General features: G+C 47.0%; 7 protein-coding genes, 6 non-coding genes and 3 pseudogenes across 40 annotated transcripts; 8 read left to right on the forward strand and 8 right to left on the reverse strand.

The window, feature by feature from the left end:
* Positions 1–8224: 8224 nt before the first annotated feature.
* Positions 8225–71760, reverse strand: BRCA1 (BRCA1 DNA repair associated). Of its 10 annotated transcripts, none has more exons than XM_037491520.2 (23): positions 70819–71760; positions 69917–70039; positions 61733–61786; positions 55869–55946; positions 54250–54338; positions 52672–52811; positions 51547–51652; positions 49831–49876; positions 48521–48597; positions 44270–47665; positions 43324–43412; positions 38276–38447; positions 34291–34396; positions 32176–32339; positions 28821–29110; positions 25127–25214; positions 20231–20308; positions 19692–19732; positions 16587–16670; positions 12734–12788; positions 10864–10937; positions 10153–10213; positions 8225–9456 (listed from the first exon to the last, which is right to left on the reverse strand). In XM_037491520.2, the coding sequence occupies exons 2-23, from the start codon at positions 69994–69996 to the stop codon at positions 9335–9337; spliced, it is 5490 nt and encodes a 1829-aa protein (XP_037347417.1). In that variant the 5' UTR covers positions 69997–70039; positions 70819–71760; the 3' UTR covers positions 8225–9334. The 10 variants fall into 10 exon arrangements, with proteins under 10 accessions (XP_037347417.1, XP_037347418.1, XP_054544736.1 ...); XM_037491521.2 differs by having other exon boundaries at positions 28821–28966; positions 34291–34399; XM_054688761.1 differs by having other exon boundaries at positions 51547–51649; positions 70819–71759.
* Positions 22348–23180, reverse strand: LOC119232970 (protein S100-A10-like; annotated as a pseudogene).
* Positions 71252–100506, forward strand: NBR1 (NBR1 autophagy cargo receptor). 7 transcript variants are annotated; one of them, XM_054688768.1, is made up of 24 exons: positions 71625–71669; positions 71969–72042; positions 73140–73223; positions 74753–74926; positions 77152–77214; positions 79047–79065; positions 79614–79636; positions 84480–84674; positions 85313–85390; positions 85863–86077; positions 86620–86787; positions 87355–87564; positions 88074–88233; positions 88322–88606; positions 89547–89696; positions 90196–90271; positions 91051–91161; positions 91435–91596; positions 91819–91896; positions 92767–93184; positions 94521–94615; positions 95548–95605; positions 96288–96396; positions 98764–100506. In XM_054688768.1, the coding sequence occupies exons 4-24, from the start codon at positions 74762–74764 to the stop codon at positions 98935–98937; spliced, it is 3012 nt and encodes a 1003-aa protein (XP_054544743.1). In that variant the 5' UTR covers positions 71625–71669; positions 71969–72042; positions 73140–73223; positions 74753–74761; the 3' UTR covers positions 98938–100506. The 7 variants fall into 7 exon arrangements, with proteins under 7 accessions (XP_054544741.1, XP_037347432.1, XP_054544742.1 ...); XM_054688766.1 differs by lacking the exons at positions 71969–72042; positions 73140–73223 and adding an exon at positions 98329–98410 and having other exon boundaries at positions 71252–71669; positions 98764–98803; XM_037491534.2 differs by lacking the exon at positions 71969–72042.
* A 122-nt stretch (positions 100507–100628) lies between these two features.
* Positions 100629–109390, forward strand: TMEM106A (transmembrane protein 106A). 2 transcript variants are annotated; one of them, XM_037491576.2, is made up of 9 exons: positions 100629–100716; positions 100974–101083; positions 101836–102041; positions 103689–103752; positions 105486–105639; positions 106373–106513; positions 106616–106659; positions 107814–107867; positions 108187–109390. In XM_037491576.2, the coding sequence occupies exons 3-9, from the start codon at positions 101855–101857 to the stop codon at positions 108302–108304; spliced, it is 762 nt and encodes a 253-aa protein (XP_037347473.1). In that variant the 5' UTR covers positions 100629–100716; positions 100974–101083; positions 101836–101854; the 3' UTR covers positions 108305–109390. The 2 variants fall into 2 exon arrangements, with proteins under 2 accessions (XP_037347473.1, XP_037347472.1); XM_037491575.2 differs by lacking the exon at positions 100974–101083.
* A 2272-nt stretch (positions 109391–111662) lies between these two features.
* Positions 111663–115050, reverse strand: CCDC200 (coiled-coil domain containing 200). Of its 8 annotated transcripts, none has more exons than XR_005121760.2 (5): positions 114875–115050; positions 113073–113337; positions 112566–112611; positions 112025–112151; positions 111663–111841 (listed from the first exon to the last, which is right to left on the reverse strand). XR_005121760.2 is itself a non-coding variant. In XM_037491587.2 (4 exons), exons 1-4 carry the CDS (start codon positions 114968–114970, stop codon positions 111706–111708), a joined length of 540 nt encoding a protein of 179 aa, XP_037347484.1. In that variant the 5' UTR covers positions 114971–115050; the 3' UTR covers positions 111663–111705. The 8 variants fall into 8 exon arrangements, 6 of the variants coding, with proteins under 6 accessions (XP_037347484.1, XP_037347483.1, XP_037347485.1 ...); XR_005121759.2 differs by having other exon boundaries at positions 112550–112611; XM_037491587.2 differs by lacking the exon at positions 112025–112151 and having other exon boundaries at positions 112566–112608.
* Positions 115051–121592: 6542 nt separating this feature from the next.
* On the forward strand, positions 121593–121777 carry LOC119233234 (small nucleolar RNA U3; annotated as a pseudogene).
* Positions 121778–125884: 4107 nt separating this feature from the next.
* Positions 125885–126075, forward strand: LOC119233211 (U2 spliceosomal RNA). The gene has a single exon (XR_005122356.1). It is a non-coding gene; the product is annotated as a U2 spliceosomal RNA (small nuclear RNA).
* A 1866-nt stretch (positions 126076–127941) lies between these two features.
* Positions 127942–128132, forward strand: LOC119233210 (U2 spliceosomal RNA). The gene has a single exon (XR_005122355.1). It is a non-coding gene; the product is annotated as a U2 spliceosomal RNA (small nuclear RNA).
* Positions 128133–134057: 5925 nt separating this feature from the next.
* Positions 134058–134248, forward strand: LOC119233208 (U2 spliceosomal RNA). Its single transcript, XR_005122353.1, has one exon. It is a non-coding gene; the product is annotated as a U2 spliceosomal RNA (small nuclear RNA).
* A 1079-nt stretch (positions 134249–135327) lies between these two features.
* LOC119233209 (U2 spliceosomal RNA) lies at positions 135328–135518 on the reverse strand. The gene has a single exon (XR_005122354.1). It is a non-coding gene; the product is annotated as a U2 spliceosomal RNA (small nuclear RNA).
* Positions 135519–141446: 5928 nt separating this feature from the next.
* LOC119233213 (U2 spliceosomal RNA) lies at positions 141447–141637 on the reverse strand. The gene has a single exon (XR_005122358.1). It is a non-coding gene; the product is annotated as a U2 spliceosomal RNA (small nuclear RNA).
* A 278-nt stretch (positions 141638–141915) lies between these two features.
* On the forward strand, positions 141916–152584 carry ARL4D (ADP ribosylation factor like GTPase 4D). 4 transcript variants are annotated; one of them, XM_037491579.2, is made up of 5 exons: positions 141916–141935; positions 142267–142377; positions 142516–142590; positions 146529–146715; positions 151319–152584. In XM_037491579.2, the coding sequence occupies exon 5, from the start codon at positions 151405–151407 to the stop codon at positions 152005–152007; it is 603 nt and encodes a 200-aa protein (XP_037347476.1). In that variant the 5' UTR covers positions 141916–141935; positions 142267–142377; positions 142516–142590; positions 146529–146715; positions 151319–151404; the 3' UTR covers positions 152008–152584. The 4 variants fall into 4 exon arrangements, with proteins under 4 accessions (XP_037347476.1, XP_037347475.1, XP_037347477.1 ...); XM_037491578.2 differs by lacking the exons at positions 141916–141935; positions 146529–146715 and having other exon boundaries at positions 142063–142377; XM_037491580.2 differs by lacking the exons at positions 141916–141935; positions 142267–142377; positions 142516–142590; positions 146529–146715 and adding an exon at positions 150742–150812.
* On the reverse strand, positions 143510–143700 carry LOC119233212 (U2 spliceosomal RNA). Its single transcript, XR_005122357.1, has one exon. It is a non-coding gene; the product is annotated as a U2 spliceosomal RNA (small nuclear RNA).
* A 44582-nt stretch (positions 152585–197166) lies between the features above and the next one.
* Positions 197167–198640, reverse strand: LOC119231599 (proteasome subunit beta type-2-like; annotated as a pseudogene).
* A 16292-nt stretch (positions 198641–214932) lies between these two features.
* On the forward strand, positions 214933–244276 carry DHX8 (DEAH-box helicase 8). The gene is made up of 23 exons (XM_037491527.2): positions 214933–215185; positions 218726–218811; positions 219323–219395; positions 219801–219886; positions 220200–220309; positions 220717–221088; positions 221486–221630; positions 221720–221923; positions 222863–222950; positions 224782–224879; positions 226134–226281; positions 227295–227476; positions 229342–229536; positions 229843–230028; positions 230151–230361; positions 230829–231010; positions 233079–233219; positions 237737–237892; positions 240900–241037; positions 241503–241631; positions 242047–242243; positions 242703–242882; positions 243575–244276. The coding sequence occupies exons 1-23, from the start codon at positions 215038–215040 to the stop codon at positions 243792–243794; spliced, it is 3675 nt and encodes a 1224-aa protein (XP_037347424.1). The 5' UTR covers positions 214933–215037; the 3' UTR covers positions 243795–244276.
* A 3347-nt stretch (positions 244277–247623) lies between these two features.
* Positions 247624–261858, reverse strand: ETV4 (ETS variant transcription factor 4). 2 transcript variants are annotated; one of them, XM_037491546.2, is made up of 12 exons: positions 261748–261858; positions 261457–261550; positions 261195–261242; positions 254376–254429; positions 252742–252868; positions 252112–252273; positions 251592–251857; positions 249702–249776; positions 249512–249580; positions 249219–249391; positions 248854–248955; positions 247624–248482 (listed from the first exon to the last, which is right to left on the reverse strand). In XM_037491546.2, the coding sequence occupies exons 1-12, from the start codon at positions 261805–261807 to the stop codon at positions 248258–248260; spliced, it is 1455 nt and encodes a 484-aa protein (XP_037347443.1). In that variant the 5' UTR covers positions 261808–261858; the 3' UTR covers positions 247624–248257. The 2 variants fall into 2 exon arrangements, with proteins under 2 accessions (XP_037347443.1, XP_037347444.1); XM_037491547.2 differs by having other exon boundaries at positions 252112–252255; positions 261748–261828.
* Between the last annotated feature and the right edge of the window lie 21232 nt (positions 261859–283090).

A 283090-nucleotide genomic window follows, 5' to 3' on the forward strand; every position in this document is an offset into this window, starting at 1 on the left:
ATTTCAAGGTGTAGAATTCCATGGTTTCCTGTGTGTCCATCATGCTGTCCTTTTGCCTCCCCTCTGGGCTCAGGTGCTATGCCTCTCTGCCTGTTTCCACATCCCAAGGCCTTCAGTAGCAAGCGGAAGCTGCTGAGCCTTCAGCAGAGTTGAGTGTGATGGAGGACAGTGTTGGGCTGAAGGCTGGGAGAAGCTCAGACTGACCAGGAGCAAAGGGGATGATGGCCCAGCACTTGAGGGCGGAGCCAGAGGAGACTGGACTTTAGCATTCCCATTTAGAGCTCTTCTAGTTTTTGGAGTCCTAGAAAAAATGGGTGGGAAGGACTGAAGGGAATTATTAGCATTCCCAGGACCTCACTGCCTTCCTCAGCACAACCCTGGGTCGATCTTTAGGAGAGGACCTCGATTTCCTGTGGGGATATCCTCTGCCCCCGCCTTGACTTCTTGGGCATCTGACTAGAAACCAGAGGCCACTCCAGCACAGTTCTTGTTTCCATGGCTTTCAGAGCCTCTGTGGACTGGGGATGACCCCACCGGCAGGCTTCTCATCTTGGCAGCTTTGGGGTGCCCTAAGACAGCTCCCATAAACCCTCTGCCTCCAGGAGAAACCTCGATTTACCAGATCCAGGGACAGGGAAGATTTTCTACCTACTTGGCACTAATTTATTTTTTTTAAAAGACTTTATTTATGCATACAAGAACTGGGGTGTAGGCCAGAGGTGCGGGGTGGTGAGAGGATTCACCAGAGGCAGAGTGGGGAGCAGAACAGGCGGATCTACTGAAATATACTGCTGAGGGGAGCAGCGGGCGCCCACAGGAGGGGTCTGCTGTGCCATGTGGGTCAGCTGCCTGGCCAGGGATGGGAACTCAGGCCCCTGCAGCAGTGATTATGCTGAGACTTTAACCAGCACCAGGGAACCTCCCCGGCACTAGTTTATTCCAGAGCCCTATAACCTAACAGCTGGGAAGACCTATGCAAGTTGTAATTTGAGATTCTCGTGCAAATATATACTACCATTTGGTTTTATGTCATTTTCAAGAGAAAATGGCAAACATCTGCTCACCTGTCTGTTATCTTTACAGATTTGCTTTTCCCCCTCTTCCCTAATTTAGGACATGTGGCAATGCTAAAACAAACAAACAAAAATCCAACTCTTCTGGAATTAACCAGTGCCAACTGCTGCAGCATTACAGAAAAAAATCTTTTATATAGAGTCACAAACTATCTTTGCTGACCCTGACCCCCACTCAATTAGAGTCCTCATGCCCTCTCTCCCAGACAAAATACAGCCTAGACAATATAATGAGGGCGTTTCCATCTGTGGCCTAATGAATAGGGTCTTCTGGGCTAGTTAGTTCCAGGTCTGCCATCAACTCATTGGGTGACTTTTGACAAGGCCCTGGACATGTTTTACCACCTACAAAGTGGGGATAACAATCGACCCTAGCCGCCTCCTAGGGAATGAGAGAGGGGAAGTAATGGTTGTGCCAGTGCTTTGAACTTGCAGAGATTATCATGAACATCATAATTATTTGTCCAGTGATGGCGGCAGTAGTTTATCTGTCTTAGGTATCCAGCCTGGAGGAGGTGTTGCTGGAGGACACAGGATAAGGGAAATGGATGTTCTGTCTGGGTGGTTGTGGGTCTGATTAATCACAAAGGGCTGGCTTCAGGACAGGCAAAAGAGAACCCAAGAGAAATCCTGTAGATGTGGGCTTAGAAGAGAGTGGTTCCTGAACATTTAGAGCTCTTATAGTTTTTGGAGTCCTAGAAAAAATGGGTGGGAAGGCCTGAAGGGAATTATTAGCATTCCCAGTGACAGAATGTGACTGGCTTCCCAGGGACCAAAGTTCCTGAGGGTGGGGTCTGCAGCTGGAAAAGCCTTTTACTCAGTAATATTCCACTTGGGCACCATTAACTCATTCATTTATCAGGTACTCACTGGGTACCTAGGTATCTGCTAGGTACAGAGCTGGGTTATAACAAAGATAAAATGATACAAACCTGCTATCAGGACCTTTTAGTCAAACAGAGAAAACAGAAGGCACACATGTAAGTTGCTGAAGAAAGTGTCATCAAGGGCCTCCCCAGTGTTGCAGCAGGTTGAGCATAGCGCTGTGACGCTGTCTGCAGCCTCTGCAGTGAGGGTTTGATTCCTGGCCAGCCAGGGAGATTCCCACAGACCTCTCCTGTTGCACCCGCTGCTCCCCTCAGCAGTGCTTTCGGTCCGTCTGCCTGTTCTGCTTCCTGCTCTGTCTCCGGTGAATCCTCTCACCCTCCTGTGCTTCTGGCCTGTACCCCAGCTATTGTATAAATAAAAAATAAATCTTAAAAAAAAAAATCTAAGAACCTCCTTTAAAAAAAGGTGTATCAATATAGCAACTCTTCTGAGGGTAATTTTTTTTTGATAAGAGAAAAATTTAAATAATTTAATAACATGTCGACCTCTGCTACACATGGGATACCCAGCAAGACTGAGTGACTTGTTCACGTGTCTTCAGGTACCATTTAAATAGCTAAATCCAAAAAGAAAACCTAAGTAAATGGCTACATCCAGGGTGGTCTGAATGGGGAGAGGTTCTGTTTGGGAAGATCTGGGGGAGGCCTGTGGAGGTGGAGTATATAGGATTTAGGTATCTGGAGATGGCACAGCAGGTCTCATGCAGTAGAAAACAGTGTGGCAAAAATCTGTCGGTTCTCACACTTGATGAACAGGGTTGTGTAGAAGGCAGCAGGTGAGGCACCGGAGAGGTTGGGTGGTGGGGGTGGGTCAGAGATGTATCCTTAGAAGACATCCATCTCTTCTCCTCTTTCCAGGTCGGGTACCCCTCTCCCCAGTTCTGGCAGCTGAGAATTCTCACCTGGGCCTTCTGGAATCTCCTGGGTTCTTTATCACCTGGCCAAATTCTAATCAAGCTCCCAGAGTCAGCTGGAGATGCCTTGCCTAGAGACCCCCACAGCAGACAGGGCTCGACCCCATCACACAGCCCTCAAAGTGCTCCATCTGGACACACAGTTCTGCGAGCGTCTATGGTTTCCTTGCTTCACCCATTATTAGTAAGCAATTTGAAGGCTAGGAATGGACCTTTTCTCTCACCCTTTTACAACCCTGGCACACAGACGCACACACAGAGATACCACAGAACGGGGCACTAATCTCCCCTCAACATTAACCTTGTTATTATCACTCATTGCCTCCGAGGAGGACCGGTTCCCAGCACAATTTAGATTCATGCACATCTTTGTTTAAATCAAGGTTTTCCTACCTCCTTTTGTTGTATGACCTTGGACAAGTTGCCTGACCTCTCAAAGTGTCATTTCCCGGTTCGGATATGGTGGGGAAGAATGCATAGTATTTAATAGGAATGTGGCAAATGATAGTAATTAATGATTATTATTGTTGCTCCTGAGAGCTGACAAGATCATGTGGTCTAAAGAACCCAGGGCTGGGCCTTCATTTTCCTTTCCTTTTAATTTAGATGTCTTCTCCCAGCTGCCTCCTTCCATTTTGTTCTCCTGGGGTCTTTCCAGTCACCAGTCTCTGAGTGAGAGTCGGCTGCCTTTTCTCCCTCTAGGCCAGTTTTCTCCCCTCAGAGAACCTGCTGGTGGCTCTCACTGGGTATAAATTGTCTATGCTTTGCTTTCTATCAGTCAATAAAGATAAATTACAAAATCATTTGTTTTATTTGTTCTTGTTACCTTGAGGGCTGCCTAAAATTGCCTTCTTTAGAAAGCCATATTTGCATATCTCTATGCTGGAGTCAAAGGCTGCAGCTGTGGTTTCACTGCAATTTAAATATTAATAAAACCTCCTAAACCTCCAGCTATTTTTTTAAAGATTTATTTATGCATATAAGAGCTGGGGTACAGGCCAGAGATGCAGGGGATGAGAGGATTTACTAGAGACAGAGTGGGGAACAGAACAGGCAGACTGACTGAAATACACTGCTGAGGGGAGCAGCGAGCAAGACAGGCGAGGTCTGCTGTGCCATGTGGGTTGCTCCCTGGCCAGCCGGCCAGCTGGGTATTGAACTAATGCTACAGAGGCTGCGGATTGCTTCATAGTGCGTTGCTTAACCCCTTGTGCCGCCAGGGCGGCCCTCCAGCTATCTTTTTTAAGCAGTCTGGCCCTTTTGCTCCTAAGTTGCTAATATAATTCAATCTTTGTCCTTTGCTCTGTATTTTTTTAAAGGGCCATTTTAGAGTCAACTAAAGCCAGCTGCTGTAACCTTGTGGCTAAGAACCACTTAGCAGCCCACGAAACTTAGTTTTCCTTAACAGGTTCAAGATTCCTCTGTTCCTGGAGACAAAATAGACCAGAAGTAACACGTTACACCAATTAGCTGTTCCTTAAACTAAGCAGAGATTCTCTAACTTGAGCTTACTTCAGAACTGCAGACTGCTGTCCTCAAACACCCTCCTCCCCCCATTGCCCCAGTTTCTGATCCAGTAGGTCTGAAATGAGATCCCAGAATTTGCCTAACAAGCCCCTACCTCCCTTCATTCCCATCAGGGGACCACAGTTGAGACTAACTATACTAAGCTGCATGTTAAATGCCTTAATCTGGGTCCCTAAAACTAGGTCCTCATAATGTGGCAGCAGCCTCTCAGTTCTCCAGTCCTTCCAGGCTCTGACACCATTACTTGGATTTTCCTGATCATTCAGATTCATTTCAGGACCAGCTTCCTCAGCACTTCCCCAATCTCTGCTCTCCACAGGAGCTAGCTTTCTCCAGTTCTCCTTAATTTTCTATTTGCCCAGATTCATTTCTTTAATTTTCTCCTTGTTATGGGCAGATTTACAGGCTGTTTGAGGGAGCTAAGCATCACTGAAGTCTAGTAAAAGGGCCTGTGGCTCAGCCATTTTACAGCCTTTGATAAGCCAGTTCCCAGGGTCCCTGGAGAGCAGGCCCCAGTTTCCTCTCAAGTGTCTGCGGGCAGATCTGCAGTTCCCCTCACCCTGCCCTTCTCTCTGCGCAGGCTGCCTTTGGCGCTGCCCTTATCTGCTCCTCACAGACTTCACAGGATACATTCTGGGCAGCCGGCTCCTCCCGCTCCAGCCATCCCAACACTGATTCCTTTCTTTTCCTCCAGCGTGTTTTTGAGCCGATACTTTGTTGATGATTCTGGTTGCATTTTTTAGGAGGAAGATAATCTACCCAGCTCCTCTCCACCCAGGCTCCCTCCCTGTGCCCACATAATCCCTCCTCTTCTCCTTCCTTTGCAGAGTTCATTTCATGAAATGAGATAAAGGCATTTCAGGAACTAGTTCCCCAAATGGTGTCGTACCCAGAGAGAGCTAAAGATCAAAGGAAGGAAAAGTGGGAGCACATCTTAAAGCCAGAGGGAGGTTAAAGGAACAAGGTTTACTCCAAAGGCAGCTAAGGTTCTTACAGTCAAGCACCAAGGAAGCTGACCTCCAGGAAGGGTATGGAGCGCTTATAGAACAGACCTGGGTAGACATAAGTTGGGAGACCCTGAGAGACAATTACAGAGAACTTCTTAGTGTTTGTCATCATTGCTTTCACCCAGGATTCCTGGGAAGGCAGGCTATATTAAATGGATGTTGCTTTTCTATGAACCCATTAGTGATGCAGGCAGCAGAGTGAATCCTGGCTTTCCTCCAGGGTTCTGGAAGTCATGGTTTATCACTAAAATCGAGATACTTTGGGACTGAGTATCACTTAAGTAGCACTTCTGCCTGCTTCCTGACTACCTTTACTAACACTACTGCACTCAGAAGTAGCAGTCTCAGACCCTCTGTCCACCTGGCCGTTTAAGCTGGCATGGGCCCTAGTGGGGGGGTCATGCTGTTGGTGAGGCTGAACTAGAAGCACCTGACAACTAAAAGGTAAACTAGAGGGGGCTGACTGGGAGTGGAAACAGAAGTGGCCTTGACCTAATGCTGTAAGTCCCTGCGCAAGGGCTGCTTTCTCAGGCAGAGCTGCCACATGGAGATAGGAACCTTCTATTGCCTTCTACCGTGGCCCATAAAAGTTGAGGGTTAGTTTCCCTCATAACACACTCCCCTTCCAAATTTTACTTGAGGATTAAACCGCTACTTATGTCCTGAGTGAATGCAGGTACAAAAACAATGGGACGGAAAAGAGCTGGTTCAGAACTCCGGTTGTCAATGACTAGTTGTGCAAACTGAGTAAAATCTTATATTTTTCAGTACTTGTTTTTCAAATGACAAATATCCACAGGGTTATGATGATGACTATAAGATAAAAGTGGAATAATAGCAGTCAGTTCCATTTTCTCTACCTTTCCTTCACCCACTCACCCTTCTCACAAATATGGCAGTATTGAATTATGTGAGAATCTCATTCTCTTCACCTCAAAGAGGATTCCAATTTCTGAAGAATGTGCAGAAGTGGTGATACCAACTATAACCTGTGGATCAGGCATGTTAAATAGGAACGGTTGTTAGAATTCTAAACAAGCCCTCCCTAGGTTTCTGTCCCCTGGTTATTCAAGCAAACACTTATCTTGGTACTGCTGTGAAGGTATTCTGTAGCTGTAATAAAGGTTAGGGACCTTGGGCCTCCCTGGTGGCGCAGGTGGTTGACCACCGAGCTGTGAAGCTGTCCACAGCCTCTGCAGCGTGGGTTTGATCCCGGCTGGCCGGTGAGGGTCCCACATGGTGCAGCAGACCTCTCCTGTCTCACCCGCTGCTCCCCTCAGCAGTGTATTTCGTCAGTCTGCCTGTTCTGTTCCCCACTCTGTCTCTGTTGAATCCTCTCACTCTCTTGCACATCTGGCCTGTACCCCAGTTCTTGTGTAAATGAATAAATAAATCTTAAAAAAAAAAAAAAGAAATTCCAAGCCTTATGGAAAAAAAAAAAAGGTTAGGGACCTTAAGATAAGACTATCACTCAGGATGACCTGGTGAATCACCTGAGTCGTGAAAACAGAAACTCCTCTAGGGCCTCCCTCGTGGCACAAGGGGTTAAGACGCAACCTATGAAGCTGTCCGCAGCCACTGCAGCATGTGTTCGATCCCCGGCCAGGGAGCTGCCCACATGGCGCAGCAGACCTCTCCTGACACACTGGCTGCTCCTCTCAGCAGCGTATTTCAGTAGATCTGCCTGTTCTGTTCCCTGCTCTGTCTCTGGTGAATCCTCTCACCCACCACACCTCTGGCCTGTACCCCATTTCTTGTATGCATAAATAAGTAAATCTAAAAAAAAAAAAAAAGAAAGAAACTCCTCTGGCTGGAGTTAGAGATGCAAGTAGGAGATATGAGACAGAAGTCAGATTCCAAATGTGAGACTTGACCAGCTGGCTGGCTTTGATGAGGGAGCTTGGGCATCATGAGCCTATCCATCTTCTAAAAAGGAATACAGGGCCTCCTTGGTGGCGCAGCTGGTTGAGCACAGCGCTGTGAAGCTGCCCGAAGCCTCTGCAGTGCCGGTTTGATTCCCGGCCAGCCAGGGAGATTCCCACATGGGGGGCAGACCTCTCCTGTCTCACCCGCTGCTCCCCTCAGCAGTGTACTTCGGTCCTTCTACCTGTTCTGCTCCCTGCTCTGTCTCTGGTGAATTCTCTCACCCTCCCGTGCCTCTGGCCTGTACCCCAGTGTTTGTATAAAAAATAAAATTTTTTAAAAAAAAAGGAAAAAAAAAAAAAGCAATACAGCTAGGCCAACACCTTGATTTTGGGCTTTGTGAAACTGGAAACAAAGAAACCAGTTGGGCCAACTTGGGCTTCTGAGTTACAGAACTATATGATGATAAATGGGTGTTATTTTAAGCCACTAGAGTTGTGACCATTTCTTAAGGCAGCAATAGAAAACCAGTGCAGGGTCTCCCTGGTGGTGCAAGGGGTTAGGAAGCAGCACTATGAAGATATCCACAGCCACTGCAGCACAAGTTCGAACCTCAGCAAGGGAGGTTACCCACATGGCGTAGCAGACCTCCTCTGACTCGCCCGCTGCTCTCCTCAGCAGTGTATTTCTGTCAGTCTGCCTGCTCTGCTCCCCACTCTGTCTCTGGTGAGTCCTTTCACTCCCCAAACCTCTGGCCTGTACCCCAGTTCTTGTATGCATAAATAAATAAATCTTAAAAAAAAAAAGAAACCCAAAGCAGTCAGTATTAAGTTCCCTCAATAAACTAGTAGGTACTATTATTACCCCCATTTTATAGAGGAAAAGAATGAAGTACAATGGAAAGGCTCTGAGAAAGTCTGCAGGAGTAAACCTCAAGAACAGTCAGCTGCAGAGGTGTATACTACCAAGTTTATTTGCAGGTAAACAGTATAACAGTATAACATTTAGAAAACATATTTAATACAATCAAGTCTGCATTGCCCTCACAAACTGGGGGGCCAAGGGAGGCCACCTAGTCCTTCCAACAGTTATAAACAGTTCTGGATAATGAGTTTAAGAAAAACACTTTTTCTTCCTTCAGCAAACAAAATTACTTATGAAGCTGTACAGTTCAGCAATAGGGAGTAAAGGGAAAAAAATTACCTCAAGGAAAGCAACAGCTCCTTTCCTGGTGGGATCCGTCACTTTACAGACATGAAATATTCATATCAGATAACTTATATTTCAAGAGGAATGGGTTACATATATCAGAGCTACAACAATAAACATTTTATTTATTACTACTGGGGAATTAGAAGATTCTCTTTGGACACCAGCTCTTGAAAAGACTCTGCTGTTTTATAATACATCAGTGCTAAGAAATTCTTTAGCAATACAGCCCTGACTTTTGGAGATTAGAATCAACATGACTCCTCTTCTCCTCTGACTTACCCTGAAGTTTCATATTTATATCCATTCCCTGCCTCTGAATTCCCTCCCCAATGCTTCAGTTCAACATTGAGAGCTGCCCAAGGACTGTTCTAAGTCACATAATAACAGATGCCCAAGTGCTTGCCTTCCATCAAAGGGTCAAACTCTTGGCCTTTGAACACAGGGTTTTTAGAGAAACAAATTCAGAGAAACTAGCTATTCTCCTAAGGCTAGCTACTCTGTGCCTCTCGCTCTAAGCCAACAGCCCCAGTACAAGAGATAGCACTGATATATAATGAATCCGCACCTTGCTCAATTGGTGGGGTTTAAATAGTTTTAAATTCTTTTCAGGTGAAAAATTACCACAATTTTGTACTCATGACAGATTTTCAAAGGGTGACTTGAAGCAGAAAATCTTTAAGGGACCCTTGCATAGCCAGAAGTTCTTTTCAGGCTGATGTGCATAAAATATTTAGTAACTGGGACTGTGAAAAGATTGAAGAGGAATGCCCAAGGCCTGGAAAAAGGCCATTACTTAAATTCATTTCTTGGAATCCTGTGGAGACTGGCCCTATGTGTATGGTTGGCTAGAATCAGCAGCTTGGGGGGATCTGGGGTATCAGGTAGGTGTCCAGCTCCTGGCACTGGTAGAGGGCTACGCTGTCTAATACCCACTCTCGGGTCACCACAGGTGCTTCACACATCTGACCAATTGCTGGGGACAGAGAATACAAGCGGAGATTAGTGTCAATTCACATAATTCCCAGACCAGACTCTAATCAATCTACCCCGAGGACCTGCTGGATGAATTCTTAAGGTTCAGATAGGAGCAAACTGTTGATCTTAAGCACTGCTTCAGGACATAGGGCCAGACTTAGTCTTGAGGACTGACTGCTGGTGACAGCCTATAGTCTCCGGTAACTTTATTAAACCTGAGCTCCAATGTTAAAGGGAAAGTCACCAGAGAGAGCAAAACAGCACTGCAATGTAATGAGATGGAAAATGTTTACAATACCTTAAACAAAAAAGCAAAACAGTATAATGAACATGATCACATTTGTATAAAATAGATGTGTGCATATAAACACAGAGACAACTAGAAAATTTTATCATCTCCAAGTGGTGGGATTACTGGAATTATTGTATAGTTTTTGTACTCATTTGTATTTTATTTGATAAACATTCATATTTACTCCCCCTGCCCCACCACTGAAATGGTTTATGCATTGCTTTCATAACACAAAGCAAACAATAGTTTCAAAAGAACACTTTAGCAATCCGTTCACTCATTCACTCATCAGATATTTATTGATCACCCAGACTGTACTGAAAACTGTGTTAATCAAACACTGGGTAACCTGTGGTAAACACATCTAGCAGAACCCCAGGCACAGGCACACAGGTATCTTACCATGGAAGCCATTGTCCTCTGTCCAGGCATCTGGCTGCACGACCACAATTGGGTGAGTGCCCTACATCCCCGGAAGAAAACAGCATTTAAAAGCACAATATGGGGGCCTCCCCTGTGGCCTAGGATTGTCTCAGTGCTATCACCACTATGGCCTGAGTTTGATCCCCAGCCAGGTAGCTGATCACATATGGTGCAGCAGACCTCTCCTATCTCACATGCTGTTCCCTCAGTAGTGTATTTCAGTAGATTTGCCTATTCTGCTCCCCACTTTTGTCTCTGGTGAATCCTCTCACCACCCTACACTTCTGGCCTATATCCAGCTCTTGTATGCATAAATAAATAAATCTTTAAAAAAAAAAAGGACAGGACTTTTCAAACAGTCGCTTCATCATTTCTTGATGGCTTGCTGAAGCAAACTATTCTGGACTTAGTCACAGAAAGGAAAGGGGAAAGGTACATGGCAAAAAGGAAGGATACATGGCAAAAAGCCCTCAGTAGTGAAACACTTGGAGTTCCGAACTCCTTGCTTATCCAGTACAGATGGAGTCTTCTGGCACAGGTAAGTGGTCAGAGAAGGTTGGGGGTAAAGACAGTTTTTTCTAAGCCTACACTGGGGGTGGGGGTGGTTCGAAGAGACCGATAGGTGTCACCCTCGCTTAATCACAGGACAGATAATGTGTACTCCCCCTCTGACAGGCAGCAAGGGCTTACCTCACCAAGGGTGAATGACGAAGGCTCCTTCACCACAGAAGCCCCACAGAGACGTACCATCCATTCCAGTTGATCTAAATAGGGAATGTAGACTTAAAATTACCACAGTAATCTGCACCCTTAACCTGCGCCCTCTACCCCAGACTCATATGGATGAAAGCTAACAGCAAGATTTATCGGTGGGAGAAGTCTCTCTGCTACAAAAGGAACAGAAGGGTCTTAAATGAAGATCTATACTAGGAGTATGGATTCAAGTCAATTTTCTTTTGATATGTTACCTACTCTGGTTATAGTCTCTATAAGGCCACTTGGTTGATAAAGTTTGATAGTCTTGCAAATAAAATACTTTTGAAAGAAAAAAAAATAGGGCCTCCCTGGTGGCGCAGGGGTTAAAGTCTCAGCACTATTAAGCTATCACCAGCCACCTCGGCATGAATTCAATCCCCGGCCAGGGAGCTAGCCCATATGGTGCAGCAGACCTCTCCTGTCTTGCTCACTGCTACCCTCAGCAGTGTATTTCAGTATATCTGCCTGTTCTGCTCCCCATTCTTTCGCTGGTGAGTCCTCTCTCCACCTGCACCTCTGGCTTACACCGTAGTTCTTACATGCATGCATAAATAAAAATGAATCTTTAAAAAAAGAAAAAAAAAAAAGGCAAGACCTAGTTTCAATTAATTTGCCAAGTCTTTGGCTAAGATATTGTGAAAAATGCCTGCCTCCCCCCCTCCCTACCTAACTCTGTGTTGGTAATTGATAATCACAGCCATACTTGGTAGAAATTATTGTAAATGTCAAGAGAAGATAATTTATTCACTCAAAATAAAAACCCCAAAACCATGTTATTCTGGACAGGGGAGTCAGCACACTGGTGGGCAAAGGCTACCTCCTTAGCTGGAGTCCACACACTCAGGGGAAGAAAAAGCAGAAGAAATCACAGAGATGTCCCACTTGCCCCTGAAAAATCAACAGAACTACCAACAGGGTAGTTTCTATGCCCAGTCCATTTCTGGGAGTTGCTGAGCTGTTCCCTGTTTGAGTGAACTGAGGTCATATATCAAAGTTAAAAAAAAAAGTACTTTTATCAAAGTAAAAAAACACTGACAAATTCTTGAGTGCCATGTGGAAATTTCATAAAAACCCAATCAATAACCAATAAAGAAGACAGAAGCAAAATTATTTTTCCAGGTTCTCTTGCTGCCACCCATCTGTCCCTGAACAAATGCCTAGCTGGGTCTTACTCTTTTTGAGGAGTAAGACCTGAGTCCCTGGGGCAGAAGTGGGCATATAAGGCAAATGTTGGTAGCCTTTGTTTTAGAGGCTATACACACACAAGGCCCCCAGAGTTGCACAATTCCAGAGCTGAGTCCCATAGCACTCCTAAACATATTATCACATTCAGTGTCAAATTTAATTAGAAAATATTCATCAGGAGTCTTCCCCTGCTCTGGGCCTTTGTGGGCCCCCAGACCCACAGGGTGTATGCAGGGGCTGTGCTTTCTTCTCCTTTGTATCCAATGAAGATGGCTTAGGAAGAGCAGAACTTTCTTGACTTTTATAAACCCAAAAGATCTCTCCCAATTTATTATTTCCCCCTTTGATCAAAGAAGTGGAAGAGCAGCCCAACCCAGGCTGAGTACCGAACAGCCTGTGTGCTAGATCCTAACCACTCTTCTCTTGATCTTCAGAACAGGTGCAGGCTTCTCTGGGCCGTAAGGTAATATCTACGAGCAATTCTGTCTGATGGGTGTAGGGAACTAAAATATCTTTAAAACATCTCACCAACCTAGGGAACCCCATAAAGAGACCTCTCACACCCCACTATATAAGGCACAGGCGAGTGCTAGTGAGCACAGTTCTCCCCGTTTCTTACCTGTGGGCATGTTGGTGAAGGGTCCATAGCAACAGAGTTCAAGGCCCCTGAAGATCTGGAGGATGACAGGGGTGGGGTGGGGGAAGGAGCATTAGTTATAAGATAGTAAGGGGGGTCACGAAAGACAACATAAAGAGACTCTCAGAAATGAACTTTCCTTTTCTTTTTTTTTTTAAAGATTTATTTATTTATACAAGCACTGGGTACAGTCAGAAGCACGGGAGGGTGAGAGAATTCACCGAAGACAGAGCAGGGAACAGAACAGGCAGACTGACGAAGTACACTGCTGAGGGGAGCAGCAGGCAGCAGGAGAGGTCTACGCGCCATGCGGGACCCTTGCCCGGCGGCCGGGGATCGAACCGGCGCTGCAGAGGCTGCGGGCAGCTTCGCAAGCCAGCGCTCAACCACTGCGCCACCAGGGGAGGCCCTTTTTTTTTTTTAAGATTTATTTATTTATTTATTTATGCATACAAGAGCTGGGGTACAGGCCAGAAATGCGGGGAGTGAGAGAACTCACCAGAGACAGAGCGGGGAATAGAACAGGCAGACTGACTGAAATACACTACTGAGGGGAGCAGTGGGCAAGACAGGAGAGGTCTGCTGCGCCATATGGGTTTCTCCCTGGCCGGCCAGGTATGGAACTTATGTTGCAGAGGTTGTGGATGGCTTTATAATGTGGTGCTTAACCCCTTGCACCACCAGGGAGGCCTGAACTATCCTTTTTCTTAACCAACTGATGATTTCTTTCTTTTTCTTTTTGCGTAGAAGAACTGGGGTGTAGGCTAGAGGTGCAGGGTGTGAGAAGACTCACCAGAGACAGAATGGGGAGCAGAACAGTCAGAATGACTGAAATATGCTGTTGAGAGGAGCAGCAAGGAGACAGGAGAGGTCTGCTACACCATGTGGGTCAGCTCCCTGGCTGGGGATCGAACACATGCCACAGCAGTGATAGCGTTGAGACTTCACCCCTAGAGCACTAGGGAGGCCCCCATCTGATGATTTCTGCTGCTACTTTCCTGAGAACTTTGATGAAGTTTAGAAGACTTTTTGGGGATATGTACACAGAGTTGATCTACTTTATTGTTGTTTTTGTCATGCAAGTGCTGAGCATCACACTTTGGCACCAATGAGACTGGTCTCCTCCCTGATGACTTTTACAGGTGACTTCACTTGTTAAGAGATAAGAAGAAACTGGTCCTTCTTTATGTTTGATAAAAGGCTTGGATGGCAAGAAATTCCAGTTACAAGTATTAGTTGACATTTGATGTTTATCCAGACTAGGTTAATCAATATGAACCACGACCCTAATTGGCAGGGAGGTCTGTGTTTACATGCTCCTTTTTTCCTCTTTCCTCTGGTCCCCAAATATCTGTTCCTGGCTCCCCACTACTCTGAGAATGGCCACTGTTCCTTCAGGCAACCTAAATAGATTTTTTTTAAAGATTTATTTATGCATACAAGAGCTGGAGCACAGGCAGGAGATGTGAGGGGTGAGAGGATCCACCAGAGACAGAGTGGGGAACAGAACAGGCAGACTGACTGAAATACACTGCTGTGGGAAGCAGTGGGCGAGTCAGGAGAGGTCTGCTGCGCCATGTGGGTAGCTCCCTGGCCAGGGAATGAACTCGTGCTGCAGTGGCTGTGGATTGCTTCATAATGTGGTGCTTAACCCCTTGCACCACCAGGGAGGCCCTAAATAGATTTTAATCTAGAAGTGTAGCCTGGTTCTGCTGACTGACTGCCTGGTTTCTGGGAGACACAAATCACACTTTGCCTGTAGGGGCCTCTTCCCCTTACAGTGCTTGACAGCTCTGTCCAAAAGAACTTTGTATGATGATGGCATTTTCTGTATTTGCATTAATAAGATAGTCACATGGAGCTACTGGACACTTGAGAGTTGGTTAGGGTGGGTGAAGTACTAAACTTCCTATTTTATTTAATTTTAGTTATCTAAAATTTAAACAGCCCCACATGGCTGGTAGCTACTGTGTTAGGCAAATTCTTCCACCAGCATTGGCATGGGTTGTTAGGAAAGGACTTGGGTATCACTTAAAAGAAGAAATCTAAATGTGTGCCAGTGGCTGGATATTTCTCATTGGGATATACACTTGAGAACTCATATTCTTTTGACCCTCCTTTTTTTTACCCTATTAATTCCACTGAAAACAAAATTTCCAGGCCTTAGAACTCATTTTGTTCAAGTAAGAGAGTGAGAAAAAAATCAGGAAGCTAAGAACATATGATGGCCCTTAAGGAAATGACTCCGTTCCCCTTCCATTTCAACTATAGCAGAGGAACACAAAAGGAAAGCAGGACAAGTCAAGTCTGTTTCTGTTTTAAGTGACAGCCTCCATCTGTGCTATTCTAACTACCTGTATGAGTAACTGCGTCCCCAACCTGCTGACAGCACCTAGATCCTCATAATGCTACAAGTTCCCTCCAGGCAGTCAATTGGAATCAAATGTTGTTGTGAGAAGAACAAAAATTAGAAATTTTTGTATCCAGACTGACACACATTGATGAGGATGTCATGTCACAAGATAAGAAATTTGAGCTTTCACCTCTACAAAGACATTTCTCTTTCACAGGAATACTATGGAGACATTAATGACTTTCAGAATGTCATTACTTTGACCAGTCCCTTGCCATCACTGCCACTCCAAATGCAGGGAAAGAACCCTATACTACTGGAATTTCCTCTGAAGAAGTGAAGAATCCGGTACTAATTCTGTCTTGTAGACAGTGGAATAAAAGCAAATGGCTGGTGCACAAGGAGCTCCCCTGGGGTGAAAGCAGAAGTAGACATAGATCCAGCAGCTTTCTTAGCTTCTGGAAGTTACACTTGCCATGCTCAGTGGGAGAGGGCAGGCTGACCCCGAGGTTTCTGCGTTCCTGGACTTGATTTGTGATCAAGTCCCAAAAGTAGTTTTCCTTAGAAAATCACCTTTTTTTGGTTCTGAAGTTCTGTAAAGAGGCAGAAGGAGCTCTGCATGGGGATGTTCTGAAATGCCCAGGGGTACACACTTGAAAAAGAAATGCAGACAAGGAAAACAAGTACTCAGTCAGTGACGTCAGAAAGCAGCCGGCTCAGGCCTGACATGCAGGTATGAAGTCTTGCTTCAACTTCTCCCTCAGAAAACACAGTTTTTGGTTCTATCATCTGCTATAGTGTGATCAGGGGAAAGTCACTGAATCTTCCTGGCCTCTAATCCTTCATTTGCAAAGCTGCTAGAGTAATTCTTCTCCTCTGTGAAATTTTCTCTAACTTCCAAAAAAACTATGACATTTTTGTTCAGAGCTCAGATACTGAAACTAGACTGCCTGGGTTCAACTTCCAGTTTTGCATTCACAACCAGCTATGTGAGCGTAGGCTCAACTTCTCTGAGCCTTAATTTTCTCATCTATAAAATAGACATAATTATAGTACATGCCTCATAGGGCTGCTATAAAATTGCTAATTGTTATTATTAATCCTTTTCTCTTCCATGTATCCATAGGACACCCCCCTCATACACTTACACTGCTTTAGAAAAAATCATCATAGTAAGGTATAAAGAGCAAAGATTGTTTCACATCTGTTTCAAATCCCAGCTCTGCCAATGATCAGCTGAGATTTGGATGCCAGGCTGGGATCAGTATTACATAGATTCTCTATACCTTGAAGTTCCCTCATTCCTAAAATGGAGATAATGTCACACCTTGCTGGGCTGGGAGAACTAAAAAAGAAGACACATGAAAGCACCTCACGTGTGCTCTAGCAACGACGTGTGATGCCCCTTACAAGATGAACAGGACCATGTTCGCGAAGGGGGATGCAACACAGAGGGGTCAACAAAGCCGAGGGAGGCTTTACCTTTCCATCTTGGGATTCTCTGCTTCTCTTTGGACCTTGGTGGTTTCTGCCATTGACAACATCTCCTCTGACTTCAAAATTATGCTGGAAGAACCAAAACCAAACCAGAGACTCAGAGAAAGAGCCACTTCCTTCAACAGAGGCACAGCAGTTATGTAGTACTGAAGGACTTCAGGATTGCCAGGCTGAGTTCTGACTCTCCCACCAGCTGAAATGACCAGCATCTTAGCTGTTGAAATCAATTCACTGAAGCAAATCTTTGTGGGCAGAAATTAACAATTGGCTTTTCACCTCACTGGGACTTAATGTATTTTAATTTTCAACATGTATCTCTTCTCAAAACATTCACTTAGCATTTAGATTAAACTGCTAATACTGTGCTGTTATAAAGATAACTGGAGAATTCCCGATCTCTTAAATCAATTGTGTATTACCATTTAAAGAAATATGGGTTTCTCAGATTTCCACTGAAAGGTTTATAGCTAATGAAATGAAAATGATAAAATATACATTTAATACACTGAAGTAAGTTAGAGGTTTTTCATTATCACTATTTTGGTTGGTCAAGGACAAGAGAATAAAGAATAATGGGTTTCAGGAGGTTAAAGACTTTTGAGAAATCTGGGTAGGAACGCTTAGAAATAATTTTGATTGAAACTCAAATTGTAGGGAAGACTACAGCTGGTGCCAAGAGTATTACGAAGAAAAATAAAGGCATGAGTATAACAACAGGCTGTTATTAGGGGAAAGAACACTTAACATTTCCTAATCTCTTTGGTGAGAGCGGTGATAAATGTCATGTATTTGAAGATGACCCTCAAATTTATAGTCCTGATTGTATCCCTGCTTGTTATCCTCGACTGTTTCCCAGATCCCAAATTCACAAATTGAAAAAGCTCTTGATTTTACTCCTGCTTCCTACCCTTCCCTTTGTTATTCTACACCTTTCTCACCTAATTTAATATTACTAATATCCACCCATTGTTCGGGGCAAAACCCTCAATTCTTCTCTTTACCTCATCCTCCAAATTTAACTCATTAGTAAATCCTATCTCCAAACAGCCCTTTTTAAAGATTTATTTTATTTATTTATTTATACATATAAGAACAGGGGTCTAGGCCAGAGGTGTAGAGGGTGAAAGGATTCACTAGAGAGTGGGGAGCAGAACAGGCATATCTACTGAAATACACTGCTGAGGGGAACAGCGGGCAAGACAGGAGAGGTCTGCTGCGCCATGTGGGTTGCTCCCTGGCTGGCTGGGGATTGAACTTGTGCTGCAGTGCAGCAATAGCTTGATAGTGATGTGACTTAACCCCTGAGCCACAAGGGAGGCCCTCCGAACAGCCCTTAAACCAACTTTTTCTTACTATCACCATGCCTCCAATTAGCCTTCAAATAAAATCCATATTTGGGGGATTTTATCTATTTTTTGGTCCTTGTCTGTGACCTTCTACCCTTTGTCTAACATTTCCCTATATGTAATTTACTCATTACTATTCTTCAGCTACGCTGGTCTTTCTTTAATAAATCAAACTTATTCCTGCCTCAAGACCTTTATGCTTGCCGTTCCACTGTCTAAAACACTTTACCCTACATTTTTTAAGATTATATTCTCTCTTGTCTTTTAGGTCTCAGCTCAAGCTTTATTGAGAAAGCTTTCCTTGGTCTTAGCCATACGGTCTAAAGAGTGAACCCTGTCCTCAGTTAATTGCTAATCTGTTCTATGTGTTTCCTCAAAGTATTTATTGTTATCTTTTTTTTTAAGATTTATTTTTATTTTATTTATTTTTATTTATTTATTTATTTATGCAAATAAGAACTGGGGTGTGTGGGCCAGAGGTGCGGGGTAGGGGAGCGAGAGGATTCACCAGGGCCAGAGTGGGGAGCAGAAAGGGCAGATCTACAGAAATACACTGTTGAGGAGAGCAGCAGGTGAGACAGGAGAGGTCTGCTGCACCATATGTGGGTGGGGACTGAACTCACGCTGCAGTGGCTGGTGATAGCTTGATAGTGCTGAGACTTTCACCCCTGTGCCATCAGGGAGGCCCTTTATTGCTATCTTCTTTTTTTTTTTTTTTAAATATTTATTTATTTATGCATACAAGAGCTGGGGTACAGGCCAGAGACGTGGGGTAGTGGGGGGGAGGCAGTGAGAGGATTCACCAGAGACAAAGTGGGAAGCAGAATAGGCAGACTGACTGAAATACACTGCCGAGGGAAGTAGTGGGTGAGACAGAAGAGGTCTGCTTCGCCATGTGGGTTTCTCTCTGGCTGGCCGGGGATCGAACTCGTGCCGCAGAGGCTGTGGATTGCTCCATAGTGTGGTGCTTAACCCCTTGCGCCACCAAGGAGGCCCTTTATTGCTATCTTAAATGCATTTTCATTTATTGTGTCTCTTCCCTTGATAGAACATGAACCCCACCAGTGCAGGAACCTGTTTTGTTTATTACTATATTCCTGGTGCCCAGCACATAGTAGGGCTCTCCAAACCAAGAAAAATGCCATTTAATTAGTTATGAATATACTCCGTAGTGCATAATAGTTTAAAACTGCTTTTGCTAATTTTATTTTGCCTGATCTGTTGTCACCAGTAGCTTTTAGATGGCTCTGTTCTAAAATTAACCTCCTCCCACACTCTATCTTATTTACCTCTCACTGTTCTCAGTATCATAAAGAGGAATATCCCTTCGAAGGAATCTGATTTCTAAACAGATATTTGCATATTAGTGTACAGGATTTTTCTTTAACAACAGCAAACAAGCAGTTTTCAACAAATGTACATGCATGGAAGAGTTAGGTGGGCCTGTTTCTAATGCTTATGGATCTTTTTTTTTGGCTTTATAAATGCCCTTTCTTTTCTCTGAGGAGAGGACTGTTTCTACTGAAACTTAGAACGAATGAGTGAGAACATAATTTCTGGTTTGCTCTGCATAACTTTTTTTTTTCACCCTCTCCCTACCCCCCAGCATAACATTTGATCATCCCCATCATCAAAGAAAATCTGTGGAAAGTGATGCAAAAAAGGCAACAGAAAAATATTTCAGTGACAATATGAATCAATGACACCAGGTCTTTCTCATTAGTTTGTAACAGCAAATACCTACCTCATCCAGGATCTTTCTTTCCTTAATAGACTGGACCACCCCTAAAGAGATCACAGAAAAGAGAGTCAGGTCACACGGAGCTCACTAGCATGCTCTTCTGATGGTTCAGTGATTCAGAAGAGCAGGGGAGGAAGAACACTGAGGAGAGGTCGTCTCCATAAAGTCACAGCTCCTTATTAAGGCTTGTAGCAGAGACTTCCTTCTAGAGCACAGTTGATGCTTAATTTAAGCATTATAAAAGTTCCTGCTGCACACGGATTTCTGCATACTATCAAATAAATCCTTAGTTCATATGATAACATTGCCAGGAACAGATTAGGTCCTATTAGTTATAAAAAGAAATCCATTTCCCCAACATAGCTAGCTTATCTGAACAAAGAGATATGCATTAAAGATAAAGCTAGTTTAGTGTTACCATTAAAAACCTTTTGGTAATTCAGATTCAGCATTAGCAAAAACCTTAGGTGTTAAAATGTTAGGTGTAAAAATGCAATTCTGAGGTGTTAAAGGGAGGAGGGGAGAAATAATATTATACTTACAGAAATAGCTAACTACCCATTTTCCTCCTGCAATTCCCAGAAAGTATTTCAGTGTCCGTTCACATACAAACTCAGCATCTGCAGGAAAAAAACCAAGCAAAAAGACATTTGAAGGATTAGTAGAAGCAGAAAACAAAATGAGGTGCTGCCATAAGAAGCCAAGGAGCCTCAGCTCATATGGGACTTGAGATCAACCTGGACTGATGATTCCACCACCCCTCGTAATAAAATCAGAGGCTGGAAGCACCCCAATTATAACCAGCAGGTGTGGAGCCTAGGAAAGGCTGATGTGAAGTTAAGACCAGAGGAAATGCCTGCCCCATCTTCTAGATGCCAAGGCTAGCTGAAGATCCCCATCATCGTGTTCAAAGAACTACCCATTGGCAGAAGTACTGACACACTGGCAGAAGTACTGACACAGGTGGACAAGGAAGAGCTACTAAAATGGATGGCAGAATGTGAAACTAAAAGAAAACAATATTGTGGGGCCTCCCTGGTGGCGCAGGGGTTAAGACGCAACCTATAAAGCTATTCACAGCCACTGCAGCATGAGTTTGATCCCCTGGCCAGGGAGCAACCCACATGGCATAGCAGATCTCTCCTGACTCGCCCGCTGCTCCCCTCACAGTGGATTTCAGTGGATCCACCTGTTCTGCTCCCCACTCTGTCTCTGGTGAATCCTCTCACCCTCCCGCACATCTGGCCTGTACCCCGGTTCTTGTATAAATAAATATTTTTTTTTTTTTAAAAAAGAAAGAAAACAGTATTGCTAAAAATCCTAAATCTGAAATGTCAATTGAATGACAAATTTTCACCCCTAGTTCTTCTAGCTGGGGAATCCAAACCTCCTAATTCCCCTGAGAGGGACAGGAACCTAGAGTATTTTTATAACTTTTCTCTTTTCTATACAAGAATTGCACAAAGCTGCAGCAGAAGAATCACTTATTTCCTAGTGTTTCAAGGGCCCCCTTGAAGAACTAGGAAAGAACACTTAGTTTTGAATAGGACACATGTATTTAACTGAATCCTAAACACAGTAGGTTACCTGCCAGTAGTAGCAAGTCATTCTCCCTCACAGAATTTTCACAAAATATTAAAAATCCTCTGTCTTCACAATTCTTAAGGCTCTTTAACTGTTTCAATAGTCGATTTAATAATATGCTTTAAACTCAGAAAACTTACCTCATTTTTATTTCAAAAGTAGCAAATATAGGGTCTCCCTGGTGGCGCAAGGGGTTAAGATGCAACCTATGAAGCTATTCGCAGCCACTGCAGCACGAGTTCGATCCCCGGCCAGGGAGCCACCCACATGGCACAGCAGACCTCTCCTGACTCACTCACTGCTCCCCTCAGCAGTGTATTTCAGTCTGCCTGTTCTGTTCCCCATTCTGTCGCTGGTGAATCCTTTCACCCCCACACCTCTGGCCTGTATCCCAGTTTTTGTATGCATAAATAAATAAATCTTTTTAAAAAAGAAGTTGCAAATGTATTGTCTTTGAGTTTAGTGACTGAACCACTTTAGATTTAATTTTCATTTTTAAAGTTTTCTTTTCACCTTTCAACAACTTTGATCTATTAAGATAGTTTAAGCTTTAATGACATTCATCTCCAAACTAGCACTGAGTTCAAGGTACTTCTTCTGGCAGCTGGTACCTGTGCACATTACTGAGTCTTTCGTACTTTAAAGATTAGAGACCTGAGACCTTGGAGGCTTTAACACAATGTGCTGGCCAAGGAGTCGACACTTTCAGTTTAAGCAGCTGCAGCTACATGAACAAACATCCTGGAGTGGACTGCTTTATTTCCCAAGTTCATTTTGTTGAAAAAGGTTTTTTTTTTAAAAAAGTTTTTTTTTAAAAGGAAATTTGTTTGAGGGCAAGAGGCAGTAAACAATATAAAAAAAAATCAGGCCTCCCTGGTGGCTCAAGGGGTTAAGCACAGCACTATGAAGCAATCCGCAGCCTCTGCAGTTCGATCCCCGGCCGGCCAGCGAGCAGCCCACGTGGCAAAGCGGACCTCTCCTGTCTCACCCGCTGCTTCCCTCAGCAGTGTGTTTCAGTCAGTCTGCCTGTTCTGCTCCCCGCTCTGTCTCTGGTGAATCCTCTCACCACCCCGCACCTCTGGCCTGCACCCCCAGCTCTCATATGCATAAATAAATAAATCTTTAAAAAAAAATCACGCTTAACTGGCTTGAATTGATACTTCTTTCTCTTCTGGTCAAATGGGGGTTAGATTTGATTTGCATATTTTCTAAGGATCCAATCTGCTCATGAAATCCTTATACAGGGGTAGAGAGAAGGCAGATTCCTTAAGGGAGCCTTTGGGAGAACTCTTACTGGGGCAGGAGTAATTGTTCATTGCTGCCTACTTCTTCCCTCTGCTTCTTGTGTATCACAAAATACGAATTGCAGGTGATAGTGAGCCCAGAAATTAGTGAAAAGAAGTTCTGGAAGCTCACTTTGCCATCTTAGCACTAGTTCAGGGCCTTCATTATTTTGTCCATGGCCAGAAGGCCCTTTTGACTTTCAAAATATCCAGGGAACTCTTTCCATGAGTCCTCTCGGGTCCTCCTTTAAGTAGCTTTTACCCCAGCAAATTTGTGAAACATGAATATCATTGTTTCCATGGTGTGTTCCATTTGAGCATGTTGGTGAAGTCTGTTAAAACCTTCATCCAGGGCCTCCCTGGTGGCGCAGCGGGTTGAGCGCAATGCTGTGAAGCTGTCCCCAGCCTCTGCAGCGCAGGTTCGATTCCTGGCTGGCCAGGGAGATACCCACATGGCACGGCAACGCTCTCCTTTCTCACCCGCTGCTCCCCTCAGCAGTGTATTTTGGTCTGTCTGCCTGTTCTGGTGAGTCCTCTCACCCTCCCACACCTCTGACCTGTACCCCAGTTCTTGTATAAAAGGAAATAAATCTTTAAAAACAAAACTAAGAATTGAAAAAAAAAGTCTTCACCCAGAAGCATTGGACTAGCTGGGAAGCTTGCTAGTGAGCAGAGCACAGAGGGCTGGGCAACTTGTTGGGGAAGGAGGGGAATGTGGGGTAGAATGGTTGAGCTTCAGTGGGCATCTCTGTGTACTCATTGGTCTTTGCTTTCTGGAGCCCACCAGTGAGTCTAACTCCTCTTCCAGATAACAACTATCTTCAGATAGTTGAAGAGGGTGATCTTGTTCTCTTAAGTCTGTTCATCAAATGACATTATATTGAATTCCTTTTCTCCATCCTCATCTACCTCTGGATACACATCCTAGTATGTCAGTGACCACCTTAAAAAGGAACTTCTCCAAAGAGTAAATGCAAATGGCCAACAGGTATATGAAAAAATGTTCAGCATCACTTGTAATCAGGGAAATGCAAATCAAAACTATAATGAGATACCATCTTACACCAGTGAGAATGACACATTAAAAAAACTAGCTACAACAAATGTTGGCGAGGATATGGAGAAAAAGGAACTCTCCTACACTGCTGGTGGGAGTGCAAACTGGTCCAACCATTATGGAAAGGTGTGTGGAGATTCCTCAACTTGCTAAAGATGGAGCTTCCATATGATCCAGCAATTCCACTCCTAGGTATTTACCCAAAGGATACAGAATCATTAAGTCAAAAGGGCACCTGCACCCCTATGCTTATAGCAGTACTATTTACAATAGCTAAGCTATGGAAACAACCCAAATGCCCAAAAATAGACGACTAGATCAAGAAGATGTGGTACATATACACAATGGAACATTACTCAGCAAGCAAAGAAGATAAATTCATGTAATTTGCAGCAACATGGATGGAGCCGGAAGGGATCATGCTCAGCGAAATAAGCCAGAAAGAAAAAGAAAAATACCGGATGGTCTCACTCATAACAAGAATTTAGAAAACCTAAGTAAGGGACCAGGAAAAAGACTAATTATAATAAAGTAAAAATCAAAATCAACAAGCAACTATAAACCAGAGACATGCTACGGGGCGGAGGGAGAAGGGGAGGTGGGATTAGGGTCAAAATAAGGTGGGCGGGAATTATATGGGGAATATAACCAAGATGAAAATGCATACATTGTGCAAAAATGAAAAATGATGCAAAAAATATATAAAATAAAATAAAAAAACCCAGAAGACTTTAAAATGAATAAATGAATTAAAATTAAAAAAAGGACACATGGTCCTCAAAAGAGATCACATATCTTTCAGGCAGTCACTCCACAAAGAATAGAGTGGGGAGGTGGTGGGTATCAGGATCTTTATTTTGCTTGCTCCAAACATTTTGCTTATATTAATAAGCCTATAAGCCTATTTCAGACAAAGTTGTTCTTTTTTTTTAGCAGTCTAGAAATGCTTACTCAGATTTTGCTTATAGTCAACTAAAACTCCCAAGGCCACCATAATTATGCAAGTCGTAAGTAAAATTTAAGAAGGGGAAGGTGTTAAACAAATGAATTTTCCTTTCCCACATACTATGCTGAGTGCTGATACTGTACTTGTTTCCTGAAAAACTCAACCATACTTTAGCTCTGTCTTGAAGTTTGAGTGGCACTAGGGCACAGAGTGGACATGGAGCTGAGGTTTCCAACCATCCAAATTCTGAGCGAAGACTTGCTTCTGCCCTACGCCCACTTTGGCCTCATTTGCTACTTCAAGACTTGGCTCTGCCTCACCAGAAAGTCCTTTACAGTGTAGTCCAGCAGGGTGCAGTAGAAGAGGTTCATTGTTCTGGTTTACCCACTTTCCAAATCTTAACCCAAACAAAAGGTGGTCAGGAAGTAAAACTATTATTTTTCTTTCAAAAAGTAGTAATTGATTGACTATTAGAATATTATTATCCATAATATGCTTAACAAGTACTCCCATTCCTTTATATGGCCAGTACAAGAGGTGTAACATTTTACAAAGATTCTTGGAATACCTGTTTTCATAATGACATGAGTAGTCTCTTCAGTAACTGTATTAGTTAAAGTGATGTGGTGTTTTCTGGCAAACTTGTGCACAAGCATCTGAAATCAAATAAAATATTATCATTATAATAAGTGACCTATAGTAGAAAGCTTAGAGCATCAGTTATCCTAGCTTTGAGTCCCATTTTTTCTCAGGAAATGTACATCCTTTTTATTCTAATATACCCAAAACCTTGATATAAATAGTTTAATAAAAATTATGAACCAATCAGAGATTCTAAAATAGTCCATACTAGCAGACATGGAATTACAAATAAGGATTCAAAATAATACCAATTTTCCCTTTGCTAGCAGGTATCATTTGATTCCCTAACTGAGAGATAACTAGCCTGTACAGAAAGTTAGGCTATAGATACATGGCTTAAAGCCAAAATTCAATCTTCTGACATTACAAAACCTTCAAGTCAAGATGCTTTTAAAAGGTCAGTGCAGGGCCTCCCCGGTGGCGCAGCGGTTGAGCGCTGGGTTGCGAAGCTGCCCACAACCTCTGCAGAGCCAGTTCGATCCCCGGCTGCTCCCCGGCCACCGGAGGATGGTCCCGCATGGCGCGCAGACCTCTCCTGCCGCCTGCTGCTCCCCTCAGCAGTGTACTTCAGTCCTTCTGCCTGCTCTGCTCCCCGCTCTGGCTCTGGTGAATTCTCTCACCCTCCCGCGCTTCTGACTACCCAGTGCTTGTATAAATAAATAAAAATAAATCTTTTTTTTTTTAATTTCTTTTTTTTTTTTATTACTTTTTTTTTTTTATAGAGGCATGTTTTATTTTATTTATTTATTTGTTTGTTTGTACAAGCACTGGGTACAGTCAGAAGCGCGGGAGGGTGAGAGAATTCACCAGAACCAGAGCGGAGAGCAGAGCAGGCAGAAGGACCGAAGTACACTGCTGAGGGGAGCAGCGGGCGGCAGGAGAGGTCTGCACGCCATGTGGGACCCTCCACTGGTGGCCGGGGAGCAGCCGGGGATCGAACCGGCGCCGCAGAAGCTGCGGGCAGCTTCGCAACCCAGCGCTCAACCGCTGCGCCACCTGGGAGGCCCAAAAAAAAAATAAATCTTTAAAAAAGAAAAAAAGTCAGTGCAGAAACTATCAATTTCTCTTAAGAAGAAAGACTGGAAGAACTTATTCTTCCTAAAATAAATCTAGAGCCTTCTAGAAATTACCAGCCAAGGGCCTCCCTGGTGGCACAAGGTGTTAAAATGCAACCTATGAGGCAATCCACAGCCACTGCAGCATGAGTTCCATCCCCGGCCAGAGAGCAACCCACAGGGTGCAGCAGACCTCTCCTTTCTCGCCTGCTGCTCCCCTCAGCAGTGTATTTTGGTCTGTCTGCCTTTTCTGTTCCCTACTCTATCTCTGGTTGATCCTCCCACCCCCCATGCCTCTGGCCTGTACCCCAGCTCTTGTATGCATAAATAAATAAATCTTAAAAAAAAATTATCAGGGCCTCCCCGGTGGCGCAGCGGTTGAGTGCAGGGTTGCGAAGTTGGCCGCAGCCTCTGCAGCGCTGGTTCGATCCCCGGCTGCTCCCCGGCCACCGGAGGAGGGTCCCACATGGTGTGCAGACCTCTCCTGCCGCCCGCTGCTCCCCTCAGCAGTGTACTTCGGTCCTTCTGCCTGCTCTGCTCCCCGCTCTGGCTCTGGTGAATTCTCTCAACCTCCCACGCTTCTGACTGTACCCAGTGCTTGTATAAATAAATAAATCTTAAAAAAAAAAAAAAAAAAAAAAAGAAAAAAAAATTATCAGCCAAATAAAAATCAATAGGCAGTAAATGAATCAAATGTATTACGGACACAGTTGACATAATTAGCAGTTATTGTTTGGTAAATAACTTTGTTTACTAAGGGTACTATTTACCAGCTATTGCTACCCATGCCAAAATGTCTGTGCTGCACAGTATTGCAACTGAGATCAGGCCATCTTTCATTTTGCCTCACTCCATACTGCCACAGGGCACTGAAAAAGCCAGGCTAGAGAAGCTAATGACATCTTCCCCCTTTTGCTGCTGCCCTCTGCCAGGATCATTAGCAATTCTGAACTGATTAATTGCTGAAATCCCAGCCCTGAAACAGTATTCAGTTAGAAGAGCAACTGCTGAAAAGATCATCTTAATATGGGCTTCAGAATTAATCATGTGTAATACAGTCAGCAGCTTTCATAATAAATTTACCACACTTCAGCAAGTCTGAATAGAGCTGAAAAGTTTTCCTCTTTGTTTGTTTAAAGACAACATGTACCCAAGCCACTTACAGTCTAATCTGTAGCTCAGAATTGCCCATGGCCAAGAAAGATTAGATCATTTCAGCCTTCCTGAAAAGCTGAACTCACAAAACAAAGGAGTAGAAAGGCTAATTTTCAATGAGTAAAAGGGAATCTCAGGTATGTAGGCAAATGATCAAGCAAATATAAACTGTGACAGGCATAATTTTCAGAATAGCTGGTCCGGGAAGGTGGTTATGAGATGAGAATTCCAGCATACTGATGAAAACTTATTCACTGTATTTACTAGTGTAGACACATTTTACTTTGTCTTTTTAGTAGTGGGACATATCTGGCCACAGAGAATGTTATGCTAAGCTGCTACCTTCTATACTAATAGAAGTTAAGATAAAAAATGGTTCTGATCCCAAGAAGGACCTATTAAGAAAGATACTTATGAATGCCTGGGTCAATTTTCATTGTATAATAAATGTACCCATATTGACTCCATTTGATGCTCTGGTCTGTGATCTAATTAAGGTTTTAAAGAATATTCACTTAACTTTTATTTGAAGTAGTGCCAATTTGATTAATTATAGGGGAAATAAATTTCCTAGAATGTCTGAAATCTACACTCAGCTGAAGAAGAAATAAGGTTTTAGTGCTCTTAATATTTTCATGGGCATTTTTCCACAATGTGAAATATTACTGTTTTTGGCACAAGGGGTCCAAAGAGATGTGAAAATGCTAACAGCGAGGGGAGTGTTATAGGGCAGAAATGACAGGGCAGGCTACTGAATAACCATTACAAGCTAGAAGAAAGGCACACACTAGAGAAAGGTCACTATTTGGCAGTGTGCTTGTACTCAGTTTGAATTAGTTCATCAAGTTGATAAATTCATTCATTTGCGGGGAAAAGATACCCTGTGGTAAGCAGAGCCACACCTACTTGCTTTTTTTAGATTAAAAAAAATTAAAAACTGAAATTTAAAAAGCTCTCTCTATATACCCCAAACTATGACCTTTCTGCTCATATTTAATAATAATTACTTTCTTAAGTAAACATACACAAAATAACCCATGTTATAGCTTCATATAGGTTCAATTTTTCAGAAATTAGTAATAGAGGGGCCTCCCTGGTGGCACAAGGGGTTAAGCACTGCACTATGAAGTCTCCGCAGCCTCTGCAGCATGAATTCAATCCCCGGCCAGCCAAGGAAAAACCCACATGGCACAGCAGACCTCTCCTGTCTCGCCTACTGCTCCCCTCAGCAGTGTACTTCGGTCAATCTGCCTGTTCTGTTCCCCACTCTGTTTCTGTTGAATCCTCTCACCTTCCGCATCTCCGGCCTGTACCCCAGCTCTTGTATGCATAAATAAATAAATCTTAAAAAAAAAAAACAACTATACATGAAGTCTCAGTTATCAGGGAGATACATGTGGATACACTCACAAATTCTTTTGGGGTCAAGCCTGATGCCACCATAAATATTCTTTTGTTGACTCTGTGTTTCTCCAGGCTTATTCTTTCTTCCCTTGCATTATACCCAGCAGTGTTAGGAATATGAACAACAGCTTGACTCTTGGCAAATTCTGCACCTTGAAATGGGGGCAATTTTAAGGTAAAAGTTGAAGCTGGCAGGCTACAAACATGAGCTGGTGCTGAGGCTCTTTCTTCAGAGAGCTCAGATTCAGGGTCATTGGAGAAGAGGCTGGTTCCAGATTCTAGATGAGGGGTTCCCTCTGAAAGGAATGGGAGAAGTTTAATCTGCATGACAATGAATCTTGAATTACAACTTCCAGTCCCTGCTAAGAATTAGAAAGACAGATCAAATTAGGTTAAGAGAAAAATGGGTACATTAACAAACTGGTGAAATGCAATGTGGCTTAACTTTTGTAAAGGACAGCTTGGAATTATGTTGCAAAAATCTTAACATGTGTTCACACTTTCTGTCAGTGATTCTAGTTTTAGAAATGTATCCCAAGGAAGTAAAAAATGTATGTAAAAGTTTAGTCATAGAAATGTTCATTTAAACACTGTTTATAAGGGCCTTCCCTGGTGGCTCAGCGGTTGAGCACTGGGCTGCAGAGGCTGCCTGCAGCCTCTGCAACACTGGTTCATTCCCCGGCTGCCAGCGGAGGGTCCCACAAAAAAAAAAAAAGAAAGAAAAAAGAAACACTCTTTATAAAAGTAGTAACAGGCTAAGTGTCGGAAATTTAAAAAATCAAGGCATCTCCATTTGAATGGGGTACTCCTCATTCACTAGACACTGGACATAAACATTTACTTAATAAAATGGAGAAGTGTATACACCGTGTTCATTCAACATTCTTCTTGATAACCAAGAATTGGAAGAAATCCAGATGTCTATCAATAGATGAATGGATAAGGAAACTGTGGCATATACATTACAATGGTTTTAAAAAGCTGAAAACCTTTAAAAAAAAAAAAGGCAGAGAATCTCATTGCATGCTACAAACATTGATGAATCTTGGGGACACTGTGCGAAGTAAAAGAAGTCAGTCACAAACAAGACAAATACTGTATGATTCCACTCAAACTCTTAGAAACAGAAAGGAGAATGGTGCTTGCCAGAGGATGGCTGGAAGGAGAAAATGGGGAGTTGTTCAATGGGTAGAGAGTTTCAGTTTTGCAGGATGAAAAAGTTCTAGAAGTCTGTTGCACAACAAAGAGAATATACTTAACGTCACTCAAGTGTACACTTAAAAATGGTTAATATGGTAAATTTTATGCTATGCTTTTTAAGAATTAGAAATTTTTTAAATTTAAAATAAGTGATAAAGACCTCCCTGGTGTCGAAAAGGGGTTAAGCACTGCACTATGTAGCAATCCGCAGCCTCTGCAGCATGAATTCAATCCCCAGCCGGCCAGGGAGAAACCCACAGGTACAACAGATCTCTCTTGTCTTGCCTGCTGCTCCCCTCAGCAGTGTTTTTCAGTCAGTCTGCCGGTTCTGTTCCCCACTCTCTCTGGTGGATCCTCTCACCCCCCCATCTCTGGCCTGTACCCCAGCTCTAGTATGTATAAATAAATAAATCTTTAAAAAAAAAAAGTGATACGGGCCTCCCCGGTGGCGCAGCGGTTGAGCGCTGGGTTGCGAAGCTGCCCGCGGCCTCTGCGGTGCCGGTTCGATCCCCGGCTGCTCCCCGGCCACCGGAGGAGGATCCCACATGGCGCGCAGACCTCTCCTGCCACCCGCTGCTCCCCTCAGCAGTGTACTTCAGTCCTTCTGCCTGCTTTGCTCCCCACTCTGGCTCTGGTGAATTCTCTCACCCTCCCGCGCTTCTGACTGTACCCAGTGCTTGTATAAACAAAACAAATAAAATAAATAAATAAATAGAAACATGCCTCTATAAAAAAAAAAAGTGATAAATACTCCTAATAAAGTTACCTAAGGAATAGTACTTGTCATGAATCTTAATTTTAAAAATAAAAGTTTAGGGCCTCCCCGGTGGCGCAGTGGTTGAGCGCTGGGTTGTGAAGCGACCCACAGCCTCTGCAGCGCTGATTTGATCCCCGGCCCGCGGGCGAGGGTCCCACATAGTGCGCAGACCTCTCCTGCTGCCTACTGCTCCCCTCAGCAGTGTACTTCGTCACTCTGCCTGTTCTACTCTCTGCTAGGGCTCTGGTGAATTCTCTCACCCTCCTATGCCTCTGACTGTACCCAATGCTTGTTTAAATCAATCAATCAATCAATCAATCAATCTTAAAAGATAAAAAATAAAAATAAAAATTCAAGTTTAAGTTAACTGACCAAAGAAATATAGCAATATTTTATTTCTCAATACAAGTCTGCAGGTAGTTTAATGTGACCTAATTTCTCCAACTGTTTGGCAATGAACATAAGGTACTCTTGGAAGGAAGGAAACAAAAGTTGAAAAGAGACAAGAGGCCTCCCTGGTGGCTCAGGGGTTAAAGTCTCAGCACCAGCCACTGTGGCCAGGTAGCTAACCCACAAGGCTCAGCAGACCTCTCTCTCCTGTCTCACCCACTGCTCCCCTTAGCAGTGTATTTCAGTAGATCCAACTGTTCTGCTCCCCACTCTGTCTCTGGTGAATCCTCTCACTCCTCAAACCTTTGGCCTACACCCAGTTCTTATATGCATAAATAAATAAAGAAAAAGAAAAATAACACAAAATATTCGATTTTTCTTTCTTCATATGTGATAACATTATTGTTTTTTCATTTACCAAATCAAAAATAGGAGACCATCCCTGAACAGTTTCAAAAAATGTCACTCTTTCAGGAAGTAAGCATAGCTAAAGAGAATGTATGAGATAAATGATCCTATTAAACATGGCCAAATACCATACTGAGATGTCAGAGCACCTCTTATGATAATGTGTTTTTGAGGATTAATTTAAAACTTTTACTGATTAAAACTTTGGTGTACAAGCCATAAAACACACCATTTGTTTAAAGTGACTTATAAGGCATTTTATACTCATTAATTCATAAAATGCTTCAGAGATTGACCTCATTTCTCAATAACGGGCACGTTCTAAAACTGAATTCTAGGACCCCTAACAGTTGAATTAAAATATTCAGAGCACAGAGATTTTTTCATCTTCAAAACTGTTAGAGCTAAACCAATATAGATTAACAGCTGCAATAATTTTCAAGTAAACTTAGATTAACATTCAAGCAATTTTTCTAAAATAGGCTTAAGCATATCAGATGCATTCATAAAACTTGTACATCAGAAAGGTGATTAACTAGGATCTCTTTAGATAGAATTCGGAGTAGTATAAAAGTGCTTCCTCCACCACAGCAGATGAAATATTACCTAGATCTTGTCTTGGCAAATTAGACTGCTCCCTTAAATCTTGGCCCTCAGACTTTGTCAGTGGTTGCTCCTCCACATCAATGTTAGTGAGTTCCTTTTGAGATGGGCAATGCCTGCTCTGAAGGATTCTTGAGGGGCTGCGCACATACTGAGAAGGGGAAGACCTAGAAAGAAGGGTGAGAGGAGAAAACCATCATCACAGCTTGGCTCATCGTACTTCCTGGTCAGCCAAAGCCTGGCTAAAACAGCTCACTATAGGAGGTCAGGAATGATTAGCAAAAAGGAACCCAAGTGACGCCTTAGAAGTCTGGCTTTATACTGTCTGCCAACTTGTCAGGGCTAACGTACGACATCTCCCCTTAGGGTCTGGTCCGAGGCAGTATATCTCCTAGATGTTTAAAAGCATGTCAGCAATTTTCACCAAATTATCTCCTGCCACTCATTCAAATTCTATTCACTACTGCATCTGCGTCCAAATGGAGGCATTAGAACCAGATCTCTCATGGAAAAAGAAAATTGATTAATTTTGACATCTTTATATTCATTCTTTCTTTCCACTTTTAGCAAAATTTATAGAATCATTTCTACCTCCTGCTTTTTCTTTTTTTTTCCTTTTTTTAAAAGATTTATTTATTTATTTGTACTGGATACAGTCAGAAGCACAGGAGGGCGAGAGAATTCACCAGAGCCAGAGCAGGGAACAGAACAGGCAGACCGATGAAACACACCGCTGAGGGGAGCAGCGGGTGCAGCAGGAGAGGTCTGTCGCGCCATGTGGGACCCTTGCTGGTGGCCGGGGATCGAGCCGGCGCTGCAGAGGCTGCGGGCAGCTTCGCAGTCCAGCGCTCAACCGCTGTGCCACCAGGGGAGGCCCTCTACCTCCCGCTTTTTCAATGTTTAATGTCATTTTATTTAAAAAAAGCCAGCTAGGTTCTGGTGAATTCTCTCACCCTCCCGCGCTTCTGATTGTGCCCAGTGCTTGTATAAATAAATAAATCTTAAAAAAAAAAAAAAAGCCAGCTATAAAATATAGTTAGAAAAACATAATATACAGCAAGTAATTCCTCTGCTTGTCCAGGTGTACAGGACTTTGCTGAATGAGATACTCATCGACAGATTTAAAGGACCTCAGAGATGAGCTAATTAATTAAAACAATTATTGGGTGTTTAGTATGAGTCAGGCACTAAAGAGCTAGGTCCTGTGGATTAAAGATGAGCAAAACCTGAATTGCTGCTCTCAAATAGTCTAAAAGAGGAAGTCCAATCAACGTGCAGGCTCTTTAACAGAAGTCTCTATAGGTTACACTGGGCAGGGGGAGTAGGAGCAGGAATATTTAGTCTGAATATTAAGTGGGTAGTTAGTTCAGTTGATTAAAGCATGGCGATGAAACCCTCTAAACCTGGGTTTAGTGCCTGTGGAGGCCGGATCTTTTCATTCTGTCATAGACATAGTGCAGTACCCCAGCTTCTTCAGACAGCCCAATAGGTTTGGAAAAGACAGTGTAATTAGATTATTGATAACAGGTCACTATTCCCAGGAAGGCACAGGAACTCCATGACTTCCTTTTCCTTCCTAGAGTAGTGAGATGTGTGACTCCAATGGCTCTGTGGCTCTTTCCTGAACTATCAAATATAATAGGCCAGGAGTTGTTCTTTAACCTTCACAGAATGTAAAGGTCAAATGAGAAAGTAGGTAAAATATTTTTGAAAATATGAAGTGCTACGCAATATTACTCAATAGTGATCTGAACAAATATCCCTGAAAGACATTTTGAATATTTCCTGAGGCAAATCAACAGCTAAATTTTTTCTAGAAAGGCAAAAACTTCAATTAGGGCAAGTGCTGTATCGGAGAAGTGGACCATAAGCCTTCAGGATTGTTTAGGTTTTAGTTCTATATTTTACCCCCACGTTTAGAAGGGACAGATCTACTGTACATTTTTCATGTTGTAGTATAAGTCCTAAAAGCTTATAGATGGTCTTTGGGCAAAGAGAGGTTACAAATGGTTGTAACAAAAAACTAGAGAACGTATGGTAGGAAAAATTTAACATAAGATTTCAATGTAAGTGAAGGTATAACTTAGATGCCACAACTTGACATTTATTACTTCTTACCTTTCTATTTCTGGTTCTTTATCCAAGGATACTTGAAACTTGTTGGCAGAAAGGCTCTCTGGATTCTGGCTCATAGGATATTCACTACTTTTCTCTAAGGTTAATACTGCTTTAAATGGAAAGAGAAAACAAAGATATCTACTTTATTGCTTTGTCCTGATGGTGATAGTTCAAGAGAGGATATCGATTTTTTTCAAAAGCAGCAATCTGCGACAATCAAATTGGTTTTTAAATAAGTATATCAGAAAGAATTTTATAAACAGGTGATGCAGCACCAAATGGAACTAAGTAACTAAAAAATTAGTAGTGACAATAAAAGGAACACTTTAAGCCTTGATAAAGAGGTACCCAGCTGAGACAAGGTTGAAAAAAACATATATTTATATTTTTTGGCCCTGAATGATAAGGAAACAAGGATAGAAAATGAATTTTTATCTCTACAGCAAACTAAATTATACTCAAATACCCTTAGATAATAGGAAAGAGAAAGTAGTGGAAACCATAAAGCATATATCATTTTCCATCCCATCACTTCCACAATAAGACTATAAAGGATGGGGGTTTGAGCTTTTTTTTTTTTTTTTTTTTTAAAATGCATTTTATTTTTATTTTTGTTTTTAATAGAGGCATGTTTTATTTATTTATTTTGTTTGTTTGTTTGTTTTGTTTATACATGCACTGGGTACAGTCAGAAGCGCAGGAGGGTGACAGAATTCACCAGAGCCAGAGCGGGGAGCAGAGCAGGCAGAAGGACCGAAGTACACTGCTGAGGGGAGCAGCGGGCAGCAGGAGAGGTCTGCGCGCCATGTGGGATCCTCCGCCGGTGGCCGGGGAGCAGCCGGGGATCGAACCGGCGCCGCAGAGGCCGCGGGCAGCTTCGCAACCCAGCGCTCAACCGCTGCGCCACCGGGGAGGCCCCCTTGAGCTTTTGCATGTGTAGGGAAACAAGGATGCATCAGATGAGAAAGGAAAAAACAGGTGACATTTTGCTTTATATTTTCAATTATTTAAAAAAAAATACCAAAAAACCAAGGTGTTGACTGATAAGGGGCCTTGGAGTAACACACTGAACTAATGATAAAAATGGCATGAGAAGGGCCTCCTCGGTGGCGCAGCGGTTGAGCGCTGGGTTGCGAAGCTGCCCGCGCCCTCTGCGGCGCCGGTTCGATCCCCGGCTGCTCCCCGGCCACCGGAGGAGGATCCCACGTGGGGCGCAGACCTCTCCTGCCGCCCGCTGATCCCCTCAGCAGTGTGCTTCGGTCCTTCTGCCTGCTCTGCTCCCCGCTCTGGCTCTGGTGAATTCTCTCACCCTCCCGCGCTTCTGACTGTACCCAGTGCATGTATAAACAAACAAATAAAATAAATAAATAAATAAAACACGCCTCTATAAAAAAAAATTTAAAAAAAAATTATTAAAAAAAAAAAATGGCATGAGAAGGGAAAAGACACAAAACAGACCCAGGGCAAAGTTCTGGCATGTTAGTACATCCTTTTTATTTATTAATTCCTCCAAAAGCATTATCGTGCCACTGTTTCCTACAAAGTGGCTTAAAGGTAGAAATATTTAAAAAGCAAGGACAAATATATGAAATATTATAAATGCCTTGTACCCATTAGAAAGTCATTGATGATTACGATTTTTGAGCTTTTATTAGAAAAGTGAAAATTCATAAAGGGAAGCAGAAAACTGTAAGCAACAGACTATCTTAATTAAACTGCCTTTCTTCTTGGGGGGGAACACACTGGGAAGCCTGGGGAAAATAATCATTGATTTCCTGAGTTAATCCTCAAATGCATTATTTATAATTTCCTTTATGCTCATCTTTTCTGGATCTGTAAGTTTCTAGGAACACAAGTATTCTGCCTGGAGCTATAAGCTGCTGAAAGTAAAGAGAATTTAACCATGAATCAGGTTTTTCTTTCAGCTGGGCATATACAACTTTTTAATATAGGTATCAACTCCCCCCAAATATAGGGTGATCATTGATGAGAAGTAATACGCAGTCAGTAAGGAGTCATCCTGGAGATAAACAATTGGAAAGGATTTAAAGGGGAAAAAAGGGAGGAAGACACAAGCACCAAAACCAGTTATTCTATCTCCACACCCAACATTCAGCCTATGAGTTGCTTTTCCATTATAATGGGGCTCAAGCGAGCCTCCCCGGTGGCGCAGCGGTTGAGCGCTGGGTTGCAAAGCTGCCAGCAGCCTCTGTGGCTCCGGTTCGATCCCCGGGTGCTTCCCGGCCACCGGAGGAGGGTCCCACATGGAGCCCAGACCTCTCCTGCCGCCCGCTGCTCCCCTCAGCAGTGTACTTCGGTCTTTCTGCCTGCTCTGCTCCCCGCTCTGGCTCTGGTGAATTCTCTCACCTTCCCGCGCTTCTGACTGTACCCAGTGCATGTATAAACAAACAAACAAATAAAAAATAAATAAATAAATAAAAACATGCCTCTATTAAAAAAAAAAAAAATAATGGGGCTCAAGCTATGAAGAAAATAAATTAATCTAAATTAGAAGTCAATAACAGCCTAAAAACCTCAGTGCAAAACATTACCAGTCTTTTTTTTTTTTCTTAATCTATATTTCATAACTCCAGAGACCCAGAGGCCAAATACTAGAACAGTAAGTAAGGCAGGACCCTTTAAAACATTCCCTCATCAGGGGGTTTTAATATATTATATTCCATTGAAATTTGATTTAAAAAAAAAAATTTTTTTTAAATTAATGTTATATTCTTTTTTAAAAAAATATTTATTTTTTTATACATACAAGAACCAGGGTACAGGCCAGATATGCGGGAGGGTGAGAGGATTCACCAGAGACAGAGTGGGTAGCAGAACAAGCAGACTGACTGAAATACACTGCTGAGGGAAGCAGCGGGTGAGATAGGAGAGATCTGCCACACCATGTGGGTATCTCCCCGGCATGGCTGGCTGGGATCGAACCCGCACTTTAGAGGATGCGAACAGCCGTGTAAATTTGCTGTCTCATCTTTGTGTTTAATATCTCCATTCCCCAATGAAGGAACTACTGTTTCTCCTGAAGATAAAAATACTGGAAGGCATGTTCTTGGACCAAGGCCACCACACTGAATAATTAAGACATGGGTTCTTAGGAAAACTCAAAGGAAGGCCCTCAGGCCCTCTGGAGGACTCGGGCAGAGAGTGACATGGAAGGGGTTTTAACACTAAGTTAGTTGGGTATCACTGATCATAGTGAAGGACATTGGCAGGACTTACCACACCTGCTTATTCCTAAGTGTCACCTGCCATTCTGGAACCCATGCCTGTGTCTAGCCTCTTGTTTCGGTGTCTAAGTATTTGCCACTATTTAAAAACCTGCCTATTGTGTTGTATATCATAAGGCCCTTTCCAATTAAAAACTCAAAATCTCACCTCACTTTCCTTTATTTAAGCCATGTTATTCCTCAAATCAAAGCTCACTTCTTATAGCAAGTTCCCTCTGACAAGTTCCCCTTCTCTCCATATGGCCTTGTTGATAACTATTATATTATGTTAAAGCACCTTCAAAATTGATTTTTCTGTGTATCGAAGCACAGTTCCTGAATTGTAGAACACCTCTCCCTATAAATCAGTAATTACATCGAAGAAGCTTTGTGATACCAGTGTTATAAGGAATATGTCTGAGTGGTTTTTTATAAGCTTTCTAAAATTATGGGGTAAACTATTCCCAATTCCCCCACCCCATTTGGCTTTTTCAGCTTCTTATGGGCTCCCCGTAACATCTCCTCATTGCGGATGACTCAGTCAGACAATGACACTGAATGACTATCTTGGGTCTTTCTGAATGGTATATTATTTGTGAGCTGGGACTCAAACCAAGGCTCTAAAATTATCCACAAGTGACTCAGTAAATACATGCTAAGCAAAGATCATAAAGTGTTGAAGCTTGGTCCACACTTTTCAGAAGGAAATAGAGGCTTGGCAATGGGAAGAATTTTGCTTAAGTTTGGCCAATATTACAAACCTTTCTCTGCTGTGTTTTGTTCCAGATTTAGCAGGTCTTCAGGGGCACAAGAGGCGGCTGTGAGGGATGGGGAGCTGGTAGAAGGCTGACTCCCATGCTGCTCCAACACAGCTTCCAGTTCAGCCATTTCCTGCTGGAGCTTTATCAGGTTATCCTGCATGGTATCCCTCTGCTACAAAAACAATAAGTGATACCAAGAAAGTTACAGAGGAAGAATATGTCACACCAATTAATTTTTGCATGGGAACTGAAATCACCTACTATGGAATTATGAGTTCTGGCTGATCACCTTTTAATCCAACCATATTCATGCAATAAATGCCCATGAAATTATTTTAGAATGAAGTTGGGAGGAGGAAAAATCCTTAAACTCTCCCAAATAGACTTGCTGTATTGTGACAGCCCTTTGATTTTGGTTTTAATAAAGCTAGGAAGTGAAAAAAGAATCAAGGTACTTAAGTACTTTTGGTATTTAAAATTAGCACGATTTTGTTAACATTTTACACAGGCTGTGTCTCCAAAGATTTGGTATAGTGGTACTCTTTTAAGAGATTTGGATTAGTCATACAAAAATGTGTGATTTTTAGAATGATGTAATGTTAAGAATGTCTCCTTCCTATGGTGTTATAGAACAACACAGTCAGTAATCCTGCTTTGATTACTGGCTTGGGGTCCTCCGAACTTTTAGTTTCTAACAGGTAGAGCACAGAGCTAATTCATTAACGTATATATTGGTTCATTCAACAAACATTTGTTGACCATCTATTACTTGCCATGGTGTCCTACTGCTGGGAGTAGAGTCCTCATACTGCTGTATTCTAGAATGGGACAGGGTACCTGGAGCTCATTATAGAGGAGGACCTGCCAGAGGGAAGAATCCAATAGAAAATTCCTGGAGAAAACCCTGTAAGGGCAGTTACTGTTTTCGATTCAAGATAATGAGCTCTTCTTGTTTATGGGTCACCTGATGTTTATTACTCCATTTCATGAAGATATCTGCTAAGATTTTTGGTAAGCAAAGAATTTGGTAAGTAAGGAGATTTCTAAATATACATTTCTAAATATACATCAATGGCCATGAGCAAACCCCAGGGACAAACAGATTGTTTCACCCTCTGTTTCTTCTTAAGCCTTGAAAATGATTTTGCTCTCTACTGAAAACAAGCCATCTACTTTCTCCTGCTACACTGAGTTCATAGTTTTCAGGAGGTTTTATGATCAGGAAATGTATTCCCAGCTTCACAAAGGCTTTCACTGCTACCCTGAGACTGTTTCACTGACAATGTCTGCAGCAGCGCCATTGCCACCACGTGGTGCTTGTGAGTAGTTTCATCACTGATCAAGCTTGAGTCAAGGGCTGGCCTCAGTAAATCCGGAATGAACCACACACAGATAACAGATAAACTTCAGAAGCTGTTACTACCTTAAGTAGGTTAGTAGTGAGAAAAAAAATAGTAACGGGGATTGTAGTTAGGTAAATTTCCTTTGGGTTTTCTCAAAGGAGTTACCTTATAATGTAGACAAATTCTCCTATAGGCAAGTGGTCAAATACATTTGGGAGATCAAAACCAAATTAGTTTCTAAGTCTTCATTCTAATTCTTTTTTTTTTTTAGATTTATTTTTTATTTATACAATAGCTGGGGTACAGGCCAGAAGCACAGGAGGGTGAGAGGATTCACCAGAGACAGAGCAGGGAGCAGGACAGGCAGACAGGCCGAAAGCACTGCTGAGGGGAGCAGCGGGCGCAACAGGAGAGGTCTGCTTGCCGCACCATCTGGGAATCTCCCTGGCTGGCCGGAAATTGAACCCGCGCTGCAGAGGCTGCAGATAGCTTTACAGTGCTGTACTCAACACACTGATCCACTGGGGAGGCCCCTTCATTCTAATTCTTTTTTTCTTTTTTAATAGTTTTTGTGGGGTTTTTTTGTTTGTTTTTTTATTTATTTACTTATACAAGAACTGGGTACAGTCAGAAGCGCGGGAGGGTGAGAGAATTCACCAGAGCTAAAGCAGGGAGCAGAACAGGCAGAAGGACTGAAGTACACTGCTGAGGGGAGCAGCGGGCGGCAGGAGAGGTCTGCGCGCCATGTGGAATCCTCGCTCGGCAGCTGAGGATCGAACCGGCGCTGCAGAGGCTGCGGGCAGCTTCGCAACCCAGTGCTCAACCGCTGCGCCACCAGGTAGGCCCTCATTCTAATTCTTAAGTGATCCTCAAATTTGCCCTACTCTTCTATTCCCACTATGCTAACTCTGATCTCTACTTTTAATATTTTAATATTATTGTGGAAATTCCCTAAAAGCCACATTTATCATCTTTCCTCTATAAGGTACAAGACTACTTGAAAAATAAGTCAGTGCTATCTGAACACTATATAATTATTACTATGTCCCTCAAGATAAAGTCCAAATTCCTCAACAGAACATTAAAAAGACCTTTCACACACCACCCAGGACAACTTTGTACTTTCTGGGCATTTCATGCCTCTGTGTCTGCCTCAATTGCTGTCTCCTTTCTCCTCTACCTGGAAAAATTCTTCTCATCTTTCTTTTTTTTTTTTTTAAAAGATTTATTTATTTATTTATACAAGCACTGGGTACAGTCAGAAGTGTGGGAGGGTGAGAGAATTCACCAGAGCCAGAGCGGGGAGCAGAGCAGGCAGACAGATGAGATACACTGCTGAGGGGAGTAGTGGACGCAGCAGGAGAGGTCTGCGCGCCATGTGGGACCCTCGCGGTGGCTGCAGGCACCTTCGCAGCCCAGCGCTCAACTGCTGCGCCACCAGGGGAGGCCTAATTCTTCTCATCTTTCAAGGCCAGTTTGAATGCCTACTTTATAAGTCTCTACCAAAAATACTCTCCTACTATCAAAAAGATGACCCCTTCACTAGTTCACACAGTATCTGTCTTTTGGTGTCTGATTCACGTAATGTTTTCAAACTTGATACACAAATGGCTTCTGTTCATTTGTATTTTCTAAGTCTTCAATGATGTATGCATGTAATGTAACAACACTATTTGACTTTTCTCAGATTTAACTATTCTGGAACTCCAGGAAATTAAAAAAAAAAATTTGTCACTCACTTGCTGGCAGCTAAAGGCATATTTATTTATTTATTTATTTATTTTAATAGAGGCATGTTTATTTATTTATTTATTTGTTTGTTTGTTTGTTTTGTTTGTTTATACATGCACTGGGTACAGTCAGAAGCACGGGAGGGTGAGAGAATTCACCAGAGCCAGAGCGGGGAGCAGAGCAGGCAGAAAGACCGAAGTACACTGCTGAGGGGAGCAGCGGGCGGCTCCTCCGGTGGCCGGGGAGCAGCTGGGGATCGAACCGGAGCCGCAGAGGCCGCGGGCAGCTTCGCAACCCAGCACTCAACCGCTGCGCCACTGGGGAGGCCCCTAAAGGCATATTTAAAGTTTAAATGAGAAAAAGAAGCAATGACAAAATGATTGTCTTCGTAACAAGACTAACTGATTAGAGCATGGCAGGTGAAATAAATATATTTTATAAAATATGCAACTTAATACAATTTTGTAATTTATAATAATGTAAAGTATTAGACATTAAAAATAAAGATTTAAAAGACAGTTCAAATACCTTCATTTTAAGAATGCATACTTAAGTTCAGAGAAGGTAATCAAATTGCCTAGAGTCACCAGCCAGCTAAAGAACGTCTACCAGTTTTACCACTAGCAATTATTGTGTGCTAGTCTGAAAAAATAAGCTGAGATGAGCCTGAATTCTATGAGACTTGGAAAATTTTGGTGCCACATTACAAAATAAAAATTAGCAGACAGAGCCAGGTTTTGTGAAGAAGATGCAAATTTTGAAATGCTGTGATAATTTTTCTAGGAAACCATTCAAAATATTCACTTTACCAAACATCGTACAAGTGACAAAGCTATTACTTCCTTCATAAGTAACAAAATATTGGCCTTGACCACCAGATACAAGAAGTAAAACTGTGTACTTTCTTTTTTCTCGTTCAGAGAAAAGATGACATAAACACTAAAGAACAAACAACTACTGGATTAAAAAAGGAAAAAAAATCCACAAAAGAGTGAAAGGCTAGAAAATCTCAGATAAGAAAAGAAACTTGTAGACTCTAATTTGGTACTGAGAATAAACAGACCCCACTCTTTGATACAGAAGTGTTTTCATACATGTTTTTGCTTTAGGGCAAGAGACTTCTGAAGGTTTAACTTATTTATTAAATTTAGTATTCAGTGTTCTGCAGTGAGTTAGCTTGTGTATATGAAATAAAAAGTAGCATGAGTTCCATCAGGAAGCTTACAATCCAATAATTTGAGGAGACAAAGTACCACATACAACAGTTACACCAACTCTAGAGATGATCTAAGTGAATGTAAGAATGTTAGTGCAGGGCCTCCCTGGTGGTGCAAGGGGTTAAGACACAACCTATGAAGCAATCTGCAGCCACTGCAGCACAAGTTCGATCCCTGGGTGGCCAGGGAGCAACCCACATGGCGAAGTAGACCTCTCCTGACTTGCCCGCAGCTCCCTCAGCAGTGTACTTCAGTCAATCTGCCTGTTCTGTTCCCCGCTTTGTCTGCACTTCTGGCCTGTACCCCAGCTCTTGTATGCATAAATAAAAATAAATCTTAAGGGCCTCCCCGGTGGCGCAGCGGTTGAGCGCTGGGTTGCGAAGCTGCGCGCGGCCTCTGCGGCGCCGGTTCGATCCCCGGCTGCTCCCCGGCCACCAGAGGAGGGTCCCACATGGCGCGCAGACCTCTCCTGCCGCCCGCTGCTCCCCTCAGCAGTGTACTTCGGTCCTTCTGCCTGCTCTGCTCCCCGCTCTGGCTCTGGTGAATTCTCTCACCCTCCCGCGCTTCTGACTGTACCCAGTGCATGTATAAACAAAACAAACAAAGAAACCAGCAAAACAAATAAATAAAGCATGCCTCTATAAAAAAAAAAAAAAAAAAAAAAAAAAAAATAAATCTTAAAAAACAAAAAAAAGAATTTCAGTGCACACTACTGAATGCAGAGAGCACTGTGCACACAGTTATGCAAGATTTTTACCTGAGTGGTTAAAATATCGCTCTGAGAGGACAGTCTTGAACCATCTTCAGAGAGACTTGTTTCATTCACATACACAGATGCTGCTTCACCTTAAATGATAAGAGATTCAGATGTAAAAACAGAGCAAATATGATTACATTCCTTGTATTGGGACACTCAGACTTCCTCTGAGAAATCCTAACAAAAATCAAAAGCAAGTCCACTACCAATCAGCACATTAAATCTCATTCTAACAGAGAAGATATTCCTGCTGGCAAAGGACTTTCAAGGATAAGCACCTTAGGAGAAACATGTTTAAAGCTTTAGTTAATTTTGTGTTTGGCCCCAGTGGTTACACTTTGATGAATTAATGTATATATGAGACTGAAGAGAACTAGTCATTCAGTCAGAATTGGTAGACACCAGTGGAACAGGACTTACTAGTCTCAATACAGAAAGATCTTGAAATACTGTAACTTTTAAAAAAAAAGATTTTATTATTTATGCATACAAGAACTGGGGTCTATGCCAGAAGTGCAGGAGTGGGTGAGAAGATTCACCAGAGACATATAGTGGGGAGCATAACAGGTGAACAGTGAAATACACTGCTGAGGGGAGCAGCAGGCAAGACAGGAGAGATGAGAAGTCTGCTGCACCATGTGGGTTAGCTCCCTGGTGGCGATGGAATTCATGCCACAGTGGCTAGGATAGCTTGACAGCGCTGAGACTTTAACCCCTGCATCACCAGGGAGGCCCAAAATACTGTAACCTTTTAGCTTCCGTCTATGTAATCTGTATCCTACTTCCAAGGTTTACAATTCAGTACTTTTACTCCATCTAGAAGCAAAGGAAGCAGTTACTTTAATCATATTGGAAACTCATAGAATATGCTCCCCAAAAGGCATTAAACATTTAGCAAATTTCTATAGACTAGACTGGGACAAACACAAAAACCTGATGGCAATACCTAAGTTTGAATCCATACTCTGCTCTTCTTGGTAATTATCTTCTTCCAGGTCAGTTTCCCTTTCATCATCATCTGAAGCCAACGCCCTATCACTCAGAACTTCTTCATTTTCAGACTGATGCCTCGATTGTTTGGAGGGAGGATCAAACATTGAGAAAGGATCCAGAGAGCTTGTATTAGCATTCAAGTCTTCTAATACACTGCACTGTGAAGAAAATAAGCTACTGGAAAATTTTCCTTCTTCATTAAGGTGATGTTTCTGGGATGCCTTTGCCAATGTAACTTGGTTACTGCCATGAGTATTCTTCAATGACATTAGGCTCTCTTCTGTTTTTGTAGATAAACCCCCTGTGGCAGGATCTCTGGGAGACTGAGAAGGTATATTGGCTACATTACCAAATACTAAGTGTTGGAAGCAGGGAAGCTCTTCATCCTCACTAGACATATCCTCTTCTGGGGACTCCAATTTCCCTCTTCCATGGTCCTGAGCCAAACATGTATGGTCTAAAAGGCTAGGGCTTCTGAATTCTTTCTGGAAACTTTTGCTAAAAACAGCAGATCTTTCCTTAATGCCACTGTCAGCAAAGCTGTTATCATTTTCCTTTATTTTGTCATTTAACAGGTCCTCAGGCGTCTCAGAACAAACCTGAGAAGCATGACTATTTTCTATAGGTTGTTCTAGGTCATCTGAAATCAGACATGGAGAGAAATCTGTATTAACAACCTGAACTATGCCTTCATCTTCTCCTTGTCTTTCAGTTTCAGGATGTTTACAAGTACTTATAGGAAGACTTTGCTTATAGACTTCAGGTTGCATAAGACCTGATCTTAGCATGGCATTTAACTTAGGTCCTCTGCTTCTACCTAGTTCAGCTTGAATATTTTCACCACTGGAACCTACTTCATTAACACTAGAGCCAGCTTCATTAGTACTGGAACCTACTTCATTAATACTACTTGAGCTGACTTCTTTAAAAGTGTTTTCTCTATTGTTATTTTTGCTAACCATGCTCACTGTACTTTGAATGACGCTCCCATTTCCTGTTGCTCTTTCGGGTGACCATGAATGTTCCTCAAACTTTTCCTCTGTCAGGTTTTTCTTATATGTAGCTTTAACAGATGACCTAACGGGAGAAAGTGGTGGTATAAGATATGGGTTTTGTAAAATTAAATGTTTATTTGCAATAATGATTTCTGTTTCATTGCCTTTGAACTGAGATGACTGACAAAGCCTAGAGACTCCTTTTACGCTACATTTGGCAGAATCACATGGCTTATCTTTCTGATAAGCCAAAGTAAAGTCTGCAAATGTATGTACTGCCTGCACATGCTCGGTTTTAGACTCTTTCTTTCCCTGATTTTCTTCTTTCAGTTCACATTCCAGAGCGAATTTTGGATTTTGTCTCCTTAAGGGCCTGGAAGGGGTAGAGTCTGGGGGATATTTCTTTTCTGAATTCCCTGGATTTGAAGACAGAGCAAATGATTGACGCTTTGAAACTTTGAAGGTGGTCTGTAAATACTGCGTATCAAGTTCATTCTCTTCTATTTCTATGCTTGTCTCCTGAGTATGGCTAACTTCGTATCTCAGTGGATCCTTATAACCCTGTGCGTCATTTCTAGTATCTTTAGAACAACTATGAATAAATTCCTTGGCATTTTCAATTGTTGTACACAGACTTGAGCACTGATTTGGTGCTTTTTTTGCCTTCCCTAGGATATCAGTTTCCAGTAGTGAGATACTATCCTGACTGCCAAAATCAGTCTCAGGTACCAATGAAATATTGGTACTCTCTTCAGATCTTTCAGTTTGCAAACTTCTTTGTCCACTAAATAGCAGATCTTTGGTACTATCAGACACTTGATTTGTTCTGAGGTTCTCTTCTAGTTCTTCTCTTTGAAGGCTAGGAGTGGAAAACTCTTCAGGTTTATTAGAACTTGAACTATTGCTAAGAAAACCAGGTATGCTTGTTGAATTTAGTTCTGGCAAAGTGTCACTGGCAAATCTTTTAATTTGTTCTTTTGGCTTGTTACTCTTGGCTCCAGTTGCAGGGTCTTTCTCTTCCATAAGTTGAAGCCTTTTGATGTGTCTTACTGGCATTTGGCTGGAATTTTTTCCCTTCATCTCTTCACTGCTAGAACAGCTATCAATTTGTAGTTCTGTATGATTAGGAGGGCTTGGATTTCTTTTGACCACTAGTTCGAGTGCATGAATATGCTTTGTAGAGGATTTCCTTCTCAGCCGGTTCTTCTTAGGTGCTTTTGAAGTATGGCTATTTAATTCTAGTTCCATATTGCTTATACTGCTACTTATGGGTTCAGCTTTAATGCTGAAAGATTCTTTTTCTGGTGAGTTGGTCAGCTTAGCACTTTTCTCTTTTTGAGCATAATCACGTTTTGTTTCATTCCCATGAGCATTATAAGTAATACCCACCACTTGGCCATTCTGATCCATTTGGTCAGGTCTCTCACTTATCTTTTCAGGAGTGTTCTGAACAACTGCCAAATCTACTTTGTTGATAAAATCCTCAGGACAAAAGCCTGGTGTAGTTCTCCTTTTACGTTTTAATTTATTTGTGAAGGGACGCTCTTGAGCTATCTGAGGTTCTGTGGCAGACGTCGCTCTAATTAAACCTTCAGTCACATGGCTCAAATTGGGGAGGCTTGTTTTCCTCCGATAGGTTTTCCCAAATATCTTATCTTCAATATTACTTTCTACTGGTTTAGTGTATACTCTTTCACTTTTGCACATTAAAGCAGGAGGATCACTGGCCATTAAGTCTATTTTCTCTGAAGAACCAGAAAATCCATCCACTGCATTTGGAACTTCTACTGCACCAGTCATTTCAACATTGGATTCGGACCCCCCATCACATGAGTCATCAGAAGTTAACATTTCATCACCTCTGGAAAACCACTCATTAACTTTCTGAATGCTACTGTTCAGTGTTATCCAGGCAACACCTTGGGAATTTCTGGGGCTGTCAGAGCATGGAGGATTCTGCTTATTCGGTTCTTTTCTCCCACACGTGGGATCAGCAGTCAGGCCTACCCTTTTCTCTGTGCTGGGAGTCTGCCTATCATTACATGTTTCTTTACTTTCAGCCCATCTGTTCTGTTGGCTCCTTGCTAAGTCAGGCTGTTTGCTTTTATTACAGAATTCAGCCTTTTCTACATTCATTCTGTCTTCAGTGAGTAATAAACTGCTGTTCTCATGTTGTAATAAGCTGGCATGAGTATTTGTGCCACATGGTTTTGCATGCAAGTTTGAAACAGAAATACCCTGATACTTTTCTGGATGCTTCTCAGTTGCATGCCTCTCAGTGGTGGTGAAATCTTTATTACTGGATTGATGATGTTCGATATTGGTTAAATCCTTCTCAGAAAACTCACAAGCACCTGAAAGTAAACAAAAATAAGGTGTTTAAAAACTGAATTACCATGAAAAGATATGAATACAACTTGGGGGTGGAAATGAATCAACTTTTAGTGAAACTTTTAGTGAAACTAACCTCATAAAGTACAAATATACTAACAATGTAGCACATACTCTTTCACTTAATTACAATTTCTCTAGTCTATCTTCACAATGAAATCATAATTTTGGAATTCTCCCTTTTTATAAACCACACCTCCGATTTCCCTGGCCTCTAAACAGTGAATTAAAAGCAGATTGGGGGCCTCCCTGGTGGCACAAGGGGTTAAGCACCACACTATGAAGCAATCTGGAGCCTCTGCAGCACGAGTTAGATCCCTGGCCAGCCAGGGAGCAACCCACATGGCGCAGCAGACCTCTCCTGCCTCGCCCACTGCTCCCCTCAGCAGTGTATTTCAGTCAGTTTGCCTGTTCTGTTTCCCACTCTGTCTCTGGTGAATCCTCTCACCCTCCACATCTCTGGCTTGTACCCCAGTTCATGTATGCATAAATAAATAAATCTTTAAAAAAAAAAAAAAAAAACCAGATTGGGCATAAGATATACAGTGCTCTGTTCTATCTTCAGATTCATAGTCCCTATACTTACAAATCAGTATGCAAACACATTCACAACTAAAAGGCAACAACAAATTACATAGGAAACTATTATAATCACACCCATCTAGTATCATTTAAATATCAGATTGAACAATATGCTAATTCTGCCAAGAGACGTAAATTATAAATGTCCCAAATGGCCTTCACAATAAAGTGATTATAGTGCTGTATGTACCCATGCTCTCTTCAGTGTCCGTTAATTTGGGAAGACTTGCCATTACCCTTTTTTGCAGAATTCACACTGGCTTCCACCCTGGCTCCTTGAGGGGTGATTTGTGACAATTCGTGGTCTCCCATACTATAGGGAAAAGACAGAAGCCTTAGTGAGTCGCACCAATCATGCTTACAGAACTATCAAATGAGTAACATCAAGTATGTTAGTTCCTCTAGGTGGAGTTTCAGCAGGTTGACTCATCTGATTCACTTTTTGAAATCTGTTCTTTCTTTCACTAGTGTCTAGTCAAAATGGAATGATCAAAGACTGACGGTCATGGAAATTAGAGAAGTAGTGTAGAACATTGTCTCATGGCCATGCAAATGAGTCAATATTTAAATGACAGCCAAATATTAGTCAAAAGATAGTAAGAAATAAACAACAAAATTTAAAAGCATAGTTTAATGAGAAGGTAGGAGCAAAAGCTATCTAAACAAAGGGTATACTGGGATGGAGCAGACATTCCAATAGAAGGCAAAGAATATACCTAGAGGTCACACTGCCTTCTGTGATTCTTTTCAGGCTAATACCCATTTCCTCCCAAAAGAGAGTTTAGGGAAAAGTTGCTTGAAAACAAAATGTGATTGGGAATGACACCATCTTAGTTCAGACAAGTCATCAGAGATCTTTTCTAGGGTCAAGAAATAACTCCTGGGCCTCTCTGGTGGCACAAGAGGTTAAACACTGCACTATGAAGCAATCCGCAGCCTCTGCAGCAGGAGTTTGATCCCCCAGCCAGCCAGGGAGCAACCCACATGGCGCAGCAGACCTCTCCTGACTCGCCCGCTGTTCCCCTTAGCAGTGTACTTTGGTCAATCTGCCTGTTCTATTCCCTACTCTGTCTCTGGTGAATCCTCTCACCCCTGCATCTCTGGCCTGTACCCCAGCTATTATATGCATAAATAAATAAACCTTTAAAAAAATTAAAAAAATAACTCCTAATGGTTACTGTTTAATATACACAGGCAAAGTCTGAGGGCTATATGGAATTAAGGAACAAAGGAGAGTTGAACATGGAGTCCTCTGATATTTTCACCAATCATAATTTATCACTGTGTCAATACTACTGAACACGAGGAACTAAGCCAGAGAACCTACTGCAAGCAAGTCTGTGCAGAGTTGTTATATTAAACTTTCAGACAATACTAAGAAATCAAACAACCAAAAGGTTATTTTCTTCGCCATAAGTGAGGTTAAAGTAGATGATCTTCAAGGACAATTCCAATGGCATGACTCTAACCTAAAGCAATACCAATTCTTAATAATATCTAAACACAACAAGGCCAGCTTCATAGATAAAGTCTCTTTTTAACTCACCTGCAGTAACTTGCTTTATTAACTGTATCTTCAGAAGAATCAGATCCTAAAAAATTCCCCCAATAACAAATTAGTAAACAGGACTTTTATTGCAAGAGTTGTACTTGCTGCTAAACAGATATTCATTCAAGAAATATTTATTGAGTACCCATATATATAGCAGACATACTGACAAATATGAGCGCTACAGAGAAATGCAGGTTTCAGTACAGGCTCTGACACCAGACTTCTTAGGTTTAACTCATTGCTCTGAACTTACAAGCTTTACGACCTTGGCAAAATTTCTTAATTTCTCTATGCCTTAATTTCCTCATCTGTAAAAAGTATAATAATAGTAACAACCTCGGAAGTTTTTATGCATCTTAAATGAGTTATACCAATAAAACACAACAATGCCTGGAGAAAACAGTAAGTGCTTCAAAATATTAACTATTACAGTGTTTTGATTACTTTTATGACACAACATTGTCTAGAAACTTCTGATCTTAATTGAGGGAAAGAAACACAAGGAATTTCAAGAAAATCTGCTAAGTATGATGGTAAAATACATCATCATTAAGAGTCACTCTAACTATAAATATATTCTAAAAGGTAAGACAGTTAAATTGGAGACCTGTTTAACTGAGCTCAGCATTTCTTGGAAGTCTTTCTAGTCTCGTAGAGTTTACTTTAGATCCCTCTAAATGCTGTAAACAACCCATCATGTTTTTTCTTATTACAACTCTCCATTTTTCAAAGTATATTTACACATACTTAAAACCAAATAGCTTTGGGCCTCCCCGGTGGCGCAGCGGTTGAGCGCTGGGTTGCGAAGCTGCCCGCAGCCTCTGAGGCGCCGGTTCAATCCCCGGCTGCTCCCCGGCCACCAGAGGAGGGTCCCACATGGCGCGCAGACCTCTCCTGCCGCCCGCTGCTCCCCTCAGCAGTGTACTTCGGTCCTTCTGCCTGCTCTGCTCCCCGCTCTGGCTCTGGTGAATTCTCTCACCCTCCCGCGCTTCTGACTGTACCCAGCGCTTGTATAAATAAATAAATAAATCTTCAAAAAAAAAAAAAAAAAACCAAATAGCTTTTATTTTGCTCTTTAAAAAGCATGCTTCTTCAGGGTGAGAGCTACATCTATCACATTATTTACAACACCCCACAAGGCTAGTAAAATTATTTTGTTTTCACTTCCCAATATTCCCTACCTTATTTATAAATTATGACTGGTTTTGGATAAAACTGCAAGACAAAGAATTTGGCAGCTATTAATCTAAACTTAGAAAATCATACATCTTTTTTATTAGTTAATTTTTTTCTTACATCATTGTAGTTCCCCTATTTTTCCTGCCACTACATCATCTGAGAACAATCACTGTATTCCCTTGTGTTCATCTCTCTGTTTTCCTATCCCTACTACACCGTATTTTGCTGTATGCCTCAGTTCTATGGTCAGCTTGCCAATTTTGACTTTTTCTCAACTTTTTGTTTGGTTTCTCTATACCCCATATATAAGTGAGACCATCAGTATTTATCTTTTTCCTTCTGACTAATTTCAGCTAGCACAATCTCTTCCAGCTCCATCCATGTTGCCGCAAATGGCATGAATTTGTCTTTTTTGATCACTAATATTCCATTGTATAAATATACCACAACTTTTGGATCCATTCATCTATTTTGGGGATTTTGGGTTGTTTCCTTATCTTGGCTATTGTAAAGAAAAGTGGACACTCTTACCCAATTCAATGTAGACAGACTTTTTCTGAGGCTGTATCTGCTGCTTTGTCCTCAGAGATCTCACAATTCCAAGGTCAGAGAGTTGTACACTAAGACTGGATTCCTGCTAAGCAGTACAGTAAAGAATGATCAACTAATTGCTGACTAGTTCTGTGCTTTTTTTTTCCTTGAAGAGAAACTCAAGAACGAGGATAAAACAAACAGACCACAGTCAATTAGTTAAAACTTTCGACACCAGGAAAAGTGTCATCTATACATCAAAATGTATGAGTAATGTGTGGTTTGAATGTATGAGTTTGCGTGGTTTCCCTCTCTGGGTTTTAAATTTTTGTAGAATTCCTGTTTACAAAACTTTGTGTGCAATTTTTCTGAAAGTATTAAAAAAATCTATTTTGAAGATAACACATTATAGTATATAAAGGGAATGAGATTCAATTAGTGCACATTTCCAATCACATCTGATAAGGTTGGCAACTAAGATAAAATAAATTTTAAAAAAGGATAAATGAAAATAATAAAAACCCAGCATTCCCAAGAAATACAGTACAGAAAATATTTAAAAACCCAACATCACTCTGAGGAAGGCTTCCTTCATTTTGAGTACTTCAAAATCTCCTGAGAAATGAATACTGGTACCATATGAGTTATTATTTTTTAAGCTCTCCATTATTAATATACATAGAAGTAACAACAAAGCAAATCATTGCCTTTCTTCAGCTTTTAAGTTGAAGTGATTTTGAAATGTTAAAAACTGTTGTTTTTTTCCTCTGGCAACTTTTCAGAGGAAATAAAATAGAAGATACTTCCTTCTGCCTGGATAATTACCAATTATTTTAAAAATCAGCAAGTTTAAAACCACCAGTGACCTTGTGGCTATTTTACATAAGCAATGCATGGATATAGCACTAAAATGGCCAGGGAGGGAGAGGGCTGTGACTCACCCCTTGCCCACACTAGGACTGTCTCTCAATATCTCTAACTCTTAAGCATTATAACACTTGTCCCATCACTTAATTTACCATCTTAACTTGTTTAATGACTTTTAATCCATGAGCATCTAGCACATTCACTAATTCACAATGCTTAATAAAAAGGTATTAGTAGAATAAACAAAAATGGCTTTACCAAGGTAGAATTTTCAGGTTCATTCTGTCTAAGTCTTTTGGCACGATTTCGGTAGCCCAAACTTTGGATGATAGAAACTTCCTCCTTCAGATGTTCGGGAGAATTATTTTCTTTTTTTGAAAAGTTATAACTGTTTGCAACTGTGAATTATAAAAGAAAACTTTATCTTTGCAGTTAGGGAAAAAATGTATTAATCATAATCAAACAGCCAAGAGAAATCCCATGTGCGCTCTTTATTGTATTAAGAAAATGTATCAGGCCTCCCTGATGGCACAGCGGTTGAGCGCTGGGTTGCCAAGCTGCCCACAGCCTCTGCAGCACCCGGTCGATCCCCTGCTGCTCCTCGGCCACAGGAGGGTCCCACATGGCGCGCAGACCTCTCCTGCCACCGGCTGCTCCCCTCAACAGTGTACTTCGGTCCTTCTGCCTGCTCTGCTCCCCGCTCTGGCTCTGGTGAATTCTCTCACCCTCCTGCACTTCTGACTGTACCCAGTGCTTGTATAAATAAATAAATAAATAAATAAATAAATAAATCTTTGAAAAAAAGAAAATGTATTAAAGCTGCCTATAATTTTTAACAATCAACTTTGGAAATTCTATCCTAGAAAACAAATACACAGATCTTCAAATTTATTCTACTTTTTTTCTACCTCAATACTAACAAATGTGCCCATTAAAGCCATATTTCACCAAATCTAAGATACTAACAATGTAAGGTGCCTTATTACTTTCTGTACATCAGGAAAGAAAGCACACTAAATTAAGTTTTTTTTTTTTTTAAAGATTTATTATTTATTTATCTGTTTATTTATTTATACAAGCACTGGGGTACAGTCGGAAGCACGGGAGGGTGAGAGAATTCACCAGAGCCAGAGTGGGGAGCAGAATAGGCAGAGTGATGAAATACACTGCTGAGGGGAGCAGCGGGCGCGGCAGGAGAGGTCTGCGCACCATGTGGGACCCTCGCCGGCAGCCGGGGATCGAACTGGCGCTGCAGAGGCTGCAGGCAGCTTTGCAGCCCAGTGCTCAACCGCTGCGCCACCTGGGGAGGCCCAAGCACACTAAATTAAATGACAAAGTATCAACGGTAAATTGCTCCCAATTTTGGAGATGTTAAAATGTAGATAATGTGCATCTTAGGATGCACAGTGGGAGTGATTTTAAAAACAGAATACATGGGCCTTCCTTAAGGGGTTAAGACTCAGCCTGCGAAGCTGTCCACAGCCTCTGCAGCAAAAGTTCAATCCTACCCACATGGCACAGCAGACCTCTCCTGTCTTTCCCGCTGCTCCCCTCAGCAGTATATTTCAGTAGATCTGCCTGTTTTGTTTCTCACTCTGTCTCTGGTGAATCCTCTCACCCCAACACCTCTGGCCTGTACCCCAGTTCTTGTATGCATAAATAAATAAATCTTAAAAAAATATAAAGAAAAGAAAAACAGAATACAGACAAAAGAGCTAAAATTAACATAGACCAAAAGGTCTTATCATCTATTAATATAGGAAATAATCACGTAACCTTCCTGAGTTTTAATGGACAGCCACTTAGCATTGGTCTCTGGGGCTATGTAATACTTACACTGCAATCCTGTGTCAAGTTCAAAAGCATGAATGATTTTTAATAGCTCTTCAACAAGTTGACTAAATCTTGTACTTTCTTGTAGGCTTCTGAAATTAAATTGAGACAGACATAGCAAGTGATTATCAACTTTTTAAGGACACTAAATTAAAGACACATGTAAACAGATTAAAAATAAGATGTAGCAACAGTAGAAAAACTATATTCAAAGAACAAGGCTATGGAGAAATATTACACATATAATTAAAACATACTGACCCCAGAATAAACTATGTGGCAGTATTGATTGTTTTTACAATTTTTCTTTTTGCTATTCAGCCAACCAAAAGCCTACAACTCTCTAAAATATGAGTACTCTGAATCTATAATAGCTATAAATCCACTGCATAGAAAATTCACTATCTTGGGCCTCCCTGGTAGCACAAGGGGTTAAGATGTAACCTATACTAAAACCAAACTACTACCATCCATTTTATTCAAGTGATTTTTTGCAAAGAAACCACTATTATTTAATTGTATATCTTTGCAGAAATAATTGTTCTTAAGGAAAAAAAAAAAAAAAGATGCAACCTATGAAGCTATCTGCAGCCTCTGCAGCACGAGTACAATCCCTGGCCAAGGAGCTACCCACATGGCGCAGCAGTGCTCTCCTGACTAGCATGCTGCTCCCCTCAGCAGTGTACTTCGGTTGATCTGCCTGTTCTGTTCCCCACTCTGTCTCTGGTGAATCCTCTCACCCACACATTGCCACCTCTGGCCTGTACCCCAGCTCTTGTATGCATAAATAAATAAATCTTAAAAAAGAAAGAAAGAAAATTCATTATCTTTACTCTACAGGAGAGTATCATTCATTTATTCCTTTAAATACTTGAGGGTCTATTAAGTACCAAATATTGGAAAAATAGTGTCTGACACTAAGTCAGAACTTATATATACTGACAGGAGGGATGCACAATATGTAAGAGTGTGTAAGAGTGTGTGTGTGTATGTGTGTGTGTATAAATAATTTAGAAATAAATGCAGGCAAGAAATAAAAGCAAGGGGATTTCTCTGGTGGCGCAAGGGGTTAAGCAAAGCACTATGAAGCAATCCACAACCTCTGCAGCACAAGTTCAATTCCTGGCTGGCCAGGGAGCAATCCACTTTATGCAGCAGACCCCTCCTGACATGCCCATTGCTACCCTCAGCAGTGTACTTAGGTCAGTCTGCCTGTTCTGTTCCCCACTCTGTCTCTGGTGAATCTTCTCACACCCCGCATCTCTGGCCTGTACCCCAGCTCTTGTATGCGTAAATAAATAAATCTTTAAAAAAAAAAAAAAAGAAAGAAAATAAATAAAAGCAAGGCCAAGAGACCATGATAGTTGGGTGGTACAGGTCTACTTTAGATAATACTAAGTTCTTGCATCATTCAGAAGCATTACAGAAAGGCAATTAATTACAAATGCCTATATAAGGTAGACATACCATATAACTTTCAGGAAAATTACTTTAGAAATAATTTACTGTCAGTTAGTTTCTGCTGATGAATAGCTTGAAGAGGACACCAGCTATGTTGTTAAGTAATTTCTACTTTTTCCTGTTGTTGCTTCTACCCTCCCATCACTATCTAAATTATATACCTTTTGGTTATATCATTCTTACACAGGGGACACTGTGAAGGCCCTTTCTTCTGGTTGAGAAGTTTCAGCATACAAAATCTAAAATTATAAAGAATGAAAAGAAAATTTCAAAAAAAATTTTTTTAAGTGAGACTATTCAAAAGGCAAATAGGCATGAAATGATAATAACACAACTGCCCTTAGGAGCCATTTACGAGATGGCTCTTTAATCTAAATGCCATTTAAACCAACGACCCTCTTTAATTGTTTTTGGATGCTGCATAAGCAGAAATCCAAACTACATAAGCAATGAGCTACAAAAATGCGACCTACATACATATGGCTTACTGTTATGGTCAAATAAAACTTACTAAAAAGTTAATATCACATATTTAATGATAGATTTATAATTATTCCATGCTGCACAATCAGATAAAAATGTTAAGTAATTCAAGTAAAATGATTATAATTAGTTTAAAAACCATATTTTCACAACAAAGTTACAATAATCAGGACAATGTGGTACCACCATAAGGACAGACATATGCATTGATAAAACAGATTCAAGTGTACAGAAAATAAAACCATATAACATATATGATTGTTTTTCAACAATAGCACTAAGACAATCAAATGGAAAAAACAATAGTCCCATCAATAAATGGTCCTGGACAACTAGATATCTACATGCCAAAAAGTGAAGCTGACTCCTAATTCATACAACAGAGAAAAATTAACTTAAAATGGATCACTGAACTAAATATAAAAGCTAAAATGATAAATCTTTGTGACCTTGGGTTAAGCAGTGTTTTTTTTATATAAATACTAAAATTTTTACATAAGCAACCAAAGGAAAAATGTAGATACAATGGACTACAAAAACGTAAAAACTTTGTGCTACAGGGCCTCCCCGGTGGTGCAGTGGTTGAGCGCTGGTTTGCAAAGCTGCCTGCAGCCTCTGCAGTGCCAGTTCAATCCCTGGTCGCCAGGCGAGGGTCCCACATGGCGCGCAGACCTCTCTTGCAGCCTGCTGCTCCCCTCAGCAGTGTATTTCATCAATCTGCCTGTTCTGTTCCCCACTCTGACTCTGGTGAATTCTCTCACCCTCCCGCACTTCTGACTGTATCCAGTGCTTGTATAAATAAATAAATAAATAAATAAATAAATAAATAAATAAATAAATCTTTAAAAAAAAAGTTTGTGCTACAAATAATACCACGAAGAAAGGAAAGAACAATGTACAGAATGAGAGAAAACATTTGCAAATCATGTACCTGATTGAGACTTGTATCCAGAATATATGAATAACTCTTTATAAACAGAGCTATAACACAATTTAAAAGTGGGCAAGGATATGAAAAGATGCTTGATATTATAAGTCAATAAGGAATGCAAATTAAAGTCACAAAGAGATGCCACTTTACACGGATTAGGATGACCATAATCCAAATGACAGATAAGAAGTGGTGGAGAAGTGTAGAAATTAAAATTCTCATTCATTGTTGGTGGAAATAATAAAATGATGCAGCAACTTTGGAAAACAGTATTACACAGATCCTCAAAATGTTAAACAAGCAATTCTACTACTAGGTTTCCCCAAGAGAAATGAAAATATAAGTCCATACATAACTTGTACACAAACAGACATATGTAATTTCAAAGCTAACAATGAATGGATCAAAAAGTTATGGTATATTTATACAATGGAATATTACTCAACAATCAAAAAAGACAAACTCATGTCATTTGCAGCAACATGGATGAAGCTAGAAGGGATTATGCGAGCTGAAATTAGTAAGAAGAAAAAAGATAAATACCAGATGGTCTCACTTATATGTGGAATAGAGAGAAACCAAACAAAAGGTCAAGAAAATTTAAGTTAAATTTATGGCTCATGTTATATCTCTTTGGACATTGTGGCTTTAGAGCTCACAAAAAGTATTACACATTTCATTTGTTGTCTAGAAAATGCAAACTAAAGTATAGGTGGCCTAAGTAATTTTTTCCCAGACTAGTGCTATTATCTTTTTTGCATATTTCATAAAAGATTTTAGAACTGTAAGTTATCCCACTCAATAAAGCTGATTTATCCTTAGCAATTATAAAAGTATTACAGAAGAGATCTCATGGAAAAAGTTCACCAATCACCTGGGTGTTATACTAACTTTTAATTCTACTATATCATTCAAAACATAATTTAAAATATGGCTAGTTCCTGCTTATGATCTCCACATTAGGAGTTAAAAGTCTTTCTCCCTCTATTCCTCTAATTCAACTCTAATCCTCTCAATTCAGTAGAAATGGACTAAGCGAAGATATTTTCACCTCTATCTCCACTGAGTTCAAATGATTCCACTTTCCCTATCCCACCTCAAAACCTTTCTCTTTTTTTTTTTTTTTGCATAGAAGAACTGGGGTGTAGGCCAGAGTGGGGATGGCGGTGAGAAAACTCACCAGAGACAGAGTGAGGAGCAAAACAGGAGGATTTACTGAAATACACTAAGGGAAGCAGCAGCTGAAACAGGATTAGCTCCCTGCCCCGGGATCGAACTCAGACCATAATGGTGATTGCACTGAGATTTAATCACTAGGCTACAAGGGAGGCCCCCTCCCCCCACCTCAAAAGCTTTCTGTAGAATTACTCTTTTCCCTACTTTACTATTCATGAGTAAGAGCTCTCTGTTTTCTTGCAGTCGTTTTCTATTTTCTTTTTTTTTTTATAACATTGTTTTTTTTTTTTTTAAGACTTATTTATTTATTTATACAAGCACTGGGTACAGTCAGAAGCGCGGGAGGGTGAGAGAACTCACCAGAGCCCGAGTGGGGAGCAGAACAGGCAGAAGGACCGAAGTACACTGCTGAGGGGAGCAGCGGGCGAGACAGGAGAGGTCTGTGCGCCATGTGGGACCCTCCCCCGGTGGCCAGGGAGCAGCCGGGGATCGAACCGGCTCTGCAGAAGCTGCGGACAGCTTGGCAACCCAGCGCTCAACCACTGTAACACCGGGGAGGCCCCGTTTTCTATTTTCAATCCCTTCTGCCTCCCCCTGGATCTTCTCTCTTTTACAAATGTCATCTCCCCTCTGAGAGCTCCTTCCCCTTCTAATATCATTTCTATATAGATATGCAACGTTAATTTCTTTTTCATGGACATTGCCTACTATCTTTTCATCCCACTTTTGTTCATATTATTTCCTCTGCATGTGATTTTTTTATTCCACAAACCCTCAAAGTGATGAATGGTCATAATTTAATCTCTTCTTTACACACTATAACAGTATGTATTACTTAAAAAGGTAGGAAAGCATAAAGTACATTTCAGAAAGATTCTCATCATGAAAACAGTGAAAGTCCCAGCATTAAAAAGTTAATCTTCGGGCCTCCCCGGTAGCGCAGCGGTTGAGCGCTGGGTTGCAAAGCTGCCCACAGCCTCTGCAGCACCGGTTCGATCCCCGGCTGTTCCCCGACCACAGGAGGAGGGTCCCACATGGCGCGCAGACCTCTCCTGCCGCCCGCTGCTCCCCTCAGCAGTGTACTTCGGTCCTTCTGCCTGCTCTGCTCCCCGCTCTGGCTCTGGTGAATTCTCTCACCCTCCCGTGCTTCTGACTGTACCCAGTGCTTGTATAAATAAATAAATAATTTTTTGTTTTTTTTTTTAAAAAAGGTTAATCTTCAGCTACCTGTAATGAAGTGTCTATCTGTGAAAAAAACTGATCCTACACGACAGAGTTTGAGCTTTTCTCTAGAGGCAACAAAACTAAAAATTCTCAAAGCAGAGATAAAGCTGTATTGCAAGGGCTGAGTATGGAAACAGATCTAGGTCAATGGAGCAACAAGGGAAAGACAGTGGGAATGGGCTTCTGTATTCTTACAAGGATAGAAGAATGGGAAGACTAAGGTAGACTTCAGAGGAAGGGGCCAGCCAGCTGGCCAAGTAATGATACAGGACATCACTCAAGGGAACAAGTTTCCGTCAGCTTTCTCCAGCCTTCACTATCCTTAATGCAGCAGAGTGCTTCACATTTTTTAGCTTATGAAAACATCTTAAGATCTGAAGAAATGTTGGAATATCTTCCCAGGAAAGTAACACACCCATAGCTTATAACTGAACATAATTTTGGAAATTCAAACAAAAACCATTCATGAATACCAAGTTAGGAAGTCTTAAATATAAGAATTCCTGAAAGAATACGTAAGAAATTGATCATTGTTTTGGTTTCCAGGGTAGAAAGTGGGGGCAAGGATTTAGGGTGAGAAGGCAATGTACTATGCATTATATGCCCCTTATGTGCTAATAATAGCATCACTAGAGACATGCTTATTTTTTAAATTAAAAAGAAAAGATATTTAAGAATAAATTAGTTATCGTTCAGGGCATGTCTCAATCACAGCTTAACATGAGGGAAAAGAGAAAATCCCCTTGCTCCACTAGATTATCTAACCCTACTTTTTCTGAAGTTCTTTTATCAAGAAACACATTTTGGGGCCTCCCCGGTGGCGCAGCGGTTGAGCGCTGGGTTGCGAAGCTGCCCGCAGCCTCTGCTGCGCCGGTTCGATCCCTGGCTGCTCCCCGGGCACCGGAGGAGGGTCCCACATGGCGTGCAGACCTCTCCTGCCACCCGCTGCTCCCCTTAGCAGTGTACTTCGGTCCTTCTGCCTGCTCTGCACCCCGCTCTGGCTCTGGTGAATTCTCTCACCCTCCTGTGCTTCTGACTATACCCAGTGCTTGTATAATTAATTAATTAATTAATAAAAAAAAACACAATTTGTGTTTCAAAGGGTAATATCCTTAAATATGTAAATATAACTTGAATCATCAGTAGAATTTATTGTCAGTCTAAGTAGAAACTGATCAGATCCTTTTCTATCTTCACAAGGAGTATGACGCAGATAAACACTGGACTTCAGAAGGATATGCAGAAATGAACAAAAAGAAACTGGGAAATTTATAAACAATTTACTTATTTCACAATTGCTTGCAATCTGCCTTTACCAATGGATACAAAAAACAAACAGCTGTTTAAAGTGACTTCACATTCCACTAGACAAACATGCCAATATTTTACCAGTAACTATGGCTATATTCAAAATACAATGACTTTCTATGTACTCTTCGAGGTAGAATGAAAGAGTTGGAATTTTCTTTTTTACTTAATTGAGAAAGCTAAAATTTCTATAAAGCTAAGTGTCTACTGTGTTATGATGGACAAGCATAAAAGCTAACTGAATCACATAAAACACTCAAACTTGGGTCTCCTTGGTGGCACAGGGGTTAAAGTCTTAGCACTATCAAGCTATTGCCAGCCACTGCAACATGGGGTATGGGGCATGGGTTTGATCCTCAGCCAGGGAGCTAACCCACATGGTACAGCAGACCTCTCCTGTTTCACCCACTGCTGCCCTCAGCAATGTATTTTGGTAGAACTGCCTGTTCTGCTCTCCACCCTGTCTCTGGTGAATCCTTTCACCTCCCCACACCTGTGGCCTACACCACAGCTCTTATATGCATGAATGAATAAAAATAATATCTTTTAAAAAAAATAAGGCCTCCCTGGTGGTGCAGCGGTTGAGTGCTGGGTTGCGAAGCTGCCCACAGCCTCTGCAGCGCCGGTTCGATCCCCGGCTGCTCCCCGGCCACTGGAGGAGGGTCCCACATGGCGCGCAGACCTCTCCTGCCGCCCGCTGCTCCCCTCAGCAGTGTACTTCGGTCCTTCTGCCTGCTCTGCTCCCCGCTCTGGCTCTGGTGAATTCTCTCACCCTCCCGCACTTCTGACTGTACCCAGTGCTTGTATAAATAAATAAATAAATCTTTAAAAAAAAATTGCCTTGCTATCCCAGGTCTTTAAAAAAAATAAAATAAAAATAATAACGAAAACATTCACACTTACTTGCAAAATATGTGATCACATTTTGTGGAAACAGGCTCTTTGATTAACTCCAGACTAGAAAGAGAGAAAAAAAAAAAAGAACATAAATGAGGCTCAATAATTTATTTAAAAATAAATACACCTTAGCAAAGAGGTTCAAATTTAAGCTTCTATATCTGAGTCAAGGTAAGGCTGTAAATTCATTCAATCAACATTTATTAAAAATCTGCTGTGCTTGGAACTAAAAATACAACAGAGAATATGACCCTTACCTTCACTGAATTTCCAGACAGAGAAGCTGAATATAATCTTTCCAACACTGCATACTATCATTAGCATTTAAAAGATTAGCCGATAACTACTTCACATTAATTAGTATTCACTGATAGGTTTTTGAACTGTCACTGCAGATGTATATCCTATATTTTAATAGAGTTTATTTATTTATTTTAAAGATTTTTTTGTTTATTTATTTATATAGCACTGGGTACAGTCAGAAGCCCAGGAGGGTGAGAGAATTCACAGAGCCAGAGCGGGAGCAGAGTAGGCAGAAGGACCAAAGTACACTGCTGAGGGCAGCAGCGGACAGCAGGAGAGGTCTGTGCGCCATGTGGGACCCTCCTCCGGTGGCCTGGGAGCAGCCGGGGATCGAACTGGCGCTGGAGAGGCTGTGGGCAGCTTTGCAACCCAGCGCTCAACCACTGTGCCATCAGGGAAGGCCCTTAACTAGAGTTTAAATTTCACAAAAACAGGGCCTCCCCGGTGGCGCAGTGGTTGAGCGCTGGGTTGCGAAGCTGCCCGCGCCTCTGCGGCGCCGGTTCGATCCCCGGCTGCTCCCTGGCCACCGGAGGAGGGTCCCACATGGCACGCAGACCTCTCCTGCCGCCCGCTGCTCCCCTCAGCAGTGTACTTCGGTCCCTCTGCCTGGCTCTGGTGAATTCTCTCACCCTCCCACGCTTCTGACTGTACCCAGTGCATGTATAAACAAAAAACAAACAAATAAATAAATAAAACATGCTTCTATAAAAAAAATCAGCTTTATAAAAAATAAATAAATAAATTTCACAAAAACAGAAATTTCTTGTGGATTCCCCACACCACTTCTTTTGTGTATGATGGCCTTTTTATTTTAATTTTCTTAATATGAAAAATTTTAAGCATTTATACACATAATAATAAAATGAACTCCATGGACTATCACCCAGTTTCAAGAATTTTCAACTCATTAGCCAATCTTGTTTCACCCACCCAAAGCCCAGATTATTTTATAGCTAATCCCAGCTGTCATATTAGTTATTCTTTATTTGAGAACATCTTTATTTTTTTTAAAGATTTATTTATTTATGCATACAAGAGCTGGGTTACAGGCCAGAGATACGGGGCGGGGGTGTGGGGTTAGAGGATTCTCCAGAGATAGCGGGGAACAGAAAAGGCAGGCAGACTGAAACACACTGCTGAGGGGAGCAGCGGGAGAGTCAGGAGAGGTCTGCTGCGCCTTGTGGGTAGCTTCCTGGCTTGCAGGGGAGGGCTGCAGAGGCTGCAGATAGCTTCACAGTACTGCGCTTAACCCTCCTTGTGCCACCAGGGAGGCCCTATTTGAGAACATTTTTTTTGTTGTTGCTTTTTAAAAAATATTTATCTAGATTTATTATTTATAAAAGATTTATTATTTATTATTTAGATTTACTATTTATTATTTAAAAAAGAGCTGGCGTACAGGCCAGAGGTGTGGGAGGGTGAGAGGATTCACCAGAGACAGAATGGGAAGCAGAACAGGCAGAAGGACTGAAAGCACTGCTGAGGGGAGCAGTTGGCGAGATAGGAGAGGTCTGCTGCGCCATGTGGGTTGCTCCCTGGCTGGCTGGGGATCGAACTCATGCTGCAGAGGCTGCAGATTGCTTCATAGTGTGGTGCTTAACTCCTTGCGCCACCAGGGAGGCCCAACACTATATACTTTTATATCACTTCAGGAGGTGCACCATGTTTGGTTTGATTACTTTATAAAAATAATGTAATAAATATTCACTAAAGAAAATTTGGAAAATAAATAAATCTAGATAAGTATTAAAATTTTAAGATAAGAAAATACATCACCAAATTCCCATCCTTACCTAACCATAAAAATCTCAAGGTCCTCTGAGATTAACTCACATACTAATATAACAAGGACTTGCTGAGCACCTGCTACATGTAAGCACTGTCTTGAGAGATGAAAATACAGGTGTAAGCAAAATAAAGCCTGCCCTTATAGAATTTATATTCTAGTTGTGATACATAATTGACCACAGGGTGGTCAGGGAAGGTCTCTGAGAAGACCTCTGAGAAGATAACATAGGAGAACAGCTGAATAATGTGAGGAAACAAGATTTTTGACAATTGGGTGAACATTCTAGCAGAGGGAACAATTTTGCTTTTTGGAGAATATCAAGAAGGCCAAGATCTGGAATGGAATGACCAAGGGGAGCAATAGTAGTAAAAGAGGTCAGAGAAGTAGCTGAGAACCTGAGCAGGTGAGAACCTATAGCTTTTATTCTGGACAAGAGCTTTAGAAACTGGTTTTAGGTAAAGTTCAGGCAGGACATCAAAGAACAGGTAACCTGGAATGTGGTTCTTTTCATTAAATGTTTAACATTTTAGAATAGGATCACAAGAAAATCTGGGGGACAATAGACTTCTTGTGAAGGGATTGGTAACACAACTCTTGTAATCATGGGGTTTCTGACGCATCATGGGGCAATGAAAAGAAAAGCACTAGAATGAGCCTGAAGGCTGCATTTCTAATACCTGTTCTCTCTCTGTGTCTCTCTTTCTCTTTATTAGCAGAGCAATCTCAGGCCAAGTACTCCACCTGAACCTCAGTTTTCCTCTCAGTCATCTATCCCCCCTACCAGTTCTTCAGTTCTTTGTGAGAATAAAATTAAATGCTCCTTGGGAAAATGCTCACCTTAGGTGACTTGTACCTATCTTAGTAGTATTATCAGCACCAAATGTGATTTAAAAAAGAAAAACAATCTGACAAAGAGAACTCTGATTTGTTACTAAATCACTATTCCTGAGATAAGCTATATATCAAAGAGATTCTCAATAAAAGAGAAATTGGATTTAGCGATGATACCAGATGGCTTTCGTTCTCACCAATGACTCAATTCTGAAATAATTATATTTCAGTGTGGTAATTATAAGCCAAGTTTTACAAACATACTGCAAACACAAACTTTGAACAGATGAAAACTCTTAATATGTAAAAAGGTAACAACTATCCAAGGAAGAGCTTGAAAAGGAGTTGGAAATGAAAAGAAATTTAAATGTTTCTTTTCTGGATGCTGATGAGAGTAAATGTTTACTAAGAAATAGTTTCAAATATTTTACACACTTTACAAACTAGGCAAGATTTGAGACTTACTGCATATTTGTATTTTGAGTTTCCAATATGGATAAGTGATTGGGGAAAAAAGCTAGATTTGTCCATCTACTAGGACACATGTTATTTTATTTATATATTTATTTTTGCATAGAAGAACTGGGGTGTAGGTCAGCAGTGCAGGGGGTGAGAGGATTCACCAGAAATAGAGTGGGTATTAGAACAGGCAGATCTACTGAAATACACTGCTGAGGGGAGCAGCGGGAAAGACAGGAGAGGTCTGCTGCACCATGTGGGTATCTCCCTGACTGGCTGGGCATTGAACTTATGCTGCAGAGGCCTGGATAGCTTCATAGCGCTGTGCTTAACCCCTTGCGCCACAAAGGAGGCCCCAGGGACTAATATTTTAGCAAATTCTACTGAAAGTCAAAATTTTACATAGTGACAAGTAAAAAATTAGAAAGAACTACCAAATACCAGGGGGAAATGCCAATGGTGACTCAGAGGGCAGCAGAAAGAATTTACCTGGAGCAATCTAAAAGCTACCATAAGCAACACTGTTTGCGGTCATCATCAGGGATCATTTATTAAAACATAACTTCAGGGCCTCCCCAGTGGTGCAGCAGTTGAGCGTTGGGGTGCGAAGCTGCCCGTGGCCTCTGCAGCGCCGGTTCGATCCCCAGCTGCCAGCGAGGGTCCCACATGGCCAGACAGATCTCTCCTGCCACGCCTACTGCTCCCCTCAGCTGTGTATTTCATCAGTCTGCCTGTTCTATTCCCTGCTCTAGCTCTGTGAATTCTCTCACCCTCCCACACTTCTGACTGTACCCAGTGCTTGTATAAATAAATAAATAAATAAATAAATAAATAAATAAATAAATCTTTAAAAAATAAAATTAAAATAAAACATAACTTCAGGGGCCTCCCTGGTGGCGCAAGGGTTAAGATGCAACCTATAAAGCAATCTGCAACCACTACAGCACAAGTTCGATTTCCAGCCAGCCAGGAAGCAACCCACATGGTGCAGCAGACCTCTCCTGACTTGCCCACTGCTCCCCTCAGCAGCGTACTTCAATCTGCCTGTTCTGTTCCCCACTCTGTCTCTGGTGAATCCTCTTACCACCCCCCCACACACCTCTGGCCTGTACCCCAGCTCTTGTATGCATGGATAAATAAATCTTTAAAAAAAAAAAAAACTGCAAATTACACTGCTTAAAAAAAAAGTGAAGTAGGTATGATTCCTATTCTCCAATGGCTGATATGAGTTTAAGGTTTAACAAGGCCTAGCATGAGCAATTACAGTTTAAAAACCAAAGTCCGTCTAACAGAAGACACTAAAAAAATAAGGAGCTTGAAAAAACACAACAGTTGACTGAAAACGAAAATTAACTTCATTCCTGCATCTTTAATTTTTATGTATCTGAGTGTTTTAATTGATTGTTTAATTTGCCAGAATGAGAAAGAACATTACATTTTTATGACTGAGTCCCATGGAAATGTAAAATAAATGGGCCCAAATACCATATTGTTGAAGACTTTTTGATCTCTCTTAGTAATTATCATGAGTAAGTTTTGTGCTTTTTTCAAAAACAATTATTTGTCCACATTGTCATTTCCTGCTTCTCTGGCTCTGTTCTATAAATTAAGCTGTAAATCTTATTTAGCTCTTGTTTTTGTTTAGCTGAAATGTCGAGGGGCAAGGGAGAAGAGGGTTACTTATAAATCTTGTAACTCTCTGAAAACACACTTGCATTTTCTTTAATCTTATTTAATTCACTCCAAATATGAAAAACAACTTTCATGAAGCATAAAGAAAAATTTATTTGAATTTACTCTCCTGTATAGAAGGTAAGGGGCAATAGGTGCAGCTTTTCCATTTATTTTTTTTAAAGATTTATTTAACCATGCATACAAGAGCTGGGGTACAGGCCAGAGATGGGGGGGGGGCGTGAAAGGATTCACCAGGACAGAGTGGGGAACAGAACAGGCAGACTGACTGAAATACACTGCTGAGGGGAGCAGCAGGCAAGACAGGAGAGGTCTGCTGTACCATGTGGGTTGCTCCCTGGCGGGCCGGGAATCAAACTTATGCTGTAGAGGCTGAGGATTGCTTCATAGTGCGGTGCTTAACCCCTTGAGCCACCAGGGAGGCCCAGCTTTTCCATTTATTGAGTATTGCCCACAACTAACCATCACCATATTAAAAGCCACTAACCCATCAAAAACCAAATTTATTATTTAGTACCTTCAATAAATGATTGTCTATAATTGAGTAGCTACTATGTCCCAGGTACTGTTCTAACCACTGAGGAAATGAAAGAAACAAAAATAAATACTTGTGCTCTTGTGTTCATATTCTGCGTGGGCTTAAAAAAAAAAAGGATAAAGAGTGTCAGTAATGAGTTATGGAGAAAGAGGACACAGAGAACAGGGATACTTAAGACTGTTGGGGATGTTACCATCTTTTTTTTTTTTTTTTTAAAGATGTATTTATTTATTTATACAAGCACTGGGTACAGTCAGAAGCGCGGGGAGGGTGAAAGACTTCACCAGAGCCAGAGCGGAGAGCAGAACAGGCAGAAGGATCAAAGTACACTGCTGAGGGGAGCAGCGGGTGGCAGGAGAGGTCTGCACACCATGTGGGACCCTCCCCGATGGCCGGGGATCGAACCGTCGCTGCAGAGGCTGCGGGCAGCTTCGCAACCCAGCACTGAACCGCTGTGCCACCGGGGAGGCCCAGGATGTTACCATCTTAAATAAAGTTATCTGGAAATACTTCTTTGAAAGGGGAAATTTCAAGAACGGTTTGTGAGCCATGCAATTATCAGGGGAAGAACATTCCAGGCCAGAGGGAACAATAATAAGCATAAAAACTCAGAGGCAGAATAAGTCACATGACTTAAGAACATTCAAGAGGCTCGAATGCCCCGAGTAAAGAAAGTAAGCTAGGAGAAGGTAAGCAGTAATTCTTCTAAATTTCCTTGCTGGTTTTTCACCAATAGATTATGAAGTAGAGTTTTTAATTTATTTTGTATTTAGTTACCACAAAGATCATCTAGTGACTGTATAGGGCTTATAGCCTTTGTTGTGTTATGGACCCCCTTGAGGAGCTAGTCAAATTCATCTTAGTGTAAAGTGTTTAAAGTGCACAAAAGGGCTTCCCTGGTGGCGCAAGGGGTTAAGCACCGCACTATGAAGCAATCCGCAGCCTCTGCACACAGAGTTCGATCCCTGGCCCACCAGGGAGCAACCCACATGGCGCAGCAGACCTCTCCTGTCTCACCCACTGTTCCCCTCAGCAGTGTATTTCAGTCAGTCTGCCTGTTCTGTTCCCCACTCTGTCTCTGGTGGGTTCTCTCACCCCCCAGTATCTCTGGCCTGTACCCCAGCTCTTGTATGCATAAATAAATCAATTACAAAAAATAAAGTACACAAAAAATATAATTATACAAGAAACTTACATTGAAATACAGTTCTAGGGCCTCCCCTGGTGGCACAGCGGTTGAGCGCTGGGCTGCGGAGCTGCCTGCAGCCTCTGCAGTGCCGGTTGGATCCCCGGCCTCACCCGCTGCTCCCCTCAGCAGTGTGTTTCATCAGTCTGCCTGTTCTGTTCCCTGCTCTGGCTCTGGTGAATTCTCTCACCCTCCCACGCTTCTGACTGTGCTTGTGTAAATAAATAAAAATAAATCTTTAATAAATAAATATTTGTTAAAAAAAAAAAAAAAAAGAATTCCTGAATAGATACAAGAGAACTTTCTAGGGTGATGGAAATATGCTGTATCTTTAAAACTGCCTTATGCAGATATATTAATATATGCCTGTCAAAACTCACTCACTCGTACACTATAGTGTACACTTGTACACTGCATTTCACTCTATGTCTATTACACCTCAATTTTTTTGCATCTTGAATATTCTCATCCCCTTTTATTTTGTAGGTGAAGAAAAACAAAGGCTCACTCAAAAAACCAAAGATTTGCTAAAGGTTTTGAAGACTTGCCACACTCTTATTTAAACATATAGGGCTAGTTTCAGCCAAAGGTTTGAAGATATACCCACTCACAAACACCAATCATTCAGGATCTTATTTTACCATTATTAACTATGTCCATTTTAAGTGATCAAGCTAGTTTTAAAGTAATACAGTATATTAGTAATATAGTATATTAGTAATACAGTATATTAGTAATATAGTCACTTTGCTATACATTCTATCCCCATGATTGATTTATTTTGTAACTAGAAGTTTGTACTTTTTTGACCCATTTCACCCTTCCTCCAGGCACAAATCTGTTCTCTGTATCTGAGTGTGCTTTTTGCCTTTTTTATTTTTAAAGATTCTGATTTAATTCCCTTAGCATAATGCCCTTAAGTTCCATCCATGATGCTTTAAACGGCAACATTTCATTCTTTTTTTATGGCTAAACATTATTTTTAATAGCCAATGTTAATCTTTTTTTTTTTAAAGATTTATTATTTACTTATTTATACAAGCACTGGGTAAGTCAGAAGTGCGGGAGGGTGAGAGAGCCAGAGCGGGGAGCAGAGCAGGCAGAAGGACAGAAGTATACTGCTGAAGGGAGCAGCGGGCAGCAGGAGAGGCCTGCGCGCCATGTGGGACCCTCCTCAGGTGGCCGGGGAGCCGCCGGCGATCGAACTGGCACTGCAGAGGTTGCTGGCAGCTTAGCAACCCCGCGCTCAACCGCTCAACCGCTGCGCCACCGGGGAGGCCCGCCAATGTTAATCTTAATAGACATTATAACTTTTTCCTTACTATGTAAGGTCAATTCCATTCATTTACCCAGAAAATAATTATATAAGGAAGAACTCTTCAGTTGACTTACCAGATTGGACACTCTAAAATTTTCTGCATAGCATTAAGAACATTTTGTACTTCTTCAATTCGATCTGTAGATAAATCCATTTCTTCCTGTTCCAATGAACTTTACACACAGATTTTAAGTGTCCTTTTTAAATAAGAGAAATTTAAGATCACAGTACTTTAAAAATTATACCAACCATAGAACTAATGCCAAAGCCTTAATTTTAAAAATTACAAAAGTTGTCTTTTTTTTGTAATTAAGACCATTTGGTTTCTCTACTTTCCACAAATAGCCTCCAACCCCTTCCTTTTGGTCTTTTTCTTAAAGCCACAGTGGGTTGATTGGATGAGTGTGTGGCAGGAATCTCAGATTTCTCCAACCATCCTGGCTGTTTTTTGTTCTTAAAATCAACAACCAAAACAAAACCAACATCAAACAATTGTGCCCCATGCCTATCTTTCCCCAGTGTTTCCCACTGACCTCCACTGATCCTAGACACATCCCTCTCAGCAGCATCTGGGGCTAAAAGATGTCCCTCTCCCTTTCCCTCTAGTACTTTCTCGGTAAGGCCTTTGAATTAATTACTTAAGGATTATCCCTCCCACAAAATCCTGTCTTGCCTGAAAAATTCAGGCCCCATTATCGTCCTTAGAGTCCCCTCTTACAAATACCAAACCGTGTTTTTGTACTAGAGTGTCTCCCTCAAAACACATTCCAGTTCCTATCATCAGGACGCCCTTCAGACACACGGTGCCCCTCCCCGCGACCCACTAGAGGACACCCCCACCCCCTACGATTTTCTCGACTCAACGTCTTAAGCTTCTCAGGTTCCAACCCTCTGCCCACCCTTTCAGATAAACGCCCATCGTGCTCTCCCCCATTTTCTCCACACCTGCTTCCCGCCTGCCCCTCGGAGCACCTACCTCTTGGGCCCCTTTTCCTGCCCCAGAGCGCTCTCACTTTTACCCAGAGCAGATCGCCTAGGCTTCCAAGAGCCAGGGGCCCAGTTTTCTGAAAAGATCCTCTAGAAGATCCTCGATCCAGAAAGCCTCTGAGAGTTCAGGGCGCGCAATCGCAATTTCAATTTTTCTGTAATTCCCGCGCTTTTCTGTCTCCACGGAAACCATTCCGCCGCTGAGCTAGAGCTTCTCAGAAAATGAGATCAAAACACGTTTCCTAGGGGCGGGGCCTAAGGAGCCGAGAGACTCTCGGAGCTTCCGATTGGTCAGCCATTCTGTCCTCTCTTGCGTAATCAAAAGAGACGGAAGAGAAAGAATTCTCACGCGCCTTCCATGAGCTGTCCGCCCCTTCACCTCTACGCTTCCGTTGCGGCCTATTACGTCATAGTGATTGCTGAACTAGGGTCAGAATGCCACTGAGGCCCGAATATGAGCGCAAGACAGTGCCTATAACTGTCGCAAGTAGAGGCCCCGTTTCCTCACCCTTTCCGCCGTAATGGAAGTATGCAGTTTAGGTAAATAAAAAGGTAGTGGGGGGGGGGGAACTACCATTTCCAGCATGCATTGCGGATCGAAAGGCCTTCGCCACAGTGATCCTTGGAAACTGTAGTCTTATGGAATGGAGCTTCCGACGCCGGAAGCAGGCACGATTCTCACGCAACCCCGTTGATAAATGGAAGAGCTACGTGCGTTTATACACGTCAACAGATATGGATTGGAGTGCTGCGTTTTCGTATCTTGAGAGCGAAAAATAGATTAAGGAATTTACAAGTCCCAGGAAGACTACAATTCCCATCCAGCCTCGCCAGTCTCAGGCAAGTAGTCTTCTCGAGTCAATGACCTAAGGGAACGCAGGCCTCGCCAGGTTTACCTGGGAGGGAGAACTCGGCTCCGGCCCACGGCTGCGCACTGGCAGCGCCGCCCCTCTCCCCCTGTGTTTGTTATTGTTGTGCCGTTCCGGCTGCTCCTGCCCCGCCCCCGCCAACTCATCTTCGGCCAATCAGTAGGGTAGTAGTTTTGAGGGACAAGTGCTGAAGGCCAATCACCTTGTCGGAAACTTAGAGAAACGGGACTAGGCCCTGTCTCTATCCGCCATGTTAGATTCACCCCGCAGGGATAGCAGCAGATCTGGCAGCGGACAGTCCTTGCACTGGCCTCCGGCAGGCGCCCCCCGGGGGCGGGAAACTGGTAAGGAACAGTTGCGTTTACCTTGGGTTGAGGTCACGTCGCACTAAGAGGGCTTAGGGAAGTTCACGGGAGGAGCCCTGCAAAGAAGAGGGGCGACTTTTTCCGAGTCTGGGGGCAGCCGATCTCTGTGACTTGATGAGAGACTGTTCATGATCTGAGGGGCCAAGGGAGTGGATACCTCCCGAGGGATTGAGGGTCAGTGGTTCAGAATGTCCGGCTTCTGCTGGTGGAAGGCCGAGACTCCCCGGCACGAAAGAGGCTAGGCAAAGAAAACGAGAATCCTCCTCAGGGGATGGTAACACTGTCTTGCGGACGTGGACTGCTGAGAAATGATAATTGGAAAATTAGGATGAAGTCTTAAAGAAAAACAAATTACTTCCTACAAGTCACCCTCACCACTTCTCCCTCGCTTTTGGGGACCCTCTTAAGTCTCCTTGGTGAGGGACGTCTGGTGTTGGAAAGGCATCGTTTTCCCTTTTTGTCAAGCAGCTTTCGAGTCACAAGTTCTAAAGCCTACATAGCCTGTACAGGCCTCTTGTAGAGAAAATGATCAAATCTCAGCTTCTCAGGTCGGCTTCATTAATGGTAGTTGTGATATCCTGAAAAAAATAGGCACAGGAAAAGCTGACTTGTGCCAAGTAAAGGTCAGTGGCATGAATTTAGAATAATGCTAGTTATGATGGCTGAAAGCCTGGGACCCATCTACCTGATATTCCTGGCTTTAAATCTCCAGGGACAGATGGGGCTAATCATAGCATTGTTATTTCCACAAGTTCAAGACTTAACGCCCTTGCTGAAAGAGTTTTCACATGTAAGCCAGAGATAGGCAGTTCTTTATGAAGACCTGGATATGGTCCAGCTTAACTAGAATTCCACTTCCTGTTTTCTCCTCAAGGGCGGCTGAGCTGGATGAGCCCCAGAGTATCTAAACTAATTTTCAGTTGTGTAATTTGAGAAAAAGGGAGGAAGATAAAATTTCCTTCTGGACTCTAGGAAGTGTGGAAGTATGTTTCTCAGAAGTTGAAAAGGAGAGTATGCTTCAGAATATCCGCTTCTGGCAGACTGATACAATCACTATCATTTCCCTCATTTTTTAGCCAAGATTTTGGCAAGTGGAGGGGGAATTCTTTCCTACTTGCAAGGACCCCAAGAATTACATTCCTTATGAATGGATACTCAATGTGAGTAGGATTGATGATAGAGACTGGTATTATCTTGGTGATGAGCTTAGCTCCAGGTGGAAAAAAATGGGGAATAATTTTAAGACAGTCTTAGCTGTGTTGTTTCACTGGGAAGTGTATTGTAATGTGGAAAACACCTTAGGTTCTAAAGACTGGTTTATAAGTTTTATATTTGAGTAATGTTTTTAAAGAACTTGCACACACATTTTTGTTTGATCCTTTTGGTAACATTAAAGTAAACAAAGCAGAGATATTAGACCTATTTTACAGATTAAGTCTCTGAAGTGAAGGGGTTAAGTGACTTAACCCCTCAGGGCTGTTAATGTGCCAGACTGTATCTGGAACCCAACTCTTCTCAGCCCTTAGTGCCTCGTAGAACTATGTTGTTCATTTCCTATTTCCTATGCTTGGAGAATCTGGCTTTTTGTAGATGCTTAGTAAAGATTTGTTGATGAATATGTTTAAAAGTTGTTTTTCATTATGACTTATGTTTAATTTAAACATCTTTTCATAAAATCGTAAAAACCAGTTCAACTTAAGAACTCATAAGTAAACAGAATCTTTAATATTTTAAAATTTTATCATTTAGAGGTACTCAGTTATTTAGTGCATGATATAGTCTCTGTCTCTAAAGAAAACCCATTAGGGAAAGGGTATTGCCATAACAGAATTAGTCCTGGATTGATAATAAATGTGGGAGCCAGCAGTGAGTCCATAAGGGCTGATTAATCGCTCTTTTATAGACTTTTAAATTTTCCCAAAGTAAGTAGTTTTTAAATTACATTACTGTAGTTTGGTTAAAACATTAGTTGACTACATTCTGTGGTGTGGAGGAGGTTCGTGGGGGAGCAAGGGTATAGGTGAAATGAAAGTAGCCTTGACTTGATCTTTGGAAGTTAGGTGTTCATTACTCCACTTTTCTGTATGTGAAATTCTCCATAAAAGGAAAAAATACTCAGTGTAGTTTCTTGGCTAGTGTTCTGGCCCCTGGCTTTTTTACATTGATCTAATAGAGAATCTGGATTGCTCAATTTAGGAAAAGGCTGCTTTTCCAAGAAAAACATAGAATGTCACTTTCAGCTTGGTATCCTGCTTCTAGCAGGTATTCAGTGGGTATCTGTTTAATTTGGCAGTCATTAGAAAATTCCATAAAATCCTTAAGGATTTTGCAAATGTTAGGTGATTGTGTGGGTGCAGCCAAAATTGACATACTGTCAGCAAATAATTATTTCCGTGTGGAAGTTCCTAACAATTCTGAGAATAATTTTTATGTCTTAAAGTATAATTCTTTATTGCATTGTTTTACCACTAATGTCTTTCTTAAAAACAATTCTGTTTAAAGGTGAGACTTGTTTTAAACCACCCACTAATTTATAAATAGCATAAGACAAGGGCATTGTCTTCTCTGCTGTGTTCCCCCAAGCCTAGCCTATATTAAGTCTTCACAAGTGTTTGTTGAATGAATGTTTATGCAATTTATGGAACGCTTTCTAACATATTTTCTCTCTTATCCACCCTCTCAACTCTAGCCCCACAGTATGGAACCACAGGTTACTCTAAATGTGACCAAAGGTTACTGTATCTCACCCACCCAATCAATTCTAGTCCCACAACATGGAACCACAGGTTACTGTAAAAATAAAACTCAAAGCTTTCTGGTTTCCGATCCAGAAATTACAACTTGGGCTGATGTTGAAGCTATGGTGAGTGTTACTTTGTTGTTTCTTCATTCTTTAAGTATAGATAGTTTTTCCAAAGGTAGTTATTTTTAGCAGTGTGGTTTCATAATTGTGAAGTCTGTCATATTTACCATATTGAGCCATTTGGAAAATTGTTTTTGACAGGGGTTCATAGAAGATATACCCCAATAAAGGGAACAAATTCCTTTTAAAGCATTTGGAAAGGAAAGGTAAATAATTTTTTTTAAGTGAAGTAGAACTTAGAAAGCCTGTTACAATGAAGTGGTATGGGCCTCACCCCAGCCAGGCCCCAGAGAAATGTTCTTTTAGCTGAGAGCAGATCTGTTACTGTGGTTTGTAAACCACCACGGATGTGAGTTGTGTTTTGCAAGAGGCAATGCCTTTCTTTTATTGCTAGGTCAGACATTGAATATGTGAGTTGAGCAGAAAAAACTCACATAGGTGTTTAGACAGCAGCTGCCTTGTCCTTTTTGTTGTTAATTCTTTCTCCCTTGGTTTGCCCTTTGTACTCTTCTGTTTTTGTTTGGTTTGCTGTGGTGAATGTTTACACTTCCAGTATAACTGTTTATTTAACAAACCCTTTGGTAAAAACCTTCTTTTACCTGGTATGTGTGATTGTAACTAAAAGGGAAAAGAAATAGTGGAAAGACCTCAAAAGATGATCTGATCCGCAGCACTCTGTCTGCCCATCTGTGACTATACAGGTGCTTCCTTTCACCTACTCTCTCCTGCAGGGCAGCAGCTTCCTGCCTGCCTGTGACCTGCACCATTCCGGGACTTCTCTTCACTGACCTCCCTCAGTGAAGGCCGCTGTCCTCTATGCCGCCTGCCTGCAACCATACAGGCCTCTCTCAGCAAACCTGTCCCTTTCAGGGCAGCTCTTTCTGCCCACTTGTATCTATGCAAGTGTCTTTTACTCTTCTGTCCCTTTTCTAATAAACCTGCTCTTTAAATGTAAAAAAAGAAAAAGATGCTCTGATCTAGTCCTCTTTCTTCTAGCAAATTCATCTTTTTACTGACATAGACAGGTGGTTATCTGAAAGTCGAATCTTGTTTTTCAAGTGAGCTGAAAAATCAAACACAGTTATCTCATTTTCTAGTAGTTAAATGAGCTGGCTGCATGCCTTTTTTCTATATAGTGAATTTTAAATTCTAAATTCACATGCCCATTAAAAGAAGTAAAACTACCCAAACATATGTTTAAAAAAATTATCCTTTCACTCCCCCCTTTTGTCGATTATTCCCTCCTCCTTGGGGTAATGAATGTTAATATCCACATGTGTATTCAACCACATTTCCCATATTCATACAGATACCACTTTAAGATCATACTGTAAACATTCTGCAGCTTTCTTTTTTTTCAACCCAACAGCAAAACAGCGTGTTATGTTGTATTGTGGTATTACGTTATAGGTATTTAAGTATTTATGTTACAGACAGTTCTCAATGAATAGGTAAGGATCAGGCTTATTCTTTTTAAAACTGTAGGTAGTCCCCATTATTATTGGCATTATTATGCCATAATTTAATCATCCATAATGGAAAGATTGTTTATAGTTTTTTTCCCTTCTTTCTGCAACTATAAAATAAACTACAGGAGATATCTTTGTGTATATTACTGTTGAACTTTTCTATAGGATAGTTTCCAAAAGTGAAATTAAGGGGGGGGGGGGGAAGAAAAAAAAAGTGAAATTAAGAAGTCATATGGCATGTGATTTAAAATTTTAATAGATAGTACCAGGTGCTTTGCAGAATAATTGTAACACTTCACAGAAATCTGTGACAGTATCCTGAATTTTTGATGACATAGGGTGGTACAGCTTTAAGATTTTTTAGTCATTCCTTGGAGATGCCAGCTCATTGCTTCAGTTTGCATAATTTGACTGCATTATACTTGAACATCATTTCGTGTATTTGCTGGTCATGCTGACTTCTGCTTCTGTGAGTTTACTGTACATTTTGTCCATTTTTCCATGGATGTTTATTAGTTTTACGGTTGTTCTTTGTGTGTTGCAAAGAACAATTGACCCTTTGTCTGTTTTGAGTTGCAAATAATATTCCCAGTGTATTCGTTTGTCTTTTGATTTTGTTCATGTTTTTTTCCCTATGTGAAAAGTTTAATTTTTATATTGTGAAATGTATCCATCCTTTCTTTTATGACATGTGGGTGTCTCTTACAATCTCCCATGTGATATCTTGATCATAGAATATATACATTTCATTTGCAGGTAAAAGTTTCATTTGATCTGAACACTATTCAGATAAAATACCTGGATGAGGAAAATGAAGAGGTAAAGTATATTTTGGTATCCATCATTAGGTATCCAAAATAAGGATCTTCTCAAAGAGTAATGGTGGGGCTCAAAAAATCAGAATAGTGTTTGTCTCTTTTTTTGGTGGTTTAAATGTATTTGATAATTGCATATTCTAAGCCGATTTGTGGCAACGAGATAGAATTGAGAAATAGAACAGCAACATTTAAGAGGAAATGTTGAGTTATGTTAAGTTCTGTAGCACAAGCTGCCATTTAATGTAGAATAATAAAAGTAATAATGACAAACCTTTATCAAGTGGTTACAATGTCAGACTAACAGTACTATGTACCAGATATATTATCATCATCGCTCTATGACCCAGGAGGAAACTGAGACAAAAAGAAGTTAAGTAACTTTCCTAAAGGCACAAAAGCTTGAAAATCGTGGCACAGGGGTTCAGTCCACACCCTCTGTTTCTAGACCCCAGACTCCTAACTACTATATTATGCTTCCTATTAATGTACCTGAAGTGAAGGCGGGCATATGATTAAGCAATACGGTTCTTTATTATTCACAACTAGTTCATCATACTGGAAAAGCTGAACCCCTCTGATAATGAGCTACAAACTTGGCCAGGGAAATGACAGCTGCTGGGGCATCACCTCGTTTTGTGAAAACTGGTAATGGACCCATTAATTGTGGTGTTTTAGGCAATGGCCAGAGCTAACATGGAAGTCATTCCCTGATTAATAGTCTTAATGCAGTTAACCACTTCATGTATTTTGTTCTTGGTATATATTACACAACTTGCCATTACACCTAGGAGATAGTTTTTACAAAAAAACATGATGTATGAATATTATTATTTTACAATGCCTGTTGGTTTCAAATTTTTAACAGCTTTCACTTTTTTGCTCAAGGGATGGATAGAATGGTTATACCAAAGGCTGGAATCTAAAGTCTAAAACCCAGAATAATTTGTCAGATTGAAAACAACATCATAAATCAAGAGATAAGTGAATTAAGACCGAGAAACTAAGTTGATTGTTGACATTTTGAGATTTTTTTTTTTTTTTTTTTTTTTTTGGGTAGAAGAATCAAATACCTAATGGCCTTTTGATCTGCCTCCCCTTTAATTAGGTGACAAACTAAAACTGAACATGAAAACAGTGTAACTCTCCTCAAAAAGTACACTGAGTTCACTTTGTTTAACTGTAAAGGAGAGGAAAACATAGATATCTACAGACACAAACACACCCAAGATTTAAATCAATTAAAGCTTGTAATTATAAAGTCAAAAGTGAAGGATCATATATTTTAACAGAATTTTTCATCAAATACAGGTATGACTGTGAAAACTGCAGACGCATAATTGGTCAGTCTAATAAGAAAAATCATTTTTCAGTTATAGTCTTTTTATTCCTCTATTAAAATTTTATTTTTAAACACACTAATATTCATGTTCTTTTTAACAAGCTAATCCCAGTTGTTCAAAAGCATGGAATACCTTTTAGGTCCAAAGTAAAATTAACTGTGGAAGTAAATAGCATTATGTACATCTTACATTCAGTTTAATTGTTACGAAAACATAGCAGTTTTTAAGGCAATACTATGACTTTGGCCACTAAGGTATGTTACATTTATGTCCTGCTTTAAATCTACAAATCATTATCTCCCATCTGTCAAAATTTTATAGCTACTGAAAGATAGTCTCTGTTGCTATGGTAATTATTCCATTACCTAGGTGACATTGTTCCAATGATGTCACTGTTAAAGTAACCTAACTCATGAGACATTTTTAGGTTTAGTATGGTTAGTCTCAATTGATAAGAGATTTACAATTCACTGTTCCTTTTTTCCTTTTACAGGTTTCCATCAATAGCCAAGGTGAGTCCCTGAGGAAATCCTATTAGCTTATGGGCATTGATATTTCCATTTCCATTCCACTCAAGCCTTGCAACAATATTCATTTTAGAGTAATAGAATTTGGTATACAATAAAGTTATACTGCACGTACTAGTCCAAACAAGTGGTATTCCAGTTGCTATTTATGATTGATTATTCAGAGCTTAGAGGACCTTTTCCCACAGGAGCAATGTTATATTTGAAGATTAATATCCCAAACTAGCCCCCAAGAGCTTATTTTAACGAACTGAAATGATAGTATTAACACTGTCCCTGAATTCCCTTGTGTCCTGAGCTTCACTCAGCCAAATGTGAGGGAGCTGGGTTGACATTTTGTAACTAGAAGGCTGGAATCGCAGAGAAGGTGGGAATGAGATGAGAAGGGAGTTTGCCAGTAAAAAGGTAGTAAGTAGCTTTGTGTCTAAGGATTGTGAACTAAAAATTCTAAAAAGTAATCTTAAAAAAAATAATTTGTGCTTTGGTGAAGAAATATCATAGTATATGTTTTGTTTTTTTTTTTTTCCTTTTAGGAGAGTATGAAGAAGCGCTTAAGGTACTGGTTATTTCACCTTATTTTTGAATAATTGTTAAAGCTATTTATTGACTAAAACTTGAGCCAGAAATCCATTAGCCATGGAATACAGCAAAATGTGTTTTTTAGAAACCAGAAGCCAATTTCAAATATAATGTTCTTTCCAGCTATCATTCCGTCTAGTTGCTAGTCTTGGTGTCAGTGTCCTAGCATTTGAAATCCAAAGAATTCTCTGGAGTGAAACTTTAAAGTTTTTATCACGCAGTTACAATGTCAAACTAACTACTATGTACTAGTTATATTATCATCATCTCTCTATTACTCATGAGGAAACTGAGACAAAGAGAGGTTAATTAACTTTCCTAAAGATACAAATGCTTGAAAGTAGTGGCACAGGGGTTCAGTCCACACCTTCTGGCTCTAGACTTCCAGGCTCTGTTTCACAATTCTGTTTCACAATTTTCTTTTCTTTTCTTTTTTTTGAAGATTTATTTATTCATGCATACAAGAACTGGGGTATAGGCCAGAGGCACGAGAGGGTGAGAGGATTCACCAGAGACAGAGTGGGGAGCAGAACAGGCAGATCTACTGAACTACACTGCTGAGGGGAGCAGTGGGCGCGACAGGAGAGGTCTGCTGCGCCATGTGGGATTCTTGCCGGTCGGCTGGGATCGAACCCACCGTGCAGAGGCTGTGGACAGCTTCACAGCGCTGCGCTCAACCACCTGCACCACCAGGGGAGGCCCCTGTTTCACAATTTTCATCTCCTACCTTCACCTCGTTCCATATAGGATGTACAGTATAGTGGGGGGAAGGGAACATAAAGTATAATCCATCCTGTTACTATCTTTTTTTTTTTTTTAAGATTTATTTTACTTATTTATGCATACAAGAGCTGGGGTATAGGCCAGAGGTGGGAGGTGAGAGGATTCACCAGAAACAGTGGGGAGCAGAACAGGTAGATCTACTGAAATACACTGCTGAGGGGAGCAGCTGGTAAGACAGGAGAGGTCTGCTGCACCATGTGGGTTAGCTCCCTGGCCAGGGATTGAACTCATGCTGCAGTGGCTGCCGAGAGCTTCATAGTGCTGAGACTTAACCCCTTGTACCACCAGGTGGTAATCCTTACCACCCCTTTACAAGCAATCTTTTGTCATGATACAGTGGAGCATTCCTTGAGGCCACACTGTCCCTTCATGACCACCTTTGTGATTAAGTTTTTCTTTAAAGTTTGACTATCCCTTATGAACTTCTATTCCAAGATTGAGCTATTTTTCCACAATCATGTTGGATGTAGGGAAGGAAAGACAAGGTTTTTCTTTTTAATTGGGAGCCTGATCTATCCTTTTCTATTTCTGGTCAAAGTCGCTTTTCTGAGTGCCAACTTATTTGAAAAATTTAGCCAATGTCTCCCTAGTTTTTAGTCAGAAATCCTTAATTTCTAGCTAGTATCTTGGATTTGAACATTTAGGCCTTCCGTTGGTTTTTCTTGGTTAAAAAGTAATTTATTTTCCATAATTTCCCTCTCTCCCTGTTTTCGTATGGTATACCTGTTTCCTTCACCTTTTTTTTTTTAATGAAGTAACATTGTTTAATAATTTAAGTATAAGGTGAAAGCAGCATTGTATCCACATCTCTGTATACCATATCACCATCAAAAGTCTGATTTCCATCCATCACTCCACAATAGATCCATTTTACCTGCCCATCCCCACCTCTAAGCTTTTCTAACATGCTGTATACTCACATCCCTTTACCATTGCCCAGTTCATCCTGGCCTTTCTTTCCCTATTCTCAGAAGCTATAATGATTTTATTAGAAAAGCCCTGTAAGGTCTTTCCCATAGCCACTATGTTTACCTACTCAGTAGGAAAGCTTGATATTCAGGAGACTGTATAAATAGCCTATCTTGCCTGAGGAAGCAAGACATTTTATACTTTTTTAAAAAATATGTAGAACTGGGCCTCCCTGGTGGCGCAGCGGTTGAGCGCTGGGTTGCGAAGCTGCCCGCAGCCTCTGCAGCGCTGGTTCGATCCCCGGCTGCTCCCCGGCCACGGAGGAGGGTCCCACATGGTGCGCAGACCTCTCCTGCCGCCCGCTGCTCCCCTCAGCAGTGTACTTCGGTCCTTCTGCCTGCTCTGCTCCCCGCTCTGGCTCTGGTGAATTCTCTCACCCTCCTGCGCTTCTGACTGTACCCAGTGCTAGTATAAATAAATAAATAAATAAATCTTTTAAAAAAAAAAAAATATATATATATATATAGAACTATACCACACTGTATTATATAGTACTATATATAATGTTATGTAGTACCTAAGATCCCATATTTATATTTTGGCACATTTCATTATAATTATTTCTTTTTTATTTATGCATGCATGCAAGAATTGGGGTGTAGGCCAGAGTTGCAGGGGGTGAGAGGATTCACCAGAGACAGAATGGAGAGCAGAACAGGAGGATCTACTGAGCAGTGGGCGAGACAGGAGAGGTCTGCCGTGCCATGTGAATCAGCTCCTTGGCTGGGCATGAAACTCAGGCCTCAGTGGCTGCCAATAGCTTGATAGTGCTGTGTCTTTAACCCCTGCACCACCAGGGAGGCCCCCTGTAATTATTTCTTGAGCAGTTTTTCCCACAGACTCTACCAGACATTTTATAAAAAGCTTCTTGGTGGCTTATAGTCTGGGATAGAAGTCAACAAATGATAGCCAGTGGACTGATCATATATTTCTGTAAATGTTTATTGGAATACAGTCGTACCCATTATTTTATGTATTGTTTGTGACTGCGTTATGCCTCAGTGGCAGTGTTGAATAGTTATGACAGAAATGATGTCCTGGAAGCCTGAAATATTTATCACATGGCCCTTTAAGAAAAATTTTGCTATACCACACTGAGGAAAGACATCCTGTGCTGACAGAATATTAACAAGGATGTAAACCAATTAAAAAATAGATCACTGATAGAGGATAATAGTTTTTATTTCTTTAAAGATTATTTACGCATACAAGAACTGGGGTATAGGCCAGAGGTGTGGGGGGTGAAAGGATTCACCAGAGACAGAGTGGGGAGCAGAACAGGTGGACTGACTAAAATACACTGCTGAGGGGAGCAGTAGGTAAGACAGGAGAGATCTGCTGACCATGTAGGTCACCTCCCTGGCTGGGGATCAAACTCATGCTGCAGTGGCTGCGGATAGCTTCATAGTGCTGTGTCTTAACCCCTTGTGCCACCAGGGAGGCCCGGATAATAGTTCTTAAAACTTTTTGCCACACGCAGGGGTTGAGCGCTGGGTTGCGAAGCTGCCCGAAGCCTCTGCAGCACCAGTTCGATCCCCGGCTGCTCCCCGGCCACCGGAGGAGGGTCCCACATGGTGCGCAGACCTTTCCTGCCGCCCGCTGCTCCCCTCAGCAGTGTACTTCGGTCTTTCTGCCTGCTCTGCTCCCCGCTCTGGCTCTGGTGAATTCTCTCGCCCTCCCACGCTTCTGACTGTACCCAGTGCTTGTATGTATGTATCAATCAATCAATAAATAAATCTTTAAAAAAAAAAAAAAAAAAACTTTTTGCCACAAGGGCCTCCCTGGTGGCACAAGGGGTTAAGACGCAGCACTATGAAGCTATCTGTAGCCACTGCAGCACGAGTTCGATCCCCAGCCAGGGAGATACCCACATGGCGCAGCAGACCTCTCCTGACTCGCCTGCTGCTCCCCTCAGCAGTGTATTTCAGTCTGCCTGTTCTGTTCCCCACTCTATCTCTGGTGAATCCTCTCACCCCCACACCTCTGGCTGTACCACCGCTGTTGTATGCATAAATAAATAAATTTAAAAAAAAAAGTTTTGCCACAGAGTGCCATTTTTAAATGGAATCATAAGAAACCTAATGTATCAGAGTAGATTAAAGTACAGTTCTGGGTGGTAGTGGGCAGGCTAGACCATAATCTTATCCTCCAATCTCTTCTTGGACACTGGATTACTTTCCTGGAACCCCAAATGCTTCTTGAAGTACAGTTTTCAAACTAGGATTATTTAGAAGACACTCGTCAAACATATGGGGCCATTTACCAAAATACTATTCTTAGTGGAAAAAGAATTATTAATTAGATGACATACTTTGAGTTTCTTGAGTTCTGTTTGTCTGGGGTTGACTTTTTTTGAATGTGAGATTAGAATCCATGAATAGCATTGTATATGAAAAATGGTTTAACAGAAAAGTGGTAAACCCAGTTAGTGAAAACATCTCACTAATAATTTGCTACACCAAAAATCTACTTTTGTGGTAAGCTTATTGTTGATAATGATGCATACCTAAAACTTTATATAATGTTATGATACAATGTTACAGTGATTAAGAAAAAATTTAGAGGGGCAAATAAATGACACCTACTTTTGTGTTTTTTCTGTTTTGGGGTTTTTTTAAAGATTTATTTATTTATTTATACAAGCACTGGGTACAATCAGAAGCGCGGGAGGGTGAGAGAATTCACCAGAGCAGGGAACAGCACAGGCAGACCGACGAAATACACTGCTGAGGGGAGCAGCGGCCGCGGTAGGAGAGGTCTGCGCGCCTTGTGGGACCCTCGCCAGTGGCTGGGGCTGGAAACGGTGCTGTAGAGGCTGCGGGCAGTTTCGCAGCCCAGCGCTCAACCACTGCACCACCAGGGGAGACCCTACTTTTGTGTTTTTAATAACACAACCATTCCTAGCAGGCTGAGTATTAAAATGGTGTGCGTCATTTGATTTAACAAAACAAACACAAATCCTGATATTTTCCAATGTAATTCACACAGTCACGTATAGGTGTTTTGAAATTCCATTTGGGAAAGGAGAATCATATAATATGTTTTTATTTAATAACATATGCTCTCAGATGGCGGTTAAACAAGGAAACCAACTGCAGATGCAAGTCCATGAAGGTTACCATGTTGTTGATGAAGCCCCACCCCCAGTTGTAGCAGAAAAACGACCAGTTTTGAGGGCAGGGAAGAAGACACTTGCCCATTATTCTTCATTGGTGAGAGTCTTAGGATCAGATATGAAGACCCCAGAGGAACCTGCAGCACAGGTATGAAAGGAATGGGCTGCTCTTCACAGTTTTTTCCAACCTTGTTCCTCACTGTCTTTCTTTCAAGATTTGACTTATTCATCAAAGATTTGGGAGTTATCATGACCCTCTTTTTACCCCTGACCTTTGAAACTGGTACAGTGGTTACTTCTGGAGAAGGGAGTAAGTAAGGGGACAGATAATTCATTGTCTTATATACCCTTTCGTACTCTGGCTTTTAAAAAAGAACCATGTTTTTATTATTTGACAAAAGCAACCCCCAAATCATATAGTTCAGTAAAATAATTTTATTTATTTTTTTAAAGATTTATTTATTTATGCATACAAAAGCTGGGGTACAGGCCAAAGGTGTGGGGGTGAGAGGATTCACCAGAGACAGAGTGGGGAACAAAACAGGCAGGTTGACAGATGTACACCGCTGAGGGGAGCAGCAGGGGAGCAGCGGGCGAGTCAGGAGAGGTCTTCTGCGCCGTGTGCGTTGCTCCCTGGCCGGCGGGGGGATGGAACTCATGCTGCAGAGGCTGCAGACAGCTTCATAGGTTGTGTCTTAACCCCTTGCACCACCAGGGAGGCCCTAAAATGATTTTAAATGAAAATAAAGAGTAGCTTCCAAGATCTCAGAGTGTGTTTTCTTGCAGCCGTTTCCACATGCCCCATGTGATGCAGACCAGCCTCAGGACAAGCCTCCAGACTGGTTCACAAGCTACCTGGAGACAGTAAGTATTCTTTCTGGCTTGGGTTTTGCAGCCATGTTGATGCAGGTGGAATGTGGAAGAACTAGAAAGCTGAACCCAGATGACTCCTGCTTCTAGTGCAGGTGAATGAAGAATGGTAACTAATAATTTCCAAACCAGAGTGGTTCCTGTTAAGAAAGCCCTAACATTTGCAATGAGGGGCCAGAGGAAGGAGGAGTTTAATTCTAAAAATGTAAGGGAGAGGGACAAATCTATATGCTTGAGAAGGATTGTTAGAAATGTACTCATCAAAAGGATTTCTTAGTATTTACTTTGAACTTCAGCTGTGAAAGAAATAGACCTTCTTTGGTTAAGTTTTTGTCCTTTTGGTTAGCTATTAGCTGTTGTTACGTAATGCCAGATATGATGAAGTTTCAGGTCTATTTGATATCTTTATGCCTTTTTCCAATATTGGAACTGAAGGTTTTTCCCCACCTTCTCCTCTGTATTCTAGTTCCGAGAGCAAGTGGTTAAAGAAACGGTTGAAAAGCTTGAACAGAAATTACATGAGAAGCTTGTCCTCCAGAACCCATCCTTGGGTTCCTGTCCCTCAGACGTCTCAATGCCTATTTCAGAGGAAACACTGTTCTTGCCAGAAAACCAGTTCAACTGGCATATTGCTTGCAGCAACTGCCAAAGGAGGATCATTGGTGTGCGCTACCAGTGCAGGTGAGTGGTAATTTGGGAGCGAAGATCTCCTGATGGACCTTAGAGCAGTGGCCTTCCTGGTATTCTGAGTTTGTAAAGGGAAATTGTCTATACTCTGTATTGGTCATAGCTGTTCTGGATTGAAAGTATTGGCTATTCTTTGCCCATGTGAAGAAGGTAAGTGCTCAGATCACATTTGGATTAACAGAGCCATGCAAAATTCTTTTCATTAAAACAAAATTAGATCACCAAGGGCTATCTCTGTTGTTCCAAATACTTTCATATCTTGCTTACTCCTGTAGGTTGTCCTTTGAAATGTTGTGTTGTCAGAAAAGTCATGATGTATTTTTTCTGTTTTTCAAGCAAAAATGTGTCATGACTTTTTCTGACAACCCAAGAGATTGCGTGTTCTCTTCATGTTACTAATGAGGACAGTCAAGATATGGTGTGGTTGAGTGACATGTGCAGGTTACCACCTAGCTGGTAATAGAACAAATATGGAAGTCTGGTCCCATACTCCTCTGCTTCACATACTTCCCATTATGCCATTCTTTTCCCCACAGCCTGTGCCCGTCCTACAATATCTGTGAAGATTGTGAATCAGGCCCATATGCCCATGACTCCAACCATGTCCTGATGAAGTTGCGGAGACCTGTTGTGGGTTCCTCTGAACCATTCTCTCACTCAAAGTTCTCTTCTCCTCGTCTTCCTGCTGCTCTGGAACAAGCCAGGTAAAAAACCATTTATACATGGGATACTAGTTCTCTGATTAGTTTCTTGGTTATTGCCAAGTTCTGTGAATCAGAGAACTACAAATAGTCTCTTTAATTCCTGCTCATTTCTAGTTGATAGGCAATGATGTGGGCAATTATCCAAAGCTAATGAAATGGAAATGAAAACTATAGAAAGAATAAACTGTACTAGAAGCTGACATTGAAGGAGGCTACCGATGTCTCAGAATAGCCTTAAGATTTATTTGTGGGCCTCCCCGGTGGCACAGCGGGTTGAGCGCAGCACTGTGAAGTTGTCCCGCAGTCTCTGTAGCGCGGGTCCGATTCCCAGCTGGCCAGGGAGATACCCACATGACCTCTCCTATATCGCCTGCTGCTCCCCTCAGCAGTGTATTTCAGTAGATACACCTATTCTGCTACCCACTCTGTCTCTGGTGAATTCTCTCAACCTCCTGTGCCTCTGGCCTGTACCCCAGTTCTTGTAATAAATAAATAAATCTTTTTTAAAAAAAAAAAAGATTTACTTGTGATATTTGTTTTTTAAGGCTTTTGTTTACCATTCCACAGGCTCCAGAAACAGGTTGATAAGAACTTCCTTAAAGCTGAAAAGCAAAGACTTCGAGCTGAGAAAAAACAGCGTAAAGCAGAGGTCAAGGAACTTAAGAAGCAGCTGAAACTCCACAGGAAGATTCATCTGTGGAATTCAATTCATGGACTTCAGAGCCCCAAGTCTCCTTTGGGCCGACCAGAGAGCCTACTGCAGTCTAACACATTGATGTAAGCCCAGGCCAGGGTGGGAGCCAAGACTTTAGGTGCAGCTCTCTTATGACTAGAACTTCAACCAGGTTCTTTCTTTTTTACTGGCAGCCCCTAACACCCAAGCCCTTAACACTCCCCATTCTCTGATCTTTGCTTTCTTAAAGGATTTGGCGGTTGTTTTTGTCACTTGCTCTATTGCTTTCTTCAGAAAGATAGAAGTAATAAAATTCAAAAGTAGGTTGGCATACCCTCTATTCACCAGAGGTCATCTAGATTTAAAGCATAAGGAGCTAATGTTTTAAGGGCCTGACTATGTATTTTAATTTATGGATCCTCTTAGTTATCCTCTCCATAGCTTTTTAGTTCAAGAGTTAGATCTGTTTTCTGATAGTTTTTTGTTTTATTTTTAAGGCAGATACATCAATACATCCTCAATAGTCATAGTCAACCTGTTAGAACATAGTGATGGGTACTCAGAAGCCATCACACCCAACAGGAAGTGACTAAATATCTGAATTTCTGTTCAGACTCCCTTTGCAGCCCTGTACCCCAGTTATGCCAACCCTCAGTGCAGCATTTGTGGATGAGAATTTGCCTGATGGGACTCACCTTCAGCCAGGAACCAAGTTTATCAAACACTGGAGAATGAAAAATACAGGAAATGTAAAGTGGAGTGCAGACACAAAGGTATTTTTTCCCCAGAATGGGAAAATGAAGTGATTTGAAATGGTTAAGTTCTCAGCTGACAGTCTTTTCTCTTGTAACTGCTTTTCAGCTCAAGTTCATGTGGGGAAACTTGACTTTGGCATCTACAGAAAAGGATGTTTTAGTTCCCTGCGTGAAGGCTGGCCATGTGGGAGTTGTGTCTGTGGAGTTCATCGCCCCAACCTTGGAGGGAACGTACACTTCCCATTGGCGTCTTTCTCACAAGGGCCAGCAGTTTGGGCCTCGGGTCTGGTGCAGTATCATCGTGGATCCTTTCTCCTCCACTGAGAGTCCTGATGAAATAGAAAAAGGTGTGATCAGCTCAAGTAAAGATGACCTCACCTGCCAGCAAGAGGTGAGCATGGGAAAGGATGACTAAAACAAAGAGCCCACTCATGGCTGGTCATTCTTCGAAAAACATTGAAAGACTAACTTCAGCCCCTCCCCTAGCACATACATGGCCTGCTGATACTGTGCCTAGTTCTCGGGGGACTTTGCCTGTGTTTAGGATCTTGGTGCAGGCATCCCTCAGTGCTTTTGTGTCTCTTAGTAATGGTTCCTAGCCAGCGTTTGCTGCATGCGGGAGAGCAGGCTCCCTGGTCTAGCCTGTGGAACTGCTGAACTGTGGCTAAGCTCCTTAACATTCATATCTCCTGAATATCCCTTGTGTACATTCCTGAAATTGGAATGAAGCCTTGCCCTGAGGGGGTGGGTGGGTGGGTAAGGCAATGTCCCTATTTTATTTTATTTATTTATTTTTTTTTAAATAGAGGCATGTTTATTATTTATTTATTTGTTTGTTTGTTTGTTTGTACATGCACTGGGTATAGTCAGAAGTGCGGGAGGGTGAGAGAATTCACCAGAGCGGGGAGCAGAGCAGGCAGAAGGACTGAAGTACACTGCTGAGGGGAGCAGCGGGCGGCAAGAGAGGTCCGTGCGCCATGTGGGACCCTCCTGTGGTGGCCAGGGAGCAGCCGGGGATCGAACCTGCGCCGCGGAGGCCTCGGGCAGCTTCTCAACCCAGCGCTCAACCGCTGCGCCACCGGGGAGGCCCAATGTCCCTATTTTAATGGGGTACATTTTTAGTGTTGACTGCTTAAAATTTAGTTACCTATTATTAATGTTCTTGGTTTGATTATTATTACCATGGTTAATCTAAGTTGTCATTACAGACAGTTTTCAAACAATAGCAGTGCCCAGCAGTATTTTGGTTTTGTTTTTAGAGAGGCAGTTGTCACCTTGCCTTTTGAATTCTGTTGAGGGCCTCAAATTTATCTTGAGTTTTGTCTCTATAGGAAACATTTCTTTTGGCTAAAGAAGAAATTCAACTTGGTGAAGCAACTGAGCAGACAGAAGGGACAGGAACCTGCATCCCACCCAAGACAAAAAATACTGCCAGTGAGAGGGAGCTCTACATTCCATCCGTGGACCTTCTGACTGCCCAGGTGGAAGATTCAGGGCTTGAGGGGCAAGGGCCAGGGAACATTGGAGCGAGATATTTTTACCTTGTTGTAGAGAAGGTGGTATAGCTAGCCACAGGTGGGTGCGAAGGAAGTAAGAGACATGCCATTTGATCCAGCTAGATGCATTGAATGCAGGGTCACCTAAAGAAGCCACTTCCCTAACTAAATGTTTCCTCTTTGAATTAGGAGCCCAGTCTCATGCTTACCCACAACTTCCTTCTAAATACCTCTGCATTTCAGCCTGTTTGGTATATCTTTACACTTCATATCTTCTCTTTTTCCTGCTATTTTGTTATTTGAACATCTAGTACCCATTTAACTCTCCTGTTTTTACTTGACTGAGGTGAGGTATGAATTTGAACAGTTAAATCCAGGATGATATAGAGCTCAGTGACTTGCAAGTTTCCTCAAGACAAAATTTCCTCAAGACTAAGAGTCCTTGTGCATGGCAAGCAACCTAACACAACCATCTTTTTTCCAGGACCTGCTGTCCTTTGAGCTATTAGATATAAACATTGTCCAGGAGTTGGAGAGAGTGCCCCACAACACCCCTGTGGGTAAGAATGTCACTCAGTCTACCTTGTTCATTAACAAGCACAAAAATGCTGCAACCTAGGGCCTCCCTGGTGGTGCAAGAGATTGGGCACCTCACTGTGAATCAATCTGCAGCATGAGTTTGATCCCCGGCTGGCCAGGGAGAATCCCACATGGCAAGGCAGACCTCTCCTGTCACGCCTGCTGCTCCCCTTATTAGTGTATTTCAGTCAGTCTACCTGTTCTGTTCCCCACTCTGTCTCTAGTCAACCCCACCCCCATGTCTGGCCTGTGCCCCAGCTCTTGTATGCATAAATAAATAAATCTTAAAAAAAAAAAATGCTGCAGCCTAAACTCTGCTAGTATTTTATTCTGAGGAAGTAAATGGTAAGGATCTCTCCCACATGGTATATTAAAATTGCATCCAGGGGTCCATTTTCCTTCTTTTCTCTCTTGTCTTTCATAGGCAATGGTAGAAGTTTGTATGATACTTCCCCGCCATAAAGGAACGCTCTCCACTCTCTGTAGATGATTGTCTCCCTTTTTTCCTTTGCATTTGTGGTTCTGTGTCTTGGCCATGGTCTCTCAGGCCAAACAGTTTCTATGATCCCTCCCTCCTGCATGGATTAAGACACTTGCATACCTGGTGGTCTAGAGAACTCCTTTATTACAACAGGCTGTGAAGCATACCTGTAGTAATGTTAGCCCTATGGGAGGCAAGAAGTCTGTGCACTGCTGCTTCAGACATTTGATGATGTGATGCTTTTTCTTGGTTGATGGTTCTCCTATCTTCTTTCTCCAGATATGACTCCCTGCATGTCTCCTCTGCCACATGACAGTCCTTTAATAGAGAAGCCAGGCTTGGGGCAGATACAGGAAGAGAGTGAAGGGGCAGGATTTAAAGCACTTCCTGGTAAGAGATTAAATATTTGTAAAGTATTTGCATCTTCCTCTTCCATTCCACACCCTGTTTTCCATATGTACCCACACTCACCGGACCTTAGCCTATGAATGAATTTTCTGTAGCATCTTATTTTTTTGAAGTTCCTTCACCTTCACATGACACAGAGAGCAGTTATTCCTCGGCATTCTATCAATATGGATACATGATTGGAGATAGTTCCTTGACCTTTAACTACCACGTGCAGACATGGTTTGTCTCTCTCTCTCTCTCTCTCTCTCTCAGATTCCACAGGGCCAGTAAAGAGGAGAGCTGAGAACAGTGCTTCAGCAGAGGAAGAAGATGACCTGAGTGGGACCCAGTTTGTGTGTGAGACTGTAATCCGATCCCTTACCTTGGATGCTGCCCCTGATCACAACCCACCTTGCAGACAGAAGTCCTTGCACAGTGAGTGTCCCTCATCTCCCCCTCCTAATGGCGTGATCCCTGCATTGTGATTGTCAGACCTAAGTAGGTAGAAGTGCTCTTCTCACTGAGAGTAGAGGTGGGGCGATCTTTATTAGAATTCTGGTCATGTAGTTTCTTTAGATTCTATATATACTACCTGACCGTTTTAATTATAGCTTCAGGAGCAAAGCAACACCGTAACTCATTCTGCACTTTTCTCAGGGGCAGAATTACAGCTGCACACCACAGAGGAACAGCAGCCAGTTGTCCTCTCTGGAGTCGGCAGTAAGGACTCTTCCTGTAAGTTGACAGAGGCCCTCAGCAGAGACCCTCATTGGTAGCTGCATTGTCTGCTTTCTCCATGGACTAATCCAGGAAATAGTGGGCACAAGCAGGAGTACCAAATGAAGTTTCTCAGGGTTAAATTCTGTTATAAATTTCTGGATATCAAAAAAGTATAACCAGTCCTATGTATTTCAAGAACTGTCAAAAAAATTCAAATTTTAATGTTTTAAAATATAGAAAAATCTATATTTATTATAATGAAATTTGACCTGTACCTTTAAATAAGGTTTGTTTCTCTTGTTAGAAATATACATATACTTTTTATACTTACGTGTAAATGCATAACAAAAGAGTCAAAGGATTTACACCAAAATGTTCACATTAGTTATCTCTGATAGGATTTGAGTACAATTTAAATTTCCTTTTCTTCTCTTCATCGACATTTTGCCAGTTTCCTACCGTGACTACGCATTTCTTTGTAAAGAGAAAAGTAGGCTACAGTCGTACAAGTTCTCACACCTAACATTTTCCCTTTTTACAGCACAGGTAGCTAGCATATCAGTTTTGATTTGAACCCTATCTGAGTATATTAACCATTGCCTGAAGAGGAGAAGGGATGGGGCCTCCTTGTTTTAAGATTCTCAAAATCTGGATGTTTCTACGTGCCTTGTTTTTATTTGTGCACTTAGTTCCATCCTTTTTGCGTGGACTTCCACCTTAGCATATGGCATGACTGTGGTTCCAGGAGCATTCCTTTTCTCTGGTTCTTCCCTCCTCTCTGGCTTTCATAGTTCTAGTTCATGACCCACAAGTCCTCCAAACTAAGGGTGGCACCAGGGGCCACTTTTGGTTTATACCTTTTAACTGGTTTCTTTCATCCTGTAGTGAAATTTTCCTTGCCTGAAGAGGGACCACTTGAAGATGAGAGGGAGGAGATTGTCCACATTGCTGAAGAAGAAGCCATCACGGAGGAGGAAGATGAGCTCAGAGATGAAGTCCAGAGTCAGTCCTCTGCTTCTTCTGAGGATTACATCATCATCTTGCCAGAGTGTTTTGACACCAGCCGCCCCCTGGGGGACTCCATGTATAGCTCTGCACTCTCCCAGCCAGGCCTGGAGCGAGGAGCTGAGGGCGAGCCTAGGGTTGAGGCTGGGCAAGAACCAGTCGAATCTGAGGAGAGAACCCCTGGAAGGGAAAACCAAGCAGAGAGGCACAGCATCAATGACATCCTCATGACTTCACAGACTCTGGACACAGTGCCCCTAACCCCAGAGGTGGTAGGGCCTCCACCACGGCTGCTCAGGTACCATCTATACCCCCCTCAGCTGGGCTGTTCTTCAGAAGTGGACTAAAGAGTGAGAGGAACATCTTGATCTCAAAACTTGGTTTTTTGTCAGCAAAAACTTGGTTTTTTACTATTTCCCCATAGTAAAGTCTGAATTTAGATGAATGAATAAAATTGTACTTCCCAGTATTCATGGATTCTGGATTTAAGGAAATACTTATTTTAGATAGCCTTAATTATCTAAGTATAGTCTGTTTACTTATGTTCTGATTGTTGTTTTTAAGCATAAACATCCCCAGATCTTCCTTGCCTGTCTTATTGAGTCATGGGCAAAGGCAGCTCATATTAACCTAAACACAGTATAGCTAGGGGGTATAATGGAAACAGATACACAGGTATACCACGTTTATTGTGCTTTGCAGATACTATGCCTTTCATAAATTATAGATTTGTAGCAACCCTACACCAAGCAAGTCAGTACATTTTTCCAACAGGTGATAGTTAGCAGTTTTTTAGCAATAAAGTATTTTTTATTAAGATATGTACTTTTTTAAAAAAAAAATTTTATTTATTTATACAAGAACTGGGATACAGGTCAGAGGCACGGGAAGGTAAGAGAATTCACCAGAGACAGAGCAGGGAGCAGAACAGGCAGATGGACTGAAGTCCACTGCTGAGGGGAGCAGCGGGCGAGACAGGAGAGGTCAGCCACGCCATGTGGGTTTCTCCCTGGCCGGCCGGGAATCGAGCCCGTGCTGCAGAGTCTGCGGACAGCTTCACAGCGTGGCGCTCAACCCACTGTGCCACCAGGGAGGCCTCAAGATAAGTACTTTTTAGACAACGCTATTGCACATTTAATAGACTTGGTATAGTATAAATGTAAGTTAACAGGCACTGAGAAAACAAAGTTCACATCTCTTGCTTATTGCAATAGTAACTTGATTGCAGTGCTCAGAAATGGAACCTGCAGTATCTTCAAGGTCTGCCTGTACTGAAAAGTACTTAGAAATTGCTTTTAATTTTCTATTGAATCTCTGTCTTCGCTTTCTCATTGTATAGAAAATTATGGCGTCTTGAGTATAAATCATTCTCCAGGGATATAGACATAGCCCTTTATAGACCTCTTAATGTTGGGGGGAAGAAACTAGACTGAAGGCGGTCTTTCCAACCTGACTTGGGTCTGAAGAGGAACATCATAACACCAGCACTTCTCACCTGATCCCTAAATTGAGACATGTGGTCTGGAGCAACACTTCTGTGGAGAACGTGGCACAGCTGTGCAGTGTTCACTGTTTCTCCGCATCACCCAGAGGGGCTTTTTCAACTAATTGTCAATATTGTGTCTTTCTGAAAGGAGTCCTCCTTGTGCACAGCATCATGGTTCCCCAGGAGTGGACTTACCAGTTACCATACCAGAAGTTTCTTCCGTCCCTGATCAGATCAGAGGAGGTAATAACCAGCCTGAGCTTCATCTCTTTTTCTGTGTCCCTTTCTAGTGGAAATTAGGTATACCTAGGCACTCCGTGTTCAAGATCCTTGGCAGGGTTTTTTTTTGTTTTTTTGGGGGGTTTTTTTGAAGATTTTATTATTATACAAGAGCTGGGGTACAGACCAAAGGCGCGGGAGGGTCAGAGGATTCACCAGAGACAGAGCGGGGAGCAGAACAAGAAGACGACTGAAATACACTGATGAAGGGAGCAGCGGGCATGACAGGAGAGGTCTGCCACTCTATGTGGGATTCTCCCTGCTGGCTGGGAATCGAACCCGTGCTGCAGAGACTGTGGACAGCTTCACAGCGCTGCACTCAACCCACTGTGCCACTAGGGAGGCCCTTCTTGGCAGTTTTTAGAAGCTTACCCTTTTACCTCTTCCTATATTCCTCCCTTACACTCCTTTTTTTCTGTTCTCTAGCTTGGCATTTATTAAATGAGATCTCAAAGAGATAGGCATTGTGCTATAGTGGAAAGAACCGGTAGCCAAACCTGTCTAGATTCCAGCCCCAGCTCCACCTTTCCTTACTGTGTGACCTTACAACAGGTCAGCAAATAGGTCTGTTTCCTTATCTACAAAGTGAGACTCTTATCTTGAAGTTGTAAGACCCTCAAAGTTATTTCCCACCCTTCTCTAAAAAAACCTAAAAAGTGCTTAAGATCTAATGAACCAGTGTAATAGGATATAGAACTAATTTTTCTGATATCTTGCATTATATTCTGGACAGTTGTTCCTTATCAATAAAACCACCTGCAAAATTTCCCAAACACCTTTAAATACATAAAGACTGTGGTCAGATTGCCAACTGCCTTAAAGTGGCCTTGCTGTGGCTTAGGAAACACTAGGTGTGTATGGATGCTGCTTCTAACCAATAGCTCTTTTGTTTTTAGAGCCCAGAGGCTCATCAGGACTTGTAAACAGCAGACAGAAGAGCTATGACCACTCAAGGTAACTGGACGTTGTGCAGCCTCTTCTTCAGAAGCAGGTGGATATCCTAATATTGCTTCTGCTTAAAAGAGCCTCTCAGAGCACGTGCCATCTGAGAGCAGAAGAGGGGAGCCATCATTCCTCCTTGCCCTTACATCTCCCAAGACTGTGAGCAACACTGCACCAAGAGCTAAAGTTAATGTTTGAGTGTTCACATTCCAGACCAGAAATAAGTGCCCTCAAATTCGACTCACCTCAGTGTAGAGGAGAAGGCAGAAAGGTCACACCTGGTGTGCCTCTTAGACATGCCTGCCTCTCTGCTCCTGATCACCCCAGAGCAGTGTCAAGGTGGGCCCTTCTCTGCAGCATTCAGACAATCAAATTTCTTTTGGGAGGTGTTTACTCTGAGATGATCAGCAAGCAGATTGCCAATATTCATTTTCAGCTAGACTGAAAGCTGTGGCTTGCTCATCAGATAGCGTGTTTTCTGCAGTGCCCATATCTTGTAGCAGTAGAGCTGAGCCCTACATGAAACCAAGGTCTGTAATTATGAAACTGAAAAGAAAACAGTCACATTCTCTTTTTACATCTAATTTTTTTCCCTTAAGGGAATCTTATTTTCTTTCAAGGGTTAGAGCCCAAATTGTCTTGTAAGATGATGGTGTGTGTGTGTTTGGGGAGATAATTTGGTTTTCCTCTACAGGCAGCACCATCATGGGAACAGCATTGCTGGAGGACTGGTGAAGGGGGCTTTGTCTGTCGCCACCTCTGCATACAAGGCCCTGTTTGCTGGGCCACCAATCACTGCACAGGTCAGTGTGTACTTTATTTTTCTGAACCAAAACTAAGCCACCAATGAAAATGATGGTTTCTGTCCACATTAGAGAGTAGTGTAACATTGTAGAAAGAGCATAGACTTTGGATGTAGTCTTTGGGTATACACAACTCTGCCACCTTCTGGCTGTATGACTTCGGCCACATTACATAGGGGAGAAAAGGAAAGGGACCTGAAGTTTTTAGAGGATCTACTATGTATAAGATAAATAAGACACTGGTTCCTATCCAAAGATTCTGGGAACAAGTGAGTTAGAAAGAAATTTACAGCAGAGGGACAGATACTGCTCTGATATTCTCAGGTTATTTTGTTCCCCACTCTGTCTCTGGTGAATCCTCTCACCCCCCGCACCTTTGGCTTACACCCCAGTTCTTCTGTGCAAAAATAGAAAAAAAGGTTTGAGGTAAATAATATGATCAGGCTTGTGCTTTATGAGATCATTCTGTTACTGGATAGAAGCTCGTAGAGGCAGTAAAGGAATCCATTGTAGAATCCATGTGTAAGTGGGAAAGAAAGGAGAGATAATAAAGAGATAGAAGTGGCAGAACTTGGAAACCATAATAAAATAGCTAGAACGAAGTCAAGGATAAACCTCAAGTTTCTGGCTTACACAGTTAATAATACCACTCTTTACGAGATGATATGCAGGAAGAAGGGTAACTTGGGTTAAGAGGAGAAAATGCGGTCCATTTGAGGGAGTGTGGAGTTTGAGCTACATCCAGGTAGTTATCCAGAGTGTAGCTGTGTATGTACATCTGGAACATAGGGGTGATTTGAGCTGGAGATAAAATATGACAGTGAGTGAACAGGTTAGAGCAAGAGCCTAACCCGATAATTCTAGAAGATGAATAAGGAAAGAAGCGGCCTTTAAGGGTCACAGAAAGGAGGGGCCCACCTAGCAACTAGGAAACTAGGAATAAAACTAGGAGAATTCTGTGCTGGAGTTCGGGGAAGGGAGTTTTCATGAGGGGGTTGCCTATGATGACAGTGTCAGATGCTACAGAGAAGTGTGTGTGAATGGTGAGGAATTTAAGAGCGTGTATGCCCTACTTCAGTAGCTGGTGAAAAAAGTGCAAACTCGGATACGTAAGACAATGGTAGACTTTATAGATGGGCGAGACAAGGTGGGCAAGCCAGTACAGGTTAGTGATCTAGATGGCGGGATAATCAAGAGGACGATTTCTAGGATGGTGAGAGGTGGCAAGATACAAAGGAAAGTACATTTGGAAGGATTAGCCCGGAAAGGAGGATAATTTATATGAAAAAGAAAGAAAAGAACAATAGAGTTGAGCATGGAGGGAAGTGCCAGAGACTGCTCAGTACATTTATGTACTTTCTCATCATAATCAACCACTCTGCCAAATTGGCATTCTGTATCTCTGTTTTCATAAATAAGGGTATTGACGTCAACACAGTTGGTAAGTATATTGTAAGAGTTGGGGTATTCTAAGTGTGAGGAGGATTTAAGAAGGTAGGCATCCACCACAGGACTTGGCCCTAAAGGGGAAGTAAATGAATTTAGCTCTTACCTGGATCGTATCTTAAAAAAAAAAAAAAAGCCCAGAAGACTGCTCAGAATTTAATTTCTCTTCTCTTTCTGGTACAAACAGCCTAATTCAAAGCAGGGCTTTACAGGCCTCCCCGGTGGTGCAGCGGGTTGAGCACAGCGCTGTGAAGCTGTCTGCAGCCTGTGCAGCATGGATTTGATTCTCGGCCAGCCAGGGAGATACCCACATGGTGCGGCAGACCTCTCCTGTCTTGCCTGCAGTTCCCCTCAGCAGTGTTTTCGGTCCGTCTGCCTGTTCTGCTCCCCACTCTGTCTCTGGTGAATTCTCTCACCCTCCCATGCCTCTGGCCTGTACCCCAATTCTTGTATAACTAAATCTTTTTTTTTTTTTTTTTAAAAAAGGCAGTCTTTCTTACCCCCTCAGAAGAAACCTCAGAACCAGGGGGCAGGGGTGCCACACCCATGCATCTAATTGTCTAGTGTTGTGAGTATAGTTTAACTATAATTAAAAATTATACAGAGCCTCCCTGGTGGCCTAGGGGTTATGTCTCAGCATTATCACCTCTATGGCTTGAGTGGATCCCCAGCCAGGGAGCTAACCCACATATGGGGCAGCAGACCTGTCTCGCCCGCTGCTCCCCTCACCAGAGTATTTCAGTAGATCTGCCTGTTTGGCTCCCCACTCTGTCTCTGGTGAATCCTCTCACCCCCTGCAGGTACCTGTGGCCTACACCCCAGTTCTACTCATAAATAAATGTTAAAAAATATATATATATATGTGTGTGTGTGTATTTATATATGTACAGAAAATGTTCTGTGCTTCTTGACTCTCAACAGCCAATAGTTTCTGAAGAAAAGACAGCAGCCTTGATGGCCCATCTCTTTGAAATGGGGTTTTGTGATAGGCAGCTGAACCTGAGACTGCTGAAGAAGCACAATTACAACATCATTCACGTGGTGACAGAGCTCCTCCACATCAGCAACAACGACTGGTACAGCCACCGCTACTGAGGAGTGACCTTGTATTAAATAACTTTGCCTGCTGCTCACAGATGATCTTTATTCTGTCGGTGGGGTGTGGGGTAGAAGCCCTTGATTATTTTTTAACCTGATGAATCTATATAGAGCCCATCATTGAATTATCAAGACAATGCCTGCATCAGTGTTTTTGGAGCAAATCAAAGACCAGAACTTAAATTTTCACTTTAGACATTGGATGAATAGTAGGAAGTTTTTCCATTGATTTGGATAAAATTTTTCTCCGTTTTAGTGCATTGAAGAGTATAACTTGAACTGTAGAACCGTTTTTCTTTCTGCTTGTATTGAAATTGAGTATTTTTCTTTGATTAATGTGGATGTTTTTATGGGGATATCTGTTAATTGTCAGTTTTTAAAAGAAATTAACCTTAGGTGTCATTTTTAAAAGTAATTCTCATTTCTGTAACCTATCCACTAAGCCTCATACTGGCTGGTATTGAAGTGACACCCAGAGCGTGAGAGGATTGAGCTACTCTTCCTTTCCAAGGAGAAAGTCCTGCAAGACTTAGTAATCCCCACCATAGTTTTCTGAGAATCCCACTGATGTATTTAAGAACATCCACTTTCTGGGTCTCTGCACTTCAATGAAGGGAGGCTGGGAAATGTGCCCACCGGCACTTACTGAGCAGTGTCCAGTGTCATTTTGCATATTTTTCTTTTATTTAAGGGGGAGAAATCTAAGTAGGTAGTATGAAATATTTTGTTAATCCTATAGAAAAGGAAAGAAAATCCTTTATTTAAGAGAAAAGGATATTTAACAGTTACTTTTTTTTTGTTAATGTTAAGGGCAGGTCTTATTTACAGTAGAGTGGGAGGAACAGAAACAAGTGAAAGTGAAAGGCAGGCTCTTACCTTAATCTCAGTAGTTTGAGGGTGGGCAAATGAGTGTGTGTCAGGCATAAGAAATTCTGATGACTTCTTGAATGTTTGAAATTTGTTCAGAGGTCTGGAGCACCACAGAGCTCAGAACAGGGAGAAGAGGCTAGTGTTTAGCCAAACCTGAATAGGTTACAAGAAGTGAATGAGTGGGAAAAAGCTTGCTTCCAGAGGGTCAGGGCTGCATTGGGTTTCTTGAAGGGAGTCTTGGGTACAACTGATAAGGAAGAGGTAATAAAATACGCTCAAGATTGTATTCATGAAAATGACTTCCAGAAAAACAAGAATTTGACCCCCAGCCCAAAGGGGAAAGAATAGTAAATTAGTACTATTTAACCTGGTTGGTATTTATAATAAATGGTGATTTTAATTAATCATTAGCCATAATGATGTTTATTTACAGTATAACGCTTGAATACTATTAAGTAAGCCAGGATTCAGACAGCAAGCCAACCAGGCTGTTCATTATTTAAAAGGTTTTTGTCTGGGCTTCTGGGTAGAGGCTGAGCAGCAGGGTGTGTGTAATTAATTGGGTTGATTTCCAGTGGGACCTGTCTGAGTTGTATTGTAGGGGTCCAAGGAAGATCCTTTGGGTCCGGTCGTTGGTCCCGTGCCCTTGTACATAACCACTTAAAGAATGGTGAAATAAAGGTTCTTTGAAACTCCTACCTGGACAGCTTGGTCCTTGCGGAAGCAGCGTCGACTCCGGCCTGTGTCGGGAGGGTGCGGGCCCCGGGAAGGGGCGGGGCCGGGGCGGGCCCCGGGAAGGGGCGGGGCCGGGGCTTCGAGGGGCCCGGCGTCAAAGCTTGGGGCCGGCCCCCGGCTCCCGCGCTTCCTATCTCTTCTGCAACCGTTTTTGTCGCTGCGATCACCCAGGTAAGACATTCCCCGGACTCTCATCTCCCTCTTTCCCTTTGGAAAGCACTTGTTCCTTCTAGCGCGGCTCACAGGCACTCGCGGGTACTAAATTCGACTAACGGCCTCTGGGGGTGTCTGGTGGGACTTGAAATCTTCAATCCAGCCTCTCAGTCCGCGCCTATCTCCTGACCCTTAGTGGAGCCGGGGATTGGGATGCGAAACTACTTGGCACCCAGGGTTCCCTGCTCTCCGCTCCCTGCTATGCGGTGCATTAGCTCCTACAGGGCTCTGCTGAAGGGGCGGGTTGCCAGAGCAGCCCCTACTGCTGCAGGAAACCGCCGCCTTTTGCAGCTGAGAGGAGCCTCGGATCCCAGACTTTAAACAGGTGAGGCTCCCAGGGAGGTGAGAGTACCGCTCACCTTGCCCACCTCATTCTGCGTTCACTCTTTTGGAGAGAATCTGGATTTTTAGCCTCCATCTTTCCTAATGAAGAACAGACCGTAACATTGCCACACCTCCCCAAACATTCCTTTACTACCCTCCACCCCTCAAAGCAGTAAGGAAGAGGTTCACACTTCCCTTTCAGGACTAGTTTAGGGTACTTGGCCACACCTGTACCGGGCTAGCCTCTTTCTCTTGTTTCAAAGAATCACCACCATCCTCTTAAACCAGCACCTTCCCCAGCTGGGGGATGGAAGCTTTCCTTTCACAGCCAGGCTGGGAGACCTCAGTCATTTACACGCAGGAGCTCTGGAGACCTCCAAGGTCATCTCGTGACTGAGGATAAAGGACTTGGGACTCTTCCCCTCCCCACCACCACCATTCAATTTCCTCAAGTTCCTGAATGACAATTCAGCAACTTTCCCGGAAAAAAAATATGTGCTCTGCCATTCGCTTCTGGAAGTTCCTCAAAGTGGAATGGATTGTTTTGCTGTTTCCCCTCTTGTAGGCAGGTTGGGCTGTCCCAAGATAACGAAAGGCATTAAAGTGCAAGGAACTTTCTGCTCTGAAGAGTCCTGTGACTTCGCTCTTCCCTACCCCAGCTTCCTGAGGTTTGAGCTTGTGGCAGTTGTGATGGAGCTCCTTGCCAATCTTAAAAACATAAAACCATGGAACTTTTTGTTCTTTTCTCATTAGTGAAAAACCCCTCTGAACAATGGGCTCTGGGGAAGTTGAGAACAAGTTGATCCTGCCCCCTGGTCCAGCCATTCACCGCAAGGTTGCCAACTACCACAGCATCAGTAGTAGGAAGTCCTCTTGTTCCTGTGTGCCTTGTGAAGGGGCTACTAATGCCAGCTTTGTGACTTGTCCCACATGCCAGGGAACTGGGAAGATCCCTCAAGGTGAGTGATCAAAGATTCTGGAAATAACCTGGAATCCAGGAAAAGCTCTTGATAATCTGCTGACCAGGCCCCTCTGCGTCTCCTTGAATGGAGCTGGGTCTTCCAGTTTCAGGCAGGCCAAGGCCATGCTAAGTCTCCCCAGGCTTGCTTAGGAGAACCCCTACTACCCCAGGGGCTTTCCAGCTACTCTGTTCCCTTGGCAACACCACCTCAAGATTGAGGAAGTTGGGCCTCCCTGGTGGTGCAAGGGGTTAAATCTCAGCACTAGGAAGCAATCCATAGCCACTGCAGCAGGAATTCAGTCCCTGGCCAGGGAGCTGACCCACATGGTGTGGCAGACCTCTCCTGTCTCCCCTGCTGCTCCCCTCAGCAGTGTATTTCAGTAGATCTGCCTGGTCTGCTCCCCACTCTGGTGAATCACACATACACAAACACCCTCGCACCTCTGGCCTATACCCCAGCTCTTGCATGCATAAATAAATAAATCTTTTTTTAAAAAAAAGATTCAGGAAGTTGGCCCAGCCCTTCTGCCTGCCTGTGCCTATGTAGGTGTTTCTCTTCCCCATCTTCCCTTGCAGCAGCTCTCCTGCCCCTGTGACTATGCAAGTGCTTCACTGACCTCCCTTTGCAAAGGGGCAGAGGCAGATTCCTCCCAAGGCTGCCCACCTGTGACCATGCAGGCCTCTCTTTTAGCAAACATCCCTTTTGGGGGCAGCTCTTTCTGCCAGCTTGTGACTATGCAAGTGTCCTTTATTCTTCTCTCCCTTTTTTATAATAAACCTGCCCTTTTTTTTCAAAAGATTTATTTATTTATGCAAGAACTGGAGTATAGGTCAGAAGTGCGGGAGGGTGAGAGGATCCACCAGAGACAGAGCGGGGAACAGAACAGGCAGAGTGACCGAAATACACTGCTGAGGGGAGCAGTGGGCGAGACCGGAGAGGTCTGCCACGCCATGTGGGTTTCTCCCTGGCCAGCCGGGAATCGAACCCACGCTGCAGAGACTACCGAACTACGCTGCAGGGACAGCTTCACAGTGCGGCGCTCAACCAGCTGCGCCACCAGGGAGGCCCAAACCTGCCCTTTCAGATATAAAAAAAAATTTGGAAAGTTACAAATGACCTCTCAAAAAAAACTGGGCATCTTGCAGAGATGACTTGCAGAGATTTTCACAACTATTTTTTTATAAAGATTTGTTTATTTATGCATACAAGAGCTGGGGTACAGACCAGAAGTGTGAGGGGTGAGAGGATTCATCAGAGACAGAGTGGGGAACAGAACCGGCAGATTGACTGAAGTACACTGCTGAGGGGAGCAGCGGGTGAGTTAGGAGAGGTCTGCTGCGCCATGTAAGTTGTTCCCTGGCCAGCTGGGGAATTGAACTCGCGCTGCAGAGGCTGTGGACATCTTCATAGGTTGCATCTTTACCCCTTGTGCCACCAGGGAGGCCTGATTTTCACAACTATCAATGAAAATCTCATTTCCACTCTAGAAATGGCAAAGCTGAACTGCCAACTTCAGTAGCACAGCCCTGTGCTCCAGTCCTGCTGTGTCCCCACTCTGTGGAGGGGAGGGGTGATTCTGGGTGGTGGGAAATGTGTGTCATGGATATGTCTTGGCCCTTGCTCTTACCCACTTTCTTTCTACAGAGCTAGAGAAGCAGCTGGTGTTCCTCATTCCCTATGGGGACCAGAGGCTGAAGCCCAGGCACACGTAAGCTCCTCTTCCTGCTCCAGCTGTGCAGGCTGTCACCCTTGAGAGCTGTTCCTCTTTGTCTTCCCCATTCCGCAACCCACCTACCCCCATTTTTCTCTACTGGTCTCCCCTCAGCAGCCTGAGCCTCAGTGTGCTCAAATGTGCTAGCTTCCTGTTTCCAAAGACTCTCCTGGTTTAAGCAGCCTGGGGCACAGCAAATACCACCTGAGGCCCCTGGCACCCTTCCCCACACATCACTGCTTCTAAGAAGCATGACTCCCTTTTTTTTTTTAAAGATTTATTTATTCACGCATACAAGAACCAGGGTACAGTGCCTCCCCTGGTGACGCAACAGTTGAGCACTGGGCTGCAAAGCTGCCCACAGCCTCTGCAGCACCGGTTCCATCCCCGGCCGCTGGCGAGGGTCCCACATGGCATGACAGACCTCTCCTGCTGCGCCTGCTGCTCCCCTCAGCAGTGTATTTCGTCAGTCTGCCTGTTCTGTTCCCTGCTCTGGCTCTGGTGAATTCTCTCACCCTCCTGTGCTTCTGACTGTATCCGGTGCTTGTATAAATAAATAAATCTTTAAAAAAAAAAAAAAAAAAAACCAGGATACAGGCCAGATGCGCAGGAAGGTGAGAGGATTCACCAGAGACAGAGCAGGGAACAGAACAGGCAGACTGACCGAAACACACTGCTGAGGGGAGCAGCGGGCAAGACAGGAGAGGTCTGCCACGCCATGTGGGATTCTTGCTGGCAGACCGGGATTGAACCGGCACTGCAGAGACTGCAGACGGCTTCACAGCACTGTGCTCAACTACCTGCACCATGAAGGGAGGCCCATGACTCCCTTTTAAAAACAGAGGACCTCTTGACTCTACAAGGCCTTCTGGGAGGATAGCCCTGGATGCAATTGATTCAGGGAAGTTATTTTTCCTAAGAGAGCTTCCCTTGCTGTGGCAGTTCAGACCTGCTTGTTCTCTTCTGGGGAGAGAAGGGAAAAAAGCCACTCCCTGTTCTGAGACACTTCCAAACTAGAGGCAGTCCTGAGTTTCACTGGGGCTGAGGGCGTTGTGGAGGAGGTGACCCTATTTGTCATTTGGGTCCACTTGACATGAATTGCTCACCCTTTCCAACGCCCTCAGCTTTGTTCTGGAGGCCACCACCAGTCCCCCCGCAACTACCACTATACAAGAACCTGAATTTGGCAGTGCTCCTCATAAGATGCTAACAAGGTGCTGTCTCATTAATGCGTATTTCAGTTTTGAATTAGATGAACGGGTGATGTCCTGTTCTGAATATCAAAGTTCATAGCTCTCAATTCTTGTGGATTTCTTCTCTTCCAGTGATAACAGCCAGCATTTATTGAACTTTTGCTATGTGCCAAGACCTAAGATTAGTGTGTTAGCCTATAACAAATGCTGTGAGATGGATATAGTTTATCTCCATTTCACAGACAAGGAAACTGAAGTTTAGAGAAGTGAAGTGGGGTTGCTCAGAGATCCTGGGTCAGCGGAACAGAGAATTGGGAATGGAAGCAAGTCTAACTGCCTCCCAGTTCTGCGCTCCTATCAGCTCTGGGCCACATCTGAGCCCGGGGTGGCCCTCCACATGTGGGGAGCCAGACACTCAGTTGCAAGGTGGGTGCAGAAGAGCCTTATGTTTGGAGAGGAGTGTGTGAACACACACACACCCCTTCAAGTTTCCTTCATCTTCAGACTTACTCCTGTTGCCTGGGTCCTTTTCCACAGGAAGCTCTCCGTGTTCCTAGCAGTACTTATCTGCCTGGTGACCACCTCCCTCCTCGGCTTTTTCCTGTTTCCTCGGTCCATCACTGTGCACCCTGCAGGCGTCAACTCCTCCACAGTGGCCTTTGACGAGGCTAATATCTACCTCAATGTAACGGTGGGTGGGTGCTACTAGGCCTGAGTCCCATCTTCAGCCACACTCCTTGATAGCCTTTATCCAGTGTTGCAACCATGGGATGGGTAGCCAGGGATCTTATGACACCCAGAGGGTGTCAGAAACCTGGTGGGGTGGGGGAGAAGGGCAACCCTGAGGCCCATGACAGATTGTGTAAGACAGGGGTCAGAATTAGAACCATAGAGGAAAATCAGAGGATGTGGGGAGCAGGATTCAACAGAGAGAAACCATGCACTCAGACTAGCTCTGAGCCAGCTTGTTGTCTTAATAAGGGTGACCCTCACTGCTAACCCTCTGAAGGGCTCCTGACACTGGCCCGTATTGGACTTAGAGCTGTTAGACTGGGGGGCTGAGGGAGGGGGTTGTCACTGTTGGACTCCTTTTTTCTTTTTTTTATATTTATTTTATTTATGCATACAAGAACTGGGGGGTAGGCCAGAGGTGCGGAGTTGAGAGGATTCACTAGAGACAGGGGAGCAGAGCAGGTGAATCCACTGAAATACACTGCTGAGGGGAGCAGCAGCAGCCAAGACAGGAGAGGTCTGCTGTGCCATGTGGGTCAGCTCTCTGGCTGGGGATTGAACTCAGGCCACAGTGGCTGGTGATAGCTTGATAGCGCTGAGACTTTAATCCCTGTATCACCAGGGAGGCCCTGTTAGAGTCCTTTCTAAGAATGGCCACCCTCATCCCTTCCTTCTCTTGTCCTCATCTCTAGAGTATCTTGAACATCTCCAATAACAACTACTACCCCATCACCGTGACCAACCTGACCCTTGAGGCCCTGCACCTGTCCCACGTGGTGGGGCAGCTCTCCAAGAGCAGCCTCCTACACATCAGCCCTTTGACCAGTGAACAGGTGACTCTCCCTGGCCTGCCCTGCCCACAGGTGTGCGATATGTTTGGTGGGGTTAGAGGGCAGCGGGGGTCAGGGCTTACCCCCTGCCTGTTTGGTTGACAGATGCTTTATGCAGTACCCAACACGATCCAGGATGAAAGCATGTAGTGAGTACCCCTTGATCTCTTCTCCCTGAGCCTCTTTCCTGGGTTGGAAGACTGGTTTTAATCTCCAGCAGATTGCCTGATTGCTTAGTGAACCCTGCAGTCAGTATTTGGCCAGCACTACCAGCACCAAGACTGCATTGTGCAAGGGTTCAGGGTCCCCAGACTCCGCCTGTCTGGACCTAGATTAGAATGAAAAACAGCTGGTATTCGGTCAATCCTAACAATATGTGACCTTCGACTCTTTAGCCAGAATCTCTGAGGAACAATGTCTTGTTTTCACCTGTGCTCCACTGTGTCTGTGCCAGGCCAGAGAGGGGTAAGGGTAGAGGAGTGATATTGCACAAGGGTGGCATGCTTACCTTAGAGGGAGAGGGAAAGGGTGGGAGTGGCATGTGGGGGCCCTGGATGTAAAGGAGCCCAGAGGCAAGGGGGCTGGGATCTACTATCTCCCCAAAGACTTCTTTTTTTTTTTTTTTTTTTTATTTATTTATTTATTTATTTATACAAGCACTGGGTACAGTCAGAAGCGCGGGAGGGTGAGAGAATTCACCAGAGCCAGAGCGGGGAGCAGAGCAGGCAGAAGGACCGAAGCACACTGCTGAGGGGAGCAGCGGGCGGCAGGAGAGGTCCGCGCGCCATGTGGGACCCTCCTCCGGCGGCCGGGGAGCAGCCGGGGATCGGCCGGGGAGCAGCCGGGGATCGAACCGGCGCTGCAGAGGCCACGGGCAGCTTCGCAACCCAGCGCTCAACCGCTGCGCCACTGGGGAGGCCCATCTCCCCAAAGACTTCTTTTTTTTTTTTTTTTTCATGTTTTTTTTTATTTATTTATTTGTTCGTTTGTTTCGTTTATACATGCACTGGGTACAGTCAGAAGCGCGGGAGGGTGAGAGAATTCACCAGAGCCAGAGCAGGGAGCAGAGCAGGCAGAAGGACCGAAGTACACTGCTGAGGGGAGCAGCGGGCGGCAGGAGAGGTCTGCGCACCATGTGGGACCCTCCTCCGGTGGCCGGGGAGCAGCCGGGAATCGAACCGGCGCCGCAGAGGCTGCGGGCAGCTTCGCAACCCAGCGCTCAACCGCTGCGCCACCGGGGAGGCCCTCCCCAAAGACTTCTAATGGGCTATCTGGTGTGAAATGTTTTTTCTCTCTCTCTCAGTAAAATCTGTAAGTCGCTGAAGATCAAAGTCCACCATGTGCTTTTACAAATCCAGTAAGTAGGGGTTCATAGCCCTTAAATCCCCTCCCTAGTCTCACATTGGCTGTACCTCATGGGATGAGAGTCATCTAGGCTGAGCCCAGGAATCTCTGTGGGCTCTTAGGAATAGCAGGTGCAGCCCCTTCTCTAGGTCCCACCTTGCTTATAAGCTATTGATATGACAGTCATAGCGTCTGGGACACAGGTGGGTGGCTGTCCCCGGTGCCTTGACACAGTGGGAGGCAGAATAAAGGGAGGTGGGAGGGGGTCAGCTCTTCTCAGATAGCAGAGCTTCCTCTTCCGGACACAGCAACCAAGACTGCTTCCTCTCCAGGGGCACCCTGACCTACTCCTACCTGCACGAGTCAGAGCAGAAGACCTTCCAGAGTAGTGAATATTTGGACTGCAGGGAAAACAAGTCACTGCCCCACTCACTGGCTTCTCACCTTTGACCTGTCTGCTGTCCCCGCACACCAGGCACCTGCCAGCCTGGTCCATGTCTCCCACGTTTTGTGACCAAGAAAGGATTATAGTGACTTTGCCAAAGGAAAAGACCTTCTTTATCTCGCCCTCACCGCACTTCCTAAGCGCAGGAAGCTTGTTCTGTAGAAGCTCACTTCACACGCATCCTCGCACCCACACACTCAACATCCTCTGGTTCCCCAAAGGTCTGATTCTTGTTGGAGCCTGCATCCGGTCTCCCTCTGGGTCTGCCGTGAAGAAAGTCTGGCCTGTTATTTACTGGGAGCTGCCTCGAGTCCCAGGTAGCACCTGGAACTTTCTCTGCTGAGCTCCTTGGTCACCCAGCTCTTCCAGGGCTCCCTTCCTCCTGCCTGAATCTGGAGTCAAAAGCCTTACTTTTGACTTTTTTAAGATTTATTTTATTTTTTTATACATACAAGAGCTGGGGTATAGGCCAGAGGTGTGGGGCTGGGGGTGAGAAGATTCACCAGAGACAGAGTAGGGAGCAGAACAGGCAGATCTACTAAAATACACTGCTGAAGGGAGCAACGGGCGAGACAGGAGAGGTCTGCTGTGCCATGTGGGTCACCTCCCTGGGCAGGGATTGAACTCATGCCTCAGTGGCTGGTGATAGCCTGATAGTGCTAAGACTTAACCCCTTGCGCCACCACGGGCTTTTAAAACACGGCTCACTTTCCCAATAATGGGGACTATGCTGGGCTGTCTTTAGGGACTCTTAGGGGTCCCAGAGATGCTCTCCAGTTCCTCCCTGCTTAGTTGTATGACCAAGTGATGGTGAGTACCTGCTCCTCTCCTGGGAACTTGTCACCTGCCTGTCCCCATCAGCAGGATTGGCCAAGACATTTGGGCTCTGCATCCTTTCTTTCAAAAAATTTTTTTTTCAAATTTTTTTTTTTTTTAAAGAGGCATGTATTTTTATTTATTTATTTGTTTGTTTGTACATGCACTGGGTACAGTCAGAAGCGCGGGAGGGTGAGAGAATTCACCAGAGCCAGAGCGGGGAACAGAACAGGCAGACTGACGAAGTACACTGCTGAGGGGAGCAGCGGGCGGCAGGAGAGGTCTGTGCGCCATGTGGGACCCTCCTCTGGTGGCCGGGGAGCAGCCGGGGATCGAACCGCTGCCGCAGAAGCCGTGAGCAGCTTCGCAACCCAGCGCTCAGCCGCTGCGCCACCAGGGAGGCCCTCTGCATCCTTTCTAATTAGACTGCCCCGGTTCCTAGGAAAACAGACATGTCCTCCAGCTAGAACCTGTCTTCTCCATAAAATAGTTTTATTATTTTCTTCCCAGCAAGAGCCAAAGTAGTGGGGGAGTGGAGGGAGGCACCGGGGGCCTGCATCTCAAAGAGAGACAGTCAGGCATTTTGAAGGGCATCTGGCTGGGGTAAGCCCACAGCCCTAGGAATGTGATGGTCATTGTCAGGTCTGCCATGGAAACCTGCCAAGAGGAAGCTTCAGTATCCAGCCAAAACACTGGACTCTCCTGCATCCCTAACTTAGCACCAGGGCCACCTCTGCATCAGAGGCCTCTGGACATTGGCAGTGGGGAGGAGCATGTAAGTAGTGATGGTCTAGACATTTTCTTCTTTGCTGCCACCCAGATGAAGCTAAGCCCCACATACACCCAGCTTCCCTTTTGGGCTCCAGGCAGAGGAGATTTTGCTTAGCCAAGCAGGAAACAACATTTGCCTATTAAAGGTGACTGTGGTTTGGATCAGTCAGGTACAAAGATGAGCTTAGGTGGCAGGGAAAGCTGAATTTGAAGAGGATGGATGGAGTGTGGAAATGGTGACAAGCCAGTGATTAGCTGGCTAGGGAAAGAGAGGCAGGAAGGCATTCATGCCTAGATAACAGGAACTAAGAGGTACTGGCAAGAGCACAGAAGCCAGGCTGGAGTTTCTGCTGAGTGTAGGCCCCAAGTCCTGTATACAATAAACTATGTGTAACCAAAAAAAAAAAGTGCCTCCTTTGAGTGGGGAGGGAGCTGGCCAGCACTTCCTAGATCACAGTCTATTTTTTCCTAAGGATTTATTTATGCCTACAAGAACTGGGATGTAGGCCAAAGGTGGGGGGGGCGGGGTTTGTAAGAGGATTCACCAGAGACAGAGTGGGGAGCTGAATAGGCAGATCTACTGAAATTCACTGCTGGGGCAAGCAGTGGGTGAGACAGAAGTCTGCTGCACCATGTGGGTTAGCTCCCGGGCCAGGGATTGATAGCTGAGTCTTTAACCCCTGCACCACCAGGGAGACCCTCACAGCCTATTTCTTAGTGTCTAAGTGGGCATCAAGATTTTTCCCAGGCCCTTGTCCTGCTTTTTTTTTAAAGATTTATTTATGCATACAAGAATGGGGGTGCAGGCCAGAGGTGCGGGGGCGGTAGGAGGATTCACTAGAGACAGAGTGGGGAACAGAACAGGCAGATTGACTGAAATACACTGCTGAGGGGAGCACCGGGCGAATCAGGAGAGGTCTGCTGAGCCATGTGGGTAGCTCCCTGGCCGGGGATCAAACTCGTGCTGCAGAGGCTGCGGTTAGCTTCATAGGTTGTGTCTTAACCCCTTGTGCCACCAGGGAGGCCTCTCTTGTCCTGCTTTTCTGGCTTCTTTGTGTATCTCTTAAGACCCCTTCCAATATTATGACCTCCCCCGCCCCCCCGAAAAGTAACCTCCACCAGTTGCTCAACTCAGGAAGCCCCTGCTGTGAGGGTCTCCCTCAGCAAGGCCAAATCTTGTGCGCTATAGTGAAAGGACCAGACCCTTGGCAGTCCAGAGTGAAAGAGGGGCCGGCCTGGGGGACCCCAGTGTCAGGAAATGGTGAGCAGGATTTGGAGCCTCTTGGCGGTCTCTGCTCAATGAAGAGGCTGAGACCCAAGAAAGGAGAGGCCTGTTGATCTTGTCTGCACCTTCCCAGGGAGTCAGGTGCCCTGTGCCTGAGGCTATAACCCCCTTTTCCTCTGAGCTATTTCCACCCTGCCCCCCTTTCTGGTGCCCGTTCTGGTCCAGGCCAATATTGTTGCCATGGATGTGGGGAGGTACCAGGCCTCCTCTGGCATGATGCTCCTTCCCACCTGTGTCAGTAAGCACTGGGGAGGGGAGAGGGACTAAGTCCAGCAACAGTTCTAGGGCCTAGCATTACTAAACAAGGGTCAGCAGTGGAGCAGCAGACCTGGGGGCGCCAGGAGTGGGGCGTCCCAAGGCCAACTTCTCCCATTGACTTTGCCTGGGGAAGCATGAACACACCTGCTTTCTTCTCCCACCCTCTCCATCCCCTTTACTGGTGCTGCTGCCCCCTTCCCCTGATCCCAGGTTCACGAAGCCCACCAGTTTCTCATTCTCTCCACGTGGAATCATTTTATTCCCTACTACCCTCTTCTAGAATGGCTCAGAGCAGTGGCCTGGGGGTGGAGATGTTGCTGGGTGGGGAGAAGGCGTGGTGGCGTGTTGGATTCTGCTGACTGCCAGTGGTCTTGGGCTCTCTGCATCACCACTGCTGTATGTAATTCGTGGACTGAGAGAAGGAAGAGACCAGAGGCAGAAACAGATTAGTCAGCAGTTTCCGGTCTGTGGGAACACTGTCTTAAACCCTCCAAGGTCAGAGGAATTAAAGTGAAAGCGGCCTGGGGCTCCTCTAAGGGCCAACTTAGGGCCTCTCATCCTTTGCACCTGTCAGAAACCTCTCCAAAGTTCCTACCGTTGTGTGTCGTGTCTTTCAGACTCTCCCTCCTGCTTTCCTGGCCTGCCATGAGCCAGGCGCTCGCTGCCTGAGCTTTGGTGATTTCCAGGACTTTCACCAGCCACCTTCAGTCCTCATGACATTGCTGTTGAGGAGATAGGAGTCTCACTCATTGATGGCGCTGATGAGGCTCAGAGATGAAAATAAACTGGGGAGCAGCGAGCCTGAGAGACCTTCAGCCTCTGACTTCGGGTCTTGCTCTCCTCCTGTCCATTTGCTTTAACCCCAACTGGCACTTCAAATACCCCTTTATTTTGCTGCTTTGGCTCCTGACCCCTCTTTCCAAGATTGTGCACCCTTCCACTAATGCTTAGTGAGCAGGCCTGACCTAGACATTGTTATGGGGAACAAGGAAGGAAGGAATGGGCCATCCAGAAGTGACTGAAAGAACTGCGGCCCACCCCAGCCCGGGAAGCGTCTCCGCCACCCCCACTAGCACGTGCTCTGACACAGCCGCAGTCTCTGCCATCCACACCATCTCACCGTGAGTCGCGGGTACCTGGTATGTCTGTCTGGGCTAGACTGGTGCGTGTTCCTGAAACCTGCTAAGGAAACAACACGTGTTACTCCTCCAACAATTTCTAGGATGAAACACCGCTGGGCTGGTCTCTGTGCTGCGACTGTGGGACGAGCAGCAGCCCCCTCCTGGGCCAATGGCACAGACTGAGCCTACCTGGAAAATTCTCCACTAAGAAGCTTCCCTGTGACTCCCTGTTCCAGACCTATGGGGCAAAGTATCTATTGATAAGCCTACAACTCCGAGCCCACCCTTTCACCCTCACCCTGGAGGGTGACACCATCTCAGTCACCCTCTGCAGAGCTGACTGACTTTTTTGCAGCCCTGGGTTAGCACAAACCCACCCAGAGGGAGAGACCCCCAAGCAAAGGCTGAGGTACTGGCAAGAGTCAGAGAGGGTGGGTGACAGCTGTGGATTCTGGACCTGGGCTTAGGGGGAGCAAGCTGCTGTCTCCTCGACTGCTTCCCACCCCCAGAAATCTGGCTTACCCAGTCCTGGAGGGATTCTCCTTGCTTCTTGCACTCTGTCATTAAGGTAGTTGGCTTGCCCTTCAGTTGGTTGGGTCTCTTCTGAGCCAAGTGGGGTACCTTGTCTTTGGGAATCCTGTAGAACATGCTTGAAGGTATACTGAGGCAGTGGGCCTTGGGCATTTTGTTGGGTGGGCTGTGGTGGGGGCTGTGACTGTGCTGGGGGCTGTGACCGTGCCGGTAGCTGTGAAGTTGGTTGCTGTTGTGCAGACGGAGGCCGTGACTCCTGAAACATATGGGCTTTTTTCTCATATTGGCATCCTCCTCTTGGAGTTTCTTCTGTTCCTGGCAAAAAGCCCTGGGCAAGTGGCATCCTGCTCCTTCCCCACCCAGCCGCCCACCTGCCAGTGACACCTTGGGGAACAAGGCACTGACTTAGGAGATAGAGGTGGTCCGAGGATCTGTTCCTGGTTAGAGGCTGGGGCTGGATGCAGCCTGGGCTGTGTCTCCCGCAACCACTACACACCTGGGGACTATTCACTGACAGTCTGGCACAGCCCCTGCCCAGGTAACAGAGTCTTCCCTCCTAGCTTGGGAGTGGCACACTGAAGACAGTTTACAGTGCCAGAGGACAAAGAATCATTTCTTGCCAACACTTTGAAACTTCACTGTCCGGTAGACCTATGAGGCATGACACATGGATATTTAAATTGCTACTGGCCACACCAGTAAAAGTACAGTGAATAAAAATATCCTGTTTAGCCCCAGTGTATTTCAGACCCTAAAAAGTAGTCAACATGAAAATATTAATGAGATAGTTTACTTTCTATGTTTTTGTACAGTGAAAAAGTAATTCACATGCCCAGGTTATTCCAGACTTAAAAGTTTTCCAATATGTCAATTGGGTTTTTTGTTTTAAATTTTATTTGTTTTTAAAGATTTACTTTGTGCATACAAGGGCTGGGGTGTAGGCCAGAGGTGTGGGAGGTGAGAGGATTCACCAGAGACAGAGTGGGGAGCAGAACAGGTGGATCTACTGAGGGGAGCAGCGGGGGAGACAGGAGAGGTCTGCTGGGTCATGTGGGTCAGCTCCCTGGCCGGGAATCAAACTCATGCCACAGTGACTGCGGATAGTTTCACAGTGCTAATACTTTAACCCCTGTGCCACCAGGAAGGGCCTTGTTTTAAATTTTTATTTAAAAGAACCAAGTATATAAAATTTTAAATCCAGTTCCTTGATCTCACTAGTAAGAACTAGTCCTTGAAACCACCACACGGGCTGGTGGTCACCCTATTGGACAGTACAGCCTTAAAACCTCCCAGGCTGGGCCTCCCTGGTGGCACAAGGGGTTAAGTCTCAGCACTATGAAGTAATCTCGCAGCTACTGGAGCACCAGTTCGATCCCCAGCCAGGAAGCTGACCCACATGGCACAGCAGACCTCTCTTATCTCACCTGCTGCTCCCCTCAGCAGTGTATTTCAGTACATCGGCTTGTTGTACTCCCCACTCTGTCTCTGGTGAATCCTCTCACCCTGCCCCCACCTCTGGCCTGTGCCCCAGTTCTTGCATGCATAAATAAACAAATCTTTAAAAAAAAAAACCCTCCCAGGCTGGGCCCCCACTCCTTACCGGGCCTCAGTCTAGAACAACCAAAGCTGAGTCATCCCCCAATACACAGTCTCTCCAAGAAATCATCCAAGAGCCCTGTGTTCTGCTACCCTCAGTAAGGCCATGGTCACCAGATGACAGACAGCAGCCTGGGCGTCTCCTCCCCTTCCCTTCCTGCCCTTGAAAGGACCCTGATGAAGCAGGCCCCTCTCACCTGCTCTTGTTGCTGCTTCTGCTGGGTCATCAACCACTTCCTCCGGTCCAAAGCCATCTGCCTGCGCCGGGCCTCCCAGTGGTAAGCGCTGGCCATGATGGGGACAGCAGGAGGCTCCCAGAGGGGCAGGCACAGCCCAGCAGGCCACCACTGAAGGCACCACCTCTGTCTCTTCTCACCCCCAACTCTACTGCCTAAAACCAGAACCACCTCACAATGTAGCCACTACCAGGGCAACTGGGCAGGTCCCCCCACCTTGGGGAGAGGGAGGTGTTCTTGCCAAGCCTCTGAGGGAGCATCTGTAATAGCACCTTTCTCCCCAGGGAGAGGGGCAGTTGAGCAGGGAGAGGGCACCACTTAAGGGTTGAGTCCCAATGGGCTTCAGGGACAACACAGGATGGCTAGCTTTTCTCTCTGGTTTCTTTCTCCTACCTTCCCGGGATTACAACATCTGCCTCTGGCCCTCACCCCAAAGGTCTCTGGAGTTATCTTTCCCTCAGTCCTCTGGCTTCTCCCTGTACTGAATCAAGAAGAAAGAAAATTCAAAATCAGCTAACTTTGACAGGGGTCCGAGCTAAGTGGCTTACTAGAATGTGGCCTGATCCTGGGGATTTCAAATCCTGAGCTCAAGCCTAATGTCTACCTTCTGCCCCTGGAGATCCTACCTAATTTGTCTGGGATATAATTTGACACATGGATATTTAAATTGCTACCGGACACACCAGTAAAAGCACAGTGAATAAAAATATCCTGTTTAGCCCCAGTGTATTTCAGACCCTAAAAAGTAGTCAACATGAAAATATTAATGAGATAGTTTACTTTCTATGTTTTTGTACAGTGAAAAAGTAATTCACATGCCCAGGTTATTCCAGACTTAAAAGTTTTCCAATATGTCAATTGGGTTTTTTGTTTTAAATTTTATTTGTTTTTAAAGATTTACTTTGTGCATACAAGGGCTGGGGTGTAGGCCAGAGGTGTGGGAGGTGAGAGGATTCACCAGAGACAGAGTGGGGAGCAGAACAGTTTTCCTGCCTGTAGAAAGAGAAGGGTATTACTTGTTACCCTCTTCACTGGGCTACACCAGGACCAGATGGATCAATGAAAAGAAACTGTACAAGATGAAGTGGAGGGCCTCCCCAGTGGAGGGCCTCCCCGGTGGGGCAGGGGTTAAAGTCTCAGCACTATCAAGCTATCACCAGCCACTGTGGCCAGGGAGCTGACCACAGCAGAGCTCTCCTGTCTCGCCCACTGCTCCCCTCGGCAGTGTGTTTCAGTCAGTCTGCCTGTTCTGCTCCCCACTCTGTCTCTGGTGAATCCTCTCACCCCCCATACCTATGGCCTGTACCCCAGCTCTTTATGCATAAATAAATAAATCTTCAAAAAAAAAATTAAGTGTGAAACTGTTCAGCTATAGATTGCTAGAGTTATTATCCGTCCTGGCTTGCGGCCCTGTTAGTAGAGTGTCTGGGAGGGGGCCATTTCCTGCAGCCCAGAAAAACTTTTAGGGGCGGAAACAGGGCAGGCTGTGGACCTAACTTCTACACCTACACACCTTTCCCCAGATTATCAACCTTTCTGAAAACAACAGAGCCCGAGTTCAGCTGCAGGCCTGGAAGCAGAGGGAGGGTATAGGTGGAAAAAGAAGGCTCAAGCCCAGCCCCCGCCTCAAACACTGGGGTGGCGGTGGGCGAGGCAGGGGTGTTCAGGGAGCAGGCCCTGAAACAGAGAACAGTTTCCCGAGCCCCTGTCATTTCAGCAGTGGGTATAGTGAGTCAGCTTGGGCTGTGGAGTTGAGCACCCTCAGGTTCCATCTGGTCTGTGTCACCTACCATCTGGGGCAACTTGGACAGATCACTCAGTAGTGAGGAATTTGAGGAATCTGTAGCCTCTCCTGGGAAGGTTGCTGGAATGCCCCCATGGAGTGCTGGGAAAGGGCTGTCCTACCTATGGGCACGCAGCCATGGCTGGCCACTAGAGACGCCCCAGCTCTGCTGAGGGCCCAGTGAGGCAGTGGGCCTTGCTGGCTCTTTCCTCCTTGGTTAAAAGGTGTGCTCCTTCTTCCTCCAATTGTTAGGGGGAAAAGGATGTCCTAAAGCTAATTCCATACAGGCTTTGTGGACCCCACCCCCACCCCAGGTCAAAGCCAAAGACACTGGGAACTCCAAATCCCATCCCCACCAAAGGGAAAGTAGCTGGGAACTGAGGGTGGGGTTAAGCAGCCAGGTTGATATAAAAGGCAGACACGTGGGCTTTGGGGGGGGTCCCCCATTTTGGCTCTCCACCAGCTAGCAGCGTCTGGCCAGCTCTGAGAGTGCCTTTGGGTTTCCAGGTCGTCTGATCGGTTAGGACGCATTAAGGACTTTATTTCCCTATTTTCTCCCTGAGTTGTACATTTTCCTTATTTCCTTTTCCCTTGTAAATAAACCTTTTATTAACCTTTTGTGTGTGCCTGTAGTGGAGTATTAATAAGTCCCTTTTAAGCGCGTTGGTGAGGACCCACAGCCAGGAACCCGTTCAATATCGGGGCTGCTCTATAACAGCTTCGGGGCTGCTCTATAACACTAACAGCCAGGGGTGTGAAGGATAGGTCACCCTAAGACCTGATGTGGATTATTTTCAGCTGGGGAGAGGACAACCAGTGCAAACTCTTGATTGCTACTCCCTTAACTGCTTTACCCAAAATTAGGGTTATTATCAGAAGTCAGTTTTCCGTCTGAATATCTATATGGCAAGGAAAACATCTACGTACAGAGCACCTGCTCTTCATGGAACCTCTCTGTCATGTGAGTTCCTTCTGTGACAGTGTGATTCCTACCAAAAGGGGAGACTCTAGGGCCCCTGCCCTGCCTAAAGAAGAAGGGTGGAGCTTAGGGGAAGCTGGAAGGGATTTGGGAGGGAGGGCTGGGGACAGACCACAGCGAAGACCTGAAGGAGGCAAGGCACGTGAAAAAGCCGCTGTAGGGAAAATTGGGCCTTTTTCCATGCTTCTGTCGCTAACCTCTTTGGCTGGCTCCTGCAGTCTTGCATTCCTCCTAGGTTGCCTTATGGTGAGGACACCTGGGGCAGAGAGGTGTGGGTGCTGAGCTTGTGAATTGTGGACATTTGGGCTGGGAAGCCAAAGAGTGGGGCATGTGCATATGTAAATGCAGACACCTGTGCCAGAAGTTGAGGAATAAAAGGGGTTCCTCAGTGCTGGTGTCAGGGAGGCCTGACTCTGAGGCTAGTGGGCTCAGTTGCTGCCTCCCTGCTGGTTGGTCTGCCCCCTGATTCAGCTCTAAAGGCCTGTAAAACCATACTGAGGGCTCCAAAATTCTCTTTTCATCTGGGAGAATTGACAATGAATCTACCAGGCCTGGGATGGTTGCACAACAGCCACTCTTGCGTCTGGGCCTTAGATTTGTACCAGGAACTTGGGGCACATCGAAGGAGGCTCTTGAAAGAGATGTGAGTAAGAGACCTGTGGGGAGGCTGACAATGGCAGCCTTTCTCTTGAATTGTATTTTGACTTTTCTCTTTTCCTTCCAGACTTGCCTGGCCCCTTCTGCCTTAGAATTGTGGCAAGCTTTCAGGTCTTAGTGGCCCTGCTTTGGGTCAACCCTGTTTGGCTGGGCATTTGCCCACAAAGGGGTGGGTAACTTTGGGTATTTCGTGGGGAAACTGTTTTAACTATATTTTTTCTCTTCTTTGTATTTCACACTAACTGTATTAAGTTCTTTTCTATTGAAGATCTTATGCACTAAGAGTATGCTCTGTCTTTATGTGGCAGATGGCAGAACCCATTTAGTGTAAGCAGGTTTAGGGGTCCTGGGGTGTCCCTCATTCTCTTACTGGGAATAGGACTGGGTTCTGCTACCTCTCCCTACCAAAAAAAGCCAATATCAGAGACAGGAATTGAATCTATAACACATTTTATTTTTCATATCTCTGGCCATTGATCTGAGAGAAGAGGGGGCAGAGCACCCTGAAGAGACTGTTCTCCTGTGGCCACTGGTCTGAGAGAATAGGAAGACCATTCTGCTGTCTCATCTCAGCTGCCCTTTTTATGAGTTAGACAAAAACAGTCACAAACAAACAGCCCATCAGAATAGCCCGTCATAGTTGAATCAATTTATTAGAACAGCCTGATGTAGCTGTTATTCTTGGTATATGTCACACTCAGCTCCCAGAGCTTGTTATCAGCTTCTCTGTTATCTTTTTTTTTTTTTTTTTAAAGATTTATTTATTTATTTATACAAGCACTGGGTACAGTCAGAAGCATGGGAGGGTGAGAGAATTCACCAGCGCCAGAATGGGGAACAGAACAGGCAGAGTGACGAAATACACTGCTGAGGGGAGCAGCAGGCACCGCAGGAGAGGTCTGCGCACCATGTGGGACACTTGCTGGCAGCCGGGGATCGAACTAGCGCTGCAGAGGCTGCGGGCAGCTTCGCAACCCAGCGCTCAAACGCTGAGCCACCAGGGGAGGCCCTTCTCCGTTATCTTGATGCTGGTGCATCTGATGATGTCGATGTCAGGCACCGCGTGAGCATCATCAGGGCAGGATTCTCAGTTTTAAAGCAACGGTTTTAATTTAAAGAAAGCACACCATTGTGCCTCCCAGGTGGTGCAAGGGGTTAAGCACAGCATTGTGAAGCTAGCTGCAGCCTCTGCAACACAAATTGGATCCCCAGCTAGCCAGGGAGCTAGCCACATGGTGCAGCAGACCTCTCCTGTCTCGCCCGCTGCTCCCCTCAGCAGTGTATTTCAGTCAGTCTGCCTGTTCTGATCCCCGCTCTGCCTCTGGTGGATCCTCTCACCTCCCCCCACACCTCTGGCCTACACCCCAGTTCTTGTATGCATAAATAAATAAATCTTTAAAAAAAAATTGGGTCATGCACATTTTCTTTTTTTCTTTGTACTCATCTTTTATTAGTATTTGTGAAAATTAAATTATATGTTACAATATTAAATACAATTGGCAAATGAATGTTTTGAAAAGAAATCCAGCAGATTTTTTTTTTTTTAAAGGAGAACTCTTTTGTTTTTTTGTTTATTTATTTATTTACACAAGCACTGGGTACAGTCAGAGGCACGGGAGGGTGAGAGAATTCACCAGAGCCAGAGCAGGGAGCAGAGCAGGCAGAAGGACCGAAGTACACTGCTGAGGGGAGCAGCGGGCGGCAGGAGAGGTCTGCGCGCCATGTGGGACCCTCCTCAGGTGGCCGGGGAGCAGCCGGGGATTGAACTGGCGCTGCAGAGGCTGCGGGCAGCTTCGCAACCCAGCGCTCAACTGCTGCGCCATCAGGGAGGCTCGAATCCAGCAGATTTTGACAAGCATGCAACTCACTGCTAAAATCAGGAGTAAATAGGTATATTTAAAAATTACTATCAGCTGGGAGAGTAGTGTTTCCTGCTTATTTTTTATTTTTAAAAAATTTTTTTTAGATTTTTTTAAATTTAAATTTTATTTTTATATTCCCCATACAATTACAACCCCCTTATTTTAACCCCAAGCCCTCCTTCTCCTGCCCCTCACCCCCTACAGAGTGTCTCTGGTTCATAGTTGTTTGTTGATTTTGATAGTCTTTCTTATAGTTATTCTTTTTCCTGGTCCCTTATTTAAGTTCTCTAGATTCCTGCTATGAGTGAGACCATCCGGTATTTTTCTTTTTCTTTCTGGCTTATTTCACTGAGCATGATCCCTTCCAGCGCCATCCATGTTGCTGCAAATTGCATGTGTTTATCTTTTTTGAATGCTGAGTAATATTCCATGGTATATATGTACCACATCTTCTTGATCCAGTCATCTATTTTTGGGCATTTGGGTTGTTTCCAAAGCTTAGCTATTGTAAACAGTGCTGCTATAAACATAGGGGTGCAGGTGCTCTTTGGAATTGATGTTTCTGTGTCTTTTGGGTAAATACCTAGGAGTGGAATTGCTGGATCATATGGAAACTCTACCTTTAGTAGGTCAAGAAATCTCCACACAGCTCTCCACAGTGGTTGAGCCAGTTTGCCCTCCCACCAACAGCATGCATATTTTCTTACTAAACTTTTTTGTTAAATAAACTTTTGTAATGGTAAAACAAAAAAGATAAAATTGAGGTTTGTCATTGGGCATTTATCTCCACAGCACATTTATGTTGTTATAAATGAATTCTGAAAATATTTCGGTAAGAGGAAGAGAAAGACATTCTACTCTCTCTATGATGAAATGGACAGAGGAGGAAGTGTTCTTATTTGCACCTCCTCTCTTTTCCCCTTTACTCTCCCACCCTAGGAAGAACAGTAAAATGCAGTGGGGAGAAATATCATAGTTAGGCCGGAGGCACAGGAGACCAGAGACAGTGGAGAACAGAAAAGGCAGATTTTTTGAAATACCCTGCAAAGGAGGATGTGGGGCGGAGGGTGGCAGGGCGGGGTGCCAGAAGGGTGCCAAAAGGGAGAGGCCTGCATGAAGGACTTGGGCTCCCTTTTATAAACTGTTTTTGCAGGATTTTCATGACTGGGAGAGTTGGTTTGGGCCAGTTATTTGCTGGGATGTTGGGTCTTGGATGTTGTCCTTTAACAAGAATGTGTCCTGGCCCTGCTTCCTCATTCCTGGTCACAGGTGACCAGTCTTATGGCCCCATTCCCATAGCAACTTAACCAATTCACTTGATCTATTCAAGCTGCCCAAACCTCCTGCTGGGCAAGGAGTCCGGGATTTTTAACCTTATTAAATGATACCCTGACATAAAAGAAGGTGCTTTCAGGGATCATTTCTAGTTTCTCACTGGAGAAGTTTCTCTGAATGTGTAGCACACTGGAAACCACGAAGAAGCTACAGAGTAGTCTCTTGGGCCTGAGCCAGAGCTATGACTTGCTTTCGCATCTGCCTTGTGCCAATGATGATCCTCCTCTACCTTTGAGAGAATAAGAGGGAAAGGAAGCAGTTCTTCCTTCATTAAAAAAAACAAAACAGGGCCTCCCTGTGGCTGAGGGATTAAGTCTCAGCGCTAGCAGGGCCTGTGTTCCATCCCCAGCCAGGGAGCTGACCCACCTGGCGCAGCAGACCTCTTCTCTCGCCCCAAGGTCCCTCAGCAGTGTATTTCAGTCAATCCACCTGTTCTGCTCCCTACTCTGTCTCTTGTGAATCCTCTCAACCCCACACCTTTGGCCTACACCCCAGTTCTTCTATGCAAAAAAAAAAAAATAAGCAAAACAAAAAAATTCAGGGTTCAGGTGGGAAGATGCATGGGATGGAGGTCAGCTGGGCTGATTTTGGGAAAATGTCTCCAACCCTCTGAGCCAGTCCTCCTGCCAGAAAAGGACTTTTCAGGGTAAATCTGATGATAATGAGCCCTCCCCTACTCCCCCTGTCTCATCTTTTCTGAGCCTCCCCTGTGTACACTGCCTCTCCCAACCCACCTCTGATGGCCAACTTCCCTCCAACTCTATACAGTTCTACTCTATACCTACCTCCAGCCCTGCAGTCTGGGTTTTACCTCAGGGAACAACATCCTGTGCTGTCATCTGCTTGTATCCTTTTTTTAAAAAATGAAGCTTCTTGGGCTTCCCCTGGTGGTGCAGCGGTTGAGCACAGGGCTGCGAAGCTGCCTGCAGCCTCTGCAGTGCCGGTTCAATCCCCAGCCGCTGGTGAGGGTCCCACATGGCGCAACAGACCTCTCCTGCCGCCTGCTGCTCCCCTCAGTAGTGTATTTCATCAGTCTGCCTGTTCTGTTCCCCGCTCTGTCTCTGGTGAATTCTCTTACCCTCCCGTGCTTCTGACTGTACCCAGTGCTTGTATAAATAAATAAATAAATAAATCTTTTTTTAAAGAAATTAAAAAAAAAAAAAAGAAGCTTCAAGACCCAGGAGAAGGAACAACATACGGTGAGTAGCAGTCCTATGAAATAGCTTCATTTGTCATTAGGTGTGCACATGTAGTCTAGTTCCTCTAGCTCTCTGATCAATTTCCTCACCCTCAAATTAGGGGTAACAATAACTCCATCTTAGAGAAGGTGTGGTGATTAAGGGAAATAATGCAAGTCCTGTGCAGGGTTCAATCAACACATTTTTATGCTATAGTGATGGAGGCTAAGAGGAGAAAATTTAGGATGGAGGTGTCAGAAGAGCAGATATGGGAGGTGTGGGTAGAAATGATTAACATAGTCATTAAACCAGCTATAGAAATGAAAAATTCTTGGGCGCCAATTGCTATTGCAAGTAGACTGTATAGAAAGTATCAGAGGTGCAGGCTGGAGGTGGTGATATGAAGATTGAGGGCCATTGTAGAGAATCACTGATCCTTGCAAATCAACCTAGTTACACACTAAAAGTGATTAATCTAACAATAGGTAACAATTTCACAAAAGAATGAATCCCTCCCCAAAGAACACTGGCAAATACGTACAATTTCTGCACTGGCAAAACTGCACCTCTCTGGCCTGCCTGTAACTATGCAGGTACCTTTCTTTCTCCATTTCCTAATAAACCTGTCCATTGAAAATGTAACCTTTGGGCCTCCCTGGTGGTGCAAGGGGTTAAGTCTCAGCACTATGAAGTTATCTGCAGCTACTACAGCACCAGTTCAATCCCTGGTCAGGGAGCTGACCCACATGGCACAGCAGACCTCTCCTGTCTCACCTACTGCTCCCCTCAGCAGTGTATTTCAGTAGATTCTCCTGATCTGCTCCCCACTCTGTCTCTGGTGAATCCTCTCACCCCCCCACACCTCTGGCTTGTACCCCAGTTCTTGTATGAATAAGTAAAAAAGAAATCTTAAAAAAATATAAAATATAAAATAAAAGGTAACCTTTGCCTGCCTGTGTCTGTGCAAATGTCTTTGCTTCCTGGTAAACTTGCCGTGTGCTGCTGAAAGGGAAACTCTGTGGAAACTTTTATTTAAAAAAAAAGATTTATTTTTATTTATGCATAAAAGAGTTGGGGTGTAGGCCAGAGGTGGGGGGTGGGTGGGATGAGAGGATTCGCTGTGGACAGAGTGGGGGGGCAGACCAGGTGGATCCACTGAAATACACTGCTGATGAGCAGCCGGTGAGACAGGAGCGGTCTGCTGCACCATGTGGGTTCGATCCCTGGCCAGGGATCAAACTCATGCCACGGAAACTATTCTGAGAGGGAACCCAAGGACCCGCTCACGGAGGCCAAAACCTCATCCAAACAGCAATAGTATCACGAACTTAAAATGTCCTCAATCACGAGGAGCATCTTTATTTTATGAATTCCCAAGAAAGCAAGCCAAGTGGGATGGAAGTGAAATTGCACCTGGCATCGGGGATATTAAAATATGCGCAAAATATCCACCTGGGAATGGATGGAGCCCGTCTCCATCATGGTCTGAGAGGCTCCAAACTGGAAGTCTGGGCTCTAAGTCTCGGGCTGCCGGATATCTGGATGACCTTGAGTTTTCCTTCTCTAGGGAAAAGTTTCCTACCGTGTCAGGTAAGCACAGCACGGATGACTCCCTGGCCGCTGGGAGGCCAGGACACTGGAGCCTTGCCGCTCCCCGCAGCCCACTACAGGCTCCGCCGCTGCAAAGATGGAATCAGACTTGTCTGCGAAGAGGGCACAGCGCCCCTAGGGGTGTTGAGGTGCAAGTAGGAAGCAGACCGGTCCCCACGCGCCTCACGTGCGGCCAGCAGGGCCAACTCCCCACGCCTGTACTCAGCAACCCGCTTAAGGTTCTTGAATTCCGGCCCCCCGAAAGTTTTGGGTTAATTGGAATGTCCTGTCTGAAGCTCAGTTTTCTTCTCTGCTCAACGGGCATCAAAATCCCTGACCCACTTTCCCCACAGGGTGGACGGAATAAGGATCCGCAGGTAGGAAAGCTGTGAATCAGCCAGGGCCTCAGAGTCCCCTTAATGCTGCGGGAGGAGGAAGAGCAAGAGCAAGAGCGCTCAGGAAGTGGGGAGCTCAGCCTCAGCGGCCTCAGCTGTCAAACAGGATACGAGCAACACCCTCTGTCTGGTGTTGCTGAAAGACCACAAAGGGAAGGCAGGCAGGGCGCTCAGTAAGTTGGGGAGCTCTCCAGTCTAGGGTATCGGTGGCCATCTGCCTGCGGTCCAGGGGCCTCCCTGGTGGCGCAAGGGGTTAAGACACAACCTATGGAACTGTCCGCAGCCACAGCAGCACGAGTGCAATTCCCGGGCAGCCAGGGAGCTACCCCCATGGCGCAGCAGACCTCTCCTGCCTCGCCCGCTGCTCCCCCCAGCAGTATATTTCAGTCAGTCCGCCTGTTCTGCTCCCCACTCTGTCTCTGGTGAATCCTCTCACCACGCGCTCCTCTGGCCTGCACCCCAGCTCTTGTATGCATAAATAAATCAGTCTTTAAGAAAAGAAAAGAAACCTGCTCTCCAGCACACACGCTGTCTCAGCCCGGGATGCCCGGCGCCTGCGGGGGGGCACTCGCCCGCCCGTGCCCAACTGCACCTCCGTGCGTCCTTCTCAGGAGGTCCTAACCCATCTTGGGTTTCCAGGCCTGACGCGCCACTGTCAGAAACACGGCGCAGCAGCCCCGACCTCTGCGGACAGGGATCCGGCTGCCTCTCGTCTCCCGGGGACCACCTCAGGGACGCCGCTTCGGGGCCCGATTATCCACCAGCCACCGCTCCCTCCGCCCACGGTCTCTGGGCGCGTGCGGGGTGCAACCACGTCAGAAGAAAAACACTTTTCAGCTCCAGCAGGAAGGGCGCCTCCTTTTCTCGCGTCCAGCCACTGCGGGGCCCGCTACCCCGGCTACTCGGGGGCGGGCGCGAGGCGGGGCCGCCGCGCCGTGGCCACGCCCCCGGGTGGGCGGGGCATGTAAATTTCAAGCGCGGTTCCGCCCGGGAGCGCCCGAGCCCCGCCGCCGCGGAGCCGGTTCCCTCTCGAAGGCGGGCGGTGGGGCGGGGGCGCGAGGCCTGGAGTCCAGGGGCTCCCGGGCGCGCCCGGGAAGCCGGGGCGGTGGGCGCCGGAGGGCGGCGCGACGGGTCACCGTGAGTTGAAGGTGGGCGAGACGAGGAGGGCGAGGAGGCGGGCCGGCTGGCTGGCATCGCTTCTCGGCCTTTTGGCTAAGATCAAGTGTAGTATCTGTTCTTATCAGTTTAATATCTGATACGTCCTCTATCCGAGGACAACATATTAAACGGATTTTTGGAGCTGGGAGATGGAATAGGAGCTTGCTCCGTCCACTCCGCGCATCGACCTGGTATTGCAGTACCTCCAGGAACGGTGCACCCCCTCGGGGAACAAGCGGGTGAAAAAATCAGAACTTAGTCTCAACACAAGCTGTTTTCCAGCTGCGTTTGGGGGGTTGGTCTCCCGAGGAGCGAGCTGCTGTGGCTGCTGCGAGTTCTCGCTCTCCTTAGATGGGAAAGCGCTTTCGTTTTCTTTCAGCGGGACGAAGGGCTAGTAGGGCGGGTTTACTCTCCACGTTGCCCGGCCGCGGTGCTAAAGTGGGGCAGCATTCAGGCCCCAGTCCTGCCTTGTTCTCACAGGCCTTAAGGTGGTCCACAGCACCCAACCTTCCTCCTTGCACACCCAAGTCTGCTCATGCACACGGGGTGCACGTGCAGCCTAAACACTCGAGGGAATCGAGGAACCGGAGGTCGCTGCTCAAAAGCTACGACCAGGGAACCGGCTTTTCGGAGGCGCAACTGGGGTCGGGGGCGGGGGTGATGAGACTGGCACCTTGCTTTTAGTGCTGAGTCAGGCGCACAGACACGCGGGGGCGGGGGGCGGGGGGCGGGGGGCGGGCAGGCCCTCGCTCCTAAGGAAACACAAAGGCCTGTGCCCAGGCTCCAGGCTGGTGGGCGCATTCCCAGCAACCTTGCTTGACGTGGGCGTTTTCATTTCAGAGTTCTCTGCCCAGCTCCCCATGTTGGCTCGCGACCCCGGAGGAGCAGGCGAGACGACCACCTTCAAACCGTGGTTCTCCAAAGTGGACAGGACATTAGAATCATCAAGAGGATCTGCTAGGACACAGGCTGCCGGGCTCCCCTCCCGGAACTTCTGAGTCAGTCCATGTCACAGGCGAGTGGAGCCCCAGGCGTTTGGTGCCTCTCACCGGCCTCCCCCGTCCCGCCCGGTGGCCATTTGGCTGGGAATCTCAGCTCTGGCCCTGGGCTGGACTCTCCTCGCAGGCAAGAAGAGAAGGCTGCGTGGTCCCTTCTTACCTGCCCAGGGCTGCACATCACGTCACAGGCAACTCATGTGTTCAGAGTGGGGGTGATGGCGGGGAGTCCAGAGACCTGAGGGCGCAGAATGCCAGGGTAACCACCTCCCCATCTGTCCAAGACTTTGCCGGTTTTAACACTCCAAGCCCCACATTCCAGGAAGCCCCTACTTGCAAGTCTCATCCCAGTGGGGTAACAACTGTCCCAGCTTACCTTGGAAGGGGAGGCTATGGTGGAGGGTTATCGGTGCGGTGCGGTGGATCCACCTGAAGCCGCATCGCCGTATCAGCACACATCCCTAAACCTGCAGTGTTGGAAACCAACATTACCGCAATGAAATAAGTAATTCCCATTAGAAAGAAAGAAGGGTCTGATTGTCCGGGCCTCAAAAACCAAGGTCCTGGAAGTGAAGAGCAACCACACAGTAGGGGGTGGGGGGAGGGTTGGGAAGGGAGAGGAAAACAGCTCAGGTCCGGTATGTTCTCTCGGCGTGCAAAGGGGCGCTCGACGCCCCACGCCCACCCCACCCCCGCCCCCCGTCCTCGACCCGCGGCCTCTCTCCTCTCCCAACTCCCTCTCCAGCCGCCGGAGTCCCCCGCCACCCCTGCAAGCACCCCTGCAAGCACCCCTCCTACCGCGAGCTCGGGGGCGGGCGCGAGGCGGGGCCGCCGCGCCGTGGCCACGCCCCTCGGGTGGGCGGGGCATGTAAATTTCAAGCGCGGTTCCGCCCGGGAGAGCCCGAGTCCCGCCGCCGCGGAGCCGGTTCCCTCTCGAAGGCGGGCGGTGGGGCGGGGGCGCGAGGCCTGGAGTCCAGGGGCTCCCGGGCGCGCCCGGGAAGCCGGGGCGGTGGGCGCCGGAGGGCGGCGCGACGGGTCACCGTGAGTTGAAGGTGGGCGAGACGAGGAGGGCGAGGAGGCGGGCCGGCTGGCAGGCATCGCTTCTCGGCCTTTTGGCTAAGATCAAGTGTAGTATCTGTTCTTATCAGTTTAATATCTGATACGTCCTCTATCCGAGGACAATATATTAAACGGATTTTTGGAGCTGGGAGATGGAATAGGAGCTTGCTCCGTCCACTCCGCGCATCGACCTGGTATTGCAGTACCTCCAGGAACGGTGCACCCCCTCGGGGAACAAGCGGGTGCAAAAAAATAGAGAGACTCTCCTTATTGTTTTCGCCTTTCTCTTCTCGGTGGCTGCTGGCGTGTGGCCTTGCTCTGTTCTCTGCCTTGCCCTGAGGCCCACCGGGTTCTTTTAACGGGCCGCCGGGCTTCGCTGCCTGCTGTGCTGCTGCTCCTGCGGGCCCGGGGCCGCGCCGTTCCGGACGCACGCCTGGGCTGTGCGGCGAGGTAAGGTCGGCGTCTAGCTTTTGCCAAAAGACCATGCGTGTCGCTGAGGCTGCCGGGCGGCCCCTCTCGCAGGTGGAGAGAAGAGAAAGGTCCGACGCGAGCCCTTCCCTAACCTGAACTCCAGGGCCAGCTTAGCTTCCAAGAACTTGAGTTACTCCAGCACACGCACGAAGCATCCCCGGCACGAGGAGGAAAACGAGGGGCCGACCCCAGGCAGCCGGTGTGGCCGCCTGGAGTCTTCCGGGTTTTGGGCCTCTTGAGAGCAGCAGGGTTTTGTCTGGGGAGTCCTGCCCAGGCCTCGGCCCGGGACCCTTCCTGTTTCAACTTGGAAAAGCACGACGCGGGGGCCTCCCCTGTGGCGCAGCGGTTGAGCGCTGGGTTGCGAAGCTGCCCGCAGCCTCTGCAGCGCCGGTTCGATCCCCGGCTGCTCCCCGGCCACCGGGGGAGCGTCCCGCATGGCGCGCAGACCCCTCCTGCCGCCCGCTGCTCCCCTCAGCAGTGTACCTCGGTCCTTCTGCCTGCTCTGCTCCCCGCTCTGGCTCTGGTGAATTTTCTCACCCTCCCGCGCTTCTGACTGTACCCAGTGCTTGTATAAATAAATAATTAAATCTTTAAAAGACAAGCAAAGAAAAGCACGGCGCGGGGAGGGTGGGCCGCCGGCGCCCGAGCCTGGTGTATCTGTTCTTACCAGTTTAATGTCGGATGTGTCTCCTCGCAGAGGACGGGACAGCAGGTGGGGTTTTGGAGCAGGGAGTTTGGAAGAGGAGCCTGTTGCGTCCACGGCACGCACGGACCTGGCCCTGCAGCCCCTGCAGGGACGGTGCGGGGGCCCCCTCTCACTGCCGCGCTCTCCTCTGATGGGGAGCGGACGCTGCCTGTTCTCATACGGCCTCTACTCTTTCTGCGGGGCGTCCTGTGTGCGGACCCTGGCCCAGCCCCCCCGCACAGCCCGGAGGGCTGGAGAGCTCTTCCTGGAGAGCTCGCGCTCTCTTGCCGTGGGAGCCCATGTGCGGGTCTCCCCTGGCCTTTGACCTTGGAGCATTTTTCAAATCAGACTGAGGGACTTTGCTAAAGTGCCCATGTTACCGCTCTGCGCCTGGTGCTTTTACTGCATTAGCTCCTGCTTTGATGGAGGTGGCCTCTCCTGGTAACAGGCTCAGGTAAGTGAGTGCGGCCGACCGCCAGGTTCCTGGGCTCCTCGCCACTCAAGCCTGCTTGTCTCAAGTTGTGCACCCAGTCACTGAAGTCCTGCCCCTCCGACCACCCCTATGCCCAGGGTTTCTCTCTCTCTCTGTCTCTCTCTGTCTGTCTCTCTCTCTCTCACACTCACACACACCCCGCTTCCAGACTCTCACCCTGTTGGGCTCTCTGCACCCTTTTTTAAAAAAGCATTTATGGGCCTCCCCGGTGGCGCAGCGGTTGAGCGCTGGGTTGCAAAGCTGCCCGCAGCCTCTGCAGCGCCGGTTCGATCCCCGGCTGCTCCCCGGCCACCGGAGAAGGGTCCCACATGGCGCGCAGACCTCTCCTGCCACCCGCTGCTCCCCTCAGCAGTGTACTTCGGTCCTTCTGCCTGCACTGCTCCCCACTCTGGCTCGGTGAATTCTCTCACCCTCCTGCACTTCTGACTGTACCCAGTGCTTGTATAAATAAAATAAATCTTTAAAAAATAAATACATACATACATAAATAAATAAATAAATAAATAAATAAAATAAAAAGGCATTTATTTTGCATAGAACTGGTTTAGGCCAGAGGTGCAGGGGTGGGGTGGGGTGAGAGGATTCAGCAGACATAGCGGTGAGCAGAACAGGCAGATCTCCTGAAATACACAGCTGAGGGGAGCAGTCAGTGGGAGAGTCAGGAGAGGTCTGCTGCGTCATGTGGGTCAGCTCCCTGTCTGGGGATCGAACTTCTGTCACAGTGGCTGGCCATAGCTTGATAAGGCAGAGACTTAACCCCTGTGAGTGTTGGAGTGGGGGGAGAAGCTTTTTGTGAATCATTTATATAAGTAAACATGAAAGACAGTGGGAAATGGATTCATGAAAACTGACCTACGCATTTAAACACAGAAAACCCACGCTCTCTGTCCTGTCTCCCAGGCGTCCATGGACAACACCCGCCAAGCTGCAATGAACTGCTCGCTGTCATACCCGGCCTGTGACATTTTTAGAGACGTGACCAGGAAACTCTCCCTTGAGTTTCTAGGGCAGCCGGACTGCGGGGAAGTAAATATACGCGGACACCGGGAGAGAAGGGCTGGTGGGCAGAGTCTGATGGGGACAGTCCTCTGGCGCCAGCCTCCGGGTTGACGAGGGTGGCGGGTCGTGGGCCGCTGCACCCTTTCCGGCGCGGTGTGCCCGGGGGTGGCCGAAGCGCCCCCCTCCTTCCCCGCGCCCCTCGACGGCCTCCAGATCGCCTCGCGCCAAAGCGGCCTATTTCCGGGATGGCGGGTTCTGCGGCCTTCGCCTCCACAACCTCTCCCAAGCCCCCCGCACCCCAATCCTCACACCTGTTACCGAGACGCCCACGGTGAGCAGCCTCTCCTCGTCGTCCTCGTCGTCTTTTGTCTGGATGCGCCGAATGTTTTCACTTGCTCCTCTCGCGCGCTTGCGGTGCTCCTCGACGGCAGCCGCGGCCTGCGACGCTCCGCCGCGCTCCTTCACTGCCACGCGGCCGCCACCAGTGTGGCCGCCTCACGGGGTGTGGTGCCCCTCCCTGTCGGAGCGCGGCGGCCCCCCCATTCGCCTAGTTCTTATCGGTCACCAGCCTCCAGTCAGCCGGCCGGGTGCTCGGCACCAAGGGCCTCCGCCCACCCGACAGCCGCCGGCCCAGCGCGGTGGGGCGCGCGCGCGGAGCCGGGCTGGGCGCTCGTCCCGGGCTGGGGCAGCCTCGCCGCCTCGCCGCGCCGGGCCCGGGCCACGGGCGGCTGGGCGGGCGGCCTCACGAAGCCGTGTTCGCGGCTGATCACCCTCGGCGGCGATGCGGGCCGGGAGTGGCTTTCGGCGGGAGCCGAATCTGGAACGCACGCGAGGCGCTGGCTGGGACGGAGCGCCCTCCTCGCCTACCTTGATTTTTTCCTGCAGCGCGTCGTCACCCCAGCGGAGGTCACCACCGCCGTTCGTTCCTGGCGGCCTTTGGCCGGACGGTGCCGCCAGGTTCCTAGGAGGGTGCGCCCCAAGGACCCGCGAGTCACCCCACCCGGCAGCGGCGGGGCGTTGCAGGGGAAAAGGTTTTCAGACTTTTCTGCCCTCCCACCACTCGGACTGCCCCGCCTGCTGGGGCACCTGCAGCTGTTACATTGTTGTGTTGTTTACGTCTGTGGGCCGCGGGAGCAGCGTTGAGACCGGCGTGGAGAGCAGCAGAAACAGGAGAGGAGAGAGGCGGGAGAGAAGGAGGGGCGAAAGAAGCCAGAGAAGCCCAGACAGAGTTGAAGACTTGGGGGTGGGGGGAGGGGGGCTTGGAGGCCTGCGCGCCTCCTGCCTGCCGTGCACCTGGTTGCTGCAATGCGCGTCAAGCTCCATGAAAGCCTGAGGAAGCCACCGAGGGCGCCAAGGCTCTCCTTCACCCGTCTGCCGGCTCCCAGGTAACCTGCTCCGCGCCCTTCCTGCCCCCACAGTTGGCATAAGTCGACAGGATGATCCTATGCAGACGGGTGTGGAGCCCTCGGAAGACCTCAGGAGAGACTGAGGAGCAGACTGTGTTTGCCTGTGACTGCGCTGGACGTGTCACGGCAGCGCAGGTGGTGACCAGAGTCCGGGAGCTGCTGGAAGAGCTAGAGATGCTGCAGCACAGGAGGTGGACCGGGTCCGGGAGCTGCGAGGCAAGACCTCAAGTGGAGGAGGAGATGGCCCGCAAGGACCAGCCCATGACCCCTGAGGCAGCAGAATCGTTCGGGAAGAAGGGAAAAAAGACTGATGGACTTGGACTGACAATCCCGCCAGAAGGGAAGGTGGAGGAACTTTGGCAGGGTAATGTTAGGTTTTGGGGGCCCTGGGGGTGGGGGATGGTATGGCTTGTACACCCCAGGAGATGGGAATCTGGGGGTGGCCAGTGGGCCTTGATGGCCAAAAGCAGCCTGTGTACGGCCCAGCAGCTAGGCAGAGGGGGAAAAAAGCCAACACAGAAAGGCAAAAGCTGGTGCTGAGATTGGGGAGCCCTGAGCGGCTAAGAAGCCCGCCGAGTATGATGCTAAAGAAGGCCAGTGAGTCTCTTAAAATCACCTGTGGGTGATGCCCTGCTCACTGCTGAGTAAGGGTGAGGAGCTGAGGAACCCATCCTTGGGGGAGGGGTGGGGAATGTGGCTTGTGGTGGAGCCCACAGCCGAAGTGGGGACCCAGGAGAGGCCGCATGTGGAGCTTGTGTCCACGGATCCCCGGCCCACGTGCTTGTGCAGCGGGTTGGCCCGAGTGCAGGGGTCTGCGTGTGGCATTGGTGGCTACGAAAACGGAGTGTTGGAGCGACCGACCGCAGACAGAAAACCCTGAGGATTGGGCGATTACCCCCGAAGAGTACGGCATCCCGTCCTAGCGGGAGTGCATCCCGGGGGGTGGATGTGCTGTGTGGCTTGTGGCGACTGACCGGTGTGTAGAGTGTATAGAGTGTGTGGCAGAAACCCCCGAGGGCGTGGCTTGTAGGGTAAATGGGTTTCAGGCTTCTCTGCCCTCCCCCCGTTCGGATGGCCCCGCCTGACGGGGCACCCGCAGCTGTTACACGGTGGCGGTGTTCACGTCTGTGGGCCACGGGCGGCGCACTGAGACCGTCACTGCAGAGAAGCAGGAACAGCAGAGGAGCGGGAGAGAGAAGGGGCGCGAGAAGCCCAGAGTGAAGACTTGCCGGGGGCTCGGAGGCCTGCCCGCCTCCTGGCCCCCGCCCCCCCCCCCCCCCCCCCCTGCCTGCCTGCCGTGCACCTGGTTGCTGCGAAGCACGTCAAGCTCTGTGAAAGCCTGAGGACGCCACCGCGGGCGCCAAGGCTCCTTCACCCGGCTGCCGGCTCCCGGGTAACCTGCCCCGCGCCCTTCCTGCCCCCACAGGCGTGTGTTCTCTTCACAGCGCTAAGCAAAGCAGTTTTGTGTGAAAGGTCCAAAAAGAGAGAGCGAGACTGGGCGGCCGGCCTCATCCCGTGCACGGCGGCGGGGCGCGGCGGGGCGCGGCGGGGCGCGGGGGCGTCCGGGGCGGGCGCGGCCCGCGCGAATCCTCCCGGCGCGGCCGCGCCTCGCTCGGGGCGAACGCGGAGAGACGGAAGGGACAGCGCAGGCCAGGGCAGGAAAGAAAGAGAGAGGAGGGCCGGGGAAGGCGGACGGACAGACAGAAACGTTGGGAAGTGGAGCCGCACAGGGGCGGCTCGCGTCTCTGTCCTTCGGGCTTTCGGGGGAAAGCGGGGCCGGAGAGGCGCGCCCGGGCGGCCCGCGCGTTTCCGCGGCAACGCGCGGGGGCGGTGCAGGCGAGCGCGAGGGGGCGGGCGCCTGGGCGGGGCATGCAAATTTGCAGCGGCCGGTTCGCCCGGCGGATATGGGAGCCCAAACGGGAAAGGCGTGAGAGCCCCAGGGGAGGGGGCGCGGCGGTCCAGAGCGTGCGGGTGGTGAGCGCCGCGGGCGCGCACGTGGCCGCGGGCGCGCGGGCGCCGGGTTGCGGGCGCGCGTCCCTCACCGTGAGTTAAAAGCCATGTGCGAGCGAGGGTGTCCGGGGCCCGCCGGGGGCAAGGTTATCGCTTCTCGGCCTTTTGGCTAAGATCAAGTGTAGTATCTGTTCTTATCAGTTTAATATCTGATACGTCCTCTATCCGAGGACAATATATTAAATGGATTTTTGGAACTGGGAGATGGAATAGGAGCTTGCTCCGTCCACTCCGCGCATCGACCTGGTATTGCAGTACCTCCAGGAACGGTGCACCCCTCTCGGGGAAACAATATGGTCTTAAAGGAAGGCTGCTGGCGTCTCGCTCACTGACTTCAGCTACAGCGAGAGGGAAACTCTTGGCCCTTTTCTGCTCCGGCTAGGAGGTCGTCGTTTTGTACTGGGGTTGCGGCTCGCCCCATCTTGCGGCCCCACGCACTGCGGTGGGGTGGTAGTTGGCCTAGGGATGACGGGTGCCTTTGTGCGTTCACTCTGTGTGCGTGTCTGTCTGTGAAGGGATCTGAGGAACGTTAAGTGTGTGCATAGACCTGAAGTTTATGTTAAATTCAAATACTGCTCTGCTGCAGATAGCTTGATAGTACTGTTGACAACCCCTTGCACCACCCTTAGCAGAAATTCTTGTGCCATTTTTTGAAGGCATTAAATGGGGACAAAGGTTTATTAGGAACAGGGTCCTGGTGATCGCACATTTGCATCAGCAAAGCTGTTCTCACAGGCAGTAATCTGGACACCAACACGGATGGAGTTAGTCACGTGATCAAGTCAACGGCAGCCTAGGCGATCCCGGGCCTGCCTCGTGGTCGTGCTACAGGATAGTCTCGTCTCAGTAGGTAGTCCCGGAATGTCCGCTGTGATTGGCAGATATCAAATAAGTCACAGTTGCCCACGAGTGGCAGGTCTATGCACACACTCAAGCTATCTGCAGCAGGAATTCCCGACACCAACAGAGTTGCCCACGAGTGGCCAGTTCGAGGCCAGCTCATAGGAACCCCCGCTTCTTGCAGAGACTGGGCCGTGGGGATGCAAAGGCTAGATGCACATTCTTTACTTCTTACCAGTCTCTGGTCAGTATGGGTTGGGTAGTAAGACGAGAAAAGGCTACTATCTACTCTACAGACACGCACACAGAGTGAACGCACAAAGGCACCCGTCATCCCTAGGCCAACTACCACCCCACCGCAGTGCGTGGGGCCGCAAGATGGGGCGAGCCGCAACCCCAGTACAAAACGACGACCTCCTAGCCGGAGCAGAAAAGGGCCAAGAGTTTCCCTCTCGCTGTAGCTGAAGTCAGTGAGCGAGACGCCAGCAGCCTTCCTTTAAGACCATATTGTTTCCCCGAGAGGGGTGCACCGTTCCTGGAGGTACTGCAATACCAGGTCGATGCGCGGAGTGGACGGAGCAAGCTCCTATTCCATCTCCCAGTTCCAAAAATCCATTTAATATATTGTCCTCGGATAGAGGACGTATCAGATATTAAACTGATAAGAACAGATACTACACTTGATCTTAGCCAAAAGGCCGAGAAGCGATAACCTTGCCCCCGGCGGGCCCCGGACACCCTCGCTCGCACATGGCTTTTAACTCACGGTGAGGGACGCGCGCCCGCAACCCGGCGCCCGCGCGCCCGCGGCCACGTGCGCGCCCGCGGCGCTCACCACCCGCACGCTCTGGACCGCCGCGCCCCCTCCCCTGGGGCTCTCACGCCTTTCCCGTTTGGGCTCCCATATCCGCCGGGCGAACCGGCCGCTGCAAATTTGCATGCCCCGCCCAGGCGCCCGCCCCCTCGCGCTCGCCTGCACCGCCCCCGCGCGTTGCCGCGGAAACGCGCGGGCCGCCCGGGCGCGCCTCTCCGGCCCCGCTTTCCCCCGAAAGCCCGAAGGACAGAGACGCGAGCCGCCCCTGTGCGGCTCCACTTCCCAACGTTTCTGTCTGTCCGTCCGCCTTCCCCGGCCCTCCTCTCTCTTTCTTTCCTGCCCTGGCCTGCGCTGTCCCTTCCGTCTCTCCGCGTTCGCCCCGAGCGAGGCGCGGCCGCGCCGGGAGGATTCGCGCGGGCCGCGCCCGCCCCGGACGCCCCCGCGCCCCGCCGCGCCCCGCCGCGCCCCGCCGCCGTGCACGGGATGAGGCCGGCCGCCCAGTCTCGCTCTCTCTTTTTGGACCTTTCACACAAAACTGCTTTGCTTAGCGCTGTGAAGAGAACACACGCCTGTGGGGGCAGGAAGGGCGCGGGGCAGGTTACCCGGGAGCCGGCAGCCGGGTGAAGGAGCCTTGGCGCCCGCGGTGGCGTCCTCAGGCTTTCACAGAGCTTGACGTGCTTCGCAGCAACCAGGTGCACGGCAGGCAGGCAGGCGGGGGGGGGGGGAGGGGGGGCGGGGGCCAGGAGGCGGGCAGGCCTCCGAGCCCCCGGCAAGTCTTCACTCTGGGCTTCTCGCGCCCCTTCTCTCTCCCGCTCCTCTGCTGTTCCTGCTTCTCTGCAGTGACGGTCTCAGTGCGCCGCCCGTGGCCCACAGACGTGAACACCGCCACCGTGTAACAGCTGCGGGTGCCCCGTCAGGCGGGGCCATCCGAACGGGGGGAGGGCAGAGAAGCCTGAAACCCATTTACCCTACAAGCCACGCCCTCGGGGGTTTCTGCCACACACTCTATACACTCTACACACCGGTCAGTCGCCACAAGCCACACAGCACATCCACCCCCCGGGATGCACTCCCGCTAGGACGGGATGCCGTACTCTTCGGGGGTAATCGCCCAATCCTCAGGGTTTTCTGTCTGCGGTCGGTCGCTCCAACACTCCGTTTTCGTAGCCACCAATGCCACACGCAGACCCCTGCACTCGGGCCAACCCGCTGCACAAGCACGTGGGCCGGGGATCCGTGGACACAAGCTCCACATGCGGCCTCTCCTGGGTCCCCACTTCGGCTGTGGGCTCCACCACAAGCCACATTCCCCACCCCTCCCCCAAGGATGGGTTCCTCAGCTCCTCACCCTTACTCAGCAGTGAGCAGGGCATCACCCACAGGTGATTTTAAGAGACTCACTGGCCTTCTTTAGCATCATACTCGGCGGGCTTCTTAGCCGCTCAGGGCTCCCCAATCTCAGCACCAGCTTTTGCCTTTCTGTGTTGGCTTTTTTCCCCCTCTGCCTAGCTGCTGGGCCGTACACAGGCTGCTTTTGGCCATCAAGGCCCACTGGCCACCCCCAGATTCCCATCTCCTGGGGTGTACAAGCCATACCATCCCCCACCCCCAGGGCCCCCAAAACCTAACATTACCCTGCCAAAGTTCCTCCACCTTCCCTTCTGGCGGGATTGTCAGTCCAAGTCCATCAGTCTTTTTTCCCTTCTTCCCGAACGATTCTGCTGCCTCAGGGGTCATGGGCTGGTCCTTGCGGGCCATCTCCTCCTCCACTTGAGGTCTTGCCTCGCAGCTCCCGGACCCGGTCCACCTCCTGTGCTGCAGCATCTCTAGCTCTTCCAGCAGCTCCCGGACTCTGGTCACCACCTGCGCTGCCGTGACACGTCCAGCGCAGTCACAGGCAAACACAGTCTGCTCCTCAGTCTCTCCTGAGGTCTTCCGAGGGCTCCACACCCGTCTGCATAGGATCATCCTGTCGACTTATGCCAACTGTGGGGGCAGGAAGGGCGCGGAGCAGGTTACCTGGGAGCCGGCAGACGGGTGAAGGAGAGCCTTGGCGCCCTCGGTGGCTTCCTCAGGCTTTCATGGAGCTTGACGCGCATTGCAGCAACCAGGTGCACGGCAGGCAGGAGGCGCGCAGGCCTCCAAGCCCCCCTCCCCCCACCCCAAGTCTTCAACTCTGTCTGGGCTTCTCTGGCTTCTTTCGCCCCTCCTTCTCTCCCGCCTCTCTCCTCTCCTGTTTCTGCTGCTCTCCACGCCGGTCTCAACGCTGCTCCCGCGGCCCACAGACGTAAACAACACAACAATGTAACAGCTGCAGGTGCCCCAGCAGGCGGGGCAGTCCGAGTGGTGGGAGGGCAGAAAAGTCTGAAAACCTTTTCCCCTGCAACGCCCCGCCGCTGCCGGGTGGGGTGACTCGCGGGTCCTTGGGGCGCACCCTCCTAGGAACCTGGCGGCACCGTCCGGCCAAAGGCCGCCAGGAACGAACGGCGGTGGTGACCTCCGCTGGGGTGACGACGCGCTGCAGGAAAAAAATCAAGGTAGGCGAGGAGGGCGCTCCGTCCCAGCCAGCGCCTCGCGTGCGTTCCAGATTCGGCTCCCGCCGAAAGCCACTCCCGGCCCGCATCGCCGCCGAGGGTGATCAGCCGCGAACACGGCTTCGTGAGGCCGCCCGCCCAGCCGCCCGTGGCCCGGGCCCGGCGCGGCGAGGCGGCGAGGCTGCCCCAGCCCGGGACGAGCGCCCAGCCCGGCTCCGCGCGCGCGCCCCACCGCGCTGGGCCGGCGGCTGTCGGGTGGGCGGAGGCCCTTGGTGCCGAGCACCCGGCCGGCTGACTGGAGGCTGGTGACCGATAAGAACTAGGCGAATGGGGGGGCCGCCGCGCTCCGACAGGGAGGGGCACCACACCCCGTGAGGCGGCCACACTGGTGGCGGCCGCGTGGCAGTGAAGGAGCGCGGCGGAGCGTCGCAGGCCGCGGCTGCCGTCGAGGAGCACCGCAAGCGCGCGAGAGGAGCAAGTGAAAACATTCGGCGCATCCAGACAAAAGACGACGAGGACGACGAGGAGAGGCTGCTCACCGTGGGCGTCTCGGTAACAGGTGTGAGGATTGGGGTGCGGGGGGCTTGGGAGAGGTTGTGGAGGCGAAGGCCGCAGAACCCGCCATCCCGGAAATAGGCCGCTTTGGCGCGAGGCGATCTGGAGGCCGTCGAGGGGCGCGGGGAAGGAGGGGGGCGCTTCGGCCACCCCCGGGCACACCGCGCCGGAAAGGGTGCAGCGGCCCACGACCCGCCACCCTCGTCAACCCGGAGGCTGGCGCCAGAGGACTGTCCCCATCAGACTCTGCCCACCAGCCCTTCTCTCCCGGTGTCCGCGTATATTTACTTCCCCGCAGTCCGGCTGCCCTAGAAACTCAAGGGAGAGTTTCCTGGTCACGTCTCTAAAAATGTCACAGGCCGGGTATGACAGCGAGCAGTTCATTGCAGCTTGGCGGGTGTTGTCCATGGACGCCTGGGAGACAGGACAGAGAGCGTGGGTTTTCTGTGTTTAAATGCGTAGGTCAGTTTTCATGAATCCATTTCCCACTGTCTTTCATGTTTACTTATATAAATGATTCACAAAAAGCTTCTCCCCCCACTCCAACACTCACAGGGGTTAAGTCTCTGCCTTATCAAGCTATGGCCAGCCACTGTGACAGAAGTTCGATCCCCAGACAGGGAGCTGACCCACATGACGCAGCAGACCTCTCCTGACTCTCCCACTGACTGCTCCCCTCAGCTGTGTATTTCAGGAGATCTGCCTGTTCTGCTCACCGCTATGTCTGCTGAATCCTCTCACCCCACCCCACCCCTGCACCTCTGGCCTAAACCAGTTCTATGCAAAATAAATGCCTTTTTATTTTATTTATTTATTTATTTATTTATTTATGTATGTATGTATTTATTTTTTAAAGATTTATTTTATTTATACAAGCACTGGGTACAGTCAGAAGTGCAGGAGGGTGAGAGAATTCACCGAGCCAGAGTGGGGAGCAGTGCAGGCAGAAGGACCGAAGTACACTGCTGAGGGGAGCAGCGGGTGGCAGGAGAGGTCTGCGCGCCATGTGGGACCCTTCTCCGGTGGCCGGGGAGCAGCCGGGGATCGAACCGGCGCTGCAGAGGCTGCGGGCAGCTTTGCAACCCAGCGCTCAACCGCTGCGCCACCGGGGAGGCCCATAAATGCTTTTTTAAAAAAGGGTGCAGAGAGCCCAACAGGGTGAGAGTCTGGAAGCGGGGTGTGTGTGAGTGTGAGAGAGAGAGAGACAGACAGAGAGAGACAGAGAGAGAGAGAAACCCTGGGCATAGGGGTGGTCGGAGGGGCAGGACTTCAGTGACTGGGTGCACAACTTGAGACAAGCAGGCTTGAGTGGCGAGGAGCCCAGGAACCTGGCGGTCGGCCGCACTCACTTACCTGAGCCTGTTACCAGGAGAGGCCACCTCCATCAAAGCAGGAGCTAATGCAGTAAAAGCACCAGGCGCAGAGCGGTAACATGGGCACTTTAGCAAAGTCCCTCAGTCTGATTTGAAAAATGCTCCAAGGTCAAAGGCCAGGGGAGACCCGCACATGGGCTCCCACGGCAAGAGAGCGCGAGCTCTCCAGGAAGAGCTCTCCAGCCCTCCGGGCTGTGCGGGGGGGCTGGGCCAGGGTCCGCACACAGGACGCCCCGCAGAAAGAGTAGAGGCCGTATGAGAACAGGCAGCGTCCGCTCCCCATCAGAGGAGAGCGCGGCAGTGAGAGGGGGCCCCCGCACCGTCCCTGCAGGGGCTGCAGGGCCAGGTCCGTGCGTGCCGTGGACGCAACAGGCTCCTCTTCCAAACTCCCTGCTCCAAAACCCCACCTGCTGTCCCGTCCTCTGCGAGGAGACACATCCGACATTAAACTGGTAAGAACAGATACACCAGGCTCGGGCGCCGGCGGCCCACCCTCCCCGCGCCGTGCTTTTCTTTGCTTGTCTTTTAAAGATTTAATTATTTATTTATACAAGCACTGGGTACAGTCAGAAGCGCGGGAGGGTGAGAAAATTCACCAGAGCCAGAGCGGGGAGCAGAGCAGGCAGAAGGACCGAGGTACACTGCTGAGGGGAGCAGCGGGCGGCAGGAGGGGTCTGCGCGCCATGCGGGACGCTCCCCCGGTGGCCGGGGAGCAGCCGGGGATCGAACCGGCGCTGCAGAGGCTGCGGGCAGCTTCGCAACCCAGCGCTCAACCGCTGCGCCACAGGGGAGGCCCCCGCGTCGTGCTTTTCCAAGTTGAAACAGGAAGGGTCCCGGGCCGAGGCCTGGGCAGGACTCCCCAGACAAAACCCTGCTGCTCTCAAGAGGCCCAAAACCCGGAAGACTCCAGGCGGCCACACCGGCTGCCTGGGGTCGGCCCCTCGTTTTCCTCCTCGTGCCGGGGATGCTTCGTGCGTGTGCTGGAGTAACTCAAGTTCTTGGAAGCTAAGCTGGCCCTGGAGTTCAGGTTAGGGAAGGGCTCGCGTCGGACCTTTCTCTTCTCTCCACCTGCGAGAGGGGCCGCCCGGCAGCCTCAGCGACACGCATGGTCTTTTGGCAAAAGCTAGACGCCGACCTTACCTCGCCGCACAGCCCAGGCGTGCGTCCGGAACGGCGCGGCCCCGGGCCCGCAGGAGCAGCAGCACAGCAGGCAGCGAAGCCCGGCGGCCCGTTAAAAGAACCCGGTGGGCCTCAGGGCAAGGCAGAGAACAGAGCAAGGCCACACGCCAGCAGCCACCGAGAAGAGAAAGGCGAAAACAATAAGGAGAGTCTCTCTATTTTTTTGCACCCGCTTGTTCCCCGAGGGGGTGCACCGTTCCTGGAGGTACTGCAATACCAGGTCAATGCGCGGAGTGGACGGAGCAAGCTCCTATTCCATCTCCCAGCTCCAAAAATCCGTTTAATATATTGTCCTCGGATAGAGGACGTATCAGATATTAAACTGATAAGAACAGATACTACACTTGATCTTAGCCAAAAGGCCGAGAAGCGATGCCTGCCAGCCGGCCCGCCGCCTCGCCCTCCTCGTCTCGCCCACCTTCAACTCACGGTGACCCGTCGCGCCGCCCTCCGGCGCCCACCGCCCCGGCTTCCCGGGCGCGCCCGGGAGCCCCTGGACTCCAGGCCTCGCGCCCCCGCCCCACCGCCCGCCTTCGAGAGGGAACCGGCTCCGCGGCGGCGGGACTCGGGCTCTCCCGGGCGGAACCGCGCTTGAAATTTACATGCCCCGCCCACCCGAGGGGCGTGGCCACGGCGCGGCGGCCCCGCCTCGCGCCCGCCCCCGAGCTCGCGGTAGGAGGGGTGCTTGCAGGGGTGCTTGCAGGGGTGGCGGGGGACTCCGGCGGCTGGAGAGGGAGTTGGGAGAGGAGAGAGGCCGCGGGTCGAGGACGGGGGGCGGGGGTGGGGTGGGCGTGGGGCGTCGAGCGCCCCTTTGCACGCCGAGAGAACATACCGGACCTGAGCTGTTTTCCTCTCCCTTCCCAACCCTCCCCCCACCCCCTACTGTGTGGTTGCTCTTCACTTCCAGGACCTTGGTTTTTGAGGCCCGGACAATCAGACCCTTCTTTCTTTCTAATGGGAATTACTTATTTCATTGCGGTAATGTTGGTTTCCAACACTGCAGGTTTAGGGATGTGTGCTGATACGGCGATGCGGCTTCAGGTGGATCCACCGCACCGCACCGCACCGCACCGCACCGCACCGATAACCCTCCACCATAGCCTCCCCTTCCAAGGTAAGCTGGGACAGTTGTTACCCCACTGGGATGAGACTTGCAAGTAGGGGCTTCCTGGAATGTGGGGCTTGGAGTGTTAAAACCGGCAAAGTCTTGGACAGATGGGGAGGTGGTTACCCTGGCATTCTGCGCCCTCAGGTCTCTGGACTCCCCGCCATCACCCCCACTCTGAACACATGAGTTGCCTGTGACGTGATGTGCAGCCCTGGGCAGGTAAGAAGGGACCACGCAGCCTTCTCTTCTTGCCTGCGAGGAGAGTCCAGCCCAGGGCCAGAGCTGAGATTCCCAGCCAAATGGCCACCGGGCGGGACGGGGGAGGCCGGTGAGAGGCACCAAACGCCTGGGGCTCCACTCGCCTGTGACATGGACTGACTCAGAAGTTCCGGGAGGGGAGCCCGGCAGCCTGTGTCCTAGCAGATCCTCTTGATGATTCTAATGTCCTGTCCACTTTGGAGAACCACGGTTTGAAGGTGGTCGTCTTGCCTGCTCCTCCGGGGTCGCGAGCCAACATGGGGAGCTGGGCAGAGAACTCTGAAATGAAAACGCCCACGTCAAGCAAGGTTGCTGGGAATGCGCCCACCAGCCTGGAGCCTGGGCACAGGCCTTTGTGTTTCCTTAGGAGCGAGGGCCTGCCCGCCCCCCGCCCCCGCGTGTCTGTGCGCCTGACTCAGCACTAAAAGCAAGGTGCCAGTCTCATCACCCCCGCCCCCGACCCCAGTTGCGCCTCCGAAAAGCCGGTTCCCTGGTCGTAGCTTTTGAGCAGCGACCTCCGGTTCCTCGATTCCCTCGAGTGTTTAGGCTGCACGTGCACCTCGTGTGCATGAGCAGACTTGGGTGTGCAAGGAGGAAGGTTGGGTGCTGTGGACCACCTTAAGGCCTGTGAGAACAAGGCAGGACTGGGGCCTGAATGCTGCCCCACTTTAGCACCGCGGCCGGGCAACGTGGAGAGTAAACCCGCCCTACTAGCCCTTCGTCCCGCTGAAAGAAAACGAAAGCGCTTTCCCATCTAAGGAGAGCGAGAACTCGCAGCAGCCACAGCAGCTCGCTCCTCGGGAGACCAACCCCCCAAACGCAGCTGGAAAACAGCTTGTGTTGAGACTAAGTTCTGATTTTTTCACCCGCTTGTTCCCCGAGGGGGTGCACCGTTCCTGGAGGTACTGCAATACCAGGTCGATGCGCGGAGTGGACGGAGCAAGCTCCTATTCCATCTCCCAACTCCAAAAATCCGTTTAATATGTTGTCCTCGGATAGAGGACGTATCAGATATTAAACTGATAAGAACAGATACTACACTTGATCTTAGCCAAAAGGCCGAGAAGCGATGCCTGCCAGCCGGCCCGCCTCCTCGCCCTCCTCGTCTCGCCCACCTTCAACTCACGGTGACCCGTCGCGCCGCCCTCCGGCGCCCACCGCCCCGGCTTCCCGGGCGCGCCCGGGAGCCCCTGGACTCCAGGCCTCGCGCCCCCGCCCCACCGCCCGCCTTCGAGAGGGAACCGGCTCCGCGGCGGCGGGGCTCGGGCGCTCCCGGGCGGAACCGCGCTTGAAATTTACATGCCCCGCCCACCCGGGGGCGTGGCCACGGCGCGGCGGCCCCGCCTCGCGCCCGCCCCCGAGTAGCCGGGGTAGCGGGCCCCGCAGTGGCTGGACGCGAGAAAAGGAGGCGCCCTTCCTGCTGGAGCTGAAAAGTGTTTTTCTTCTGACGTGGTTGCACCCCGCACGCGCCCAGAGACCGTGGGCGGAGGGAGCGGTGGCTGGTGGATAATCGGGCCCCGAAGCGGCGTCCCTGAGGTGGTCCCCGGGAGACGAGAGGCAGCCGGATCCCTGTCCGCAGAGGTCGGGGCTGCTGCGCCGTGTTTCTGACAGTGGCGCGTCAGGCCTGGAAACCCAAGATGGGTTAGGACCTCCTGAGAAGGACGCACGGAGGTGCAGTTGGGCACGGGCGGGCGAGTGCCCCCCCGCAGGCGCCGGGCATCCCGGGCTGAGACAGCGTGTGTGCTGGAGAGCAGGTTTCTTTTCTTTTCTTAAAGACTGATTTATTTATGCATACAAGAGCTGGGGTGCAGGCCAGAGGAGCGCGTGGTGAGAGGATTCACCAGAGACAGAGTGGGGAGCAGAACAGGCGGACTGACTGAAATATACTGCTGGGGGGAGCAGCGGGCGAGGCAGGAGAGGTCTGCTGCGCCATGGGGGTAGCTCCCTGGCTGCCCGGGAATTGCACTCGTGCTGCTGTGGCTGCGGACAGTTCCATAGGTTGTGTCTTAACCCCTTGCGCCACCAGGGAGGCCCCTGGACCGCAGGCAGATGGCCACCGATACCCTAGACTGGAGAGCTCCCCAACTTACTGAGCGCCCTGCCTGCCTTCCCTTTGTGGTCTTTCAGCAACACCAGACAGAGGGTGTTGCTCGTATCCTGTTTGACAGCTGAGGCCGCTGAGGCTGAGCTCCCCACTTCCTGAGCGCTCTTGCTCTTGCTCTTCCTCCTCCCGCAGCATTAAGGGGACTCTGAGGCCCTGGCTGATTCACAGCTTTCCTACCTGCGGATCCTTATTCCGTCCACCCTGTGGGGAAAGTGGGTCAGGGATTTTGATGCCCGTTGAGCAGAGAAGAAAACTGAGCTTCAGACAGGACATTCCAATTAACCCAAAACATCTGGTGGCGGGGTTGGGAATTCAAGAAGCCCGAAGGCCAGTGTGAGTGCATGCTCCCGCTGTCTTGGATACTGGGCAGTTTTTGTGTTTCTTTAGGAGCAAAGGCCTTAGCTCCCAGCCTGACCTCCCTGCCTCTTCCTTATTTGGTGGTTCCTTACCCTGAACGAGGGTCCCTGGAATGATCACCCTTCCCTGGCGCCTATGGCTGTTTCTTACTGACAACCCTAGTAGCCTCCTTCAGCCAAGTCCTCCCCTGTGGGCCAGGCTCCTATGTAAGTGGATGCTGGACATCTGTCCCCACATGGACCTATCCCTGGAGACAGCACAATATGGTGGCAACTGAGCTCTTCATAACCTTTCCCACCCAGCAGCTTCCCCCTGCCTCAGCCTTGCATGCATCTATTGTTAGGCCATTAGTAAAAGCATGGGAACTGAAATGGAAATTATATTATCAGCTCAGATAATGTTCATTCACATCTGATCTCAGTGCCACAAGAAAAAAACTGGAAGGGAAAGATTTTCCATGCCCGGCGCCAAACTGTGTAGGAAAGATCCTGTCTGAAAACAAGACTCCAGAAGGAGGTTAAAAAAAAAGCAACCTTAAGCCTCCACTTTTTTTTTTAGAAATCAGGCAGTGACAAGTCTCCACCAGGGGGCAGCATCGAACCACTTGTAGCCCTCAATTGAGGCCTGGGACTGGGTTTCCCAGTTTGTACTGAAAAGGTCCTTGGAAGGAGAGAAAGTTACCCAAGGGGCCCTTACACACACACACACACACACACACACACACACACACACACACACACGCTAAAAGGCCGGTTGTGTTTTTTTCATTGTGTTCTTGAGGAAACAAAGCTGGGATTTGAAAAACAAAAAAACCCCTGTGTCTTTGCTTTCCCCAAGCCCACAGTGACATCACTCCCCTGCTGAGCCTGGCCACTGCAGGCATCTTTCCTCCCAGTATTTGTGCAGTGAGACAGGTTAGGATGCTGGGAGACAGGTTTGTCCTCAGTCACTTCCTAGGTGAGTTCTATCCATCCCATCCCTCCCCTACTCTAGAGCATGAGCTGTCCTGGGGGAGAGGGCCTGGAATCATCTAAGCCCTTCTTCATTTACATGCTGAGGAAAATGAGGCTCCTAGAGAGGAAGTAACTTTTCCAAGTCAGTTGGCTAGTGAGGGACAAGCCTCACCAAGACTCTTAGTCCAGGGTTTTAGCCCACTAGACCTTGTGGGGGGTAGATGAGGGTGAGTGGGTTCTCCAGTATCAGCCCCCCCCACCTCTGTTTTTCTCCTCCAAGAGGTCCCTTTTCCCTGGTGAAGACCAAGTGTTCAATACTACCCAGACCTTGTCTAGAAATGCAGGATTTTATAGGCATTCCTGGCCAATCCAGGAAGTATCAACAGAACCCCCAAGGGCACAAGGACACCAGGACAGGGTGGATGTTTTGTTCTCATACCCAGGGAACAACCTAAGCTCATTTAATCATCCCATCCTGCAATCAGGAATTCATGCAAGATTACCTGAATGCCTACTGTGTGTCAGGCATGGTGCTGAGCACTGAGGAACTTCACATGAGGAGAACCAGCTCCTGGGCTCAGAGCTCAGTCTAATGGGGGAGACAGCTCTGAGGAAGAACCATGACACAGCAGCTGGCATCTGATCTGGGTAGGGAGCCACAGGAGGAAGCAGGTAAGTCCCAGCTGCATTGTCCTGTCTGGAATGCTTACCTCACTCCTTGTCTCTCTCTTCTGTTTTGTTAAAAGATTTATTTATTTATGCATACAAGAACTGGGATGTAGTGGCCTTCCCTGGTGGCGCAGCGGTTGAGCTCTGGGCTTCGAAGCTGCCAGCAGCCTCTGCAGCACTGGTTCGATCCTTGGCTATCAGCGAGGGTCCCACATGGCACGCAGATCTCTCCTGCCACACTCGCTGCTCCCCTCAGCAGTGTATTTCGTCAGTCTGCCTGTTCTGTTCCCCACTCTGGTGAATTCTCTCACCATCCTGCACTTCTGACTATACCCAGTGCTTGTATAAATAAATAAATAAATCTTTAAAAAACAAAAAAAGGGCCATTCCCACAGGTATTAAAAAAAAAAAAAAAAGAACTGGGGTGTATGCCAGAGGTGCAGTGTGTGTGTGTGTGAGAGAGAGAGGATTCACCAGAGACAGAGTGGGGAGCAGAACAGGCAGATCTACTGAAATACACTGCTGAGGGGAGCAGCAGGTGAGACAGGAGAGGTCTGCTGCACCATGTGGGTTAGCTCCCTGGCGGGGGATCGGGCTCATGTTGCCTGGTTGGCCATAGCTTGACAGTGCTGTCTTTAATCCTGTGCCACCAGGGAGGCCCCTGACTCCTTGTCTCTTAAACTTTGACTCTGTCACCAATTGGAGGTGCCTTTTTTTTTTAATAGAGGCATGTTTTTATTTATTTGTTTGTTTGTTTTGTTTATACATGCATTGGGTACAGTCAGAAGCGCGGGAGGGTGAGAGAATTCACCAGAGCCAGAGCAGGGAGCAGTGCAGGCAGAAGGACCGAAGTACACTGCTGAGGGGAGCAGCGGGCGGCAGGAGAGGTCTGCGCGCCATGTGGGACCCTCCTCCGGTGGCCGGGGAGCAGCCGGGGATTGAACCGGTGCCACAGAGGCCACGGGCAGCTTCGCAACCCAGCGCTCAACCGCTGCGCCACCGGGGAGGCCCTGGAGGTGCTTTTCTGATCAACCCTCCAACTTGTAGTAGTTTCCTTCCCCCAGTCACTTTTCGGCATACCTCCCTGTTTCATTTTCCTTGATGGCACGTTTCACTGTCTGAAATGGTCTTATTCATTGCCTGTCCCTCCCAAATCCTCCCTAGACTCTTTGCCAGGTCTACTCAGGAGATGTTAACAAGTCTTCACCCCTTATCATTCTTAAATCAGTGTTCAAACCTGTGTGGACCTGGAACCCCTTAAAACAGCCTAAGCCCATTATCCCTGTTGATCCTCCCCATGAGTTAGGGACCAGTGTGTCTGTGTTCTATATGCAACACTCCATAAATGCAGACCCTTACCCACCCCACTCAGGGATGCATGCTCTGAACCTTGAATGGCCCTAGCACCCAGCAGGCACTCATAGGATTGTTCAACATATGACTGCTCACAGGTTCTCTGCAGCAAATCTCCTAGCATGGTCCTGGGCAGTGATCTTGTGGAGAGAAAGGGCTGCCAGGAAATAATGGTCTTTAATAGAGCTAGGCTCCTGAGGCTGCTGCTGGGGTTCCTATTTCCATGAGACATGATTAGGGGAGGCCCACAGCCAGGTGTTAACATGACTAGCTGGGCCCCTTCCTTCATCTCTCCCCTGCTCCACCTCCTCCTTTCCATTTGTTCATCAACACCTTCCCTGGCAAACATGAATGGTGAAGGGTGGGGAGGGATTGCCAGTTTCATCTCTTTATCAGATAGCCAAGTGACAATTTCCGTCTTGGGTGTGAGGCCAAGAAGAAATGTTGACAAAGTTTCATAGATTGTGGACGAAACACCAAGACAATCTGTATCAGTGTCTCTGTATTCTCCCTTTCTGAGTTTCAGTTTCATAACCATTGTAACCTTTGTTCAAAGCCAGGTTTGACCAACTTCTACCTGGGTGACCTTGGACAAATACCTAACCTTTCAGCTTCATTTTCCTTTCCTTACTTCATCAGTTGAGTTGTGCATTAAGAAAGGAAAAGTGGGACCTCCTTGGTGGCGCAAGGGGTTAAGATGCAGCACCATGAAGCTATCTGCAGCCACTGCAGCCGGCCAGGGAGGTGACCCACATGGGGCAGCAGACCTCTCCAGTCTCGCCCGCTGCTCCCCTCAGCAGTGTATTTCAGTCAATCTGCCTGTTCTGCTCCCCACTCTGTCTCTGGTGAATCCTCTCACCCCCCTGCACCTCTGGCCTGTACCCCAGTTCTTGTATGCATAAATAAATCTTTGGAAAAAAAAAGGAAAATTAGGGGCCTCCCTGGTGGTGGAAGGGATTAAGCCCAGCACTGTGAAGCTATCCGTAGCCTCTGCACAAGTATGTACAAGGAAAAGTCGGTAAAGTTCCTGGAACCGAAGGAGGCTGGTGGTCTTCATGCTACTCAGCGGGGAAGTGGTGCCCAACGACTTTGCCTGCCCTGTCTTCTCCTCTTCTGACTCACTGTGCTCAGCTTCACCCCTGTGCTTTTAGCGCTTGCTGCAAGCAGCTGTCGCCCAACATGGGGATGTAAAAAAATTTTTTTTCTAAGGTATTGATCTCTTCAGGGATTGGGAGAGGCTCCCTGCATTGCTGGGGAAACCAGAAGACTGATTTAATAGCAGGGAAGGGGGAGGGGAAGAAGGAAGTGGCGAAGCAGGCTGGTGCTAAAAGGATGGGAAGCTGTGGGGCAGGAAGGGCCCGGCCCTCCAGTCTGGCACTGCCTTCTCCTCCCCTTTCTCCAGTCCCCCCCATCTACTGCCTTTAAAAAGGATGACATTGGATTACACAATAAATGCAAGAATCCAGCCTCCGTGTAAAAACGGAAATACAAGAGTTACGATTCCATTCTCCCTTGATTCCCTGCCCCTCCTTCAATTTGACGTCCCTCCCTGCAGGTGATCAGTTATCCTTTTGGTCACACTGCCCCTTAGTGACATCTTGTCAGGGTTGCTTAGGCGATATCAGGTCAGCTGCAAAGGCTGGGGAGATGCCACCCAGTTCTGGCCCCTGCCTAACCAACCCCACTGCTTACAACCCTCCCAGAAGCTTCCAGTGGATACTTTCTCTCTCTCTGAAGTCCTACAAGTGCTTCGCTCACAACTAACGAAAGCCCAATTGCATGTGCTGTCTTACACTGTCACCGTTCCTCAGGGCAGGCTGGTCTTATCTCCCTCGCTGGGATGCACGCCCTCTGCGGCCAAGCCCGTTAACCCGCACATCCTCTGCTGCTCCACACACTCGAGCTCACGTAGGGCGATCGCTAGGAGCGAGGTTAATAAATGCCCGTTATCTATTATAAACCCTTCCTCACAGTTCAGTCTTTATTGGAACAAGAGGCGCCTGTGGGGTCAACGGCTCTGCCCAAGGACTGAGTGGCTTCTGCCGAGGCTCCTCAGCCCAGTGGTTTTCCCTGATGAGGAAGACCGAGGGCTAAGTGGGGTAGGGCCCAGGCACCGGATTCAGACAGACCCTTGTTCAGCCTCTCGCTGCCTGTGACTTTAGGAAAATCGTGGGGCCCTTGAGCGCTTTCCTCACACGCGGGAGGCAGGCGCTGTCGCCCCCACCTCATGGCTGCCGCGAGGATCAACAGGAATTATGGGCTCAGGCCGTTTTATGGGGTTCCAGGTCCACACAGGTTTGACCACTGACTTAAGAGTGATAAAGGGCGAAGACTTGCACGTCTCAGCAGCCGGGGCGGGGAGCGCGCGCCTGAGGGGAGCACGTCTCTCTTTGGGGGCGGCGTGGGGGAGGGGCCGGCCTGAAGCTACTGCCGTTGCTCTCTCCGCCCGGCACGTGCGGCGGCGCGTTTTCCCAAAGCACCCCCGGCCGGGATGAAGCCCGAGTTTAATTCCAAATACTGGAAGAAGGTAGAAAAGATCAAAGGAAACGGCCGCGCGCTACTCCCCACGCCCCGCCCCGCCGCGGCGCGGCCGCTGATTGGCCGGCGCGGGAGACGCCGGGGCTTTAAGGCCGGTCCCGCCGCGGCCCCGCAGCAGCGGCTCGGGCGGCGCGGGCGGCTCCTCGCTGGCTCCTCGCTGGCTCCACGCGGCGCGGGGAGACCGCGGCTGACGGAAGGTAAAGGGGCAGGTCAGTGCTGAGGCGGCCCGGGGGGGCCTGCGGAGCTGGGGTCCGCCATGGGAGGACGGCGGGGAGGTCGGCGGGCCGAGGGTGTCGCTGGCCGGGTCAGCAGGGGCTTGTCAAGCGCTGGCGCTGTGGAGGGCGGCCTCCACCTCTGGTCTAACTCTTAATTTGGGGGTGCTGCCTGGCCTGCCCCTTCCGATGAGGATTCTCGCCTGGGGAAAAGGAGTCGCGCCTTCTGCTCCCTCCCCACAAGCTCGGAGAAGAGGCTCTGGAAGCCCACCCGTCTGCCGGGCGGAGTCCTCACTCCCAGCTTCAGTGTCCTGGCTGGCACCTGGGGGTTTCTCTAGGTCTCATCGCAGCTGTCAGGGCTCCCAGAGTTTGGGGGCTACTCTGTTACACCTGCAGCTGCTTAAAAAAATAAGGAATTTTGAAAAGCGAGTATGGGTGATTGCTTTAGGGAAAGATCAAGAAGTTGCAAATATGTTTATTTTTTTCCTCTCATGGCCTTTCAGATAACTCAGCTGTGGTCCCCAGAGCCTGCAAATTCAGGGCTCCTCCTGCATCTCTTTGAGCTCCAAGACTTTAGCTGGAGCCTGCCATGGGGAACCACCTGACCGAGATGGCGCCTACCACCTCCTTCTTGCCCCACTTCCAGGCCCTGCATGTTGTGGTCATTGGGCTGGACTCAGCTGGAAAAACCTCCCTCCTCTACCGCCTCAAGTTCAAGGAGTTTGTCCAGAGTGTCCCCACCAAAGGCTTCAACACAGAGAAGATCCGGGTGCCCCTGGGGGGGTCCCGTGGCATTACTTTCCAAGTGTGGGATGTTGGGGGGCAGGAGAAGCTGCGACCACTGTGGCGCTCCTACACACGCCGGACAGATGGGTTGGTGTTTGTGGTGGATGCTGCTGAGGCTGAGCGCCTGGAGGAGGCCAAGGTGGAGCTCCACCGAATCAGCAGGGCCTCGGACAATCAGGGTGTGCCTGTGCTGGTGCTGGCCAACAAGCAGGATCAGCCTGGGGCGCTGAGTGCAGCCGAGGTGGAGAAGAGGCTGGCAGTCCGTGAGCTGGCGGCTGCCACGCTCACCCACGTGCAGGGCTGCAGTGCTGTGGATGGGCTGGGCCTGCAGCCAGGCCTTGAGCGCCTGTACGAGATGATCCTTAAGCGGAAGAAGGCATCCAGAGCAAGCAAGAGGAGACGGTGACTTGAGGCTGCCCCCTCCCTACCTGAAGGGTCTGCTGACTTGGACAGCCAGGCAGAGCCTGTGGCCCTCACTCAGCCCCTGGGGCAGAACCTGTCCACCTCAATAAAGGACCTAGCAACATACTGGGGGTCCTGTTTTGGAACCACATTGGGGTTCCAAAAACCCACCTTAATCTCTGGAGAAGTGAAGGCTGCAGGACTGTGGAGCTTAAATGTAAACTGTGACTCTACCTCGACCCTGTTTCTTGTTTTCCTTCTCTGACTTTTTGATTGGATGTATTTGGGGGCAAAGGAAAGTTGTTTGGTGAATGAATTTGGGATGAACGAGCTCTATCTCTGCCCTACCCTCTCTCCACTGGGGAGGCTCCCCGTGGCTGTTTTTCTAGGGATGCCAGTCACAATAGTCTTTATTTTGTGTCTGTGAAAGTGCCAAGAACCCACTTCATATTTGTAGATCCAGAACTCTTTTTATAAGCCTTGTGTGTCCTCTGTATTATTTTTAACTATTTTTTAGCATTTGCCTGTAAGTTATTAAAGACTGATAATACTGTAGCTCTAACCTTGGTGTGGTATTTTCCTTCTTACCTAACTCCACAGAAAGTTCAGGATTTCTGTGTTTGGGTGGGGATGGGGTATGCTTATCTTGAAGCTGAATTTGCAAAGCAAGTGCCCTTCTAGAAAATGAGTTTATAGGATGGCTGGTGGAGATTACTGAAAGAGTTAAGCCTTCCCTCCAAACAATTGCTTGATCTCTGTACTTTGGGGGGTGGAGGGGCTTCTCCTTTCTCCTTAACACCCTGCCCCTCATCCTTTGGCATTTATCATGTGGTCCTGCAGATTTCACTTAAAATTTTGCTGGTCTAAACCCTCCTCAGTCCTTGCTTTGGGGATACCTCCTTGTTTTATATAGGTAAATCCTCAGCGAGCTATTCTGCCCTGTCTTTCCCCTCTTCCCAGCACTCAGGTTGATCTGATTTTCTTTTTTGCCTTGGGGGATGTGGCGAGAATGGAAAGTAATGCCTCCCTGGCCGCAAGCCGCCTTGTGTGCTCAATCCTGCTGACTGCAGCTCCCTGGCAGCAGTGGCAGAGGCTGGTGCCGAGGAGGCCTGGGCTGGATTGAGCCAGCCGGGTCCTGTGACTAAGCTGTGAGTCTTCCAGCTCTGGGAACAGCAGCTCTTTCCAGGAGAAGGGGCAGTGGTAATGGCTGCTTATGCCTGGTGGGAGTGAAGACTGCTGGGCACCCACCACCGGAGCTCCGGGAGAGGGTGAGGGAATGAAGGCCTCCTCATGTTAGCAGTGACAGTAAGAATCAGATGCTAATATTGTAGGGCCTGAGGCCCCTGCCCAGACTTTTAAGACGACCCCTCCTCACCAGCACCACGGCCAGCTGTGTCTGAGATAACACAGAACAGTCAGATCCTCTTTCTGAGTCCCAGGAGTGAGTAAAAAACCAAGTGGCAATTCCTTCCAGCCCTCCAGGCCCCCCCAAGTCCCACCCCCACCCTTTGTGCAAACAATCCCCAAAGCAAGTTCAGAGTCTCTGATCTAGAATCAGATAAAAGGACCTGGGGAGGAGGGAAGGTGTTGGCAATCCCATCTTAGAGGAACAGAAGCTGAGTTATTTTTTTAAAGATTGATTTATTTATGCATACAAGAGCTGGGGTATAGGCCAGAGATGCATGGGTTGAGAGGGTTCACCAGAGACAGAGTGGGGAACAGAACAGGCAGACTGACTGAAATACACTGCTGAGGGGAGCAGCCGGCGAGTCAGGAGAGATCTGCTGTGCTATGTGTGTTGCTCCCTGGCTGGCTGGAGATCGAACTTATTCTGCAGAGGCCGTGGATTGCTCCACAGTGTGGTGCTTAACCCCTTGCGCCACCAGGGAGGCCCCAGAAGCTGAGTTTTGCAGCTGAGTCAGGGCCAATTCTGATTAGCTACTGCCTTCCCCATCCCCCACTCCCCTGCCTGTGGCCGGCAGGACAGGGGTGGGTGTGCATCCATCCGGAAGGGTGCCCAAGCATGCGTCAGTGCTGGGGCCTACCTTACAGAGCTGCTCGGCTGGTTCTGCTGGGGACAAGCTTGTGCGTGGCCCTCCTCAACACAGCCTGTGACTCATCTCAGTCCTGGGGCCGGGGAGGGCCTGGCCAGAAAGCCCCTCTGTCTTGCTGGAGAGCTATCTTCCTATTCCACCCCGGTTCTGTTCTTCTGTCTCAAAATCTCCAAGCACATGCTTTCCCCATCTTAGGTCCCCTGGGGGACTGAAGTCTCTGGATTTAGGGGAAACATATGTGCAGAGGTGCTCCTCCCTTCTTAACAGAGGGGTCACCACAGTGCCAGCTCCTAGTTCTGGTTCTGTCATCCACCTCCCCTCCCAATTATGTTAGAACCTTCTGCTCCCCAGCCTCCAGCCCTGGGTGGAAGCCTAGCCACAGAGACCTGTGATTGTCCCAGCTCTTCCTCACATCTCCATGCCCTGACCAGTTGGTGGGGGTCGAGGAAAAGGGGTGCTGGCAGCAAGTGAGACTGAGATGGAGAACCCAGTTGTTCTGATGGGGTTGGGAGCAGAGAAGATCACTGGGAAATTTTTTCTTAGAAAGCTACATTCTGGGGCCTCCCCGATGGCTCAGGGGGTTAAGACGCAGCACTATGAAGCTATCCGCAGCTACTGCAGCACGAGTTTGCTCCCCAGCCAGGGAGCTGACCCACATGGCGCAGCAGACCTCTCCTGTCTTGCCCACTGCTCCCCCAGCAGTGTATTTCAGTCAGTCCATCTGTTCTGCTCCCCAGTCTGTCTCTGGTGAATCCTCTCACCTCCACACCTCTGGCCTGTACCCCAGTTATTGTATGTATAAATAAATAAATCTTTAAAAAAAGAAAGAAAAAGAAAGCTACATTCTGGTGGGGTGGGGATCTGGAACTCCTGCCTTTGTCCATCAAGCAGATGGAGAGCTGGGAGGGAGGGTCAGCCTGGTGGAGAGGGGTAGGCTGGGGCTGGCTCGGGTAGGAGGATCTCCTCACTTTACAGTCCTACCCAAGATTCTGCATGTTGAGCTCTGAGCCACTGGCTTAGAATGGGGTGGGATTGGAATTAGAGGCAGGTTGTGATAAGTTTCCTTGTCTCAGCTTCTTTATTAAGTAGACTTTCTTTGAGATCCTGAGGTGGAGGCTGAGGAGAGGCTTCCTGTGAGCAGAGGTTCTCTGGGGGGCAGGAGTGGTGGGCAGGGGCTGGATATCTGTGAGGTGAAGTTGAAGGAAGCCAGTGGGTGCAGTTGGGGTTCCTTTCTGACTTGCCCTTCCCCCACCAGCCACTTCCTCTCTGCACAGACTGGATTGTAAAGTCCAGATAGAGGGCACCTTCCTGGGGTGTCCCCTGTCCCGAGTCCCTCCTCACGAGGCCAAAGATGGTCGTGGCCCCTCACCTTCCTCCAGGCCCCCTATGCTGTACACACCTAGGAAAAGAAAACACAGAGAAGAAGGAAAGATGTCCCTGAGGCCCAGAGAGGGCAGCAACCTGCCCAAGGTCACACAGCTTCTTGGTGGTACACACCTCCCAGGCTGGCTTTCTGTACTCCAGGCAGCAGGCAAGAGGAGAGAGGAGATGGGAAGCAAGTCCAGTATCTAAGAGCTCTGTCCTCCACCCCCTCCCTTTCCTCCTTGATGAGACTGAGGATGGGATTTCCATCCCCCAGGCCCCTTCCTGAGGAACGGGAGCTTTAACTCCAAAGCCTAGCAGAGCTCTGGGCTCAAATCTGGGCAAAAGCCCCCACCCTCCTTTTACACTGACCATGTGTCCTTTCAAATCTTTCTTGAGTCGGACACCTCCATCCTGGGGAGTTCTGAATTCCTCCCCAGGGCCAGGAGTGCAAAGGACGGGCTGTTCTCCAGTACAGGCCTTCTTTGAGTGGAGGCTGGTGAGTCGATGTGGGTGGGTGTGATGGCAGTTAAGGGGGGGCCCACCAGCACAGGGCTGGGCAGTAAGGGGTGGGCAGTCTGTACCAGACATGATTTCCGAGGCCATCTGCAGGACTATGGCTGTGGAATTTGTGGGAGGATGTTATGGGACCTCCTCCCCTGGTGAAGGCAGAGGAGGGTATTTGTTCTTCCTTCCTGTAAAAATAATTTTTTTTACACTCCCTCACTCCACTGCCTGATTACAAAAGTAATCGATCTTTGTTGTGAAACTTAGAAAATGGAGAACCCCCAATCTAAACTTTAGCACTAGTTAAGTCTTATGTGCATGTTTTTTGTATACAGCTTCCAGATAGCTCTTGCTTTGCATGTACCAAAAAGGTATGTATCTTTAACACATGGCATTTTATAAGACATATTGTTGCACAGTTCTGCTTTTCTCATTTACTGTCTTGGGCATGAATAATGTCAGGATATATGGATTTTTTTTCTCATTCTTTTTGATGACTACATGAGATTCCATTGTATGTGTGTGCCATCACTTGCTAATTAAGTCCTTCATTAAATCCACATTATGTCCACAGTAATGAACCTCCTTCCACTATTTTCTTCTTTTTTTAAAGATTTATTTATTTATGCATACAAGAGCTGGAGTGCAGGCCAGAGGTGTGGGGGGTGAGAGAATTCACCAGAGACAGAAAGGGGAGTAGAACAGGCAGATCCACTGAAATACACTGCTGAGGGGAGCAGCGGGGGAGACAGGAGAGGTCTGCTGCGCCATGTGGGTAGCTCCCTGGCCAGGGACCGAACTCGTGCTGCAGTGGCTGCGGATAGCGTCATAGTGCTGTGTCTTAACCCCTTGCACCACCAGGGAGGCCTCCTTCCACTTATTTCTTTGTACATTTGGGGGAGATCTCCTGTAAGATATTCCTAGAAATGTAATTGTTGTGTCAAAGGGCATATGTAATCTCAAGTTTTCATAGATACCGCCAAAGTGTGTGTTTATGTAGAGGGCTTGGGTGGGGAAGGAAACTTAATCCAGCTTCCTCATCTGCCATCCCCAGACTTCAAGCTAATGTGTAGTGCGTTGGGCAGACATTATTAACGCCCTTCCTTTTGGAGAGGCAAGAAACAAAATCAATAGCAAGTTGGCAGAGGATTTGCAGGTGCGGTGAGTGAGCTAGGGCTGACTTTCCAGAACTGGGAATCGAGCCTCACTGGGGCTGCCTGACTGATGGCAGAGGTGGGCAGATGGCGAGGACTCCCTAAACACCCAGTTTCTCACAGACGTCAGGCAGAGTGGGCGAAACAGTTCCTGAAATAAATCCCTAGGACTTGGCTCAGAGAGGGAGGCAAGACTAGCAGTACATGTTCTAAAGGCAGCTCGGAGAACAGACCTTGAGCCTGGGGGAGGGCAGCCCAGGCCCTGGCCCTCCTCCAAAATGACCCCCACTCCTCTAGTGGGGACCCCCACCAACTGCTATCACTCATGAACAGGGAGCAGAAGCCTGAAGTATTTGATACTTCGGCCTTTCTGGGCTCCATCTCCCCGTTTTGAGTTCAATCAGGCCCCTGGGCTAATCCTCGGTCTCTGCCCCTTCTAAATGGAGGGGTTTGTGGGGAGTGGGGAGGTAGGGAGGCAGGAGAGCTTATCTCTTCATCCTCTCCCACCCGCGCTATGCTCCCACCCCCTCCTATGAAATCTAGTGAAATGTTTGTTGAAGGAGGGTAGGGCTGACAGCTGGGTTTTCAAGATTGCAAGTGAGGTTTCATGCTTTTGATTGTGTTTGTTTTTACAAGATTATCCATTGCTTTCCATTCCAGATGCTGACTCTTATCCTTAGGGAGAGAGAAGGCAGAATCACTCAGTCTCTGTAGCTCTCCCTGTTCGATGGGGGAGGACCAGAGTCACTGTCTGACCAGGCGGCACCTCAGAAAAGAACTCACGGACCTCCCTGGTGGCGCAAGGGGTTAAGCACATCACTGTGAAGCTATCTGCAGCCTCTGCAGCATGAGTTTGATCCCCGGCAGCAGCAGACCTCTCCTGTCTCACCCACTGCTCCCTTCAGTAGTGTATTTCTGTCAGTCTGTCTTTTCTGTTCCCCACTCTGTCTCTGGTGGATCCTCTTACCCCTCTGCACCTCTGGCCTGTACCCCATTTCTTGTATGCATAAATAAATAAATCTTAAAAAAAAAAAAGGAACTCACAAGGCAATATCTGGCTCTGCCACCAATTTCTGTGATATTGACCCTGTCTCTTGGTCTGTTTACCCTTTTGTAAAGTGAAGGTGTTGAGTAGACAATATCAGATCCTTTCTGGTTCACTTTCTATGGTTCTCAGTACAAGATTGACTGAAATACACTGCTGAGGGGAGCAGTGGGCCAGACAGGAAAGGTCGGCTAGGCCATGTGGGTCAGCTCCCTGGCTGGGGATTGAACTTTTGCTGCAGTGGCTTGCTGAGAGCTTGATAGTGCTGAGACCTAACCCCTTGTGCCACCAGGGAGGCCCCTTGTTTGTTTTGCTTTGAAGTTTGTTTACTGTCTGCTTTCATTTCCAGGCTATTATTTCTAGAAGAACAGCCATCTTACACTTTGTTCAACCTGTATCCCTAGGACAGTGATGGGTGTATGTAGGTGCTCATTACCTGTGGAACATGGGGTATCCACTCAAGGGTGGAGGTTCAGGGTGTCACATCAGAGAAGAAGTGGTGTTAGTCTGTAAATACTGACAGCACTAGGGAAAAAAGCTATTGAATAAAGTTGGAGAGTTTATCTGGGAAGTCTTCCCAGAGGAGGTGAGGAAAAGAAACCAATTTGGAACGCAAATTATTATAATTATTTTGATTGACAAGGAGGTTTGGGAGTGCTTTCTGACCCTACCTACTGCTTGGGAGGAAAGACCTGAGTCTGAGATTTAATGGACATAGTTTCGTTCCTCCCTTCCCAGTAATTAATTACTTGACCTGGGGAGCTCCCTACACCATTTCCCTCACCCAACTCCTCCCAAGGTCACTGAAAATAGTTAAACTTAAGATGTGTCTGGATTCCCATTCTGTCTCCTACCTCAGAGGAGCCAGGTATGAATGGGTATCCCAGAAGGGAAGCCCCAGATGTAGGCACTTACTGTCCAATATGGCAGTCATCAGCCCCCCATGGTGACTAAGCATGGAAATGCAGTGAACCCAGATATGCTGTGTGAACTACACAGCTGACTTAGAAAAAAGAATGTAAAATATCTCAATCCTTTTACTATAGATTATATGTTGAAATAATTTTTCCATATATTGAGTTAAATAAAATTCTTCATTAAAATTAATCTCACCTGCTTCTTTTTATCTTTAAAAAGTTGGTGACTAGAAATTCTACGATTATAATCACATTCCATTTCTATTGACATTGCAGGTCCAGATATTTGGGGAAAGGAGCATCATGAGTAAAAGAATGGCAGATCCACCTTTCTTCCTCTCTTTGGCAATCAGAAGACCAAACTGAAGCTGTCTGGAAGGAGGTAGATTACAGGAAGGATTGGGCAGGGCTGTACCTGAAAGGTACAGCCTGAAAAGATATTCACTCTCCTTCCTGGGAAATTCTCAGGACAGGAGAAATCGTTGTGTATCTTGAGTTACCCTGAAATGTCTTATCAGACTGATTCTCAATTATCCAAACCTGGTTACTTAGCAAGTGGTTCTCCTAGCTCCACCGGGGTGTTTTCACTCTGTAAACAACTCTTTAATTCTATCTGATGATGAGCCCAGTTACCTGGAATCCACAGAAAGTTCCTAACACAATTTTACACAATACTTGCTGACCTTTCATCACACTGTGGAGAGTAGCAACAAGGTTGATAGGCTGAGGCCTCATCATCTTGGCCTCTCCTGTTGCTTTTTTCTGCCTGACACTCGCACCCCCAACCCTAAAGGTCCTAGAGCTGAGAGGGCTCAGAGAGATCCTGAGAGGGACACACCAGGTGGGGGGCTGGGTAATTCACAAACTGGATTATGTGCCCCTGAGTTTGCACAAACATAAACTGGTGGCCTATATATAGGATGTACTTGGGTGAGCCTCGGGGATTGTGTTAACACCTGTGTGTAAAGGGTAGGGAGGACAGTCTGACAATAAAACCCTCACCCACTTAATTCCCAGCCAAAGCATTAATTAAATGATTCATATTTTATTTTCAATCGACCACACATAACATCACAATATTTTGCACTGACATATATCCTAGGCAGAGAAGCTAGGAGTAGTCTGTACCCAGAGAGCATTCTTAGCTTGGGTTTCCGCAGAGCAGAGCTTGTGACAGTGATTTGAGGGGTACGTGATTTGTTGAGGGCGAGGTCTCAGAAGGGGGAGGGAGGGAAGCCGATGGTGCAGGGGAGGGACTGAGCAAGGGAGTTCTTACGCAGGAGTAGAGTTTGGGGTTGAGCCTGTGGGGAAGCTCTGGGTGGGAAAGGATTGCCCCCGAGGTAGGGAGGTTGCTCTTTTATTTCTCCCCTTCCCCCATCAGCTAATTGGATGCTGGTTGCTCAAGTCTCCAGAGAAAGGGCAGCCAGCAGCCACTGGAGCCAGCACAGCCAGTGCAGAGACCCAGGCGGGTGGGGCATCTCGGGCATCCACTCAGGGCAGAGCAGAGCGGAGAAGAGCAGCTACCTGGGCAGTCACCAGGCCTGACTGCTGGCCTCATTTGGCAATCACTCCTCTTCCACTCTCACTCTCCGCCTCAGCCCTCACCTGCCGGTCCCTCCTTGTTTCTCCCTCCATCAGTTCCCTTCTCCAGCCTTTGGCCCTGCCTTTGATCCTGCCCTATCTCTTCTGGAGGTTTATCTGAAACTCAGGATAAAATACCGAGTGTCTTTCAGAGTCTCCAGGGAGCTGGGGCTGCATACCGAGGCATTCTGGCTGACCCCTTCTCTTGCCAAAGGGCCAGCTGAGCCCTGCTGCTGCCCTAAGCAGAAGCTTTCCTGTTTGGGGACTCTGACCCAAACCCCTTCTCATGTGTTCTCCCATTACTGGATGGACTCCCAACACCCCCACAAGGAGAAAGGACAGTACGGGAGATTCTTGAGGCCCGACTCCCACTTTAACACACAGGATATGCTCTCTGGAAGGGAAGGGTGGGATCTGGGCTGTTTCCTTAGAAACCTCAGAACAGAAAAGACCCCTCCTTTCCCTGCGCCCTCCCAAATTCAAACAGGGACTGGAGGAGAGGAAAAGATGATTGTTTTCCACCCAAAGGCTGGGGGCTGGGTGGACTGGCCTCTGAACATTGCTTTCTCTGGCACAGCCCTGTTTGTAGGGGTGCCAGAATTCTATGGTAAAAAAAGCCAGAGAGAGAAAAAGAGCAAGCTGAGGGCCTTCGGCTACTCTCTCACACCCAAAATCACAAAGAGAGGGCCCTCCGTGTCTTCCTGTCTCCTCCATGGGGACTTTCCATGGTCTCTTCTCCCTGTCCCTTTTACCTTCTCCCTCTTCTTCCTCCCCTGCCCCCACCCCGCAAAGCACGCAGGAACGCACATCCTCATGTAGTTGCAGTCAGAGCTGCCCTCCAGGGGGGTGAGGAAGCCGCTGTGGACAGGTGTGGGTGGCACATACCTCTCCTTCTGGGAGGTGACACTTCCACTACACCTCCACAGGTTTCATCTGAACCTCACCCTAACCCTGGCCCTGTGTTGTCTGGGTGACCAGGAAGGTTGGAGGAGTTGAACTGGCCCAGTGTCAACCAAGAGAACGTTCTTAACTGCCCCTTGAACTATCAGCAAATCAGTTCTCCCCAGGATCAAATCTGGAGGGATGTCAACTTAAGGAACAAGAGGCACCAAGGGGCCTGATTGCTGGGTGAACTTCAGTCACTGTGGAGAGCAGACCCTGGACAGAGAAGGGGGAGCACCCTCCCTCCCTGATGTATCATTTGAAGGTATGGTCAAGTTAAGTTCTGGACCAGGGACAGTGACCTGGCAGCCGAAAGCAATTGGCATCTCTGAATCAGAGGAAGGGACTGCCTGACTGGACATGTCACCCCCATTAGGCTGGGGCTGGGGCTGTAATTGCTGTAATTCGTTGATGATCGTTGATGAATGCAATTTGCAGCTGGCTTCTCTCCCTGTGACAGGCCTCAATTAGAGCTGCCAGAGGGATGGGGATGGGAGGGGGAGCTGGTGGGGTGTTGTTTTCAATTGCTTCTCCTGGTCCCTCTCAGTTTTCTGCCCCTGAAACTAGAGGGATTTCTATAGGCCAGCTAATTGTCCCCCCCTCCCAACTTACCTCCAGAGATATAATTTCAGAATTATATGGCAGTGCCTTAGAGAAGGAGAAAAGTATAAAAATGAACATCTTCCTGCAGGCTGATCTGGGATGCAAAGGATTTAAAAATTCAACCACATTTAATTTAGTTTAGTATTTTTCTCCTTTATTTTAGAGCTTCTAAGAGTCCTATGGGAAGGAAGACTTTTTAAAAATATTTATTTATTTATGCATACAAGAATTGGGTACAGACCAGAGGTGTGGGGGGTGAGAGGATTCACCAGAGACAGAGTGGGGAACAGAACAGGCAGACTGACTGAAATACACTGCTGAAGGGAGCAGCGGGTGAGTCAGGAGAGGTCTGCTGCGCCATGTGGGTAGCTTCTTGGCCGGCCGGGAATCAAACTCATGCTGCAGAGGCTGTGGATTGCTTCACAGTGCTGTGTGTGCTTGCACCACCAGGGAGGCCCGGGAAGGAAGATTTTTGAGCCAAAATATTTATTTCTCTTATAATCTCCTCTCCATCTCACTAGACAAAGGAAAACAATATGGGGCGGGATGATAAAAAAATCAGCTCCTTCTAGACATATACTTTTAATTTCAAGAGACTGGAGGGACTCTAGAGATCATTTGGTTCAATGGCTTTCAAACTCTTTTTAAAAAAGCAATGGGGGGCCTCCCCGTGGCGCAGCGGTTGGGCGTGGCGCAGCGGTTGGGCGCTGGGTTGCAAGGCTGCCCGCGGCCTCTGTGGCGCCGGTTCGATCCCTGGCTGCTCCCCGGCCACCACAGGAGGGTCCCACGTGGCACGCGGACCTCCCCTGCCGCCCACTGCTCCCCTCGGCAGTGTACTTCGGTCCTTCTGCCTGCTCTGCTCCCTGCTCTGGCTCTGGTGAATTCTCTCACCCTCCCGTGCTTCTGACTGTACCCAGTGCTTCTGTAGACGGGACAAACAAACAAATAAATAAATAAAAACAAACATGCCTCTATTTTTTTTTTTTTTTATAGAGGCATGTTTTATTTATTTATTTGTTTGTTTTGTTTATACATGCACTGGGTACAGTCAGAAGCGCGGGAGGGTGAGAGAATTCACCAGAGCCAGAGCGGGGAGCAGAGCAGGCAGAAGGGCCGAAGTACACTGCTGAGGGGAGCAGCGGGCGGCAGGAGAGGTCTGCGCGCCATGTGGGACCCTCCTCCGGTGGCCGGGGAGCAGCCGGGGATCGAACTGGCGCTGCAGAGGCCGCAGGCAGCTTCGCAACCCAGCGCTCAACCGCTGCGCCACCGGGGAGGCCCAAACATGCCTCTATTGAAAACAAAAAAAAAGGCTATAACAATTATTAAAAAAAAAAAGCAATGGGAATACAAACACCAATAAACAAAATTTTCCCCCTGCCCCTTTCAAAAGACAACAGAATGTTTCTTCAAATGAAATCCAACATAGAAACTCAGTGTATCCAGTAAGTCTCATCTGATCCAGTTAAAGTGGAAGTAGGACCTCTGAGCCCCCCAAACCGTCCTCCTCCTTTTAAAAAAAAAATTTTTTTTTTTTTAGATTTATGTATGCATACAAGAACTAGGGTGTAGGCCAGAGGTGTGGAAGTGAGCGGATTCAACAGAGACAGAGAGGGAAGAAGAACAGGTGGATCTACTGAAATACACTGTTGTCTGCTGTGTCATGTGGGTTAGCTCCCAGGCTGGTATAGAACTCATGCAATTGAACTCAACTCAACTCATGCTGCAGTGGCTGGTGATAGTGCTGAGACTTTAACCCCTGTGCCACTGGGGAGGTCCCCTAAACTCTCCTCCTCCTTGAGTACTACCTCCCTTACTTCCTGTTCCTGGTCTTTGCTATGGTATCTGGAAGTTTCAGTTAGGGTGGTCAACTTTTCCTGGTTTGTCTGGTTTTAGCATCACAAGTCCTGTGCTCTGAGAAATCCCTCAAATTCAGGCAAGTCGGAGCAGTTAGTTGCCCTACATTCAATGGAACATAGTTATAACCTAACATTGATATAGCCTCCTTGATTTTTTTATGAAGATATTGAGGCCAAGAGAGTTGACTTGGTTTGAAGTACTGTAGATTGATTCCTGTGTCCAAGAGTAGACTGTATATATATATACAGTATATATATATATACACACACACATATATATATATATGTATATATATATGGGGATAATTCTGTGTTTCTGCCCTGGATCCCTGTGAGAGGTAAAAACGGTCCAGCTCTGTCTCTCTCTCCTCCTTCAAGGCTCTTTCTTATTTTATTTATTTAAAAATATTTATTTATTTATGCATACGAGAGCTGAGGTACAGGCTAGAGCTGTGGGGATTGGTGAGAAGATTCACCAGAGACAGAGAGGGGAGCAGAACAGTCAGATCTACTGAAATACCCTGCTGAGGGGAGCAGCGGATGAGACAGGAGAGGTCTGCTGTGCCATTTTGGTTAGCTTCCTGGCCAGGCATTGAACTCATATTGCAGTGGCTGGAGATCACTTGGAAGTGCTGAGACTTAACTCCTTGCGCCACCATGGAGGCCCAAGGCCCTTTCTTATGAACTTGTAGAAAAACCCAAAACACACAGAAAAGGTTATGTTCTTTCCTCCAATTCTTCTTTTAGGGCACTTATTAGATAGAGCTGTTTTTAATCTTTAGTCTTTCTCTCCATTTGGACTAGAAGATTCTTGATTCCATGTCTCATTTATTTTCATATCCTTGAGCACCTAGTGCAGTGTCTGGCAAAGAGTAGGCATTCAAGGGCCTCCCCGGTGGCGCAGAGGTTGAGCGCTGGGTTGCGAAGCTGCCCGCGGTCTCTGCAGCGCCAGTTCGATCCCCGGCTGCTCCCCGGCCACCAGAGGAGGGTCCCACATGGCGCGCAGACCTCTCCTGCCGCCCGCTGCTCCCCTCAGCAGTGTACTTAGGTCCTTCTGCCTGCTCTGTTCCCCGCTCTGGCTCTGGTGAATTCTCTCACCCTCCCGCGCTTCTGACTGTACCCAGTGCTTGTATAAATAAATAAAAATAAATCTTTAAAAAAAAAAAAAAGTAGGCATTCAAAAGGCATGTTTAGATAGATGATTGCAGGTAGGTGGACAGATGGATGAGTTTGGAGGATGGATGGATGGATGGAAAAATGGATGAACTGGAAGATGGAAAGATAGATGGATAGAAAGCTGGGTGTATTTTGAAGGTCTTGGGATGCAACAAAAGGGCAGTTTCTAAACAACTTCCTCTTATGCCAATTCCCCACTAATAAGGACATTTTGCTTGAATCTGATTATTAGAATATGTAACACACCTATATTCAGATGCAAGGACCAAAGAAGCTTCCCAAACCAATTAGAAGTCATTTAAGTTGATCATTTTGGGATTATTTGCGCCATTACTTTTCTCTATGAAAAGTTATGGTTTAACTACATAGATATAATATTTGGTGAAAATACCTCAAATAGGCAGCTGATGGCAGTGACGAATACTGTCTGAAAATAAAACAGTTTAAAAATATCAGACAAGGGAGCATGTAGGAGGCAGTGAGAGGGAGCGAGCTGTGCTGTTGGTGAGCATAGTGAGCAAAAGGATCAGGATTGGAGGACTAGAAAGGCTGGAATGCTGATAGGAGGAATTCAAGGCACCCCTTACAAGGACTTCCCAATTATCAGGATCAAGAGACAATAGAATAGAAAGTTTTGAAAGGGGGAATAGTGCTGATTGTGCTGGGAAGCAAAATAGAACACTAAATGATTATTCATGATTCTTTCTTGACCTACTATTCATTCAGCTGTAATTTATTGAGCATCTAGTCTGACCCATGTGTCAGGCCAAGTACTTTCACTTAATTATCTCAGTCCATCATGCCTGGAGGCGGGAAGATGGAGCTTACACACTCTCAGAAGTGCATATTATTTGGGCGATCTCATCCATAGCCATGCTTTGACCCACAGCAGCTGACTCCAAGTGTTTGACTCCAGTATAGATTTCTTGAGACCCATACCTTACCGCTAACCCCCTGTTGGATATCTCCCCCTGGAAGTCTACAGTTATCTTCAGCTCAAGAAAGCCCAGGTTGAACCTGCTGAACTCGTCTTTCCCCATCTACATTTGCTTCTCTGCCTAGATTCCCCAACTGTATTCAGGGCATTCACATCTCAACACCCAAGTCAGAATCTGGGCATCATCCTCTTCTCCCTGCTGCATAGACCCACGCTGGGCACCACATCCAGTAATCTGTTTATGAAATGCCTCGAAGATCTTTGCCTTTCTCTTCCTTCCCATGGGACCTGCCCTAAATTTGGGTCTTTACCATTTCTCACTGGGTTACTGCCCTGGCTTCCTTTGTGGCCTCCTACTCTCCTGACTTGCACCCTGCCATCTGTTCAATGATTGCCAGACTCATTTTTCCAACTTGCAAATCTGATCTGTCACCTCTTCCACTGATGCCTTTTGATGAGAGCCTAAAAGTCTTTAAAGTGACATCCAAACTCGACCTCTGCGACAAAGGCTTTCATGCCTTGACCACTCTGCTACTTCTTTGTTTGGCTGCACCAAATCATGTGCTTGCTGGGGGTTCTGTCAGTCCCATGCCTTTGCCCAGGCTGTTCCTACTGCCTTGAAATGCCTCTCCTTCCCTTTTCACTGATTTCTTTCCTCTTAATTCTTTACCACTTAGGATATTGGGGATCCCCTCCTCCAGGCAGACCCTCTGACTACCCCTTCCCTCCTAAGTCTGGGTGAGGTACCCTTCCTCTGACCTCTCATTGTGTCCAAAGTTTGTCTCTTCCTTACCTCTCATTACACTGTAGCACAATAGCCTGTTTATCTGTCTCTCCCCCTCTGAGATTTCCTGGGACGGGTATGCTGCCTTTCACGTCTGCATTCCTTGTACTGACTGTGTTGCCTGGCACACAGTATGCCCTATAATGTTTGTCAAGTGAATGCATGAACTCCAGCAGTTCTCTATCATGTATGGGCCTGATCTCATCTTCCCTCTTAGGGAGGCCAATTCTGTACAGTTTAAGGTAGGACTCTGGATGTGCTATAGAAATCAGCATTTTCTCTCTCCCCCCTTCCTGTCTCTCAGATTTTCCTGATGGCCACACCCTTGGCATACGCACAGGCAGCTCAGTCTGCAGAATGTCAGCTGGCGGCGAGCAGCCCTTCCCTTCCTCCCTGGCTCTGTCTTTGCTCAGCATAGATTGTTTTTCCTTTTTGGGTGTTCAGGGATCTGATAGCAGAGGGTTGGGTGGGAGGGTGGCAGCATCGCGCTGTCTGCAGGGAGGTGGAAAAGGGGGGTGTGGAGAGCCCAAATGTGGGTGGAAGCATTGCTGTTGGGGCCTTTTGAGGAAGAAAAATTTAGCTCTTTGGGGCTGCCTGAGATGGAGCAGCTAGGGTGCACTTGTTCCCTTTTGCTCTCTGGGAGCTGAGACTGCCCTGTTGATATTTGATATTTAGACCCCTAAATATAGGTGGGGGAGAGAGAGATTATTATGGATTTTCTGAACTAGTCTTGTACATTCCCTTATTACCAAATCACTGGGCAGAAGCCTGGAGGTTAGGGTACTGATATTTCCTTATTTTGGAGAACATAAGACAAAAGAACCTGCCACATACCTCATTCATTCATTCATTCATTCACTGGATGATGCCCAATGCTGGGGGCACAAAGATGAATAATTCACAGTGCTCTTGGGGTGCATAGGCTAAAGGAAGATGAAACCTGCAAATAGATATGTTACAACACAGTAGCCTCTGTGGCCTGGGGTGGCTGTGAGTGTGAGGGCATGGAGAGCAGTCACTCTGGCCATGGAAAGGCATCAGCTAAAAGGTGACATTGGCGCTCTAGCAGACATTTTTGTACACCGTTATTCTCATAACTGCCTCCCACTTCAACTCCTTGAAGATGCTGTTGAACTCTTCATAAAGTGAATAGCATCACATGTGGCAGAAAGCACAGTGAATTTGGAGAACATGACATGACTTCAGATCCTGGCTCGCCAGATTCATTCATTCAGTAAATGCCTTTGGAGCAGAGGTGAGACCTTGAAAAACTGACACTACGGGGGCCTCCCTGGTAGTGCAGGGGCTAAAGTCTCAGTGCTATCAAACCATCACCAGCCACCGCAGGATGAGTTGGATGGCATGAGTTGAGTTCGATGGCATGAGTTCAATCCCTGGCCAAGGAGCTGACCCACATAGTGTAGCAGACCTCTTCTATCTCACCCGCTGCTCCCCTCAGCAGTGTATTTCAATCTGCCTGTTCTGCTCCCCACTCTGTCTCTGGTGAATTCTCTCATGTCCCACCCCATACCTCTGGCCTGCACCCCCATTCTTATATGCATAAATAAATAAAAATAAATCTTAAAAAAAGAGAAAAATTGACACTACTCTGAGCTTCAATTTTCTCATTTCTATAACTGGGACACTGGTGACACTGATTCACTATTCTTTCAGGAGGATTGTACGCATTGGTGTGTGTGACAATGCTTTGTAAACTGTAAAGTACCTTGCAAGTGTGATCTGGTTTTTATCTTTCCCATTTATGCCCTAATGCAGTCAGCCAGGAACTGCTGAACACCCTTCTCTAAGTCTGAGAAAACCCTCTTTGAGGCAGGAGGCTGTTTCACACACATGGGTGTGGATGAGTGTGGGGTTCTGTGAGGACTGTAGCTGCTTTCATCAAGCAGCAACCATCTGTTCTGTCTGAAGGGAAGTCCTGGCTCCCCCAGGCCCCAGCCCTTGTCCCTGGCTGCTGGTGGCTCTCCCAAACTCTTGGTCAATGGAGGCCTTCAGGGTGCTTTTGTCACCCTGCCCATGGGATTTGTCTTCCTATAGGATACAGACATGACTGAAGAGTGAAATAGTGTTCCAGGATCTGTCTCTGAGGCACATCTGAGCCACCAGGAAGGAGGGAGCCAAACCTATTATTTTGCACTTCTCCCAAACCCCCTCACTCACATCAGAAATATTTTAGGGAACCCCAGATCTAGGCGAACAGGACACAAGAGGTGAAATTTCTACCACAGTCATTGTCTCAGCAGATCTTGGCAAGTTGTGTCATTAGATCAAAATGTGCACAGTGTGTTACAGTTTATAAAGTCCTCTCATATACTTTCTCTCATTTGATTCTCCAAAAACCTTGTGAGACATGATCGGAGAGGCAGATAGCAGGGAGGTGGAAGGTGTGGCCTCTGGAGCCAAAAGCCTGTGTCTGCATTCATTTCTGTGGCTTCTGGTTTGAGCGACCAAGCAAATCTCCTAACCTTTCTAGGCCTCAGTTTGCTCATATAAAAATGGCATTTTACCAATAATCCTAGATCATCACTCTGTAGCCCTGCCCAGAATTCAAAAACGCTCCTGGGGGAAAAGAGCAGCAACTTCCATTCCCTTCCCTTCCTTGTCAGTCTCTTCTGAGAACTCTGCCACTCTCTGATGTTTTCATAATTAGTAGTACTGCAATTTACCTGCCTTTTCTAGTTGTTCCCAGAGGGAAGTACTGGCTTGCTGTGAACTAGTCCATCCAACCAGAAGCACTCCCCAAAGAGATATTATGAGGGATTGAAAAATTGGGACAATACCTATTGCAAAATCATTTCTCTACCTTTCTTCTTCCCTTTTTATATCCTTTAAATGTGGTGCAGATGAGTCGAGCCTTGGGGTCAATTCTAGATCTGCTACTTACATACTGTGTAACATTAGGAAACTTACTTTACCTCTTTATCTCGCACTCTTATCTGTGAAATGAAACTATTGTGGAAATTGAGAGTTGATACTATGTGGCTAACACCTGGCACAAAACCTGGCATGTAGCTGTATCTTCCTTCCTTCCTCCCCTCTTTCACAGTTGATTTGAAGATTTACTTATTTATGCATAAAAGAATTGGGGTACAGGCCAGAGGTGCGGGGCAGTGAGAGGATTCACCAGAGACACAGTGGGGCATAGAACAGGCAGACTGATGGAAATACACTGCGGAGGGGAGCAGCAGGTGAGACATGAGAGGTCCGCCGCACCATGTGGGTATCTCCCTGGCTGCCAGGGATCAAACCCACGCTGCAGAGGTTATGGACAGCTTCACAGCACTGTGCTCAACCCCCCTGTGCCACCAGGGAGGCCCTCCATAGTTGATTTCATAACACTTTCTCCTAGGTGGAAACTGCAGGAGTTTTCCCACAGTGCAATCAAAAGTTAGTGGTGCAAAGGTGGTTTCTTCACTGACTGGTAGACAGGGTCATTGTGCTCAGCCTCAGTGAATTTGGCACTAAGGAGACAAAGCAGGGTCTCTAGTCACAGTGTTTGGCCCTTGCAGGTGACAGCTTCAAGGGTAAGGCTTCATGGAAGGGTTACTAGTAATTTAACAGAGGTGATGGGGCTTCCCAAGGGCCCAGGATTCACAGACATCTAAGCTCAAAGTCATTGGGGGTGGGTGGTGGAGGACACATGGGCCAAAGAGCTGCCAAATCTGTCACTCTTCACTCACTGTCCACAGCCCCCACGCTGGACTTCTGCATCTGCGGTCATTTAAATCTTCTACCCTTTGAGGAAGCAGTGGTGTGTGTGCTGGAGGAGGTTCATACCTCGTTGGTCAATTTTCAGGGATTTTGTGAACTGGTTGACGTCACATTGGTAACCTGAAATCTGCCATCGTGGGAGTATTTAAACCATGAAAATGAACAAACATGACAAGGCAGGGCATTCTTTTCTTCCAGAGAACCACTTGCTAAACATTTGCCAGCACACCACTGGACAGAGTGTTACCATTTTAAAGGAGGGGAAACAGGCTTTGAGACCCAGGTTCTCAGAGTAAGTAAGCCAGCCAGGATTCAAACCCAGATCTGTTTGTGTCCAAAACCCTTGAGGGCCTTCCCCTGAGAGCATCAATTGTTATTTTTCCCCCCAAGAAGGTCAAATATAACCCTAGTTTAGGCAGCAATAAGAGTGCTGTATCCCTCTCTCCCTGCTGCTGAGCCCCACCTTCAGTGTGAGTTTGCACGAGATCCTTACCATGCCCCTGCACAAGGGCAGGGAAGCCATCATCTCCATTCTACAGAACAGGATGGAAGCCCTCTGCGGCACAATGATGCCCAATGCTCACACTCCGCATCCAGTGCTCAATAGAGCTCTCCTCATCTGAAGTTGGAAACCCTTAGCTCTGCTCTGGCTGTCTCATGTTTAAGGAGTGGAATTCCATTTCCCCTTCAGGTTACTAGAAACCGCTGCTGGTCCTGCTCTCTGCTGCCCCTGCCTTCCAGGCAGCCCCTGGGGACCTGGGTGCAGCTAGGAAGCTGGCTCCAGGAAGGAATGGAAGCAGGGAGGCCGCCTGGAGGCTAAGAATGTGCCCTCTACAAATGCCTTTGCAAACTGACTGTGTCTTGACCTTATCTGGAGAACTCAGGCTAATCCTGGGAGCCATAGTTGCCTCATTTATTAATCGGGGATGTGAATGCTCATCTCGCTTGTGAGAATTAACTGAGTTAGCTGCCAGCACAGGGATTGGTCTGCAATCTGTGCCCAGTGATTGGTAGACTGGGAGTACACCAAACGGATATTTTGGACAAATATGAAATCAATATTTGGCTGAGGCTGAAGACAAACAGTACTGTAGAATAAAATTCTTGGGAACAAGAGTAAACATTATAATTTATTATATTAAAGATTTAATGACGGTTGCAATTTTGTTATTTAAAAAATTTAGTAGCCAAATTTCTAAGTTTTGTTCCAATGCAGAAATAGTATGTTCTCAGCACGTTCAGCAGCTGAATTCTCCTGGAGCCACTCTGGGCACACTTGGGGAATCAAACAATGCACTGTCATCTGCGTTGGTGGAGCAGCAAGACTTTTTTGGATATCTCACTTTTCTAATACTTCCTTCTTTTCTTTGTTACGACTAGATTGAATATGACATATGAATGTTGTGTTTTTTCTTCCTGAAGTTTTCAGGTGGTAATGTTGATATTCTGGAAAGATAGTTGGGCTTGATTGGTCTAGGCCAGTCCCTTTTCTGGGCACTAGGCATAATGTGGTGTGAACAACACAGAATTGGTCCTTTCCTACAAGCAGCCAACAGTCTTATGGGGCAGAGAGTCCCAGAGGATTCCAATACCGTGATCCGTTTTGGTGGTGGGCGGGGGGTCTATAGAATCACAGAATCCTTATATGGGTCCCTCCCAAGAATGGGGAGGATTCTGCTCAGCATGGACTGAGATATTTCTTTGCTCTAGCACATGGGTTCAGGGTAGACGGCAGGTGGGGAGACTCTAGGAAGACCCCACGGGAGGAGCCCAGGCTGTTGTACTCCTATGCTGCCCAGATATATTGCCCTATGCTGTCTCCTAGTAAGACCTCTCCAGAGTTAGCCTCACCATTTTAACCTTCTCTAATGAAGCGCCACGAAGGCAGGGACACTCTGCAACCTGGCCAAGGGGTTATTTATTCCATCACTTGAGTCATAATACATCTCTGAACTTCCCTTGATTTGGCTAATTCAAGAGATTAAGGCCCAGCTGTGATGGGGGGCAGGGTTGCCAGTAAGTGTTACAAACCCCTTATTTTGTACCCACTGATGGGCGCCCATAATTGCCCAGATGGTGAGAGAACATGATTAGTCCTTTTTTCATGCCAGGCCCCAAGAGAGGGGGGAATTAATCATGGAGCCAGGGTGGGAGGGGCTCTTCTGGCTCATCATTCTCTCTCAAGCTGGCAAGAAGGTGCCTGATGAATATGCAGTAGAGGAAGCTGGTCACTCTTCCTGTTCCAATCAAGTCTAGCTATAGCTTCAGATGCTGGCAGGCTCCACAGGCACAATCCAGCTTCCCCTCCAGGTCCTCTTCCTCTGGGTGCATATTTTGCTCCCCCCACCCACCTTCTCCTGAACACTTCACTTCTTCACCGCCCACTCACCCTTCTCAATATGCTTTCATGTTCTCCTCAAGACCTGTTGCCACTTCTTCCTTCTGGAAATGCTCTTTCCTAGTCTCCTGGGATTCTTCCCTCCTGTTTTTCTGATCTTTTCTTCCCCTTCCTGAAATGTTCCCCTTCCTGAAAAATGCTGACAAACTAAATTTTTTGTCTTCGTTCTTTTTCTATTCTTTTGCACCCTCCATGAGTGGCAGATATTGTTGGCCACTCAGGCAACAATTGTTTTGTTTTTCTTCTTATGCAGGAAAAGCGACCCTTTTCTGTGCCAGAGGATGAATCCTGATTGGCCCCATAAATCACCGTAAATCATTGATCTGTGCTGTGATTTGTTTAAGGGTGGACACGTGACATATCCCTGGCCATTGGGGCCTGAGTAGAAGATTGAGTGGGAGGGATTTCAGGGAACAGACAGGTGAGGAAAAGCAGACCTTCATGCCTTTGAACAAGATGTGAGGACACAATGTCTGAAGCTGCAGAGCTATCCGGTGAGCTGGGCTGGGGGCAGGGGGGAAGGGGGAGGGGTGAGGGGGGAGGGGAAGACCAACAGGACCTATCACAGGGGTGCTGCCCTGGAGTTTTGTTTTTTTTTTAAAGATTTATTTTATTCATGCATACAAGAACTGGGGTATAGGTCAGATGTGCGGGAGGGTGAGAGGAGTCACCAGAGACAGAGCGGGGAGCAGAACAGGTAGATCTACTGAAATACACTGCTGAGGGGAGCAGCAGGTGTGATAGGAGAGGTCTTCCCCGCCATGTGGGTATCTCCCTGGCTGGCCGGGATCGAACCTGCACTGCAGAGGCTGCGGACAGCTTCACAGCGCTGCGCTCAACCGCCTGTGCCACCAGGGGAGGCCCTGCCCTGGAGTTTTGATGCAGTTAAGTCCATGAGCACATGAGTCCTGGCCTGGCACCGCTATTCTCATTTTCAAGCTGCTGAAAACATCCCTGACTGATTTGCTGGAAAGTACAAACATCTCCCATCACTTCAATACCAGCTCTCTGCTGATGTCTCTCAAGTTTATAAGCTTAATTCAGACATCTTGCACACAGCATCACAGATAATCTTCACCGAGTATCCCTCAAACAATGTCTAAAGCAAAGCCCCATCTGTATATTCTTATTCTCAGTCCAAGTCAATTTGACTCTGCTACCCTGAAGTGCTTTATCATGCCTGTACTGCAGCTCTTATTCCATTGGCTTGCTTGTTTTAACTGTCTTCTCTAGAATTTAAACTCCCAGAAACTTACCTAATCCATATCTAAATCCCTTGCATCAAGTAGGAGCTCACTGGGTTCTTGTTGAACAAATCAATTTGAAAATATTCATGCATTCAGCTGCAAGTAATATAACACCTAAAGAACAGTATCTTAAGTTGTAAATTAAATTAAATTAAATTAAATTCTCTCACAAGCAAATAAGTCTAGAAGTAGGTGGTTCCAGCATTAGTTAAGCAACACAGCAAAGTCAAGGCACTGAATCAGAATCTCTGAAACTTTTTTGGCTCACAACAACTGAGAATCTTTGAGATTCTTGGTGGCTACAAGATGGTAGCCACAACTCCAACATCACATTTTCACACAATGACTTGCAACAAAGAAACAAGGATAGGTGATCTTAGTGGCAATAAAAGGGCTCCATGTCACATGCTTCTTACTTTCAGGGGGGCAAATCTTCTTATCACTGGTAGCTGGAACTGTTACATATTCCTTTGGACCAATCTCCAGCAAAGGGAATGACAACTACCAAGAATAGTTAGCTCAATACCAAGTCATCCTGGGTGCTGGGCACATTAGTGTGTGACAAAAGCAGGCTCTGAATTTTTTTTTTTAAGATTTATTTACTTATGCATACAAGAACTGGGGTACAGGCCAGAGGTGTTGGGGGGGGGTGAGAGGATTCACCAGAGACAGGGTGGGGAACAGAACAGGCAGATAGACTGAAATACACTGCTGAGGGGAGCAGTGGGAGAGACAGGAGAGGTCTGCTGTGCCATGTGTGTTAGCTCCCTGGCAGGGGATAGAACTCTGATAGCTTCATAGTGCTGAGACTTAACCCCTTGCACCACCAAGGAGGCCCAACAGGCTCTGAATTGATCAAAGAGGGCAGTTACTGGACAGATAATCAAAGATGACTGCCACTCATGTGCTCTGTCCTGGCTCACGTTCTTCCAGAATCCTGCTGCTTTCTTAGGTACCCCAATGTACACTAGCTCTGTGGCGCTCCTGCCTAGTGCAGGAACAGTCCCCAAAAACCCACATTTAGTGACCCAAAGATGAGGCTGAGCATCCACAGTCAGTCCTACAGCTCTGTGAACTTGCCCTGTATTGGGGTTACTGCAGACAACTGTGAAGGTTCTTTGTTACATGAAGGCCAGTGTCAAGGGGAGTGAGATGTGGCTGAAAATCAACTCTGCTCCCCAGTCATGCACTGCAGCATACAGTCAGGTCTACTTGGAGATGGGGGTGTCTTGTGCCAATTCTCACAATGGCACCCTAAGGGCTGGGGTTGTCCTAAAGCCTTCCAGAAAGGCTACACCTATTCATACACTCACTAGCAGTAGTGAGAACATCCATCTCTCTGTGCTGTGTCCATTACTAGGTATTATCACTTTAGAAAATCTTTAATAATCTCTTCTCTGGTCCCCCCGGCTCCAGCCTGTCTTTATGCATTTCTAACTATTCCTAGATTTATCTCTCCCCTTAGATCAGTCACTTTCTTGCTCAATATCTTCTCGACTCTTAGGCATAAATGGAACCCCTTACTTGGCACTTTGGGCCCCTCAGGATCTGACCCCACCCTTTGCTCCTGGTCTTACTCAATTCATTCCTTTATAAATCTTTTGCCTAAGCCAAACATTTGCTTAATGTTCTCCACCTTCAAATTCCTGTCATCTTTTCTACCCACTCTTGGAGATCTGGCTTGGATCCCATATCCTGCAGAAACATTCCTTGACCGCACTAGCCTCCCCTCTTATTACCTCTGAATTCCTTCAGCTCAGTGGTTCCAATCTTGGCTGCACTGTGGGATGATGGATCATTAGGGGTGCTTTAAAAAACACCAATGCCTAGGTCTATCCACAGTCATTCTGATCTGGGAACCAGGCTGGCACTGGGATTTTTAGACTCTCGGTGATTCTGATATGCACTCAAATTCTGGAACTTATTGACGTCATCTGGATTTATTGCATCTCAGCATGATGTCGCCCTCACCCCTTGGCACAGGTGTCCCCACTTACATCTACACACGCCCCGTGCTCTCTGGACCCACGTGAGAGGTGCACGTGCAAGACCACAGGTGCTAGTCATAGAGGCTAATGGAGGGAGGGCAGAAAAAAGCCTGAAATTTAACACATTTACCCTACAAGGAGGCAGGCCCATTGGGCTAGTGGGTATGGGTTGCCCACTCCTGTTCTATAGCATTATTTTTCAGTACATATTCGGATCCCATTGTATGTTAACAGTATAGTTTTTATTCTCTTACCCTTGAACATTAAGTAATTTCCATTTGATAGTACAGACATCACTATTTACTGTTTTTCCTTGGGATAAGTTCCTTGAAGTGTGATTGCTGTGGCATGAGATTTCCCTCATTTTTAGGGCTTGTGACATAAATTGCCCAGTTACTCTCCAGGGTGTACAGTATAAGAAAGGCAGCCCACTTGCTTCCTTGCCCAAATTGGGTATTATAATTCCTTTAATCTTTGGCAGTTTGATAGGTTTTTTTAAAAGATTTTTTTCGCTGTGATTGTAATCCCATGGTGTTTTCATTCAATGGTTCTTGCCACACCAAAAACAACGGGTCATGGCATACAGGTAAATGTGGTTTCACCAGCCCTTTGTCTCCAAAAGAAGGAGCTGGCAACTTTTGACATGTGAAGCTGCCATCAGGACAGTTAGATATGCACATGACCTGATCTGGGGGCAGAATTGAGATTCCTGCTCACAGATTTCATGCAGTGGGAGGCAGGCACTGGGAGTCTGAAGTTAAACATCCCACCTCCAACAAAGGGAGGAATAACTGGGACTTAAGTGAAAACATCTTTGTGATACTGCCTTAGCAAACAAATCCTACTCCTTGATTTAAATCTAGGAGCTGGTGGTCTAGGCACAGCCCTCCCACCCCCAACTCCAACCACCACCAATGGAGCCAACCCTGAAGCACAGAAAGTGGTTCCTCTGTGTGGTTTCTAGGTTCTCTGGGCTCGGTAGGAGTTTGATTTGGGACTGGAGTAGGGAAAGGCGACTGTGGTTGCTGCCATCTATCCCCAGGATAAATGGCTAAATGATGATGCTGATGAACAATTTGCATCTAAGAGGCGGTTTGGGAGTTTGGTGAATAGCCCGTGATTGCAGATAAACACCACCTGCCACGCGGTCCACTGAGTCCCTACTCTGCTTGGGAGGGGGAGTTTCCTCCTGGGCAGAAAAGCTGTTCTTTTCCTTCACTCTTCAATGCTTTTATGCTAATGATCTGGAGCTGGACGAGAAAACTGGATTTACAGGAAGTCTAGCTGATTCCTTGGGGAGGAAGGAAGAGCCCTTTGCCATTGAGGCTCATCTACATTTTGATTAAATTGGAAAAATGGCTACAGAGGCCCTTTCCCAGCCCCCAAAGGTCCCCCTTGTGTGGTCTATGGATGTTGTGCTTGTGAATGCAAATTCCACAGCTAGGACAGGACTCTATGACTTTTAACAAGCATCCTCTGTGAATTTATGAACCCTAAGCAGTGGGTTCTAAACCTACTTGAGCCTCATATTTACTTGGGGAGGGGGGTGTTTAAAAAACTATAGATCCTCAGGGCCCACCCCCTGGAGATTCTGATCCTGGAGACCATGAATCTGAGTGTGGGAAGTGGCAAGGATTTTGGGAAGCAGCCAGGTCTTATACTTGCTACACTCATGAAATTACCAGAGGTGAAATACTCAGAAAACAGATTTGTTCTACAGGATATAGAAGAAGAGACTTCCCAGAAGAGGCTGGGAGGGAGTTCCAGGTGACTGGGTTGCCTCTGGGTTCCTCTTTAGACCTGTTTACGGGGAGTGAATGGGTATAACTGTTACAGGACAGCCCTGATGTGAAATGGGTTGCCTGACTGTGGGTCCTCGCCCATGCGCTTAAATGGCACTTTTTTTTTTTAAGATTTATTTATTTATACAAGAACCGAGGTACATGCCAGATGCGTGGGAGGGTGAGAGGATTCACCAGAGACAGAGCGGGGAACAGAACAGGCAGACTGACGAAACACACTGCTGAGGGGAGTGGCGGGCGAGACCAGGTGAGACCTGAGAGGTCTGCTGCAGCCATGTGGAATTCTCGCTAGCTGGCCATGATCAAACCTGCGGTGCAGAGGCTGCGGACAGCTCCACAGTGCGGTGCTCAACTGCCTGCACCACCAGGGAGGCCCTTAAAAGGCACTTATAAGATTCAATTGCAGACACACATAAAAAGGCTAATAAAGAGTTTATTTACAGGGCCTCCCCAGTGGCGCAGCAGTTGAGCGCTGGGTTGCGAAGCTGCCCGCAGCCTCTGCGGCGCCGGTTCGATCCCCGGCTGCTCCCCGGCCACCAGAGGAGGGTCCCACATGGCGCGCAGACCTCTCCTGCCGCCCACTGCTCCCCTCAGCAGTGTACTTCGGTCCTTCTCCCTGCTCTGCTCCCCACTCTGGCTCTGGTGAATTCTCTCACCCTCCCGTGCTTCTGACTGTACCCAGTGCATGTATAAACAAAACAAATAAATAAATAAAACATGCCTCTAAAAAAAAAAAAAAGTTTATTTACAAAAGAAGGGGAAATGAAGAAAATGAATAACTCAGGGAGAAAGCGAGGGAGATAACTGGGTGAATGCATCCTACCAGTTTCGCTGAGCTGGAACCCCAATAGCATGCTGAGAGCCAGCAAAAACCAAGAGACCCCCAAGGCCCACATGTCTGGTTATATACCAAACTTGGCTGCTTAACTCCATGACATTATAGGATTTGTAGTTCTTGATGTCCTGGATATCCCTGGTCTGGAGTGGGGGGTGGAGTCCATAAAACCTATTTGTGGAGTTTGTCAGGACATCCTTTCTCCCTAACATTACCTCAGATCTCAGAGGCTCTTTGATCCAAACCCCCTCGTTGGTTCCTGGGGTGGGGACTGAAACAGGCTGATTTTAGCACTGGGCAGATCTGACCTGGGGGAGGCTGAACTGTGTGGGGTGGAGTGGAAAGGGCAGGTGAAAAAATTTCCTTTTAAGTTTTACCAACTCCAAGAACTTGGGCAATTTTATCTAACCTCTCAGAGCAGGGTTTTAATGCATGCAATGAAGATAGTAATTCCCATTCTAGACATTATATAGAATTTATTAATGTAAAGAAGAATACAAATAATGAACAGCACCAGGACTATGTGTGAAATCACAGAAATGCACATTTAAAGTCAACCTGAAATACTGACATTTCACATATGTGGATGGATTATCTTAAAAATGAGACCCTTTAATGCTTGTGAAATCGATGCACTCATAAACTGCCAGGAACCACCGCAAACTGGTACATACCTCTTGGGAAGTAATATGGAACTTAAAGCCAGAAGTCATATGATGTCCACACCCATTGATCCAATAATCCCATTTCTGGGAATTATCCAAATAATGAAAACAAAAGCAGACTTAAGTGCATAAAAATTGCATTATTATTGAAAAAACAAACAAACAAAACCGCACACAAACACTCCTTCCCACCCTCACCCTGGAAATTAGCTAAACATTTGACACTTGGAAGATTGTTTAAAATTTTTTTTTTTTTATATAGGCATGTTTATTTATTTATCTGTTTGTTTGTTTGTTTTTGTTTATACATGCACTGGGTACAGTCAGAAGCGCGGGAGGGTGAGAGAATTCACCAGAGCCAGAGCGGGGAGCAGAGCAGGCAGAAGGACCGAAGTACACTGCTGAGGGGAGCAGCGGGCGGCAGGAGAGGTCTGCGCGCCATGCGGGACCCTCCTCCGGTGGCCGGGGAGCAGCCGGGGATCGAACCGGCGCCGCAGAGGCCGCGGGCAGGTTCGCAACCCAGCGCTCAACCGCTGCGCCACCGGGGAGGCCCAGATTGTTTAAAATTAAAGTAGAGGGCCTCCCTGGTGATGCAAGGGGCTAAGCACTATACTATGAAGCAATCCGCAGCCTCTGCAGCAGCACCAGTTCTATCCCCCGGCCAGGGAGATTCCCACATGGCGCAGCAGACCTCTCCTGTTTCACCTGCTGCTCCCCTCAGGAGTGTACTTCAGTCAATCTGCCTGTTCTGTTCCCCATTCTGTCTGTTATAGGGCAGCCCCGATACAAAACGGGGTGCCTGACTGTGGGTCCTCACCCGCGTGCTTAAAAGGACTTATCAATGCTCTACTGCAGGCACACACGAAGAAAAATTACTAAAAGGTTTATTTACAAGGGAAGGGCAAATGAGGAAATGTACAGCTCAGGGAGAAAAATGGGAGACAAAGTTTTAAATGCGTCCTACCGGATCCGCCGATCTGGAATCCCAAATGGCACTCTGAGAGCTGGCCGCAAGCCAGGAGCCGTGAAGCTGTTGTAGAGCAACCCCGATACAAAACGGGGTGCCTGACTGTGGGTCCTCACAGGAGGCAAGGGACAGAGCGAGAGACCCCAAGGCCCACGTGTTTGGTTTTTATACCCAACCTGGCTTCTTAACTCCATCCTCAGGTCCCAGCCACCTTCCCTTTGGTGGTGACTGGATTTGTCTTTCCCAATGTCCTGATGGCTTTGGTCTGGAGTGGGGGTGGAGTCCACAAAGCCTGTATGGGATTAGCGCAGGACATCCTTTCCCCCTAACATGACTCTGGTGAAACTTCTCACCCCCCGCACCTCTGGCCTGTACCCCAGCTCTTGTGTGCATAAATAAATAAATCTTTAAAAAAAAGTAGTATAAACAAGGAATGGAGGTAACATGCAAGACTGAGAGTAATTATGCAGTGGGGAGGATTCCAGTACTTTACTCTTTTCCAAAATTAAAAAAAATTTTCCTTCCTGTGACATTTTTTAATAATAGAAATTACTAATTCTCAAACTGAAAACTATGGAACATTCCTGAAAGCTTGTTGGAAGTGAATCTATGACTCAGACTTTCTTTCTTTTTTTTTTTTTAATTGTATAGAGGCATGTTTTATTTATTTATTTGTTTGTTTGTTTTGTTTATACATACACTGGGTATAGTCAGAAGCGCGGGAGGGTGAGAGAATTCACCAGAGCCAGAGCGGGGAGCAGAGCAGGCAGAAGGACCGAAGTACACTGCTGAGGGGAGCAGCGGGCGGCAGGAGAGGTCTGTGAGCCATGCAGGACCCTCCTCCGGTGGCTAGGGAGCAGCCGGGGATCAAACCGGCGCCGAAGAGGCTGCAGGTAGTTTCGCAACCCAACGCTCAACTGCTGCGCCACCGGGGAGGCCCTATGGCTCAGACTTTCACCCCTTTCAACCCAGGTAGATAAGACTGGACACATCCCTTCATTTCATGTCCAGAAAAATTCTGGGGTGGGGCTGACCCTGGCCACCTTCAGGCTCTTGGGACAAAGTACACGTTCTACACTTGTGGAGTGTCTCAGTTTGCTGCGCCAACTGTTGGGGGGAGAAGGAAAAGAAGGCATCTGGAGTTCATAAAGAATAGACACCTTTTGGGGGTGTCTGTCTCAGTGGTTCTCAACTGAGTGGTGTTTCCCCCCAGGGATCATTTCAATGGTCACAGTAAGGGAGGGTTTACAACCATGGGCATTTATTATATGGGCTTAGATAGTCCCGGTAACAAATTATTAGACCCACAAGACCTACAATATCACTGCTGAGAAACACTGATCTGTCTCTACCCTGCAGTCAGGGCTGCATGTATGGATGCACACATGCTCACTGCTCCACTCTTGGGGGCACCATTCACATGGTGGGTACATAAGTATTAAAAAACCATTCACATGCCTGAGTCCCAAGGCCAGTTGCTTATACTATGTAGCCTGATTTATTCATTTGAAAAATGATAGTGTAATAGTAGCATGCCTGACAACAATAATGCAGAAATAACTTCTGAGGGTTATGCTTAGGATTAAATGAGTTAATATAGATAGAATTTAGAAGAGTACCTGGCCTGCAGTAAATATTCAGTTAATGTGAAATGATTATTACTCTCTGAGATCTGATTTCTCCATCCACTAGAGTTGGTACCCAGTTTTTATTTTCTGAATTTGACCATAGAAGCCTGGATTCCTGCTCTCCCTGAGGCTAAACTTTGTTTTGTGGTTAACCTGTAATCTTATTGTAAACTCCCTTTGTTGGTTTTCACAGCAAGGCAGCCAAGGCCCTACTGACTAGGACTCTGTTGCATGGAACAACAGTGGATGGTACAAAAGGGTTTCAATTGAGGGTGAGACTGCTTGGCCTAGAAAGACATAAATGCCATAGACTACCTAATCATAACTGAATGAAATTTCCACTCCAACCACAAGATATTAAGTGAAAGCACGCTGCTAGCTAGGAACTCATTCTTTGTTTTAAGAAAACAGGCAGGCCAATCAGGACTGGTTCAGACACATGCCTGAAAAGTCAAGGGCAAGAGGCCCTTTCCTTCAAAAGCACTCTTACTGGCTCTGGAAATGAATTATTTGGGTTTTTGTTTGGCAGGGGGTCTTCTTTGAAAATATGAATTTTCCTGGAAAAAAGGACACAGAAGGCCTGCTGAGAACGGGTTTATTAAGTGGCTTCCTCCTTCCTCCTCTGCTTCCCCATATCTGGCTACCATTGGGGTCAGAGAAAGAGAGCCTGAGCAGGATGGAAGAGACAGAGTGGTGCCAGATGATCTTCCTGCAAATTGCTGGTAGTTTCATCAACTACGTGTTTATGGAGAGATCAGTGGCCCTTCAGGAACTGGAAAGAATATTCCGATTTGTTCTCTCTGTGAACAGTGGGAATGACCATAGTTATTCTCTTTGCCAAGAACAAATCTGATAGAACTGCTCTGAGGTGGAGGGGGCATTCCCAGGAATGGTTGTTCATCAAGCATTTGCTAAGCCACTGGTTCTAAATTTTTGCTGCACTGTAGAATCACCTAGGAAGCTTTAAAAACTCCTAGTACACAAGCTGAATCCCAGACCTTTAAATGAGAATGTCTGGGGATGGTAGCCAGACATCAGAAGTTTTTCAGGACCCTCGAGTAACTCCAATGGGCAGCCAAGTTTGGGGACCACTGTATTAAGCACTTAGTGTGTAAGTCATCCTAGGTGACAAAAAATAGGTGAAAACCTGCTCCTGCCTTCCAGACACAATACTTAATTAGATGAAATATTTTTTTCCTGTTGGCTTTTTTTTTTTTTTTGGTTAGTATAGTATATAATTAAATGGCTTTTAGTATATTCACAAAACTGTACACCATCACTACTATCTTTTTCTAGAAAATTTTCATTATTCTCAAAAGAAACCCCATACCCATTAGTAGTCATTCCATTTTTTTTTTAAAGATTTATTTATTTATTTATACAAGCACTGGGTATAGTCAGAAGCGCGGGAGGGTGAGAGAATTCACTTGAGCCAGAGTGGGGAACAGAACAGGCAGACTGACGAAATACACTGCTGAGGGGAGCAGCGGTGGCAGGAGAGGTCTGCGCGCCATGTGGGACCCTTGCCTGGCGCCTGGGGATCGAACCAACACTGCAGAAGCTGTGGGCAGCTTCACAGCCCAGCGTTCAAATGGCTGCGCCACCGGGGAGGCCCAGTATTCATCCCATTTCTATCCCTTCCCCAACCCCTGGCAAATAGGAATCACTGTCTATTCTTGATAGTTTATATAAATGGAATCACACACTCTTTGTTTTTTGTGTTGGGTTTATTTCACTAGCATAAGGTTTTCAGGATTCATCCATGTTGTGGCACATATTAATATTTCATTCTTTTTCATTGCTGAATATGTCATTCATTGTATGTACGTAACACATCTGTTGATGGACTTTTGGGTTGTTTCCACTTTTGGGCTTTTATGAATACTGCTGGAACATTTGTGTGAATTTTTTTGCGTGGATGGATGTTTTCACTCTCTTCTAGGAGTGGAACTGCACCATCACATGGTAACTCTGCATTTAACTTTTTGAAGAACTACCAGAATGTTTTCCAAAGTGGCTACACCATTTTGCATTTCCATCAGCAATGCAGGAGCGGTTCAATTTTTCCACATCCTCAGCAACACTTTTAGTTTCCTTTACATTTTGTGATATCTTTCTGTCTCTATTTCTGGTCTGATTTTTATTGTTTTTGTCCTTCTACTGACTTTGGTTTTCCTTTGGTCTTCTTTTTCTAGTTCCTTTAGAAAATGTAAGGTTTAGGTTGTTTATTTGAGATTCTTCTGTTTCTTACTATAATCCTATAAATTTCCTCTTTGTACTGCTTTTCCTGCATCCCAACAATTTTGGTATGTTTTATTTTCATTTCATTTGTCTCATATTTTGATTTCTCATTGACCCAATAGTTGTTCTGTAGCATGTTGTTTAATCTCCACATATTTGTGATTTTTCCAACATTCTTCTTGTGGTTGATTTCTAGCTTTGGTCTGTAGCTGAGACCCAATACTTTTTTTTTATTATTAAATATCTTTGTTTACAAAGAAAATAACCCAGTCAAAAAATGGGCAGAAGAGCTAAAAAGAAACTTCTCTGAAGAGGAAATGCAAATGGCCAACAGAAATATGAAAAAATGTTCAACATCACTTGTAATCAGGGAAATGCAAATCAAAACTACCGTGAGATACCATCTTACACCAGTGAGAATGGCACATATTAAAAAAACTAGCAACAACAAATGTTGGCGAGGTTGTGGAGAAAAAGGAACTCTTTTACACTGTTGGTGGGAGTGCAAACTGGTCCAACCACTGTGGAGAGCTGTGTGATTTCTGGACCTACTAAACATAGAGCTTCCATATGATCCAGCAATTCCACTCCTAGGTATTTACCCAAAGGACAGAGAAACATTAATTCCAAAGAGAACCTGCACCCCTATGTTTATAGCAGCACTATTTACAATAGCTAAGCTTTGGAAACAGCCCAAATGCCCAAAAATAGATGACTGGATCAAGAAGATGTGGTACATATACACCATGGAATATTACTCAGCATTCAAAAAAGATAAACACATGCAATTTGCAGCAACATGGATGGCGCTGGAAGGGATCATGCTCAGCGAAATAAGCCAAAAAGAAAAAGAAAAATACCGGATGGTCTCACTCATAGCAGGAATCTAGAAAACTTAAATAAGGGACCAGGAAAATGAATAACTATAAGAAAGTGAAAATCAAAATCAACAAAAAACTATGAACCAGAGACACTTTTTGGGGGGTGGGGACCGGGAGGGGAGGGATTGGGGTCAGAATGGGGCATTTGCAATTGTATGGGGGAATATAAAAATAAAATTTATTATTAAAAAAAAATCTTTATTTTTATTTTTATTTATTTATTTAAGATTTATTTTACTTATACAAGAACCGGGGTACAGGCCAGATGTGCGGGAGGGTGAGAGGATTCATCAGAGACAGAGTGGGGAACAGAACAGGCAGGAGGACCGAAGTACACTGCTGAGGGGAGCAGCGGGCGAGACAGGAGAGGCTCGCCCTGTGGGTTGCTCCGAGGGCAGTGGGGATTTAAACGGCACTGCAGAGGCTGGGGACAGCTTCACATCACTGCGCTCAACTGCCTACGCCACCGAGGAGGCCCCCAATACTTTTTGTATACAAGTCTGATGAAAGAAAGGGAAGTGTTGATATTTATTGAGCACCTACTATGTGCTAGATATTGTATTGGGTTCCTGGAGGATTAGGGATATGAGTAGGTCAATGTTTTTTTTTTTTTTTTTTTAAGATTTATTTATTTATTTATACAAGCACTGGGTACAGTCAGAAGCGCGGGAGGGTGAGAGAATTCACCAGAGCCAGAGCGGGGAGCAGAGCAGGCAGAAGGACCGAAGTACACTGCTGAGGGGAGCAGTGGGCGGCAGGAGAGGTCTGCGCACCATGCGGGACCCTCCTCCGGTGGCCGGGGAGCAGCCGGGGATCGAACCGGCGCTGCAGATGCCGCGGGCAGCTTCGCAACCCAGCGCTCAACCGCTGCGCCACCAGGGAGGCCCGGTCAATGTCTCTTTGAAACTTGGACACCCTTATCCATACCACAAGCAGAGATGTCTGAGCCACTTGAGGGCATAAGCCAAGTAGAAGAAGAAAATGGTGGAGCTGAATGGTTAAAAATGAGGGGCCTGGGGTCTGACTATTCCAACTGTAGGAACTTGGGCAGGTTACTGAACCTCTCTGTACCTCAGTTTCTTTACTTGCAGAATTGGGGCATTAATAATGTCTGCTACAGGGCCTACCTGGTGTTGCAGCGGGTTGAGCGCAGTGCTGTGAAGCTGTCTGCAGCCTCTGCAGCGTGGGTTCAATTCTCAGCTGGCTAGGGAGAGGCCCACATGGCACAGCAGACCTCTCTTGCCTTGCCTGCTGCTCCCTCTCAGCAGTGTTTTCGGTCCATTTCCCTGTTTTGCTCCCCACTCTGTCTCTGGTGGGTTCTCTCGCCCTCCTGTGTCTCTGGCCTGTACCCCTCACATTCTTGTATAAATAAATAAATCCTTAAAAAAAATGTCTGCTACAAAGGATTGGGGGCTAAATAAGATGATGCATGTGTCACACAGTAAACTCTCCACCAATGTTAATATTATTTCTTTGTGTAGTGACATTGTCTGTGGCAATCAGTGACAGGTCTGTGGAGGAAGTGGCCTTTGAGCTGAGCCTTAAGGACCAGAAGGAATTCCAAAACTGAGAGCAGGATGGAAGCTGCTCTTTGAAACCATATGCTTTGTTTCAAAGCTTGTGTTTCTCCTCTCTTCTTTGTTCCAGTCCCCACCTCTTCAACCTGGTCTATCTGCTCACATACAGTCCTTTTTTCCCTTCCCCTACCTCTCCCTCTCCCTTCTCACCTGCTGGAGGCCTCTGAGGGCTGTTTGGGTGTCCTTGACCTTTTGAAGTTGCTCTTGACTGGGTTAAGGACTTCTGCTCTGAGACTGCAAGCCCACCCCACTCCAAAAAAGAAGCAGGGCTCTGCTTGAAGGTTGTCCCCTTGAACCAGTGCTGCTGGTCAGCGAGAGATGGATGTAGAGCTGGGTCACTTCCAGAACAAATTATTGAGTGGTTTCCTTTGTGGACATCAGCCTATGTTGGGGCAACAGCTGTACTAGCTTGAGCTTGTTCAGTTAATAATTTACTGCTGGGAAATGAGAGCTCAATGAGCCAGCAGGCATATTTTGTGTGAACTTTGGGGTACCACTGACAGCTATTTGTGTAATTTGCTCAGGAAGATACTAAAGCTGTCTGAATTCTAATGTCCTGCCTGCCACGCTGACCATTTGGATCCATTTTATTAACAGAGTTGGCTTTGATTTATGTTTATTTTATTGCTCTGGTTTCTCTTGTGAGCTTATGACCCAGCAGTGGAGAGCAAGGAAATGGCTCTGTGAGGGACGATGTTCCTGGGTATTTGTAGTGGCAGGAATGGACCACAGTGCAGGTTTCTAGGATCCCATGCAGACTGGGTAAAGGAAGAGTCAGAGTCCTTAGTGGCTTTTTGCAGGTCTTTTTATTGGGATTGAGCCAGTACACGGCAGGCAGGGGTGCTGGGGGGCCGGGAGGCTGGAAGGCCTCCCAGCCCCCAGCAAGTCTTCACTCTATCTGGGCTCTCTGGCTTTCTCTGCTTCTGCTTCTCTTACTTCTCTCTCGGCTTCTTGGCTTCTACTGGCGTCCCCGCGACGTCGCCCCTAAAAAGCACAGTCTCAGCCCAGGTGAATCCCATCTACCTATGCCCACACCCTATTCCAGGTGCCCGCCATCAGGCATGCATTCAGGACTGCAAGGATCCATCATCTATCCTGATGGCGGGAGGGCAGAAAAGCCTGACATTTTTCCTTACCCTACAGTATTATTGGAGGGAAACTTCCAGCTGCTGTGGGTTTTCTCTGCTTTGCAGGGCTATCATGTATCCAGTTCCACATGTGTGCTGTGGGTCTTGATGATAAATTCTAGTGACCCTGCGAGGTCATGCTGTCCTTTCTCCTCCCTCTGGGCCCATCCTGATATCCTGAAGTCCTGCCAAGACCCTCAAGTAGCTGTGGCAACTGTGTCCAGGAATCTTACAGCCTCGCCAGCTATCTTAAAGCACACATACAGCTAAAGAATTTGTTTCTAAAATAAGCATGGGTATGTTTCAACATTCAAAAGGTGTGGAAGGGTGTATATTGTTGTGGCATACTTGGGGTCTCCCAAGTTTACTTGTTTCCTCCTGCCCAGCCAGTGCTGTTACCCTTCTCCCTGGCACCTTGCAGAGAGGATCTATGCTTAGATGAATATGTCTGTACATTTCTCTGTATTTCTTTTTCTTTACCAGATGGTGGGATAACTTGTACCCTATTTTTAAACTTTCCTTTTTTTCATCTAACTATGTATCTTGGAAATAATTCCAAGTCATCATCTAGACTTATTTTTTGGGTAACAATTTCTCATTGTCTGGATTTATCATACTTTGCTTAGCAAGTTCCCTACTGATGACACTTGGGTTGTTTTTGAATTTTGATCCTGTGAACAACACCCTTAGAATAGGGTTGCCAGAGAGAGCAAATTAAAATATAGGCTTCCCAGTCAAATTTGAATTTCAGACAAATGAATACTTAAGTATAAATATATTCCATATTTATATTCCAAAGAGGGCAGGATACATGGGATGTGGTGATAATTTTAAAAAGTATTTATCTGAAATTTAACTGAAATTCTCTAGATTGAATGCTCAGGAGGGCAGCTACTTTGTCTTAATAGATATTTGTTCAATCTACGGGCAAATGCTTCAATGAATGTCTTTGTGAGAGCTGCACTCAGCCCACGAGAGAGATATTTGTAGGATAGATTCATTCGTTTAAAAGTCAGATGATTCTGCCAAATTGGCCTTCATGGGCTTCTGACCCTTCTTGGCCAAGTTGTCTAATTGTGTTCCTGCTCATCACCTAAAATCATTTAATCTCAGGGGAACTTCCCCCTTGAGGCTGCCCTAAATAGGGGTCAGAAAGGAACTAAAAGTGCCAGCCCCATTAAGCAACCTCGCCCATCAATTCATGCCAAGAAACAGGGATTTTTACATGCAAATGCAGTAGATAACATCTGGCTCATCGAAGCCCTGCCTGTCTTGTCCCCAGAGCCACTGGAGAAGCCCATCAGGCCCTGCCAGCCTGGGTAATGGATGGCTCACAACGGTAGGGCTGTCACAGAGGTGCTTTCGGGTTCATCGTCCACCTGCCTCCCAGTCTTCCAATCTGTCACCAACACAGAATGATTTAATCATTGTAACGAGCCTGTCACTGAGAGCACACTCTGCCCCCTCCATGTCTTCCCTGGTCAACCTAAGCACACGAGGTCTCTGCTTGCCAGCCTCTGAGATCTGGGTGGATTGAGGTCACATGGAGCAGAGAGTACATGGTGTTAAGCCTTTTTTTTTAAAGATTTATTTTTATTTATTTATGCATACAACAGTTGGGGTGTAGACCAGAGATGGGAGAGGGGGGAGGTTGGTGGTGAGAGGATTCATCAGAGACAAAGTGAGGAGCAGAACAAGCAGACACTGAAACACACTGCAGTTAGCCCTATGGGTTAACTCCCTGGCCAGGGATAGAACTCGTGCTGCAGTGGCTGCCAATAGCTTCATAGTGCTGCGTCTTAACCCGTTTTGCCACCAAAGAGGCCCCTGTTAAGCCTTTTGAAATAGGAATCAAGATGCTTGGATCTGGGCCCCTAAATCATTACTTCCTGTATTACCTGTGTGACCTTAACCAAATAACTTAACCTCTCTGACTATCAGTTTCCTCTGCAATAAATAGGGTTTTGAGTGGTTTCTGAATTATTATTGTTATTATAATAACATGGCTTCAAAGTTTCTATCGAGGAGGGCTTATAGGGTGACCATGTGGAAGGTGGGAGTGGGACTTGCCCCTGACAGTTTCAATCAATAGTCCCCACCAAAGCCAGGGAGCCAGGTTGGCTGACAACAAGGGTGGATGAAGCCTGTCTAAGTCACCCCTGGTCACCCTACAGAGCCTCTTCCCAGGACAGAGGCCTGGGGGCTCTGATCCTCTGAGTTTCTCTGTTCTCTATGAAGAAGACTCTCTCAAGGTTTCCATTGGGACAGAAAATATTGATTCCACCAGCTTCTAGAAAATTGTCATTTCCAAAGAGGCAGCTGTCTAACCTAATTTAAAGTTGGGTTTCTTCCAAGTTCTTACCTTGGCACCTCTTGATCCTGGGCGGATGGGAACTCCTGCCCTTTAAGAAATGAAGCTAATTTCTCAGCACTTCTGGGTTGGAGCACCTTCCCAGAAGTGGCTGGGAAGCAGAGGAAGTGATGAGCCCTTGGGCGAGGGAGGGTGGTTCAGGGAGTGTCAGGACTATGGGAGGGAAGGTCCTGACCCACCAGTCCTTGCTTGTCCACCAGCTCTGGCTTTGTGATTCTGAATCCTTTTGTTTTCTCTCTGAAGTCAAAGGAAAGGTGGCAAATCTCTGTCTTTTGGGGGGTGGGGGGGCACAGTGAGGGTGGGGAGTGGCAACTGGCATTACTGGCTGGCCCCAGTGAGTTTTGTCATTGTGTGAAATGCTGGTTAACTGTAAATTAAGAATCACTTTCACCATTTCACCATCTACTTCTGGTGCCAATTACCTGCTAAAGTATCACATTGCATCTCTGCAGAGGTTGTCCTTGTAAAGTTTCCTTTTTTTGCCAGTTTGAGCTTGACAGCCTGACACCCAGAGGTGGGAAATACACACAAATTAAAGTGGATATGTCTGGGCTGCTTAGAGGTGGGGGAAATGACCCAAACCAAAGCAGATCAAAGCCCAGCTTGTCTCACATTGTTCCACACCTGGGTGCAGACACACATTCTGAGCACTAACAGCAGAGCCCTGATGCTTGGAGGCTGGAGCAATCTAGTTGTAACCATTTTAACATATTGTCCTGGGTGCCTCCACTCCCTCTCGCAAGGGAGAGGTGATACACCTGGCAGAGGAAGCCCCCTGAGTTAGGAGAAGGTGTCTCCACATCTGTTTTGGGGATTTGGATTAGGAGACTGGACATATCCCTTCAGGGCTCTGTGGCAGACACTGTAAATTCTGGCGAGTGGAAGGCATCAGTGAAGCCCTTTCTAGTCCTGCTCCCAGTGTCTCAGGACTCCCCTACCCAACAACCACAATTTGGAGGTTTGGGAACCTGTGGATTTTTCTGTAAGTTGTCAGTTTCTTCCTGCTTTTAGTCCCACTGGCTTCCTTTCCATTCCTAAAAGTTATCTGCCTGCCTCAGAGCCCTCTGACTGCTGTTCTCCCTGCCAGTTTTCTGGAAGGTCTTACCCTTCAACTCATATGTCTTTCAAAGAGGGATCTCCTGACCACTGCTACTAAAATAGGATCCCTGAACCCCACATCCTCTATCACCTCCAGGAGCTAGAACCTCAGGTCTAGTGGGCAGGGATCTCTGTCAGGTTTTGCTCAGTGTTTGACCTCCAGCACCTAGCAGACCTGGCCCATTGCAGGCACTCACACATCTTGTTTGAATGGATGCTGAATAGTTTAATCGCACTGCTTCCCATTCCCCAAAGCCCCATTCTATCAAACATCATGTCCCTATTTGTTTTCTGTCTCTCTGGCTAGATTAGGACCTTTATGAGGGAAGAGACATTTCTGTCTTGTTTTCCAGTTCTATCATCAGTGCCTGCAGAGACTGCCTGATATGTAAATGATTCTTGTTAAGTGTTTGTTTAGGGGCCTCCCCGGTGGCACAGCGGTTGAGCCCTGGGTTGCGAAGCTGCCCACAGCCTCTGCGGCGCCAGTTCGATCCCCGGCTGCTCCCCAGCCACCAGAGGAGGGTCCCACATGGCGCGCAGACCTCTCCTGCCGCCCGCTGCTCCCCTCAGCAGTGTACTTAGGTCCCTCTGCCTGCTCTGCTCCCTGTTCTGGCTCTGGTGAATTCTCTCACCCTCCCGCGCTTCTGACTGTACCCAGTGCTTGTATAAACAAATAAATAAATAAATAAATGAAAATACATGCCTCTTTAAAAAAAGAAAAAAAAAGTGTTTAGATTATACTTTGAATCACTAGTAGTAAGTGGCAAATATTATGCAGGTATGATGATGGCAGACATTATCCTGAGTTGTTTACAGTCATTAGCTCACCTAATCCTCACAACAATCCTTGTGGGTACTTTTTTTAAAAAATTATTTATTTGTTTATTTATGCATAGAAGAACTGGGATATAGGCCAGAGGTGCAGGGAGCTGAGAGGATTCACCAGAGACAGAGTGGGGAGCAGAACAGGCAGATCTACTGAAATACACTGCTGAGGGGAGTAGTGGGCGAGACAGGAGAGGTCTGCTGCATCATATGTGGGTTAGCTTCCTGGTCGGGGATGGAACTCAGGCTACGGGTGGAAGTGATAGTGCTGACATTTAATCCCTAGGCCATCACGGAGGCCCTCACTTTGTGGGTACTTTTTATTATCCCCATTCTACAGATGAGAAAGCTGAGGCTCAGAGAAGTAAAGTGACTTGTTCAAGGTTACACAATTGAATCCAGACTCCAGAGCCTGCATTATGTTTTTCCTCCCCTGGTGATGGGCTTGCCCTGGATTGGCACTGAAGATCCCACATCCTGGGACTTTCTGTAGTCCTAGGCAACCCAGGGTGGTTGGTTACCTTACCCCTGCCTCTCAATACGGCTTCTCAAGTCAGCTGTTTTATAAATAAAGTCATAATTACCTCTGGCTTATGTAGAATCCAGTTTGCTGATTGCTAACAAGATAGGGGGATTGTGAAAATGACCTTGTCAGGTATTTGCTACTAAAGCAAACTGGGTACTATATGGAGAAAAACTGTAGGGAAGAAAAAAACAGGAGTCAGGAGGATTTGTAAATCAACAACCAGTAATGGGACTGGCAAAGAGCTGGCTGTGGCAAGTACACAGCTGGAAATACCTGAATAATGAAGGTGATGATGGTGACTAACACGGGTACCAACACTGGTTAAGGTGCACGTGCCAGGTTCTGTGCTAATCACTTTACTGGTGTTAACTCTTTTCTTCCTGCCATCATATGAGAGGCTGATGCTACTATAATCCTACTTTGCAGATAAAAAAAAAAAATGGAGGCTCAAAGTAGTTAAGTTAGGAGAATCCTTGCAGCAGCAAAGGAAGCAGCCGGCCTTTAGGTGGGAAAGGAGATGTGGACTACAGATGTTCTTGGCTCAAAAGATTTTTCAAAATCTTTCCTATTTATATTTTCCCAGAACTTCTGAGGACAGAAGTATTTCTTTTCCAGACCTGCAGTCTGCGCAGATTCGAACTGGAAATCTGGATGAGGACTGCGCCAGGCTGTCCCTTTCACTCACCAACCAGATTTACTCTCCTGCAAACAGTCAACTTCTCTTATGTGCAGACCTTGCCACCTGGCCCCGACTTTTCTGAGTTGTCAAGAGTTAAACATCTCCTTTGTGACTTGTCCAGACAATTGTATTCCCCCCAGACAATTAGGTGGAAGTGACTGATAAGAAAACGTAGAAACAATGACCTGTTGACAGTCAGAGGAGCTGCTGGGATATCCAGACTCAGGCCCCACTGGTGGGGTCACTGTTTCATTTTAGGCAACTTGCTGAGTACTTCTTCTGTTACTTTCCAGGACTTGCAATTGATTTTCATCTGTCCTGGTCCTTTATCAGAGGTTCGTTCCTGCTGTCCTATAAAAATATTTCCTTTTGGGGGCCTCCCCGGTGGCGCAGCGGTTGAGCGCTGGGTTGCAAGGCTGCCCGCGGCCTCTGCGGCGCCGGTTCGATTCCCGGCTGCTCCCCGGCCACCGGAGGAGGTTCCCACATGGCCCGCAGACCTCTCCTGCCGCCCGCTGCTCCCCTCAGCAGTGTACTTCGGTCCTTCTGCCTGCTCTGCTCCCTGCTCTGGCTCTGGTGAATTCTCTCACCCTCCCGCGTTTCTGACTGTACCCAGTGCATGTATAAACAAAACAAATGAACAAACAAACAAATAAATAAATAAAACATGCCTCTATAAAAAAGAAAAAAAAAATATTTCCTTTTAAAGTAGGACTCTGGGCCTCCCTGGTGACTCAAGGGGTTAAGACACAACCTATGAAGCTATCAGCAGCCACTGCAGCACAAGTTCGATCCCCAGCCAGGGAGGAGACCCACATGGTGCAACAGACCTCTCCTGACTCGCCCATTGCTCCCCTCAGCAGTGTATTTCAGTCAGTCTGCCTGTTCTGTCCCCGCTCTGTCTCTGGTGAATCCTCTCACCCCCACACCTCTGGCCTGTACCCCAGTTCTTGTATGCATAAATAAAATCTTATAAAAAATAAAATAAAATAGGACTATGTAATAGGAAGAAAAGATCTCTTAAGAGCTAGGTAACATATGAAGGACTTTTTGTTTGTTCTGAGAAGGGAAGGGGCCTAATTTGACAGCTCTTAATTTTGCTTTCAGATAGATGGCTTTCAAAAAAGGGGCAGGGCGGCTCTCCTGTCCCCCTCCGCCCCCATCCTTCCCTGTGCCTATGCAGGTGCTTCTCTTCACCAGCCTTCTCCCTTTGTAGAGCAGCAGAGGCAGCTTCCTCCCAAGGCTGCCTGCTTGTGACTTTGCAGGCATCTCTTTTTTTTTTTCCATTGGAAGAACTGGGGTGTAGGCCAGAGGTGCAGGGGGTGAGAGGATTCACAAGAGACAGAGTGGGGAGCAGAATAGGTGGATCTAGGGAAATATCCTGATAAGGGGACCAGTGGGTGAGACAGGAGAGGTCTGCTGTGCCATGCTGGGGATCAAACTCAGGCTATAGAGGTGATGGTGCTGAGACTTAACTCCTAGGCCACCAGGGAGGCCCTACAGCCTCTCTTTTGACAAACCTGTCCCTTCCAGAAGCAGCTCTTTCTGCCTGCTTGTGTCTGTGCAACATCCTTTCCTTCCCTACCCTTTTTATAATAAACTTGTTCTTTTGGATTAAAAAAGGGGATAGGGCTTTTGTTTTATTTTCCTATTATCACTTAAGAAAAAAAAACACCCTAATTTAATATCTGTGTGAAGTGTGATTTAGTAAATAAAGAAAGACAAATGGGAGGAGTTATTTGCAAGCATTTTTTTAAAAAGCATGGTAAAATGCACATAACATAAAATTTAATTTACCATCTTAGCTGTTTTTTAAGTTTCCAGTGTAGTGGTATTAAGTACATTCATACTGTTATGTAAACTACCAGCCATCCATTGTCCATCTTACCAGGCTGAAATGCTGTACCCATTAAACAATAATTGTTCATCTTCTTTTGACAGTATGCTTAGGGTGACCAGAAGGAGTATTAAAAATGTGGATTTGTCTCCCTTAATTGACCTAGGTCTCTTCTCATCACTGTTTCTAGGAAGAAATGACATTACAAACACATGAATTACCTGCTTATAATGGGGTCAAAGGAATGAACCTTTCCTCTTTATAATTATGGGCAGGGAAAGGGCTTATCAAGTTCATTGGCAAGCTCCCCGGGTAATTAATGGTCCAGTGAATAGTCAGGTGGAACAGCATTCTGAAGAGAGATCCAGGACAGTGGTTCAAAAAATATTTAAAGATAATTGATGCTCCATTATGAAATTTTAAAACCGTGTGAAAGGATGTAGAGAGAAAACTGTCCTTTCTTAGTTCTTGCTCTCATTTCTTTTGCTTCTTCCCAGATTAAGTTGTGTAAAACATATGCTTCCAAGTATGTTTATATCCATTTGTATTATCTGTTCTTTAAACAAGAACAACAATGAGATATTGCTGTTCATCCCACTCTGTTGCTTCACAACTGCCTTATGTTCAGTGTATGGCTGTACCATGATTCATTGAGCCATTTCTCTGGTGATGGATGTTAAGAGCTGCTTGAAGTTTTTCTCTATTATAAACAGTGTGGCAATGAACATCCTTGTGCATTTTTATTTTTTATTTTTTTGTGGAACCCTCGCCGGTCGCCGGGGATCAAACTGGAGCTGCAGAGGCTGCGGGCAGCCTCGCAACCCAGCGCTCAACCACTGCGCCACCAGGGGAGGCCCTGTGCATTTTTAAACCATATTCAGATTACTCATTTTTTTTTTTATAATTTTGGCAGTGCTTTTTCTTTTTTTTTTTTTTTTTAAGATTTATTTATTCATGCATGCAAGGACTGGGGAACATGCCAGATGTGTGGAGGGGTGAGAGGATTCACCAGAGGCAGAGCAGGGAACAGAACAGGCAGATTGACTGAAATACACTGCTGAGGGGAGCAATGGGCAAGACAGGAGAGGTCTGCCATGCCATGTGGGTATCTCCCCGGCCGGCCAGGATCAAACCTGCGCTGCAGAGGCTGCAGACAGCTTCACAGCGCTGCGCTCAACCACCTGCACCACCAGGGAGGCCCATATTCAGATTATTCTTAATGAACCATCTATCAAGAGAGGACGTTAAGGGCCTCCCTGGTGGCCTAGGGGTTAAGCCTCAGGGCTATCAAGGGGAGATGACCTAAGTTGGAGTCCCAGCCAAGAGCTAACTCAGATGGCACAGCAGACCTCTCCTGTCTCTCCTGCTGCTCTCCACAGCAGTATATCTCAGTAGATCTGCCTGTTCTGCTCCCTACTCTGTCTCTGGTGAATCCTTGTACCCCCCAGCACTTCTGGTCTACAACCCAGGCCTTCTATGTGAAATAATACAATAAAAGAATAATTCTTTAAAAAATAAGTGTTAAAAGAGTAGGAAAAAAAGGAACCCATCACCTCCCTGGTGGCGCAAGGGGTTGAGACACAGCCCTATGAAGCTGTCTGCAGCCACTGCAGCAAGAGTTCTATCTCCAGCCAGGGAGCTACCCACATGGCGCAGCAGACCTCTCCTGCCTTGCCCGCTGCTCCCCTCAGCAGTGTATTTCAGTAGATCTGCCTGTTCTGCTCCCCGCTCTGTTCCTGGTGAATCCTCTCACCCCTGCATCTCTGGCCTACACCCAGGTTTTGCATGCATAAATAAATAATTTTTTTTTTTTAAAAAAGGAGCCCATCAAAAATAGTTCTCTGGTAAGCGGAAGGGAGAGTATGATGTTAGGAGCCCAGTACAGGGAAAGGACAGGCTGTTCAGGTCATGGCTGTCATTTTTGTCAATGATTGGAACACTGAAGCTTGGCAGATTCAGGATAAGGTGTTTCTGGAGCCCTCTAGACAGTAAAGAAGTGGTCCCGCCCTGTCACGTGAGATTGTGGGTGTGCAGTATTACCTGGGATACTGATAGTCAGGAGGCATCGGGCTGCAGAAGGCACCTTGGCCAAGCTGCAGTGGCCCATGCAGCAGGGATCCCGCCCCTTGTGCTCATCGGAGGCAGCCTGGAGGAGGGTGACGCAGTTCTGTTCCGTGTCCGAAGACAGCCAGCCAGGTATTGGTGTGTGAGGTTAATTGCTACTGTGGGAGGCAGTTCATAACAATTTCCCCTCTTATGAAGTTGCGCATTTTTCTGAATAAACTCTGCAAACCGCACAGTGTCTCCAGCTTCTTCAACACATAGCAGTGGGATTTTTTTCTTTTTTTTTCACATTTTATTTAAATTTTATTTTTTATATTCCCCATACAATTACAACCCCCTTATTTTGACCCCAAGCCCTCCTTTCCCCTCCCCCCAATCCCCATAGAGTGTCTCTGGTTCATAGTTGTTTGTTGATTTTGGTATTTTCTTTCTTATAGTTATCCTTTTTCCTGGTCCCTTATTTAAGTTTTCTAGATTCCTGCTATGAGTGAGACCATCCAGTATTTTTCTTTTTCTTTCTGGCTTATTTCGCTGAGCATGATCCCTTCCAGCGCCATCCATGTTGCTGCAAATTGCATGTGTTTATCTTTTTTGAATGCTGCGTAATATTCCATGGTGTATATGTACCACATCTTCTTGATCCAGTCATCTATTTTTGGGCATTTGGGTTGTTTCCAAAGCTTAGCTATTATAAATAGTACTGCTATAAACATAGGGGTGCAAGTGCCCTTTGGAATTGATGTTTCTGTGTCCTTTGAGTAAATACCTAGGAGTGGAATTGCTGGATCAGTAGGATTTTTTTTTAAAGATTTATTTATTTATGCATACAAGAACTGGGGTAGAGGCCAGAGGTGTGGGGATGAGAGGATTCACCAGAGACAGAGTGGGGAACAGAACAGGCAGACTGACTGAAATACACTGCTGAGGAGAGCAGCGGGCAAGACAGGAGACATCTTGCTGCGCCATGTGGGTAGCTCCCTAGTCAGGGATCAAACTCGTCCTGCAGTGGCTGCAGATAGCTTCATAGGTTGCTTCTTAACCCTTTGCACCACCAGGGAGGCCTGCAGTAGGATTTTTTCAGTCATCTTAAAACATCTTGTCATCGTGTTCATCTGGACGGTATTGTGAGCGGCCACCTGGTCAGAGGCACAAGGACTCAGTCAAGGCCCTGGATCCTGATGGTGTGCTCCCTGGTGGTGGCGGGAGACGAGGGCTTGCAGGTTCCCCCATAGTGCATTTGGCCATGCAGTTTTGCATGCTTATGTGCAATGTCTACAGGATAAATTCCTAGAAACAAGATTTAAAAAACTGGATGGATAGTGCCAGATACCGAGAGGTCAAATTTTAAGATGACTGCTGATATTGAGAAACTTCCTCAGAGCCTTGTGAGTGACTCAGGCTACAGAACTTCAGGCTAGAGAATCTCCAGACCTGGCAAGTTCCATCCCCATTGGAAACGGTCATGCTGGGCCTTCTGACTTTGGCAAATATCAATTAATTCTCCGGAGACCACTCACTGACCTAGGGGCGCTGAGGCAATTTATAATCCAGGTTCTTCACCTGAGGTTTTTGATGGTGAGCCAGAGTTTAGCTGTCTGAGGAGGCCCTGCTTGAAAAAACTTTTTGCACCTTCATGTCTTTCCCAGTTCCCATCTTTGGTGGACATATTAGAATGCCTAGTGGATGGATGAGTAACCAAGTAATGTGATTTATCGCTCCTTTAGAAAATAAGGTCCCAAAGCAAGGCTTTTTGCCCAGCCATGAATTTCCCCCTACCACACACACAGAATTTGAATGCCCTGCAGTGTTTATTTGAATGTCTCGAAATACTTAGCTTGCACCTCTCAACCGCTCAGTTGTATTGCTGGCTTGAATGACAAAATTCCTGGAGTCATCTGAGACCTGGTATAAGTCTGAGTCCTCATCTTCCAGACACCCAGGAAGATCCCAGGTTGATCTCTACTGAGCGCAAGAGTACCTTAAGCAGCAAATCATCTCCCGATGGGGATGATGCTATTCGTTTCCTCGGGATTGGGTCTTGTTGGAATCTAGCCAGGAACGCTGATTGTCCAGGACAGATTCAAGGCTGAGATTTCACCCAGCTGGTTCTGTCTGTGCAGAGAGCAGAAACACCTGGCAGGTGCCAGGGCAGTCAGTGACAGATGCCTCCTTGGGGGTGCAAAGAGCTTCTGTATCTTCATCTGGGGGAGATCCCCCAGGTGACAGCAATGCCTCTGCCCCCATTTAAATCTTGATCTAATTTCTGCATGTGATTTCTGAACTGATATGCATCTGGTGACAAGGGAATAAAACAATGACAGCCTCAATCATTTTCACATGCTGAGCAGGAGAAATCACGTTTCTGTGCCCTGGCACTGCTTGCTATAGAAGGGCAGCATTTTCCCCTGTACAGGGTTCAGGTGACAGAATGTCCTCCTGCCTCTTGAAGTGGCTTCACCTACCATTGAGAGTAGCCAAAGGGGACTGGGACTGAGAGTTTGATCCATAAATCATTTGCTAGTCCCAGCAGTAATAATTTTTTTCTTTTTTAAATTTTTTTAGGGCCTCCCCGGTGGCGCAGAGGTTGAGCACTGGGTTGCGAAGCTGCCCGCGGCCTCTGCGGCGCTGGTTCGATCCCCGGCTGCTCCCTGGCCACCGGAGGAGGGTTCCACATGGCGCGCAGACCTCTCCTGCTGCCCGCTGCTCCCCTCAGCAGTATACTTCGGTCCTTCTGCCTGCTCTGCTCCCCGCTCTGGCTCTGGTGAATTCTCTCACCCTCCCGCACTTCTGACTGTACCCAGTGCATGTATAAACAAACAAACAAACAAACAAACAAATAAATAAATAAAACATGCCTCTATTAAAAAAAATTATTAAATTTTTTTAAAGATTTATTTGTGCATACAAGAGCTGGGATACAGACTTCCTTGCCCCTCCCTGGCCTGGTTTCATGTCCTGGGAGTCCTACTTTTTTTCTGTTCCTTTTCTCCTCAATAAACTTTTTCTTTCTCTTAAAAAAAAAAAAAAGAGCTGGGGTACAGGCCAGAGGTGTGGGAGGTGAGAAAATTCACCAGAGACAGAGTGGGGACAGAACAGGCAGATTGACCGAAGTACACTGCTGAGGGGAGCAGCAGGCGAGTCAGGAGAGGTCTGCGGCACCATGTGGGTTGCCCCCTGGCCGGCCGGGGATCGAACACTTGCTGCAGAGGCTGCAGACGGCTTCATAGGTTGCATCTTAACCCCTTGCACCACCAGGGACGCCCTCATTTTTTTTTTTTTCTTGAACATTTTGGTGAGTCATAGATTTCTGAAATGATTGTTTTGAGAAGCAATGCTAGAAGATTCATCATTTCTAGGTCCAATAGGCACTTATTTGAAGAACTTTCTGCAGGACGCAGTGGGCGTTAAGGTCTCTGCACTTGTAATATCTGAATTCACGAAGGGGTTAGAAATGCTCCATTTCAGATGAGGCATCTGGTAGCGTAGAACAGAGTGAGACCACCTATGACTCAGTGTCTCTTGGGTCCCTTATTAGCTGTGTCTCATTGGACAAGTCACTTCACGCCTCTGAACCTCATATGTTCCTCTTCAAATGGTGGTGAGAATCGGTAGCAGGAGGAATGAGTCAGTTTAAGTACTTGCTACACTGTTAGCCCCGGGACAGTGTCTTTTGTTGTTGTTGTTTTCTAAATTTATTTATTTTTTTAATTTTATATATTTTTTACATCATTTTTCATTTTTTGCGCAATGTATGCATATTCATATTGGTTATATTCCCATACAATTCCCACCCCCCTTGTTTTGATCCCACTCGCTCCTCCCCCGCCTGCAGTGCATCTCTGGTTTATAATTGCTTGTTGATTTTGATTTTTACTTTATTATAACTAGTCTTTTTCCTGGTCCCTTATTTAGATGACTGGATCAAGAAGATGTGATACATATACACAATGGAATATTACTCAGCAATCAAAAAAGATAAACATGCAATTTGCAGCAACATGGATGGCGCTGGAAGGGATCATGCTCAGCAAAATAAGCCAGAAAGAAAAAGAAAAATACCGGATGGTCTCACTCATAGCAGGAATTTAGAAAACCTAAATAAGGTCAGTGTCTTTTAAAAGTTTTCTTTGTAAAATGTAGGTGATACTGTATCTGCTCTCTTTCTTTTCACAGTTGCCAGGGCACTCAAAAAAGATAACATGGGTGAATGATTTGGAGGCAGCAAAGTATATAACCATGGAGAGGCCTATCACCTTTGCCTTGCAGTTTTCACTTCCTTTGTCTTCTCCCTGTCCTCCAAGTCTTTATGAGTTTTCCTGGGTGTGGTTTCATGGGGCTCATTATTCAACATGCCACTCAAGGCCAGTATAGACACACAGCTGGGAGTGTAGTATTTCCTTCCGAATCCATGCCCTTAGGTGCACGTGTCATTTTGAAATGTACAATATTAGTGGGAACACCAGCTTCCCACACACTGGGAGATTGAGGTTGAATATGTGTATGAGTCACTTGAACTTGAAGTATGGGGTTTGGTGCCTTTGTGGTATTCATTCCCACATTGTCAGAGACAAGATCTCAGCGATCTGCAGAACTTGGTTTCCTGCAGCTAAAAGAGCACTTGCTCAGGAGTCAGACCCTCCAATCTGGGCCTCTTTGCTCTGCCAGTTCCTTGTAGAAATGGATAGCTTGACTCAACGTAAGCAAAGAGGGGAAACTAGTGGAAGGATCCTAGGGCATCTGGAATGAGAGGTAGCAAGGCTGGGGTTTAAATGCCCTCAGGACATGCTCTCCTTTCTCTTTTTATTTAATTTATGTATTGAGGTACCCTTGGTTGACAACAAAGTATGTGATCCAGAGATACAGGGTTATACCTCTTCAGGTGTATTTGACAACACCACAGCCACCTGATTTTGTTTCCCTTTGTATTGGCTTTATTCTTTCCATTCAGTTTTCTCCCCAGATAGGGAATCATAGTCTGTGTAGATCTTGTGTCTCGTTCCCATTTAAAAATTCCAGTGAGTGGTCCTCCCTGATGGCACAGGGGATAAAGTCTCAGCACTATCAAGCAATCACCAGCCACTGTGGCATGAGTTCGATCCCTGGCCAGGGAGCTAATCCACATGGCACAGCAGACCTCTTCAGTCTCGCTTGCTGCTCCCCTCAGCAGTGTATTTCAGTAGATCTGCTTGTTCTGCTTCCCACTCTGTCTCTGGTGAATCCTCTCACCCCCCATACCTCTGGCCTACACCCCAGTTCTTATATGCATAAATAAATAAAAATAAAAATCTTAAAAAAAAAAATCTCGGAGAAGTCTGATTGGCCTGGTTTGGATCAGGTGACTGTTCTGGACAAGTGGACTGTGGCGAGGTGTGTGTGGGGGGGTCATGGAGCAGAGACACAATGATTCCCAAGTCCTATAAGCCTGACAGCTAACCACTTACAATGACTTCATCTCTGCTCCTCAGTTTTCTCATATGTAAAATGGGACTAATAATACTGCCCAACACCATGATGAGGCCTACAGCCCTGGTGTTCTGACACCTTCATCTTGCCTGAGGTTTAGCTAGTAGAATGAGGGCTGAAAAATAATGAGACAGACCAGAAAAACTTTTATGTATTAATACAAAGATAGGGCAACATGAATATCTATTTCACATACAAAAGGGTGTAAAGCAGTTACTTTCTTTTTTTTTTTTTTTAGTGATAGTGCTTAGTCTTTTTTTTTTTTAAATAGAGGCATGTTTATATATTTATTTATTTATTTATTTATTTATTTTTATTTGTTTGTTTTTTGTTTATACATGCACTGGGTACAGTCAGAAGCGCGGGAGGACGAGAGAATTCACCAGAGCCAGAGCGGGGAACAGAGCAGGCAGAAGGACTGAAGTACACTGCTGAAGGGAGCAGCGGGCGGCAGGAGAGGTCTGCGTGCCATGTGGGACCCTCCTCTGGTGGCCAGGGAGCAGCCAGGGATTGAACCAGCGCTGCAGAGGCGGCGGGCAGCTTCTCAACCCAGCACTCAACCGCTGCGCCACAGGGGAGGCCCAAAGCAGTTACTTTTAAACTTATTTCCTAGGCAAGACCTAAAATTCAGTGTCTGAAATTCAGTGTCTAATTAAACAATACTTTAAAAGGTAAAGGAAATTGTGTACTATTAAAAAAAGCAAACTGATCTGAAAAGTATTATTTTTACAGAACTAAGCTTTTGTTTTTTTATAGAACTAGAAGGAAAAAAAACACAAATGTGGGCATAAAAGAACATAATTTAGTGTGGAATCTTTCTGTTTTATGTAAATGGCTTTAAAATCCATAAAGGGAAAGGTAAGCTGTAGGAAATGACAAGGAATAGTTTTTTATAAAACAAATGTAAAATTATAATAAAATATATTAATAATACATTAGTATATATGCAATTTATAACATAAAAGAGTACATGTAATTTACTGGCCTTTCTTTCATATTTACAGAAATAGCTGGGTGACACCCAACGGACATGTTTTATCATGCTCTAGAGGAATAAATGTTTCCTTGTGGGTAGAGTTGATAATAACCTGAGCACCCATCTCCTAAGTGGCCAAGGGGACAGCTTCTGGATCACCAATCAGTCTGGAATTTACAGGTAACTGTGAATGAGTATGTCAAACCAAGGCAATTCAGGGCAATATGGCTCTTAAAAGAGTTGGAGGGTATAGTTCAAGGTTTAAGCCAATCCTGCTCAAATTCGCTTCTGATGAACAACAAAAATTGGAGGCCCCATCATTTAAGGCCCAGCCAAATGGTCCTGCTGCCTGTCTGCCCTACTTCCTTGTATCCTGCAGTTTCTACCTACTTCCTAAGGTTGTAATGGTTAACGACTTGAGTATCTAACCATCGGCCTAACTAAGGTGGTGTTCAATACATCTTCTTCTTTATCCTATGACCCAGGAATTATTATTATTATTTTAAAAGATTTATTTATTTATACAAGAACCGGGGTACAGGCCAGATGCGTGGGAGAGTGAGAGGATTCACCAGAGACAGCAGGGAACAGAACAGGCAGACTGACGAAATACACTGCTGAGGGGTGCAGTGGGTGAGACAGGAGACAGGAGGTCTGCTGCGACATACGGGACCTTTGCTGGCCGGTTGGGATCAAACTGGCGCTGCAGAGGTTGCAGACAGCCTCACAGCGCTGCACTCAACCGCCTGCACCACCACGGGAGGCCCTGGCCCAGGAATTAAAAAAAGAAAGTATGAACACACAAAGAAGGCTGACTATAGACATTCAATTGTAAGAGTAGGACACATAGCTCAGATATTGTCCTTGGTTTCCTCTGATTTCTTTAAAATCGGCCCAGAGGATCTCACAGTGATTCTCAATTTGGTCTGAGCAAGCTCAATTTGAAAAACACCTCAGTATTCTAAATACTTCCTGGCTACTAAGGAATCAGGCAAGCTTGAGCATGTTTGGATAAAGATTCACATCTAGTCCATGAGAATATATAAAATGCTTACTTCGTATCTTACATTACATAGGCACACAGATATAATGATAGTGTATAGTATGCCAAAGGTCAAAATAGCAGAACACTTATGGAAATTGTAGTTTAGAATTTCAAATCACTACCCTTCCTAAGAAGCCCACGTCTCATGATGTTGTCAGTCCAATAAAAAAGGGCAGAAAATATAGTTAATCATCTGAATGTGCACTTTCCACCATATACATAAGAACAGCAGTGACTGGCCATGTGGCTTTGGGCAAACCGCTTGATCTCTACAATTTGAAAAACATTTCTGTGCCTACTATTTGTGAGGCCTTGGGATGGACTTTTAATAGATGAGTCAGACGTGCCTTCATGGAGAATAGAAGGTTGGGAGGGACTTACAGAAGAAAGCACAGAATCTCTAGCAGTTCTAGAAGCACAGGGCGTATTTAGGAGGAAGGACAAGCAAGTGGTCTGGTTTGGTTGGAGTGTATAGAGGAGTGTGGGGGGCTGAGACTGTGAGGGAGTTATTAATTGGACACAGAGCACAAAAAAGAAGGAGGAATCATAGATTTGGAACTTGGATGATTTGGAGAATGAGATGCCTTTTAAGCAGCATTAGGGGAAATAGGAAGGTTAAAGTGGGAAAAGAATAATGATTTTGGTTTTAAATATACTAAGCTTAAGATCCAAGTTGCATATCCAGCTGGTGCTTCCAATAGATAACTGCAATGGGATTAGAGCTGGAGAATTGAAAGGCTGAAGATAAATATCTGAGAGCTGCTGCAAGTGATAGGTGAACTTGATTGACTCTGTATTGATTATGGTGTAGTGTCAATGACACCCCATAATGGTAGCTTCAATCAGACAGACGTGTATTTCCTTCTCTCACATAATAATTCAGGAGTAAGCTATGCAGGATCAGATGGTGGCTCTGGGAGGTCAGAGACTTAGGCGACTATCTTTTTGCTCTGTCAGCTCTAGAGCCATGGCCTTGTTCATAAGGCCTGAGGTGACTCAACACTGTCACGTCTGCACTTCCAGTCAGGAGGAAGTGGAGGGAATGGGAAAAAGACATGACCTGAAAGTACTGTGTGGCTGGAACTCCAGTCTTTAGTGTCCCACAACAAAGACTGCATTTCTCAGCCCCCTTCCAGACAGGTGACCAGAAGGAGGTGAGCAGAAGGCCCAAGGGACTTGTAGGTCCACTCCATAAATTTTGAATGTCCTTGCATGCTGAATCACAGAGTGCTGTGTTGTGAAAGCCAAATGAAGCAGAGTCTTCTGAAGGAGGGTTTACAACGCTACCAGCAGGTCAGGGAGGATGAAACTGAAGAAATTAGGGCTGTGACCCTCAACCCTGCTGATTTTGCTCCTGAGGGAAGGGGGCATTTAGCAATCTCTGGAGGCATTTTGGTTGTCACAACTCGGGAGGAGGGGTGTTGGCATATAGTAGGCACTTACAGGCCAGGAATGCTGCTAAACACCCTACAACACTTAGGAAAACTCCCCCAACAACAAAGAATAATCCCAACCCAAAATGTTAATAGTGCTGAGGCTGAGAAATCTTGCATAAGGGAATTAGTGCAGTGGTTCCGCAATTTTGCTGCACATTAGAATTATCTGGCAGTTTAAAAAAGTCCTGATATCTAGATCACATTGTGATCAATTAACTTAGATTATCTCAGAGCGGGACTTGGACGTCAGTGTTTTTAAAAGATCCCAGGTGAGATTCTGATGTGTAGCAAAGCTTGAGAACCTCTGGATTGGTAACTGGTAAACTGAGAATTTCAATAATTATTGGCACATAGTAGATTCTCAATTAATATCTCCTGAATGTATGAATACATAAATGAATAATATTTCATTTATGGGTGGAAGCAAATGATCAGGGGTTGGGGGGATACACTGGAATTGGGGACAGGTATGGGGGAGAGTGCTGAGTATAGTTTATTTACCCCAGAATTCTGGCTCAGGAAACAGAGAACAGTATGTTCAAGGAACAACTGACAGAAAAAAAGATTTCCTGCTTTTAGATTGGTGGTGACTTGAACATATTTATAGGAAGAGGGGTAAGGAGTAAGGAGTAAGAAAAAGGGCAAGGATGGTGAGTTTGGAGGGGGGAGGGAATGTGTTCTTGTAGACAGAGGACAAATCAGCTAATTTGATGATCTGGACTAGCTCTGAGATGAGTTGAGGTGGAACAGGGAAGAGAGAGTCTTGAACCACCACTATCTTCCTGTGAGCAGAAGGTGATGTCTTTCTGAGAATGATTGTAGTGGGAGTGGATTTGGGACTTGAGAATTCTTTTTTTTTCTTTTAAGATTTATTTATTTATTTATTTATACAAGCACTGGGTACAGTCAGAAGCGCTGGAGGGTGAGAGAATTCACCAGAGTCAGAGGGGAGAGCAGAGCGGGCAGAGTGACGAAGTACACTGCTGAGGGGAGCAGCAGGTGCAGCAGGAGAGGTCTGCGTGCCATGTGGGACCCTCGCCTGGCAGCTGAGGAACGAACCGGCGCTGCAGAGGATGTGGGCAGCTTCGCAACCCAGCGCTCAACCGCTGCGCCACCGGGGAGGCCCACTTGAGAATTCTTGACTCACATTTTATGGAAAATCATTGTCAGAAGAGCCCACATGGGGCTCAGGTGAGGTTCAAGATTGTGAATTTTATCCTGGGTTGAACAAACACAGCCTTGGGATTTGCCTTTTTTTTCTTTTTATTTATTTTTACATACAAGAACTGGGGTATAGGGCAGAGGTGAAGGGATGGGAGGGGCAGGGAGGATTCACCAGAGACAGGGTGGGGAACAGAATAGCCAGACCTACTGAAATACACTGCTGAGGGGAGCAGCAGGTGAGACAGGAGCGGTCTGCTGTGCCATGTGGGTCAGCTCCCTGGTTGGGGATCCAATTCTCGCAGAGGTGGCTGGTGATAGCTTGATAGTGCTGAGACTTTAACCCCTGTACTTCAGGGGAGGCCCCTTGCCTTGGGATTTTCTTCAGCAGTGTGGGAAGGGAGAAATAGGGCATTAGGAACCTCTAGGAATTAGCAAAACAGGGACAGGGAAAAACTGATGGAAGGAGGGTTTCCTGGGTATCTGTGAACAAATTTCAAAATGGTTCTGTATAGAAGCTGGACCAAGAGGAACGAGGGACATTAGAAGTGTGTGGTTGGATTGGAAGAAAAGAGGGTAGATGAAAGATTTAGAACCAGCATGGAAACTAAGAGGAGGTCCAGGGATAGAGAGCTAGAATAATATTATACTTTGGGTCAGAGGACAAAGGCAATTTTAGAATTTTAGAAATTGAAGATTTGGGGAGTATAGTCATTTTAAATATTGATGGAATCTAGTGTGTGGGCTTGATGACATTATCTCTTAAATCCTTTCCATTCTAAGGGGCCTCCCCGGTGGCGCAAGGGGTTAAACAAGCACTATGAAGCGGTCTGCAGCCTCTGCAGCATGGGTTCGATCCCCTGGCCAGCCAGGGAGCAACCCACATGGCGCAGCAGACCGCTCCTGTCTCACCCACTGCTCCCCTCAGCAGTGTGTTTCAGTCAGTCTGCCTATTCTGTTCCTCACTGTCTCTGGTGAATCCTCTCACACCCGCCCCCCGCCACATCTCTGGCCTGTACCCCAGCTCTTGTATGCATAAATAAATCTTAAAAATTTTTTTTAATCCTTTCCATTCTAAGACTTTATGAGAAATTAGAGTGGTTGAGTACTGTATTTAAATCCAAATTTCCAAGTAGCTGACAGTGTGATCACAATAAATCCTTGCTGCAAGTGACATCCCATTAGGCCCTAGTCCATGGTGATAAAACAGGAAGGGAATTTCAACATGTCCTCGGTGCTGAGAACGATCAATCAATACTGGATCTCTATATCTTTGAAGTTTTTCATACGAATTTTGCTTGCACCAATATTTGAGAGTGGGCTGTGGGGGTTAGGGAAGATCAGAGTCTTTCTTTGTTATGTAAAAGCAAATCACCATGTCACATATAACTAAGGAGAAAAAACATCTTTGCCTCACACATACCCATGTGATAGAGGATTAGTCTCACTTCCCCTTTTCCCTTCCCTCAGTTAATCTGCAATAAAAGATGGTAAAATGGCAAAGGAACAAATGACTTTGAAAGGCAAAAGCCCAGGCTGGTGTTTGTGGGAGAACTTGGGCATTATTGAGAGGCAAAGGGGATGCTTGTTAGGATGTAGGATGATTAGTAAACCAGGTAGGGCACCCCTGGCCCCTGGACTCCGGCTCATTCTGCTGGGCTCTGAAAAGCAGGAGCTCAGCTTCCTAATTGCTCCCTATGCTGGTTTTATTTGGTGGCTCAGCTGGGTGGAGTGAACTCTAGGAAGAGATGCATTCACTTATAGTTACCTCACCAGATTGCTAATTTTCACTCTGGAGGCATAAATCACCATAATTACTGTAATCCCCCAAACGGAGTGGCAGCTAATTCTGGCACAGGGGCAGCCACTATTGCTACCAACATATCTGCTGTACCTGAGGTTAAGGGCCTGGAGAGCTGGGAGGGAGTCCACGGGGTTGGCTCAGTAGGACACTCTGGATTTGGAACAGAAGGCATATTGGAAATTCATTCTCCTTCACTTGGGGGAAGAAATAGAATCCCCTGAGGAGCAGTTTCTTTTGAGTTAGTGGCTAGGTGCAGATTAATACAGACCTTTGGCCCTGGGCTAACCAGACAGCTGTTTCCACACGTAGCTTGCCAACAGATTATCAGGTGCTATTTTCTCCGACCTCTTCTTATCAGCTTTTTGATTCGGCTTGATTTTTGTACATCTCTCCTGAGGAAAATCTTAAGGATTATCTCAAACAGAAACCAGAGGTTACAAAAATACCCTGCCTTCAGAGGTGGGGGCTATGTATCACTAGACAAAATAGAAGCCCAAAGTAACTTGTCACTCTGTCACCTATAGTTACAATATCAATTAAAATGTTTTTTTCTTGTCAAAGAAAACCAACCTACACCAAATCTAAGAAATAGCAACTAGATCCACAACCAGGGTCAAGTGATGAATAACTCATAAATAAACATACGAAAATTGCTTCCGATTCCCACAGAAGGTGAGGAGGTAGATAGGGGAGAATAAATTTTCTTAGTAAGTTCGCATTATGAGGGTGTCTGATTTTTTTTTCCTGACATTTTAACGACAGCCCTTAAAGTAAGAGGAAAAGGAGGGAACTTGAATGACAGAAAAGAAAAGGCCTGTTGAGGAGGAGCATTTTTGCTTAATACTATAAAACTTTGGAGAATTTAGAGCCCAAAACATCCATTATTATGATAGCAGGTTGATGGCCCGAGAAGAGAGGGAATTTTATTTAGGTCAGGGGCATCTTGCACAAGATTCTGGCTGTGCTCAGGCATTAGAAGATAAGGCAGGCAAATAATGGATTGCAGCAGGAGGAACAGCTCTGCAAGATGGCCCTGGCCCTGATCTGCTCCTTCACTCCCCCCACGGCCGTCCAGCAGACCTGCTTTGTTTTTTGTCTTCCAATCACCTGCCCTTATATTTAGGCAGCAGAAAGTCCAGTGTTACAAACACAGCTCTGCATTCAGCCACAGTGTGGCACTTAAAAGAGCTTTCTAATTCTTCCTTGATGTTTTCCACTACTTTTCAGACTCTTTTTAAAAAATATTTATTTTATTTATTTATGCATACAAGAGCTGGGGTGTAGGCCAGAGGCAGGGGGTTGGCAAGGGTGTGTGTGAGAGGATTCACCAGAGACAGCGTGGGGAACAGAACAGGCAGATTGACTGTAATACACTGCTGAGGGGAACAGTGGCGAGACAGGAGAGGTCTGCTGCACCATGTGTGTCAGCTCCCTGGCTGGGGATAGAATTCACTGCCTGCAATAGCTTTATAGTGCTGAGACTTAACCTCTTGCACCATCAGGGAGGCGCACTTTTCAGACTCTGAATGATCCTTCCAGAACCTACTGTGGTGCCTGGGCACAAAGTCGATGTTCAACACATGCTTGATGAGTTGATTCAAATTTGGAGAAAAATTGGGAGGTAAAGTCAAAGGGGAAAAAATGAGGGCTGTTTCACTAGTTCACTTTCTTTTTTTAAAGCTTTTTATTTTTATATTTTTAAGATTTTTATTTATTTATACAAGAGCTGGGGTACAGGTCAGAGGCGTGGGAGGGTGAGAGAATTCACCAGAGACAGAGCAGAGAGCAGAACAGGCAGATGGACCAAAAACACCAAAGACCCGGCCGAGGGAGCGGTGGGCGAGGCAGGAGAGGTCTGCCACACCATGTGGGTTTCTCCCTGGCCAGCCAGGACTTGAACCCGTGCTGCAGAGGCTGCAGACAGCTTCACAGTGTGGCTTTCAACCCGCTGAGCCACCAGGGAGGCCCCACTAGTTCACTTTCTCTGTGGCCCTGTTCCTAGCAGCCAGGACTTCCAGTGAAAAGGCTCAGCCCATTTCATCAGATTCTTTAGATCAGCTTCTGCCTCTCTGGTTGGGTTAGGGCCCCAGAGGAGTAGTAAAGGGGCCATTTTTTTCCCTGAAGTTTCCCTGCAATAATAACAGTAACAGTTGGGTGGCAGGTACTACTTAGAAGTTGAGGCATTTCCCCTAAGATCTGAGTCTTACTTCAGCAGAAAAAGCCAAGGCTGTCTTGGTCGCAATGACACCATTTGTTTTGGTGATAGGAAGTCCTGTGATTTTTCTCACCAGCGTCCCCGAGAATGCCACCTTTCAGCTATTTCTTTTTAGCTTTTAGCTGCCCTCCCCTATCCAACCTAGTTTGCTAAGAGGCTCAGAACTTTCTTCTCTGCTTCCTGCCTCCCACCAAGCTCAAATTCTAGCTCTTACCAATCTCTAGGACAGAGCAGACATAATGTGAGAATTGGGGTTGAACTCACATGTCAGAATAGAAATAGGTATAAAAGCAGGACCCTTGTTACTACAAGGGGGTGGTAGAAATAATTTCTTATCCATAATGGGTGGTGCTATGGGGAGGATAGTAACTAAGCGTAGGCTGTTTGTTTTAATATTTTTTGATGAAGGTAAATTATTTATTAGGAACTATCGGTGGCTATATTACAAGGACCACAATGATTCTTAGGAAGGTCACATAATAATAATGTTCAGGGCCTCCCCGGTGGCGCAGCGGTTGAGCGCTGGGTTGCGAAGCTGCCCATAGCCTCTGCAGTGCCGGGTCGATCCCCGGCTGCTCCCCGGCCACCGGAGGAGGGTCCCACATGGCGCGCAGACCCCTCCTGCCGCCCGCTGCTCCCCCCAGCAGTGTACTTCGGTCCTTCTGCCTGCTCTGCTCCCCGCTCTGGCTCTGGTGAATTCTCTCAGCCTCCTGCACTTGTGACTGTACCCAGTGCTTGTATAAATAAATAAAATAAAAATAAATAAAAAATATATCTTTAAAAAATAATAATAATGTTCAGTTAATTATAGCTGATATTATGTGTGTATGTAATAGTATATGTATATGCCTGTCATATCCAACAGACCACTGGAACACTCTCATTTTATTTTATTTTATTTTAAGATTTATTTATGTATGCATACAAGAGCTGGGGTATAGGCCAGAGGTGTGGGGGGTGAGAGGATCCACCAGAGAGAGTGGGAAACAGAACAGGCAGATCGACCGAAGCACACTGCTGAGGGGAGCAGCGGGCGAGACAGGAGAGGTCTGCTGTGCCACGTGGGTTGCTCCCTGGCTGGCTGGGAATTGAACTTGTGCTGCAGTGGCTGCGGATTGCTTCATAGGTTGCGTCTTAACCCTTGCACCGTCAGGGAGGCCCCCACTCTCATTTCAGAAATGCATTTGGTTCAGTGACTTTTATGGCGTGATAGTGTAGAGATGTGCATCTGTGTTTGGGCTATCAAGTTATCTGAAGGTCTTCCTGGTGGCCTAGAGGTTAAGTCTCAGCACTATCACCACTATTGCATCCTGAGTTCCATCTCCGGCCAGGGAACAAACCCAAATATGGGGCAGCAGACCTCTCCTGTCTCTCCTGCTGCTCCCCTCAGCAGTGTATTGCAATTAATCTACCTGTTCTTCTCCCCATTCTGTCTCTGGTGAATCTTCTCACCTCCCTGAATCTCTGGCCTACACCCTATGCTATGTTCTTCTATGCCCCCCCCCAAAAAAAGTTGTCTGTAGCTTATTTTTTCCTTAGCTTCAAAATAATCCCTTGGTGTTACAAGATATATGTGTATTACATTAAAAAGCTGTCACTTCTGAAGCTGTCATTAATGGAATATGTGAATACATTTGAGTAAATTTTGCTGCTAATATTTACCAGTGAGATAATTATTCCCAATAATTCTCAACAGTATCCCAAGCAATTAATAAAGTTCTTACAGTATTTACTGCTACTACTACATGTTATAGTGCTATACTCCTTTTTCCCACAGACATTTTATTTTATTTTATTTTAAATTTAAGATGTATCTATTTATACACACAAGAGCTGGGGTACAGGCCAGAGATGCAGGGGGTGGGGGTGAGAGGATTTACCAGAGACAAAGCGGGGAGCAGAACAGCAGACAGACTGAAATACACTGCTGAGGGGAGCAGTGGGCGAGACAGGAGAGGTCTGCTGTGCCATGTGGGTTGCTCCCTGGCCAGCTGGGGATGGAACTTGTGCTGCAGAGGCTGCAGATTGCTTCACAGTGCGGTGCTTAACCCCTTGCACCACCAGGGAGGCCCTCCCACAGACATTTTAAACCAAAACAAACTCCATGTTTGCTCCCCCTTCCCATTAAATATTGGAGGAAAGAAAATATATGTATGAATATTTTTTTTTAAGCAAAGCAGCACAAAGAAAGGAAGCCAAATGGATTAAGGCCTTGATATCCTATCTCCAAGCTGGCAAGTTGAACATGTTGAATCAAGTGCAGAATTTTCCATTCCATTCTTGGGGAAAGGAGGAAGAGAAAGGGCAGGAGCCGGGCGAGCACAGAGTGTACAGTACTGATTCCTTAGGACCCTTCATATGTGAAGCCCTGGGAGGCAGTGAGGGGGACTGCTCTGGGGTTTTCCCCATCTGCCATTCTTTAGTCCTTGGGGAGATGTTGGAGGAACGGTGTCCAAAGGTACAGCAGTGTAATGCAGCCTGAAATGAAAAGCAAAAGGGTCTGATTTCTTTCCTTTTGATTGATTGGAGAGGCACTCACTCAGAAGCGCCTGTTACCTTATTCATCACACAGAGCAGTACGGTTGGGAAAATCACCTCAACATAGAGTTGCCACAAAGGAATGAGGACTTGAAGTAGAAGCTGAGAGGCCTGAGTTTATAACCTTGGGTTCACCACACAGCTGATATTTGGGGGAAACAATTCTGAGAAGACTGAGGGAATACACTGAGAAAATCAGGGGTTAAGAAGTGGTTTTCACAAGAAAGGAGTGGTTTTCACAAGAAAGGAGTGGGGTGGGGGGTGCTTTCTGGGGTCTCAGACAGAGAGGGGGGGTGTTTGACAGACGAGATTTACACCTACCATTATCTTGGGGAGTCCACACCTGCCATTTGTAGTGTGTCTCCTAAGTGTTAGGCTCTTTGCATAGTTATCTCATTTAGTCCTCACTACAGCCCAGGTAGAGCTGCATATACAGAGGAGAAACTCAGGCCCCACAGAGTGATTTGCCCAAGGTCACTCAGCTGGGTAATGGAAGCCACAGTTTCCTTATCGGTAAAAGGAGTTAATGACAGAACTAGATTCCACCGTGTAGCAGGTTTGTTACTGAGTCGCTTACGCTGGATGTCGTAATGAGTTACGCAGAGGAAAAGCCCCAGGGACAACCGGATCCACTGTAAAGCAAATTTTGCCTTTTTCAGACTTAGTCGGGTTCCTGCGCCCGGAGCCCCTCGCGCAGGCCGCGGCCGCCCTCTGCCAACGAGGGCGGGATTGCGCCCAGAGCGCAGTTCCCCGGAGGCTAGGGCGCGCGCTGGCCTGTAGAGGGCGCCGCCGGCGTGCAGAGTAGTTCCGCCGTCCCTTCTTTAGGCACTTCCTGTCCCATCTCTATGATCCTTCCGGTCATACGTCATGAGAAGGGCCTGGGGTTTTGAATTTACGGTAAACAAAAGGGACGGACGCTGACCCGGAAGTGAAGCCTGGAGCCGGGCCGGAGTATCTCCGAGGGCCCCCTGCCTGGTGGCGGGGGAAGCCGTGGCGATGGCTGTGGCTGTGGCCTTGGCTGGAGCCGGCATCGGCACGGAGCTAGGCCCCGCCGAAGAACTCGCCAAGCTCGAGTATCTGTCTTTGGTGTCGAAGGTTTGCACGGAGCTGGATAATCACTTGGGGATCAACGACAAGGATCTGGGTGAGCCCGGGGAGGTCTCTGCGGTTGGGGTCGAGGGACGCGGAATGAGAAAGGGGTTGGTGACTGAATGTGTGTCGCGTGTCTGTTTGTCTCTCTGGTCTCTCACAGAGACTTGGGCGGCCGAGAGCCCTCCAGACCCAGCTGTTCTAAATCGTTTCCCAGAGCTGTCAGTGAATCCGGAGCGGCCATCGCTGCTTGCTTTTTTTGTTTCGTTTCGTTTTTGTTTTTCACCCTCAGATAACTAATGTCAAACAGCAGGAGCAGCCAGCGACAACAGCTGTGTAATGATAATGATGTTGATAATCATGGTAGGGCATTTATTGGGTTCTCATTATATGCCAGATAAATGCTTTACATACAATATTGATCTTCACACTACACCGTGAAATAGCGTTATGTGTTCTAGATTAAAATCACAAGGCCCTAAGTAATGAAGTAATCCTCTCATCAGGCGTGAGCCTGGTCTGGAATTCAAGTCTCTTTAAGTCACTGTGCCTTTCACTGTGTTCTTAACCTTCCATTCTATACTGTCTCTGAAACACCAGTTATTAGATGTTTTTGGGCAAACTTCATGTGGAGAACCCAAACTGAGGAAATGGAAAAGGCGAGTGTGCTCAAGCTAAGGCGCTGGGCAGGTGGAGTCCCTGTGAAGACAAAAGGATGAATGTGGTTGAGATCAGAGTGGAGAGATTGACCTTTGATAGGTGTTGGTGTACTTCATCTATTTTAACAGGAAGGAGGACAGAGAATGTGGATGTTAGTACAATGGGTTTAGAGATTGGTGGTAAGAAGATGAGGAAGAGAGTTCCATGTGACTTTGATATTCTAAATGAAGATGAAGTCATCAATTGGAGGGATGGAAGGAAAGGGGACAGACAGGGAAGTTTTATGTATGACCTTGGGTAAAATACTTATTTTCTTTGAAGCTGTTTTTCTCATCCAAGAAGTGGGGATAATAGTATGTTCTTCATAAGGTTAGCAAATAGCACCTAGGAAGATGCCCTGTAGTCAGGATATTTTAACTCACTTTTTTCCTGCCTGCCAGGCAAAATGTGTCCTGTATGAATTTTCCTCAGACTCTCCTTCTTTTAAATGATAGTGAGGTGACATTGTTGTCATTTTGAGATTTGAGCAGTATGTTCTCTCATTTAGCAAATAATTTCTTGAGCTAGGGGATTAGGACTATAGTAGAGAATAAGATTTCTGGGACCTAAGTTTCTTTTTCTTTACAGTAGACCCCTGCTTTACGATACATCTACAGAAGAGATCATAATATGAGCCCAATAATATTTAGGTGTTGGGTAATCCTTTCTAAAATGGCATCATTTGAAAATGTTGACACATAACTAAGTTTATATAAGACTGACTTATACAGTAAATCTGTTACAGGGCAGGGAGAGGGGCACCCCAGAATCCCCAAACCTACCTGCTCTAAATAGGTTCTGCCATCTGCCGCATCAAGACAAAACATATAAAAATTTTAATGGAAAGGAACTTTAATATAATTAGTGTGCAATATAGAAAAGACAAAGAATATAATTTCCATATCAAGCACCCGAAGTTACCCATCCCCTGGTGGGTAAAAGTCCACCCAAATGGGATTCGCCCAGAGCAAGGCCCAAAAACCACAAGTCTAAAGCACCTTCTGGTGGGGTCCCATAGAAAAGGGTCAAAAACAGTCAGACATGTCTGGGAGGAAAACAGCAAAATCAAAATCAAGATAAAAGGGCCTCCCCGGTGGCGCAGCGGTAGAGTGCTAGGTTGCGAAGCTGCCCGCGGCTTCTGCGGCGCTGGTTCGATCCCCGGCTGCTCCCCGGCCACCAGAGGAGGGTCCCACATGGCGCGCAGACCTCTCCTGCCGCCCGCTGCTCCCCTCAGCAGTGTACTTAGGTCCTTCTGCCTGCTCTGCTCCCTGCTCTGGTGAATTCTCTCACCCTCCCGCGCTTCTGACTGTACCCAGTGCATGTATAAACAAAACAAACAAACAAACAAATAAATAAATAAAATCAAGATAAAAGCTGCCATTGTTAACCTCCCCACGGGTCTCTCACCCACATCTGTTTCAACCAGTCCAGGACCAAAAAAGCAAGTGCACCTTCTTCACATGTCTCTCTGCTCCATGTGCCTCCTCCAGGTCTCCTTCTTGCTTTCCATCCTGCTTCCTTTCTTCAGTCTTCTCTCCAGCTTTTTCTTCTCCCTGTTCAGCTCTACCCTCCCTTGGGTGGGGCAGGGAACCTGGAACCTCCCTCTTTTCTGGGGACCACCCTCTTACAAAACTACAAATATTTATTATAAATCATAACATCACACTGTTAAACACAGAATTAGAAAACCAGTGACATTAAAAATACTAGATAATGTGATAGATGGCATTGTTTTATTGAAACTAAATTGCCAGGGTTGGATTTAACAACTAAAAGATAAATATATGCGTCTTTCTACTTGATTCTTTTGATTATGACCTTCATGGATTATCATTTAAATCGGTATTGTTATTTTACCTGTTTTTAACAATGAACTTGTTTTTACTAATCTATTACAACTAATTTATGGACACCTCAAATGTAATTTTGTATTTCACATCCTGATTAACGATGGCTGCAGTGTGAATGTGCTACTGACTACTTTGGTGTACTGACTCCTTTTGAGTATGGCACATCTAGCCACGTGGTTTAGTTCTTCCACCACATTTTTTTTTTAAGGTTTATTTTATTTATTTACAAGAACTGGGGTACAGGCCAGATGCATGGGAGAGTGAGAGGATTCACCAGAGACAGAGTGGGGAACAGGTAGACTGACTGAAATACACTGCTGAGGGGAGCAGTGGGCGAGACAGGAGAGGTAATGCTGCACCATGTGGGTATCTCCCTGGCTGGCCAGGATTGAACCCGCGCTGCAGAGGCTGCGGACAGCTTCACAGTGCAGCGCTCAATCGCCTGTGCCACCAAGGAGGCCCTCTCCCACCACATTTCTCTAAAGAATATGGGCTCTGAGCTCAGATTGCCTGGGTGCTAGTCCTGGCTCCACCAACTGTTATTGGGTAGGTCAGCATCTCAGACTCTCAGCTTCCTCATCTTTAAAACAGGGCCAATACTGCTACCTACCAGTGTTGAGGATTGTGGTGAGGATCATGGGGATAACCCATGTGAAGCACTTAGTAGGGTGCCTGGCATGTTCACAAAGTCTTTAACATATTTGAAACTGATTTCTTGCTCAAGTCTTCTTTTTTTTTTTTTTTTTTTTAAGATTTATTTATTTATTTATACAAGCACTGGGTGCAGTCAGAAGTGCGGGAGGGTGACAGAATTCAGCAGAGCCAGAGTGGAGAGCAGAACAGGCAGACTGATGATACACTGCTGAAGGGAGCAGCGGGCAGCAGGAGAGGTCTGCGCGCCATGTGGAACCCTTGCACGGCGGCCGGGGATTGAACCGGCGCTGCAGAGGCTGCGGGCAGCCTCGCAACCCAGCGCTCAACCGCTGCGCCACCGGGGAGGCCCTCAAGTCTTCATTCTTGTTATGATTTCTTTTTCTCATTTGCAGCTGAATTTGTGATCAGTCTTGCTGAGAAAAATACCACCTTTGATACTTTTAAGGCTTCTCTGGTCAAAAATGGTGCAGAGTTTACGGTATGTGTCAAAACACCTGTTTAATTATAATGTCATATTTTGATAGGATTTAATATAGGTATTGATATAGAAAGAAGATAATTTGTCCATACCAGTCAAATAAACCATTAAAATTCATAATGTTTTCTTGCCATTAAACGATGGTGTGACTCCTTTCAAGGTAAATGAGGCAGGATTTCTATCATTAAGTCTTAATGGGTGTTTACGTTCCTGTTCTGTGAATCAGGGGCTCATACATGAACTAGGTTTTAGAGGGAGTTCTAAACCATGGACAATAAACTGGTTGAAGGGAATTAACTGACTTTACTCCCCCAAGAGCTTAAATATCAGCTTTCTCTGAAGCCACTAGGTTCATGCTACAGCAGTTTGACACACTATGTTTCTATGTTTCATTGTTCTAAATAGTTAAATACAGGTGCATAACCACCCTTCGCTAAAGGACATCCCTTTTTTAAGTGTAATTAAGCTCTGATTCAGGTGCTGACAATTTTTGTTTTGTTTCTCTTCAAAGGATTCTCTTATTAGTAACCTGCTGCGTCTCATACAAACCATGCGGCCCCCAGCAAAACCTTCCACAAGCAAAGGTGAGTGGAGCTGTGAGTTGAGCTGAGGTTCCAGAGTGGTCTAGGTTGTGAACATGCTTTAAATTGCATTTGTTTCCCTCTTAGCAGCTGCTGAGCAAATAAATATTCTAGTAAAAATTTTCAGATAACTTAAGACAAAATTAAAATTATAAGACACAATAACTAAATGAGTACAAATGCATTCTTCCTGCCAGCACGTACCCCTGTAATTTGTTGAGGGTTTTATAATCAAGGTCATTAGAAAATTAAAGTGCATTTGTGGTAATGTGTGTGGGTTATGTGTAGCAAAATGCCGGGTTTTGTTTTGGTTTGATGCAAATCTAATGTGGAAGTTATTTTGTTAACCATTAACAATATTAAATATCCTTTTTTTTTTTATTCTTTCATGCTCTTTAATGAAACAAGATCCAGTTGCTAAACCCAAAACTGAAAAAGAAAAGCTGAAGGAACTCTTTCCAGTTCTTTGCCAACCAGACAACCCCTCCGTTCGGGTACTGATACCATTTTGAGAATATTTATACTATATGTGCATCTTCCCCAACCCCAGCCCTTTTTTTTGTCTTATTTTTTTTCTGACTTTAAGTTTGCCTTCATTGTTGTATTTTTCAAAATGAAAGTGTTTGCTCACTCCCTGAGCAGCCTCTGCCATGAATTGTGTTGGAAATTTCTGCCTTCCTCAACTGCTTTTGCATAGGTGGTCAGTGATGTAGGGAGGGGCTGTCAGAATTGTAGAGGCACCTGATGTAGATTCTTGAGTGATTTTTTTTTCCCCTCTCCTAACTTTTCTGGGCTCTGCCCTTGTAGACCATGCTGGATGAGGATGATGTGAAAGTTGCCGTGGATGTCCTAAAAGAACTGGAGGCCTTAATGCCCAGTGCAGCAGGCCAGGAGAAGCAGAGAGACACCGAACACCGGTTTGTCCTATTTGTGTGGGTTTTTTGGGGTTTGTCCTGGATGTCCTGCCCTTTGGAAGTTTAGGATACTCTAATAGTTGAATTTTGTGGACCAGCCAAGCAAGTTTACAGCATCTGTACTGGCCATGCATCCTATGCTTGAATCTGTTTTCACTGCTCCCTGTCAAGAGTATTTATGCTGTAAATCATAAGATGTACAGAAGATAGAAAGCTGGGTCAGGAGGCTGAACATGCTTATGGCTTCATCCTTTATTGGCCTGCAGGAATGTCATGGTTACTGAAACGCTAATTCAGTGCCACCCTTAGAGGGCACCTACCATATGCATGGCTCTGTGCTGGGTCCTTGGGGACGCAAAGATGAAAGTGGCCTGGTTTCTTTTTCAAACAGGTGTTTGTTGATTTGTTAGAGACAGGACAAAGAAGAAGAAGCGGAGCCGAAGCCGGAGCCGAGATCGAGACCGAGTCAGGGACAGAGATAGAGACAGAGACAGAGACCGCAACAGGGACCACAAGCGGAAACACAGGTCCCGCTCTCGGTCACGTTCCAGGACCCGGGAGAGGAATAAAGGGAAGTCTAGATATCGATCCAGGAGCAGAAGTCAGAGTCCACTCAAAGACAGGAAGGACCGAGACAAGTACGGGGAGAGGAATCTGGACAGATGGCGGGATAAGCATGTGGACCGCCCTCCTCCTGAAGAGCCCGCCATCGGGGACATTTATAATGGCAAAGTTACCAGCATCATGCAGTTTGGATGCTTTGTGCAGCTGGAGGGACTGAGGTAGGGACTGGGGCTCCTCTTTCACACCAGTGATGGGCAAAATTTCTTTTATTATTTGGGGTTTTCACATGGGTATGGTAAATGTGACACTTTAGTCAAATCAGCCTCACCAACTTGTTAGAATTTGATTTTTTGCATTTCTTCCTTTCTCTGCCCTCAGGAGATCTGTCCTTTTGCTATTTCAGACAGATAAGAATTTTTCTTGCCCTGTGGTCTCACCACATTTTTTAGTTTCTCTGGGAGAATAGTAAAACTATTTTATTAATTGACCACTTTCTTGATACTTTCCTCTTGAGTTTAAGACCATTTATTTTTATTCCTTTCTCACGAGGGTGAACATTGGTTGGGGAAAAGGTATTTTTTAGGAATGCTCCAAATGTCTTCGACTCTCCCTCAGGAAGCGGTGGGAAGGCTTGGTGCATATCTCCGAGCTCCGGCGAGAAGGCCGTGTGGCCAATGTGGCTGATGTGGTGAGCAAAGGCCAGAGGGTCAAGGTCAAGGTGCTGTCCTTTACTGGGACCAAGACCAGTCTGAGCATGAAGGTGGGTGAGATGCCTAGCCTCCTTCCATATCTGATAGTCAAGGAAACATAAGAGGACAGTGAGTTAGTGTCCTTGTTTTTGTACCTTAGGATGTTGATCAAGAGACTGGAGAAGATCTAAACCCAAATCGACGACGGAATCTTGTTGGGGAGACCAATGAGGAGACCTCGATGCGGAATCCAGACAGACCCACTCACCTTTCCCTTGTCAGTGCCCCTGAAGTAGAGGATGACTCCCTGGAGCGCAAGCGCCTTACCCGCATCTCTGACCCAGAGAAGTGGGAGATCAAACAGGTTGGAGCCATTCCTTTGGTTTTTGTCACAGAAATGTTATATGCTGGAGTTCCAAAATTGGAAATGCAAGGCCAGTTAATCCCAGGACATAGAATCTCTTTAACAATGGGCTCCTGCCCCAAACCTCAGTTATATATTTCCTCCTATATTATTCCCTGTACCAGCATGTGTGTCTAACCCCTCATTTATCACTGTTTCCCTTCCTCCTAACTCCTTTCAGTTACGTCCTCTGGATTGGCAGAGCCATTCACTTTTATGGCCACATGGTCATTCAACACAGAGCATGGTGGTTAGGTGTGCAGGCCTGGAGCACGATAGCTGGGGGTGACTTCTGGCCACTCTCTAGCTGTGTGATCCAGTTACTCTACCCCTTTGTGGCTCTGCCTCGTCTGTAAAACAGGGCCAGTGGTGGCAGCGTGGGGCTTAAATGAGTTAATAAAAGTGATGCTCTTAGGTCAATGCCTGCATGTGGTAAGTGCTATAGAAGTGCTCTGTTTTCATCATTCACCAGTAATGATGAGAGTAAACATGAGAACCAGTAAACATGAGAACCGTGGGTGTGCTGGGCACCATGTAGATGCAGGGCTGCAGAGATGGTAGTTTACACCCTAAGGAACTTGGAGTGGAGTGGAGTGGAGGAGACAGGTTGAAACAGATAATTGTGAAGGTTTGTATATCATATAGCGAGTGTGCAGAGTGCTGTGGAAACAAGGGAAGGGGCAGATAACTGCCTGGGTATGAGACCTCTGAGCCCATGCTTTTGGGCACCATGTTGTCACCCCCAAGGATGGGATATGTGATGTTTGAGGTCCTGCAATCCCAGGTCAAGATTAGGAAAAATTCCTGGTTTCTTATATGAAACCTTTGTATTAGCTGCCTTGCAAAAGCAGAATTTTAATCCTAGCAGGTTACAGATGTTACCTTCTGTCCTTTGGTTAGATGATTGCTGCCAATGTCCTTTCCAAAGAAGAGTTCCCAGACTTTGATGAAGAGACTGGCATCCTCCCTAAAGTGGATGATGAAGAAGGTAAGTAGCCACTTGGACTGAACAGGATAATGCATTGGGGGGATAATTAGCAAGTTGAGCCCCTGGACTGGATGGTTTATTTGTAGTTTTACCCAGTGGTTATGAATAATTTATTCCTTGAGTCTCACCACTCATCTCTCAAAAAACAAGGATCGTTCTATAATGGAAGCAAGAAAATTTACTTTTCTGGTAAATGTTTACATATTGTCATCATTGTTGCCTATAACAAGTTTTGAGAACATAAAAAGTTATAATCGTATATTGGGGAGTACATTTGATCTCAAATTCTTAGTAATTGTTTTCAAAATCCTGGGTTGGGGCCTCCCTGGTGGCACAAGGGGTTAAGTCGCAGCACTATGAAGCTATCCCCAGTATGAGTTTGGCCAGGGAGCTGACCCACATGGTGCAGCAGACCTCTCCTGTCTTGCCCGCTGCTCTCTCAGCAGTGTATTTCAGTTAATCTGCCTGTACTGTTCCCTACTTTGTCTCTGGTGAAGCCTCTAACCACCCCCCACAACCTCTGGCCTATACCCCAGTTCATGTACACATAAATAAATAAATCTTTAGAAAAAAAGAATCTTGGATCCAAATAGATTATCTTTGTTTGCCCTGAAAGCAACCTTTAACTCAGCCCATTAATAGTTTCTTAAAATTGTGAAATAAATTCTGTAAAAGAGCCATTCCTAATTTATATAACAAAATAAAGGCATAGCTACACATCTATCCCCCAGCTTCAGTAGAAGCTTATAAACATCTTTGAAGCTACTACATACCCCCATGATTAAATCTTCTTTCTCTTTTTGGTAACCACTATGCTAAATTTTGTGTTAGTCTGTCTTTGCTTTACTTTGGTATTTTGCCACTAAACATATTGCTTAGTCTTTTTTTGGTCGTTCATCATCATTCTTTGGATATTTATCTATGTTGTATTTTCTGGTTTTTTTTAAAGATTTATTTATTTATGCATACAAGAGCTGGGGTATGGGCCAGAGGTGGAGCGGGGGGTGTGAAAGGATTCACCAGAGACAGAGTGGGAAGCAGGACAGGCAGATCTACTGAAATACACTCCTGAGACGAGCGGCAGGTGAGACAGGAGAGGTCTGCTTCACCATGTGGGTCAGATTCCAGTGCAAACGTGCTGCAGTGGCTGGCAATAGCTTGATAGCACTGAGACTTAACCCCTGTGCCAACAGGGGGGCCCTGTCCATTTTACTTTTGATGGGCATATGGGTTTTTTATCTTTATCTTTATGAATAATATAATTATGAAATTCCTGTATTTGCCTTATTTTTGTTATTGCCTGTTAAATTCCTGTTATTGCCTAAATAACACCTTATTTTTTCCCTAAATACATAGAATTACTGGGTAGTGAGGAATATGTGTGTTCAAGTTTCCAGTTTCCGTCCAAATTGTTTTCTGAGGTTTTTGTACCAGTTTATACTGCTGTTTAAGTGTGAGCTTTCATTGTTACACATCCTTGCCCACATTTGGTATTGTCCAACTTAATTTTTTTTCACTACTGTTTTGTGGGTCAAGAGTTACTCTATAGTGAAGTTGGATTGTAAATATCTTAATATCATTTTCCACAGACTTCTTTTGAAAGTAGCTCTGATCAGTTTTTGGACTGGAGCACAAATGCCCTAGAAGTGATTGGGTGTGGCGCAAATAGTTGCTCGTATTGGAATTTCCTGCGTTGCTGTCCTTTTGACCTTGGGAGCTATCTTTGACAGAGATTGCTGGTGCCCATGAAAATGACTAGTTTTGGTGAAAATGATAGGTTATTTTTCTCTTGCTTTTGTTTGGCTAATTCTTTTTTTGGTGGGACTTCCAGATGAGGATCTTGAGATTGAACTGGTTGAGGAAGAGCCTCCATTCCTAAGGGGACACACCAAGCAAAGCATGGACATGAGCCCAATTAAAATTGTTAAGGTGAGAAATGTTGGAACTTTAACCTAGAACCTAAAGTTCACTCCAATGTGAACTTTTTTTTTAAGATTTATTTATTTATTTATTTATACAAGAACTGGGGTACAGGCCAGATGCACGGGAGGGTGAGAGGATTCACCAGAGACAGAGCAGGGAACAGAACAGGCAGACTGATGAAACACTGCTGAGGGGAGCAGCGGGCACGACAGGAGAGGTCTGCTGTGCCATGTGGGACCCTCGCTGGCTGGCCGGCTGGGATCAAACCAGCACTGCAGAAACTGCGGACAGCTTCACAGTGCTGCGCTCAACCGCCTGTGCCACCAGGGCAGGCCCTCCAATGTGAACTTCTTAGAGTAACAGTTTTTCAGAGCAGGTTATTAGATCTGTGTAAGCAGAACTCTGGCCACAGGAAGCAGTCCTAACTGTAGCTGAAGCTCTAGGAGGATTAGCTTAACAAGTTAAGTTAATAGCCTTCACCTATTTGATTTATGAGCTCTCATTTTAATGTGTTTTGGGAGGAAGCAGAGATAAATATCACTGCCTTTGCCAGGCCTTATAGCTGGAATCATTACCTTGAAGGTTCACAGGCAGCTTTGAAGGGTTCATTTGACCAACTGGGGCAGATCCTCAATAGAAAGCACTAGCTGTAGAGCAATGAGAATTCAAGCAAGAATTCATGGAATAGCTACAATAAAACTTTGGGAATGGAAAAAGAATCTTAAAGGTCTGCAGTGCAACCACCCACGCAATGGTAGTAATCTACCTGTGTGCCCTCCTGCAGTTACTCCCATGTGTTTTCTCTCACACACCTGACATTGTGGTGGCAGGGCTTTATCAGCCCCTGAGGAGGCCTATCCATCTTTACCTGGATTTGGTCATTAGTTTTTCTTTAGGAGGAGCTGAAATCTGTCATCACAAGGCATCTACAGTGGTCTAGCTTTTAGTTCTTGGGACCATAAGGAGAATTCTTACCTTTTTTAATGTCCTTTATCCAATTAAAGATAGCAGCATCCTGTCTCTCTTGGGGTTCTCGTCTTGAAGCTAAACAGCTCTAATTCCTATAGTGACTTATTGTTGTCATCATTTTCTCCAAGTATTCTATCTATAGTTTATCAGTTTTTTTATCATGTGGTCTGATAGATTGTATTGAGTTTTTCTTCTTAGATTCAAGTGGCTTAACATCTTACATTTTATTTCCTACACATGTAATGCATTTTAAAATCCCATTCTGATGTTTCTTTTTCCTTTGCTGCATAGAACCCAGATGGTTCTCTGTCCCAAGCAGCGATGATGCAGAGCGCTTTGGCCAAAGAAAGGCGAGAACTCAAACAGGCCCAGCGGGAAGCTGAGATGGATTCTATTCCCATGGGACTCAACAAACACTGGGTTGATCCTCTGCCTGATGGTAGGACCCTTTGGGATGTGGTGTGTGTGTACTTTAAAATTCAAGCACATGAGAAGTTGGCACGGCCAGCACATACTGAACATTTAACTCTGGCTTCAGTGATTTGGTTTGCCCCTCCTGCTGAAGTATGTTGTTGTTGTTTTTTTTAAACTAGATGTTTAAAACCAAAAATGTTTTAGTAATTTTGGTAAGAATATTAGCTTGGCTGAATTTTCCTTCTAAATAACAAAATTTTTTATTCTAAAGATAATATAGCATTGAAACTTCTTTTTTCATATAATCCTTTGTGTAGTAAACAATTAACTGTTGGATATAGTCATAACAAATACTTACTAACTTGTTAGGCAGCTGGGGATACAGTTATGAATAAAACAGGATCCCTGGCATTATGAGGCTTACAGTTTAGTAGAGAAGATGGATATGAATTAAGTAATTAGCAAATAACTAATTAAATTGTGACTGATACCATGTGAAGAAGTATAGGTACTATGGTTGGCTGTGGTGGGTCACTTTCCTGGGAAAGTTGGGACCTGAAGGATAAATAGAACTTAGTCTCTCAAAGGGGGATGAGGTGGGGCCTAGGGACTGTGTTCCTAGCTGAGGACTGGCCCTGTGCGGGGATTGTGAGGTGGGGAAGCAGACCTGAAAGGAGGTCTGTGCAGGTGGTGTACACAGAGCAGCCTGTGAGGGGGTGGGCGATGAGGTGTGTCACACCAGGACTTTTTTAGTGGCATTAGGAATTGTGTTCAATTAAAGCACTTTGGGAAATACTAAGTTTTAAGCAGGGGAGGTTTGCATTTTCAAAGGATTATTGAGGGCCCCTCAGAATGGATTAGAGGGGGCAAGAGTAGACACCTGAGATGAATCAGGAGGCTTTTGTAGGGGGTGGGGGTGGCTTGAGTGTGGTGGGAGCAGGTAGGGGGATATACCTGAGAAATACAATTTCTTGATTGTGTGGGAGAGGCAATGAGGTAGCTTGAGGACAATACCGAGTTTCCTGTTTTCCTTCCCAGCGGAAGGCCGGCAGATTGCTGCCAACATGAGAGGCATTGGGATGATGCCCAATGACATTCCTGAGTGGAAGAAGCATGCTTTTGGGGGCAACAAAGCTTCTTATGGGAAAAAGACCCAGATGTCAATCATTGAGCAGAGAGAGAGCCTGCCCATCTACAAACTCAAGGAGCAGCTGGTCCAGGTGAGAAGCCCCTTTATGATGTATTGGTGTGGGGAGCAGGGTGTTTTCAAAAGAGGGATGACTTTTATTATTTTTTTATATTAATTTTTTTTACATCATTGTTCATTTTTAAACAATATTTGCTTCCCCCCATCCCCTCAAGTGTAGACCCCATAGAGTTTCCTTCACTAATGCACCCATGCACCATTACCTCAGTCACCCTGTGCTCCTCCCTCCCTCCCTCTGAGAAAGAAGGATGACTTTTAAAATGAAATTAGGTATGTGCATATTTGAAGTGGGTTTTTATTTTTTTTTAGATTTATTTATTTATGCATACTAGAGCTGTGATACAGGCCAGAGATGCGTGGGGTGAGAGGATTCACCAGAGACAGAGTGGGGAACAGAACAGGCAGATTTGACCAAAGTACACTGCTGAGGGGGGCAGCGGGCGAGACAGGAGAGATCTGCTTTGCTATGTGGGTTGCTCCCTGGCCGGCCGGATTGAACTCGTGCTGCAGAGGCTGCAGATTGCTTCACAGTGCTTTGCTTAACCCCTTGTGCCACCAGGGAAGCCCCTGAAGTGGTTTTTCCAACAGAGATAGAAAAAAGCAAAATATTTCCAGCTATTTAAAATATGTGTATAAGTCTATACATTTTTTTCTGCATGGGGAAGTAAATCTGTTTGAAATGGGGGACCCTAGAGCAGTTCAAGTGGGTGGAGTCTTGTGTCACACGAATCAACAGCTCTGATCAGTAAGAAAAATGGGGCTGTTTGGCTAGCAGTGCCATGTTGGCAGGGACTTCACTTTGGGTACTTATTTCCATATTCTCAAGATCTGATTTTAAGACTGCCAAACCTTCCCGAGCAATTGAGTTTACTAATTTGCAGCAAGTGGATATACAAGCAAGTGCAAATATATGTCCTCACACACTATGTTTGATATGTACTCTGTGTGTTTCTAGATGGTGACATTATATACATTGTTCTGCATCTTGCTTTTTCCCCTTAAAGATATAGTTCAGAGTTTGTTCCCTGTGCAATGTGGGTTGCTCCCTGGCTGGCTGGGGACGAACCGGTACTGCAGTCGCTGGCGATAGCGTGATAACACTGTGTCTTTAGCCCCTGCACCACCAGGGAGGCCCTTTTCCTGTACTTTAAAAAATTTACTGTTGAATTCTTCAACCACATGTATGTAATACTTGAAAATACTTATTATGGTATCAGAGATATCTGGGGGGATATCTGTGGTAACTAATGGCTTATGCTTTCAGCTTCATCTTTGTTTTTATGAATGTAAGAAAGCTAATAAATTAAGAAAAGTAAATTTGTGTTTTCTAAAGAACACCCAAACGTTGAAAGTTTAAATCTATCATACATAGGGCAATTAAGATAAGAAAGAACATCGCACATAAAAAATCACCACTGGGCCTCCCTGGTGACTCAGCGGGCTGAGTACAACGCTGTGAAGCTGTCCACACCCACTGCAGCACTGGTTCGATCCCCGGCTGGCCATGGAGATTTCCACATGGCGCAGCAGTCCACTCCTGTCTCACCTGCTGCTCCCCTCAGCAGTGTACTTCGGTTGCTCTGCTTGTAATGTTCCCTGCTCTGTCTCTGGTGAATCCTCTCACCCTCCTGTGCTTCTGGCCTATACCCTAGTTCTTGTGTAAATAAATAAATCTTAAAAAAAAAAAAGTGAGATCCTTTTTTAAAAAAAAAATCACCACTAACATTTTTTTCTATGCATGACTAAAAATAAATGAAACCCTGGTTATAATCTCTCCACACGTATTCTGTTGTATCTTCTTCACCTAAGCTTGAATTATTTTACTACAGAGTAACTTATGGCAAGTTCTATGACTGTATTTTTATTTTCTTGTTTCAGGCTGTCCATGATAATCAGATCCTGATTGTTATCGGAGAGACAGGATCTGGAAAGACAACACAGATCACTCAGTACCTGGCGGAGGCAGGCTACACTTCCAGGGGCAAGATTGGGTGTACCCAGCCCAGGAGAGTGGCAGCCATGTCAGTGGCCAAAAGAGTGTCAGAAGAGTTTGGTTGTTGTTTAGGACAAGAGGTGAGTGGAAGTGAAGAAACACCACAAGAAAAATGTAAGGGCCCAGATCTCTAGCTCAGATTTTTCTTCGGGGGTGGGGGGTGGGATTTCTTTTTTGTCATTATTGATCTTGTCAAGGTCAAGTCCAAGGCAGATCTTACTATGAGGAAATCACTGTGTGTCTTGGTCAAAAATGTGCAAAGATGTACAAAAACGTTCTTATCTATTAAGATTATGGATAATAGTCTAGCTGGGCTGAAATCTTGCCTAGTGATTGCACAGAGGAGAGGTTCATATCCAAGGGTTTCAGCTTCTGTTCTGCTTTAGGTGGGCTACACCATTCGATTTGAGGACTGCACCAGCCCCGAAACAGTCATCAAGTACATGACAGATGGGATGTTGCTCCGAGAGTGCCTCATTGACCCCGACCTCACGCAGTACGCCATCATCATGTTGGATGAGGCGCATGAGAGGACGATTCACACTGATGTGCTTTTTGGATTGTTGAAAAAGGTAACCAGGTCCTCTTTGGTGGGCCTCTTCTACCTGTTGGGAACTGAATTCTGGGATTGGGTTTGTGCGGTTGTTCCTTTAGGATGGTGCTTTTTGGTGAACCACATTGCCTTTCTCTTTAGACAGTTCAGAAACGACAGGACATGAAGCTGATTGTCACCTCGGCCACCTTGGATGCAGTGAAGTTTTCTCAATACTTCTATGAAGCTCCTATCTTTACCATCCCAGGCCGAACATATCCAGTGGAAATATTGTACACAAAGGAACCTGAGACAGATTATTTGGATGCCAGCTTGATCACTGTCATGCAGATCCATTTAACAGAACCACCAGGTAGAGGCAAAGGGCATTTTTTCCTCTTAGGCCAGTATCCTGAAGTGGGTATCTTTTGTGCTTATCTTTTTTGTGTGTGTGTGGGACCTTCGCTGGCAGCCGGGGAACAAACCGGCACTGCAGAGGCTGCGGGCAGCCTCGCAGCCCAGCGCTCAACCGCTGCGCCACCAGGGGAGGCCCTGCGCTTATCTTTTTAAAAATACCTTTTAAATATTGGTTTCCCTGTAGGTCTCAGGCTTGCATGTTGTAAATAAAAGTGTGCAGGGCTTAAATGTACCTATTTGAACATAGACACAAAATTTTTAAAATTAAAAAACAAAACAACATGGAAAGCTAAAAACCTTGATTTATTAGAGGTCAGAATATGAGTCTGTTTCTGTCATTTGGAGCTCCATTAATATCACGATGGCCTTTATATAGAACACACAGGGTCAGAAAGTAAGTTAATGTCCTCATTCTCTTCTTAGGTGATATTCTTGTCTTCCTGACTGGTCAGGAAGAGATTGATACTGCTTGTGAGATTCTCTATGAAAGAATGAAATCCTTGGGACCTGATGTTCCAGAGCTTATCATCCTTCCAGTGTACTCTGCTCTTCCCAGTGAGATGCAGACACGGATCTTTGACCCAGCTCCACCTGGCAGCAGAAAGGTACCTCTGGACAGAAATGAAGCCCTGTGTGCTCTAAAGCCATGTGGTATATACAGCTGGCTCAGTGGGGATTACTTAGGAGTATGCCAGTCATGTTTGTTATGTTTTGGAAAGTAGTCCAACCAGTCTGTTAAAGAATGAGGGTCCTGTAGGTGACCCCTGCCCCCTTTCCTTCATTCAGCAAATATTGTTTTAGCACCTATTAGACTTTGGGGTTGACACAGGACTGCAATCTGAGAGCAGGCCTCCATCTGCTGTGGGACATTCACCTAGTAGACCGGCCTTTAACATACAGTGTGAAAGTGGTACTGATGCTCTGAATACCCTGGGGAGCAGCCCCCACCAGTATCCTTAGAGAAAGTAAGCACCTACACTAGTCCTGAAGAACACACACATGTTCATCCATGTAAGAGCAGGAGGACACACATTCTAAGTAGACAGAACAGCCTGTTACAGCCTGGAGGTAAGCAGGTGTGGCCATTTCAGGCAGGTGCCTAGTCCCAGTAGCTGGAAGGGATTGTGTAAGTAAGTCTGTGTATGAGGCGATGAGAAAGGAGACAAGTTCTTTTTTAATTAGCAGCTTTATTGGGATGTAGTGTACATAACATACAATTCACTCCTTGAAAGCATGCAAGTGGTTTTTAGTATATTCACAGAATTGTGAACTGTTATTGATAATAATCTTTTGAACATTACACTTAATTTTAGAACCTCTTCATCATTCCCTAACAAACCCTGTACCCTTTAGCAGCCATCATCCTTCATTCACCCTTCTCTTCAAACTCTGGGAACCAACAATCTACTTTTTATCTATGGATTTGCCTGTTCTGGACATTTCATATAAATAGCATAATGTATGGTCCTTGGTGATTAACTTCTTTCACTTAACTCTACCCAAGGTTCATCCATGTTGTAGCATGTGTAATGCTTCAGTTATTTTTGTTTCCAGGTAATATTCTATTACAGAATAGTTTACATCTAAAATGTGCATATACCACATCTTGTTTATCGAGTCATCAGTTGATGGACATTTGAGATGTATCCACATTGTAGTTATATGACTAATGCTGCTATCGACATTTACTTATTAGTTTTTGTGTGAACGTGTTTTTATTTCTTCTGAGTATATGCTTAGGAATGGAAAGCAGATGGAGTTGAATAACATTAAAGATTAGAATGAGAAAAGACTTAGTGGGTGCCTGGAGGTAGAGGGAAAGAGGCCGGAAGGAAGTCAGGGATGACTCCCAGGTTTCTGGCACGGGCAGCTGGATGGAAGATGGTGCTGAGGCAGGAAACATGGGAGAGGAGCAGGTTACAGGGGAGAGGTGGCGAGTCCTTTGTTTTGTTCCTGAGGGCTGGTCTTTCTAAGCAGGGCTTCTGTGGCTCTGACAGGTACTGCCTTTTCAGGGCCAGTAAGATGCAAGTTGTTTTGGTGCCTCCTAGCAATGATTTTTCAAAGCAATCATGTTTTATTAGCCGAACCTCTGGGTGCAGGAACAGTGGCAGTGCCAAGCTGAGACCAATAATCTTCTAGATCACATATATTGCTGCATGCATACAAATTGTGAAATGCCTCTCCCGCCTCATGATTCATTTTATGATCAGAAAAAAAAAAACCCTTCTTCTTGTTCCACATATACAAACAGCCCATTTTGTAGTCCAGATGTCCCCATGGGAGAAGGAAAATCTCATTTTGCACTGGCACATGTGATACCAGGAAATCTCTTCTTTCCCAGGGTGCTGGAAAATTAAAATTGTAGTAATCAACATTGGATCTAGAAAATGAGATATGTAGCCATTAGTGCCAAATGAAATTGGCTTTAATTTGCCTCAGCTTTTCCCTATTCCACTGCTCAGGTGCCACCCCCTCCAACCTAACCCTTAAGGTAAAGGCCCCCTCCCCTTCCCTACTTTTTGCACCCAAACTGAGATTAAGTGCTATCTAATTGTCTAGAGAGGAATATAACTGAACCCTCCTTTGGGGAGATGACTGAGTTCAGGAGTCCCATCTCACACCTCAGGACTGAGCCTGGGTAGCTCAGTCTGGCTGTGTCCCTCTCGCCTGCAGGTCGTGATTGCCACCAACATTGCAGAGACATCGCTGACCATCGACGGCATCTACTATGTGGTAGACCCTGGGTTCGTGAAGCAGAAAGTGTATAATTCCAAGACAGGGATTGACCAGCTCGTGGTGACTCCTATTTCTCAGGTATGGTTGCTTTTTTTTTTTTTTAAAGATTTATTTTATTTTATTTTATTTATTTATACAAGCACTGGGTACAGTCAGAAGCGCGGGAGGGTGAGAGAATTCACCAGAGCCAGAGCGGGGAGCAGAGCAGGCAGAAGGACCGAAGTACACTGCTGAGGGGAGCAGCGGGCGGCAGGAGAGGTCTACGTGCCATGCGGGACCCTCCTCCGGTGGTCGGGGAGCAGCCGGGGATGGAACTGGCGCTGCAGAGGCTGCGGGCAGCTTCGCAACCTAGCGCTTAACCGCTGCGCCACTGGGGAGGCCCATTGGTTGCTTTTATCAACAGCTTTCCTGAAAATCCTGGGATTCTGAAATTTTTTGTTCTTGTATTTTGAACTTTATTTTCAAAGATGAACTTTTAAGATACTGGGTGCTTTCTTGAGCTAAGGGAGAGTTTATGTTTGTTTTTAATATTTAGAGTAGTGTCTCACAATAAAAAGCCCCTAAAATGTGAGCTTATAAGTTTAAATCTCAGCTCTCTGGATGATCCGAGAGATTAGGTGTGAGTATGTCTTTAAAAGTGCTGTAGGTAGCCATGGCTATCTGGGGATAATTTATGGAATGATTGTGTGCTTCTTTGGTAATTATGGAATAATTTCATGCCTTAATTATAAGAAATTGAATAACCTGATCACCTTTTTTTTTTTTAAGATTCATTTTTATTTATGCATACAAGAGCTGGGGTGTAGGCCAGAGGTTGTGGGCGGGGGAGTGAGAGGATTCACCTGAGACAGAGTGGGGAGCAGAACAAGCAGATCTACTGAAATACACTGCTGAAGGGAGCAGCAGGCAAGACAGGAGAGGTCTTCTGCACCATGTGGATTAGCTCCCTGGCCGGGGATCAGACCAATGCTGTAGTGGCTGCAGATAGCTTCACAGTGCTGAGATAGCTTCACAGTGCTGCAGATAGCTTCACAGTGCTTGCACCACCAGGGAGGCCCCCTGATCATCCTTTTTTTTTTTAATTTTTTTAAAGATTTATTTATTTATGCATACAAGAGCTGGGGTACAGGCCAGAGATGCAGGATTCATGCAGAAGATTCACCAGAGACAGAGCAGGGAATAGAACAGGCAGACTGACACACTGCTGACACACTGACACACTGCTGAAGGGAGCAGCGGGCGAGATGGGAGAGGTCTGCTTTGCCATGTGGGTTGCTCCCTGGCTGGCCGGGGATTGCAATCGTGATGCAGAGGCTGCGGATTGCCTCATAGTGCGGTTCTTAACCCCAGCTTCATAATGCTGAGACTTAACTCCTTGCACCACCAGGGAGGCCCTCCCTGATCATCCTTTTTGAAGGCACCTTGGCCACAATTGTAACCAAAATGGTAAAGTTCATCTCTTTAACCTAATAGTTCTACTTCTAGGAATATATCTAAAAGTTAGAAGTGGTGGAACATATATCTAAAGGTAGTAGAAAAGAATGTTCACTAAAGTATTGTTTGTTTATATTAGAGGAAACTTGGAAAAATTCTAAATGGGTTCCAGAGGGGAAGTAGTAGTTTAATAAAATATGGTATATCCATGCTGTAGAATGCAACATGGCGTGAACATAGTGGTGTGTATCTATATTTAATGATAGAAGCTTGTAATGCTGATGTATTATTTGAAAAACACCAGCATGAACAGTATAATCCAATTTTTGTTTAAAAATGGATGGTATGGGTGCCTCCCTGGTGGCGCAGGCGGTTGAGCGCAGCGCTGTGAAGCTGTCCACAGCCTCTGCAGTGCCAGTTCGATCCCCGGCAGCTGCAGAGATACCCACATGGTGGGGCAGGCCTCTCTTGTCTCGCCCACTGCTCCCCTCAGCGGTGTATTTCAGTCAGTCTGCCTGTTCTGTTCCCCGCTCTGTCTCTGGTGAATCCTCTCACCCTCCTACACATCTGGCCTATACCCTGGTTCTTACATAAAAATAAATAAATCTTTAAAGAAAAAAAAACTTAAAAAAAAGTTTCTTTACTCTTAAAAAAAAAAATAGATGGCATGCACTTGTGCAGTGTGTGTGGGCAAGGTGTGCTTTAGACTGAGAACATGTAGTCGGAACATTAGACAAGTTTATTTCTGGCTGGTGCTTCTGGTTATTGTGTTAATGAGTGAAATGCATTTTTTTACACTTCTATATATTGTTCATTATTTTGTAATTAACTTCTATAACAATGCTTAGTATTTTATATAATAGTATTTCATAATCTTTAAAAACCTAAGGCTACTTTTACTTAGAAATTGAAGTAATTGCTGACACTGGCAAGGAACTTACTAAGTGCCTGGCACTGTCTTAGCTGCTTTCACACATTACATTCTCACATCGATCCTTTGGGGTAGTGTTATCATTTCACATATGACGAGATTGAAACACAGAAGGGTTAAGTGATTTGCCTAAAGTCACACAGCTGATGGACAAGGATTTGAACCTGTATGTGTGCTCAGTACCACTTCTCCTTAGAGTGGTATGTGTAACTCACAGTAATTGAGAAATTAGTTACACTTGTCCTTCCTGACGTGGAGGGACGCATCTGTAGATTCTGTCATGGCGCGTGATTGTTACCTGACTTGTGGTTAGTGTCTTGTCCTCCATCTTTTGGTTTGGAGCTGGCATAGCAATTTGTAAATCCTGATCCTATTTGTAAGACAGATAGTTTTGTCAGAAAACAGCCTTTTTCAAAATTGCTTTTTACTATTCCCTAGCAACCTGTTGCTAAATGATTATATATGTATATATATAATTTATATATGTATACGTACACTAGGTACACACACATATATTTAATTTCAAAAGTTAGCTCCTTAATCCCCTAAGTGCAGAAGTAATACTGCATTATTTTTTTTAAAGATTTATTTATGCATACAAGAGCTGGAGTATAAACCAGAAGTGGGGAGGAGGGGCAGAATGAGAAGATTGTCACCAGAGACAGAGTGGGGAGCAGAATAGGTGGATCTACTGAAATACACTGCTGAGGGGAGCAGTGGGGAGACAGGAGAGGTCTGCTGCACCATGTGGATTAGCTCCTTGGCTGGGGATTGAACTCATGCTGCAGTGATTGCTGCTGTGGCTTGCTTCATAGTGCTGAGACTTAACCCATTGCACCACCAGGGAGGCCCCAATATTGCATTATTTTTTGGGAAATAGGAAGAAAAAAATAATTCATAATCCTGCTAACACTTCTGTCATCATTTGATGTTTTTCTCGCCCAACTTTCTTCAGAAGTGTTTGCAATTCTGGTAGTCTAGTTAATTTGTGGTTTTGTGTGTTTCTTGCTTAATTATTAAATTTTCCTGATTAAGATAGTACATGTTAAATATTGAATATTTGATAAAGAAAATAGAATTCCATCTGCAAGTCTTCCATCAGTTAGCCACAGTCACCGTAAGGGTATTTTCCCCCAAGTTTTTTCCTTCTGTTAGTTTATATCTACACATCAATTTTTAAAAATAAAATTAGAATTGGGGCCTCCCTGGTGGCGCAGTGGGTTGAGCGCAGCACTGTGAGGCTGTCCACAGCCTTTGCGGTACAAGTTTGATCCCCAGCCGGGATGCAACCCACATGGCGCAGCAGACCTCTTGCCCCTGCTCCCCTCAGCAGTGTATTTCAGTACAGCTGCCTGTTCTACTACCCACTCCCTCTGGTGACTCTTCTTACCCCGACGACTTGGCCTGTACACCACTTAAAAAATAAATAAATAAATAAAATTAGAATTGTCTTGCTTTGTAACTTTTACTTTTTCACTTGGGAACGTTTCCTTTTGTCATTGAGTATCTCAAACCTGATTTTTAAAACAGCTGTGGCACCCTCATTAAAATCAATTTATTTAGTTCACTTATATTTTTGGTTATAACTGTGGGGTGGTATTTTGTCATCTTGTTTTGTGTTTTCTCATTTATGTTGTGCTACAATATTTCAAAGATATATTTCTGTGATCTTTGCAAAATTTCTTCCATTCCCCTTTCTTTTTTTTTTAATAGAGGCATGTTTTATTTATTTGTTTGTTTTTGTTTATACATGCACTGGGTACAGTCAGAAGCGCGGAAGGGTGAGAGAATTCACCAGAGCCAGAGCGGGGAGCAGAGCAGGCAGAAGGACCGAAGTACACTGCTGAGGGGAGCAGCGGGCGGCAGGAGAGGTCTGCGCGCCATGTGGGACCCTCCTCTGGTGGCCGGGGAGCAGCCGGGGATCGAGCCGGCGCCGCAGAGGCCGCGGGCAGCTTCGCAACCCAGCGCTCAACCGCTGCGCCACCGGGGAGGCCCCCATTCCCCTTTCTTAAATTTGCCTTGCTTGAACAATCAGCTGACATGTTGAGTAAATGGAGAGGCGATGATGTGAGTTTGCTAGTCTTGGAAATAGTTCTAAAGAAAGTGAAATAAATCACATTTCTGATTTTGTTAGGTCCTCAGTGCCCTCCTTTTAACAGATTTCCTCAGTATAGCTGTTAAGCTATTTTTAAAAGATATTTATTTTACTGTTATGTCCCTTCCCTTCTAGGCTCAGGCAAAACAACGAGCTGGCCGAGCTGGCCGAACAGGCCCAGGAAAGTGCTATAGGCTGTACACGGAGCGTGCCTACCGAGATGAGATGCTGACCACCAATGTGCCAGAAATCCAGAGAACCAACTTAGCAAGCACAGTGCTCTCTCTTAAGGTAGGCATCACTGACTTGTTAGAATGGATTGGTGAAAGGTTCCAATCTTACGGCTTTAATCAGTGAATCTCAGTTTTATGAACCTTGTTCAATACATCAGTGACCTCATGCAAGCAGTCCCTTAGAGTAAAATGTAAGTGGCTGTGATCACAGCCTCTCCACCACGGGTCTGGGACTAACTTGGCATGTCTGCCGTGAACACACATTTTTTTCTTAACCATAAGAGCCAGCAGGATATTTGGTTGTAAGAGATTTTAGTTAGGAGCAGTTTCTAAAAGGAAATTAGAGAAATCTAATCGGTGCCAAACTGGGGAAAAACTCACTTCCCTTAACCCCTTTAGCTTTCAAGTCCAATTCTCATCTTTTACAACGGAAGCAAAACTCCCAATCCAAAAACTTTACAGGGAACTGTCAGTACAGGTTTCAGACTGGCCCCATGGGGGCTTGGTTTCCATTCTGAATCACTGCTTTTCAGTCCCCGGTGAGGACCTTCATTCTCTTTTGGCAAGGGGAACTGCATGAGTAATTTCCCAGATGATGGCATCCTCCCCCTCTGCCCCAACACTGATGCTACCCTGGAGCCCTGGCACTTTACTGGTGCAGAGTGCCAGTTGTCATTTATTATTTAGTCATTGTAAAAGAGGCTAAATCATAGCTTCAGAAAAAAACCTGCTCCAGTCTCTCCAGGGCATACAGAGAGACATCTGTGGGTCAAACTTCTACTCTAAGCCATGTGTCTTTGGCAAATTTATCTCCTTGACACTCTGCTCTTTATCCTCTCTACAAGGAGCAGGGATGGGGTGGGGCAGGTGATAACTGACTAATGTGAAGATAAATGAGAATACGCAGGTAAAGGCACTTGGCACAGTGCTTACTGACTGTTAACCTAATTCCTTGCATTGTTATTCATCCAGTGGGCATTTACTGAACACCTGCTGTGTTTATGGTCACGATCACTTTACTGGAGGACAGCAAGTTTAGGTCCTCCCACAGCACCCATTACACACACTTGGATAGTCATCATTCAGTCATTTCTTTTATTCATCCAATTAGCTAGCAAGTGTATTGAATACCCACTCTGCCAGGCACGCAGATTGCACTGGGTTGTCATGGTTCCATGTCCATGTCGCTCACCATTGTGACTTCTGAGAGCAGGGACTACATCTTAGTCATCTTCATGTCCCTGATACCATGTATCAGGATCAGGGTACCAGGCACTTCCTAGATTTATACAAGAAACAGTTAAGCTAATTTTTTTTTAATTGTATACATAACACATTAGCATTGTAACCTTTTTTTTTAACATCTATTTATTTATGCATACAAGAGCTGGGGTATAGGCCAGAGATGTAGGGGAGGGGGTGAGAGGATTCACCAGAGACAAAGCGGGGAGCAGAACAGGCTGATGGACTGAAATACACTGCTGAGGGGAGCGGTGGGTGAGACAGGAGAGGTCTACTTCACCATATGGGTTTCTCTCTGGCCAGCCAGGGATTGAACTTGGGCTGCAGACGTTGCGGATTGCTTCATAGTGCAGTGCTTACCCCTTGGGCCACCAGGGAGGTCCCCCATTGTAGCCTTTTTATTTTTTTATTTTTTTGTTTGTTTGGTTTTTACAGATTTATTTATTTATTTATACAAGCACTGGGTACAGTCAGAAGCTAGGGAGGGTGAGAGAATCTACCAGAGCCAGAGCAGGGAACAGAACAGGCAGAAGGACCAAAGTACACTGCTGAGGGGAGCAGCAGACGGCAGGAGAGGTCTGCGCGCCATGTGGGATCCTCACCCGGTGGCCGGGGATCCGGGGATCGAACCGGCGCTGCAGAGGCTATGGGGTAGCTTCGCAGTCCAGTGCTCAACCGCTGCGCCACCAAGGAGGCCCCCATTGCAGCCTTTTTAAATGTAGATTCAGTGGCATTAAGTACCTTTGTAATGTCACGCATCCATCACCACTGACCATGTCTAGAATTTTTTCATCATCTAGCTGTTAGTGGAATCATACAATATTTATCCTTTTGTATCTGACTAATTTTACTTAATGTTTTTATGATTCATCCATGTTGTAGCAGGTGTCAGAATTTCATCTCTTTCTTAAGAGTGGATCATATTTATTATATATGTATATCATGTATATTTTGTTTGTCCACCCCTTGATGGACATGTGGGTGGTTTCCTCCTTTGGGCAATTGTGAATTATGCTGCCGTGAACGTCAGTACATGTATCTGAGTCTCTGCTTTCAGTTCTTTTGGATATATATCTGGAAATGAAGTTGCTGGATCATATTTAATTCTGTGTTTAATTTATTGAGGAATCATCAAATTATTTTTCACGGTGACTGCACCATTTTACATTCCCAAAAGCAATATATGGGGATTCTTGTTGATCTTGCCAGTTCTTTTCATTTTCTGTTTTTAGCCATCCTAGTGAGTCTAATGTGGTATCTCATGGGTTTGATTTGCATTGCCCTGATTACTAGTAATGTTGAATCTTTTCATGTGCTTGTTGGTCCTTGGTTTATCTTTTTGGGAGAAATGTCTATTTAAGTCCTTTGTCAATTTTTTTTAAAGATTTATTTATTTATACAAGAACTGGGATACAGGCCAGATGTGCGGGAGGGTGAGAAGATTCACCAGAGACAGAGCAGGCAACAGAACAGGCAGACTGACTGAAATACACTGCTGAGGGGAGCAGCGGACAAGACAGGAGAGGTCTGCCCACACCATGTGGGTATCTCCGCGGCCAACCGGGGATTGAACCCACACTGCAGAGGCTTCAGACAGCTTCACAGTACTGCGCTCAACCGCCTGCGCCACCAGGGAGGCCCAGAAAGCATTTGCTTTTTAATAGTCTGGGTTTTGTGGGACCCAGACCTCGAAGTTATTGCTAATCTTGCCTGGTGGCTCCCTTATTGCAGTTGAGGAAACAGGAGAGTGACAAGTAGTCTTCCTCCATGTTGACACTGCATGGTTGAGCCTGCCTTCACCTGCTTTCTCCCTCCCTTCCTAGGCCATGGGTATCAATGACCTGCTGTCCTTTGACTTCATGGACGCACCACCAATGGAGACCTTGATCACAGCCATGGAGCAGCTGTACACGCTGGGGGCCCTGGATGACGAGGGCCTCCTTACTCGCCTGGGTCGCAGGGTAGGAGACAGACTTAACTTCTGGTGCTCTGGGGGAGAGTCCCTGGCTAGCCAACCTTGCTTTTTGTTCTGTACAGAATCAAACTGAGGCCCTGGACAAACTTTGAGTACAATTACAGATGCCTGTTTTTAACCTGGGCTTTTCACTAACACTTAAAAAGTACTTTACAGAAAAAGGAATTCTCTCCACAGTAGATTTTTATCTCAAGGTATATAATTGAATCTAACCTTCACTTTAAAAGCTGACTGCCTCAACAGTGGTCATGTTCTTGGTCACATGCATTCCTTTGGGGTTTACTTGGGAGATAAAAAACCAACATTCTTCTAATAAAGACAGGCATCCCATATCATGCTCTGGTAAACTTCCTGTGGTCTGCTTCCCACTCTGGCCGGAGGGTGTCTCTCACAGGCCAGTTCAAATGGGTCTTCCACGGGAAGCAATTGTACTTTCTTCTTCTCCCTGTAGATGGCAGAATTCCCCCTGGAGCCAATGCTGTGCAAAATGCTGATCATGTCTGTGCACCTGGGCTGCAGTGAAGAAATGCTGACCATCGTGTCCATGCTGTCTGTGCAGAACGTCTTCTACAGACCCAAGGTAGGGAGTTCACACCCTCTTTCAGATAAGGATGCAGTGATGTTGAGTGAAATCAGCTGAAGTGGTTGATATGGACACTTGACAGGGCCACATAGGGCTTCCTGGAGTGGCCAGATGTTCAGTTAATAGTTGTTGGGTGGGGGCCTCCTTGGTGGCCGAGGGGTTAAGTCTCAGCCCTACCACTGTGATGCCCTCTGCAGTGGCCTGAGTTCAATCCCCAGCCAGGATGCTAACCCACATATGGTGCAGCAGAGCTCTTTTGTCTCACCCACTGCTCCTCACTCTGTCAGGTGAACCCCCTCACCCCCCACACCTCTGGCCTACACCCCAGTTCTTCATGCAAAAACAAATAAAATCTTAAAAAAAAAAAATAGTAGTTGGGTGGCTAATGATCCTCTGTCCTACTGCTTGGCAGGATAAACAAGCCCTTGCGGATCAGAAGAAGGCCAAATTCCACCAAACGGAAGGGGACCACCTCACCCTGTTGGCTGTGTATAACTCCTGGAAGAATAACAAGTTCTCCAACCCGTGGTGCTATGAGAACTTTATACAAGCTCGCTCCCTGCGCCGGGCCCAGGACATTCGCAAGCAGATGTTAGGCATAATGGATAGGTAACATCTGGTGACTTCTCATATTTGGGTTGAACCTCCTTGAATGTCATGTCTGTTGTCTCTGTACCTATGAAGCCATAGGCACCTGTACACTTGCTCCTCACATAACCCTTCTTCCAGCTTTTCTGTCTTTTTTTATACTCCTCAGGGAAAGGTGTCCCTAAAAATCACTTCAAAAATTCCCAAGAAGAAAATAATTTATTAGTTCCTGAAAAATACTTTGTTTACAAGCATCTGGAGCGTTACTGGTCAAGTTGAATTAAATATCTGGCTCCTGTGGCACCTGTCCTGTCCACTGTGTGAAGCTACCCCGGTAGTACACAGGGCTGGAAGGAGGGTCCTGCTACCTGTTCTGAGGACCCAAGATGGGAGTGTTGGCCTCCGTCATTTGGGAAGATAGAACCTCTGAAAGCAGAGTAGGCTCATCTCTTAGTCCATTTTGATTCATTCTCCTGATAGACACAAACTGGATGTGGTCTCCTGTGGCAAGTCCACCGTCCGAGTGCAAAAGGCCATCTGCAGTGGGTTCTTCCGCAACGCTGCCAAGAAAGACCCACAGGAGGGCTACCGGACACTGATCGACCAGCAGGTGGTCTACATCCATCCTTCCAGTGCTCTCTTCAACAGGCAGCCGGAATGGTAAGTGGGCAGGACCCAGGGCGGGCTGTTCTGGGCAGAGAGCACCTGTAAATCAGTGCACTCTGTGTGGTGTCTTTCCAGCACTTCTAGTGTTGCTTTTATTTCTGGAGCAGCAGAAGTCTAAATTTGACACAATATCTGGCCCTTTTGAGAGAAATAAAATGTAATGGTAAGAGCTTGGAGATCATCTAGTGAAGTGGTTAAGAAAAAAAATTTTTTAAGTGGCATTTAAAAAATTGGAGTCTTCCAGCCCTTGTATAAAATTGTATAAAATTGATTTAAAGCCGCTGTGCCACTGTGGTAGAAGGAGGGTTAGAGATGTAGAGCCTTGTCTGCTTGGCCTTCCCCACCCTTGTGGCAGCCCCGAGACTCCTCTTGAGGGCCCTGGAGTTCTGTGGACACAACTTGAAAAACTACCCTCCAGGAAATAGCTCCAGAGAAGGGAGTGATTGGCTCATGTCACTTAACTAGAACCAGTACCAGGACTAGAATGCATTATCCTGACGGCTTTCTTGTGGTATGCAGCTGCCTCAGTATTGGGCTGTGGTCACCATAAACAGAGACTGCAGTCTCCCGAAGGGTAAGGCAGAGAATGTAAGTGGGTAAGATGTAAGCTCAGTTGAGGCCCATCAGGGATCAGGTACTGTGGTGTGGGGCCTGTCTCTGAGGCTTGAGCCTCTCTCTTCCCTCAGGGTGGTGTACCACGAGCTGGTGCTGACCACAAAGGAGTACATGCGTGAGGTCACCACCATCGACCCCCGCTGGCTTGTGGAATTTGCTCCAGCCTTCTTCAAGGTCTCCGACCCAACCAAACTAAGCAAGCAGAAGAAGCAGCAGCGTCTGGAACCTTTGTACAACCGCTACGAGGAGCCCAACGCCTGGAGAATATCACGGGCCTTCAGGCGGCGCTGAGAAGCCAGACTTGTCTGTTTGCCTTTCCTGCAGCAGCAGACCAGGGCTTGGCCTCGTTCTTTTTATATGAAAAGCTGGTCCCGAGTATACAGCTCTCCTGTGCCTGAGTATCTTAACTGGGCATTTTGTAAACTTGACTGATTTCTTCCCAGGTAAAATCGAAATAGGGAGTTAAGCCTGGTTTGGCTAGAGCCTCCAAATTCCATACCCCACGTCACTGGGGCCAGCCAGGCCTCACGGCCAGCACGGCGGTACACGGCATGACCTCCAAGGAAAGGACAGCTAGTGCAGCCCTCGAGGAGGACAGGGACTCTTGAGTGCCTGACATTGGGGTACAGTCAGGGCCCTAATACCCTAGCTGGTACTCCTGGAGGAGAGTCACGAAGCTTATTTAAAGCTTTGACCCCACCTCTTGCCCCTGTCTAGCCCCTACACTTTTGTTTAATCTCCTGGAAATATTTATTTTCTTAAGGAAACAAAAATGGTTTTCTGTGGCTGTTTCTTATAGTTGAAAGATTAGGATATTGGCTTGGGCTTAGGGTAGGGGAGACTTAGTATCTGCGGTATTGGTGGCTGTGGTCTAGTTCCCTAAAACCAGAGCCTGGGCCTCTTTGGACTGGGAGGTGAAGCTCAGCGCAGACCTCCTGTTTTGTCTCTGGGCATCAACATTAGCCCAGCTCTGCTGCTGATTGCATAGTGAGAACAAGCCGCCTGGTGCTGCTGTCTGGGCACCTGCATGTGAAAAAGCAGGCTCCCTGCTGCTCCCCCCCAACTCCCCGCCCCATGCTCACGATCACAGCCTGTCCTCTTTCCTTTTGAAACATGCTAAATAATGACATGGCTTTTTATTTTTAAAATTTTCCCCCCTGAGATCCTCAAAAGCCTTCCCTTCCTGACCCCAACACAACACCCCTCGTCTGGTTTGTGCTACCCAGCATCTCGACTCCATTTAGTGATTTTCTCTTGGCATTCATTTGGGGGTTGACCAACTCCTGCACCCCTCGCATAGGTGCTGACCAGGCTCTGTACTTGGAAGAAAATAACAGGCAGATGCCACCAGGCCAGGTTGTGAAAACTGGTCCCAAGGTCAGATTTGTGGAGATGTTCCTGGGGTGTTAGGCACATCCTCTGTTGTGGCCCTTGCTGCCTCCCCCAGCTCCACACCAGTGTGTTCTGAAATGATAGAATACTAGAGCTACTAGAGACTGTAAGAGACTATACGATGTTCTAGAATATGAAGGAATGTGGGCAGCATTGGGTTTGATCCCACTGGGCAGCAAACAAACCATCTGACAATTCAGAAAACCCAGCAGAGGAGCGCAGGCCAGCCAGGGAGTCTGCTGACTGCAGCTCCTGCCCCTTTGTTGAGCTGAATGAGTACCTTGTTCCAAGAGCGTGCCTTGCTCTGAGCGTGTGTGTTGGGAAACCCGGGGCAGTAATTCAGGTCAGGGGAGCTTCCTGTGTTAACCTTAAAGGCCTCGTGGGGAGATAGTGCAGAGATCACAGAAGAGAAGTGGGGCCTGGGCTCCCAGCTCCCCCAACTTAATTCCAGCCCACGTCTCTCAAGTTCAGGAATAAAGTTGACTTGGCAGCCGCCTGTCCCAATGGAGTGACCAGTACTGATGGCAGTGGCACCTCTGAGCTCATCGCCCCCAAGTAAGGTTTGTTTGTTTGTTTAAAGATTTATTTATGCATACAAGAACTGGGGTACAGGCCAAAGGTGCAGGGGGTGAGAGGATTCACCAGAGACAGAACAGGCCAATTGACTGAAATACACTGCTGAGGGGAGCAGCAGGCGAGTCAGGAGAGGTCTGCTATGCCATGTGGGTCACCTCTCGGGCTGGGGATCAAACTTGCGCTGCAGTGGCTGCGGAGAGCTTCATAGTGCTATGTCTTAACTCCTTGAGCCACCAGGGAGGCCCCAGGTTGTTTTTTGGTTTTTTTTTAAGATTGATTTATTTATATATACAGGAACTGGGGTACAGGCCAGAGTTGTGGAGGGTGAGAGGATTCACCAGAGCTAGAGCAAGGAGCAGAACAGGTAGACTGACCAAAGCACACTGCTGAGGGGAGCAGTGGGGTGAGACAGGAAAGGTCTGCTGCGCCATGTGGGCAGCTCCCTGACCAGGGATCAAATTCGTGCTGCATTGGCTGACGGCTTCATAGGTGTGTCTTAACCCCTTGCGTCACCAGGGAGGCCCCCCAGATTTGGGTTTTAAGCTGAGGTTGCCCAGGGCATGTTGAACAGGCCGGGTGACAGACATTGGGGCAGACCATCTTGCAGGGTTAGGAAAACAAATAGGACCCCAACTATGTGGGTGTTCCCTGAGCATCTCTTCCAAGAGCTGGGGTCACCTCTCTCCTATGATAACATGGCTGCGGTCTGACCTCTGACTGGCCACCAGGAAACAGCATGTAGGCAACAGAGCAGAGCCTGCTCAGAGGGCGAAGTGGGCTCCCAGCCAGATTCGGAAGGAGGGCTTGCCTGCTGCTCCTACACAATGTGGCCCTTGTTTCTCCTTGAACCAGTGTTTCCCCGACATTGAGTGACAGCCCCAGAGAGGATGTGGGTCTCGTGCGGAGAGCTGGAATCTTCTAGGACATGAAAGTATATTGTTCACTCTGGCCCTGTGGGAGCCCATGAGCATCCAGCCCCTCACACGTGCTGAGTGTGTGCTTGTTTGTGTGTGAAGGGACAGGCCCCGCAGGGAGTGTGGGAGTGCGCTGCTGAGTCAGGCTCCTTGGTCTGGGCTTCACCTTCCTCTTGCCCAGAACCTGACTAGGTATCTGCTGTCTCCTCAGAGCAGTTTCCTCAAGTGTGAGGATTTGAACAAAGCTGACACTGCGGGGAGTGGCTTGTTAATGAATACTCAGAGGGCAGACATCACGGCCTCAACCTTTTCCAGGCTGCTGCTTCTCATCTCAATCTTGTGTGTCCTTAGGACCTCAGGGTTTCCACTCAGCGTGCATGCCTCTTCCCACCACCATAGCCTGGCTTTAATGTACAATTACAAATATTTTCCAAAAACCTTGGATTTTTGTTCCTTGAGTTACACTGTAAATGTACATTGAGAATTTGTTTCTAGGGCAAAAAAGTGCTTTTTATTTGTGGGTAGTGGTTGAGAAGTATCCCTTCCTGCGAGGGTTGCTGTGGTCTCAGCATGCATACTGGGCAGAGGCTGCTGGCATTGAGGGTTGCTGAGTCTAAAGCTGGCACAAAGCATGGCCGCAGTCCTGGAGTATTTGTCCTGAGCCTCACTCCTGGGAACCTAGGGACTAAGTCTAGAAGCACCTATCCTGTCCTCACCCCACCACCCCTTTTCCATTTCTACTCAATCTCATTCCCTCCCTTGAGTGTCCTTTTCCTTCACTGACCAGAACCCTGGGTCTGCTCTGGCCTTTTCCTGCACCCTCTTGACTGGGTACCTTTCACCCTCTCCCACCCCCACCCCCACCCCTCATTCTTCAGGTCTTACAAACTTGTCCTCAGCTTCAGCAAAACTAGCAAGCTGGAGCCAAGGCTGTTGGGGTTCCATGTAGCATAGTCCTAACTGATCACAGGAACTACGCTGCCCGAGGAAGCCCAGGAGGGCCTCCAAGCTCAGTAGCCCTGCCCGCAGCAGGGCCTGATTACAACGCATGCTTCTTCATCTCTGGATACTCAAGACTCCTGGGTGAGGGAAGAGCAGGCCCCCCCGAGCCCATTTTTCAGTCAGAGGTGAACTGTCTTTTCTCTGACCCAGGCAAGAAGTTGTTGTCAAGGCTTGGTTCCAGCACTTTCCAGTGCTTTTCCTTCTCCCACAGCAGCAAAGAGGACACAGAAGTAACAGGAGAAGCAGGGGCCTTTATTAGGATCTGGCAGACATGGAGGGGGAGGTGAAATCCAGGCCTGGGCCTAGGAATGGCAGAGGCAACGGCCCTGGAGCAGGAGCCCAGCCCTCTCTGCCTCGGCCCAGCAACCCCTCCAGATTGCAGCTTCCTTACTCCAGCCTCCCCTGCCTCTGGGAACACAAAGCACCAAAAAACCAACAAGCAGGACCCTCCAAGGCCACAGCTTGGAGTGGAGTGCAGGGTCCAGGCTTTTTATCTCCCCACAGTGGTAGCTCTGGGAAACTCAAAGCACCCCTCTCTGCCAGGATAAAGTGGGGAAACTCCTTTCTCCCCTAGAACATCCCACTGTGATGAGGGAGAGGGTGTGTGGCCTGGGCCTCTAAGCAGGACCTAGGAAGGGACCAAGGTGAGACTCCCAAAGTTGCCTGAGACTTCACTTCTGCACTTACAGTGTCTCCACTTTTCCATCCACTCTGGTGATCAGAGTCTGGGCTGGGGCGACTGACAGGACAGTGGGGGGGTCTGCCCCAAAGACATCTGTGGGTTTCAGAGTGAGGGTTTCCTCAACACCAAATTCATCTGTATATACACAGGGCAGCACCCACGGGCGGCAGTGGGAGGGCTGCTAGGGGCTAGTATGAGTAGCCACCCTTGGGACCAAAGGGCTGGGCAGGGCCAGCCAGCTCTGGGAGGTAGGCGGGACTCTCGTCCAAGTGGGACAAAGGAACTGTGTCCTCCTCACTGACCGGCCGTTCAAACTCGGCCTTGAGAGCTGGGCGCTGATTGTCCGGGAAGGCCAGGGAGAAGAGGGCCTCGGGCTCGCACACAAACTTGTACACGTAGCGCTCGCCAGCCACCTGCGGGGAGAGGGGCCAGGTCAGCCCAGGGGCCCTCCAGCTTGGTGGAGGGCAGGGAACGCAGCCCTTCTCCAGGGGGAGGCAGATGTGTAGGCACATTTTTCTCCATGTGCTGGTTCCTCCAAGAAGCCAACTCCCTTACAGTTTTCCTTCACTCTAATCTCAAATCTCCCCCCACACTGGGCTTTTCAGTTACTATTTGGCAATTTGGGGGGAAAGGGACAGCTCAAAACTGTCTACAATTTCTTGTCCTCTCTGCCTGTTCATTGTCAGCTCCTACAAACTTGCAGCTCTTTGAGGGCTCCCCAGCTCCCCCTATTCCATGAACAAATACTGCTACTGCCCCCACCCTTCTGTCCCCAGACCCTGACCTTCTGCATGATGCCTTTCTCATAATAGTATCGGAGTGAGCGACTCAGCTTGTCATAATTCATGGCTGGCCGGTTCTTCTGGATGCCCCAGAGCCTGGCAACCTGGGAACAAGAGACAGTTTTAGGATGTAGGTACTAACTCAGCAGAAGAAAAATGGGGGGCAGGTCAGAAAGAGCACTTAGATTTTTGGTGCAAAATGCTAACAAGCTTGCTCTGTAACTAAGCACCAGCCCACAGTGCCAGGATTGGCAAGAATTCAGGTTAGAGAAAACAGCAATGACAGTGAAGGCATGTGCCACCAACTGCCAGCCCGCTAGGCCCCAAAGCTGTCCGGAGGAGCAGTGGGGACATCTGAGAGGCCCACCTCCTCGGGCTCAATTAGTTTGAACTCCATCCCCCGGCCCGTCCAGGCAATGAAGTGGGCGTTCGTAGGATCATCCAGCAGGGCCACCAGAAACTGCCACAGCTGCAAGGCACCCCGGCGCTGGTAGGGTGGTCCCTCTCGAAACGCTCCAACACCTTCCTGCTTGATGTCTCCTGGGGAACACAGGAAGCTGGAGGTGTGGGATCTGTGCCTTCCGGTTCCCCAAGCAACCCCTTTTCTCCCCAGGGGTCTCTCAAGACCCTGACCCCCTCACCAACGGGCATTTCTCTGACCTTCAAACTTCTCAGGAACAACGCAGACATCATCTGGGAATGGTCGCAGAGGTTTCTCATAACCATAGCCTTGAGGGAGATGTTGGGAGTCACTTAGAATCTGAGGATTCACTGACAGGAGACCCCGAGAGACCAAAGGGACCCGACCAAGGAGACCCTCCCAATGCCAGGGAGGAGAGGGCTGTCTTACCCATGGTCCCATCACCTGGGGAGGGCCTGGAGAAGCCCTCCGTGTGGAGGTACATCGACGCACACCCAGGGACATCTGAGGGAAGAAACAGGCGTTATACCTGCAGCACCTGGTGAGGGTGGGTGTCTTACGCACATTCAGGCACTTCCTACCAGCCTGACTTAGGGTCCTTTCTCTATGCCTGCCTACCACCAAAGCCCAGAGGAAGTTGACCCCGTGGCTCGAACCCCTCAGCTTGAGGGCTGTGCCAGAGGGCACGGATGGCAGCAGCTGGGGCTGGGTGAAGCTGCTCCACAGGCCGAGATTCCAGGGAGCAGCTGTTTCCTGTGAGTTTGGGGGAGGAGGGGGGTAGGGGCGAACCTCCGGGGAAAGGGTTCAGTGTACATGCCTAAGACTCCTTTGGAATGGGCTAAGGTCCGGTCAGCAGGTCAGGTTCCCAGTTTGTGTGTGTGTGTGTGTGTGAGAGAGAGAGAGAGAGAGAGAGAGAGAGAGAGAGAGGAGGGAGGGGCTGCATGCAGCTATACAGAAGGCAGGGGCAGTGGGCACTTGGCTTTTTCAGGTCTGACAGCAGAACACATTCCACTTCATTTCATTCGGTTCCAGAGGTCTGAAACCTCCCCACTCACTCCGCCCGGAGGCGGCGGTAGTGCGAAGCCACCCATTCAGTTCCAGTTCCACCCTTCCCGCCCTACCCCCTCCACTCCCACCTTTGAATGAGATGGTGAAACCCGACACCTCCGGGAGGAGGCGGGAGGTGGGCTCATTCAAGCCTCCATTTTGTGAATGGAATTCCTGACTCCATTCAGAGGAAGCTGAAGGGGGAGGGACAGGAGTTCAAGGGCATGTAACACGATCCCCTCCGGTCTACTTCCTTTGAAGGTCAGCAGCAAGAGCGGCTCCCTCCTCCTCCCTTCATCTCCCAGCCAGGCTGGGCTCCGCTCACCCCCCGCTGGAGAGGCAGGCCCTCTGGCTCTCCCTCAGGTAGCCTGGGCATTTGTGCTGCACCCTCTACCACTAAAAGACTGGGTACCAGGAGAGGATTCAAAAGCTCTAGCTAGCTCTGAGCCTACTCTAACCTCTGGATTTATCGTTCTTTTCCTTTTCTTTTTCCATTTACTTATCTTTCTAATGCAAGTTTGCAGTAAATTTGGGGATGGCAGCCATATAACAGAAGCCAAGGTTTTCTGGGCCCTCCCTTGGAGTTCGAGGCTTTCAACTTCAGCTATTTTTGACCATAGCTGTGTGCAGCTCACTCGGGGTCAATGACCAGGTGGAACTGGAATTGAAAGCGGTCCCCACTTCCCCGACCCAGTCCTGCTGGGGTGGGGGGGGTCATCCATCCATCTGGAGGCTTAACAGGATGCGGAAACCACATATTAACCCTGAGTTCCTATTGGGAACTATGAGCCTGGCCAGTTTCAAGTTTGTTTCTCTTCATCCCTTTGTATTTTTAAGCTTCTGTGGGGACAGGGACCAACGACACAGCCCGTACATCTGTGTGCCACCCAACTCCACACAGGCTCCTGGCGCAGTACTTTGGTCTCAGGAAGTAATTAAAACCCCAAACACCTGTTACATAGAAATAGAAACAAATACCTTAATTTCCCTATTAAGCCACAAGCTACCTGAGGACAAGGGTTTACATTCCACTTCTCTTTTTATCTGAATATAAGTTTGCTGACTGAAAACTGACAATTCTTTTGCATCTACGAAAAAAAGGGAAGGGGCAGCTGGGTTGGAAGTGTGACCTGGCAAACGGATGAGGAAGGTAAAAACCAACCTTGCTCGGTGACTTTCTGGGCCAATGGAACCATTCACTCAATCGTATGCCACCCCACCCCACCATCCCACCCAAACTCCTCCACCCGCCCCCCAGGAGCAGTCTCTTACCTGAGTCGTAGGCGAAGTCCGTCTGCTCCTGTTTGATCACCACCCCCGCCCCTGGGTACCCGTGCCCATTGACCCCACCTTGGCCCACAGAGGGCTGGCCCGCCTGTTCATACAGGGGGTCAAGGTATTCCTGCTTGAAGCTCTGCTGGGGGTAGGGTGGGCAGGGCTCCGACAGCTGGTGTTGGTAGGGGGCTGGGAGGGGTTCCCGGCCCCCTCCCTGAGATGTGAAGGAGTGGCAAATGTCCAAGGGCTGCTGGAAGACGGAGCTGGATATGGTTGGATGGAGAAGGAAGAGAAGAGAACAGTAAGTCAAGCCTTCCTCCTCCTCCTCATGCCTGCCACTCACAGACCTTTCAGAGTGGGCTCCGGAGTGGGGAGGTGTGTCAATATCCCTTCCTCCTTCTTCCCCCCAACCCCCCTCACCCCTGCCAGGTCTCCTAAGGGCAGGGGAACACTCAGGAACTGAGAAAAACTGGGTGAAACCTGACCACCCATCCTGTGGGGCTCGCAGTCTCCTTACCTATGCTCCCCAAGGTACCCATGGCCAGGGTGGGGCTGGGAGGTGCCAGAGGATCTCAGGAAACTTCGTTGTTCTGCCCGGGAAAAGGGCGGCAGGGGCGACTGTCCGGGGGCACCAGGGGCAGGGGACTTGATGGCGATTTGTCTAGGGGGGTCATAGGCACTGGAGTTGGGGGGAGATAGGGGTGAGGGGGCAGAGAAGCAGGGCAAGCACCTCTGAACCCTTCATCCCCAGGGACGTGGTCACGGGGATTATGAAAGAAGAGTAGAGGGGGCTGGGGAAGAAACAGCATGAACCAGACTCAGCCCCCAGTGAACTTTTTCTCCTGTCATAGATCTTCCTGAAACTGGGTATAATCTTGAGAACACCTCGCCCCCCAGGCCTGAGGACTCGGGCAGTGGAAACAGACTGTTCCAGCCTAAAACACATCCCTTGGGCTCCCTGCTGCATTTTAATCCAGGCTGCTCAGAGGAAACGCTGGGCTGAATTGCTAGAAGCTAGGAAATCCTTTCTGGGGTCTAACCTGCGTCCCAACTACGGGCTCCACCCCTTGGTGCCCCCTCACCCAGTTTCCCCTGTGCCCCTGCTCTCCGCCTCACCCCACCCTCCACGCCACCCCCCCACGCTCACCTGGAATAAAGGCACTGCTCGCCATGGTGGTAGGGGAGGGGCGGCTTCCTGCTGCAGGACAGGGCCGGGTCTGTGCGGGGACTCTGGGGCTCCTTCTTGATCCTGGTGGTGGGGCTGTGGAAAGCTACTGCGGGGGTGGGGGAGGTAGAGCATCAGGGAAGAGGCAGGAAGCTGTTGCCTGCTCTCTGAGGATGGACAAAGCCTCCGTGGTGCCCTCTCTGGGACTCAGTTTTCCGAGATACCTCGTCAGGCACTCTGAAGAACTGTTTGGCCATTTACATTATGTCTAGTTTTATATGTCAAGTGAATGCCCCAACATGAACCAAAGAAACTGTCCAAAGGTTAATATTTATTTTTTTTTTTTATAGAGGCATGTTTTATTTATTTATTTTATTTGTTTGTTTGTTTGTTTTTGTTTATACATGCACTGGGTACAGTCAGAAGCGTGGGAGGGTGAGAGAATTCACCAGAGCTAGAGCGGGGAGCAGAGCAGGCAGAAGGACCGAAGTACACTGCTGAGGGGAGCAGCGGGCGGCAGGAGAGGTCTGCGCACCATGTGGGATCCTCCTCCGGTGGCCGAGGAGCAGCCGGGGATCGAACCGGCGCCGCAGAGGCCGCGGGCAGCTTCGCAACCCAGCGCTCAACCGCTGCGCCACCGGGGAGGCCCCAAAGGTTAATATTTAATGCAGCCCTAAGCCCCTTTGTAGGAGTGAGTAGCTCCACGCTAGGGGCCTGTGGTTTTCCAGTGTGCCCTGGAAAATTCCAAGGAGAGAGATGTTTTCTTATTTGGGGCTATAAAGAATCTTTCTTCTTCTGGGTAAGGCTGGCTATTAGCCCACTTGCATGTCGGCTGAATAACATTACACACATGCTCCTAATTATCTGTGAAGAACATTGGCCTTTCCTGTGGCCCCTGCTGGGTCCTCAAACTCCAGTCACCAGGCTGAGCAGCAAAGAGTTGATTCCAAGCCTCGAGTATGAGATTCTGTCTGACTTCAGTGGAGAGTCAAATGCCTGCCATTGACTCTTCTGTTATCTGCTGTTTTCGATTATCTGTGCCCTGTTTCATTTCATTGGCGAAGGCAGCTGAGAGCAAAGTATCTGACATTAAAGCAGGGTTTCTCAGTAGCAGCACTATTGACAGTTGGGTCAGATCATTTTTTTGTGTGTGTGGGGGTGCTGTCTGGGGCATTGTAGGATGTTTAGCAGCATCCCCAGCCTCAGTTCAAGGATACCCCGACACCCCCTTGGCAACTTTCTATAGTCTTTGCCACATGTCTCCTTGAGGGCAAAATCACCTAAAGTTGCATCAAAGTAACTTAGAATGTTAGAACTGGAGCCTGCAGAACTGGTCCAAGACCCTCATTTCAAGAATAAGAAAATGGAGGATCAGAGAGACTAAGTGTCTGCTCCGAGGTCACACAGCTAGAACTAAGCAAGCCCCAATTTTGAATTAAGATCTTCATCTTCCAGTTACTGCCTTGGTCTTTGAGTCCAAGCCCAGGAACGGGGAGCCCTGCCCATCATCCTTTTCTTTAGGAAAGAACAAGTCCATCTTTTGTGATTCTTTATCCCTGTGACTCATTTCCTGCCCTCCCCTACTCCCATTCCCTCCACCAAGGCCCTCAACTCACAGTTTTCTGCATGGAAATCAGGAACAAACTGCTCATCACTGTCTGGTACCTGAGCTGCAGAGAGAGGTCAGAGGTGAGTCTGAGGTGGAGGGGGGGGCAAGGCAACCCCTGGGAGACACCATTGTTGCAGCTCTGCAGATTAGCACCAGCCCACGGGGAAAACAGCTTCCCAGGCTTGACGGTAACTCCACCCCGGGTCCTAGTGCCCGCCATCTCGGGGCTCCACTGGGATCCTTGAGGGGAGGCTGCAAGTTCCCAGAACCTGTCCGAGCAGATTCCAGAGTCTTTTCCTAGCCGCTTTGTCTTTATTCCCTCCATTTTTCTGAGGTGAAGACAGCCCTGCCCCTCAGTTTACAAAGTTCCCTCAAAGTTCACAGCAGAGTCACACCTGGGATGGGCAGGCGTTAACTGGGAGTGAAGCCTGTGGACTGAGAATCACCTGGGGAGTCTGCATTGGGGCTGGGCTCAGGAGTCTGCATTCTAAACAACTGCCCTGGTGGCTTTGAGATGCACCAGGAATTAGAGCCTGGGAAAGTAGATGGAACGGAGCAAGGAGGGGAGTTCAAGAGAAGTGAAGAGAGGCGGAGCCTGGGGACACTGGCAGGTCACGGAGCCTCAGCCCTTTGATGTGCAGTGAGAAGAGAGGATGTGCCAAGCTTGGAGGTCTGAGGAGCACTCCTAGGGTGCCAGTGTGGGCACAGCTGAGTTTGGGGATTAGGCAGGAAAGCTAAAATAGAACAGCAGCTCATCTGTGCCTCCAACCTGGAGATCTGGAATTTCATTTCTACTTATTTTCCTGGCCTCATCAACTCTTTCAGGTGGGTATTCAGCTCCGTACCTCCCCTCACCCCAGAGTCTTTGCTCATTTTGGCCCCTCTTTCAAGAATAAATAGGTCACAGAAAAAAGGGGAGGGTAGACACGCTGAACGTCAGGAAGAGACTGCCTTGAAGGTAAGGCAATGGAACCCACGACTAGACTCCTGTTTCCCAGATTGGACGAGGGGGAAACTGATGAATAAAATGATGAGAATGAGAATGGCCAGAGGGGTAAGGAATTTAAGAAGTCGGGAGAAGTCTCCTCCCAGCTTATACAGCACACACCCTAGTCTCTGCTGCTTCCCTCCTAGGCCAAGGCACTGTCTTTTCTTACTTGAATTTCAGGCACAGCCTCTTATCAAAACCCCTTATTTCCACTCTCACCTCCTACGGGTAAGTTGTTTGCCACATAGTTGTCTGATCAAGCTTTTTACAACAGAAATCCAATCACTTCTCTCCTTGGCTTAAAGCGTGAATCCCAAGCTCTTTCCAAGGCCCTTTGTGGTCTGCCCTGCTTACCTCTCTGACTGCCTCACTTTACCTATAACTCTCCAGTCTCCAAACCTGACTAGCTCCTTTCTTTCTCCCCCAGTCTATGCCTGCCATTTTTTCCTGGCCATTGAAAACTTAGCTCACTTTGTCACCTCCTCAGAGCCCTTCTCTGACTACCCAAACCAAAGTGGTCCCTCCTGGTTTCATTTTGTCCCTAGCACATCTGGCTAACGAAACTTACTAATGTTTGTTTACATGTTTAATGCCCATTTTCTCCATGTAAAGATTAAACATGGTGAGGCAGGGGCTTATCTATTTTGTACATCTGATTCCTCAGCAAATACAACAGGGTCCAGCTCAGGAATAGACACTCAGTATGTTATTTGTTGACTGTGTGAATAGACACAAAGTGACCCCTTGGGGCCAGTATTGTGAGTCTGGGAGCAAGGCCCGAAGGGACCCTAGCCCTGCACCCCTAGCCTAGCCCTCCACCCCTTTGTCACCTGTGGGCTCTGTCCACCCTATTAGAAGCAGGTCCTTTGTAAAGCACATCTCAGGCTGTGATCAATGGTTGGGCTGGGGGTGAGTGGGAGGCTTCAACTTCCTTTAAATATGAGAAGTGTCAAGTGCTTTGAACATGCATACATTTGTAAATCGTTGACTTCTGAGCAGAGGGGATTGGGCGGAGGGCTTTAGCAATCAGGAGCCACTGGCAGCTACAGAACTTATGAAAATTCAGAATAAAGCAATTCTAAAGTGATCAACTAAATCAGCAGGACATGAAATCCCTTGGTGAAAACAAACAACACAGACAGGCAAATCTTTTCAGGAGCTCAACAAAGGCAACCATTCTCAGGCTGGGCCGTCAACAATCCCAGGGGCATTGTAGAAAGGATGCCCAGTCCCCTCTCCTGGAGGCTCATTCCACAGGCCCCACCCCAGGCATCTGTATTTCCAACAAGGCTTTCTCCACACCCCCAACCCTTTGACCCTTAATAACAGGAGGTTTGGGGGGACTTCCTGGTGGCTCAAGGGGTTGTCTCAGCACTATGAAGCTTTGGCAGCCACTGCAGTACGAGCAATACACATCCAGGGAGCTACCCACATGGCGCAGCAGACCTCTCCTGTCTCACCCACTGCTCCCCTCAGCAGTGTATTTCAGTAGATCTGCTGTTCTGCTCCCCACTCTGTCTCTGGTGAATCCTCTCACGCCCCCCACCCCAAACCCCAGCTCTTGTATGCATAAATAATTAAATCTTAAAAAAAAAATTAGGAAGTTTGAGAAACTTTGGATAAAGGGAAGGATGGAAAAACCTGCTCAGCTACCCAGAGACATGAAGCTGCAATTCACCCATGCTGTGCCCTCTGACCCACACAGGCAGCACCACCAAAGGTGGCAGAAGGGGGTGCCCAGAGCAGGATGAGCAACATTTCCCTCCCTGCTACTTAGGCAAGGAGGGTCCCGAGGGCAGGGGAGGTGCAGAACATGGGGGAGGCTGACGCACTCTGGGCCCCCTCTGGGGCTTCATTAGCTGCCAGTTTCCATTGAGGTAATGGGCTGGGGGCATCTCCTATTGGCGTCAGAGGGCAGTACACATGACACTGGAGAGCCCTAGGGGTCCATCTTGCCTTTCCTCCCACCTTAGGCCAGAAGGTGACCACACCCCCTTCCCCAGCAGCACCCCCCCCAGGATGATGCTGCCACCCCCACCCCCCAACACTCCCCAAAAACCACACTCCAAGAGGTGGTGCCACCCTCTTCCCAGAACCAGGAGAAATCAACCAAGACAAAACTGTGTACAAACCCACCCCTGCTTGGCCCCTCCCAGAACCCTGGCCTTCTCCCAAGGGGGCAGGCCAGGGCCTCAGTGCTCAGAGACTGTCAACAAGGATAGAAATAGGAATAGTAACCTTGAGTCTTGCGTTCCTGGAGAGCAGGAGAATTTCTAATACCATGTTTGGTCTTGAGCATACGCCACTCTATTTATTTGTAGATTTGGCTGATTTTTGGCTGCCAAGCTAGTGTGCCAGGGTCTGCCCCCAGTTCCATCCTGGCACTATGGTGGAGTTTATCTGCCTAGGGGGATAGGAAAAATGCCAAGACAGCATAATGCCCAGAAAGAGAATTTTAGGGAACATTCCTCCAAATTGGGGTAGGGAGGAAGTTAGTAGAAGAGGAAGGGCTTGGGGGGCTTTCCAAGCTGGCCTCTAAGAGAATTGGGGGATTAAAACAGTTAAGTAACTAACCCAACCCCCAGGTTAGTCACCTACCTACACCATATATGTCCCATCACCTTCTCCCCTTTCTAGGGTCCAATCACAGGATGAAGTCCCTGTGGATTGGGGGGGCAGAAAGGGAAGGCATTCTCCCCAGCTTCTGCTCCATTGTGTCACCACTGGCCTTGTCTCTCACCCTTACCCCACCCCCACCTGGCAGCCTCTGTGCTGGAAGGAACCAGTTCTCTATCTATGGAGGGGACATTTGTCCCCAGAAGCCTTCTGGAAGGGGAGGAGACAGAAAGATGTAGAAGGCATTGTAGCTAGGAAAGACTGGAGGAGGGATTAACCCCATCTTTCCCCCTGACCCGCTGAGACACCAAAAGACTCTGCCGCACACAGAACCACACACCCCGATTCTTTTTCCTTCCTGGCAGCACCCGGGAGAAACATCCTCCATGCAAACCCTCCACACATGGGGTCTCTTTTTAGATGTACAAATAGTGGTGGGGAAAACCAAAGGAAAAGGGAGCTGGAAACCTTGGAGGAAGACATGGGTGGGAGCAGGGATTCCTGAAAAGGGCAGCACAGACCTGTCTTTTTGAGAAGCTCATAAAAGCTATAGGTTATAATCTTCCTAGGAAAATTCATCTTCCTTTGTGTATGGTGCACCCCCAACAATTTTACACACCACATCAGAGGGCTCAAGGACCCCTGTAACCCACTCAGAGCTTCCCGAGATCTGCAGACCCCAGCCTCATACAAAGGACATGCATGGCCCAGCATCAACGCTCCTTACTACCAAATAGACCAAAGCCATTGTCCCCACAGGTTCCTGAGATCTCCTGACAAATCCGGAAAGGAACCCTTGACCCAAGCAGCACCCCTTTACCCATCACCAGACACAACCTGGGCTCAGCCTGCCGGAGCCTGGGTCGCCTGCAGCACCCTGATCCTTTCTCCAGCAACTCAACAGATCCTAGCTACCCCCAAATCAGACACACCCTGATTGAAGCCTCACTTCATTCCCCCATTGAAGCCTCACTTCATTCCCCCACATTCTCCATCTAGAAAAACCCCAATCCTCAAAATGTCTACGCTGCTTCTTCAGGAGCTCTACTCATAACCCAATGATGCACAGACCCTGCATCTGTACCCACATCCACTGGGATCCAACTTGGGTATCTCCCCCTCTACCCAATTTTCAGAGCCCCACCCACCCCACATGGACCTGCTGCTTCTCTCCAAATTGAGGCTTTAGGATGAAATCAAGCTGAGGGAGGGAGGGAGGCTGGGCTCCGGGGCCCCCATTCTTCCCTGACGCACCCCACCACTGGCAAGTTTCCAAAGAAACTATTCCCTCCCTGCCCCCCAAATTCCCCCTGGGCTGCAGGGATCACTGACCTGGTGGGAAGAGGCAGGAGAGGAGACTGGGGTGGTGCTGGGATGGTGCAGGGGGACAGGGCCCCGGCAGCTGCATCTGTCTCCGCAGAGTGAGAAGGAGCAAGCGGCCTCAGCATCCCCCCCTCAGGCCTGGCCATCCATCGCCAGCTGGGAACCTGAGCTGCTCCCTCAGAAGGAAGGAGAGGGAACCAAGGAGATCCCAGAGCGCCCCCCCCCTGCAATTCCCACCCCCACCTCCCCACCCACAAGGATTTAAATGTACAGGGACTCCCAGGGTAGCGGCATGAAACAGACACACTCACTGTCACACGGACACAGGCGGATAGACACACGTACAATCTCTAGACCCCCACCGCCAAGGGGTGGGGCTTCCAAGGTTGAGAGAGAACATTTCCCTCCCCTTGCCATTCCAAACCCAGGCACAAATGAACCAGCTGCTGCCAAAATGCCAACCTCTGAGCCTACCCTCTGGATCACAGTCCCAGGAGCTGCCCACTGTGGGAAGTGCAGGGACCCTCAGCTGACAGACAAGGAGGCTGGCGTGTCACACAGAAATCAGGTGTTGGGAAAGGAAGTCTTTGAGAGACCCTGGAAACTGACACCTCTGCGTTCTTCAGCTTCAGCCCAGCTCCGGAACCTCGGGAGGAGGATGGGCAGACTGGGTAAAGCTTTGCCTATAACCCGGAGCTGGGCATACAGGGCTTGCAGTCAGGGAAGATGTGCCCAACACCCCCAGGCGCCCCAGATCCCCTTAGCACCCTTGCAGCTATTCAGCCATGAATTCCACAAATAGTCATTCTGCTAACACACATATTTCGGGATAGATACCACAGCGGTCAAGACAGATTCAGCCTCATTCCGAGGATCTAGCCAGGAGTCTTTCCCTCTACCCCAAACTTTTATAGGTTACAGAGGAGCAGGTTTCAGTGTAAAAATTTACCGAAGAAACCCAGGATCTTAGGTAATGGAGGGATGGAAAGACCCTAAGGCAGAGAAAAGCCCTGGAAAAGGGGTTCCTGATGTTTGGTTTCCTGGTTTTTAGAGTGTTAAAATAAAGGCACCCTAAGATAGGGCTGTTAACCCCTCCCTGAGAGATTGTCTAAACACCATAAACCTCCTACCTGCAGTCCCACAAGCGACACCCTCAGGCCGCACCAAAACGCAACAATGAACCCAGTCCGGAGACCCCTGGAACACAATTCCTACCCCATCAGTAGGACGCTAACCCCCGAGGCAAAACCAAGGGGGAACTTGCCCGAGGCTAAGGTATTTGGGAGGGAAGGAGGGTCAGTCGCCATCAGAATTATAATCAAGGCTGGGGGTGGGGTGGGGGTGAGGGTGGCGCTGGGCCCTCTTTGCGAAGTGCTGTAAAAAGATTTAAACTTTTGTTGTTCTTTTGGCTCAGACAGTAAATTGTTTGGCACTGGGGGCTGGGAAGAAGAGAAACCAACAGGGTAAAAATCAATGTTTTGGCAACTACTGAAAAGGGGTAACAAATGAATTGCTTCTCCTCCTCATTCTCCTGTCACTCTCCCTCTCCTCCCCAGCCCCCCCAAACACACCTCGGCCTGGTGGCTGCTGCCAAACAAACTTTGCAAATGAAAATTTCAACCAGGAAAACAGGCCCGGGGCCAAGTTCCATTCAAATAAGCAAATACCCCACACAATGGTCTGATTCATCCCTAGGCCTAGTTACACAAGCCTGGCTCAGGGCAGAGAAAATAAATATCAATATAAGTGTCCACACTGGGTGCTGGGGAGAGCAGTGAGGCAGGGGACATGAGGAGGGGTACTCAGGGAGCTCCTGGAATTGGGGAGCGGGAGGAAGTGGGCCAGGCAGGAAGAGAGCGCCTCCCACCCCAGTAACAGAAAGGTCACAAAACTACTCACCTTCAGCCAGCCACGTCTCCTGGAAGTGACTTAGGTCCTGGAAGAGATCTAAGGGGTGAATAATGGAATTGCAGAAGGTGAGGTGAGAGTGTACCCGGGTGCCCCCCCAGCCCCCCCAAGCCCCCACCCCCGTCCTTGGAAAGTAGGGGCAGAAAGACCACAGTCCTTCGTGAGCCTTTTCGGGGAAGGGGCAGGGGCTCCAGGATGGCCCTCCGGACGCGCGGGGCGAGGAGAGCCGCAGCTCGTCTCCGCAGCTCTTTACCTTCGGAGTCGGGGGGCGGCAGGGAGCCCGGGTCCATGAGCTTCCCTTGAGGGATCATCAGGGCTTCGCGCAGGCCCCCATTTCCGGGCGATTTCTGCGGGGAAGGGAAAGAGCCCCCGCGTCACCCTGCGGCCCCCGGGCTGGGGGCAGGGCTGGGGTCCGGGGAGTCGGTGGGACCGGGCGTCCCCGGACCCCGCCGGGGCCGCGGGGACTGGGCGGCGGGGCGGGCAGGGGCGGGGTGCGGGGCGGGGTGCGGGGCGGGGCGGGCGTGGAGGCCGGCGCGGCGCTCACGCTGCAGAAGGTGTAGGGCACTTGCTGGTCCAAGTATCCGCCTTTCATCCTCCGCTCCATCCGGCCGCTCCCTCCGGCCGCGCGGCCCGGGCCCCGCGCGGGGGCTGAGACCTGGGGTGGGGGGCAGGGAGCCGCGTCGGGGCACAGTCCAGCGAAGGCAGCGGGCGGGGGCGGGCGGGGGCGGCGGGGAGGGCCCGTCCCGAGGCCCTGGGTCCGACGGCAAAACTTCTCCGACTCACTCGGGCGCTGGGGAGGTTTCCGTCTGTCTGGCCGGGCGCCGGCACTACTCCCCTCCCACCAAGGAGGTCCCACCTGCTCCGGGGAGCGGGCTCGCTGTTTCGGCGGCTTTCTGCAGCCCGCTCAGCTCCAGCTCAGTTACATAAGACGCGCGCGTGTGTGTGCGTGTGTGTGTGTGTGTGTGTGTGTGTGTGCGCGCGCGCGCGCGCGTCTGCCTGTGTGTGTGCGCTCGCGCGCGGAGCGGCGGGCCGGGCGTGCACCCTCCGCGCGCCCACAGCTCCCTCGCCCCCTCCACCCTGAGCCCAGCGCCTCCCCCGACCCCCGCCCTTCAAGCCAGGGAGGCGGCGGGGAGTGTGCGAGCGTCGGAGGCCAGGCGGGGAGTCACAGACTCTCTCTGCGCCCCGCCTCCCGCAGCCTCACCTGAGGCCCGGGCGTCTGTGCTGGAGCCGCCGGGGGTCCGGAGCATGCCCCGGGGACTGCACCGAGCGCCGCGGGGCTGTGCGGGAGCTACACGGCCCCGGCCCGGGGTCCCCCGCGCTCTGGCTTGTTTTCCGGGCGCCTCCGACAGTTGCGAACCCGGGGGAGCCGCTGATTGGTGCATTTCCTGCGCCTCGGCCGCGGCTCTCTCCCCCCCGCACCCCCCCCCCCGCGCCACCCCATTCCCTTTGTTTCATTGACTTTTGTGAATGAAACCCCAGGGCCGGGCACGCCCGCCAATCCGGAGACTCGGCCGGCAGAGGCGTGGGGCGGAGTTTCCCAGCCTGGGAGCCAATCGGAATGCAGGGGCTGGCGCCCGGCTTCATTCACTGCTCGGGCTTTCATTCATAAAAAAAAAAAATCAGCACGGCCAGAGTTCATTCATAAAGAGCTGAGAAAAGGAGGGAAGCCGAGCTCCGGTGACTTCTCCACGGGGTTCGGCGCTGGCCCAGGGCTGGGCTCCGCGAGCTGCTCGGGCTGCGTGTGCACACGGCTCTGTGCATCTGTGTGTACGTGGGAGTGTGGCTCCGTCTGCTTGTGCGCCCTGGGGGGAGGCGGGCGGACTCGCGTGCCCAGAGGAACAATAAGAACTAGCTGTATATGAAGTGCTCCGCTTCCACATGCTCATTTCAGTCCCATAACCTGGCGAAGTGGTTCTATTGTTCCCTGTTACAGAGGCTGAGAACAAGGACTAGGAGAGAGACGGTGATTCTGATTCTGCTGGGGTTTACAACCCCTAATCTCCGATGTTCTCCTGTGCAGCCCTTTGAGGCCACAATTAAATGAACTAAAACTACGTGGCCATGATTGATACATAGTAGGTGCTCAACAAGTGTAAACTGGCACGGAATCCAGGTTTTCCTCAAGGGTTTGTGCTCAGCAGAGCTATTCTGTGACCCACTTTCTATCGATTGCAGCAGAAACGGGAGGCCCCAGCCTGGACCTCTGTAAGTGTAGTTCCTCTCAGCCATCTTTCCTCTTATCCTGAGAGCAAATGCAGGGTGTTAGGGATTCCCAAAGGATCTGAGGTTCTGGGTGCCAAAAGGCAGGTCTCTGTCACCTCATTGATCACCACTTCATTTAATAAACATTTATTGTGCCAGACAAGGTGCTGGGTGCCAGAAAGGCAGTTGTGACCTAGCCAGACACTTGATGGACCTGGGCTGCTTAGGCTGTAGTTGTGGGGGCACGCAGGACGTGGAGTCCCCCAAGTTATTTTTCTGAGATGGTTCTCAGGGACTATACTATATGCATTCCTGTAAGGAGAGCCTGATTTTGTTTCCTGCCTGTTTGTGATAAACTTCAGGTGATTAGGTACTGTTTTCAAAATTCATTGAACCTAACACCCGCACTTTATAGGTGAGGCAGTAGAGGTTCAGAGAAGAAAGAACATGCCAGCTCTTTCATCTAATCAAGATCAGAACTAGGACTAGAACACCAAACTGCTGGCATCTGTTTAGGACTCATTCCATGAGATCACCTTGGGCAAATGAAAATAAACTTCTTTGTTCAAATATCATTCAAGGTTCACGTCTATTGCCCTTCTCCTCAAGAAAGGCTGCCATAGAACCGGAATCAGTTCATTAAGGGCCCCACAACATTTTGCCTGTATCTCTGATATGCTGTCTTTCTTTCTGCCTCATGATCTAGTCCCCCCTATGGATGGAGAGCTCTTAGGTGCTGGAAGAAATATCACTTGCTTCTTTCTATAAGTCTTTCCCTAGCCTGCTTCATGCTGGTGAGGGTCCCATGAAATACTTGTTTAGTGAATTGGTACGATCCAGACTAAATTAATCGAGCAGGAACCCTGCCCAAGGAAAGAGAGACAAGCCCAAGCAAATCCCAGCTTTGGGCTGGATGGAACCAGTTTAGGGAAGAGCTTCTGTCTCCAGGCCAAGAGAAGTGGGGGAGAAGGGCAGAGGATTCCTCTGGGGAGGCAGCTCTATTAGGTCTCCATGACAATGAAGAAAATTGTGGTGGGTCTCAGAGCCAGCACTCTTGTTGGGGACTCTCTGGAGGTGCCCCTCTGGTTCTGGGTTCTTACATTTCTCTGGAGGGCCCCTGGTTCCCTGGAGAGTAAGTGCTCCCTCTCATTCCCCATCCAGACTCTGACTCAGCAGGTAGGCTGAGTGAGACAAAAGACCTCTGCTGCTTCCATCGCTGTTGTCACCTGGTCTCTGATTCAACACCCAGGCTCAGAGCAGTGACATCTCCAAGGAGAACATTCAAGCCTCTTCTAGGACAAGTCGGGGAGGTTGTCCTCTAGCAGGGCTGGAGGTTTCTGACGTGAAGTCAGATCACCATCACCAGCGTTTACAGAGCATGCCCCACACGCCATGCCTGGCTGCAAGGCTCGACCTGCATTAGCTCATGCAACCTTCGCAGCAGTCCTGTGAGGTAAGTGTGTTGACTGTTCCCATTTTACAAATGAGGAGACACATCTACCTCAAAGGCCTAAACAAGAGATAAAGGACACCCCCAGTGGACTCACAAGCACAGGCTACCGTTTGAGGGAGCACGCAACAGGCTGGACGGAGGACATGCCTGAGCCAGACAGTACATAATCCAGACACACCTGGATTAAGATGCTCACCATCCCCTCCTGGATACACAGTTTCTAGGAGGACTCACCCATCCTACTCCCTGATACCTCCCAAGGGACCTTTGGGGAGTTACATAGGTAAACTGGGTGGCAATTTCCCAGGAATCTAAGTTATAAAATGTAAATGTATGCTTCAGATATGCAAATGTTTATACAAAGGCACCCTGGGGCTTTCTCTGAGACTTGAAATTCTAGGGTACCTGGATAGACATGACAGCCCAAGAGCCATCTGAGAAGCAGGGTCTCTGCAGGTGGCTTCAGAGAGAAGCAGGGTCTCTGCAGGTGGCTTCAGAGAGTGACCCGAGATTGGCTCTCTGGGTTGGGTTAGCTAGGAACATTCTGTGGGTCACCTGACCAGCCTGACTGAGGGGCGGACAAAAGTGTCTTTAAGACCTGGATTCCTCAAAATCTAGAAGAAATGAGAGTTCCAGAGGCTTAAAGGATGAAACTCAGAAGGTAACCAAGGAGACCACTTGAGTAAGACCAGATGGAAAAGACAAACAGGGTCAAGTGGTATCTTTTGTCCCTTTAGTGACTCCCAGTGAACTATCACCAGGGAGAATGAATTAGAGAGCTGGGTCAGCAAGTGGGGGTGACGGAGCATGGGGTCTTCCCCATTGATTGGCCAGGGCCACCAAAAAAAAAAGAAAGTGCTACTCTTGGACTTCCTGTTGTCCTGTCTCATGGCCCCATTTTCGTATTGCTTCCTCTAAACAGGGGTCGTGCATGCAGGGTGCATGGATGTGCACCCCCCTGAAACTAATGGCTTGTGTTGGTGTGCGTGGGTGCAGTGGTGCAGTTTGCTGAAGAAGGGTTTGCGTAGCTTTCATCTGGGTCATTACTGAGCAGGTCCGTTGAGATGCATTTAAATGTTACACATTTTTTTTTTCCATCCTTTCAAACAAGGCTAAATAATGTGTCCTCCTTTCATCTGGCATATTGTCCCACGAGGAAGTTTGAGCCTAATGCTGGGGAAAGAGCTTGGGAGGCCAAGGAGAGATCAAGCATGTCTGGAGGAAAGTACTTTTTATTTTTAGAAGGTGCTGGTGACTTCAGCTTTTCATATTTGCTGGCTGCAGTAGCACAGGACTCCCCCCACCCCCACCCCAGAATGCAAAGCCTGTTTCTTCCCTTGTTCCTTTAGATTTCAATCCTCTGCTTTTCGACAGCCAGAGCAAGGATAGGTTGTCTTGGGAAAATGCAGGATATAAGATATCTTTTTTTCTTTTTGAAATTTTTCTTTTCCTGTCGAAGAGAGACAAACGGACAAATGTCAGTGGCCTAAAGGATTAGAATGGAATTGGTGCCAGTTGGGCAGAATCCAGGATGCTCCCCATTTTAATTAAGTGTGGACTTGAATTATGAGGGGCCACTGCTCCCATAGGGCGGGGCTTTGCTAAGGAAATGCAATTTCTTTCTTTAAAGATTAAATGCCGTTTATTCCACTTAGTCTCTCCTCAGTTCTCCGAGAGTATCTATATTTGTTCTTGTCACCAAGAATAATGGGCAACCAAGTGGATGCCCCAGCTCCCTAAGGCGGAGGCGGGAACCCACAGCTGACAGGAGCCTGGGAGTTTCCTGGGCTCTTTTCTTTTTTCGTTGGAGGAACAGGGGTAGTGGTGGGGATTCCTGGCTTTATTTCTGGCTGTTTTTTCCCCCTCCCAAAGAGAAACCCTTTGCTGGCTTCTGTCACCACCAGCCCCACTACCCCTGAGGTGCCCAGGACTTCCGTGTGACTTGGGGAGCTGCTCCTGTAGATTTATTTCTCCTGTTGATTCTCATCTATCCTGCTGGCAACCCCAGTCCATTTATCTGATAATTTAAAGCCACAGTTGTTAATTTATGATCTGGGGCCTTAGACCCCAGAGCTCAAGAAGGGATGTTCCTTCTGGGTGAAGGCGCTGGTTTCTTCGCTCTCCCTGGGGCCCAGAAGAGGATGGAGAAAGGAAGCACAGTAGGGGCAGGCCTGCTGAGAGGACACAATACCTAACCAGATGGGGACCAGACCTTCTGAATCTCAATGTGAGTTTCCAAAATACGATGTTTGCAGAATGCTTTACACTTTATTGTTTTCCTAAGCCTTTTCAGATATGTTATCTTATTACATTTTCCCAGCATTCCTCGAAGTAGGTATTTTTAGTTGCATTTTATAGTTGAGCACTCTAAAGTTCAGAGAGCAATTTGCCTTATGTCACCCAGGGGTAGTAGGGTGGGGGCGGAGGTGGGGTGGGGGAGGGGACCAAACTACTACTGGCTAAGGGAAGGCAGTTTGTCCAAGCGACACTCAGCTTCTGGGGTTGTGGCTTCTGAAAGCTGAGTACCAGAGACAAAAGCAAGTTGTTGTCACCAGCCTGGTCCTCAGTCCTCCCATATCCTGACCCCACCTGACCTCCTCACCTTCATTTCCTTCTTATGTTCTCTCTCCCCCTGCCCACCCCCCCACCCCCCAATCCTACTTTCCTGTGAAGAAATACCTGTTAGGGTCTTGTTAATTGTGTATCTTCTTAGGGGGTGGTTCACATTTTCTTAAATTGCTCATCAGACATGAATGTCTCCCACAAAGGGAAACTGATGGTGGGGGGGGGGGGGGGTGTTGCATTTTGCTCCCTAGAAATTGAGAATGTAAAGTATATTTAATTAAAATGATAAATCTGATTTTCAGTTTTGTTTTTACTACTGCTAAAACTAATCTGTTTTATGCATATTTGCAAAAGGCTGCAGCCATCAAATCAGAGATTATTAGAGCTGTGAGGCACCTGGAGACCTTCTGGGCCAAACCCTTCATTTTATAGACAGAGACACAGAATCTCAGATCGGGGAAGGGACCCTTAAAGTTGCAGTGATATGTGAGAAGCTGCTTCTTCATGGCTCCACCTTCTCCCTACTTCAGTTTATTAGATTACTGTTAGGGCAGGAATCACCTGGCTTTGCTCCTCTCTCTTTAAATGCTCCTCTTCCTCAACTCCCACTGGGAGGGGTGTGTCCTATGACTTTGGTGGTGGGGGGGGGGTGTCCAATTTGGTTCTGGTCATTTCTTTGCCCAGTTTCCACATTCAGGCTTTCAAGGCTGGATCCTTATTATGCATAATTACTTGGTGAGATTTTAAATTGTGTTTGGTGCTCTGTGAATTTTTCTCTGCCCTACTACAAGGTAGTAACCAGACCTTTGTTTTTCTAATTCTTGCTGTCTGCAGAGTTGAGAACAGAAGATATTGAATTTACATTTTTGTCGTTTTTACTTAAAACAAGGTTGTCCATGCTATAAATTTTTTTTTATGTCCATGCTATAAATTTCTTATTTTTATTTATTTGGAGAGGTAAAATATCCACCTTACACAAAATGTAAAAATCATTATCGGGACCTCCCTGGTGACCTAGGGGTTAAGTCTCAGAGCTGTCACCACTATGTCTCAAGTTCGATCCCCAGCCAGGGAGGTAACCCACATATGGCACAGCAGACCTCTCCTGTCTCAACTGCTGCTCCCCTCAGCAGTATATTTCAGTTCAATCTGCCTGTTCTGCTTCCCACTCTGTCTCTGGTGAATCCTCTCACCCCCTGCATCTCTGTCCTAGACCCTAGTTCCTCTGTGCAAAAATATATAAATTTTTTAAAAAGATTTAATTATTTATGCATATAAGAACTGGGGTACAGGCCAGAGTTTTGGGGGGTGAGAGGATTCACCAGAGACAGAGTGGGGAACGGAACAGACAGATTGACTGAATACACTGTTGAGGGGAGCAGTGGGCAAGTCAGGAGAGGTCTGCTGCGCCATGTGGGTAGCTCCCTGGCCGGAAATCAAACTTGTGCTGTAGTGGCTGTGGTGAGCTTCATAGGTTGCGCTTAATCCCATGCGCCACCAGGGAGTCCCCCCAAAAATATATAAAACATTAAATAAATCATGTCATGCTCTCCAGTGAAATTAATAATCTCCTCTCAGCAATCCATTTTGCCTTCCTAGAGGCAGGCTTCCTTGTGCATTCTTGGTGCAACAGACCACACATGCATACGTCACCAAGAGAGACCGCACACAATACATTCATCCCCTTTCATCTGACAGAGCCCGGAAAACCAGAGAACAAGTAGTTCAAGAAGGAACTTATGTAGCTGAACTAGAACTTCTAGAGTTGTTCTATGTACTGTTGAGATGCTCATGCCCTCTCTACCACCTCTCAGGCCATAAAAATAAAAGCACTGTGGACCTTAGAAAAGATGAGAGGCAGTCCAGACAAGACTGGATGCTCATCCTGACCACCAATACCAAAATATGTCAAAGAAAAAAAAATGATGCCTCTGCTTTGCTCGAGTCCTAAGCACAGCTTTAGTCTGACTTTGGATATACTGGCTTGGTTTTGAGCTGGACAAGGGAAGTCCAAATCCAAATTCTGGTTGTGCGCTGACTGGCTTTGTGATCTGGTTGAGTCAATGAGTCTCTCTGTGCCTGTGTTGCCTCATCTGTGCAATGGGAATAAGATCTTGGCTCTCGATTTCAATCATTCGTAGGAGCAGGGGACCAGAGAGCGTGTGTAGTAAATGCTGAGTTAATGGGAACCAGCCCTGTTCAATCTGTGTTGTGTGTGCAGTGACTATGCAAGGTGCCTGAGCCAGCACCCTCCCTTTCCCTTCCCTTCTCTGTCTCCACCACTTTAGGCCTCTCTGGTACCCAGAGATGGGTGTCGGGTCTTCTGGGCAGCTCTGTGCTAGCTCTGGGGTCAAAGGCACCAGTAGCAGAAAGCGGACTGAATCCAGTAACCCCAGAATTTCTCTCAGGGAGGAATCAGCCAGGAACAGATGCCAGGGTGAGGAGGAGAAAGCAGGTGAAGCTGGGAGGCTCTTTTCAGTCCTTCCTGATTATTTCCCTTCTTCTCCTGCATGTTGCTATCCTGGGGAAACAGCAACAACTGCTTAACCATTGTTCAGGGGTGCCAGTTAGGAGCAGAACCTGTCTCATTACTGGGTCTTGGTGGCCAGACTCATTTGGAATATAGGTCAAGTGACTTAAAGTCTCCAATCTGCAGTGGCTTTGGGATGTCTACATTTCTAGGGACAAGCGACTCTGCCATCTTTAGTGAAGTGGGGGTTGGATTAAAAGGCAGGAGGTGGCTATCAGAGAGGGAGGATTGTGGGTTCTTGTGTATGTGTGCATGTGTGTTTGTGTGTGTATGTGTGTACATACAGCGGTTATAAAAGTTGCTGCTTCACTTCTCATTTCCAAGCAGTCAGAAGGCTGCAGTAATTCTAAGGTTGTGCCCAAGATAGAAGGAACAACCCAATCTATTGGGTTCAATTGTCATCAGAAATCATCACTGTCATCCTCTCTCTCAACCCCAACTTCAATTCTTAGCAAGCATTGACCAAAATACACTTTGTGAAAAAATCATGCTCCTGGGTGTACAGACTCGGCAATGAGTCAGCCCCTGCACCTGCCTCACCATCTGGTGATGGGGGTGGGGAGCAGCTACATGGTCTCAATGTTTTTGTGCAAAAGCCAGACGGCTCGCTTTTACTGGAGTAAGAGACAAGGGTGATAGCTTTGGTCCTGGAGCTCCTGTTACTTCCTGTCCATCTCAGATGCCATTTGCTCCAGGAAATCTTACCTGGTGCATTTATTTTCCCGGGAAGTCAGTTACTCCGCTTCCACAATCTCAGTATCTGCTGCTGAGAAACTATTCACTGGAAAAGGTAAAGTCTCTCTCTGAAGGCCAGTCTTCCTCAACCTTATAGTAGTAGAATCTTTGAACTTGTCTTGGATCCCCCCATTGGATTAGACGTTCCTTGAGGGCAAGCTGGGTGCCTCATGCGTATTCCCCCCTCCCTCTCCACACCCAGTCCAGGCCTGGGAACAGTCTCTGCAAACTGCCTGCTGAGGCTGACTGCTTTGTGCAGCCTCTGAAGCTTTGTGTGCCTCAGGGGATGCTCTCTGGAGAAACTTGCAGGGACTGGAGCCTCTGAAGCACAGTTCAAGAAACAACAGCCCTGGGCTGAGTTGGGCCAGAGCTAGTTTTGGAATAGCCTGTAACTTTTTCAATTGTTGGGGAAAATCAAAAGAAAAGTAATATCTTATGATATATGAAAAAGGTAAGGCACGCCACTTTTCGTGTTCAAAAAGTTTTTTTTTTTTAAGTTTTATTTATTAATGCATACAAGAACTGGGGTGTAAGTCAGAGGTGCAGGTGGTGAGAGGATTCACCAGAGACAGACTGGAGAACAGAACAGGAAGATCCACTGAAATACACTGCTTGGGGGAGCAGTGGGCCAGGCCGGAGAGGTCTGCTGCACCATATGAGTCAGCTCCCTGGCTGGCCTGGATCAAATTCATGCCACAGTGGCTGGTGATAGCTTGAGATCTTGATAGTGCTGTCTTTAACTCCTGTGCCACCAGAGAGGCCCTCAAAAAGAGTTCTACTGGACCACAGTCATGCCTATTTGTTTGCATATTTGTCTGTGGTTGTTTTTGTGCCAAAATATTTATTCCCTGGCCCTTTGCAGAAAAAGTTCCATGAACCTTGCTTGACAGACGGAAACTTAATTCACAGATCATGAGACTCCATATTGAAGTCAGGCAACCCAAGGGAAGGGGACACGTATTTCTGGGTTAGTCAGAAGCAGGAACCTTGCTCTGAAGTAAAGACAGACAGAAACTTAATTCACAGATCATGAGACTCCATATTGAAGTCAGGCAACCCAAGGGAAGGGGACACGTATTTCTGGGTTAGTCAGAAGCAGGGCAGTACACATCCATCTTTGCAGCATGATCCCTGCTTGGAGCTAAGAAGGCCCTTTGGAGACTGAATCTTCCCCAGTTACGAGACCCCGGGCCCAGGCTTGGACTTTGGTGACAGTGACGCGGGGCTTTGGGCTTTGCTTCAGGGGCAGGTTGTCTGGCTCTAGTTCCCTGCTCTGCCCAGAGCCCTCTGGAGGTGGGGGTTAGAATGGGGGCCTGAACAAGGGCAAGAAGGGGCTCCAAACACCTTGAGCTTACCTTCCTGAAGACTAGCCTTTTAGAATGAGGTAGAGAAACAGATTGAGATCATCGGGGGAGAGCCCTGCACAGCAACTTGAACACCATCTTCTCAGTCCACAGGTGAGAAGCGGTTGAGACCCTTGGGAAAGGTCCGAGCTTGAACAGCCATGAGTCAGGGATGAGCAGACCCTGTGCCTGGGAGGCATTTCTTTGGGACAGAGGGGTCAAGGTCACCATTATCATCAACCCCAGAGGCCATCTTGAGGGCACTGACATGCACCCTTCTGGAAGTCCCGCACTGCTGGTCCCCACCCTCCTCACTCATTCATTCACTCACTCCATTCCCTTCATTTCTGGAGTTCTCTCTGTGGGTTGAACTTACCCTCTGGTGGGGAAGATTTGACGTTCTCTGCTATGGGGAGAATGTTACAAGTCAAACAGAAATAGCGAACTAACATTATGGAGAGCTTCTAAGTGCCAGGTACTATTCTAAGCCCTTTGCTTGTATAAAATCCTTTAATCCTCCCCAAAACGCTCTGTGTTTGAGAGGGGAGCACAAGGGGAGGTTGGAGAGTCACTGTCATTATCCTCTTATTTATAGACGAGAACACACAGGCTCAATCAAGCCAGGAGAGGGAACTTGCCTGAGGTCACCCAGCTAGGAAGAGGCAGAACCAGCCTATGAATGCAAGTTTGCCTGATTTCAGAAGCCAAAGTCTTAACCACACCCTGAACTTGGGTGTTCAAAGGAGACCCTTCTTAATGGGAGGATCAGAGACTCTCGGAGGAGGTAGCATTGGAGCTGGGTAGGTGGAGGTGGAAGGATTTGGATGTGGGTCTGCAGGGAGGGTACTCTAGGCTTAGGGGACATTAGGACAAAAGGCAGAAACCTGAGAAGCACAAGGCCAGATTGGGGGAAGACCAGCTTGGCGTGGAACAGGGCATGGGAGTGGGAGAGTAAAAAACCCTGAGACACTAGCCTTGAAATTTTTTTTGGGAAATCTTGACTCTGTGGTTCCAGGCCCCATGTCTATGTTGGCTGTCCACAAAGATGAGTGAAAGCTCCTGGCTGTGGGAGAGAGTCTCCTGCTAACCCTGACCTTGCACACACCAGTGGCCTTTGATGTGCTTCTCAGGACTCAGATCTGGTCTGGACCATAAGGATTCTGTTGAATGGAGCCTGGACTTGCTCACCTGCATGAGGTTCCCCAGATCTGCCCATGAGTGTTCCACTGGGCCATTGCTCTTGTACTGAAGAAAGAGAGGGGGTTGCTTTTCTTTGCAAGCATGTGGGCATGTGGCTTCTCCCCGGCTGGACCCGCTGCTCCCTTCTGTAAAGGAGCAGGAAAATTTACTTTGGGAAACTGGAAAGCCAAGTCATTGACCCAATTTGGAGATGTAGCAGCTGACACCCCAAAACTATGAGCCTCAGGCATCCAATCTGGGTCCCTGGCACCTACATCAGTGCTTAATAAATATTTGTGAAAGAAGGAAGAAGTGAGTGGGTGCTGGGGAGGGGCCATCCGTCTGCAGAGGTGTAAAACAGGCCTCTGCCTGTCTGAGGCTTCCTGTGTAGTCGGGGAGGTGGATGGGGAGTGGCAGAGTAATGTTATAATAATAACAACATTCTTCCTAACTCCACTTGGAGACACCAGAGACAACCCAAGGAGTTCTACGTGGAAGCGAGGGTGGGGAAAGCCACCCCGGGGTGGGGGGTGGGGTGGCCACTTCTGGCCTAAGGAGGCTCTGAGCTCCCACTCTGCTTAGTAGGGCTTTTCCTAGAGGCCCTCTCAGGATCTAAAACTCTGCAGACCCCAAAGTATTTCTGACCAGCTTTCACCTCCCAGGGCAGGAGGCATGTTACAGGGAAGGGGCCCTTCAGGGTAGCCCACCTCTACATTATCATACTACAGCCTGGGGACTCAGAGAGGTTAAGTGATATTCCCAAGGTCACACAGCCAGGAATGGCAGCTGAGCCTGGTTCTGTCCAGTGCTCTTTCCACTGCATCAGCGAACTGGCTAGTCGGGACAGGAGATGCGAGGCCCGCTGTTTCAGACACCTCCATCCCGAGGAGTAGGGCCTAAGAGCCCCAAGTGAGGACGCTCTGAGGTAATAGAGATGCTATGAAAACTGGCTGGAGTGGAGACCATGAAAAGGAAAGGACCCATTGGTGGGAGGCTCTGGATTCTCCATATCAGAGGCAGGATCTCCAGGACAAGGGTGCAGCCTGGTGGCTGGGACTCAGGATTCCCTCTGTTGCCTGCTCCCTGGGGTGGGATGGGGACAGGTGTTAATTATGTGGAACCCTTGGGCCCTGCCTTCCAGAGGAAACAGCAGGCTAATGGAGACAATAAATTGATGCTATATCTGGACACAGCATTTCTGGAGCCGGGGTGGGGGGAGGAGGAGGCTGTGGAAGGTAATGAATTAATTAATGTATCCATTTTATTCATTTATTGAGCAACTGTTAGGAGATGGGAAGCCACAGTAAATGACAGCCAAAAATAACAGCAAATCCTTTCAGCACTCGCCAGTGCCAGGTCAAAGGTTTTACAGGTGTTACTCACTTATTCCACATCACACACATGTGGGGCTCACTGCAGTCAAGTAACTCCCAAAATCACAGAGCGAGGAAGTAGCAAGAGGTGGCAGCTGAGTAAGCTCATGGCCGCAATAGAGCAAAAGAGTCCCTAGAGCCATGCAAAGGTGCAAAGCTGGGAGTGTCCTGGGAGATTTGAGAGAGGGGCACTACTTGGGGGGAATGGGGAGGGAGCATTTGGACCTAGCCTTGTAGGAGGAGTGAGATTTCACCCTGAGGGAGGGGAACGTGCAAAAACCCCAGTGGAAATAGTATCGCAGGATGCTGACAGGTGTGGGTATTAAAGGCGGAGCTGGGGATTGTGAACCTTCTGGAGGCCTGTATGGAGGTTGGGATTATATCTTATAGGGCAGAGAGGGGTGTGTGGGGTGTTCAAGCAGTTTTTTTTTTAATTTTTAAAAGATTTATTTATTTATGCATATAAGAGCTGGGGTAAAGGCCAGAGGTGGGGGTGGTGAGAGGACCCACCAGAGACAGAGTGGGGAACAGAACAGACAGCCTGACTGAAATACACTGCTGAGGGGAGCAGCAGGGGAGACAGGAGAGGTCTGCTGCGCCATGTGGGTTAACTCCCTTGCTGGGGATCAAACTCTACTACAGTGGCTACAGATAGCTTAGTGCTGAGACTTAACCCCTTGTGCCACCAGGGGGGCCCATGATGGTATCATTTGACCCAGACAGATAGTGGTACATTGCCTCTAGGCTAGTGAACTCACAGGCTCCAAAGACTGACTCTTCTTGCCCCGCTCCCAACAAGCTATGGACTAGAGCAAGGTAACCATCATCATCCTCATCTATAAAGTAGTGGTAATAATAGTACCTGCCTCAGAGAATTGGCTGTGAAGATAGAATGAGATGACAGAGGGGAGCAGGGTGTCAGGCTGTCAGTAAATGCTAGTGCAGTACAGGCTGGTTCTGGGTATCAGATGGCACTGCCCACCCTGTCCTGGGACCGGTCAGCACTGACTCCAGAGTGTCAGGAACATGGGGGGGTGGGGGGGCCTGACCTACACCCTCTCCTGCTGTGGATGGATCCCATCTCCCCTTACAGCCTTTCAGGATGGGGACAGGAAGCTTGGTGCTAACACCGCAAACATCCACACTCTGCCTATAGGGCTCCCTCTCTTCGCCGCCCCGCTCATCGCAGCTCCTTCCCCCTTTCCCCTCCCCTGTGATTATCATAAACCCTCTGGAGAGCTCGCTGCGGGCTTGGCTGGGCCCCATGCCCCTTTGAAGTCCTCAGCCAGGTTCCCAGTCCCACACACTGACTTCTGAGAAAGCTGCTTCCCATCAAATCCTGCCGCCAAAAAGACTCCCCTTTTAGGTGTTCCTGCCAACTCCGTTTTATAATCTCCAAGCAGGGGAGGGAGGACAGTGCAGGCACTTTGTGCGCAGGAAGGAAGCAATTAAATTATTAGCACTTTGAGAAATTAAACGACATAACTTATGGTGGAATAAGTTTAGCAAAAAAAAAAAAAAAAAACCTTGTAATGTGAGAAAACAATTAAAAAGAATTATATAAGGTTGGGCTCGCTCCTTTATTGCAATAGAGTTAGCAGTTCATTGATTATCATCTTGTTATAATGCAGCAGGATGGTGTGGCTGCCGTGGAGGCAGCGACACTCAGGAAGCAAAGCCCTTAGCTGGGTCCTGCGAGAGGACACGGAGGAGGAGCTGAAAGGTTTTCCTGGAGGGGCAGGGGGGAGGGGAGTAGGGGTCAGGGGAAGATCACTAGAGCAGCCCTTTTCCTTTCTTCAGGCTCCTGCTTTGGCAGACTGGGAAAGGAGCTTGTCAGTTTCAGCCTGTCCAGACAGCAAATCCACGCGCAGGTATTCAAGGCGGAGGAATGGTCACGCAGCTCCCTAGGGGCACATGGCACCCAGCACATGATCCCCAAGGCACCCTGTGCATCCCTTGCTGGGAGAGCAGAAAGGTAAAATGGGGCTAACATATTACATCACGGAGCAGTAGCAAGAGATAGTGGAGTGGCCGCATACAGAGCCACGTGGCTGGAGCTGAAATTCCGATGGCTCCCCGCTGGTGAAAGAGCAAACCACTGCTGCCCACAACCCACAGAGCATCCAAATCTCCCAGACAGGTTGAGCAAAAGAAGCAAGACATGAAAGAGGACCCTGTGTAGGATTCCATCAGATGATGTTCAAGGACAAGCTGAGCTAATGGATGGTGATAGAAGCTGGAATAGTGGCCACCCCTGTGTGGAAAGGGGAAGGGAACAGTTTATTCACTGGGAAGGGGCACATGGCCACCTTTCTGGGGTGCTGGAAATGTGTTATATTTTGATCTAGATGGTGATTACACAGGTGTATATATAAGTTAAAAAATTGAATTTTATAAGGCCAGTGCACAATGCACGCTAGATTGTATGCACACTCTATCAATAAGAGAGAAAGGACAAAGGGAAAAAAAAAAAAACAAAAGTAGGAAACAAGGTGGTGGGATGTAACACCATGTAGGTAAACTAAAAATCACATGCAGGGCCTCCCCGGTGGCGCAGCGGTTGAGCGCTGGGTTGCGAATCTGCCCACAGCCTCTGCGGCGCCGGTTTGATCCCCGGCTGCTCCCTGGCCGCTCCGGGCCACTGGAGGAGGGTCCCACATGGCGCGCAGACCTCTCCTGCCTCCCGCTGCTCCCTTCAGCAGTGTATCTTCAGTCTGCCTGTTCTGCTCTCCACTCTGGCTCTGGTGAATTCTCTCACCCTCCTGCCCTTCTGACTGTACCCAGTGCTTGTATAAATAAATAAACCTTTTAAAAAAACCCCAAAAAACACATGCATATCCATCCATTCTGCAAGAACTCAGAAAACGGAGAGAGAGAGAGAGAGAGAGACACTCTCCTATGGACTTAGGTCACAGGAGGAAAAGAGATGTAAGATATGAATGAATGAGAGCACAGGGCAGAACCCTGCAGACATTACTCGTGCTAACAGGCCACGAATGGAGACCGTGCAATAACTCAGCCTTCTTGCCTTAGAGGTAGAGGTTTGTAGAAACTCCCTAGTTAATTTTGGACTGGATGTGGTATGTGTGGGGTGTTGGGGCATTTAGATATGAAGAGTGAGTTTAGACTTAGTCACGGATGCCTGCCAGGAGGCTAGGGAGGAGCTGAGCTCACGTCTCCATCTTTCTCTGCAGTTTGCAAAGTGATGTGATTGTGCCTTAGAGGACCTCATAGGCTGTGGGTAGCTCCTGCAGCCCTGCTGGAGATGGCTGCCTGCACTCAGCTCAGACCTCCCGCGCCCAGCTGTGACCCCTTACGTGGGGCTGATCAAAGGGTGCCTAAGGTCAGGATGGACTAGAGCAGGGGTTAGCAAGGTTTAAATGTTAAGGGCCAAATAGTAAATATTTTAGGCTTTGTGGGTCCTAACAGTTTCTGTCATAGCCACTCTGGATGTAGCCAGATGCAAGTGAAGGCGAGTGGCTGTGTTCCAGTAAAAATTGATTGACAGACACTGAAATTGGAGTTTTATATGATTTTCATGTGTCACGATTAACATTCTTTCTCCCCCCACCCCCAGCCATTTCAAAATGTGAGAATGATTCTTAGCTGGCAGACCGTGCAGATACGGGCCTTGGTTTGCTGTCCCCGGCCTAGGAATGACGTGACATGGGGCAGTACGGGGCACTGCAAGAGCTCTAGGAAGTTTAGCTGTCTCCACCCTCACCCCCACTGTACGGTGAGAAAGCTGGGGTACAGAAAGGCAAGGTGGCGCCCCAGGCCTAGCGAGTTAGTGACATAACAGGGGCTCAGACCTCATCCCCAGAGCCCACATGCAGTGTGGTGGTTCCCCCGTACTTTCAGCAAATGCCCCAGGAGGGAAGCGTCAGGCTGTGTGGCTCACGTCCCCTGTCCAAGTCCAGTCTTGCTGGCTTTACCCTGGGCGCCTGGTCTCGCTTGGCAGATCAGAGGACTCCTAGCATCCACAGAGTGCATTTACCCTTCAGAGCTCCCCCAACATCTTTTGTCTAAATGAATGCCTGTTTCCCAGTCTTTTGTTCTCCCCCTGTCTGTGTGATGAAGTTCCTGATGTTGATGTCATTGTGGGGCATCAGCGTGAATTTCTTTTTTTTTTAAAGATTTATTTTTATTTATTTATGCCTACAAGAACTGGGTGGTGGGGTGGTGAGAGGATTCACCAGAGACAGAGTGGGAACAGAACAGGCTGATTGGAGCAGAAGATGAGACAGGAGAGGTCTGCTGTACCATGTGGGTCAGCGCCCTGGCCCTGGGATTGAGCTTATGTAGCAGTGGCTGCTGATAGCGCTGAGGCTTTAACCCCTGAGCCACCAGGAGGCCCTCAACGTCAATTTCTGACCCCATTTATATGATGGTCAAACCCAGACAAAGCTAACCCCTGCGTGCATACAGGTCAGGAGAGTGGTTACCTAGGGAAGGAGGCATTTGGGGGTCTAGGGGGGTCAGGAAATCTTCTGTCTCTTGATCTGAGAACCACCTTTGAGAAAGGACATGGACCTACGCTTGTGCTCTGGACACATGTGCAGATGTTCTGCGCCAACAAACTTCATAAAATCGCTTCTAAAGCATCTGGGGAAAGACTGACCCTCTGGTGAGTGGAGTGTGGGGTCAGGGAGGCAATGCTGATCTGCCCAAGCCTAGTGCTCTGCTGGGCAGCAAAGATATGACTGAAACAGCTGTGCCAACGAGACCGGAATGTCACAAGCCCCTGCTCATCTTTCACTTTGACATATAAGGTGCTAGTCTTGCTTCCTGGGAGCACAGAACGTGTGTCAGTGTATCTGTGTGAGTGTGTGTGTGAGTGGGTATGCTTGTGAGTGTGTACATCATGAGTATCTGTTTGGTGTGAGATGTGTGTGTATGTGCAAGTGATTGTGAATGTGTGAGTGGGAGGGGTGTGGGCCTGAGTGTGTGTGCTGTGTGTGTATGTGAGTGGGTGTGTGCATGTGTAGCTGTGTAGGGAGGTGACTAAGTGTGAATGTGCAGAATTCTGTTTGTGATGTATGAGAGGTATGTGTATGTGCAGTAGAAGAGGATTGTGTTTGAGTATGTGAGTGTGTGTGTGTGTGTGTGTGTGTGTATCAGCTTAAAACAGGGCCCTGAAGCTTTCCTCTTCCTTTGGAGCTTGGATTTGTCTGACTTAGCAGGGGCCAGTGGGTACTTACATGTGGTGTGTGTGTGGAGGGCGGAGACGCTGGTGCTTTTCTGGTCTTGAGGGCCAGGCACACCCCCACGTCCCAGCACATCCCCACCTTTACTCCTCTCTGAATAGCCTTTATGTGTTTTTGTAATGTTAGTCTCTTGATTGCTGTAAATTTATGCAGAGAAAATGGGTTCTGGTAACCAGCCCACCCTTTTAGCCGGTGCTCATTGGGGTGGATCTTGGGCCTTCTATTGGTTTCTGGAGGGCTTGCTGGAATTCTCTCTGAAATGTGCCAAGCTTCCTGCCTAGGAGAAGAAATTTGTTTAATTTATTTAACTCGGATGGTTTAATTCCCTCATTCACAAGAAGCAAAACACAGATTTTGCATTATAGGGGGCTGAAGGAGAGAGGGGGCTGAGGAAGGCTGAGTCACAGGGATCCAGTTAGAGTAGAAAGAGAAGCTTCACACCTGGTCCAAAAGAATGAGGGTCTTGGGCCTCCCCGGTGGCACAGGGGGTTGAGCACAGCGCTGTGGGGCTTTTCTCAGCCTCTGCAGCACGGGTTCGATTCCTGGCCGGCCAGGAAGATTCCCATATGGGCGGCAGACCTCTCCTGTCTCGCCCGCTGCTCCCCTCAGCAGTGTCTTCGGTCCGTCTGCCTGTTTTGCTCTCCACTCTGTCTCTGGTGAGTCCTCTTACCCTCCCACGTCTCTGGCCTGTACTCCAGTTCTTGTATAGATAAAAAAATAAATCTTAAAAAAAAAAATGAATGAGGGCCTTGATTTGGGGCCATTTGTTGAAAAAGAGCTGATCTTGTTGACCAGACTTAAGAAAGAACATCTCTGTCCTTTCACCTGAGTTCCCTCTCTTGGACCCCCTGCCCTGGACATTCTGGCTTCTGCAGCAGCAGACCCCGCCCACTTTGGGTTCTTCCCTCCCTCCCTTAAACTTGACTGTTCTGTTTCCAGGAGCGGACCGTGCCCCTGCATGTCTCTCTCTATTGCCTGGAACATCCTCCTTCACCCTTGGCCCAGTTGGTGAGCCTTCATTATTGTCCTTAACTCTGCTCAGACATGGTGTTCTGGGAAATGCTTTCCAGTCTCTTCTCCCTTGCAAATATTTTGACTGTGGTGCTCATCACACAGCTGTAAGTCGGCACATGTGTTTTCCCCCAACATTTGGCCACCATTTTCTCCTGGGTAGAGACTGTGTCTCATTCATCTCTGAATCACTGGAATCCAGTGCAGTGCTTGCCCTAGATGCTAGGCAAGTAGAAGCTTCCTGAATGACTGAATGAGTACACACAAGCAGCAGAACAGACAGGACAAACTCGACAGGCCTCAAATGCAGACTCACAGACATATACCTGGTCACCCCTTGTGTGTGAGGTTCATCCCACAAATATCCACCCTGGGAAATGTACTCCCCACTCCTAACTTCTTTTTTTAATTTATTTTTTATTTATGCGTACAAAAGCTGGGGTGTAGGTCAGAGGTGCGGGGGGTGAGAAGATTCACTAGGGACAGAGTGGGGAGCAGAACAGGCAGATTGACTGAAATACACTGCGGAGGGGAGCAGTGTAGTGAGACAGGAGAGGTCTGCTGCACCATGTGGGTCAGCTCCCTGGCCAGGGATCGAACTTGTGCTGCAGTGGCTGGTGATAGCTTGATAGTGCTCACTTTAATCCAGTGAGCCACCAGGGAGGCCCCCCCACTACTAACTTCTAACTCAATTCTATAGATCTCTTCTTGTTTGCACACCTTGGCACTTCGCTCTCAGAGGAGCTCTGGGTAACCGCCACTGTCCTATTAGGCAAGATCTACCTGAGTCTCAAACCACAAAAGATGAGGGGACTGGAGGGGCATTCTGATGTGGGCCCAAGATCAAACTGGGAGACTCGGTGCTTTGAGGTCCTCTGTATGTCGTCCCCGGCTGGGGTGGGAAGGCCTGTGGGGAAAAGTTTAGATCAGTGACCCAGACAGGAGAGGGTCAGAGGCTGCCTGGACAGATGCTATCTATCCGGGTGAGCGTTCCCACGGGCAACCGCTGTGCCTGCTAGCCGCATAAGAGCCTGTGAGAACACGTGCAAGTACCGGGCATGAAAGACGAATGAATGGTGTAAATTGGCAAGTGAGTTTACATTCCTGGGACTCCCCTTTTCTCACCTGTAAGTGGGGGGATATTGAAGCAGCTGCCTTTTGGAGCCTTTCCAGCTTTGCTTCTGTTCCCTTCCTTCTTTGTCTCTGAGTGGCACGTGCACTGGACGTACATAATCACAAACTCACATTAAATATTAATTTTGCCTTATTCCTCTGGGTATTCCCTTGGGCTCTCAGCATCGGAGATAGGAGACACTGGAGTTAGACACCCAAAGGTTTGAGTTTGCTACCAGCTAATTGTGTAACTGAGGGCAATTTCTTTTAGCCTCTGGTCCTTATCCTTGAAGGAGGGATAATCATCATTCTACTTATCGCTCAAGCTTATGAGCATCAAATGTGATAATAAAAGTTTTGCAACCCATAAAAGTTACTAAGGTGTTATTTTTTATTATTTTTTTAGATTTGTATTTCTTTATGTGTAGACGAACTGGGGTACAGACCAGAGGTGTAGGGGGTGAGAGGATTCACCAGAGACAGAGAGGAGAACAGAACAGGCAGATCTACTGAAATACATTGCTGAGGCGGGGCAGCGGGTGAGACAGGAGAGGTCTGCTGCGCCAACATCTCCCTGGCTGGACATCGAACTCAGGCCTTTGTGGAGCTAGCACCAAGGAGACAACCTCTAGGCCACCAGGGAGGCTCTCCCAAGGTGTTATTTATGATGCTCCCCCATGGTGGTAGGAGCTCAGTACGTGCTCACTGAATGAAGAGGTGACTTCCTGGGTTTGCTTCTATCTTGATACTCAAGTTCTGCTAACATGAATTCCTCTGTGTGTGTGTGTGTGTGTGTGTTCGTGCGTGTGTGTGTGTGTGTGTGTGTGTGTGTGTGTGTTTAATGGCCTTTACCCTAATGCTGCAGAGAGAGAGAGCTGGGGGCAATGCAACCAGAAGTTCTCCCTCACTCCATAAAGCCCACCACCTAAGTGCTCCAACTTTGTCCCTCCCATAAGTCAACAGAGCGGGTGGGGGCTGGGAGGGAAACAAAGGAGTTGTCAGCAGGTAGGAGCAAGTCGGCTCATCTCTGTGCAAGTCACCACCAATAAAACCTAATCAATGCAACCCCTTTTAAGTTGGTTGGATCAGTGACCCAGAAAATAGCTCCCCTGCAGAAAAGGAAATGATAGTCAATAAACTGAGACGTCAATGGGAAAAATCTATTAAAGTGAGTGA

The sequence above is a fragment of the Talpa occidentalis genome, unplaced genomic scaffold (assembly GCF_014898055.3).
Source record: "Talpa occidentalis isolate TD23 unplaced genomic scaffold, MPIMG_talOcc4v2.1 talOcc4.7, whole genome shotgun sequence".
NCBI classification, from domain to species: Eukaryota; Metazoa; Chordata; class Mammalia; order Eulipotyphla; family Talpidae; genus Talpa; species Talpa occidentalis.

Coding starts and splice junctions, on each gene's coding strand:
- BRCA1 (XM_037491518.2), bottom strand. CDS start 69,996: ATGGATTTATCTACAGATCGAATTGAAGAAGTACAAAATGTTCTTAAT. Junction 48,598..49,830: donor AATAAAGCAAGTTACTGCAG/GTGAGTTAAAAA, acceptor TTTTCCCTATAG/TATGGGAGACCACGAATTGT. Junction 16,671..19,691: donor AAAGAAAGATCCTGGATGAG/GTAGGTATTTGC, acceptor TGGTTCTTCCAG/CATAATTTTGAAGTCAGAGG.
- ARL4D (XM_037491579.2), top strand. CDS start 151,405: ATGGGGAACCACCTGACCGAGATGGCGCCTACCACCTCCTTCTTGCCC.
- DHX8 (XM_037491527.2), top strand. CDS start 215,038: ATGGCTGTGGCTGTGGCCTTGGCTGGAGCCGGCATCGGCACGGAGCTA. Junction 226,282..227,294: donor GGTTGATCCTCTGCCTGATG/GTAGGACCCTTT, acceptor TTTCCTTCCCAG/CGGAAGGCCGGCAGATTGCT. Junction 230,362..230,828: donor CCATTTAACAGAACCACCAG/GTAGAGGCAAAG, acceptor TTCTCTTCTTAG/GTGATATTCTTGTCTTCCTG.
- TMEM106A (XM_037491576.2), top strand. CDS start 101,855: ATGGGCTCTGGGGAAGTTGAGAACAAGTTGATCCTGCCCCCTGGTCCA. Junction 102,042..103,688: donor AACTGGGAAGATCCCTCAAG/GTGAGTGATCAA, acceptor TTCTTTCTACAG/AGCTAGAGAAGCAGCTGGTG. Junction 105,640..106,372: donor ATATCTACCTCAATGTAACG/GTGGGTGGGTGC, acceptor CCTCATCTCTAG/AGTATCTTGAACATCTCCAA.
- NBR1 (XM_037491535.2), top strand. CDS start 74,762: ATGGAACCACAGGTTACTCTAAATGTGACCAAAGGTTACTGTATCTCA. Junction 91,597..91,818: donor CAGACAGAAGTCCTTGCACA/GTGAGTGTCCCT, acceptor CACTTTTCTCAG/GGGCAGAATTACAGCTGCAC. Junction 95,606..96,287: donor AAGAGCTATGACCACTCAAG/GTAACTGGACGT, acceptor TTTCCTCTACAG/GCAGCACCATCATGGGAACA.
- ETV4 (XM_037491546.2), bottom strand. CDS start 261,807: ATGGAGCGGAGGATGAAAGGCGGATACTTGGACCAGCAAGTGCCCTAC. Junction 249,777..251,591: donor GGACTTCGCCTACGACTCAG/GTAAGAGACTGC, acceptor TTCTTCCCTCAG/ATGTCCCTGGGTGTGCGTCG. Junction 249,392..249,511: donor TGTTCCTGAGAAGTTTGAAG/GTCAGAGAAATG, acceptor TGTGTTCCCCAG/GAGACATCAAGCAGGAAGGT.
- CCDC200 (XM_037491583.2), bottom strand. CDS start 114,970: ATGGCCAGCGCTTACCACTGGGAGGCCCGGCGCAGGCAGATGGCTTTG. Junction 113,352..114,874: donor AGAAGCAGCAACAAGAGCAG/GTGAGAGGGGCC, acceptor ATGAGAAAAAAG/CCCATATGTTTCAGGAGTCA. Junction 112,612..113,072: donor GAGAATCCCTCCAGGACTGG/GTAAGCCAGATT, acceptor TTGTTTCCTTAG/CAGGTTTCAGGAACACGCAC.